General features: G+C 42.8%; 4 protein-coding genes and 3 long non-coding RNA genes across 15 annotated transcripts; 4 read left to right on the top strand and 3 right to left on the bottom strand.

The window, feature by feature from the left end:
- Positions 1 to 305: 305 nt before the first annotated feature.
- On the bottom strand, positions 306 to 7,904 carry EDN1 (endothelin 1). Its single transcript, XM_081015036.1, has 5 exons — positions 7,503 to 7,904; positions 5,558 to 5,720; positions 3,737 to 3,883; positions 2,962 to 3,075; positions 306 to 1,812 (listed from the first exon to the last, which is right to left on the bottom strand). The coding sequence occupies exons 1-5, from the start codon at positions 7,552 to 7,554 to the stop codon at positions 1,671 to 1,673; spliced, it is 618 nt and encodes a 205-aa protein (XP_080871162.1). The 5' UTR covers positions 7,555 to 7,904; the 3' UTR covers positions 306 to 1,670.
- A 4,331-nt stretch (positions 7,905 to 12,235) lies between these two features.
- Positions 12,236 to 31,147, top strand: LOC308482192. Its single transcript, XR_013989134.1, has 3 exons — positions 12,236 to 12,595; positions 30,275 to 30,353; positions 31,008 to 31,147. It is a non-coding gene; the product is annotated as an uncharacterized lncRNA (long non-coding RNA).
- Positions 21,595 to 107,857, bottom strand: HIVEP1 (HIVEP zinc finger 1). 6 transcript variants are annotated; one of them, XM_081014574.1, is made up of 11 exons: positions 102,258 to 103,048; positions 101,032 to 101,115; positions 100,448 to 100,540; positions 99,458 to 99,587; positions 53,980 to 54,033; positions 42,889 to 48,791; positions 36,676 to 36,806; positions 34,804 to 34,979; positions 32,438 to 32,539; positions 24,567 to 25,081; positions 21,595 to 23,392 (listed from the first exon to the last, which is right to left on the bottom strand). In XM_081014574.1, exons 4-11 carry the CDS (start codon positions 99,501 to 99,503, stop codon positions 22,202 to 22,204), a joined length of 8,118 nt encoding a protein of 2,705 aa, XP_080870700.1. In that variant the 5' UTR covers positions 99,504 to 99,587; positions 100,448 to 100,540; positions 101,032 to 101,115; positions 102,258 to 103,048; the 3' UTR covers positions 21,595 to 22,201. The 6 variants fall into 6 exon arrangements, with proteins under 6 accessions (XP_080870700.1, XP_080870701.1, XP_080870702.1 ...); XM_081014575.1 differs by lacking the exons at positions 101,032 to 101,115; positions 102,258 to 103,048 and adding an exon at positions 107,753 to 107,857; XM_081014576.1 differs by lacking the exons at positions 101,032 to 101,115; positions 102,258 to 103,048 and adding an exon at positions 104,813 to 104,911.
- A 2,733-nt stretch (positions 107,858 to 110,590) lies between these two features.
- On the bottom strand, positions 110,591 to 203,571 carry TMEM170B (transmembrane protein 170B). Of its 4 annotated transcripts, XR_013988931.1 has the most exons (5): positions 202,854 to 203,571; positions 197,901 to 198,071; positions 194,860 to 195,094; positions 130,090 to 130,258; positions 110,591 to 111,149 (listed from the first exon to the last, which is right to left on the bottom strand). XR_013988931.1 is itself a non-coding variant. In XM_081015060.1 (3 exons), exons 1-3 carry the CDS (start codon positions 203,128 to 203,130, stop codon positions 194,964 to 194,966), a joined length of 579 nt encoding a protein of 192 aa, XP_080871186.1. In that variant the 5' UTR covers positions 203,131 to 203,571; the 3' UTR covers positions 191,884 to 194,963. The 4 variants fall into 4 exon arrangements, 1 of the variants encoding a protein (XP_080871186.1); XR_013988932.1 differs by lacking the exons at positions 110,591 to 111,149; positions 130,090 to 130,258 and adding an exon at positions 172,597 to 173,283; XR_013988933.1 differs by lacking the exons at positions 110,591 to 111,149; positions 130,090 to 130,258 and adding an exon at positions 179,858 to 180,116.
- ADTRP (androgen dependent TFPI regulating protein) lies at positions 151,802 to 167,703 on the top strand. The gene is made up of 6 exons (XM_081015025.1): positions 151,802 to 152,193; positions 155,304 to 155,438; positions 158,617 to 158,718; positions 164,023 to 164,138; positions 165,311 to 165,462; positions 166,439 to 167,703. Exons 1-6 carry the CDS (start codon positions 152,032 to 152,034, stop codon positions 166,483 to 166,485), a joined length of 714 nt encoding a protein of 237 aa, XP_080871151.1. The 5' UTR covers positions 151,802 to 152,031; the 3' UTR covers positions 166,486 to 167,703.
- Positions 158,725 to 162,811, top strand: LOC308482183. The gene is made up of 2 exons (XR_013989124.1): positions 158,725 to 160,984; positions 161,122 to 162,811. It is a non-coding gene; the product is annotated as an uncharacterized lncRNA (long non-coding RNA).
- LOC308482093 lies at positions 203,459 to 204,244 on the top strand. The gene is made up of 2 exons (XR_013988990.1): positions 203,459 to 203,598; positions 203,948 to 204,244. It is a non-coding gene; the product is annotated as an uncharacterized lncRNA (long non-coding RNA).
- Positions 204,245 to 261,759: the final 57,515 nt, after the last annotated feature.

Here is a 261,759-nt window from a genome sequence, read left to right on the forward strand (position 1 = left end):
GTGACCTGAAAATAACTCAACACTTCTGTGTTGTGAAAAGTTTGCCTGTTTTTCTACACAAACTGCTGTTAAAGGCATAAGAACATCCCACACTATCCGCCCCACCCACACCCGGGTCATTGCCAAGCCTCCCAATTTTTGACACAGAGCAAAGGATTTGTTATTAAGAGAAGTGAGATATACAATATACAAAATACTGTGTCCCTCAACTCCTGGAATGAATCCTGTAGCGTCTATAATGAAGCTAAATCACCACCTTGTAGCATCTATAATGAAGCTAAATCACCACCATGAAGAAAGTCCAATGCAGTAGTTAAAAATATTTATTTCTTATTTCTTATAGGTTTACCTTAACAGACATAAGGCATTTCCCCTAATTTCATACAGAAATACATAAGACATGCATAGACCAATATGGCCTGTTTCAATGAATATTCAACATGGTAAATATAATGTCAGTTTCATGAATATAAATACAATATATAGATTAAAAAATATGCCACATCATACAAAATTACAATCCAGACATTATTCAGCGAATTGTCTTATAGATAAACCCACTGCTATGAACATCCACTGCTTTTTCGTCTTATTTTTAAGCCACCTGCTGCCATACAGACTTTCATTTCAAGAGATCGCGCCAATGCAGCATCTACCTCTTATTAGGATATTAGTTATCCGCATCTCCACATTACACTAAACGCTGTCAGATCTCCTCTTGCATTGAATGTTCATGCAGTTTATTGTGTTAAGCTAAACTTCATTTCTGCCAAGCTCGTGCACATCAACCCCAAGCTTGCTTATCTGAGGCTGCAATCGTGTACACACTTACCAGGGAGCAAGTCCCATTGAGCTCAATAGGAGTTGCTTCCAAGTTAAGACATAGGATTGCACTGCAAAAGCAGAAAGGCAGTGAGATCTACTTCCCAGGAATCTGTGCCGTCTTTAGGATGGGGCCTGTTAGTTTCTTTCCTTTGTTAGCACAGAGTGTAGAAGACCATTTTTATCCGCAGCCTTGAAAGTTCAGAGCTACAAAATGGCGAGCTACTGGCATTTATGAATGATTAAAAAATAAGAGGTTGTAACAGATGCTTGAAGGTCACACAAAAAAGTTATAACAATACTTTGGCAAGAGTGCAACATAAGAGCATTTGAGGTAGAGTTGTTATGTAGGATGTGTGTCCTGATCAAAGTAGCACAGTCATTTTCCATTTTAATTTAAGTCTAAACGATGCAAGTCTTCTCTTTCAGATCTTGACCTCTTCATTTCTGATCTTCTTGATCCCAAAAGAGCTTGCATTATATGTTAAGAGAAGCCTGCCAAACCAAATAAGATCACTGCTTCAATTTTACCCTCTCTTAAGAAATGGGGCCCAGATTTGCCCTTTCTTCATCTGACAGCCCACCGAGAAAGAAAACCAGTTGAAGGGATGCTTTTTGACCCAACCTATTCAATGGAATTCCAAGAAGATGGCAGTATTTAACTGCTTTGTCATCTGTCCAAAGGGAAGATTTATTTGGGCCCTCCTCTACTTTCAGAGAGTTAATATTTAGAACAACACTCCTTGATCTTTTCCTGGAGTGGAATGTTAAGAAGTCAAAACAGAGCTTCAGCAATGCTTTGTCAGTAATTCGTGATGACTCGAGGATTAGGGTTGGTGATCTTTCCACTAAGACGTCGTCTTCAGGCTTTCCCAAATATTTTGCTTTTGATATGTTCGGTTATGCTTCATCTGCTTTGGTTTGTGCAGCCTGCTCTTCAGTTTGGCAATATTAAAAGACGCTTTGATACTATTACCAATGGCATCCAACCTGCAGAAACAAGAAACCATTAGATAAATCGAGAGACCATACATTCTGATCTTCCTATTCACATGTAACCCAGATTGTATAGATGCTTGTACATAGCAATTCTGCTCCTTTTTCCTTCCCACCTTTTGAGATGTTAAACGAAACACACATCCACATACTCCTATACCAGGGCTTCCCAAACTTGGGTTTCCAGCTGTTTTTGGACTACAACTCCCATCATCCCTAGCTAGCGGGACTAGTGGTCAGGGGTGATGGGAATTGTAGTCCAAAAGCAGCTGGAGACCCATTTGGGAAAAACCTGTCCTATACTAATTCAAGTTGATTCAATATAACCCTAAAGGTCTGCCATATTTTATGGCAGGGAGCAAAGGGATGGTAGAAGTCTCACCTGCTAAATCCCTGTGTCAGTCCGCTGTTAAAAGCAGCAGCAGTTTCAAAAAGGAAGAATGACAACTAACGCACATTGCACCTCAGTTTTTATTATGAGAATCTGCCTCCATGTACATTAAATGGTGTATATGCAGTATATTTTGGTGTCCATACGTGGAACTCTTTTAGCAGTCATCCACAGCCAGGATTTAATTTATTGTGAGGACTGCATAGGCATGATTTCTCCCCTGAAGAGACTTAGCACTTTGAAGTGCCAAACCCATTTTGGAAGCAGGATATTTACATAAATTTATTAAATGGGATTACTTTCTGCAAGATAATGCTCAACATTAATCACAAAAGTAAGAGATCAATATGCTTCAGGTAAAGTTAAAAGGGGGAGAAAAACACCCTTTAGAGTCACTGCCAGTCTCGTCTGTGAGAAAACTTATTTCAGGCACCATATTTGGTGCTTAATTAGATGCTTGCATATGAGCAAAATACATCTGCCAAGTAGCCTAAAGGCAATTCAACTGAATGCAAATCTATCCGATCCAAGGTCCTGTTCCTAACACTTCCTGGTTTCCATGAAGCAGTCTGTTCCATACAATGAAGAAACTGTGTAGGTAACAGTTGTGGTGCAAAGATTCTACCCCAGCTACCAAAAGGCTTCACTTTCCCCAGATTTTTTACGAGAACTAAACACAGCTTATACCCTCTTGCACAGACATTTCTTTCACTCAACCCTTTCCCCCACAGGGTATCAAATAACAAACTCACCTTCTCATTTTCTTGCTGTTAGCCAGTTGTCTGAACGCACATTTCAATCCAAGCCCTTTGCAACCTCTATCTTTATGAAGATTTCTCCAGCCTTTCTCTGTGGTGGACTGAGTCCTGTTTATATTTTTAAAAGGAAAGAGCAAAAGAGGTGCGGCTATGAGGACATTTGCATGATTTACATATAATGAACAATTACATTTCTTTTTTTACCCTAGCTTTTCTCCATACTTGTCAACACTCCAATATTAACTAGACAAGAGCCTAACAGGTATGCTGGACTAAGAGACCAAACATCACTAATGAGTTTCATGGCTGAATGGAGATTTGAATCTTACAGTATGTGAGTCCAACACTCTATATACCACTCTGGTTCTTTGCCTACACTTAAGCTTTTTTTAAAAAAATTGTGGCCTTTTACACAAACACAGGTTTTACTCATGTATAGTATACTTATTCTAGTACAGTAATACCCGCTTCATCTAGCGTCCATTCTGGCAAACGTCCGCGGCAAACCCGGAAGTACCGGAATGGGTTACTTCCGGGTTTGCCGCTGGTGCATGTGCAGAAGTGCTAAATTGCGCTTCGCACATGCGCAGAAGCACAAACCGCTTCGTGCATATGCGGCACTTTGCCCTGCGTCCTTTTCAGCTAGCGGCCGGAGCTCCGGAACAGATTCCAGTCACAAAACAAGGTACGACTGTATCTAATAAATTGGAACCTAGCACTCAATTCATTATAGCACAGGTGAAAGAGGACAGAACAAACCAAAACGTACCAGTGTTCTTTTCCAGTCTCGCAGAAGCTTGTGCACTTCTTGTCTTTTAGGTTAGCACACTGGCATCTTCCATGTCTTCCAAGAGGTAAATCTTCCAGTGACCGCCTTGATCGGGAAGGACTCCCGAGCCCATATGGCACAATTCGCCTATCGTTGGAGGGAGGGGGGAGAGAGAAGAGGGAGAGAACTGTTTAATTCACTCACAGAAATAAAAGTTAGGAGCGTTGATTTAAAAGGACTCTGGCCACACCAAAGGTTGAAACTCACATTTGCTAATGACTTCTAACACACATTTGCATAGGCTGGTGGAAAAAGCAACACCAGTTTCCATTTTAGCAAATGTTAGTTGCCACAACTGAAACTTGAGGGAACTCATATTTAGGCTGACTTCTAGAGCCACTTTACAAATTTCATTTTCCGGAGCACAATAGTGTGTGACCAAGACAAATTGATGTTTGCAAACGCTGGCATCAAATATGTACACTTGTCAAGGAGGTGTCCCTACTTGAAGACAAAAACCAAGTTTGCTTCTGCACACTGTGCGAAACATGTTAAAATTCAGAATTCAGTGTGCTGTGCGAGATGTGTTAAAATTCAAGATTCGTTATGCATCTTCATCAGCATGCAATGAGCTCTCTCCCAATTCAAAATACAAATAAGTTGCACCATTCATGTCTATTTAGCAATGAAGCCCTCCTTCCAATTATTACACTATTAAGGCAACTAATTAAAATGCTATTGGTGATGTTAGTGCCAGATGGTGGTTTTTAAAGATACATTTCAGCGCCCTTATCAATGGTGCTTTTTAATTATACAACACAATTCTTTGGACAACAGCATTCCTGGCCTTTCTTTGCTAATCTCTAATGGTGATTAACCATGGTCCTTCCACACATTATGCTGAGCCAGCAAGGAGCCACAGAAAGAATTTTTGACTAGATTCTGTCTTAGCGGAATGTGCTAAAGATATTCCTCCCCCTCCCTTCTTGGCTACAATCCAGTAACAAATTTCAGTCTAACGCTGCAAATTATTTTGTTTCTGGGCGAATCAACTCTTTTACCCTACCCCAATGCACACACAATCCCGAAACAAAACAATTTAACTGGCTTTAACTTTTTAGCCATTAAGCAGCCTAGTACAAATTCTTTGCAGAAGAATTTAAAATTTGCTTAGGACCAGAATAGCATGAAAAGCTGGGGATAGTAAGCATGTTTATCCATAAGCAAACCTTGTTTCATATAATGAGCCACTACTCTCTTGGAAGTAAAATGCAACCCTCAGCATTCTTCATGTTACTTCAAGTCTTCTTCTCCTGTCATTAAGAAGCGTCCTAGGATATCCTAGGATGCACCTATAAAGCTACTTAAATCCCACTGGTTTCATGGATTACAGTCGCAACCATTAGGGCTGCAATCCTACACACCTACTTGGGAGTAAGCCCTGTTGGACTTTGAGAGTTACGTCTGAATCCACTAAAGGTACTATTAGTGAAGTGATACTTTCAGAAAGCAATGCCTTGATTTGTACTTTTATTGCACCAACGTGAAATGCTTTGGTGCTTAATTGTGTTTTTAAAATTATGATTTTTTTCAGCTCGCGCTATGCAAAGTCTAAGATACACTTAGCCTTCCGCTGGGTACTAGACTGGTGCTGTGATTATGGCCCAGAGAGAGCACCAGACAGATGAGCTGACGAGGTTACTTTAAAGGAGGAATTAGCAGGCTAATTACGCCACAACCGCAAGCAGCAACCTCGCTGCAATAATAATAAAAAAAAAACCTGCATTAATGGCTTAGTTCCAAGGAGGAGGCAGTACTCACTCGGGAGTGTTGATCCAGATGATGTCCAGGTGGCAGAAATAGACACACTCCTTATCCATCAGGGAAGAACAGGAGCACCGCTTGGACCTGCGCAGCGGCCAGGGGGCGCTCGAAGGCTGCCTTTGGGCGCTCTCGGAGGCGCCGAGCTCCGCGTCTGCAGCAGCTGCAGGAGAGAGAAAGAGCAGCGCTTGAGCAAAAAGGGGAAAGAAGCCACGAGACAGGCAGGCGCTCCTATCGGAGCTTGGCCGGGAGGGAAGGCGCGCTATTCGGAAAGGAGACGGGAGCAGCTGCCATGCCTGCAGGGCGGCTCGCAGGAGACGCTCAGGGCAGCGCAAGGTTTATCAGGGACACGCGGCGATCGTCGTTACCGGGAAACTTTCTCCACGTGGCTGTTAATAAAGACGCAGATTTTTTGATCCGAGCCAGCAGAGGAAGGGGAAATCTATGGGAGACGGAGCGCAAGGGCTTTTAAACCGGAGTGCTTCTGTTTTATGGCGCCATGCAAGCAGCTGATGAGTCTTAAATCCATTTCACACATTGTTGGAGGAACCGCAGAGCCGGAGCGGTGGCTGCCTTGGGGATGCCCTCCGAGGGGGGCCTTAGACCCAGATCATCGCCCCTCCACTCCACTCCACCTCGCTTTCCCTCAACTCCTGATCCTGCGTGACATAGGAACCAACTCCTAGGGGCCGAGGTCCCTTCGCCTCCCCAATAAAGTATTTGAGGGGGTCGCTAGCGCCCGCTCCAGTTGATGGGCATTGCCATTCAAATGCTATGTGCGTGTGGCTTCTTGTGGAGGATCCTGCGGGACAAGGCTTACCTGCCCCCCCCCCAAAAAAATATTTTAAGTTGGCACCTCTGGAAAAATCGTAACCTAGCCTACTGGGAAGCAACCCTTGTATTCAGTGGGGGCTTATTCCCCCGTCTAGGGAGGGTAGCTCGACTCCTTGAATTCATACAATCGCAACGAGCTCCATTAAATAGGCGAATCCAGAGTCCCTGCGCTTACAGTATTCTGAAGATGCGCACTAAGAGGGGAAATGCGATCCTGAGCATCTTTCGAATAATGTGTGTGCAGCGTAGGTATAGGAGGCTAAAACGTAGTCAGAATCAGATCAGGTAAGGCAATATGCGATTTCTAGGCAATGGACGGGCTAGTTGTACCTTTTTATTATTAGGGTTTACTTCCGAGTAGGCATGAGCAGGGTCAGGCCGCTTGTAATTCTCACCGGCGGCGGGGACCCCCCAACTGCTCCGCATGTGGAGTTTGTGGGTGTCTTTAGCGTGCCAAAGTCTGTTCAAAGGAATGGGGTTTTAGGAGCGCTTAGCTCTGCAAAGGAGTGCGGTAAAACCAGGATGCCCTTAGTCCGAAATCCCATCCAGGTTACCTCCCCGGGCTCAACATGTCAATGCAGAATTATTCGTAGAGATTAAACGAGGTCGAGAAAATCCGCTCGAAGGGATGAGACGGGGCATATAAAAGAAAAACCCTTTAAATAATTGAACTTTCCCAACCACAAAACCAGTAGCGGCAGAATGCTCGTTTACTCGGTGTGTGGTGCACATGCCACCAAACATTTATCCGCCATAAGATCGCGTTAACTCTCAGAGGGAGGAATCTGGTTTAAAACCAGCCACTCCGGGTTAACGGCCTTGTGGATCGCAGCCGAGGCGCTCCTTAACACCTTGGTAGCAAGCGAAGCGAAGAAGCCAGCGCTCAGGTAAAAGACTGGAGAGAGTAGCTTCAGACCAGTGGCCTCAGAGCCTTATCACTCTTCCTCGGCTGGACGCAGTCTACCAGCAAAAGTACACTCTTGACCTAGGCACGCTTGCAGTGGGAACTTGGAAAAACGGGAGTGGAGGGAGTAGGAGTAGCATGCACTATCTCCCCCCCCCCCGGGGGGGGGTAAAAAAGAAAGAAAGCGCAGCCGATTCCTCAGCTTACCTGTGTGGCTGATCACAAAGAGCAAGGGAAGGATCAGTCGCGTGTAATCCATTCCGACGACTCTTCTGGTAAACCCAAGGCAAGCGAATGGAACTCCCCCTTTAAACCCCGTTTGCTCCCGCAGCAGGTTGCAGGTAGTAGCCGAGCGACTGTGCTTGCTGGCCAAGGATCCGAGGAGGACGAAAGGACTCCGCAATCCGCTAGGCAGCAGTGAGGCTGTGTCTCCGTGTTGCAGCGAGGCTCCCTGCGAGCTTCTGCCCGCGCTGGCTCTCGGCGGCTCCTTTTATACCGCTCCCCTACAGAGCGGAGTAAACAGCGCTCCTACTTTATTTTATCCCGAGACAATGTTATTGTGTCATTAGTCACCGAGAGGCAACGTGCAGAGCGAGATAAGGGCAGGCTCGGGAGGAAATCGCTGCGAGCTTCTGAGGCAGACGCCGTCTGGCAAGGCAGGGGCAGGGTTGCACAGGAAAATAAATACCCGGAGCAGACCTTTCGGAAAGACCGAAATCCCGCGGGCCAAGGGCGCCTCCAGCGCGCGGCCGCCAGGGGGCGCACCGCCGCGGCCTCTGCTGCGCCTGGGGGGCTTTGGCCCGCTGCCCGTGATTAGAAACGGCAGTGGGATTTCTTTCGGGTCAGGTTTTAAAAGGCGGGAGGGGAGGGAGGCGGCCACGAGAAATCGCCCCCCAATATGTGCAAAAGGCAGCGATGGTTTACTGCCTTCAATTCTGTGCCTGAGTTAGTATTTATTCAGCGGGGGGAGGGGTTTCACTGCGGGGTCCCTCCAGATGTTTCTGGACTCCCATCACCCCTGACCATTGGCCATGCTGGCTGAGGCTGATGGGGGACCAGCAACACCTGGAAGGCCCACCCCTACCCCCTGCTTCATTAAAGGTAAAGGGACCCCTGACCATTAGGTCCAGTCGTGGCTGACTTTGGGGTTGCGGCGCTCCTCTTGCTTTATTGGCCGAGGGAGCCGGTGTACAGCTTCCAGGTCATGTGGCCAGCATGACTAAGCCACTTCTGGTGAACTGGAGCAGCACACGGAAACGCTGTTTACCTTCCCGCCGGAGCGGTACCTATTTATCTACTTGCACTTTGCCGTGCTTTTGAACTGCTAGGTTGGCAGGAGCAGGGACCGAGCAACGGGAGCTCACCCCGTCGCGGGGATTCGAACCGCCGACTTCTGATCAGCAAGTCCTAGGCTCTGTGGTTTAACCCACAGCGCTACCTGCATTCACAGCTTGCACTGCATCCTTGAAATGGGGGGAGGACCTGTGGCCAGTCCTACTACTGTCATGACCAGTGGTCAGAGATTATGGGAGTTGGGCTCATGCAATCTCTGGCAAGCCACAGGTTCCCTGCGTTTTTAGCTCATTTCAAGGCTCCAGGTCTAGGCATTGCAAACGTGCCTGGGAGTATACTGTTGGATAGTGAAATAAGAACTTTTTATGGATAAAAAAAAATCTTCCCAGATCAGACAAAAGCTCCATCCAGTCTGGCGCCCTGTTTTCGTCAGTCGCCAAGCAGCTACCCTTGGAAACTCTCAAGAAGGATACAGAGAGGGAGCTATCTTGTCTTGGCTCCAGCATGTAGCAATCCGAGCGACACGGCCTCTGAGTACAGACGGCAATAGTTCCATTTTTAGCTAGCATGGCAAGGGGTGGGGGTGGGGTCTAATCCCTGTGGATTTGTCTAATCGCCTTTTAGCAACCAACTACACCAGCTACCACCACTGCAGTTTGTCGTCATGAACTCGTAGAATCGCAGAATTGTAAAGTTGGGAGGGACCATGAGGGTCATCTAGACCAACCCCCGGCAATGCAGGAATCTTGTGTCCAACGTGGGGCTCGAACCCACAACCCTGAGATTAAGAGCCTCATGCTCTAACACCGGAGCTATCCCAGATCCATAAACTTAACTATGCCTGGTGTGTGTGGTGTACTTCCTTTTGCTCATTCTACAAGCAATATTTTTGTAAAGAAGGAATGAGATGGAGGTAGCAACTGCCCTGTTTTATATGTGTATTCAAGACCAGAGTGTATTAAATCCAAGGCCTTTATAACAGGTGTGGTTCACCTGTGGCTCTTCAGGTGTTACTGGACTCCAGCTCCCGGCAGCCCCAGCCAGTGGTTTCAACAACCATGGGAGGTGTTGGGAGGATGGGGGGGGGGAGGTTCTCCCAGTTCTGGTATATTGCAATGGGAGGTTTTTTTAATTAATGACAAATCGGCTAAAACATCAGGAAATTCCTGCTGGATCAGAGCAAAGGACCATTTAGCCCAGCATCCCATTTCTCACAGATGCCTGTGCGAAGCCTGCAAACAGGACCCGAGGGCTAAAGCATTCTCCCCACTTGTGAGTCACAGCAAATGGCAATCAGAGGCATTCAGAAGTAGTGCATGGCCAACATTGCTATTAGCCAGTGGTAGCCTTTGTTCCATGATTTTTAAAAAATTATTTCAAAAAGGGGCAACACTTCATGAAACAAGAGTACCTCTAACCTTAATCAGTTTTCTGTGTCATAAGCATGTTTGAACTTGCCAAGTCTGTTGCTTAATGATATGCCATATTTTTTTATGGTGTTTGGGGTTGCTTCCAAGATTTCTTATTTCAGGAAATGCATCTACAATCCAAGTGAATCATCAATGCATTTATTTTCTTTTGGAATGCATTGGGCTTGCTGGAGGAAAGACTGTGCATTGGCAAAGGTATTTTTATTGCACAGCAATGTATGAATATTAGACAAGGAAGGAGAAAAGGCATTTGTGGGTTTTTTATTATTTTGAAATGGGTTACATTTAGATGATTATAAATATTTTGTTTTGAAACTACCAGTGGGTGATGTTGGGGCAATTTGCTAGGGGCTCCAATAGCAGCAATAGAGCCCACTGCCCTTAGACCAAACCTTGAAAGAGGCAGTTAGGCGTTTCCACCAGTTACTACACTATCTACCTCTCTGTATGGCTCTAATTAAATGGCTGCAAGTTCTCTCTGGTTTATCACTGTGGTATTATTCCTCCTCCACTGTCATCCCAGCTTCACATTTATATTATTATGTGATATAATCAGGGCCTTTTTCAACTGAAACTCACCGGAGCTCAGCTCCATCGCCCCTCAGATGGGTGCACTGCCATTCTAAGGGAACGAGGGAAAAGTTTGTAGTTACCTCAATCACCTCTTTTTCTAGAAAAATAGCACTGGATGTTCTGTTACATATTATATGAACTGTGGTGAAGAGAAGGCTTAAACTGCTGCTCCTCACTGACTGTGCCCTCCTACCTTTAATAAAAAGACCCACAAAATGCTTGGGAGGGTTACAATTAGCACTTAACTATAATCCAGTTTCTTACCCTCCTGCCACCTCAGTGCGCTCTCTCTCTCTCTCTCTCTCTGTGTGTATCCTGTAAAGTTACAAGTTCTTGTGAAGCTGGGTTTTTTAAAGTATTGTTTTGATTTGCAAAGTTCTCTACTTCAGCATGCCTAAGGAACCCTCAAAATTTGTAGGGGCCACTACCTTCTTTTCCAATAACCCTGTTTTGCCTCCATAGCAATAGGGCAGGGATGGGAAAGCTCTGACCTGCAAAACTAGTCCACTCCTCTTCATGAGCCTCGCACATCCCCCCCCCCCCAAGTCATGCTTCCACCACCTGACTGGGAAGAAAAGGGAGCAACTTTAATCTTTGTTGCAGACTGGTTTGAGAAAGTTTCGCCCAGGGATGGAAAACCTGTGGCAGCTTCAGGTGTGGTCGGACTCCAGCTCCCACCAGTCCCATCTAGCATGGTTAATGGTTGGGGGCGGGCGGGATGGGATATGTAGTCCTGCAGCATCTGGAGGCTCACAGGTTCCCCACCAGAAGCCTCCGTCGCTTCTAGCTCCTCTCCCACAAGGCCACTGACAACCACCTGCCCCACAGGAAGAAATCCTTCTGACTTATTACATGTTGCTATGGCTGTGTAGGTGTGCATGGTGCATGTTTTAACAAGCTCGGAAGGATTTGTATTCTGAAATACAGGATATAAATAACTGGGGGGTAATAAAATGAATAAAATGATTGTGGGCTGCCCACAATGTTTGGTCACTGGGGGAAATGGGGATACTGGCCTAAAGCGCCCTTTGCTCTGATTCACTGGGGTTCTTCTTTTGATCTTAGCAACTTGAACATAGAGCAATGATAATAGTTTGGCCTGCTAATTCCTGCAGAATCATAGCTGCTGTTAAAGACACAGCAGCAGAGACTGATGGAAAGGCTACAGTCTTAATTACCCCTGAGCATCCCTTACTTTAAAATTGTTATCTGGTTGCCCAAAGATGGCTATTTTCCCCACGCCCAACCCGCTTTTAATGCAGCTACTTCGGTCACCTCCCCGCCCCTTAGCCCTTGCTCCTGTGCTTTGAACAGCAGCCTGACATTGATGGTGTAGTGTAGTGGTTAAGACTGTGAGACTAGGACCTGGGAGACCAGGGTTCAAATCCCTCCTTCAGCCATGAAGCTCACTGAGTGACCCTGGGCGGCTAGCCCACCTCACTCGGTCGTTGCGAGGATAAAACAGGGAGGAAGAAAAATATGAAAGCCACTGGCAGGGGGTGGGATAGAAATGCAATAATAATAATAGCGATAATAAAAGAAAAATTGCATTGGGGGGGGGGGGGCAATGTGTAGGGGAAACGAGGCAAAGAAATCGAAGCTCTCTTGCATGGTGGGCAGAAGCCCAAATCTATTGTGCTCCACTGCCCCCTACTCCCATTTCCAGCTGGAGAGCCAGCTGCTCAAAAGCTTCGGCCATGTGGTCATTCCAAAGTGCCATAGTCTTGTCAGTTTGCATCACTTTCAGGGGGATGCTCACCGTTTGAAAGCCGGGCCGACCCCCCCCCCCCAAAAGTAGGCTGCCGTGGGCCGCTGCCATTTAAAAGCTCAGGCCCTGCAAAGGCAACGGCTGTAATTAGGTACCGAGCTCCGCAGATGTTTGAAGTTGGAAGAATACCCATGTGCGGCCTTGCTCGCGAGGGCGGGCCTGGAGCCCGTGAAGCGACTTCAAAGCCCCGCTAATCCCGCGAGTCTCCTCACGGAGGTGCTGCAAGGAGACAATAGGTGAGAGAGGAGCTTCAATTGGGGGACAATTGGCCGGGGGGGGGGGGAAGGAAAGGACTGACTGACAGAGACCCTAATTATGAGGGGATGAATGTCCCCCTGACTTGAGGGAAAGAAAGAATGAGAGTGGTTTCAAAAATACCGTGTGTATTATTTCGGGCCTTTTCAGGCAAACAAAAGGAGAGCGGGAAGCTCCAGAATTCAAAAGAAACGCAGAGATAGAAAGGGAAACCAAAAGCGAAGGCCCTGCGGGGCTTAGCTGCGTTGCTGCGTTGCACAGAGCGAGCAAAATGGCCACTGTTTCGACAGGGCGGGAGAGGTGTGGAAACAAGGGCTTATTATAGCATGTATGGTTCAGGTTTGGCTTATCCCTCTTGTCACTGTTGTAACTAAGCCTAAGCACAGGCAACTGAAGGAGTCACATGCTTCCCTCCCTCTTTCATTTCACTGTGCTTGTTTTAGATTGTAAACCTGTTGGGGCAGGGACCTGACATACCTGATATTTGGAAGGTGCCATCGTGTGTGTGTGTGTGTGTGTGTGTGTGTGTGTGTATATCATCTCTCCCTCTCTTATACGGGGGATAAAGAAAAAGATAAAAGGGGGGCTCCAACTGGCCTGCTTTCTGCTGTGAAGTGATTGCTGCTAAATTGCAAACTATTGGAAAGGTGCTTATCCAAGGCAGCCCAGGCCTCCTGATCCTCAGGTGTCTTTTTGGTCTGCATGAAACATCTATTTACGAGAGAGTCAAGTTCTTAGGGCCTTATCTATCATTGTATGTCAAGAGCTATTGATGGCTCTATATTAGTATCTTTAAAAATTTGGTACAACTGCTGTCATTCTGTAACCTGTAACCTGCATTTATCGCTCTCCACCTGCACTCCCCCCTCCCGACCACACTCTGTGGAGCTCCTGTGCCTTTTAAGATTGCAGGCTGAAGCAGAAAAGGAGCTGCCGAAACCTTCCTCCATCTCTGTGTTTGCCTCATTAGCTGAATACCTGCTTGTGTCGCAAGTATTTAAAGGATGGGGATTACCAGAGAAAGGTTAGCATCACCAGAACTTAGCCAAATAAATGTGTTTATGGACAGATGGAAGGGGTGGCAGGGAGTTGTGGGGGGGAAGGAAATTGACACTCATTCACTCATATACCATGTTTATCCCATGCCAGTGTGCTGATAAGGCACCATGTTGTTCTGAAGCTATCTGCTCAGCCTTTGAAAACCCCAGATGTAATACTGTGTTTCCTTGCCAGCAAGTATGTTTCTTCCCACGCATGCATTCTTGGGTGATATCTCTTTAATGCTAATTGCATTCCTCCAGGACCACAGACAAAAGGATGATATACCTCTTTGTATAAGAATAGGACTATAGCCTGCAGTATCAGGCCCCTGGCCCACCCAGTCCAACATCCTGTTCTTATAGTGGTCAGTCAGAAGCCTGTGGGAAACCAACAAGGTGAACATGAGCAGAAGAGCCTTCTGCCCTCCGGTGGTTCCAGCAACATTTCAACTGTCCTAAATCTTCCAACATTCAGCTTCATTGGATGCCCTTGAGTCCATGGGCATAGCCAGGATTTATGTTGGGAGGTTTCCCTGAAACCTGTCTTGGTATTTCCCCTCCACGCTCCTTGGCTGTGCTGCCTCTCATGCTTGCTGCAGGAAGCAAAGAACTAGTTCTGCCCCCACAGCAGGAAGATAGGGTAGGGAAGAAAGGAGGCTGGAGAGAGCAGCAGTTCTGCACTGGTAGACCAGCATGCAAGAGCCGCTGTATCTTTTCACATGGCTGTAGAGCAAGGCTGGCTCTCCAGATGTTCCTGGACTATTATTATTCATTATATACCTTTAGGCGCCAGGCAAAAACATTCCTTTTCAACCAGGCCTTGGGCTGATTAACATATACCTCTTTTAAATGTGTTTGTAGGGGGGGGGGTTGTTGGTTTGTGGGTTTTGTTTTGTTTTTGCATTGTAAGGCTGCCTGTCATTATGAGCTCTCTCTTTTTTAGGTCTGTGCCTGCTATTACATTACACCTAGAAAAATCAAAAGATGCTATTCAAGGGACTCTGCTTTAGTGAATACATCAGGCCACACGGTGGCGCTTTGCTCTAAACTTTCATATTAGCAAACAGGGAACGGAGTCAATGCAAGCTAGAATTTGGGAGTGCATCAGCAGCGGTGGGATTTGTTTATAGCACTTTTATTGATGGGATGTGTGGCACTGCCTTCTTGCCTTGCCCATATGTCAGCAGATGATGGGAGAGAAGATCTGATAGGTCCCCGGGTATTTATAGCCAAGGGCTGATATCCAATGTAAAATATATTCAGAGGAGACCCACTGAAATCCAGCAACTTTTGAGAGGTAGTATGGTTCGAGAGTTGGACTAGGACTGCAGAGACCCAGATTTAAATCCCCACTCAGCCATGAAGCTCACAGTGATTTCAGGCCAGTCACTATCCCTCTGGCTGACCATAACACGCAGGGTTGATGTAAAAATGAAAAAGGGAAGAGCTAGTGTATACTGTCGTGAACTCCTTGGAGGAAGGGTGCAATATACGGTAAATGCAATTAATCATAATACTTTAGTGTAAGGCACTTTGGAGAGTGCTAAAGTACATTTAAAAGGCTTGTCACGGGGGATGGTGACATCATCTGACAAGCTGGCAGAATAATCTGCTCACTGAGCCTCCACCTCCTCTTTTAGCAGCAGTTATATGTCTTCTGATTAATCAGTCATTTGCCACAGACCCTGGGAACCTTCTTTAACCCAAACATGCATCTGGGGATTACCTTCTACCATAAAATTGTATGGTGCTAGTGCTGCTGTCAAATTGCACCTTAGATCAGGCTGGGAGCCTGTAGCGGATCCCAACCGACCAGGCTGAAGACCAGTGGATGCCAGGTACAACCCAGTTATTGATGCCATACCAAACAGAAGGGAATGTTTTAAAACAGAAGCTGCCTTACCATGAGTCACCTAGGTTGGTATTATCCGCACTGACCTGCAGCTGCTCGCCGGGATTTCAAACTGGGTTTTTCCCAGCCCTACTTAGAGATGCTAGAGACCTGGGACCTTGCAAAGTAGATGCTCTACAGCTATTTGGCCACAACACATTGTTGCTGGCCACCATGCAGCTAGGTGGGTCACAAATTGCCCAGACCTGCAAGAAGATCCAGGGGACACTGTACTGATGGGACACATCATGAAGAGGATGATCTCCAGTGTCTGTCCATGAGGCAGGGAACGTTCTGTCCCAGAGCTAAATATCATCCAAAACAGACCAGGAATGAGCCCTCCGATTTGTCTGTCTGGTTGATCTTGTGGTAATGGCTTTGCATGGATTCTGGTTTGCTTTTCTCCTGGAGGCCTTTGACCTTCTAATCCCCCTGAAATAATCCTCCCCTTCCCTCTGTCTGTTTGTTTGTTTTTTCACTTCAGTGCATTTTGAAGAAGTTCGCAGTTCCGTCTTGGATAGCCCAAGGTGTTTATAAGCCCCCATTGTGGCTCTTTTGCTCACACTAACTGGTAATGGGCAGGGATCCATAGGGAGCCTGATGGAAGGAAGCAGAGAAGGCTGTTTCTTGCAAAGCCAGCATGTGGTTGAAGTTCTGTACATATGTGGTTTTAAAGGGATTAATTTCCAGTGCTAGTCCTGCTCCGGCAAGTAGTCTAGGAATATTGAACATAGATGTGCAGTGTTCATGTGTCAGATTACAGCAACAGCCCTCCCAAACCCCTAATCTTGTTGAAGATGTTCGTAGACATTGCAGACCCTACAGGTGTATAAACTGGATGGATGCAATTAGGACCCCGTTTGTTTGTTTGTTTGCTGTTTTGCAGAGTCCCTGATTGCATGCTTGGACTGTTTAAAAAGCCTTCTACTGAACATATATAGGGCAGCCTGGGGTCTGCTGTCCTGATCCCAGTCTGCCTCCACCCCTCCAAGCAGTCTTTGTCCTTTTTATTCTTTTTTAGAACACACTTTGAAACTTAAAAAAAAAAGTCCAGAAGGCTTTTTATGATTGTCTGCTAATGCTGACTTGTTTATTTTGGGTGTATGCTGCCTGTTGCCATCTGGTTTGTACTGATTATATTTCATTATCCTAGCTGTCAGCCACTTTATGATTATTATTTTTTTAAAGAGATAAATATGTAAATAAAAAAGCAGGGCTTTGGTCTCTTTGATGCCACACCACCACCACCCCAGAAGCAATTGACCAGTCACAGGGTTCTGGCTGCTCACCGTGCATTCAGTACTGTGTCCCAAACTTGTGGTGCTCCTTCCCAACTGCTATTAGACAGGCACCCTCCATGCTGAACTTCAGGCACACGACTTCAGACCCCATCTGCACTATACATTTAAGGCAGTGTCATACCATTCCAAATAGTCATGGTTTGCCCCAAAGAATCCTGGGAGTTGTAGTACCTTGGTAAGGATGCTGAGAGTTCTTAGGAGACCTCTATTCCCCTCACAGAGCTGGTTTAATAATCCGTTCCTCTTCCCAGGTAACTCCCAGATACCAGGGCAGATTACCACCATATCATCTCATAAAATCCAACAAAATAATTTAAAACAAATGAAAGACTATGCGTCAGACAACAGAGGTTGTCCCACAGAACTCTTTAGCTGTTAAGAACCAGGGTAGAAAGTTGCATCTTAGCAAATGACAGAAACTATTTAACAAGGATGCTTGATGCACCTCTGTGGGGAGAGAATTTCACATTTTGGGAGCTGCAAGAGAGACTGCACTCTCCTCCATGCTGCCGAGTGGAGGAATTACCAGGAAGGCACCCTCTGCCCATCTTGACACCCGAAATGGTCTATAGGGAAGGAGGAGGTCCTTCACAAAGGACCAGACTGATGCAGAAGCTGGGGAAGGCTGGTGGAGTGTGTGTGTGTGGGGGGGGGGGGGGGGAATTCAGTTTTTCTCTCTTTCTCATTTTTCCAGTCTTAAATGTGGTTTTCCACATTGGTTTGTGATGTGTTTTTTAAGTCAGTGAAAATCCATCTACATTTGAGTGTGGATATCTCCTAATATGCACATTTTATATGCAACTTTGCCAGATAGACAGAGTTTTACAAAGTAATTCCCCCTCAATATAACTGGAGAACTGCACTGCAAAAATTTGGGGAAGTGTGGAATTATGAAGGATGGCTGCGTTTCAGTTCATGTCGTTTTGGAAGAGAGCAAATTAAGTAAGTTCACCTTTAAAGGTGACCTGAAGCAAATTTCTCCCCCATCCCTAGTAGATGATTTCTACTATTACCACTAAATTGTGCCACGAAAAACAGACAAAAAGCAACAATGCCACCATATTAACTGGTTTCTCCAAATTTGAGAGAGGGGGAAACGACGCACATGTATTCCAGACTGTATCTCCAGCTTTAGACTTAAACTAATTCTTCTGGCTTGGATGCTTTCTGGAGCTTTGTGTTTTGAAAGTTTTAAAAATAATTCTCTCCCAAATGTTCACATTCAAGCCTGCAACTCCATGAATGAATTTAGAAGGAACCTCTGCTCCCCAAGCAGCTGCTAGTTTCTTGAGTGCTGCAGGGGATCTTATTAAAAAGAGTACATTTACATGAGAGCTGCTACTGCGGTGCTTCTTTAAAGGTTTGCGGGGGAAGAGGTTTGGTTTGTGCTGAGCTTTTTTGAATGACCAATTATTTCAGTGGCTCAGCTCTAAGAATGACTGCCTCTGGATCCAAACCTCTAATGATATTTGAGATCAGCAGATGGGGTCGGGAATATAAGAAACACCAAAGAAACATATACTTTTGATCTCACACCATCTGAATTGATCGGGTCTCATGTTTCTCAAGCCAGTCATGTCTTATTGGTAAAATAAGTTGACCAAAAAAAAAATGAGTTGACAAATTATGAATGGAGAACAAATTCCTAACATATAGGCACGAAGAAGTGAGGAACAAGGGGCTCCCAGCAGGGAGTTAGATGCACAAGGCCTGAATCATAAACTACCACATTTTGCTGTCTGTGGGTTGTATTCAATGTTGCACTAAGTCACTGGTTCTATAAGTGCAGTTTTTCCCGATCCGGAGCATATGTTGGGGGGGGGGGGCACAGGGTGCATCAGTGGGATGGGGTGATGGTCCTATTGCTCTAACATAACTATTTAGGCAGATCCTATGTCCATTAATATTCTAGGATCAAACACCCTTCCGTTTAATACTCCTATCACATTCAAAGTTAAGAATCATCTGGATTTACTTGTGCTTCCAAATGTTAAGAAAATCATAAGCTAAGGATTTGGCCTTCACTTTGGCACTACTAGGATACGTCCTGTTCCACCTCCCAAATTATGCTCCCTTGCAGATTAGGCTCCATGCATGCACACTTTCTGCCCTGCCTTTCCATAGAAAATGCCTAAGAAAATGAAACTGCACAATAAAAAGTTACCAATCAAGATAACAACAAACACAATATGCAATAATACAGCAAAAGCAAGGTAACAACTAGGAGAACAGCAGCTAAAACGTCAAGCTGTTTGCTCAACACAATCCCTCCAGAATTGCAATCTTCCTTTTTATTTGAGGTGTTTCTCCATCTGCCCTGAGGGAGGTCCAGAGGGTGGCAGCACAAAAGTAGGCCTTTTCAGTGGTGGCTCTCTGGTTCTAGAATGCTCTCTTTAGGGAGTCATTGGCTACTGTTAGATGCTAAGCAAAAACATCTCTTTTCAGTCAGGCTTTAGGCCTTTAACTTGGAGAGTTTAGATATTGTGGCTTCTTTTAGTGGACGGGATATGCTAGATTGCTTTTATTTATTAAAAAAATGTTTTTAGCTTTTGCTTTGTTTTAGCAAACTGGTTTAGCATACTGGTTTTAATATTTGTACTATATTGTAAGTCGCTTTACATTTTGTAAAAAGAAGCAACATGCAAGTAAAATTAATAATAAAAACGTTAAGTCATTATGACAAAAGCAGCACCTTCTTGTGATACAAGTGACTTCGTACAAACTAAGGTTACTTATCTCTTTGCAGCAGCGGTGAATCAAACAAGCCTTAACATTTGACCTTCTTGACCAAAACAAACCTTGTATTACAAAATCAAGCTAAGCATGCCTGGCTAATGAACTCATCTCGAGATAGGCTTTTCCTTCCCTGAGTGAACTTTAGGAATGCAGCATCTTTTCCCTTTTTCGCTTCAGAGGGAATCTCTGTGTGAATATTTCTACACTCAGCTGCATCAGAGTTATTCACAACTTGCTGGCCAAACCTTGCTGTCTGCCCCCAGACAGACCCATATTAGTGTAATCCTGGGAAATTAGTGGTGGTTCTTTTTAAAAATCTAAACATCTGGTAAGAGTCCAGAGCATCCAGATAAAAGGCAGTTCCACTGGATTTTTGAAGTTAGATGATTCACACAGGTAGGGGTAGATGAGTTCCTTATTTCTCCAACCTAAAATTTGTTGCTCCACATTTCCAAAGCAATTCCTGATTTTTGAAAGAAACCATCATGAAAAGTAGTCAGCATTTTAGTGCAAATTTCTCCCAGTAAACACGTTTTTAAATGCAGTTTTAACTAATATAGTAATATATCCATTAAAAGGTGATTTTTCACAATTGTAATGCATTTTGTTTGTTATTTACACAAATATATGCATTTTACTGCCCCTAGTCTCTGTATTTTTGTGCACATTGTTTGGCTGGAGAACTACATCACAAAATTGGGAGAAGTGTGGATTTCAAAGGATTGGTTTGAGAAGTGGCTTCTCATTAAAATGCAAGCACAGTCACATTTCTCTACCATCTTTCTTCCTCCTCCCTTACTTTGAAGATGGGGGTTTCCTGCATATTTTAAGCACTGCAAGTAATGCATGACTGCTGGAGCTATGGGAATAGAATTAAGCTAGGGACCAAAGGCTGCATGGATGAAACTAAATCCATGCAAGAGAGAAATTCTTCTGTTTCAATGTTCAACAAGTGCTGGAATGGGTTCACTCCTAAAAAAGAATGATCACACATTGGGGGTACCCTTCGACTGGTCTTAGACCTGCATTTTCAGACCTCAGTTGCAGCCAGGCATCACTTTCTTGCATGTGTGTAATTAGCCTGCATCTTATGGCCTCAACTGTGATGCATTTTTGGTGAAAAGTGTTGCTGCTGTTGCTCTTCATGAAATTTCCAACTTTATTTCACAAAGGCGAGAGGCTGTAACTGCAGTTTCTAGGATAATCAAAGATTAGGCATTAGTGGCAGATTTCCCTTATCATCTTTAGCAATTCACAAAGGTTATGTAATATATGATATAGAAAGACTCCCCCCCCCCCCACCTGCAGTCTACAAATCTATGTGATGACTATTCACTGTCTGCTCCTTCTGGGATAAAAAGTTGGTGGGAGTACATGCTTCCTACTGACTTGCATCGCTGAATGAAATAAAAAGTGCTTTCAAAAAGGAAATACATTCTTATTGTCTAAAATATTCACCTGTGAAAGGCTCTTTGGAAACTACAGGGGGATCTTGAGAAGATTAGCAACTGAAAAAAAAAGGCTGCAGCAACATGGTTTTCATTTGCTCTTGTGAATGAAAAAAGTGAGACACAAAAGCTGTTCTTTTCTTTCTAAACCATATTTTAATTTAATAAAACATGGCTTTATGCTTCTGTTTGACAGCAAACATAAGAAAAATAACACGAAGTTTTTTTCATAGTCACAAATGTAAATATGCTTTCTTGTGACTGGCAGGCTTCAATTAAAAATAGCTTTAATTTTACTTAAAGAACCAGTACCTCGAATATGAAAATTAGGAGACTTATGTCCCTTACAAGAAAAGGAACACTTGTTCCTTGTGAATGTTTTTTTTTTAAAAAAAAAATGGTGGAAAGAAGGAAAAATGCCGCTACTGAAACCACTGCTAATAGACAGTTCATCCATTTTCTAAAGCTTTTAAATAACCTAATGGGGGGGGGGGGCCTCTAAGTGGGAAGTTGATTTTTTCTTGCTGGCTCACTTGCGTGAAGAAGGCACAACTTGAGCAGTGATAAAGTCAGTAAACAAAAATTTTACTGAAATAATTCAATAACACAGATACGGGAGTTTGTTTTTAAGTGTAAAGCTAAAGTCATACACAAGAAAGATGGACAGACCCTTTCCCCAAAACTAATATGGATACAATAAATATGGAGTTGTACATACTCAAATCTGTACACACAAACTTCGCCCCACAGCCATAAAAATTTACATTTAACAGTGCAACATATAATTTAATCATTTATTTCATCCGACGTAAGATTTTTTTATTTATTTTGTTTTACTTACGAAACACAAGTAACTACTTGGTTTTAATATACATATAATATATATATAATTTTGACAATCTGTACAGTATTCTAAACATAAAACTCCAAAAAAAGGCACAATTTTCTATACAACATGTACAAAAATGGCCGGAGCTGACAAGAAACAACAATTATTGGTCAAAAATTCATGATTGCACAAAGATTAGTAATGAGTTTGTGTCAGAAAAAAAATGTGCTTTAAGTAAAAGGGAGGTTTGCAAGAAAACCTGTGTTACTTTAAAAAAAAACGAAAAACAAACACACACACGCACACACACACACACACAACCCAACGTAAAACCAAAAAACCCTAGGTTTCTATTATAAGTCTGTCCTCATCGTCGCTGCTGCCGTCACTAAACTCCACAGTATTTTGCCTCTCGGGCAACCCTTTCCGCCTATGCGCTTGTCTATCTAGAGAGACAGTCCGATGTCTGGGGCAATTGGGTAAAACGTCAGAATTCACCTTCATAGGAGGCTCTGAAGCAGAAGCCTGTTCGACCTGAACAGAATTGATATTGCACTTTGGTTTCGTATGACTCTGTGAGTCAGGCTTTTCAGTGTCCAGTTTACCCGGGCTATCGTGCCGTTGGTACCCGCTTGAAGGATCAGCCTCCAAATGACTTTCAATGCTGTACTGCTGGTCGGCGGGTCCCACCTGAGATGATGTAGCACTGGTGACTGGAGCAGCAGCAGCATCGCCAGCGACACTCGCAGGACCCTGATGTGGAGGAGTTTCGGAGGCCTTGCTACTAGAAGCTGGTGTTTCTGGAATGCCCTGCCCATCTGCAGTCACAGGGCTGACCGAAGGGATTAAAGTCGGCAATGCTATGTTTAATATTTGCAGACCTGGAATGTGCGTCTGAGGGCTTGAGTTGCTCTGAGGGGAAGGGTTTGCAGTCAACACTTGTAGGCCTACGGCATTCAGCGTTAATCCCGAAGGGTGTATTTGCGGAGTGATGTTGGTGTTCGTCAGGCCTAAGATGTTCACCGTCTCCATGCTCAACGACGGAAGAGGCTGCAGGGTTGGTGCGCTCAGGCTCTGGATTCCCGGTACATTGATCTGGCCTATTGGGATGCAAGGAACAACGCTGTTCACTTCAGCAACGCTGAGATGATTTGCAGTGCCGGACATTGCACATGCTGGGTCGCCAAGTGCACTTGTAGTTCTGTGGATCACGCTAACGGCGGGAATAGTGAGCTGTACCGGCCCAGCCTGAATGGGGAGGAAAGTCGAGTATGTGGCCAAGCCAGCAGGTACCACATGGATTCCCCCCACTGGAATCATCCCGTAAGGGGTCTTGGTTTGTTGCTGCGAGTGCAAAGGGAGGTGGCTAAACAGGTGAGTCTGAGGAGGTGCTGATTTCATGATCTGTTGCTGATGCTCCTCGGGCTTTTGCGGTTGCATCTCTGGGAAAGGCGAGGCCATTGAAGGAACAACCGTGGAGGTTTGTGTACTCCGGTCAACGGGTGGAGAAGGAAGTCTTGTAGAAGTTGTGCTCTAGTGTAACAAAAAGAATAATATTTTTAAAGCCATCAATAAGAAGATACAGCCAGTTCAACATTGTCTAGCTTTATTTCTTAAAATGTGAAAGCAGCCAACCACAGGAGAGTTGGGCATCCGCTAAAAAACAATCCTCCCTAAGTGCTGCGGGTTGATTATTTTTGACAGATTCTGCTGGGTGTCCTGTGTTTTAGTTCCATTTGTGGCTCTTCTGCTTTGAACATTTGGGGCATTCTTTGCCCTTGGCAGCCCAGATTGCTTCCTCTATTGGCTAAAGTAGAGCCACCTTTGTTTCAAGTTAAATACAGGAAGGCCCTTCTCTCCCTTCCTCCATCCCAACACAGCTCAAAAACCTCTTCTCTAAAAGAGATAAGTTTGCTAATATTCTACTATTGTTAAAAAAAATTACAAGTCAACCAGAATGTGCTATTTCAGTGCATTTGATTTCCAAAGAGTCACATAGGTCATGCGGCTACTGAGCAGCTTTAAAAGTACTTCTATATGGTATAGTTTTGCACGCTCGTGATTCTTTGCATTGCTAGCTATGACAAAATTCAGACCCTTTCCCCTTCTATTGCTGGCAATGGGGAAGCTCTGTTTCCAAGCATGGGTAAAGCCTGGCTGAATAGTAGTTTCTGAGTATTTATACATATATAGAGATATTTATGTAAAATACACATGGCTATATAGTTCTACAACAAAGTTACATGCAGTCACAGCAGTGTATTTATTGGGAGACTAAATCCCATTAAATTCACTGTGCCAATGGTCCATGGCTAATGCAAAGAATAAATTGAATCGTGCAGCCCATTTTCACTGAAATCCTTCTAGGCCAATGTACTTAACAGACAAGAACACGGGTAGCATTATTTGCCTCCCAGCAATGAACTTGGAAGTGTGTGTGTTAATCTGCTCTACATGAAGCATGTGTGTTACTCTACCAATGGCTACTAGCCATGATGGCTATGTTCTGCCTCCACTGTTGGAGGTGGTATGTCTCTGAATACCAGTTTCTGAGGATCAGCTGTAAGGAGAGCCCTGTTGTGCTCATGTCCTGCTTGTGAGCATCCCATATGGGCATCTGGTTGGGTCTTTTGCAGGGTTTGAGTTAATTCTATACTTTGTGCAATTGGTGTACAGATTACACAAGTGAACTGAATTATCTGCTCACCTTGGAAGTTACTGTCGTAACAGTAGGAGCAACAGCAGAACTTCCCAATGCTTCTTCTGGGTAGTCCACGTACATCTGATGGCATGGAGACTTGGGAACTGTCTCAGAGGACACAGCAGGATCTGTGCTTGTTGCTCTGTCTTGCACATTTCCTTCGTTTGCTTCTCCGGGGACAGCTGTAACCAGTGGCCCTGAGCTCCTGCAGTCCGACTGCACTGTACTAAGTACCGTCATCTTTGTGAGAAGTGCTTTGGGCAGCCCATCCATAGAGTCTGTGTGAACCCCAGCAAAGCAATCTGCAATTCTGATTTCTTCATCAGCGCTTGAGATCTCCTGAGAAACATTTCTAGATGGATGATGTTGTGGGCTGGCTGAAACGGAGGGAGTGGCAGATATAACTGATTCAGCTTGGCTGTCTTCGTCATCATCTTCGTTATCATTGTCGTCGTCATCTGGCCCTTCTGAATCCTCTGCATCAAATCCGGACCGATCATAACCCAGCCGCTGCTTTTCACCTATGAGAGGGCAAAATTAAATGCACACATTTAGAGCCTAGTAATGTTTGAAAATTATAACAAGAGGATGTAGTTTTTTTCATTTCCCAAATTAACTGCATGTTAGTGCTCTTACACCATTAGTCACCCCATTCAGTAGAAGCTCATCTGCTATTAGACCCCTTAAAAAAATAATTAAAAGTGCCCAGCACAAAACCCCTGAACCTAATTGTCTATAATCTGACAGGCTTTGCCAACCTTGGAGAAGCTTCTTTGACTGCAAATTTCATTCATGTCTGCCAAAAGGAAAACAGTCATCTTTTTTCAAATTATTATTTCCTAGTAACAAATTGGAGGGGGGCAGAGAGGAGAGGGCAAAGCCTTGTTTCCCCAGGGACAGACTCTGAGGCCAGGCTGGATCAGACAAACCCACAGTGCCTTGGACTGAGATGGGCTGTTTCCCAAAGTACTGAGCAGGGGTCCAAACTCTGTGGTCTGTGCACACCCCTAACAGGTTTGCACTCGTGCATTTGTGAATATAATTTCTGCACATCATGTTTTAGCTCCCTTATATGCATGAGCTGGAACAAGCCCAAGAAAAGCCCCCTTTCTTGGTCTTCCTCCTCCTGGGTGGTTGGAAAAACTGATCACTTCTGTGGTGATCAGCTTCACTTTCCACAAGCCATGGCCTATCATAATGTATGAATAAGAGATTGTAGTTTACAACAAAAGTCTGGTTGGTTCATATCCCAGCTTCATATCCCATGTTTTTCTATCTTTCTATCTTTTTTTTTGCTGAACTATCTGAAATGTAAATAACTTCTTACAATCTATTGCTGTTAACAGAAAAGTTACTAAGGAAAGCAGACTGAGAACTTTGATCACACAGCAGAAATGCTTTCACACCCGAAGGCCAGGAACTTATAGATTTCAAGTAGGAAAAGAATTAAGCGCAAGTTTCAATGTTTACTTTTCTCCCCTACAACTTTTAAAATTTAAACCTCACTTTACCAAGAAAAAAAGAAACCTCAAACACCTTAATTCAAGCTGTAAGTTTTTATAGTTCCCAGGTACTCAAGCTCATTCTACACAGGAACCACTCACAAATCTATTCTAGTGACTTTTAAGAGACCATAAAATATGGATATGTAAATGATAGGAGTGTTGTACGTTATCTTAAAGGTGATTTTCTACAGGTGTTGCAAATTACAACCCAGAACAAGAAGTTTCATTTAAATTGCTTGTCCTCCACAGTGTAACATGTGACTGCATTCAACTGACAATCAACACATTAAGTACAGCAACATTCTACATGGTTGCTTGAAGAAAACAAGAAGGAATGATAAAATATTTCAATTTGAATTAGCTAGGAGGGAAGTTAAATTACAACAGCTGGGGGGAAAGACACATGGATCCTGCACAATTGAGAAACGGCTACTTATTGCTCACAAACCTAATTCTAAATCATCTGAAATGATGAAATGACCTTTACATATATTGCTGCTTGTATCTGCCATGACAATTCTGAAAATAAGAATAATCCTTTAAATGCAGCACTGTTGGGCAGCAGTAAGTTGTGAAGCTCTCTTCTTGCTGCAGGTGTTTCCACTGATGTCTATAATAAGCTGCTAATAATGGTGTTCGAAGACTTTGAAGCCTTTTCTTCCCTTCCCACTGCCAAAGCAACCCTTACAGCAGAGCTAAAAGCATTCTGCTTAAAATTATCAGCAAAACATTAACGGCTTCTGTTAAGCATTAGCAAAGACTGACAAACACACTTGTGTTCAAGATATGGTACGTATACAAATGGATAAAGCAAATGGTGTAGTACAGTACTCATGTCTCTTACATTTTTCAACTATTTTGATAAAGGTCGCAAAGCTTTATTCTGTATTAAGACTCTTTGCAAACCTCAGTAAATTGTGGCATGCTATTTTTTTAATTTAAAAACCCCATGGAAGTGGAATCAAAACTTTTAAAACACTGTTACCCTCGTTTTATATAGCCATTAAAACATAAAATTACCTACAGAATATCAAAATAAAGGTGTGCAGCTACCAAGAACGATTTCATTCTGTATTGGTAAAAAACACGTCTACTGCAAAACACTTGACTGAACAGCAAAGAGCCATGAACAAGACAAAAGAAGGATCAGGCAATGGAAAAGTAAAAAATGGCAGTCCTATGTTTAGTCCTGATATACCCACCCAAATACAACTGGCTAGTCAAGGAACATCACAAAGCATATTCTCTCCACAACCCCCCGCTCCTTCATTAGTTGGATCTATATTATTTAGACCCAACATAGTGCCCTCCATAAGTTGCTGGTCCCAATCAGCATGGTCAAGATCATGAGCTTATGGATAAGGATAAGGGTTTTATTTATGTTTAGTATAAAGTACACATTTTTAAATAAGGGGCAATGATGACAAACTTCCAGAAGAATAAGTCAAAGAAACTTATTAGGCAGCAGCAGTCACATTAGCACCAGCAACAACGGCATCAATTTTGGACACTTTCCTTTGAGGAGATAGAACTGGACATGGTGTAACGCCCAATTTAGCTGATTGTAAATAAGTTGGTATGCCTTCATATCCTCTAGTATAAAAAACATCTACTGTCATGGAAAGATCTTCTCATCCATTGTTTTAGGTTTTCAAAGCAGGCCTTTTGGAATCTCAGAATGGATACTTTGGCAGCCATGTCTATTCTAGAGACTGGTTTTGGTAATACAGGAGTCTTTTCTTTCATACACATAATTGAATATACCTAACCACTTAAGATTACACTTACTTTTAAAGCCTACTGACCAAATTATTTATTTTGATATTATTATCTTTATTGCATCACAGACTTATACTGACATCTGCTGGGGAAGCCCAGATTGGAAAAACCTAAAAGCCCCTGATTATTAATAGGCTTTGATGTTCACCTTGAAATGATAATAAATAAAGGGCTTGATAACTGCAGAAACTCTTTTTCATAAAAAGGAGTTGTTTGAATGATTCCCTACTGACTGCTCAGTGCAGGTCTGCATTAAACAACCCAAGCCCTTAGTCTCCTCCACCGCTGTCTGAGCACTTGGCAGATACAGATCTCCCTACATAACTGTCTTGGTGGGGAATTGCAGCATACCCCATATCCATAGCATAGGCTATTACTAAAGCTACAAATAAACAGGATTATCTATAGTGGTACCTCTGGTTACAAACTTTATTTGTTCTGGAGGTCCATTCTTAACCTGAAACCGTTCTTAACCTGAGGTACCACTTTAGCTAATGGGGCTTCCTGCTGCCATCGTGCCACCATTTCTGTTCTCATCCTGGGGCAAAGTTCTTAACCCAAGGTACTACTTCCGGGTTAGCAGAGTCTGTAACCCAAGGTGTTTGTAACCCGAGCTACCCCTGTACTGCCAGTTCTCTGCTGCTGCACAAGATTATCTTATAAAGAACAAATAATAAGGATCATATTCTGTTGATTTAGAGCCCATCTTTATACATACATTTTTTTTAAAAAAAACCTGGTCAGAGGGTTTTGTTTAACTGCCGAAGTCCTTTTGTTAATTTATTGCTGCTACCTCTAGATGCCAGTAGCTCCTCCTCCAGTCCTGTACACCCACTGGCAACTATTATAACTTGAACCCCCTTCTCATAATGTCACTGATTGCCTTCCCAAATGCATTTACATGCAAAATACAGCTGCCTTCATATCCTGCCAGCCATATGTTCCCATCATTCAGTTCTCCTCCATTGGCCACATCCTTCCTTCTTGGCCAAAATGCAAGAAAATGGCTGATTCCATACTCCTGTGCTGACAATTTTAGGGGGCGGCGGCAATGTTGAGGTATGATGTAGCAGCAGCTCTTTGAAGGTCAGACCATTTCCCCTAGCTTCCTATCCCTGCAATAAATCTATAAAGGTCTTGTGGACCACAATAGGGACACTAAAAGGGCCTGCTAAGTCTCCTGGGCCTTATGTTTGACAGCTCTGCCCTAAACATTAGGAAATCAGTTTCCCTGATAAGCGCCTTTAAGCCGCGATCCTTAACATACTTACATTGAAGAATGTCAAGTTCTACCAAACAGGACATTCCCCCTCAAAAATGTACATAGGATTGGGGCGTTAATCACCTAATTTAGAGGAACACATAATGAAAACTTGGGCCAGCACTGTGAAAACTGATATCCCTAAGCTGAAGTATGTCACACTGAATGGTTCACCTGGTGTGACAGCATAGTTCAGAAGCCAGCATTCCAAACATAGTAGCCCTGTATTTTGGGCGTAAAGGGCATTCTTTGGATTAGGAGATGAAAGATGCAAGAGTGATTTGGAACATAAAAGGTGAAACTAAGTGGTATTCGCCAATACCCAAATGGTGGCAAATCCAAAAACAAAGAACACCGCCACAATCCACCCAGCCCAGTTGCCATAAATCCCCAATTCATATAGTGCTGAGAAGCCTCATGGAAAATAAATGGAATTGTTAGAAGTGTTGTTAACAGAGCTTCACATAAATGCTCTCCACAAGCTATATTTGGCCCCTTCTGCAAACTGTCTCTGGCAAACTCACATTCAAATTCTGTGCAACCTACCAAGTTTAGAATTAAAGCTATTACACTACACTGCCTTTGGCAGTGAAAATCAGACAACAGAAATCCGAGTGTGTTGGAGACAAGTTGATACGGTTGTTTTAATTTCTATTATGGTTTTAACTGCAGTCTGTTCCAGTCAACTCAATATTTTGCTACTGGGTTAGAACTCAAGAAAGGAGATACTCAAGAGTTTTATGTATCAGTGTATTTTAATAAAGCAAAATTATTAATATTTTCATCCACTATGATGATGAAGTATTGCAGGAAGTCTAAAAGCTTCCAGGATACTTTAAACTATAATTGGCTCAATAAAAATACTGGCAGCAATTCAGAGAATTGCATGTGCAGCAGAATCAGATGGTTGGCTGCAAACAAAGAACTTTGAGAGCAAAAAGCCATTCCATAGCTTACAGTGGGAAAGCTCTAACTATGATCAAGATCCTCATCTTGTCAAATTGTGACCACTGCAAGCCCTCCAATATCTAACACAGCAAACTTGAGAAGGAAGCTAGTATTTTTTGCCTTTAAGGTAGAGGTCTCCTTGCGGAGTCATGAAAGTGCCTAGTGGGATACTTTTCAGAATGCACTGCTTCTATGGTTTGTCCACTTGTTTTAAACTACAGGTATCGTAGTGACACTGTAGCCGAGGAGGAACAGCTGCTTGCACCTGATACCTTGGGATACAACAGTATACATGCACAGGTATTTCCCCCCAAATCTCACAGGAAGTCCCCAAACCATTAAAAAAGATATGGAGAGTTAAACAGCAGTCTCATAGTTCTGTAGCACAACTGTCTACTGCGTCAAGTGGAGCACAATATCGTTTGACATTACCCTCTCTTCTTTCCTCTCTGAGTTCTCCATTTCACACACACACTCCTCCCTCCCAGTTACCTGCTATTGTTGCTGCCTTATTTGTGCTGAACCTCGTAACTGAAGGGCCTATAAATTAATTGTCAAATTACAAAGCATGACTGCTGCCCTATTACTTCTATCAATAAAACAAAGTTCAATTTGCACTGTAAAAAGGTAAAAATTGCTGAGTGCACTAAGAAGTTATGCCAATCGAGAGAACACCTCTCCTACATCTTTAAGAACCGAATTCACATCGATTCATAGTACTCTGCTATTGGCTGCCAAGAAAGACCAAGTACATTAATTTTTTACCCCTTCTACCTCTTTCAAATCACATACACCACTCCACAATAAACCATTTAACACAAATCAGAAAAATACTTTAAAGGCGGGGATATCCCCCCAGAACAGAAGCAAAGCTATCATATATCATACTGACAAAAGCACACACCAAACTAACTATACACTGTACCCATGGTTTGTTCTTGGTTTATTGTCCAGGAGACCTAAACCACAAGCCTGGATTCAGATGACACTAAAGGCATGGCTTATCTCAGCACGGTGCAACAGCAAGACAACTAAGGAGAAACAGAGTGGTCAAAGTCCCCACCCTGGAGGCCTAAACATTTACAAATTGTGCTAAGCCATACCTTGGTTGAAAGTTGGGTTAGAATGCAAACCTAATTTTAATGTCCTTATTTTATTTATTAAATTTCAAAAAGGTCAACAAAATAATGCAGGCCTGAGCATCTTTTATTACAACCATGTAATAATTTTGATGTTCATACCCCATCGTTATGACAATATAATTTATTTGAATGAATTAGAATGCTTTTTTCACAGATAGGAACTGTGCCGTTTATATAACCACCCAAACAAAAATGTGATGCGACATGTATCCTCTTACATACTCTATTCTTCTCCAGCATTCTGGGGATTGTGCCAGTTCTCCAATTAAAATTCAGTGCACAGTAAATCCTACAGAAATCATTGCAGATGAAGAGTGTCTGGTCTACATGAAGTGGAAGAGTAGACCATACAACTCAAGACTTGAGGTGGACAATGCAATTTTTGAATGCTCCCCTAAGAAAGAAAGAAAATCTACTACCTTGGAGATTGAGACTTATCCTTTTTATGCTAGTTCTTTACTAGTAGGGAAGTTAAAAAAAACAACAACAAACCCATAAAGGATAATTCAAAATCAGTATCCCCTCCCTCCTCTCCATCTCCTAAAAGCAAACAAATCTGCAGCCAGAAACAGCTAAGCCCATTCAATTCTGTTAACTGAGAATTCCACCACCTTATTTGGGGCTTGTGAATAAATAAGATAATTATCTGCAAATCTGGCTAATGTATTCCTCTAGAGTTTTACACGGATGTAATCAGACTACTGGCACTAAAAGGCTGAAGCCCAGTATAATGAGCCAATTGATACACATATTCCATAGTGCATAGTCCCTCTAATATGTTGTGGGGACACGATCCATTTGTATCTGCTCCAATAACTGAACAGTAAGTGAAATGCATAGGATCTGTTCAGATGTTAATTCTACTCCCTTCCCTTTGAATCTCTGTACATGGCGACATTATTAAGTGTAGAATATATTGGCTGAATTGAGAGATAATGAACATGAGTTCTGTTGTGATTCAAATGAGATCGGGCTTCAGAGGAATCTCATACACATATATATATGTAGGATCTCCTGGTACCGACACTACAGTATATGTGCATAGGGACTGAGAGGGCAGTGGGATCCCAAATATCTTCTAGAACCTTATCATACAGGGAAAGTTAGTAGGTGAGTGATAACTGATAAGGCCTGTTCTGTGAAAGCAATCTAATAAAAGGTTTGAACAGAGGAAGGGAAATATTTAGTAAAGAAAAGCTAATACATGAAAAGTTCTAAATATAAAAAATTGATTTTTTTTACCGTATTCTTCTACATCTTGATCATCTATTGATCCTACTGAGACTCCCAGATCCATGCATTTTTTGCTATGTGCCTTGGACTTCATATGTTTTGTCAAGTTTCCTTAAAAAAAAACAAACAATGCACATTTTTACCAAAACCACATGACCGTAACATTCAGCATGTCACTCTCTGCAGCCAATGACACTTGGGCCATTATTTATCTATTCTTTTATTTAAAAGGTTAACACAAAGCTTTTACAAAGCTTCCAGAGCAGTCACTATAAACATAGTTTATACACACAAAATATATAATAGCATGTTAAAAATCATAAAATGCATTTGAAAACTTGGGAGAATAAAAAATGGCCTTGGGTTGTATCCAGCTAAGTTATTGTATGGGCAGAACAATTTCCACTCATGTGGTGGAAATTCCCTTCTCTCTCCTCCTCCTGGGTGGCCCTGCAACCCCCAAATGTGTTCTGGGTCCCCCCCCCCCAACCCTCTGGAGCAGATGGGGGAGAGTGCGAGGAGGGGAAGTTCCATTGTGTGAATGGAAGACCTGTTTATGCAATGACTTCGTTGGTTTCAACCCTTTGGCTTTTAAATAAAGTTAATTTAGATTCAGCTCGGCTTTGAAGATGGAACTAAGTGCAGTGGTAGACAACATGTCTTAACACTGAAAGCTATATCAGAGAATGTTGCCTGGTCAAACTATTGTATTCATTCCTAAGAACGATGCATTAACTCTTCTTCTTTAAATGAGGATTTTCAAGATGTAATATAATTTAGGAAAACAAGTTCCAATTTGCATTAATAAATAGCTTCAACAGATGTTCTGCTATTTTCAACAAAAGACAACATTGTAAGAGTCCACAATGATCTAAGAGACAAATAGTGGTAAAATACTTGCTAGGCACGTTCTCTTCTGACATGCTGCTGTTGAATGAACATATACTAAAATGGCAGAAGATGGATGTGGTAAGAACTGATGTAATGGTGTGTCTTGTTTCTCCCATGGATACAAATAGAAGCTCTCAAAGATTTAATATATTTGATATCTTGTTTGGTGACTTAACAATGAATGAAAGTATTGTTCAGAAAGTCAGAAAATGACTTTTGCCCGACGGCTGCAACGTCCATTTTGTTAAGTACATACATAAACATAGTAAGTTTGAGCTTGGACAGAATTTAACCAGGAAGCTGGTAAAGGAAGGCAGCAAAGGCTACATACAAACCATTTTTGTGGCACTTCTCTTTTGGAATAGTTTCATTAGATTCTACTGAGAATGGCAGTGTAATAATTCTAAGAACAAATCTTACAGTGATATGGAATGCATATTAATCTACAATCGTATGAAATGTACAGTTTATATTATATTTATGTTACATATATGCCAATCTTTATTATTAATATTGACATGAGCAAAACGTCATTATGTTGAAGCCCTGATATCTATTTCATCAAAATTAAATCATTTTAATTTATTTTTTAATATTTAGGCTTATAGTTGAGCATATGCACACAAGCATGCCATTAACACCAGTGCCTGCTAAATCTGCTCACACGACAATCCGTGAGTAGAGGCAGAATGATTTAATACTGAGTTCCTAGTATGCAGAAGAGTTGTACAATATTCATGACCTTTTATTTATAAACGTCTTAGTAAGGTCAGTTCAATGAAAACTAAGAAACAAGGTAAACAGTGGCTTTTCCAAGCCTGAAATAATGAGTATGTGACAAATCTAGAATCTAAACCTATTTGCAAAAAAAAGATATCTCAAAACCAGTTCTGAAGGTATGTCTGCTTAGCAGCTGTACATGCTGCCAATTAAAACACAACGTGTCCTTGAAAAAGACAAACTTTTTCTCTTCTGGGACACATCCTTGACCCAACAACTGGTCGTGCAAACTTCACAGTCTTCATTGGCCTCATAACTATCTGGGTACTTGGGCAAGGCATCAGTCAGGAAGGAAAAGGGAAGTCAGTCAAATTCACCCCAGTATGAAACTCAAAGGCGGAAAATGTTAAAATGCCTTCCTGCGGGATGTACTGTATGCATCTACTACCTTCCCTGCAAAAGGGCTTTTGACTGCTCATTCCCCACCCCGTCCTACCTCCCACCTTGCCCAATCTGATCTAATGAAGAGTTCTGGAGAACTTGAAAGCTTGCATTTGGAAGTGTTACATTTTATCTGGCCTAAAAAAGATACTGCCCTTACTCTAGGTTTTGGAATATTTCTTATAAGCCAACCTGGCTCTCCTTTTATTTTTGCAATTTGTTTAAGTTCCCACAGCTTTATTTCATACTTCCAACAGGCTTATTGGAAAAGCAATTCTTAGCAGGTTGAAAAAGAAAATCTGAGTCATGACAAGCTCACTTACCTTTAGTTTTGAAGGAAAAATTGCAATAGTTGCAGTGATAGGGACGGACGTCTGTGTGCGTGCGAATATGTTTCTTCAACATACTGGGCTTTTTACAGCGTATTCCACATTCTTCACATATATATTTTCCTCTTCCTCTCCCACGAACATAGACATATTCTTCATTTGACTTGTATCTAATTTAATCAAAACATACCAAACTATTGCAAACGACAGTACATTACAGGTCAGGACAGGTCGCACACCCTAATTCCCGGACACAGGAACTACCCACCCACAGCACTTCTGTCTTAACAGGATTCAGCCCTTCACAGCCTACAGACCAGGGATCAGCAAACTTTTCCAGCAGGGGGCCGGTCCACTGTCCCTCAGACCTTGTGGGGGGGGGGGGGGCTGGACTATTTTTTGGGGGGGAGGGGGGAATGAATGAATTCCTATGCTCCACAAATAACCCAGAGATGCATTTTAAGTAAAAGCACACATTCTACTCATGTAAAAACACGCTGATTCCCAGACCATCCGTGAGCAGGATTTAGGTGATTGGGCCGGATCCAGCCTCCGGGTCTTAGTTTGCCTACCCATGCTACAGACAGTCCAACACCTTAACAACCTCTTCTGATTCCAATAGAATGGAAAGAGAGAGCCACATATCAATGTTTTGATGTCACCATCTTCCAAATCCCTGGATGGCAGCTCCCAGAGGTTTTATATAGACGTTAACTAGCATAGGTAGCTGAACGGACCCACGTGAAATCACACATTCTAAAAGCCGAGCAACAATATCCTAGTACTAGTTTCTGGTAGAGATCCTGGTAAGAGCAGAAACCACAGTTATAGTTTGCAGGTCCCGTTTTCTAATCACAATGCGTTCCCAGGAAATTGTTGATTAGGTGAGCATTCACATTAGGTGAGCTGACAATCTCCATGATTTCCAATGGAAACATTTCTAATCCATGATCTCTCTCCCCTCCCCCACCATGGTTTCATCCTAAAATGGCTGCAGCCAACCAGCAAAAAAGAGGGGGAAACTTATTTGTCCGATCTCTCCTACTCCCTGATGTGTCTGTTCTCTCTCCCACATCCTTCTCTCTGTGGTTTCTGCTTGAAAATAGTTGCCATTGACCAGTGAAGCACAAACAAGTAAGGAAGGGGGCAAACTCTGGTTGTTTGGATATCTGAATCAGCCATGCATGTAGCGATGTTTGGGCACAATTCTTTATGTTCAGTTAATGGAATGTGCAGATATTGAGTGTTCTGATGGCGGGAGCTGCATGTTCCTCCAACCACCACCTCCAAGTCGGTGCAGAAGAACACCACTGTCAGCACCATCAAAAGCCACTGAGAGGTCGAGAACCAACAGGACGACACACTCTCTGTCTCTGTCTCGAACGAGCTTATAAATCAGGGCAACCAAGGCTCAGACTACAGATGGCAACTTACTCTGTTTTGTTCTAAATCACCTATGGCCTACCAAGCAAGTAGTCATGATCTGGTTTCACCTGGTAAATATTTGTAGGAAATTAGTTGTTCATAACTAAAGCTCTTGATGTTTTGGTTTTCATTTTGGATATTTGACTCCAAGCTCACTAAAAATTCAGTTTGAAGAATTAAGTGTTAAAACACCAGGAGAGAAAAATAGCTATGTGGATGGGAGATTTGACATCACAAGTGCTGAACCAAGGCCAGGGATGGGAGGCAGGGGATACTGTGGAGCAAGTAATTTTGAACATACCAAACCATTATGAGTAGAATCTGGATCATGATCTAATCAGGTTCACATTAACACCTTTTTCTACTGAGCTACCAGGAGATAATGACTTCCATACAAAATATTAATAAAATATTGCATTACTTTTAGGGGGGAATACTTACCCTCCATCAAATATTTTCACTCTTCTTGGCTCACTTTTGGCTAAGGAATTATCATTATCTTGATCAGTGCTTATTTCAGAGTTTTCTTTATTGCTGAATTCCCTTGCTGCCTTTTGTTTAACTAATGCCCGCTGAAAAAAATGTAAATTGTTACATTTCTTATTATAAGCAGATTAAGGTATCTACTAAACTAGTATTGCTAGTGAGTATCTGGCAAAATAGGAGTTGAAGATTACCATTTTCAGGCACAGCTGTTTATGTGTTGACAATACAACTAAGTTTTATTTTTGTGACAATTGCTACACCCAATTCAATATGCTCATTAGAGGGAGAACAGGAAGAGAAAGTAATTACAAAAATGTTTATATGGTTATATACTTGAAAGAACATGTGTTTATGTTTTTGCCCAGAAGTAGCCGTCTGTACATGATTTAGGAGTTACGGGGGGGGGGGGGGGAGATTCCCCAATGCAGTTTTTCAAGCTTATATCTACTGCCAGAGAAAATTAGCATACCAGTCATATAAGAAAGTAAATTATGTTTAATATACTGCATTTAGGCTATACAAATAAAAAAAAACAGTTTGATCTGCAGTTTTCAGTCTGTTTTACAGTTCTAGAGTTTTCAGTCTAGCATCTATCTTGGAACCACTCCCAAGGACACACCCCCTGAACATGCTCAGTTCCAACCCTCCTCAAGAAACACATTTGAATTGGGGCTACTAGGTAGCAACCACATAAAGGTATCTTACAGTCCTTCCCCTTTTGTTTATACTGTCAACATATACTGTAATCTATATATTGGCAGTAAGAATACAGAAGGCAGTGGGAAAAACAGAACAAAAAAATAATAATTTCCTAAATACGAGACATTGGTCTAAACCCACAAATTCCCTTGTTTTTATAAATGCAACCTCTCCCTGGGCTTGGGGATTCTGTCTGAATGGCATAGTGTAACTGGGAGTGTTTCTGGCTCATCCAGATGCTCTATCTCTGAGTGTGTCTCACAGACACACGTGGAACAGTTGTACGATCTGATGCAGAGGCTGTGGACTGGCATAATCAATGTGAAGTCTTGCCCAAGGTCATTATTATCATTCCCTTGGGTGTAAGGGTGCTTTTGAAGGAGTTTGATGGAAAGATTGACAAGCACCACACCACTGCACTCCTGCCTCAATCTGCTGGTCTATTCCTGGCCACTACACATAAACTACATGCTACTCTCTTCAAACAATGCCAGGATGGACTTCATACAACAAATTCAGCACAGCAGAAATTGTGTAGCACTGGTAGTACAACTACCTGCGAGCCCAATAATATTCATCCATCCAGGATAGCCAATGACTCCCTATGCTGATAGTTAGGGTGTTAATATGTGCTCCCCCCCCCCCCCGCAATCCATCCATTAATTATCTTCACCCTCTAAATAACAGAGAATCTTGGTCAGTCACCCGTTTAATCTTTGCGGGATCGATCAGGCATGTGGATAGCAGTTCAATAAGAAAAACAGTTTCAGCAGGCTGAGGTACTGGCTTTGATCTATCTGGCAGTGGAAATCTGCTAAGGGGATCAGCATTACCCAGGGCTTGACCTGGCTTATAGTAGTCCTATGCAGACAACGTCAAGCCCATCTTGGGATTCTAGCAGACAGCACTGGCTTGTTCTCTCCCTGCAGACCCTGAAGAGGTTTATGATCAGATTGTATGACAAAACACCTGCGATCTAGATAGGAATGGGATTTCTTTTCAGCAGAAAACACTGCTAACTCTTTACATTCTAGTTGTGAATAGTTTTCTCCTCCTGCTAAGGCCAGTGACCTTGATGCAAACTAATGGAGTGTTCTGATCCAGTAGGCATTTGGTGGGCTAAAAGTGTTTCTTGAGAAGAATTGGAACCTGTTTAAATCCTCCATGCTCCTTATTCCTTATAATGCCCATAAAGGACCTCCTTTGTCTTGTGATGCTTTGCCATATGAAGTTCTTGATGGTTATTATAATGGATAAGGATCTTGGATGACTTAAATAGATTCCATTTTTGCCTTGTGGCCACTAGGTGGCAACCACATAGTATTCTCCTTGATTGACGCCTCCCCCCCCCCCCCCCACATCATTTCTCTTTGTACTGGACAAACTCTACACTGACAAGCATTTATCAACTGAAAACTAATCCTTATAATCCCTCCGTGACTGTAAAATGGCCAATTATTTGTCATTCAACAAACCTGTTGAAATTAATAGACAAGTAACTTAAATCCATTTATTTCAATGGGTCTAGTCTGAATATCAGTAACACTGGCTATCTCCCCATGGACTTAGCTCTGCATCCAGCATCACAAAATTGTTTATGAGACATCTAGTGACAATGTAGACAAGAAATCCTGGTTTGTTGGATTCAGAAGAATAGGTCATCATGGATTTCCATCTTCTGAACAGATAGCAGAAAGATCACAGGAAGCATAAACCTCAAGTCAATGTAGAGCACAAACTTTTGATGCCTTGCAGTGAATTAGACATTAAGTGCTAACCATACTGTACATGTTGTACATTTCAATGGTATGACTTATACTGATGGGGATAGCTGTGAACATCAACTAGGAACATGCTCTTTTTGCTGCTGCGTAGCTGATGTCACATATGACATCAGGTTTGGGGGAAATGGTCTTGTGCATTAAATTAGGATCCCCATGGGCCTGAGGTTCTCCACTGTTGGACTATACCAACCAATACAGGAAATTTCATGCAGCAATATATAAACTTTAACAACACTACTAAGACTTACACATGGTTTCAGAAAATGAAATATCACAAAAAATGAACTGTTCATGTAAAGCACCAATAATGTTCATTTTTACACCACCTTGTTAAGATTCAAGTAATCAGGGCAAATATTTTTAGGGGTTACATGACCAGGCTGCAAGTGTGTTACGTTGACTTTTTTGGTCAACTATTCCACATCTCAAATAAATTTGTCTTGAGCATCAATAGCTGATAACTTTTCAGGCCAAAACAGAGGTGGTTATATTCCTTTTCTCATCTCTTAAATACTGTGAATGGGACAAAAATTAACTGAACAAATGAAGCCAGGTTTTTTTTTGCTTAACAAGGATTGAAGCAGGTTAAGGACCTTGGTTAAGTGAGGAACTTAATTAATCTTCGCTTCAGCTAACATTGGCTCCAACATATCCAAAACTGCATGAGAAAAGGCTACTTCATTCAGGAGATGATATGTGTGAGCCACTCCTGATCTCTTACTCAAAGATTATGTCTGAACAAGCTCTGTATACAAAATTAAGATTTTGCCCACCCCAAAATTCTCTTCTGCATTCATGGTCCATAGCTATACTTTATAACTGGTTACAATGCTAAAAATTTCCCTGTTTGCATTCTGAAAAACCCTTAAATAGTTGCAATGACAACAGATGCACAGTCTTTAAATGTGCATAGTCAGAAGTAAGATCTGGAAAGCTTCGCTGCTGTTCATACACATCAGACTACCACACTTTTTTTTCTGAGGTAGGGGAAATTTATGTTGGATGTGTACTTGAAAATCTCTCTTTAGAATCTTAAAGACATCTGCTTTTAGTTAGACAAGTTTCTACCCTTTAGGGATGTTGAAAATATCTTACAAATATGAAGCTTTGAAAATGGAAGACAAAAGAATCTTACAATTATTTTTTCGCATCTCTTTATTTCGAAGCTCACATGTTAATATTAACTGATAGCTTCTAGTTTCAGCTGCTTGATATTAGCAGTACCAGTGAAACTTTGTCATCCCAGCTATCTGGAAAACATAGCTAGTGAGAAATTTGGCATGTTCCACCCAAACTTGTAAAAAATATGTTTATCTGATAGTGAAATACAACAAAGGCCCACATTCAAAGATACAGCATATGGCTCTGGCAGAAAAACTGCAGGTAGTTTCTGAAAGAAGGTTTTTCTCCATTTAGAGAAGCTTCAAAACAGCATTTTTTATAGATTTATTTGAAGGAGAGCTTAAATTCTCTTCTTCCATTTTCAGACTTGCACTAGGAAATGAACTAATGACACCCATTATCAATAACTGTGTTTTACTGCTAAGATTCACCAGCTCTTGTACTCTGGTGAACATCTAGCTTTGTGTATGCAGGGCCTGCCCTATTCTTTTCCAAAGTCAAGAAATGCTCCAAGTGTACAATGTGAATTTCCTATTGCATTTGTAGAGCATTTCTATCTAGGCTTCTGGACCTTGTGTGAGGTCTGGTCATTCCTTCAAAATCCCTAAATGGCACATCCTACTACAAGGAAATACATAGTTTTAGATGCTACTCCTCGTGTTGTAAGATCTGCAGGTGAAGTATTAGACTGGGTCAGAAAATAATAAACATAAGCGCAGAAGAGAGGCTTATTCAATGGAAGTTCCACAAGTGACAGATTACATGATGTAAATACAGTTATTGGAATATTAGATATTGGGATGAAGTAAATATAAAAGGATGGATGGGGATCATTGGATGCAGGAATTCCTTCTGTGAGTGCAAGTGAATGAATGCAGAAAGGGATTTCACTGTCCCACTAGTTTTCAAAACCTAAAAATCCAACTTTGGGGGGTTTTTTTAGGATCAGGCAGGGATTTCCATTCATCTATTCTACCAGCTTCAAAATTAATGCCCACATTTCTCTCTAAAATAAATTCTATTCAATAATACTCCCCCCAAAATCTTCTCTCTTTATACAATTTTTCTTCAAGCCAACGCAGTACAGTACTATAATAAGATGTAACCTTCATTAAGCCCCAATAATAAAATATTTTAAAGAAAAGCAGCCCATGCATGCTTTTTGTTGCACAGACTCAAAGCAGAAAGTCAATCTTGTTTTAGCTATATGCACAAAACGCCTATTGCATTTTAGTGCAACTAAAACTTTCCTCTTCTCTGAGGTTCATGTAGCTAAACCTCTTGACCCCAATGAAGTGTTCATACAGAAAACTCCTCTGCAGTTCTGACATGACAGAACACTGCTATTCCTAAAGGATCTCAGTTATGTGTCACTGTGTGTAGGCCTTGCCCTGTGGGGAAATGAGCTGTGAAGAAGTATGAGACACCTTAACATTACATTCCATGAAATTCAATAGAGGAATTTTAAAGAATAATATTAGCTCTTTTGGGAATTTCAAGTGTCCAAACAATATCCAAAAGCTCTTTGCAGAAGCACCTGGCTTTCTGCACAATTTTTAAAATTAGGATATGGCTTTCATGAGATGTGATAAACCTCTAAAATTTTAGCTAGGTAAAGATAGCTCAACATTTATATAGTGATGCAATAAAGCAGTATTAACAATGCACCAACAGAGTTCAACGAGTTTTCCTCCCAAATGCAAATAAGTTACTGTCAGAGCTGCTTCCAGATCCTAGCTCACAGAGGATCACGCTAGCCAGCGATCATTAAATAAAAGTCTTTATTGAGTTACAGTTTCCATTCTCAAGCTGCTGCGTGCAACTCTACGTCTCATGGTTAGATCGGCGAAGCTCCATCTGAGTCTCCGCCCCTTGTACACCAACTTAATATCCTAGCCTTGCTCCACCTTTTCCGCCTGACTGTTCTTCTCTGGGTCCCTCTGCCCCCCGGGGTCTCTTCCTTCCGGGATTCCTCTGACGCTGACGCTGACCCCCCTGACTCTTCTCCCTCCTTTCGGCGGGCTTTAGGACCTGGCTCCCTTTCCGGGCTGCCTACTGCGCCACCTTCCTGTGCATTTGAACTTGGCACGCGCGCCCAACCTTCCACCTTCCGTCTGACCGTTTCTTCGCTCCCCGATGGAGGTGTGGCCACTCCTGACTCGTGCCCTCCCCCCTGTTGTGAGCTGCCCGCGCTTGATCCCTGGCGCCCTTCCTCTTCCCTGCTCTCTGGCGGTGACGCTGGTCCTGATTTCCAACTGCTCCCCTCTGAGTCCCCTCTGGCTCTATCTTCCTGGGGTGTCCCCCTAGGCTCCCCCCTTGCCCTGGCCACTGGTGCTCCTTTCTGTGAATCTTCTGATTCACTGGAAAGACTCGGAGATCTCGGGTCGTCGTCATCACTCATCTTTTCTTCTGCCTCCTCTCCCTCGCTCTCTGTTTCCTCCCTTGCCCTTGCCTCTGCTCCTGAACCCCTGACAGTTACCCTCATTTTAAAGAGCTTATATAAATACTTTAGTATAAACACTTGAATTCCCCCCTCTTAAAATAAATGTTTTATGCATAGTACCTTAAGTAAGTTGTTCTTCCACTTGCTTGAGTAGACCAGTATGTCGGATCTGAAGTTGGTACTTATTGCTAGAGTATAAGATGGTTTTCCAGCTTTCTGTTTTGAATTCAGAAGGGAAAGAGCAAGTTTTGTCGGCAAACCAAGTGGATTGGGATTGTCAGGACTGACAGACCAAGAAGAATAAACTGAAGTCTTTTGGTCATTTTGCAACAGGTGCACAGGCTTCCTTTTTAACAAGTAACACCATGTAAAGTTTGTTGTAGTCTTTAGGCTTGGAAAAGATAATCGCTGTATATCATCCGCATTCACGACGGACAAAGCGGCTCCAGATTTTGTTTGGCTCAAAACACTGGACTGCTTATCATCATTCACTTCTGGGGACATCCTCTCTTGACTGTTATCTGGAACCTTTAGAAAGGAAGTCTGAATATTCAGTGAAATAGATTCAGCTGACTTTCTGACTGCAAACCTTCCAGTTTCAGAGATCGATGGGTTATCATATTCTAAAGGCTCCTTTATGAGTGAAGAAGCCCCACACCGAGCAGATTCAGCTGAACCAGGCAGCAGAAGATCTGGCAAATTACCAGCTCCAGTGCTTTTATCATCTTGATCTAATGAGAAACCTTCAAGGGGCTCAACTGTGCAGATCTGCCGCACTAAGAGTGGCTTTTTTTGCTTGTTAGGTTCGCTAGCCTTTACGGTCAAAGGATGCAGTGACATAGCACCTGTAGTGCAAGCAGCTCCACTTTCATCTTTAACACGCTTCTGGTGTTTTTCCATGGCAATGTCTAAACTATTGGCTGGCGAGAGCATGCGCTTACTTGAGGCTGTGGCTTCCTGCTGAGGGAAAAGTCCACCAACTGGCACTTTCTGAATCATATTTGAGGACCCCAGGGAAGCTGAATTTTTGCTTTCCATCTCACAAATCAGATTTTCAAACACAGATGCTGGCTGCGAACTTGGCAAACACCTCAGATGATCTTTGTGGGATTTTGGCAGCTGAGTTTGATCTTTGACTGTTGGCACTGATGCAGTGTTTATTTGACAGAGAGACTGGTTTACCTGATCCCGTGTTACCAAAATTTGAGGAAGGGGTGCAACAGCAGCCAAACCATACGATGGAATATTACTGTGAATGCGCACAGGGATGAAGGGCGCAACATGATACATCCCACCACTGCAATTATTGGGAGCAGTTCGTTGCAAGGGTGGTGCCACATATTGCTTGGACACTTTGTCGTTCAGTTTAGTATGTATTTCTAATGAAGACCCAGTCTGCTCTGTGCCAGCTGCACCTGGAAGACCTAAAGGATATTGCTTTCCTACGTGCAATGCTTTAACTTGAAGCTGATATTTGGGAGCAAAACAGTCTTCTTGCATACTATGCTGACCAGCAACCATGCTCATGCTTTTCTGAGTTCCAAGTGCTGATCCCTTGAAAGCTGATTGGGAATACTGACTGAGTGAAGCTTGCTGACCAGGATGATGTAAACTAGAGCCTAAAGACCGTTCACTAGAAGGCGGGTTAAGAGAGTTGTTGCTCTTCACTGACTGTGACTCACGCAAAGGCTTGATGTAAGTCTGGGGGTGCTGAGAACTTGAAGACAATTCCTCGGGTTTCCCAGAGCCCTGCAACCTCTGCAAGGACACTGAAGAAATATCTGTTGCAGGACTTATTTGAAAAGAAGTACTTGACATGACATCAGGCTGATTCTTTTCTGGAGCAATATTTAAAGATATTTGTCTCACAAGGGGGCCCCTTCTCCTTTCTAACAAAGGTACATGTCCACTGCCAGAAGTCAGTTTAGAAGTAGATATCTCTAGAAGTGAGGCAGGCCTGGATGGAACTGCACTTCCACAGTCAAATGACTTGCTTCTGTAATCGGCAACTTCCATGGACGGCTGGGTGCAGTTAATTTGTTCAGAAGCAGCACGTCGCATTTCTCTGAAATGAGGACCAGGCACACTAAGCGTATTTGAACTTGTAGGAATTGTAAGAAATTCCAAGGATTTATTTGTAGGCTCTGCTTTGGAAGCACCCTCATTCTTAGATACATCATCTTTATCAAAAGAAGTTGAGAAACTAGATGCACGTGACAAGCTACTCTCCCGACTGAGACTTCTAGAAAGCGTAGATTCAAAGCTCGACTCAGCAGAAGAATGCTCCATTTCAGCCAAGCGAATTCTTTTCTTTTTTGGTGGAAGTTTTTCTGTGGGTAGCTTTGATAAGGTTTCACTACGCTGCGGCCAGTTAAATTTTTCTGTCTTGTCCTGATCACTGCATTGGCTTTCCTGATCTCTATCAGGCTCCTCTGTCACCAGTATTTCAGGAACCTGGATGTTATGCTGGCGAACAAGTCTTAGTGGTTGCATTGGTGCACTCTTTTCATTAGAAGTGACTTGACGTTCATGCAGCTGAACTCTTGAGGCTTCTGCTACTTGAGGACGGTGGGAGGCACTCAGGAGAGAATGCTTCTCCTCTTGAGCTATAATGGTACTCAAGGAATGGAGCTTCACAGCTTTGTTAGCATCCTGAAGGGAAACTGGTGATACCCTTTCAAATGAATCTGATTTTTCAAATGAACTAGGTCTGCTTAAGGAGTTTGTGTGCTGAATTACTGAAATCCCGGCCCCTTGTCTTTTCAGTTCTTTTTTTTCTGGTGCCACTGGAACAGCCTGCTTCTCCCCATGCAACATCATCTTTGGCCCCACAGTCTGCTCTGCGCCATGAGTCTCCAGCTCATCTTGTGCCAGTTTTTGTAGGGAAATACTACGTGAACCTAAAACAGCGGCAGTGTGTTTGGAGACACTGATGGTATTTCCGAGTTTGTTTTGACACTCTGACCCAGCTATGCTCTTTGACAAACTACTACTTGTATCATTTGTCTGTAGTTCATCATCATCATCTCCCACACTTTTCATTTTCCTCCTTTTTCTTATCTGAGATGTCTGCTCCCAGACACCGGTTGAAGTGGCAACTCGATAGTGAAGAATTTGGGGTTGTGTACTGTTCAAGACCGTCTTGTGCTCAGAATCTCGTATAGCTGCCTTGGTTTTTGGTCCATGTAACTCTGAACAATAGAACTTTTTGTGGTTTTCGAAGTTTTCCAGTTTTCTATATCTGTTTCTGCAAGTCTCACACTCAAACATTGTCCCTCGGCCTTGCTGTGACTTTTTTTTATCCATAGTTGACCCTTGTACAAATGATTTGCTTCTTGACATTAAAAATTCACTTGATGTGTTGCATCCATAACTTTCATCTACAGATCGTGTTTGTCCAAAAGTATGCCCTTCACTGACCGAAGAATCTTCGATTGCTGCTTGCCGAACAAGGGTGCGAGGGTGTCCGCCTTGGAGCTGTGGAGTAGCAGGTCCTGGCACAAAGACATCATCATACAAGGAGCCAATTTTATCATCAAAAGACTGACTTCCACGTAGGGGGTGAGGGGGAGGTATTACATTTGTAGGTACAGCTGAATAACTGGTAGTTGGCATAGAATTACTTCTGGTTATAGGTAAACAGTCAAGAGTTGGTACAGACAGCAGAAAAACCTGCTTTGACTTCTCAGTAGGTGTAAAAGGAGACTTTGGTATATCAGAGCTTGAGCTAGTCCTTCTACTCATAGGCTTAAGGTCAAACTGAAATGAGTCTTTAAAAATGTAGGATTTTGGAGAATCAATACTACCTCTTCTTGAAAGGGATGTTCTCCGTGGCTTCACACTATCCAACTGTTTGTCATCCACTACAGCCTCATTATCAGATATTATCTTTGAAATGCGTTCTTCAAGCATTTTTGTGGCCAGAGGTGGTCTCATCTGGCCAGATGAAAGCAAGGTCTTGTCAGCACAAATGGTCTGCACAACAGATGCCACAGTAGTGCTCATTCGTGGCACACAACTTTTACTTGAGTCTTTTTCGGAAGAAGGCAATCCTTTCATAAATGGAGCTGGTGGACTCATGGTCTGATCTGCACTTTCTGAACGTGAAAAGTAGCCTGAATCAGTGCTACCTAAACTTCTGGGGCTCAAGAGACATTTTACTTGCTGATCCTGAGAACAATCTGTCGCCTGCTGTCTTTGTAGTTGCGCATGTATTGCTGTCCCTACAGGGGTCCCAAGCTGTTCCTCGGAAACGCTTGTTTCAGTTTTCTGATGTTGCTTAGCATCAGATTCATTTACCAGCACATGTGTTAAATTTGGTTTCACATTTGTTACTTTCAAGTCCCCTTGTTGTTGTGTTTTAGAAAGTGTAGAGGTGGGATCTGCTACTTTGGGGCTATCTGATCTCAAAGGAGATACGTTAACAGGGCAAACGATCACCTTGGGTAAAGCTGTCCTTGGTTGCACAGATGAGTCCTGAAATGAGGAGTCATCCAGCATATATTCCGGATTTCTTAAAGAAATGGGACTACCTTTGTGCAATGAGTCAGAATTGGAAGGTATTTTCACTACATGCACAGGTTCAATTTCTAATGATCCTTGGTCTTCTTGTCTTTCATCAGCTGTGCCTTCATCATCACTGTCACCACTTTCTTCCACATCTGAATGGATGCTAAGTGCTTTGTCAGATTCATGGGAGAGAAACCCACTAGAATCTGGCTGGAGGACAAGTCCAAGTTTGATAGCATGAGCATGAGACTTCTTGTGCTTATACAGATTGCTTTTGGTCTTAAATGAAAATCCACAAGTCTCACAAGGATATGGTCGTTCTCCTGTGTGGGAGCGGATGTGCTTTAGGAGAACACTGGGCTTGGCACAAGCCCTGTTACAATACTCACAGACATATTTCCCTAGTTTTTTAGGCTTCTGGACTTTTAGAAGGTTACATATTTGTTCTACACCATGGCTGACAACTGAAGCTATCTGGGCTGAGTTGTACAAGGGAGCTATAGATAACTGGGTGGTAGAGCTAGAGGGATGAACTGACAACGGAGATTTTGCTACTAGCTGGTTTTGAGAAAAAGCCTGAGTAACAGAGGATTGGGGGCTCATTATTGAAGAGGTTACTGCTATGCTATATATATTCTGGAGTTTGAGATTTTCCAGGTTCGGCTGTTGCACCAGAGAATTAGTGAAGCTCTGACATGGAGCAATTTGTTGGTTTTGTTGCCCAGCTTTAGCAAGGACTTGCTCTTGTGAGTGATCAACTGAGGGCATCTGTGCTTGTTCACTCTTCCCTGATGTTGCTACATGCACAGTCTGTGAAGTGCAAGGAAGAAATTGAGATCCAGCTACAAATTCTGGCTGCACCAAAGCAGCATGACTTTGGACACTCAGTGTATTGGATGTGAGACAAGAAGAGGCGCTTGCAGTTTTATTTGGTCTCAGTTTTTCTATTTGCATCCCACTGAAAGGGCACTCTTGTGCTAAGGTGTTCAGCTCAGGCTCCATAGCTTTCAGTAAGACATCGAATGCAGTATTTGTACATGAGGATGAATGACTACAATCAACAAAAGTAATACATTCATTATTGTCAGCCTTGGCTGCGCTTGAGCTAGTGGAACCCTTCTTCACCGGTAAGTTTAACTGGGATGAACTGTGGTCTTCTACTGGCCATTTATTCAAGTCCAAGGATTGAGGTAGCAGAGACAATTTGGGGTGCACCGAAGTCTCAGATTTGGACGTTTTAATAGCTACCTCACTGCTAAGCACCCCCTCATTTTGTTTGTTTTGTTTCCCATTCTGCGTTGCCAAACTGTGCACTTCTTTTAGGAGCTCTGAAGTATCAGGAAGGATGTTAGACAATGAAGAAGGCTCTTCTAGTTTTTCTTTAGGCTTTGCCCGAGCTGGAGTTCTCAAAGGCGATTTTGGTATTTTCGTCAGGTGATTCTCAGTTACAATCTTTTTACGTTTCACACCTTTAACTGTGTCCGTGCTCCCTCTTGTAACAGCCTTGGAGATTTCTGTCAAACACAAAGAAATAAAAGTCAAATGGTGATTCTGCAAATATTATCAGCATCATTTACATAGTACTTTCAACATATTAAATGTTACCCAATCTTTACCCACACCTTGTTACCTATTTAATGCCATTCCATTTAGCAATATAGGAACTGAGGCAGAAGATAGTAATTTGCTCGAGAGCACCTAAAGTTCGTGAGTCTGAGCCGAGTTTGAATTTAATACAGCATTTCACTGAACCACACTAGTTTTAAGTACATTCTTAATTTACAGAATTTGCTTCAGAGACCCCTCCCAAACTTATTTCAGTTCTTGTACATATTAATTATATTCCATTTTCATCATGTTTTCATTACCACTATACAAACCATTTGCTCAGTTAACTGCATTAAATATGAATGAAATTCATTAGGATGAATCTTGGTCCAACAATGTTCCCTCCTCATCTTGTCTCTGGGTGTGCTCAAGAGTAACTCCATTAAAACCAATGCTTTTCGCTCACGATTAACTTTATTGATTTCAGTGGGTCTATCTTGAGTGGATAACATAGATACTAGTTCACAGTTTGGACACTCTGGTCCTTGGTCCCCTCCAAAATCTATTATACAGGCCCTAGGGCTGGTGATATATTGATAAGGTTGTTCAAAAAACGGTTTGAAGTCCATATTGTGATATTGGTTTCATAATTTTTGACCTGTCAATATATTGTGAATCCTGAAGTGTGTGGGTGTGGGTGTGAAAAACCGTGAAACCAGCTAATGCCTTTACATAGCTCCATCCTTATTTTGGACATTGTTATATATCACAAAGTTCAGCTGGTGATATATCGTAATGTTGAAAACCGTTCATCTCTACACAGTTCCATCCTTATTTCAGGCATCATGATATATTGATATATCACAATGATTAACTGGTGAAATATTGTGATGTTGAAAACCAGTTATTGTCCAGCCTTAATGGGCCCACCTTCAGCACATGGGACTGTTTCTAAGCTGCTCTATTCAAATGGAATACTTCGTCAACAAGAAATACTACGGCAGAGATGGGGAACCAGTGGTTCTCCAGTGTTGCTGGACTCCCACCATCCTTGATGGCTGTGACTGCTGGGAGCTGGTGTTCAACTATATTTGGAAGGCCACATGTTCTCCATTTCTAAGAGAATACAAAACATAATTCTGCAACCAAGTCTTCATTTGAGTCAGGTGGGGAAGGCAAATATCTAAAAGGCATTCATACTTCTGGCCTCTAGACCTTTAAAAGATTCACTTGAAAACATTTGAATGGAAGAGTTTCTTTTGTTGAGACGTTGTTGTACTCAGCAAAAATCAATGCATTCATGTATTCTTTCTTCATATTTAAGACAGAATTGTCAGAATAGCTTTGAAAGATTAAGTGCTAAATTAAGCACACTCAGTGTGTTTTCTTCTCTATTGTCAAAACAATCCCAGCTCTGCTGGGTCTGGCACCCGTTACTGATTTACTGAGTAGATTTCAGCAGTGAGAGATTTAAAGCATATGCACTTACAAATGTTATGTTTTCTTCACAAATCATCAGCAGAAATTAACTTCTCCATTCAGAGAAGAATTTAAGAGCAATGATCTTGAATTAGAATCCTAAGTCAATGGTATGGAAATGACTAAGACACTGAATTTAGATGGGGGAAAGGCAGCTGGGATTGGATATCAAACAAGTTGCAGGAAGACATGGCCACAGTGAATACAACTGTGGACAACCCAATGCTTCTTCCTCAGGCACAATATGTTTCAGCCTAGAAAACATGTAAAGTTGAGCAATCAAAGGAATGAGGACAGACTGAAGTGGGGCAGCAATATACAGATTCACCCAACAAGAAACAGAATAGGATGAATGAAACCTGACTGAGACAGAAGGAACAACCAGCTTGCTGTAGCCTAGTTACATTGGGGAAACTTGATACCTTTCAAGAATTTATTTTGCTTTTAAAATTAAGCTATGATCTGGGTTAGCAGAAATGGACAACAGTACATATTCATGCTTGGAGAAACCCAGTGATGTATAAAATAAAGGCTTTGATTACCTAGATACCCTTTAAAGTATTAGTTATCTTTATTGGGCCATCACTGTCAATGTGGCACTAAAATAAAGGTATTGCTGTATGTAGAGGTAGCTAAGGCTTATGTAAGTTGTGCCCTACTAAAAGTGCATAATAATATAAGTTATTCTAGGCGATGGATTTTTATTCAGTACTAACAAAATGCTGTAAGTTATATGTATTTGGAGGCAAGGCTTGTATACTGCTGGCAAATCACATTGAACTTCCTTATGCAACCCGTGTCAATGAGAGCCAGGCAATCCAGTGTCAGATACAGAGAGCAGTTTTGTGTTTAAACCTGGTAATAATTTGCAATGTGAAAGACCATAAACTAAGGGCTGATTTCACTTTTTGTGCTCTGGGACATATAACCAAGTATTCAATATATGCTGGCCCTTACAAGATGTTTGGAATCAGGGGAGAATGTGTGTCTTAAATTTAAAAGTCCCAAAGCTGTAGATTGAGCCCTTTCTGGCAGCTGCCTCAAAAGGGTTTATTTGGGTGTATGTGTGTTTTTAAAGAGACATGTATACAATTCAACACTAATAACCTTACGCAGAGACCTCAGGATGGAGGCCTTAGCTTCCTTCCCTTTCAGAGCTCCGCAAAAAATTCCATGACGATCATTTACCAGTAACAGGTTTTTAGGAAACTTGAATGAAAATGGTCAAAATTTAAATTCCAAATCAATGCCCAAGTTTTCAAGACTGGTGGATGCTGATGATGGAAATACAAAATAATCAGTAAGGAACATGGTAGTAACAATATCAACATATTCCAAGCACCTAAAAGTATTCCAAGCAAGTTCAAAATGACGCACATATGGAGAGAACTTTAATCATTATGAAACTAAGTTCTTTCAGTCCATTTAGCAAGAATACTTTGAGGATAAGGTACCGTATTTTTCGCTCTATAGGACGCACTTTTTTCCCTTCAAAAATGAAGGGAAAATGTGTGTGCGTCCTATGGAGCGAAGACGCCATAGCCCCGCGACCCTCTCCCGGCTGGAGAGGTGACGGGCGGCTATGGCAAGAGCCTCAATAGCCGCCCGTCACCTCTCCAGCCGGGAGATGGTCGTGGGGGGCTGCTTTAGCCCCGCGCACGCTCTCCCGGCTGGAGAGGTGACGGGCGGCTATGGCAAGAGCCTCAATAGCCGCCCGTCACCTCTCCAGCCGGGAGATGGTCGTGGGGGGCTGCTTTAGCCCCGCGCACGCTCTCCCGGCTGGAGAGGTGACGGGCGGCTATGGCAAGAGCCTCAATAGCCGCCCGTCACCTCTCCAGCCGGGAGAGGGTCGCGGGGGGCTGCTTTAGCCCTGCGCGCGCTCTCCCGGCTGGAGAGGTGACGGGCGGCTATGGCAGGAGCTTCTATAGCCGCCCGTCACCTCTCCAGCCAGGAGAGGGTCGCGGGGGGCTGCTTTAGCCCTGCGCGCGCTCTCCCGGCTGGAGAGGTGACGGGCGGCTATGGCAGGAGCTTCTATAGCCGCCCGTCACCTCTCCAGCCAGGAGAGGGTCGCGGGGGGCTGCTTTAGCCCTGCGCGCGCTCTCCCGGCTGGAGAGGTGACGGGCGGCTATGGCAGGAGCTTCTATAGCCGCCCGTCACCTCTCCAGCCGGGAGAGCGCACGCAGGCACCCCACGACCCTCTCCCGGCTGCAGAGGTGACGGGCGGCTATTGAGGCTCTTGCCATAGCCGCCCGTCACCTCTCCAGCCGGGAGAGGGTCGCAGGGCTGCTGGAGAGGTGATGGGCGGCTATAGAAGCTCCTGCCATAGCCGCCCGTCACCTCTCCAGCCGGGAGAGGGTCGTGGGGGGCTGCTTTAGCCCCGCGCGCGCTCTCCCGGCTGGAGAGGTGACGGGCGGCTATGGCAAGAGCCTCAATAGCCGCCCGTCACCTCTCCAGCCAGGAGAGGGTCGCGGGGGGCTGCTTTAGCCCTGCGCGCGCTCTCCCGGCTGGAGAGGTGACGGGCGGCTATGGCAGGAGCTTCTATAGCCGCCCGTCACCTCTCCAGCCGGGAGAGCGCGCGCGGGCACCCCGCGACCCTCTCCCGGCTGGAGAGGTGACGGGCGGCTATTGAGGCTCTTGCCATAGCCGCCCGTCACCTCTCCAGCCGGGAGAGCGCGCGCGGGGCTGCTGGAGAGGTGACCGGCGGCTATAGAAGCTCCTGCCATAGCCGCCCGTCACCTCTCCAGCCGGGAGAGCGCGCGTGGGGCTGCTGGAGAGGTGACGGGCGGCTATAGAAGCTCCTACCATAGCCGCCCGTCACCTCTCCAGCCGGGAGAGGGTCGCGGGGGGCTGCTTTAGCCCCGCGCGCGCTCTCCCGGCTGGAGAGGTGACGGGCGGCTATGGCAGGAGCCTCTCTGCTGCGCCTTTCCGCTGCTCCCTGACCTGCTCTTTGGGGCTGGTGGTGGGCTTCCCCCCGCCAGCCCCAAAGAGCAGGTCGAAATGAACCTGAAGCCTGGAGAGCGAGAGGGGTCAGTGCACACCGCCCCCTCTCGCTCTCCAGGCTTCCAAGGTAGCCGCCTGAACGCACCTTAAACGGCACCTTGTTTTAGAGCGGGAAAACAAGAGGGGGAAAGTTCTCCCCCTCTCTGCACAGCGCCTCCTGCCACTTCGCTGAAGGGGCGCTGGGCAGAGAGGGGGAGAAATTTTTTTTCTTGTTCTCACCCCTCTAAAACAAAGTGCGTCCTATTGTCCGGTGCGTCCTATGGTGCGAAAAATACGGTAATAAGATTGCACCATCAACAGCTGCTTAAAATTTAGGGAAGATAAAACTATCACAGTTAGTTATTAGTCATTATAGCTAAGTGAAATCCCCATCTTCTTAGACCTTCTGCTCCTGAACAATTTCTGGTGGACAAGAACAAGGAAGGCATCTGATTGGCTACTGTGGGGAACAGAAGGTCGGACTGGGCTAGTCAACATGGTGCCCTTTAGGTGTTGTTGGACTCACATTCCCATCAGCTGCAGCCAACATGTCCAGTGGTCAGGAATGGCTGGCCACTGCATCTGCAATGTGAGCTGATGATGGTCTTTCATTATTAGTATTATTTGCTTATCATTATTATTATTATGGGATTGCTGGAGAAAGGCTGCAGGAAGAGAAACAGTGGTGTGTTTTACCTTTCTGTGAGTCTTCTGTTTCATTAAGTTCTTTTTGTGCTTCTTCAATTTTGTCTAATGAAAACAAAAAGTAAATCAGAAGAGGGGGAAACATACTTTGATCACAAATGGTTTTAATTTCTTCCCCTCACTTTGTTGAATAAACACTTGTAAAAAACCCACCAAAAAACCCACCACCCTCTTTTTAACATTATTGAACAGTTTGCCCATCCTCATATACAATGCGAACAGTGTTCGTTCGAGGTGTAAGGAAGGCAACCAAAATGATGGATGAACTGGAACAACTACCCAATGAGGAAAGTTTACAAGGCTTAGGGCTTTTTAGCTTATTATTTTTATCATTTATTTTTATTACATTTCTATCTTGATCTCCGCCCCCCGCCCCCCCCCGGGCAAAGGAGTCTGGAGAGACAAAAGCATAGACAAAATGGTAAGTGGGGGGTATTGTGGAAAAAGCAGGTAAGTACATAAATGTGAAGGCCCATAAACAAACCAGGAAAATTGGTTTGCCATCTATCCACCCCCAATTTTTTGGATTATTTTCCAGGCCTTCACATTTCTAGACAGGGGTATGCTTTTCCATCTCTCAAAGTGCATAGTACTTCTTCACACAACACATAGTCAAACTATGGGATTTCCTCCCACAAGGTGTTGTGTTGTGTACCAACTTGGATGGCTTTAAAAGGGAACTAAGACGAGCTCATGGTGGCTACTAGTCATGATGACTATATGTTACTTCCAGTGTCAGAAGCAGTATGCATCTGAATTCCAGCGGCTGTGAAACATGAGGAGGAGAGGGTTATTGTGCAAACAACCTGCCTATGGGCTTCCTGTGAGAAGAGAATGCTGGACTAGATAGGGCTTTGATCTTATCTAGCAGTGCTCTTATGTTCTTAGGGAAAACCATCCTACTCCGAAAGCTTAGGCCATGCAGCCCATTTAAAACTACATTAATATTAATGTCAATTAGTGCAGCCCATTAGTGGCTATGCTTCTGGCTACAAGTGTATGTCTGAAGAAATAGGGCTTAATAATGTATCCATGAAAATACTCAGGCTGTAATAAAAATCCAGAAGGCAGGAGTTTCACGTTAAGGAATAATCACAAAGACTGATGCTATTCAAATACATAATGTGGGTGGGATTATGCGGTGCTTTCAGAGGATGTAAAAGATCAGAATGTGACAAAGGAAAATAGGTGGTTACAAATATATGTAGGGTTCAAGCAGTTTGGGATTTCAATCACTGATACTTAAACTACTGGAGTAAAATCTTCAAAGTCTTAGTCCTGAAAATAAGAGGTGTCAGAAGTTAAGGTTCCTTACATCTGGATTCTACAGGAAAATGTTACCAGATGTCAAAATTGCAAGTAAGATATAAACAGTAGGGAAAAGGAGAAAAACTTTAAAAGTTCTCTTCTGCACATCTTTGAAAATCTAAATGAACATAAGGTTTAAATCAATGCCTCTTTTTCTGAACAAAACAGCGAGAAACTCCTCAAAGAAGTCCCTGTAAATTTACTTGGAAAAGATCAGTAAACGCTAGTATACTTATGATGCCTCAATCACATTTGTTCTGGTATTGCCTGGAGTGACCTCAATATATTAACATACTGATCTAAACCTTCATGCTGGCACAGCATCCCACTTCAGGTTATGGTATCAGCCTCATTGTAAGCACTTTCTGGCTTGATCCAGAACCTCATTTAATAAGAAAGTAATATTCTGACCCATCTGTGTTCACTGAATATTAACTGTCTCTTTCCTGGTTCTGATTATGGCAGAGAACAGATATGATGAAAAGTGGGTTAGAAATAATAGTATCATAGAACTGTAGAGTTGGGAGGGACTCCAAGGGTCATCTAGCCCAACCCCCTGCAATGCAGGAATCTCAACCAAAGCATCCATGAGTGATGGCCTTCCAACCTCTGCTTAAAAACCTCCAATGAAGGAGAGTCCACAACCTCCCAAGGGAGTCCATTCCACTGTAAATAATTAAATATACATACATAAATAAATGGCTACCATTATTTGTTGTGTATGTTTTCTAAGTGCTTCTGTCCCCAAAGGGCTCCCTTTCTCAGTGACTTTTCAGCACTCCTTGCGAAAATATTTAGTTTTAAAGTGCCCTCTTTCCTATTACAATAAAGTGACAGAAGCTTTCTTTTGATCCAAGCCATGGGGTATCTAAATAGTTCAGTGAACGCTTCTGAGGAAACTTTATTATTCCTTATTATTTGATTTTCTAGTTGCCTTACAGTCCCTGTTCTAACTCATCCCCATGACAACCACAGAGACAGGTTGCTATCCTTTTCATATCACCTTACAGAGACCAAAGAAGACTTGTTCAAGGTCATCTACAAAATCCCTGTCTGAGCTGGGATTTGATTCAAGACCAGGCACTTTTGCTGTATATGTGAGTGTTATAATCTCATTTCCACAGTATGTTGACACATATAATTTTTATTATTTTAGATTGTGGTAGATTGCGGTAGTGGGGAAAAGACTGTTGAAGATTTGGATTTAACAATTAAAAAGTTTTATGAAGAGTAAAAACAGACACACAACCTGTAGAGAAGATTATAATTTGGGATAATCAAATCCAGCAAAAGGAAATCATACCTCAAATACTGATATCTACTGTGTTTCAGTATCACTGCAGGTGTGTAGGGCAGACACAATGACAGCATTACATATCTGTTCAAAACTCCTTATACATCACCAATGATTTCTGATGGCAGTCGAGAGCACAACCCATTCCAAAGTGGTCGTCACTTAAAAACAATTAGGGTACGGGGAAGCCATTGTATTGTGATACCCAAAGAGAGCTAATTTTATTGTTATTAAGGAAATTACCTGGCCGCTCAGAGGAAACTTATGCTAAATACCTTCTTGCTAATAAAGAACAAGGTATCATCAGGCCTGTTGCAAAATTCTGTTTTATAGCACCAAGGACAAGACAGGCTGTGGTGACAGTGATGGCCAGCGAATGAGTACTGATTTTAATCACTGGGATACAGATTTTAGCTGAAGGAGTGTTGTTTTTAATGTAAATAAGTTTATAGGGGAATTTTAATTACACCTGCTTCTTCATGCGGATGTGGCATAAGTTGTTGTTGTTGTTGCTGTTAACTTGCTGTCTGGTCTTTGATCGCAATAAAGATTGATTGATTTATTGATTGATCAGGGGTAGGGGACCTTTTTATTGTATTTTAGTGGTTATTGTATTTTAGTGTTTTGTTGGAAGCCGCCCAGAGTGGCTGGAGAAACCCAGCCAGATGGGCGGAGTATAAATAAATAAATTATTATTATTATTATTATTATTATTATTATTATTATTATTATTTCACTCTGAGGGTCACTGTCCCTTCTGTGAAACCTTTTGGGGGCCACATTCTGGTGGGCAGGCATGAACAGCAAGCAGAACAACAAATGTAATTTTTATATATGTACAACAAGCTAGGTTCTACACACTCTCTCTCTCTCCCCTCCATTCAAATAATCAACAAGCATTATCAGAGCTCATTCTAGCCAGGTTATGGGTTACTTCACTTGGCTTGTGAAGGAAGGCCAATGCAGGGTGTGGCCTGGGAAAAGCTCTTTTACTGTTCTTTTGAATAATGTCCAACACTTTGGTACCCTTTACCTGTATGTGTTCTAGGATAAGTATATCAACAGTAGAGCAATAATTTCACTTCACAAGTCTTAATAATGATGCTGCTGTGCTGGTATAGCCTTTGTAAGTGTCATTTTATCTCGGGATCCTTTTGTCAACTTGCGCTGAGGTTTTTATGTTGTATGTCATCTGTCTTTCTCGCAGACCGTCTGCTGCCTAGTTCGTGATTTGCCATATTATGCTTGTGAGTTCAATTTATTTATCTCAGCTGAAAGCATTTAAAATCAACAGGGGGCACATCAGTACAGCTTTCCAGTTTGCTGACATCAGTTTCTGGGTGAACCTCTAAAATGTCAGCACTGTTGAAATTACTTCTGAGTAGCCATTTAGAGGATTGCACCTTCCTTTTTATCCATGTAAGCTCTAGACCTTACATACACCATGATGCTAGTGTTCAAAATTTGAGTTTGTAAGTTTTTTGAGAACGACCTTTGGCAACCTGGCACCTTCCACATCTTTTGGACTACAATCTCCAACAGCCCTAGCCAGCACGGGTTGGTGAAGGCTGTCCTTGTGTTTCCAGCAGATAGAACAAATTACACTAGCAGTAAATAGGAACAGTAAATGAGCAAAACACATACAGTACTTCCAACTTCCAGTGCCCATATCGCCTATGCCAAATTGTAAGGATGACAATTAGCAACAAAAGGTAAGAGATGTATTGGGAACTGCACTTTCAAACTAGCAGACTAATGAGCAAAACAATTAGTCTCTAAATGCTAATTTGTACTGCTAGACAAACATTTGTTATAGTTAAGAACAGAAGCCAAAGAAAAATGTGTCCCTCCTATGTTCCGTATTTCTGCTTGTGACCTTGAATGAACTCAATACCAGAAAACATGTGGACTGCCTACATAAGAGCTAATTTGCTGCTGATAAGCATAATCATTCAGAGAGAATTTGAGAAAAGTGGACTCGAAAACTTGACTGAACTATGAATCGGAAATGTGAAATGTTTTGGTAACATTTTTGTTGTTGAAACAATGACAGATGAAACTACAATTTCTGGGAAAGCTAAACAGCAACATTTAACAAGTAACTAGTCTCATATATACAAGTTATTTAAAGCAACAAAAACAACCTAAGTAGACCATGGGACATAGGCCAGTGACGATGATACCAATGTAACTATGCTGTCAAAAGAACTGGTCTTATATGTGATCTTGGTAACCAGAACAGTAATTGCAACATAAGGGAAAACAGCTCAAAATATTACACTGGACACTTGGTACCACTTACTGTACTCTGGAATAAATCTATAGTGGAGGAAACCATGCATAATCTGAGATTTTGAAAAGGACTAGACGCTCCAGACACTTTTTATTCCTTTATGACACACACACAGCAGAATCATCGTTTTCAAGACGACAACCCTCGTCACAAGCCTGGCAAATGCGGAACTAGACTTGATGATTTGATAAAACTGATAATCTTTACATGCACTTCATATGCAACTACACACTCTACGTGCCTATTTCTTAGTTTTGTTTCTCATCTTTTAATTTCTGTCTGCTGTTATAATAAAATGAAAAAGTTAACGAAAAAGAAAAAAAGATAAATCACTGCTCATTCTCATTGGTTTAGAAATGGAAACTGCAGCATCTCCCTGAAAGACACTGTGTCTGTGTTAATTGTTTTTTAAAATCTGAGGACAAGCAGCCATTGGGCAAACGACATGGTAGCAAAGGTCACTAGTTGAATCATTAGATTAAGACATCCATTTACAGTACACAAGTAGCATTACATAATGGCTTTACTTCTCATTACTGAGAGCAACTCTTATTTGTTTCCCAGAATAGGATTTGTTACTATATTCAGTTCAGTAAGATATTAACTGTGGCAACAAATGTTTTTTATTGATAATTTACTTTAATATTATTTCAATAATATAAACTACTCACAAAACTTCAAGGGGGGGGGGTCCACACATGATAATGTATCAATCTATCTCCTAAATGACAAGTGTTTGAGAATAATGATATCTGGATGATTCCCAGCCTATAATCATGATTCCACTTGAGCTCATAGGAGTTCTAACATTGATTACAGTAGCAATAGGAATGATTCTTTGGTGTTTAAGAATGCACAACCAGGATGTACATCTGTGCGGGTTCCTTCCTGTGCTTACATTTGCTAACTTATTTTTAATTATATAATAAATCCTATTTGTGAAACCACAGGAATGAATTTCTTGGTGACATTGTAGTCTCTCCAAAGCCAGGTTAGCTACCTGCAAAATGTGTAAACCAGCAAAGTAAAAACAAGCAATGTGACTTTTTATACGGAGCAGAAGGTATCAAAATGCACCTACAGAGGTCAGGCAGGCATCTGCACAATTTATGATGGAAAAATTCCTACACGTGTACTGGCATATTAATGATTTTGTTAAGTATACAACCTCTGTTACTAAGATGGTCTCATGTCTCTGTGCTTTGAGACTCAAGAGTCTGGTTGACTCTTGTATTCAATTAGCAAGAAGGCTGTCATGATTTCTGGATTCAAAAGCCTTCTCTGTCCTATTGATAGCAGGTTCATCAGGCCCCACATGGATTGGTAAACTCATTATCTTCTAATTTTTCAGGGTTCTAAGTTCTGCCTTATGTCAAAGGTTCTTCTGAGAAGATGAATAGCAAAAACCTGTCTACCACCTAGGTCTTAAGTATCAACTTTTGGTACCTTAATTCTTGAAGATGTTGTCCTAAGGGAGAAAAGGATGTTGTTTTTAAGAACTGCATTAATAGCCTATCTGAAGGCTTAATTATGTTTTTGATGGTGGAGAAAATTAATTAGTACCTGGATAGTTTCATGGGAAACTGTGTTACAGTTGGCCACGATCACAGTATTATTACATGTTTTGCCCACCTTTCCTCCAGGAGCTCTCAAGGTGGCTTAAATGATTCTCCCCCTCCCCATTTTATCCTCACAACCACTCTGTGAGACAGATTAAGCTGACAGACAGACTGTGAATGGTCTCAAATGACAGCTGAGTGGGGGGGGTGTTTGAATCCTGGACTCTAACCACCACACTAAACTAGATTTGAAATATTTCATACATAATTTTACATAAAAAATAGTCCCAGTTGCTACTGGGTGGCCTTTCAGGTGGAGTTCATTTTCAAACACTAACATGCCATATAAATGTGATATTCATCCATACAGCTTCCCTTTTCCCTTTTCCCTATAGAGAAGACAACTTTGCTTTCTAATCTGAATATATATTATGCAACCTACTTGATAACAATCAAGTGCACAGCACAGACGTATCTTACAATCCTACTAACCCACATTAAAGTTACCTTGAAAACTGGCCCTCAGTTCAATTTTATTAGCATTCAAGAACATACACCAAGCAGTCTCCAACCTTTCACATATGAAAACAGGGGGACTCCTGTATTCAAATGAATGGGGCTAGAGTCTATCAGCCCAGTTTAGGCCAATAGTAGGCTGAACACAAAAGCAGGCCAGAGAAAATCCAGGCTTAAACATGCCAAAATCATCAAGTGGGAACTAAAAGCACAGACAAGCAGGTGGTTCATTTTATTAACAAAAGTTGCAACCCATGTAATTTGGATTTCATTTGTCTCAGTGGAAACATATGTTTGGGCACCATCAGAATTATAAATATACAGTATCTCATAAATGCTTTACAGAATAGCATGGTAGGCATAGTCAGTTCCTTTGTGATGCCTGCTTCCTGGGCTTTAGCTACCATGTGTGTTTATCAGTACAAAAAAACAAAAATGATTTAAAAATCAACAGGCCCTTGGCTTGCTATAGCATCTCCAGGTGAGAAGGGTGGAAAACCACCCTGCCAAAATTAGGCAGAAAGGAGGTCCGAGGACAATTGCATATTGAAGGTGCATCACAGAGAGTCCATCTAGAGCAAGTGGAAAGAGAAGGCCTAATTCTATGAATCTCACTTATGGAATTTCTTAGGGGAAAAGCATATTTCTAAGAGGAAAGTATCAGATTCACTATGATTAAAGTGGCTACCTGGCAAAGCTAAATAGTCCAAATCAAGAATCTGCCAGCTATTCCGTACATGAAATACAAAGGGCACTGACTATTTTGGAGCCTTTTCAGAGGAATGTTTTACTACTTCAGTGTTCTCCCCCCCCCCCCAGGGTAAAACTGTAAATATTTGTGTAAGCTTCCCAGAGCCCTTCAGAATAGCCCTATCAATTAGTCTAAACAAACAGTTGTGTGCACATAAAGCAAGCAAAGGTTTCCATTAATGACATTTACATCTATATCTTCCATCCCAAAATGTTCCAAAGACAGGACAGAGTGAAAGAAAATGGTGCATCAGGCCAATATCTGTAATTTTATTGTTGTTGTTAAGTTATTAACCACCTTAAGTACAGTTTTTGTAGAAAGGCAGAGTATAAGTTGTAACAAATTAAGTTATGAAGGAAGAGAATTACACTGAGTACATTTCCCTATCGTACTATAAACATACATAGAAATGTTATTACTGCATTTGGTCCACCCCAGATAGGTCACTTTGGTGTTGCAAACGCAGCAAAAACCACAGGGGAGGAGGCAGTTATGAGTTACCAGTCTCTGCAGCCACAGTAGGTGATATAATTCTTCAGTGGTTTGACTTCACCCTCGGCGGTATGGTCGTCTCTCAAGACAGACAGATGCCAACAAAAATTTGATGCTAATCTTGGTAATCCAGCAAGGTGTCAGTGGTCTGGTTTGCACATAAACCATTGGTTAATATTGACTTCCGGGTTGGCGCCATCGCCGAATGGCGGACTCCCTCCGAGCTCCGGAGGGAGCCTGCTCGGCAGGGGCTGGGTCCTACCGCACCGGCGATGCGGGGACGCTTAAAAACCACGGCCACGAGGGCCGTGGACATGGAGACTCGGCTGGCACCGTCAGCGCCCTCCCGACTCGTGAAGGAGCCTTTTTAAAGGCTACGGATCGGGTGCCGGGGAGAAGCGTGGTGCTTTGAGTCCTCTGCTATCCCTGCCGAGCGCAGCCGCATGCCATCCGGCGGAGAGCGCTGACTTCTTCCATTGAAAATTCGGACTTTTTAACAACAACCCGTGAGTAATTTGGAAACTGGGTTTAAAAGGAGGGGAAAAAAAGGAATTTCTTTTCGATTTGGACACGAGCGGGGGGGGGATCCAAAAAGGAAGTCAGTCCCCCCCCCTATTGTAAACCTTCTAAGACAAGGACGGGGAAACCAAGGTCCAAAAAGATTTGTATTGCTGATAAAAACTAAGAATTCCACGATGGGAAATTATAAGAACTGTGCTGGAGGACGAATTGAGGGAGAAGAAACGTAACCCCCCCCCCCCCGGGAACCGGGGTGATTGAAGAGAGAGCCTGGTGAAAAGAGTCGGAGATTTTGACAGCTGTCAAAGTAGCTGTCAAAGTCGGAAAGCAGAGAGGATTTTATTATGAGAACTTTGCTGGCTAAATTTGTTACAATTTGCTACAACTTTTTAAAACTTGGATACAAAATGGCGAAAACATGGATAACAATTGGACTTTTGGACTAGAGAAAACAAAGTTACAACAATCCCCCTAGAGGAGTTTCGGGACATTACAAAGATGGTCGTAAGTGGAAAAATACCATTGGAATTTTATAGAACTGGTTATCTTCTGGGAAAGCTGCAAAACGGAAATAATATTTTGTCTACAGGGTGTACAGCTAAAGGAGACAATAGAATTTTCTATTGAAGAAAGGAAGGGACTGAACGCAAGTTTTTGTTCCTGAATAACAATAATTCCTGCAGACTTACTAAGCTTCTGAATTAGAACGTTTCAGCAGCGGAACAAGAGGAAACTGGACTACAATCTGGAAAGAACAATGGGGGGAGCTTTATTAAAGATTTGAAGCTAAGTGTTTTAAAAAAATAATTATGAAAGGAAAAAAACAAAAAAAAAAACCAGCAAGGAGTTGGGGGAAAATAGGCGATTTATGGATTGTAAGAATTCCAGGCGGATAACATGGTTTGGTGGTCAGGGGGAAATTAAACCGGGGACAGAGGGGGAGAACTAAAATCCAAAGGCTTGTCAATTTCTTTTTTTGAACTGGTTTTGTTTCATCTATTATATCTTTTATTTCTTATTTCTGATATTTCTATTATGTGGGGTGTCTTTATTATTAAAAAAAAAAGGGAAATTGTGGAATAAAAATGGGGTGGGCCCTGGGAAAGAAATTTTTGGCTTTTTATTAAGGGTATTGATGAGGAGTGTAGAAATTTTAAATTCGAACAATGGTCTAAACAAATTAAGTTTTTAATCAGAATTGAGAGCTTGTGGAGCCAACAATATGAAACAGGAATATGATAGGGGTGGGGGAAGGGGGGAGTCCCAGAAAGTGGATATATGAAAATAAGGTTCTGAATGTATTTTAACTTTTTACTTTCTGTATTTTTGGTTAATATTATGTATGAACCTCGCCCAGCAAATCAACTATGATTTATTAGCTATGGTTAAGGCTTGCTTGTTAATCAAGGTTTGCTGGTTGATAAATTTCAGTTACAGTTAACCACAGCTTATCATTTTGAGAACGTCCTCCTTACCTATGGCTAAGGAGCTGTCACCACTCAAAAGCAACAAAAGCTGCGATGGAAGAATGGGGAAAAAAATGATTATTATTATTTATTGAATTTATATACCATCCTAAACCAGGAGGTCTCAGGGCGGTTTACAGAACAAATTCAAACCACTCTCAAGGCTTGACTGCTCTTGCTGCCGTTTTTAATATGTGATGTACAACCTGAGGTTTAACTCTGGTTAATATTAACTACGGTTAACATTTACCATGGTGTTGTTATGTGTGAACCAGGCCTGAATCTGCTAGTCACCCAACCCTCATTACTAACAGACAATCGGGAGGAGCTTTCTGGCTTAGCATTACAGTCATGTGGCTACCCCCTAGCCACAATGATAATGATATTTGCTTTAGTCAAATATGCAGGGGTTTCACATCACTGGCCACTACCTATATTTTCAGATGCTTGGTAATTGTAATCTAAACAGAGTATTTAGAATTGCACTTTTAGTGATTTGTCACAGGTTGAGGGGAAACAGATGGGATCAAACAGATGGTGCTTCAAGAATATCTTGAAACTCTCAGACCGTCAAGATGCATAGGTTCTCTATTTTCAGCAAGTGCTCCCCCATTCAAGGGAATACATAACCATAGTAACGAGCCTGCTGACTAGGTACCACCCAAAGCCTGTCTATGCAAGAGTCCACAGAAAAAACCTTATCCCTCTATTCTTCACAATTACTTAAAACCTTGCACAATGAGCCTTTCCTTTTCTCCCCATTCATTCTAACCGGCAAATACGAATTCAAACATATTTTTAAAAGGTCCAAATGTTTGCAAAAAGAACAGAAATTGTTAAGCACAAATTGTAATGGGTGGGGTGGGGAGAACCCTATGGCAATCATCTATTTGTTAAGACTAATGCATTTGGTGCATTAGATTATGCCTTTTGCATATTGTGTTTTGTATTTGAATGTCTAGAGCACACAAAGCCAACATAGTGTCTTCTAGATATGCAACTGACCATGCTAGCTGGGCCAGAGGAGACTTTGGAGTCCAATAATATCTGGAGGGCAACACATTGTCTACCCCCAGGCCTAGGGATTCTTCATGCTTGTTTTAATTCTGTTTCTCCAAACAGGATTTCCTACACCATTGTGCTAGTAAAAAATCAGAAGATTAGCTTCCCCCCGCCACCAGTCATACATAACACACTAACAAAATATGTTCTCTGAAGCCTAAACAGGAGATGGTTCACGTTAACCAGAATATAACTTGGATCTAAATCCAAGTGTAGTGTAGTTATTATAAATTAAGACTTCTCCCATACCTATCGAAGTATCTGAAAAAGTTGTAAACTGCATGTATAACGTGCATGTTTTACTTAAGAGCTAGGATTTAAAGGCTATATTTGTGTACAATACAGGAATTAAAGATGGTATCCAAAACAGACCTGACTGCAGAAACAAAGAAACCTGTACCACCTTAGATTTACCACTAGGAGTCAGCTTTGCACAGGTCAGAATGAGCACCAGGCTCTAATGTACCTAATATATGAAAAATAGTGAATAAGCTAATAGTACTGAGCATTTAATTAGAATTTTTTTGTACACAATTCTGTTGTCTTCCTAGTGCTCTGGAGAGATTATCAGTCTACACCCGACTGAGCTCTCTTTGCCAAGAAAACTCTTAAAGTCCTCATCTGGTAGAATTCATATGCCAATTCAGAAGCAGGTCATGTCCACAACTTAGCTTAAATCTGCTTGAGACAGAATGCACAAAGTTTGCTTTGAGACTAAGTAACTTGCCCAGTCTGGTACAGGAATAGTACTGGGGCAAAACTGGTTGTTTCAGGTGCAGAAAATTCTCTTTGCAGGGAAGAATGGGGGTGCTTAACTCTCCCCCCCCCCCCCCGTCAGGCATTTTCCCAGGTTCTACTTATTCCTGGCATTAGTGCTACAGATTGCTGCTGACCTCACAAACATAGGTACAGAACTTGGGGGAGGGGCAGCATTTGGGAGAAAAAAATGTGGCAGGGATTTTTTTAAAAAAATCCCAACTTTTCTCTGCAATGAGAAAAGACTTTCAAGCTAATGCAGCCTTCCTCAACCTAGGCCCTCCATATGTTTTTGGCCTACGACTCCCATGATCCCTAGCTAGCAGGACCTGTGGTCAGTGATGACGGGAATTGTAGTCTCAAAACATCTGGAGGGCCGAGGTTGAGGAAGCCTGAGCTAATGATTACATGCCCAAACATTGTAATGTGTAGTTTGATTTTGTTACGAATACTGCTGCAGTTCTAATAATTTATTTATTTATTCATTCATTCATTCATTCATTCATACATACATACATACCCCGCCCATCTGGCTGGGTTTCCCCAGCCACTCTGGACGGCTCCCAACAGAATTAAAAGGCGATAAAATATCAAACATTAAAAACTTCCCCAAACAGGGCTGCCTTCAGATGTCTTCTAAAAGACAGATAGTTGTTTATTTCTTTGAAATCTGATGGGAGGGCATTCCATAGGGCAGGCGCCACCATTGAGAAGGCCCTCTGCCTGGTTACCTGTAACCTCACTTCTTGCAGTGAGAGAACTGTCAGAAGACCCTCGGAGCTGGACCTCAGGCTGAATGATGGGGGTGGAAACGCTCCTTCAGGCTGTTTAGGGCTTTAAAGGTCAGCATCAACACTTTGAATTGTGCTCGGAAACGTACTGGGAGCCAAGTTCTTGATGGTTACATTTGACATGATGGCCAGCAAGCTGAACAAAACATTGGACCTATACTAAAACCCCAATATGCTACAAAGGAGAGGTTATTCCTAGGAAGAACACTCTTGTTCCTAAACCCATTTCCATAAGAGTCTCACTAAAGCAGTAAGTTACTTAGCAGCAGCTGTTACATGAGCACACCATGAATGTATGTGTACTAGCTCTAGCAGAATCATGGATGCAAGTACATTATCCCTCTACTGAAAGCATCTCTAGCTCTAACTGCCACCATAAGCATTACCACAGCCTCTGCAGCTCCTCCATCCATGGCTTCAAGGTTTCTCCTTTACAGGGGCTGATGAGCTCTGGCATCATGAACAGATATCAGAACTCCAAACGTGTGCACACATACACAAGCATATATTTATAATGGAACAATAAATATAAAAAACTTTGACACAGGTGGCTGAGCCACCAAGTTTCTGAAGCTGCTCTAACCCTGATCACAGTGAGCCTGAGGAAAAAGGGAAGGAATGTAAACTTTTTTTAAAAAAATGCCAGCAGTGTTATGCTTCTTTACACCCAAAAATAGAAATGTGGAATATCGTCTACTAAGTCTTATGAACACTTTGGGATAATGCATGTGACATCATCACTGATGTTGTCTGACATGCTTTAAAAAATGTCAAGCCTGCTAGAGTTGTTTCTTAGAATGGGTGATTTTATTTACACATGTACAGGCAAAAGTGGGGCTCAAAAGCATGAATGGCAAGTAGTATAGTCCAGGACAACGCAAGATAAACCTAAAATTGTCACAGGCTCTTTTTTTGCTTTTTTTGTTGTTGTTCTTGTTGCTACTTTGCCATTTCTTTCTCAATACCAATGTTCTTTTCTGTATGTACATACAAAATGGTAACACTTCCATGCATCTGATGGGAGTGCACAAAGTGTATGAAGAAGGGGATTCTAGTGCACAAAAGCTTTTGCCACAATCTATTTGTGTTCAACACACCACAAGCCTTTGTTGTTTTAATATGTCATGGAGAATGCCATGCTAGAAATCTTCTCCCTACGAAGCCCAGTGTGTGTAGGGAGTCTTTTCAAATGGGAAATTGCTCAAGAATTCCAAAGTGGTAGTGAGTCTCCCAAGAACTGTACCATGCAATTTCTGTACTCAAAAGTACAGATTGTCTTTTACCATTGGCAGAAATAGGAAAGAGAAGGAATCGTGTTGGCACTGCATTTAATTCCAGGGGTGGAAAAGGTAATATTCTGTTGCAGTTGCCACTGAATTACCCGTGCTTCTAGAAGGCCAAGATGTAGTCACTCCCTAGGCACTCCCTTTGGCTGATTAGGTTCCCATGCCCTTTTAAATGTGTTTGTGGGAAGGGATAGGGAGGTTATTTGTGTGTGTGTGTTTGTTCTTGTTTTTATTATGTATTTTGTGTTTTTATGTTGGGAACCATCCTGAGATCTATGGATGAAGGGTGGCATATAAATTTAATAAACAAATAAATCATAAATAATAGGGTAACAATCACCAAATGGAATGTCTAGTTGCCATTTTGAGGCCAGCTGGCTCAAAAGTTGTATTTTTCAATACAACTGAAATATCCCTGATAAGATTCTAAATGATGTGTTGTTAGTGTGTGAAAACAGGAAAGAGTCAAGGATCCCCAGGCATGCACCTCCAGATGGTGGAAATGTCAGGTGCCATCCTGGCACCCGGGAATCTTCACTTGGTCACAAGTGGCCAATAGCCACGTGCAAAATGTGTCTGGTACCTGGCAATTTTGAACAGTGTCTCAAAGTGATTGAAAATATAGTAATATAAATAAAATAGTTACAAATATAAAAACAGTTAAAACAATTGCATTTATAAATAGACTTTGAAACAACAACAGCACACGCTTAAAATCAATTCAAATCCCAGTTGGGATAAGGATTTTAAGAGGTTTGTTGAATGAAGAATACTTTTAGCATGTGCTGAAAAGGCAATAAAAATGCATGTGTAATATGCATTACGGGGGGGGGGGCGTGTTTCCAAAGGATAGCTGCTGCCACACTAAGGGCCTGATTCCGACATCACACGGAATAGACCTCCTGAATAGGATGGTATTTGCAGAATGCCCTCTCTTGCACAAGGCAGCAATCAGTTGTGTGTGTAAGGGATGAGGTGATCTTTTAGGCAAGATGCTAGTGACAGGAGTATCATTCATCCACTTGTGGAAAGGCTCTCCTGAGAAAACATGCACTTTGACGTTTATATCCTACCTTTCTATTTAAAAAAATTAAACTCAAGGTACTTATCAAACATAGAACTAAAACTAAAAACATTCCTAACAAATGAAACAGGAATTATTGGATAATATAGGTTAGAGGTATATAGGTAATACCTCTATATAGGTATATTGGATAATATAGGTAACCTTAGGGCTTACCCTGTGGTTGCAATGGAGGCAAAGAAATCCTCCTTCTCTGTCACCATAGTACCTGCACAATTTGCCAGCAGAAGCTATTAGTTGTCCTGTGGACTTTGATAATATGATTGACTAGGAGCTCTTCTTCAGGAAGACATCTGCAAAATGTGGGGGTTGCATCCTAATCTCCTGAAAAGGTTCTTTCCCCCTGTAACTGATGAAAATGTAGGTACAGAATGACCAAATTTAACATTCATGGTTACAAAAGGAGTTAAAAGTAATTGGTAGTCCAGTATATGAAATGTGACAATAGAGTGGAAAACAGCTGGCTATGAGAGTAGATTGAAGGTGCCCATAACTTCCAACTCTTGATGGGCATTTTTATGGTCTGGCCCAAACCTGAGTGGAAGACCTCAAGGAAATGCAATTTTCTATTTGATTTCCAGATTACCAAGTAGTAATCTTTCTAATGCAACTTATAAGTGTTACCATTGAAATTTAAGCTTTAGCTGAACAAAACAAATGGCAACAGAATAAAAATACGAAGGGCAACAAAGCCCAAACTGATTGCTAAGCTGAACAGAACAGGATGCCTGCCTCTATTTAACAGTTTATGATGAGTGGGTTGTTGTTGTTTTTACTGTCACTTCATTAGCAGTGTATCTATATAATCAGCAATGTTAATTTGCATAAGCAATATATATTTCATATTAGACTTTTGTATATGTTCACAGCTAAAGCCAAACCATGGCCAAAGAAGATGCCAACTTTATCTGTAACAGTACATATTGGGCTTAAAAAACCCAGTTTATTACAACATATGTCTAAGTCTTTTCATTACTTTTACATCATACAATTTTTTTCACTCTTCTCCTCCAACTCATTCACTGGATTTCTAGCTTCTTTAAAATGGCCTAGAGAATGGCAGGATGACAATATTTGTATGGAACACTAACCAGGCACTTTTTGTTTCTAAACTATAGCAAATAAATTCTCTGTAATTATTTGTTTTTCATTAGGTCATCATGTAGTCTAGGTACAATTTGTTGTTGTTTTTTAATTAAGATGAAGTTCTAATACGTTCTGCTAGAATGCCAGAATTCACAATTTACTATTTGCTACTCAATCTCAATTAGATCTGCAGAACTACCCCTTCAAATATATAACATGGACAAGGGCCTTCTACAAATCCATTAAGCTTCAGAGGAACTTTGGAACTAAATCAGGAGATGTGTCATGCATTGCTTCCTTTCCACAGGAAGTATTTACTGAAATCCTACACTGTCAAAGGTCACTGTCAAACAAACAATTCATTCTTTGCTTTCAGCTGCATAGGCCTGCTGCAGCCAAAAATAATTTTAAGGTCAAGTAACACAATCTTGATTTTGATCCATTTGCCAAATAACTCCCATAACCCTAGCTAATATTCAGTCAAAAATACTTAACAAGAGATGTATTCCAAGAAAAGCTAATATCAGAGAACTGTGTGTCCTTAACAAGGGTTGTAGTAGAGTATCCTGGCTTTGGAAAATGTTATATTTAAAACTTAATCTTCCAAAGGTAACAATATAAAACAGACAAACTGGAGCTGTAAAAAAGGAGCTAGTCAATAAAAATAAAGTGGTGCTATGTTTCATATAACTACAGCACAATATCCCCCATCACATCACTGAAGCAGAACAGTTGGATATTAACCTTTAAATAGCTGGAAAGAATTACACCACCAAGCACCAACCCCCACAGTATTTAAAATGGTAATATTCCTAATACTAGTTTTATACTTGAAAAAGTATCTGCAGAAGAGATAAATCTGATTGTTACTTAAGTAACTTGTTGAATGACAAGTAAAAGCATACATTCTGCTTTTAATACAATTATCTATTAATAATCTCAGTCTCTTTACTGTATCATTCCACCATAAACAAACTGTTCCTTCTCTTCTCTTCCATACTACCTAGATCATGAAATATTGCATAACACAACTGCAATAAATCAAAGAGTTTGTGAGCCACCTTCTTGCTAAGATTCATGGACCTTTGTCAACATTTATTTCATCCTTTTAGAAGTATTGTCTATTAAGATCTTCAATATGGCTGGAGTGGCTGGGCAAAAAGTAAAGCAACTTTGAACATTTATTTATTGTTTATTTATTGTTAGAATCTTATTCATCTTCTTTCCAGCTATAAATACCACCTATTTTACCGAGAGAATTTCAGAAGTCTACACTTGTTACTCTCCCTCGCTATATATTACATATACACACTGCACAAATTCAAGTAACACTTTTGACATGGAGCACTGGAAGGTTTCGTCAGCAAGCAGCATGATACTATTTAAAAAAAAATTAGTACAATGAAGTCCTACTAGTGACTGTTTATATATAGACAGTGGATTAATCTCCACTATGCATTTCACAAAATCACACCTGCGCTGTCTACAATATATCTCAATATTTGTAGTAAGGAAAGCAAAAGCTTTCTATATCCAGGATAAACTGTCTTTCAAAGCTAATATGCTTAACCTGCAGTTTCAATCACACTGGGAAAAGATTGGGCAATTAATTGTCACCAACAGGAACAACAAGGTTATAACTAATGTACAGTAAAATGTGCTCTCAAGATTATTGCCCACCACTCCATACCTTTTTTCATCCGATTGCCACCATTCCATACCATTTTTCATCTGATTGCTATAGGATTAATTTAGTGTTTTGCATTCACTTATATAGCAAATGAAAGTGGTATGAATTTGTCATATGCTTCACAGGTTATACCCAGGAATGCCCAAGCCACAAGATATGAAGAACTGATTTTGATTAACATCAAAACAATTGAAAAACATTCCTAACTAATTTTAGATACATAAGGCCATGGTTCTGTTGTTGTTTCTACTGTTACTATTTCAAGAGATAGCTACTGGAGAAAAAGGTTACAGGGAAATAATTCCTCCAGACTCATAATAATTTTGAAGGCAAGAATTTACTCACGACTGGTGAACTCAGAGCTTTAAAAAGATCTGATTAGCAACAGCTATTCTTGTTCTAATGCCCAGCCAGAGCCCAAGTATATGACTGAAGAATTCAAAAAATGACCAGAAAAACTTACCAAAGCAGACAAAGCCTTCCTCTGTTCCTTCTTCCATTCATGCTACAAATCCCTCAATGACTAGCTCTTGGACTGGCACAACATTTGCTGCACTGAGATAGTGTTTACTAACAGCCTCCACATAAATAGAGATTTATTTCAGGTTACGTGCACTTATATTACAGCATAAAACTTTCACTATAGGCAATTACCAAATGTAGCCTCTTACCAGATTGAAAACAATTAAACTATCATTGTAAAATCTGCAGATTTTAAAGTTTGACCATGTGACAACCAAATCTATAACAAGTACAAGATAGAGGCAATATAGGTGTGTTCTCCTTTTCCTTATACCCACCACAATATTGCAAACTTCTCCATTTTACCCAAGGAATGCAACATTGTTTAAGAGACACCCACCAACACAACAATTCATAATCCTCTCCCTTTTGAAACTAACTCATATGCACGCCTTTATTCCTTTCCCCATATTCTATTACAATAGAGCATTTGAACAGTCACATTACCCAACAGCTGACAGGTCATTCCCCATTATCAGTGCCATAATACACCTGAATTGCCCTGCCACATCTCATGCTATATTCGGAGAGCAATTCTAAGACGTAATCTCTCACAGGCTTAGGGATCCTAGGAATCCTCCCCCGCTATCTCTCCATGGCAACAGTAGCTACAGTAGAGACGGTCCACCTCTTACGCAAGCGAAAGGAATATGAAACACTGCCAAGAGGCCACAAATGCCAGCAGTCAAAACATTACCCTCACCCCTCCCTATTTAATTGTTGCCTTAAAGAAACAGCAGTCTATTTCTTTTTGTTTTCTTCGGAAATGCACACACAAATCTGCATTTGAGCAGAAGGAAGAAAGCATACCAAAAGATACTTGCAAATTAGGGCTGTAAGCACTTTCAAAGTAAATAAACCACGTAAAGAGGAAGAACTCTCCTCCCAAAACGCTTCCAGAAATATACTTCCCATCCTGAAAGAAACACTTGGGTACCAGGCGCTTCAAATCAAATATGTTGTACCCTTTATGTGTGATTATAATATTAATACAATCTACTATAGTGTGTTAAAAGATTTCAAAGCACAAAACCAGAAACTGCATTTATATTTTAACTTGACAGAACAACACCTACTGAATTATTATTTCACTCCAGATGTTGTTGGTCTCCAGCTCCCATCAGCCCCAGTGTGTCCACTGGTCAGGGAGTGGTAGAGAACATCTGGAGAGCAACAGATTTGGAAAGGTTGAACTTGCAGACATCAGATGTTCTCACAAGAATTTGCCTAAAATAGAATGTGGAGTGAGAGGGAAGTCCCAATTCACATTGTAATTTACCTACAAAAGATAGTCTGTTCATTCTCACCTGATGAAAATAAACTGCTCTCATCTGGCCACTCATTATCTGACCATACTTTTCCCTATTAGTCATGAGTATTTCGTTTATTTACCACTTTCATTTTTGTGAGGGTGGAGTTGAAGCAAGGCAGTGAAGCAGAAAGGAACAAAACTGGAAAAAGAGAAGACAAAGTTGTCCAGTGTACAAGATCCTATATTCCCATACTTAAGTTGAAATTCTGGGAGTAAGCCCTATTGACATACTTCTGAATAGACATCAATAGGGCTGTGGGTGCTAACCCAACAAACTGCCATGGTACTGACCCACAATAAAGGCCCTGAGGGACGCGGGTGGCGCTGTGGTCTCAACCACTGAGCCTAGGGCTTGCCGATCGGAAGGTTGGTGGTTCGAATCCCTGCGATGGGGTGAGCTCCTGTTGCTTGGTCCCAGCTCCTGCCAACCTAGCAGTTAGAAATCACATCAAAGTGCAAGTAGATAAATAGGTACCGCTCCAGCGGGAAGGTAAACAGTGTTTCCATGCGCTGCTCTGGTTTCGCCAGAAGCGGCTTAGTCATGTTGGCCACATGACCTGGAAGCTATACGCCAGTAAAGCAAGATGAGCACCACAACCCCCGAGTCGTCTGCGACTTGCCCTAATGGTCAGGGATCCCTTTACCTTTAAGAAATACCTTATATGGCAGAAGTGGGGAAGTGCCGCCTCATCAGCACTAACTGGGCCCACCATGTCTCACAATTCAGTTCACAAGACAGTTTTTGACAGGCCACAGGTGCACAAATAGAAACTAAAATTTGAAGAAAACTCATGAAGGTGTTATGCATGTGGAATTGCTTGAATGTGATTTAAATTCATGTGGCCACATGATGCAAGGAGCCTTAAAAATGAAATATTTTTATGGCTTCGGTGCCAGTACTTTCAATATGCTGATGACACTCAGCAATCTCTCTGTGTGTCATCTGATTAACAAATTACATGAAGCTTAATCTAAGATCCTATTCACATTTCCAAGGGCTGATCTATATTATAGTTTACCGCAGAACAGGATGAACATTCCTGGTTCCTCAATAATTGAATTAGTTTCGACTGCAATGGTATGCACTTCCTTGGAGTAAAACCCACTGAATATTTCTAAGTAAACTTGCATAGTCATGAGGTGGCAGTATACCTGAGAAGACATGGCCTGGCCAAACAACTGATTTGGAGAAGAATGTACAGTAATTGGAAGCATGTACACCATAGGTTCAGGTGAGGTCAGACTCAAAAGTCAGCTCTTTGTTCAGAAGTATTTAGCTCCTAAATGCAGTTTCCAGCAGCTGGAAAGATATTAGGATGTCGTGGAAGAAAAGTTTGCATACACCAAACCACAGGCAGACACAACATGAATTAAGCAGGTCAACTATGGCAAGCTGCATTCTACCACAAGTAAGTACATAAATATATATAAAAGAAAAACGCTTGGCTTTCAATCTGCATCCATCTCCCAAACTACATGGATACACAAGCATGCCAAATTTTAACAGAAACCTAGAACACCACAGCAAGTTATGTTTTCCTCCATAAGTGAAAGTACAGTTTTGACACTTTCAAGACAATCCTCAACACACACACATATGTCAACACACACAGAATTTCCTAGAATCCTAGAACTGTAGCATTGGAAGGGACCCTGAGGATCATCTAGTCCTACCCCCTGCAATGCAGGAATATGTAGCTGTGCCAAATGGGGATTAAATCTGCAACTTTGGCATTATCAGCGCCATGCTCTAACCAACCGAGCTTGTATGTTTAACCTAAGCATTAGGGTTTTCTTCTTCAGTTAAGAAAAATAGTTATGACTGCTGTTACTCTTCAAGTTCACATTATTTCACTTCAATACGCCATTTCTTCTGAATTCACCTCTTTCATATTCTGCAGTAAATGCTTAAGCCTCAGTTCTGGGACAATTAAGTTCTTTGATCACTGCCCTCAGTTTAAACACTAAACAGAGGCTTTAAACAAACACCCATCTTTATACACGACTCTCACAGAGATAAGGTTAACACCATTTTAATATCACAAAGGAAGTTAAAGGAATAATTTCCTAACCTGTGCTCCATTTACCCACCTAAACACTTGTTCCTTTTAACTCTGCCAGCTGTTATAATAACACTGTGCTGCATTTCCCCAGTTAGTGGAAAAATATAAAGAAAGCAGACGGGTATTGCAGTGTGGTTCCTGACCAGGAATTGCAACCCTGTGCTATGCTGGATACCAGATTCTCACTCCCTATCTGGCTCTCCTGCTTCAACTGTGCAGCACTTCTACATTTACTCAACCAAGGAGTTGCAAGCCACTACTATGATAGCTTTGGCAATGGGTCTTTCCTTAAAATCTGAACTTGGAGGGATTAAAAAGTCAAAAAGGCTGAAGTGAAAGAATACAACCCCCATAGTACTTCAAACAACACATAAACAAAAGGGCAAGCAGGTACAGTTTACCATAGTATCTGTCAGGTCTGACATAGTATACAGATATCCACAGTATCATCTATTATTATTGCTTTGTTGAAGTCTATCTTAATGAATATTATTGTAAGGTGGAGAAATCCCATTTAGAATATTTTTTCATTGTATTGACAACTTCATGTATTGACACTGACAAGTTTTATCATCACTAAAGTTTATCACCTTATTATCGAAGATTTCAAAGCTCTCACCCACTTCTGAACATAAACTGAAAAGAGTTATGCGCTTCTGTTCAGATGAATGGTCAAATCCATTAACACACTATTTACATTATCATTTATCCCAAACAGAAAGGAAGGTCATTCAACAGGGCCTAATCCTAACAGGCCAGGAACAGATGGTGCCCTCAGAACAGGAAGGCAAAAAAATCCAAACTTCTGTTGCTTCATATTCAGAGCAAAGTTTACTCATGCTGATAGAGTCTGCATACCCTTAACTATATGGGTTGGTAGCCTGCTAAAAAATAAAAAGAAATCAATGTTGGTGTTTTTACTCTACTCCCTTTATTACAAATATTAATGTATTACTGATAAAACCTGCTTTGTTTTATTCTGCTTCTGTTGACAATTCTTGCATTTATTTGTAATAATGTTCTACTTGCAGGCTTTAAAATATTTAATATATAAAGCTTTTATAAAGTTATTTTGAGGCCATGAAACATTGTCTACTCCACACAAAGAACTAAAAGGTTTTGTGATGCAGAATCAGCAAATAAGGCATCTTTTACTGGACCAACATTTGTTTGTTTGAAAAAAATCAGCATAGATACACAGAATTAAATGAACAATTTTAAAGTATGAAAATATACACATTCAGTCTTGCAACTTTTTTGTGCTAGGAAGAATGTTCATTCTGCCTGATGAAGAGTTCTACCCAAAGATCTTTAAATAGTTGGTTGGCCCAAAGCACGATCATTCATACAAATCATGAAGTAAATTAGGTAGAAGGAAGCAAAAAGCAGACCAGGAGGACTGCACATTCAATAGAAGCATATTTATTAAATTAGATTACATATGTTGCCAATGCAAGTCCAAGATTCATAGCAGTTGTAGGAGGTGATGCTTTCATGAATACATAATAGGTTCTAGTCAGTGTATTGCGTTTTTGGATCACAATTCTATGCATTGCTTAATTGAAAGTAAATCCCACAGGAGTTCAATGATGCTGAATCCCAATTTTAATTATAAAGTTCAATGAGATTTACTCCCAGGTAAATGAGACTAAACACTACTGCAATCAGTGGAATTTACTTTGAGTAGACATGCATAGGATAGCACTATCTAAGATAAAATATAGGTATGTCTATAAATTTTAGCATCCCAACAACTCTACATTTTAAAGTAAGTTTTGCCTTGGGCATATACACCTACTTAGCCAAGTCACTCCATACCAAGAGGAACTGTATAATTTTGCTAAATTTCCTTCTCAATTGTTTCCAGCAGCCTTGAAACCATATACTTTTGGTCTTTACATAACTTCTGAGAAGGAAAACAAATTTATCTTTCCTCGCTATAGCATATGATGATTCATTACAATATTACTTTGTCAAAACAGCTGTTTGGTGAAAATGCCTTCCGGTGAATTTTTGCGTTATCTGCCAATATCTTAACCATACTGGAGGTGCTCTTGTAATCTCTTGCCCAAAAGATGGTGTTAAATTTTCTGCCAATGGAGAGCTAGTATGTGGAAACATCAATTTGTCACAAACAAATTGTGGATAAAGAAGAGGAAGCTGTTACAATAGAGATGAATGAGCCAGTCCAGCAGACTTTGACTTTAGGGTTCTTGAACTTCTTCACCATAGCCACACAGCTGTGTCCTAAAATAACCCATAGTTTTCTGCAGATGTCCCAACAGTTGCTGAATATAAGATAGTCATGGGACATTAGAACTATTATTTGGCTCCCAAGATTGAAGCTCAAGAAGATTCTTAAGAATTTGATGGAAAGAAGCAAGGTTTATGAAAGATGAGCCTAGGCTGGAAGCCTGTGCCCCATTCAATCTTGGTGCATGGAATTATCACATATTGGGCCCAATTTTTGATAGTCCCATGTAAATACTGTTTCCGCCTGTTATGCAAATCCTTTCTAAAACAGTCTCTCCCTGCCCCCCACAACCCGTATCTTTTAGACCTTGCTTTTATAACTAAACTTTTACCCCAGAACAGCTGTACAACATTTAAGGAGTCAAGTCAATTGCTTGACAGTGAGGCTGCTGTTGACTTCTAAGAATAATAGTCATAGAATCATAGAACTGCAGAATTGGAAGGGACCCTGAGGATCATCTAGTCCAATCCCCTGCAATGCAGGAATATGCAACTGTCCCATACCGGGATCCAACCTGCAAACTTGGCATTAACAGCACCATGTTCTAACCAACTGAGCTACCCAAGCTAGGAGATATTGCATTTTAGCTATTTCCTTGAAACAGAAGCCCTCAAAAAACAAAAACTTGTTAATAAAGAATATTCAGTTTGTTATTTTTTTTAAAAAACTAATCACAACCTGGTACAAAAGACAAAGTCATACCCAGAAACATCCTTTCAATCTAATATAGACACACTTAGCACTACCAGGAGCAGTTGAAGCTTTAAGATACTGTTCGCTGCTATGAAAGATTTCATGCCTGCAGTACCTAACATTCTATGATTCACAATGACATTAACATTAGGGCTCCCTCAGACTTTCCTTTGAATTAGATGCTGTCAGCATCAGGCATTCCAGAAATCAATGGCTGTAACCACATTTGCAACAAGGAGCTCAACTTCAATGCGTGTATATATATATATATATATATATATATATATAATTACTGAGTACTGTTTTCCCTTTCCCCTCCTACTCTTTACGAAAATAAAAAAGATGGTGCTCCTACTAGTATTTATTTGCAATATTTTAATGCCATTTCTACAGGTAAATCTGTCAAGGCAGTTTAAAAACTAAAAACATAAAACCACTTTATACAGTGGCAGGATAGCACTGCAGTTGGTGTCCAAGGCAATCCCTTCCCTCCAACATAATGATAGGCTTTTCTAAAGGTCAAAAGTAAATAAAAACCTGTCCGGTCAGTTAAGATCTCTACTATACCAACAGTACATAGCAGTGGGGTGCATGAGGGGTCTTTTGAGGGGGGTGAACCTTACCCCCCCCCCGCATCCTAGCTCCCACTGGAGTATCACTCACCCTCTTTAAAAATCAGATCCCACCCTCTACCCACTTCTCTGCCTTACATATAAAAAGGGCAGACTGGTGAACAACCAACCATGTCCACCCCAGAGTCAAATGGAATTTCAGACCCAGCTATAAGACATTTAAATTATTCAGACACAAAATACTTAAGTGTTTGAAAATTCTGGTCCACCGGCTATTAAACATCCCCAAACAGAAATACAGTATACAGAAAGAAAGAATTTGGATTCTTACATTTGTTTTCCATAGTATGGATCCAAGAACAATAATCAGAAGCTGCATGCTTAACACACTAAGCAAGTCTCTTTAAAGAATATATTACATATTTTAAATATTTCATTCTGCATTGGCCATCTTTCCTTCAATCAATACACAGAACTTCCCAAATATTTTAATCGCACCAAGCCTAGCCAATTCTTGGAACATTTGATTTGCTAGCAGCCTATTTTCTTCTAAGTATAACTTTCTACTTGAAAAAAGAACTGTTCCATGCAATAAATCTTAAAATTGACACAGAACTGAACACAACAGCACTGAGCGCAACATTTTCCACAAGCTATACAAATACTTGCTTCTCAAGGCATAAGGCTGGAGACTGTTTCGCAAATTTGGTGACAAAACAAGTTATTGCTTTGCAATGCCCACAGTACTAAGAAATACACTGTAGGTGTGATTGTCTACAATTTTGCCTTTGAAATGAGGCAAGTTACTGCTTCTAGCGTTCCTCAGTCTTTAAGTTAGTTTATATTTCCAGTGTAGTCCACATAGTTGAACAGGTTCCCCATTACTCTTCTGCATCTGGGCTGCCAGAGTTTCAGGTGCTACAAGAGAACACAGTCATGCTACTAAAAACAGCTTTCGGTTTTCACCAACCAGCAGATGTATATGTCTGTGTGACATTATATTTTAATTGGCTGGAAGAAATGCTGCCATAAGTACTGCTCCACTACTTCATCTGGTTGACTAGTAAACACTAGTCTAATTGTGTGCTTTTGTCCTTTCGTCCAAATTTCTTGAAAACGAAAGCAGTGATGGGAAGAGGTCTATTAAATTAAGATTCCAGTAAAGCTCAAGGTACTCCTCCCACTAACTACAGAAATTAGTATGAGTAGCTTCTACCAAATACCCTCAGGCTAAAAGAACAGGAGAAATCAGTGAAACAAGCCTTGCTTTATAAAACAAGAAATACAAATGTAAGACACTCTCAAATTGCACCAAGGTGATAAATATCTAAGCAAGTGCTTTTCATAAATACCCAAGAGAAAGAGTTATCTGGTGTTTCACAGAAGCAACAGATAATGGAAATAAAGACTCTGCAAAGTGCTATGCCAAGCTCCTACAATGATGTAAAATGCAGGCTGATCCTTAAAAGCAGATACAAAACACAAGGAAGATTGGCAAAGGGCTAAAGCTCAGAGATAGAGCACATACATTATTTTCAAAAGATGTCAGGCTTGATTCCTGGCATTTCCAGGTAGGGCTGGGGAAGACCTCTATGAAACCCTGGAGAACAGCTGCTTGTAAGAAACAGTGAGCTAAAAGGACCATTGGTCAGACTTGCTCTAAGGCAGCTTCTATGTTCCTATGATAAGGTTACCAGATTTTTTTCAATGAATCCGGGGACACTTTTCAACTTCAGTAGGAATGATAGGATTTTGTCAGGGGACTGATTTGTAAATCCGGGGACTGTCCCCGGGAAACGGGGACATCTGGTAACCTTATGCTATGAAGCATATTCCAACAGTTTTGCAGATGACTGGTTTGACAGTTTGCAAGTTACACCCTATAAGGGTAGATCACAAAGGTTGATCAGTGACTTCAATGCTATTAAGAGCTGTCTTCCAGAAAGCACATACTAAGTTGAAAAAGTTCACACTCTCAATTTGCATGCATCATAACCACATTGGATATTACATTCATTTTTGTTTGTTTCAAAACATCTGAGTGATGCCGATTTTTCCTCTGCCCTACTTGATTTAGGAATTGTGCTACGGCCTGACTCGCACTGTTTTGCCAACAACCTTTTACTCAAGGTGTTACAAGAGTTACCTACATTTAGATACAAGTCATAATGACATAAACCTTTTGGGTGAATTTATACAGAACTAAATTTGATGATATGTGGCAAAGATACAATATGGAAGCAGCCATTTGCATGGAATGCTTCAAGTCCGACTGTACACAGTAATGTGATGAAATCACAGTCCATATCAATAATAATAATAATAATAATAATAATTACAATAATAATAATATTTTATTATTTATACCCCACTGATTTGGCTGGGATAAACCAGGAGATGACAAGCTGGAGTCTTGCCAGACACCTACAATGTGGCAATGGATTCAGATGAATGGATACCGAAAAAAATCTTATGGTGGCTTCACTATCACTACTGCTTGTCTCTCATTTCTTGACCACCAGTAATCCTGGCCCTAGCCTACAGCTTCCCAGAATGTTGGTGCTTAGTTGCCTCAGGAATCAGCTTTGTTCATATTTCTAGCGTTGAGTTTGGTAAAAATACTGCAGCAGTATGAAGAAAGAAATAGTCTGCTAAGACTGCTGATCGAAAGGATAAAATAAAATAAAATTCAGTACCCATGGCTAACAAAGCCATTCTAAGTACAGGTTTCATGAGTGCCCAAGATGGAGCCAAAAAGAACAGTAGCATATCCTAGCTCATACTCTTACTAACTGAACTTGGGGAAGGATTTGGAAGGAAGAAAAATCTGAAAAGAAGCGACCTGCTTTGTCAACTTGTAAAATGCTTGTTTTCAGATCAAGCTACTACACCGTATAAGGGGGGAAAGTCTGCTCAGGCTCCCAAGAGAGACTTTGCACTTTCCAAATAAAATTAGGTAAAAACTCAGTATTATAGCTCCACATACAGAGTAAATTCAGTACAGTGGTACCTCGGGTTACAGACGTTTCAGGTTACAAACGTTTCAGGTTACAGACTCCGCTAACCCAGAAATAGTACCTCGGGTTAAGAACTTTGCTTCAGGATGAGAACAGAACTCGCGCGGTGGCGGCACAGCAGCAACAGGAGGCTCCTTTAGCTAAAGTGGTGTCTCAGGTTAAGAACAGTTTCAGGTTAAGAACGGACCTCCAAAACGAATTAAGTTCTTAACCCAAGGTACCACTGTATATAACAACAGAAATGGAAAATTTGTGCCATTGTGGAAGTATGCAGAAGCAACCTAATATATTTCTATACCCATTTTGGACATCTGCATGCTGCCCCATAATGTTAATTTATCTGAGTGACTTACAAAAAACAATAAATGGTGTGTGTGCAAGCGTGTGTGTGAGAGAGTGTGCTTTGCAAGAGCTTCCAAGGACAGTTTTTAAGGTTCCAGGAAACTAAACAGTCCCAAAGGGTTCGGTTCAATAAAGGATCTGTGCAATCCATGAGCTTGCCTAACCAAGCTCTGACAAGTTTCCTGATCTAACAGAGCTAAAGCTTAAGCAGCGTCCTTTTCCATAACTCCCTCTCCCAGATCACCCAACCTTCCTACAATTGCATGGACTTGTAGCCAGACACACAAAGAGTCTATAAAGTACTCTGCCTAAATCATGGTTAAGTGAGGTTGAAAACTTGTCCAAGCTTGGTCAGAGCAGTTAAAAAAATCACAGTTTTTCTTGGCTCTTATGGGACTGTTCAAGGACTACAGAGTTCCCAGGTGTCTTTAGAAAATCAATTTTGGGGGGCTTTTGCTCACATGTTCAGAAACTGGACAGGTGTCATGGGGGGATGTTTTTCAACATCAAAACCTAAAATTAAAAACCAAATACAGTTTTGTCTTAGCTCTACTACACAGGATGCAGGCTGGACCTTTCAGTTGCCCAAGGCAGTGATGAAAAATCAGAAGAACTAGGTTAGGCATTAAAGATAGCATTTCTGTAATTCTCCCAAGGCAGCTATGAACAAAGCATGCAAATGAAGTCAGAATCTTTTCAAACACTTTCAAACTGCTCAGCCTTTAAGCAATTAAAGGAAACTATAGAGGCAAGCAACAGCTCTATAAAACCACAAATACACTCATCCTTGATGTGCTTTCTTTGCAGTTCTATTCAGAATCCCATGAGGTGCTGATCTGTCTAAAGTCACCTAGTTATGAAAAACTGCCCACATGAGAACATTTTCAGCTATGCTATCAAAAGAGAGAGACCATCAATTCACAACAAATACATTTTTAAAAAATGGACACAAAATAGATTTATCTAATAAAACCCTAGAGAATGCACTTCTGAAAGTAATTTCCCCTATAAAGTAATCTTAAAAAAAAACCACTAACATGCTTTCCCTTATTTTCTGCCTTTTTTCCAGCATGGCAAAGGGTGGTATCATTGGTCATGCTTTCCTATATTCTGGTACTGTATCTGACCTCCACACTTGATTACCATGGGACTGCAGTTGAAGACTGCCTAGAATCTACAGATGCATTTTGTACTACCTGAGATTGGATTGGCTGTTGGGAACATATATTTAACTTATGCTTAAATAGCTCCACAAGCTCGTTTCAAAGCACTACTGTTTACCCTTAAAGTCCCTAAGCGGCTTGGGATCTACCGTATTTTTCACCCTATAGGACGCACTTTTCCCCCTCCAAAAATGAAGGGGAAATGTGTGTGCGTCCTATGGGGCGAACGCAGGCTTTCACTGAAGCCTGGAGAGCGAGAGGGGTCGGTGCGCACCGACCCCTCTCGCTCTCCAGGCTTCAGGAGAGCCCCAGCGCCAGCCCCACAAGGTTGGGGGACAGAGGGAGGCGGAACGCCGCCATACCGCTGTCTCCCGAAGTGGTTTGGAGGCTGACGGCGGGGAGACCCCGCCGCCAGCCCCGCAAGCTCCGGGGACAGCTGGGAGACGCAGCGCGTCTTCCCGCTGTCCCCGGACCTGATCTGAAGGCGGGCGGCGGGGAGAAGAGCGCTTCTCCCCGCTGCCTGCTCCGCAAGCTCTGGGGACAGCTGGGAGGCGCAGCGCGTCTCCCCGCTGTCCCTGGACCTGATCTCAAGGCGGGCGGCGGGGAGAAGAGCGCTTCTCCCCGCTGCCTGCCCCGCAAGCTCCGGGGACAGCTGGGAGGCGCAGTGCGTCTCCCAGCTGTCCCCGGACCTGATCTCAAGGCGGGTGGCGGGGAGAAGAGCGCTTCTCCCCGCTGCCTGCCCCGCAAGCTCCGGGGACAGCTGGGAGGCGCAGCACGTCTTCCCGCTGTCCCCGGACCTGGTCTGAAGGCGGACTGCGGGGAGAAGAACGCTTCTCCCCGCTGCCGGCCCCACAAGCGCCTGGGGGGGAAATAAAATTTTTTTTCTTTATTTCCCCCCCAAAAAACTTGATGCGTCCTAGGGGCCGGTGCGTCCTATGGGGCGAAAAATACGGTAGGTACCTAAAGGACTGTCTGCTTCTACATCAAGCTGGAGAGGTCCTTCTCTGGGTGCCCTTGTGATCAGGGAGAAAGCCTCTTCGGCTGTGTCATCCCATTTGTGGAACTCTCCCTGGGGAACATCACTCAACACCTACTTTGATGTCTTTTCAGGGCCAGGTACAGATTTTTTTATTTATCTTCCCTGGGCTTTATCACCCAAGGAGTTTATCACTTGGTTCTTTTTACACTACACTTTTGTTTTGTTTTATTGCATTTCTATTATTACTTTGTAAACTACCCTGGACATTTTAAAAATAATAATGGTACAGAAGTCCAATAGGTAAACTTTTGAACCAGAAGACTAAATAGAGCCATACATACAGACATGTAGGCAAACATGAATAGATTGTGGAGAGCTGCTGTGGAACAATGAAATAAATAGGAAAGGATCAGTGTATATTATGGTCATGCTATTCACACAGCAGTTAAGGTAGTGAAGGAATGGTGGCCTGTCAGATGTTTTTGGACAACAACTCCAGTTATTCCTGACCACTAACTATGCTCACTGGGGCTGATGGGAATCCAACAACATCTGGAAGACTGCCACAGGATCCTCATCTATGGGGTAGGGAGCAATTCACCACTGTGAGCAACACTGCCTAAGAAACAGCCAATGAAGAGAATATAATATTATTATGGGAACCCTCACACCCATCCTACATTGCTAGCGTATGTAGCAGTTCATGAATGTACCTTCTAATAAAATGTTCATACCTACAACAATATAAAAACCCCAGAGTACTGTACTCTCCATAAAATCGCAGAAAGTACTCTCCAATAAATCCTCAATACATCTACCATATAATTCCCCTAGATCAGGGATAGCTAACCTGTGTCCCTCCAGGTGTTATGGACTCCAACTTCCATCAGCCCCAGTCAACATCACCAATGGACAGGAATGATGGGAGTTGTAGTCCAACAACATCAGCAGAGCCAAAGGTTAGTCACCCAAGCCATAGATCATGGCTGGAGTATAAATATTTAAATTCTCCAGGTCTCTCCAGATTTTATCTTCCTAGTCTTGTGGGATCTGGAAACCTACTGATGGAAGGAAGAACTGCTACAGCATTGCTTTGTAAGACCAGCATAGTGTCAAAGTGGTTGGCAGATTTTTATCTCCCTAAATAAGGCACAAAAAGGCACACGTGGACCCAAATCTCAGGCTAGGAGGCAAAGAGAAAAGAGAAATCTTGGGAAACCCATCAGCTGGTATGTAAGGGGTCACAACATTGGGAAAAATGCAAAGAGCAAAGTTAAATGAGATTTTCTCCTCCCTTCCCCTCATTCCTCTCTGTTTGCTTTGCTACAAAGTTGCTGTTGCATAAGCTTCTGCAGAAAAGGTCAGGGAAGTTCCACTACTTCAGCTACGAATCATATTCTACAAGGAAGAAAACTGTAATGACTGTGCTTATATGGCAGGCGAAGTTCACCATTTAGAAAGCAGTACTTAAATGAGTCTTGAGAGAGAGAAAACCCAACTAGCATCTCAAAACACGTCAAACAAGTAACATATTAAGGAGAAAACCAAATTGGTCAACTCTTGAGATTCTGGCCCACAACATCTGGCACCACACTGGCTACTCCTGCCCTGAATTTTTGCATATTCCTTCTATCCCTTTGATTTTTAGTATTTGCTGTTTATCAGCATAGTTTTAAACGTGTTCTGGGAACCCACACTTCATTTATAATGGAACAGAATCAACTATTTGATTCAAGAGGAACTAGATGTTTAGAGACAAAATTTGGATAATTTCTCAAAAATGCCAAGAGTCTTTCATTTAGAAAAGGCCCTCCCCCACCTTGCCATCCTAAACTGTCTTTGTTACTATTGCCAATGCTGAGTTTCTAAAGCCTGAGGGAAGGAACACTGATTAGTTATAGTACTGGCTCAAGAGACACATTTGCAGCAGTGTTTACTAGAAACGCAGGATTCAAATTAACATGCAGGTACAAGTCCATGACTGTATCTAGCTGCCTGTTTCTTAAACTGTGAGGTGAGCCTCCCTAAGGACGTATGAGTAGTTGCTAAGCAAAGAAAGAGAATGAGGTAGAAAAAGGAAGAGAATGTGAGAAGCAGATTCCAGAAAATATATAGGGGTGGAGAATAACTGAAATAGATTCTCTGCTAAAAGAACATAATTAGGGGTATAAGGAACTGCATTGCACAGTAGTCTTTCCTCCCCATCAGAATATGCAACTGACTGCCATTGACTGTTCATGATCTCCAGCTCTCCCATCAACTACTGCCTGATTCTTTTCAATGGCAAATTATGGGAACTGAACTTGGGGCCCTCATCATGCTCCATGTCCTTTGCAACTGGTCTAGTTGCCATGGGGGGGGGGGGAGGACGGCAACACTTTTATTATTTTGATAAGCATGAACTAATACACAATTCACATAAGTGACACATTGTTAATAACACATTTTTAACAGAAAATGTTAATACATGTTTAATTTGGTGCTTACAATAAAAATATTGCTACCATACTACAGTATTTAAAACACTCTACTCTTCATTGTTAAACACCTTAAACACCACAATAGATATTGTCTATCCTTAACATATACTTAGAGGCTTCAAAACATACACATTTCAGTAATCCTTGAGTGTCAGCCAGGCGCAAAAAAATGGCACCCAAAGTTTTTGAGGTGCTCGCAAATGGAGAAACTTTAGGAGCAAAATGCGCCTGGTGCCCTGCTAGTTTCTAACCCTGAATGGGGACTAGGATCCTTGCAGGGCAAGCTAGTTAAGAGGTTCAGCCCATGTTAAGACCTGCTGAGATGAATAATACATTTCTTTCCATGGGGAGTCCTTGTTTCAGGGTCCCCTTGATTGAGCGGTCATGTCTTGCTGAATGAAGATGTCTCCTGGCTATCTGAGTCTCTGTGCATTTGCTGGAGTAGCCCCAGTTGTCCCCACAACTAATCTTAAAACCCTTAGCAAGCCCCACAGTAGGCAAAAGATTCCTGCACTGCAGGGAGTTGGACTAGATGACCACTGTGGTCCCTTCCAATTCTATGATTCTATGGTTCAATGGTCCTGATTCTGACCTTTAAATGGAATACACATCAGAGATGTCAGCACTATTTAAATTAGCCCTGACTAGATTTCTATTTTTTGTACTGATGCCCACATTTAGCACCATGAAACTGCCAGTTATGTATACTGGCTATGTATACAAAAAAGGCTTAAGCAAACAAGGCAAAAGAAAAGAAAAAGAAAAAGCATCCTTCATCTCAATGAAGTAAAAGTCAAGAATTTGTTTTGTATCGTTTTGCTATTTGGGTTAAATTCTTTACTTGTGTTGTATCTTATATTTTATTCTGTGAACCATCCTGAGATCTTTTGATGAAGGGCAGTATGATTGATAGATAGACAGATACATACATACATACATACATACATACATACAAACATACACACACACACACTCACACACACACACACACACACTCACTATGTTTTCTCAAGAATTGAGAGATGGCCCTACGGAATCCCATGGCCAATCACAGCTTTCCCACAAGTTGGGGGGTCAAATCTGCAAAGAAAGATTTAAATAGCAACACATGACATTTCCCCTACGTGTGTATGCCAGGGTGTGGGAGAACATCAGCACAGGGACCTATACAAGCACTTTACACAAGCCTATTTTGCACTCTAGAACTTCGTTTGCACTCAGACACAATGACCCAATTAAAAAATGAATTGGCAGACACAGACAATCTAATATGAAATCTAACCCCTTCCTATGGAAATTATAGAATTCTCCATACAGTAATCTTTAGGCCCAGTGCTGCCCTTAAGCTATAGTGTACCTAGGAATATTGCATATATATTTTTTAAAGAACAAACTAGAGAGAAGCTCCATAATCAATTCTGGTTGTTGGAGGTGGGATGATTCTGACAGAGACTGCAACTGGGAAGGGTTAACCCTCCCCTCCCCAGTTAAAGGATAGCAACTATCTGGGGTGCAACACCTTTCCCACATAGCATTTAGGAATGAAAGCTTTATTGCTATGGGGGGGGGGCACAGAGAAGCAGCAAGGAGGGGAGGCTGTGGGACCAGACTGGCAAGCCCCACAGGCTGCATTCAGGCCACTGAAAACCCATCCCTCCCTTAGAAGCTGCTTAAGCAGCAACGCAGCAAACATATGTTTGTTCTGCTGCTGCTAAAAATCATAGCAGCAGACTGTGAGACTGTTGCCCAGAGTTGTTTACAGATAGTTAACCTTTCCTGGAATGACATACATTAGGATATTGCGGATCTACAGTCTGGAACAAACATCATCCTAATGCAAAAGCATATTCTTTCCTCAACTGCAGACAGGCCTTTAAGTGGCACCTCTCCCTTGTGTTCTTTTCAAGGGCTTCCTCTTCATTCCTCTCCTTTCTGAGAAGGTACAAAACAAAAAGCAAGTGTTTGTAGGGTTTTAGATAGCACAGACTTCTTTTGCTCTACCACATTAACACTGGAACTGAAACACTGATTATTTCGGCTTTCCCATTTTGGAATGAGGGCTTTCATTTGCTCCCTACTTTTCTATCCTATATTCCCAATTCAAAACAGGACCACTGTGCTATACTTCTCCAAGCCACCCAACGCAGAGAGTGTCTACTAGTACAAAGTTTTCCTTGAATATTCGGGGTGATCTCAAAATATACATACTTATTGACTCTCTTCAAGAAAATGACTGTTAGAAAGGAACTTGAGGTGCTTTCTTCGAGCCTCAATGAGGCTTTTGGACTCTTGATTTTCCAAGTTTTCATTAAAAAAAACCCCATAAACTATTATTGGTCAGGAAGTTACTTGGGAAATTTAAATTTATTCTCCGAATGTACTTTTTCCAATTCTCAGGGAAAGTGTTACTCATTATTTCTCCAGCTTCACTACCAACAAAGCCTTTACGATTCTCATGAGGCATGAACTGCAAAAAGAAACCACCTTGTTAAAATTTTGCAAATGCTTTTTAACTCTTTCCCCAGTGTTCTTGATTAATAAAACCACTGACTGTTTAATATTATACCTCGTTTCATAACAAAATTTCAGTGGAAAACAGAAGGTCTTTGAGACAAATTGTACGCAGCTTTGGGAGATATACAGCTTATGCAACAAATCCACAAAGAGTCATAGGGCTAGCCTGCATGACTTCAAGCTACCAATCTATTATCGGGGGCACAAGTCCTACAGTGACCACCACGCTTTGCAAAACTGACTCTATACATCATACAAGACACAGGCAGAGATTTTGGGAGATCAACAGCATTACAGGCACAACTGCTTTGACACAACACCTGTAGGGGGGAAAAGATCCTCTCATTTATATAAAATTTTGTTACAGAACCTAAAAGCCTTGAATATTTATTGTGGCATGAAATTTCATAGACTACAGCATCTCTCTAGTTTACAAAAGCTTATGCAATTTTTTTTTTTTTAAAGAGTATTTAGGATGTCAAAATGCTAAGTTGTTTTTGCTGCAAAAGACGAATACAGAAACCCATCTGAAACTCATTTTACAAGTTATTTAGCATTGGAGTTCTGCTAATAAATATTCTCTACCCACTAACTACCGTATTTTTCGCTTTATAAGACGCACTTTTCCCCTCCTAAAAAGTAAGGGGAAACGTGTGTGCGTCTTATGGAGCGAATGCAGGCTGCACAGATTTCGCTGAAGCCAGGAAAGCAAGAGGGATCAATCCCTCTTGCTCTCCTGGCTTCAGGGATAGCCGCTGAAGCCAGGAGAGGCACTTCGCTGGAGAGGCGCTGCACAGCTTTCCCTCAGTGAAGCAGGAGAAATGGAAGGGGCTCCGCTTCTCCTACCGCTTCGCTGAAGGGGCACTGCACACAGAGGGAGAGCTGCGCAGCGCCTCTTCAGCGAAGCAGGAGGAGAAACGGAGCCCCTTCCGTTTCTCCTCCTGCTTTGCTGGAGAGGCACTGAGCAGAGAGGGAGATAATATTTTTTTTCTTGTTCCCCACCTCTAAAACTAGGTGCGTCTTATGGTCGGGTGCATCTTATAGAGCAAAAAATACCTATGAGACTAGCAGCCCCTCCTAAAAGCTGGACCACTGGCCCATTTAAATGTTTCACAGTCCCAGTTGGCCTTGGCATTGTCTTTTGGAGGAAAAGGGATATAGAAATTTAGAAGTTTAGATATAGAAATTTTAAAGGAATGAAGATCTTCAAATCACATGAAGAGTTAACATTAAAGTATCCAGTCCAGGACAACTTGCATAAGCATGGATGTGAGGTAGTGGCTAGGAGCATGAATGATGACTAGAAATACTCATCTTGTGTCTCTGCTCAAACATGCATCCATCAGTGATCTCAGGGAAGCCACTACGCCTCTCAGCTGCAGCACTCCAGGATGACAACGCTGTTATACACGTCAGCAACGTGTTTAACACTCCAGTGATGCCCATGAAGTGCTTGGAGCTCTTGGTAAAATGAATTATACAACCTGTATTTTTTTAAAAACCTGTTCCTGTTTTAGCCCTGCATCTCAGCTCTTTCCTTCCCATTGAGGTGCTATTATTCATTCATAGTGGTGAAAGAGACACCCAGTTCTTCCCAGCCCTTATGTTGCCTCTTCACACACATTCTTCTGGGTCCTGAGATCTGGCCTGAAAAGGCTCTATGAAAACAGTACACACATGTCAATATCTGAAATAAAAATATTGATCCTAACAGGACTAAATATTTCCCTCCAGACTGAAGCACAGATTTTGCAATAGAGCCTAGACCTGATCCATTGCAAGCACAGATGGGGTTGCATCAAGATGTTCTACAGTATGTTCACTCCAAAACTGAAATATGTTTATACTGGAATCAGACTGCCAAAAAGAGCCTCCCTAGCTTTAATATTAAACAACAATATTTTAAAAAGCCCTTGTCTATATAGGCTGCCAGTATACATATATATATATTTCCCCATGTCATGACATTTTTTCAGCTTTTGCAATATACATGTTCTCTTTTAGCTGAGTGTTAACGATGCTAAATAAACGTTAATTTATAGAGGCGAGACTGGCCAAGTAACATGACCAAAAAACCCTGGTATACTGTACTGATCAAATAACGGCCCACTGGCACACCTAATCCTTCGGACGATTTTTGCAACGCACTCCACAGTCCTTCCTTTGGTACACAGTGAAGAGTTCAGCCAGTCCAGGATCAGTATTTTTAGTCTAGGCAGCACCATGCCCACAAAAAGGGGCAGCCTTTTATTTTGTTCGGGGAATAGCACTACCCAGATTACAAGTGGGGCAGCAATCCCTCCTGCTGCTCTTAGTATGGACAGTGCTTCTACCAAACAAAATATGCACTGTAGAGACTTGCACATCATTTCCAGCCTGCCGGACACTAATCACAATGCCACAGATGCTTCTGGGCCACTGCAAATGCTTCCACTCAACCCCAAAGCAGGAAGCACACTGCTTCTCAGAGATGGGAGTACAGTCCCATGCAAAATGACAACACTGCTACCCTGTTCTCTGCCAAAAGGCGCTGAGGAGAACACCAGCACCACCAGCAGGCATCCTGAACAGATTGGCCTTTGTGTATCCAGCCTCCCAGGCCGTAGGTGTACTGTATTAAACTTATAATAACTATACCGGAGAGGTTTGTGCTACAGTGAAATTAAATTCTGAACGACTGCAATGAATTATTCACCAATAATGGGCATATTCACCAACAAATGCATATTATCAATGTTCTGGTGGAAACATAGAATTGTAGGATCTGGAAGGGACGCTGAGGGTCATCTAGTCCAACCCCTTGCAATGCAGGAATCGCAAACCTCAGATGGAGGAGAGTCCACCAGCTCCCGAGAGAGTCTGTTCCAACAGCTCTTACTATCTTAAAGTTCTTCCTGATGTTTAGTCAGAATCTCCTTTCTTGTAACTTGAAGCCCTTGGTTTAGGTCCTACCCTTCAGAACAAGAGAAAACAAGCTTGCTCCATCGCCCATGTGACAGGCCTTGAGATATTTGAAGATGCCAATCATATCTCATCTGTTTCTTCTTTCCCAGGTTAAACATACCCAACTCCCTCAACTGTTCCTGGTAAGGCTTGGTTTCCAGACCCTTGATAATATTTGTTACCCTCTTCTGCACACATTCCAGCTTGTCAATATCCTTCTTACATTGTGGTGCCCAGAACTGGACACAGTATTCCAGCTATGGTTTGACCAAGGCAGAATAGAGCAGGACTATGACTTCCCTTTATTGGGAACACTATATTTCTGTTGATGCAGCCTAGAACAGCATTCACTTTTTCGCTGCAGCATCACACTGCTGACTAAAGTGAAGCTTGAGGCCTACTAAGACCCCTAGATCCTTTTCACATGTACTTGTGGCAAGCCAGTTGTCCCCTATCTTATATTTGTGCACCAGCTTCTTCCTAAGTGTAGAACCTTACATTTGTGCCTACTGAAATTCATTTCATTACTTTGAGCCCAATTCTCTCTCTCTTTTAAAATAAGATTTTATTAAAGCTCTATCAGAATACAATAGGATAAAAAAATCTAATCTAAAGGACTTTTTTATTTATATACTTGATTTAGGGGGGCACCTGCCACCACCATTCCAACTACGCCCATGCATCCTTCTCTAAGTGCTCACAGACTGACTGGTAAATTATCTGTTCTAAGACCTTTCCTGGTATTGATGTCAAGTTCACCAGTTGGTAGTCACCTAGGTCTTCTTTTTTACCCTCTTTGAAGATGCCTCCAGTGTGCAGAGATCTCACTCGCTCTCTAAAAATTCTCAAAGACTGTAGACAGAGGCTCTGAGATTACTTCTGAAAGCTCCTTTAGTACCGTTGGGTGCAGCTCATCAGGCCCTGGAGGTCTGAATTTACTGAAAGTAGCTAGGTGTTCCCTTACCACCTCTCTTCTCCTATCTTTGGCTGCAGCTCCCTCCTTGCCTCGGTTATTCTGTTATCAGCAGGTTGGGCATTGCTTTCCTTTGGCCAAAGACAGAGTCAGTGTAGGTGTTGAGCAAAGATACCACCAAAGAAGGTAGAATTTTAACAGTTTCTCTTAGCTTCTTTCTCAGCAGCCCAAATAGTTACCATTAAATAAATAAATGCAAATCAGTACATACCTATCAAAATGCATACATACAAAAGGACATGACTGGGTTTTTTTAATGCAGATATTGTAACAACACATGCTAAAGTGAGGACTAACTGAAGATAGGATAACTTCCTAATTCCTGAATGACTAAAGCAGCAGGAATTCTCACTTTTACTCTATTTGGTTGGTTGTTAAGTTGCTTTGGGTTGCCCTGGGCAAAAAAAAAAAAAAAAAAGCAGCTGACAAATTTAATCAATCCATCAATCAATTAATAAAATATTTGCATTCTGTCAGATGCAAATAGCATGCAGTAAAAGAGGCAGTCTACTACCTACATGAGGGATACGGGTGGCGCTGTGGATTAAGCCACAGAGCCTAGGACTTGCTGATCAGAAGGTCGTGGTTTGAATCCCTGCGACGGGGTGAGCTCCCGTTGCTCGGTCCCTGCTCCTGCCAACCTAGCAGTTCGAAAGCACGGCAAAGTGCAAGTAGATAAATAGGTACTGCTCCGGCAGGAAGGTAAACGGCGTTTCTGTGCGCTGCTCTGGTTCGCCAGAAGCGGCTTAGTCATGCTGGCCACATGACCCGGAAGCTGTATGCCGGCTCCCTCTGCCAGTAAAGCGAGCTGAGCGTCGCAACCCCAGAGTCGGTCACGACTGGACCTAATGGTCAGGGGTCCCTTTACCTTTACTTTTTACTACTTATATACAACGACTCTTAGAAAAGATGACGGTGCACTGTACACTCAATTTCTAATGTGTTTAATCAGTCAGCACTTTTCATATTCCACTGCTATTTCACTCCATGTTTACGTTTACATCCACATGTATATATGACTGCCAGCTTATGACTACATTTTATGCATCTGATGTCATGGACTCTAGTCCACATAAGCTTGTGCCATAATGAATTTGGTAGTCTTTAAGGTACTGCACTACTCTGTCGTTTTATATTTGACCTTACAGACCAATACACTTAGTCATTTGTTCAGTCTCGGGGATTAGCCGGTACAAGTGCTGTACTTCAGTCAGAACCTTTTAGGCCAGTTAGATTTCATTAACTCAGCAGTTATCTTTAGACCCAAGAAACAGCAAACAAAACAAAAAATACTGCAAGATCTGCAATCATCAATAAGAAGGCTAACAAATACTGGGTTTTGGCTTTAGCAAGAATATTTTGCACAATATCCTATGACGTACAAATGGAAAACCTGAGAAATTTGCTTTCCTTCAGCTCGGCCAGTATTTTCATAGAAAAAAAAAGTAAAACTGCGAATGAAGCGGAAAATGAATTGATGGGGGAAATGACAGCAGAAAATGTTCACTTCTATTTCAAATAAGAATCATTATACAAAAATTTCTTATTAACACTCAAGTATATATTTACAGAACACTCTAAAAGCAATTTATTATTTTGAATAACTGGGTATTTATATAAATTGGTCTAAATGACTGCATACTATAAATGCTATAATGTTTTCATGATTTTAAGACAAAAGGCTTAGGCTATAATCAGGATTATATACCGCATAGAATCTGGAAGAATGTGCAAGAACCTTCTGTTGTAGCAGAATTTACCCTTTCTTAACCTAGCAGTTCGAAAGCACGTCCAAGTGCAAGTAGATAAATAGGTACCACTCCAGCGGGAAGGTAAACGGCCTTTCTGTGCGCTGCTGTGGTTTGCCAGAAGCGGCTTAGTCATGCTGGCCACATGACCCGGAAGTTGTATGCCGGCTCCCTCGACCAATAAAGCGAGATGAGCACCGCAACCCCAGAGTCAGTCACAACTGGACCTAATGGTCAGGGGTCCCTTTACCTTTACCTTTACCCTTAACATTAGCAAGATATAGAATATTATTGTTTTAATTCTGTAAATTGGAATAGAGGCTAAGGGATAGTGATTTGCCTCCAGCTATGCAGACGAGCACCAAAAGCCAGAAACAATGGGCACCTCCAAATTTTACCTGGCAAACAAGATTGCTTCAATAAATGCTTTGGGCTGTAATGGATTTGAAATTTAGCAAATGTAAAGTTAGAATCTAAACTGACACACTTCTGATGAAGACCTTATTGGTGAGTGTAAGATATTCCTATAGGATAAGCAGAAAGATCCCAAAAATATTATAAAATACTTGCATTCAGAAAGGATTTTTAGTATCAGGGAAACTTGTAAACAAGTTTTCTCTAGTACAGTGACTATTTTAGAAGTACTTCGTGCAGCCTTCCTGGTTTTTTTTTATATTATTAGAACAAATGCAAGCTAAAAAACAAAATGTTTAAAAGGCAAAATTAAGAAAAAATAGTGTCCTACTGAAGATTAAAAAATCCAAGTTTATATGTAATCCACTTACATTCCATTTTGCTTATCTGACACACCTTCAATTACATGTTTTCTTGGTCTCCTCCGATTAATATAAAGCATTGCATCCTTGTTCACTTAACAACTTTAGCTCAGCAAAATATGAACTTAAGACCTTTTTTAAAGTGTCAAGTTTACACGTTTGCCACTTTAAAAAGCAATGAAATGCAAGTGCAAAACTCCACTGGGGTAGCATTAAGCGTCAACCTACTAAGTGCCTACGGCTAATATCCTAATCACATTTACTACAGAGTAAGCACCAGAACAATACAGTGGGACTTACTTCTAAGTAAATATAGATTGCATTACACTGAGTTTATGGAATAATGTCTTAATTCGTCAGCTGGTATCATGAAGCATTTGAGACATAAATATAGTATGAGGAACCTAAATGTGACACATAAATATTAATGAAAGCAAAAGCTGTTAACAGAGATCCTAAAAAATCATGCAAATCTGCTTATCAGATCCAGTTATCTCAGTTGATCTTCCACAATACACTGTTCTCAGAGTGGCCAATATAATCAGGATTTGAAAAATCCTAGGTGCCTCAATAGGCAGGTAAACTGGTAATTTGGAAATATTCATTTGACTGTATGCAAGGCATGTAGCTAAAAATGGTACACTTGCTGCCTGTGAAACGGAAATATTTTTCCAGCTCCAAACATAACGTATGTTTTGCAATGTTCCACTAACAGAGCAGACAGTGCCCCACACCCCTGTTCTCTGGCTGACAGTGCTTTTAATCCAAAAGCTAGGAAAAACTGGCCACAAAGACCCTTTCCTTTCCTTTTTTAAAAAAAAGATGGTGCAATATTCATGCCATGTGGCTACAAGTAGGTTCAAAAGCCAAAGAACCACTTCAGTCCCTATTAATATCCCATATGCCCATAATATTTAACTCACAATATATAAGTATATTTCTGAATGGTTCCACCCTAGGGACTTGAGGCAACTTACAGCATATTAACAATACAATAAGGAGTGTGAAGTAAGATAATTAGTTGCCACATAAAACCAGGTTAAAACTACTCCACTGTTAGTTAGGCTCCAATCTTCACATACCAGGCCAAATCAGAAGTTACATCACTTTTAGAAGATGCTTGGATTCAAACTCTAGTAAATGCCCAATTACATTTAAAAGCAAAGTGATTGTAAACTGGGGTTGGAAACCCTTGAGAGTTTTATGTAAGCTGCTGGATCCTGTGAGAATTCAGTGAACCACATCTTCACTTAAAACACATGCCTTGCTGTCCCAAATGGTTACAGATTTCAGCATGGACACCTTGCTGAAAATGTTGCCCAGGTGTTGACAGTATACGGTGCAGTGAAAAATCCTAATATCTGAGTTACAGTTACACGGAGCAGATGGCATGTCCCATCTTTATCTAAGCACAATGTCAAAAATAAGAGATTATACAGTGCATAAACATTACAGTGGCATTAGAGGCACAGAGATTCACAGGTGAAAATGTTTAGAATCAGAGTGCTAATCTCAGTGAACAAATTTGGGCCCAAGTTTATACCAAGAAGATTTGCTCAATTTAATGAATGACAGCCATAGAGCAGCATGGCAGGAATAGCTTTTGAACATTAAAGTGACTGAGAAGGTACAGGGAATGCAACCAGTACAAAACCAAGCTTTGTAGATGATTTTCTTCCATCCTTCAACACGATTTTTCACTGCAGTTACTTAAATCAACTATCCAAAATTAATTTAAGATCACTGGCCCTAATCTGGAGAGCTGTGTGTGTGATGTACCTAAACACTTAACACATGTTCAAGGCTAATCAGCCAGACCAAGAGGAAAAAGGATCTAATTTAGTTCCCCCCATCCAAACAAGGAGCTGTGTCCACTGTCAAAGCTGACAGTACTGAAGATCTGCAACTGCGTGCATGGCTACTAAATCCAGCAATGGGAACTGCATATGTAGCCAATCACTGCTGAATGCAAGGCCAGGAAATCTTATAAAAATCCAGGTGACTTTGGTGGCATGTGTCCTATCATCTTTGACTGTTCCTTCAGCACAGTTTAACTGAAAGCTGGATGGCTTCTGAAAACATCAAAATCTATTTCAAATGCCACAGATGCTTCAAGAAAAACGTTAAGAAAGCTTATACTCAGTAAATGTCAGGCCACATACCTGTTTGGACTTTAGCAGAAACCTGTGACAATTTGGCACTTTAATAATTACACTTTTTTAAAAAAAGAAGTTACATCTTATCACCAAGACCAGAGAAGTGATAAACTATCCCATTATCATCAGTGCAGTGCAGTTAAACAGAACCTACTTCATTAACATGCATGGAAAGTTTCTACCAGTCTCCACAAATTTCAGGCTACTTACAATGAACCAGCCAATAGAAACACAGAAGGACCAAACAGATAAGGGAAAGAGAGAGAATTGGTATTTCAGCTACCTATCATCCATGTGTGTAAAATGCTATGAAACTGAAGCTGGATCTAGGAAAGAGCCCATGTTGAAAGTTTTGAGTCTGTGTGTTTGAAAGAAATGGAATTTGGATGACACTGCTAAAATGTAATTTAAGTTATTTAAGCCCAATGATTTCAATGGGTACACTATGAATATAACTTAGATATCATTCAATGATATTTCTTCCAAATTATTTTAAGTACAATGATCAGTACAGTAAATGCAAGCATTTCTACGCTGCACTTCACCAGGCAATTCACATCAACACAAGAAAAGCAATCTAATTTGTTAGAGTCTATGATGATTTGATTTATTACAGTGGTGCCCCGCAAGACGAATGCCTCGCAAGACGGAAAACCCGCTAGACGAAAGGGTTTTCCGTTTTTGAGTTGCTTCGCAGGACGAATTTCCCTATGGGCTTGCTTCGCAAGACGAAAATGTCTTGCGAGTCTTGAGATTTTTTTTCCGCTCCCCCCCCTTTTTCTAAGCCGCTAATAGCCTTTTAGCAGCTAAGCCGCTAAGCCGCTATGCCTTTAATAGCTGCTAAACCGCTAATAGCGCTAATCCGCTAATCCACTAATAGGGTTGCTTCGCAAGACGAAAAAACCGCTAGACGAAGACACTCGCGGAACGGATTAATTTCGTCTTGCGAGGCACCACTGTATTATTATTTGTGTATTTTTATCTTACCAAAGCAGAACTCTTTTCTTACCTCTCAGATTTCTAGGATTTATTTGTTTTGTTCGAGGCATTCTCATCCAGTCATAGGCGGTTTTCCAGAAGTGGAGAATAGACCGAAAGCAGCTCCATAAACATGCCAATGGGGTCAGTCAATCCACATACTGGGGGGAAAGATGGTAAGATTAGGCAAGGTGATAAGCAGCAGATCTAGAACTATCATATTGATTTAATGAATTTACCATGGGCTGCTATTAATCACATTAGACTGGGTTAAACTTTTTACACACACAAAAGTCACTATTTCATACTCACAAGTTCAGACAGAATATTAGTGGTATGCAAAATCATTTAGAAATATATATCCCAATCAACTACCCCACCCCCCAGTAGCATACAAAGATTTAGAAAAGCCACAAAATGACTAAAAATAGAACTATGGCATTATTCTAGCTTTACCACTTAACATGCTTTATTTATAAATACTAAGTCACCCGCTCAAGTCAGGACCATGGTTTAAAACCACACTTGCAACTTAGCAAATACATTAATCCTGACTTACTAAAATCAATTATTTAGAACAATCCCAAACTGAGTCAACTCTTTTGGTAAGAACTGAAATAGTTCTACTTGTTGCAATTCATAAATAATGTAGTATGTGGATAGGCTAGCCTATTTCCACTGTCATTGAGCTATGCCTTGGCCTTCGAAACTTAACAAATGCAACTATAATTATGCTAAAAATGTAGTAATTCCCTGCTCAATTGGACCAAAGGGTCATCAAATCTAGAATACTCCTTCCACCAGGCATCTGTTTGACAGCTTTTGGAAGCTCCAACAGAGCATGAAGGAAAAGTATTTCTTACAGCATCTAAAATGTTGTCCAAATATTCACTATATAGACCTAATGAGGTATCCAACTCAATCATACAATTTTGTCTGGCTACTGTTTTCCAACATCTCACACACTACCCCAAGACAAGAAGTGCTGACAACCAAACCCAGATATTCATAGATTGCATACCCTATTGAGCTACAGCTTTTCCTTTAAAGTGCACATGCGATAGGTGACAACCTGAGTCTTTTTTCTCTGGCAGGGTCCCTGTGCCTTTAAGAGCTGCAATAAGAAGCAAGAAAAAGGAGAGATGGAGAAAGGTAAATCTGAAGAACAGAATACCCTAGAGATAACAAGCTGACAAATGAAACGAAGTAGGATGAATTCACTATATATAAATTTTGAAAACAAATAATTTGTAATATTTATATACCACTAATGACAAAGTTCTGACCAGTTCACAAAATTTTAAAACATAAAATACAATAGGAAACAAAAATTTATCACAGAATAAAACTAGCAACAGAGAATGACATAAGTACAACAAATGTAAAAAAGCAGAAAAAGAATATTCATGACTGGAAAATGTTTTCATCTGGCACCTAAAAAGGTCATCATGTAAGCACTAGGCAGACCTCTCTGTGGGTGCAAACCCTGAAAAGGCACTCTTTTATAACTTAAGAGCTAAGCAAATATGTGCTTAGAAGCACATTCATTTCTCACTTAATACAAATACTCATTGTTTTGAAGGAATACTACTCTAACCCACACACCCTGTCACAGAAACACAAGAAGAGCCTGCTGGATCAGATGGTCCCTTCTAGTCCACATCCTGCTCTCACAGTGGCTGATGATACCTGTGGAAAGCATGCAAGCTGGACATGAGTGCAACAGCACTTTGCTCACCTGTAATTATAATACAGGTAAAAATACAACAGCAACATATGTTGTGTGTAAAAAAAAAAAAAGTCACAGGATCGCTGCTTTGTGGATTGCTAGGCTCACCCTACTGGTCTTTGGACAGCATGTTACAAAAAGTTAAGAGGGCTCTATTTATGGGTAATAAGTTGAAACAGGAAGATCTCTGAGGAAGACAGAATGTCCTTTTTGTTTTTGTTTTAAATGAATGAGGGCTATAAGCAGTCAACCTGAAAATAATCAAGCAGGATGGCCAATGTCTGCACCTAACAGGCACACGGTCACTAACATCATGCAACATTTATTCATGGAAAGGACTGCAAATATAACATGTATCCGACTCCTTTCTCTTGGATGCTATTCTTTTTAGCTGGATGAACCATTTTTATTAATGCTTAGAATAGTAAAATCTTTGCAAAATGTTTAGAAAACTGGGTTTTGGCCTCCAAATCTACATAATGAACAAACTGAGGGGGAACTCAGTGTCCCTTGTTCCCTGAAACAAATGTTGGGAGGGGCAGCTCCCCAATCATAGTAGTGCAGGGAAGAGAGAGTGGTTTTGCAGCTGGCTGCACAATTCCCAGTCCGAGCAGTATAGTAGAGATTATCCTTTTTCCTCCTCTTGTTGAAGGGGTGAAGAAAAAAGCCCTGGACATGTCAACTGTTCACCTTTTCAATGTTTTCACTGATCAGAATAGTTAAAAGGTGGACCAGTTATTCAATGTTATTTTCCTGGGGCTAGGCTGCACTAAGTTCCCCAAACTCCCTTGATGGGACACATACTCTTTCTCTCTCTGTCCCATTACTCTGTCGACTGAACAAGCCCCCAACCATGGAGACTCCCATTTTGTGTATGGGTAGATCTGTTCCACAGGGGTACTATGTGATGTCAAAAACCTAGAACAAATAGCAATGCCTACAAATTTCAGCTTCCTACTTAACACTCAGTACCACTGGTTAATCAAGCCCAACTACTGGATCACTAGCAATTAATAATAAGAACTGGCATATGTTTGCCTAACAGTAATAATTCAGGGGTGTTTGAATACAACATACAAAAAGCACATTACATAATATTTACACTTTAAAAGTAGTACTTCCGTCGGCCACCAGCAGGATCCTCCTCCCACCTTCTCTTTTCAGACTCTGGGAAAGCATAGCAGGCGCAAGACAAACAATCCTTTTAAATACGAAGAGATCAGGGATCTCTTTTTCCGTATTCATTAGTTGGGGGAGGTCAAAGGGAAGGACGGGAGAGGAAACCCTGCTTTCTTTAACAAGACAGTGTTACGGAAAAGATGGAAATGAGAACGAGAGAGACGCAATGACGGCGGGTAGCCCTGCGAGCAGTACTGTTGCAAAGGGAAAAACATGAATGAATAAAGAAAGAGGGTGGAGCTTGGGAAAACCCCTCTGCAACGCTGCACTGAACAAAGCACATCACACATGCCAGGAGGTGGAGGAGAACGAGTGCAAACCGGGACCGACCCAAGGGAGGGGAGGGATCAAGAATGTCTTCTCACCACAACACAGCAAAGCCCAGGCGCGAAAGCCTACCTTGCAGGATTTGCAAGCGCCAGCGAATACAAACGCACGCAGCCGGGAAAAGGACAGAAGCAAACAGGAGCGTGCACGCAAATGCAAGCAAACACAAACCTCGCCAGCCGGAGCCGCCAAGGCAGGCAGGCTTCTTTCCGGGCCCATCGCTTGCGCCACCCATCCCCCGACTCTCCCCTGCCCCGCAGCGCTCCTTATTAAGGGAGACTTCGTGGTGGGCTGCGTCTGTCCCCGCCGTTGCAAGCAGAAAGGGCTCAGGAGGCGGCTCTCCAGTCTTACAGCGAGGATGTTTGCACAGCGTGCGTGCGCGCCCGGGTCCCTTCTCTTTCTCTCCCCCTACCCCGCCTTCCACCACCCTTCCTGGATCCCCCAGCAAACCTGCTCAGAAGGCAGCCGGAGCTGCTGCTGCTCTTGCTGATGGCGGCGGCGGCGCTGGCGCGAAGGAGCAGCGGCCGCGGCGGCAGCAACAGCAGCAGCTGGGAAGCTCGGCGACCCCTGCGCGGCGGCGGCGGCGTCTGGGATCCTCCTCCACTTGACAACCTCCAACACAAACATGACCCGGCGCTAAACCCCCCTCCCCAGCATCCTCTTCTTCCTCCCCCCCCCCCCCGTCTCTCAGACGCACACACAGTCTTCACCACAACCTGATTCCGCACAGACACAAACACGGCAGCGCCCCCGCCCCCACACGCGCAGGAGGAGCACCGAGATCCCTCTCTCTGAACGCAACTCTGGCCCCAGCCAGCTCCTGAGCATGTCAAGATGGGCCGGCGAGACCCATCCACACCCTCTTCTGATCCGGCGTCAGGTGGCTGCACCGCGGGGCCAGCTCTGCCCTCTCTTTCCTCGGCAGCCCCGGGGCCCTCGCCAAAAGCGGAGCCGTCGAGGAGGGCATTCATTCTTCCCCCCTCCCCACGCCAAGTCCGACACCTTTCCCCCCACCCCCTGTGTGCCAAGCGCCACCGGCTCTCCTCGCACATTTTCACCAACCCCCAACCCCCCGAGCTTCTCCCTCCGCTTTCGAACCTCACAGTCGCCGCGTGCCTCCATTTCCCTCACCACATACACACGTTCAGTAGTGTAACGCGCGTGTCAACTCTGCTCCCGCTATCTACACAGATCACAATCCCTGCACCTCGCTCCCCCTGAGGAACGTTTCAGAAATAAGTCTCTCCACACACGAATACTTTTCCTTTCACTCCACGCAGCGTCGTGCCAGTGCACCCACTAGTGTTTTCCTCCCCTCAGAGACTCCGAATATCCCGCCATTTCGCAAATACTCTACGCGGCCAGGCTTCGGTAGAAAGCCTTCCCCCGCCTCGTTCCCAACCTTCCTCAGGGAACTTGTAATTCCTCTGTGGGGTGCCCTTCGCCCAGCCCCACAGCGCTGACCCCCCAAGGGGGGCTGCCCCCACCTCCCCTCTGACAACGCAAAACCACCACACACCGTCGCCGCCCCCTCGCTTCCATCCTTCGTTTCCCCCAACCCCAAATTACTCAAACCCACCTTCCCAGCCCCCCAATAAACCTCTTCCCCTCCCCCCTCAGAGAAACCCTGAGATGTGAAAGGGGTGTGTGAGAGGGAGTAAGATACTGTTGTGCGGGGGGGGGGGTCACACTTAGGCACCAGGTGAGAAGCAAGTCCCTGATAACAGGGGTCGGGGGGGGAGAGAAGGTGAAGAATGGGGGGGCATATGTGGGGCAGGCACCGTGTTGCGGGCGAAATTAGGGTCTGGGCACCCGAGTTTAAGAGATAAAGGGGAGGAAGGCGGTTGTAGGGACGAACAAGCTGGAGTAGTTGGGGGGTGAGATGTGGGGCGTTGAAGGAAGGGGTCAATGGGCGGGGACGCGCCGGAAGGCGAGGGGGGCTGGGCAGGTCTCTCTGCTGCTGCTTCCCCCTTTTTTCTTTCTTCCTTCCCCCCCCCCGCCCCGTCTCTCCGCGCCCCCCGCCACCCACGTTACAAGGAAGGGAGGGAGGCGAGCGCACGAGCGCCGGCTGCACCTCCGCCCCCCCCCGTGGGGAGGGAGGGAGGGGTGAAGGGAGGGCGAGGAGATAATTGGAAAAGGGGGTTGCTTTACCTTCCCTCACTTTCTATTGCAGGAAGCGGGCCGGGTGACGTCAGCGGGTCTCCCGGGCCCCGCCCCCTTCGCCCTGTCTGCCTCGCCGAGGAGCGAAAGGGGAGGGGCTTGGCGGAGGGAGGGGGAGGGGTCGCCGAGGGGGTTTCCTTGTTTCCTCACTCGGGCGCTTCGAGAAAGGGTAGAACCGAAACTAAAAAGGAAGGAGAAAAGTTTATAACAGGAAGGAGGGGGGAGGGGGGAATTCCTTCTTAGCCCGTCCACTTCCGCAACGCAGAAAGGTTTCAGAAGCTTCTAGCGTTTTCACAGCCGCGCGCCCCGACGCTGAGGGAAGGTCTGGTTAGGAGGGTTGCCAAGCACCTTCTTGGGCTTGCAATGCCCTCTGATCAGGTGTCTTGCGGCACCTTCATATTGATCATTTGGATTAGTATCCCAATTCCCCCCCCCCGAAAGTTTTTATTAATTGGTTCTGGCCGCCCCCACTTCTTTTCAACAGGTATCCCCATAGTCTGCCAGTATTGTTTTAAACGAAGCAAGTGTTTGTACTGAAGATTTCTAAACGATTAAGGCATTAAAAAAAACCCTTAACATGCAAACTAGTTAAAAGAACATAAAGAGTGTTTTGCTTGATCAGATTAAAGCCCACCATTCTCTTTAACAAGAAAGCCCCAGTCCACAACTGTGAACTACAACAGTGGGGAGGGGTGATTGTTTTACATGCATAAAATCTAGCATAGCCTTGAGTTAAAAGCATAGGATTCCATGCTAGATTTTTCAATGGCACAACATGGGGAAGAGCAAAAGATCGGAAATTGTGGAAGCACTGAAACACCAGTGGTAGGTGCCAGCATTGGGTAGCTTCTGCTGTTAACATCAGTTATATCTAGTACACTAAAAATATTGTAACTCACCTTGAATGTTCAAGAAATGAGTGGGATACAAATCAAAATAAGTAATAAGCAAGTATGTCATTTGATGCATTATAAGGAAAGTGTTAGGATACATAGGGGTAGACAGCAGGCTAATCACACAACCCTGTGAGGCACTTATGTTTGAGTTAATGCTCCCACCAGACAGCTGAACCAGGAAAGGATACATTTGTGAAGCTGAGATCAGATCAGGCCAGCAAAGATAGATGCCAAGTTTGTTACCTGTATGGCCTTGGTGGACAGAAATTCAGAATCAAGGTGAATTGTGTCAGACCACAAGACTAACTCCCATGACTCCTGACTGCTGGCCAATAGGAGTTGGAGGGCACCATGTTGGCTAGCCCTGAAAGTGAGAAACTGTGTCACGCAGTACCTAAATGTTTATGCAGGTGACCCCTTTATCTTAAAACATGGAGCAGTCCTGCCTAATGACAATTTTGACACCTGTGCCAAACTGCAGTGTCTACACTGCAAGATTGTCAGGTTCTGAAGTGAGACGCACCTAGACTTTTCTGTTAGATCACTGTTTCCCAAACTTGGTTTTCCAGTTGTTTTGGGACTACGATTTCCATCATCCCTGACCACCAGTCTGCTAGCTAGGGATGGTGGGAGTTGTAGTCCAAAAACAGCTGGAGACCCTAGTTTGGGAAACCCTGTATTGGATCAAGGGCAGGCAATCTGTGGCCCTCCAGATGTAGCTGGACTCCAACTCCCATCAACGCTAGCCAGCAAGGCCAATGGTGACATCTGATGGGTACTTTAGTCCACCCATTTCCAGACGGCCACCGGTTCCCCATTTGTGTGTTCAACCATAGCACTCCGGAATATGAAAAATATTCTGCAAAAGAAAATACTTCCCTTCCAGTTCATGTTGCTATTGTTGAAAGGGGAGGGCGCTTCCACAGACTTTTAATATCCTGCTATTAGTGCCTTCCAATATTTATTCTGCGTCAGCCATATCTTAGAGACAGTAGAGTGGACCATATTCTGTTGCAGATGGTGCTAGCTTCAAATACCACAACAGAGCGAAGTCAGATAAGGCATAATTTCTGCAATTGCCACTGCTTCCCATTGCGACCACCACAACCAAGCCCCTTCACACAGAGCACATGGCATGGCATTGACGTAACCAGAATTTATGTTTGGGGGCGCAGGCCTTTTGTTGGGGGGGGGCAGAACCCTGCTATCTGTGACTCGATTGGTCAGTTAGTTAAGGATTTTTATTTACCTGCTTCAGGGGGTCAGCTGCTGCCCCCTCTGCCTACACCCATGTGGCATGGCACGTTTCCTCCAACCAAAGTCCAGCTGCTCTCCGTGGGTCTCCCTTCCCGGCCGCAGCTAAGCGGGCACAGGATCGTGCCTCGGAGACCCTGACAAGTGTTCCTAAAGTGCACCCACCTCAGTCAGGGAAATAAAGGCTGGAAGCAGTCAAGGCAAAACCTATCCGCGCCTCCCGTCCCGCACCTTTGCCTAGAGATCGGAAAGGGTGGGTGGGGAGGAGGACACAAAACCACCCAGACAAAACTCGACGGGCAAAGTTCTTCCCAAGTAAGCGGAGCCTCCCGCGCAGATGCCCGTCGCACGCCCCCCTGCCGAGGCCCGTCCCTCCAACGCAGCCACACGCGCACCCTCCCATGTATGCACATAGCTGGGGCTGTTGCTGCTGACGCGGAGATCCCGGAGGTTCCTCCTTGTTGCTGCTGGCGGGTCATGCAGGCTGCGTCCCTCCTCCTCCTCCTCCTCCTCGCCGCCGCGCCTCCTCCCCCTCCTGCTTCCTCTTGCCCTCGCTGGGTTTTCCCGTTCGCTCCCAGCCACGCTGAATCCCCTCCTCCTTCCCGTGGCAACAGAGCGAGCAGGCGGCGGCGGCGGCCAGAAATACACACCCCACAATGCAAGAGGGCGCCTCGTGGGTGAGGGCGCGCAAAGCCCGGGGCCCCCACCACCACCCAATCCCCCTCTCGCCCCCCTCCAGCCTCGCCCAGCCCCGGGCCGCGAAACGCAGAAATAAACTCACCCCGGGAACAAAAAAAGAGAAAGGGAAAGTCCGCGCTGGGTCTCGCCGGGGAAGTTTTCACAGAAAACGAGCAAAGCCGAAGGCAGTCCCCTCCGCGCTTGGAAGTGGGCGTGAGAGGAAATACGAAGGGGAGGCGCCTAAGGCTCGCTTTTCTCTCCGGCTCGCTCCTACCCGCGCTTGCTCCCCTTCTTTGGCCCTGGCCGGGGTTTCTTGGCTGCGCTCCTTTGATTGGTTTGCACCCTCGGCTGTTTCTAGGGATGGAGCGAGTCGGGGGGCGTCTGGGGCGGTTTCTGCGGCTTCCTTCCAGGGCAGGAGACGAGGGGAGCAGCAGCGACGAGAAGTCCTTGCTAAGCAGAAAGCATTGTTAATTTTGCCAAGAGAGGATTCCAGCAACGCGTTGCCCCGGGTTTGCAGCCGACTCGGTTGCATGATGCTAACGGTACTAGCACTGTTTTAAGAGTCATCAGATTATATATGTGTGTGTGTAGAAAAAGAGATAGTAAATTAATGCTGGTACATTTCCAAACAAATCTCAAAAATTACTCCTATACAAGGGTTTACATTTCCCCCCTTTTAACTTGCTTAAAATATTATTTTATCCTATCTTTCTGTAAAATGGCCACGGCAGCTAACAGCACCCAAAGCCAATAAAGGGATAATTTATTTCAAACTTTCATTCTGCCCCACCTTCCCACACACAGATTTTGTATAGCATAATGTGATTTATTTGTGCCACCCCAATCTCTGACTGGGCCTAGATTCCAGGGGTTCCAGCTGCTTACCCAGAGTCCGTTGTTTTGGAAATGAGACACAGTGGAGACTGTGTTGTCTTTAGGATACATGGTTTATTTACATATGTATACAACCTGAGTCTACAATGGAGGGGTTCAAAGCATTACACTCCAAGAGGGTCCTGTGTCTCCCATTGCTGCAACCTCCAATTCAAGCAGGCAGCTCACATTGTGCTCTGGTTCCCCTCTCCAGCTTGCTGTATTTAACAGACTGCCACTATTTTTCCTCCAGCCCCTGTCATCCTTGACTGTGATCCTAGGGACTACTACTCTCCTGCCAACTCTAAAACTCCACTTCAGAGGCCTTTGTCTTTCTAAATTATTCTAAGTTAAGGGAGGCCCTCTCCCCATTTGCTCTCTGGCACAGAGACCATTACCAGGCTGGCTACTGGCTTGTATTTTAACATGCTAAATCCAGCATCTTGCACCCAGGAATTAGAAGCGGGGTCCAGGCACCCCACATAACACTATACTGTTTTGGGCCAAATGAAATCTTGGTGAATCACTGCCAGTCACTGTAGACCAAGTATTTTTGACCTTTTCCAAGGACCCACTCTTGAACCTAACAAGCATTTCTGAATCTTTCCCCATGTATTTGCATGATGGTAGCACTCCTGTTGCAACCCACCTTGGATCAAGCCACCAGTTAAAGACCAGTCAGTTGTGGACAGTACTGAGCTAGATAGACAAATGGTCCGACTCAGTCTAAGGCAACTTCCTACAGTAACTCGCAGTGATTCCCAGGATTTCAGAAGGTTCTCTCCCACCCCTCTCTAGAGAACTGTGGTTTTTTGCATGTAGAGTGCATGTTTTACAACTGAGCTTCCATGGCCATTCCTGACTAGTTTCTGAGTAGAAATGGTTAGGATTACACTGTAAATTAATTATATATATAGCTATTATAAATAAAATAAAAGATTATCTCTGGTTAATGCATGCATGCTGGTGTTATCTTTAAAACCCTCCACAATTAGGGTCAGTCATCTGAAGGATTCCTTCAGATGAGTCTGTTCCTACATTAAGAACAACTTTGAAATCCCTACTATTGGTTAGGTTGGTTGGTAGGCACAAGAGGCAAGGTCTTTTTTAGTGGTGATCTCCCACTCCACCCCGACTTTGGAATTCCCTCCCTGCTGAATTGTGCTGTCCTCTTCTATATATGCCTAAATGGACCAGCAAAACTCATCTCTTCCAGATTGCTTTTACTTAAAATATTTTAGGTGTTGATTTTTGAAAATGCTTCTGTTTAAAATGGTTTTATGCTAACTTACTGAACTGTTCCTGGTTATGCTTTTGTGTCTGCTCCAATCCTGGGGAAAAACCCATCTTAATTGTACTTTCTCTATATAGGAGTATAGGTTTACCTAGATGGGTAGAATAAAATCTGTCAGTTTCAGACATCCCATAATATCTCAACACTTATTCTCTGGTATTTTGGACTGACTGAATTTTCCTGATACTGTACAATTAAGCAGCCTGTTGCCATCAATAAATGGGCCCAATCACAACCGTAAAGGTCTGTTTTTGTCCCTGCATAGAGAGCCAAGGTCTTGCCTTTGTGCAAGACCCAGCTCAGTGTTTGCATTAATCATACAGGGGCTGCTCTAGTCTTTCCCTCTTGAGCTAAGCCCTTTTCAGGTGCTCCACCTCATGTGATAACCTTTCGCTCGTCACATTACAGTTGGCATGCCTGCAGCCCTCTGCGTGCTCAATCCCAACTTCTGCAGGAGCGAGACCTTTCTACTTACGCAGGCTCCCCTTGCAATTCAGAACCCGTCTTCCAGGGTTCTGAATTGTACAGGGAGCCCCCACAAATAGAACAGGCTTCCTGCTGCAGAGGTTCAGCCCCAATGCATAGAAGGCAGTGAGAGCAGCCCCAGTGACAGGATGGTGGAGCGGCCAGGAAGTATGCTTCTATTCTCATTACGGTAATCAGGCAGGAGGTTGGGTGGGGGAGAATAGGCCTCAATCTAGTCATGCTCTTTTCTGTTTTGTTGGGGAACATTTTATACACTGATAATTGTAAATCTCCAAAGTAAAGAATGAGTTCTACAACATAATTCTGTTTATTCAAGAGGCTCAAGAGATTTCTCAAGGCCTTCACATGAATAAAGTAGATTAGGATTGCTCTAGACATACGATTTGAAAAATACTTCCATTCACATTTTTTGAAGTATTATGGCATTGAGGGTAAGCTTCATCGTGTTAGGCAGCTTTGAGACTGGAGGCGGGGAAAACATGAGGTTACAGCATTTGGAGGTTATCGTTTAGGGGGAAAGACAAGGGGACAGGATAGAGGTGCATATTATTACACATGATGTTGAGAAAGCAGAGCATTGTTGCTGGCATTTGTCGGTCTCGAGAGACAATGGAGTGTGCCTCTGGGGGTGAAGTCAAACTGCTGTGACTTCCCCAGGATGCAAGCCTGGGCAGTGTGTATAGAGGTCCTGGGCTGCCCAGAAGACAAGACCTCATTGAGGTGGTCCAAAGGAAAGCAGAGCAAGACATTTGGCACCAGCTGGGCTGCAGGAGTTGCTGGAATGAGGAACTCCACTTCAGATTTGTGTAGGTTTTATTCCTTAGTCTTTTCTTCTCCTGAAGATATCCTGCAGGGCAGCAGAGGTTTAGAGTCAGTGCAAGGAGCTGCTATCGGGTGCTGCATGAGTGCTCCATCCTTAAGCAGTACTGTATGAAAACACTCACCACCCATAATAATCATAATTTTATTGTTTACACCCCACTCATCTGGTTGGGGTTCCCCCAGCCACTCTTGACCTAAGGATCTTTTAAAATGGAAGTGCAACATTAAAAAGTACACAAGCATTGGAATTCAGGTAGCTGTGTTGCACTTTACTATAACGTCAGAAGCAATATTGAAGACATTCCTATGAAACATAACCACCAGCCATACAGCATTCACAGCCTCAGTGGATGCACTGGATCTCTGAAGGATTGTTTTCCCCCCAGCAACAAATTTAGAGATGTGTGCAACAGGCAGGTTGATTTATAATTAATTTGGCATCTCAGATTAATCTTCTTGATGTCTGCTGGACATCCAGAAAATCAATCTAGGATTTTGAATTAATTATGAAATTAGGTCAGGCTCATTGAATCTCAGGGCTGATTCACACACAAATGTATCATCACTTGATTGCCCGTATCACAGGGAAGGTGGCATCAGCTGATACTCAAACTTCTGTCTGCAGTGTTAGCTTCACAGTGACAAGTGTATGTGGAAGTCACCTCTTGATGTTGCAGTTAGTAAGAGAAGTGTGTATGTGAACTATCTCAGAGATTACATTTGCGTGTGCCCAAGCCTGAAGGCATCTCATCAAAAACTATCTTTACAACACAGACCAACCTACTCTTGACCCCAGTCCCACAGTTTATGGAACATCTGATGCCCTAAGAATGAAGTGGGCCCAAGCATTACATTAAAATATACATTTGTATTCCTTTAATATTAATGGCCTGTTTAAAAAACCCAAGACCTTACACAGCATCATTTTCCCCTGGCGAAATTCAGTCATGTGTGTGGAATTCACATTTCTTGTTTTCCAGTGTTTTATATTTTATCTCTCAGACCACTGATTTCTCAAGGTCTATAAACTAGAATTCCTCTGAACTTTAGCTTTTCTGTTCAAAAGCTCACATTTCTGTCTGTATTCATGCCCATATAGCATCTAACACAACTTACTGTACTTTTTAGCCATGGCATTTGTCTGGCTTTTGTTTGTTCAAGTTACTCAATCGACAGGTTCCTCAGCAGGTTTTGTAGCATTTCAGTGCACTCAGAATGTATCCAGTCCAATCATCCACAGTCCATACCAAAAACATTAGTAAGCTATAGTATTGAGATGATAATGTGTCAGATAGAGGAGAGTTGGGATGCCCAAAGATTGCTATGACAGGAGCAATTTAGATATATTTCCCCCATGAATTTTTTAGAAAAATCATTCTGTGGCATTGGCTTAAAACAGTGTTTTAATGCTATACTTTGCTTTCATCTCTTGACCAGACAAACTCATCAAGTGCCGGAAGATAAAATCATTGAGCAACTCACAGAAAAGCCCCAATCAATTCCATAAAAATCTTGTGACTTCAGTAACCCATCAAGATCAAAATCTGTTTGTCACAGCATTGATTTTTCTTCTGCATGTGAACAAGGACAATGATTTTAAAGCTGTAGCAGGGGCAGGGGGAAAATGGCTAGACTCTTCTACCATATTTGTAATTTTCATTAGTCGGGCACTTAACATAGTTGTGATAATGGAAAACATAAGGCAATTTTTTAGTAAACGCTCCTTGTGAAATGCCAGACATGCAGAGAAAATGTATGTTTCCTGTTACAAAATTAAATGTTAGAAATGAAAAGGTTTGCAGCCTATCTCTCTCAAAGTGAAATGCAGGCCTTAAATGGGTGTCTTGCTGTGGTCTGTCAGAAAGTGGTAATAAGCTGTTTTGAAGGGTTGAGCCTGCATGTTTGTGCCATTTCCCACAGTTTGCGTTATAAAGCTGCTAGCTGGTCTTCAATTAAATAGAGAGGGGGAGTATTAAAGCACCGTACAAGTGTATGATTCCATTTCACACCATCTTTGCATCCCTTTCTCCGTAACTGTTAATTTATTGCAATGATTTAGTACCCTGACAGTTTTACTACACCTAACATTTGTTACTACACCAGTAATACACTAAGCATTGTAACGGACACAGATGAACCCCACCGCCCTTGCCCTTTAGGCTTCTGAATCTGATTCAACGCTCTGCTATGCACACCTTTTATTGCTTTGCATTGTATTTTTAATAATGGCTGATACTCACCTGCAAGCAGAACAGACTGCAAACAGATTGAGGCTTCCCTTTTCTTTCTTCCCTGCCTTTAATCTCCCATGTGATCTCCCAAAACCTGTTCTAGAGGGTTGGGGTGCCTTCTGGAGCAGAAGCAGAAGCCCCATTTCATGAGTGGACTTCCACTCACATCATGTTGGTTATCTCTCATTCTATTTTATACTTTTTGTTTGGGTGAACTGCCTAGACAACATGTTACTGGGCAGCCATACAAATATAGTATGTAAGTAATTTCCTACACACACACAAACACCTTTTTTAAAGTTAGATTGGCTCTCAAGTTCAGTTCTGTTAACAGACAAGCAGTGCCCCTCTTAAGTCAATAGGGGAAATGTGTAATAAACTTTCACCAGTGCCAAACCCACCTCCCCACCTTAGCTACTGAGTTGCAGAAAATTGTGCAGCCACAGCAAAGTGGGCAGTCAAAGAAGCAGGAAGCAATGCCCCACTTTCGATCTACAGTAAACACTCCCTGTAGACTGGCTAGAAATTCCTGAACTAGTTTGGCTACCAGAATACAAGAAGGCTTCCCATAGAAGCCAGGGCCGGCCCATGACATTTTGCTGCCTGAGGCAAAGGACTAGATGGTGATTCCTTGCCCGGTACCCTGCCCACGTATACATTCTATGGGTAGCATCATCCAGCACACCTGTGTGAAGCATGTTCCTTAGGGGGCATGGTCAGAGATGTAGTTAGGGGGCAGGGGGGCACACTGGGTGTCACTCACCCAGGGCGCTTCATTTACTGCGGGGCCTGCAGTGCACCCGAGCCACACGTCTCTCCTGGGAGTGACGCGGTGGCTCAGGCACCTGCAGGCTCCGTGCTGAGCGGGAGGCAGCAGGCGGACTCCATGGGCCCTGCCTTGGGTCGCCTTGCCCAGTGGGTGGCTTGCCCTGCCCCTGGGCACACACACCACCCCAGGCGCCCAAGTGGCTTGCTACACCGCTGGGCATGGTCGTAGCCACGGGGCAGGGGAGGCAGCTGTCCCCCTCCAAATCAATAAATAAAAATGCTTAACTAAAAGTAGAAATAATCAGAATATTTGAAATGTTCTCTGAGGTCACTTAAATGATGGTGCGGCACATTCTAGTGACACAACTGACAACCCAACTGAGCAATGGGCATGGCTTCTGTGAAATGACCAATCGTGTCACAGGTAGCTTGGTTCTGGAAGTTTATCATAGTTTCTGGCATTTTCTCTTAAGAGTGTGCACTTACAGGGCTTGTCTAGAAATGACTGTAAGTTTCTCACAGCCTATTTATACTGCAAAAAACCTGAGACCTCAGCCGATGATATAGTTCAGTTTATTCAAGTTTACAGTTTGGATCAGTGCAGAGCTCATAGCTAATGTTTGTTGTGAACCAGTGTTTTATTTCATTATAGTGTAGTTTCCTGGCTATCATTGGTGTTCTAACTCCAACCATCAGCCTACCTAGGACACACCAATTGTTTTGAAATGGATATAAAAAAGTTGTTCACTGCCTCTCCCAACATAAATCCTGGCTGCACCTATGTTAGGGGGTGCAAGACAGGTTGTGTGGCTCATACAGTTCTATCCTACAAGAGAGGGGGAATGGCTGGGGGACATGGGAGAATCAGGCAGGTGGCTGCTGCCCCTGCCCCACATTACCTGCCGCATGAGGCAGTTGCCTCCCTCTGCCAAATGATATGGTTTACCCTGATAGAAACTGCTAGAATCAATAAAGGGCATGATGTGTTTGTCCACAGACAGCTTTCCAGGTCATGTGGCCAGCATGACTAAACCGCTTCTGGAGCAACGGAACACTGTGGGTTAAAGCATGTTGAGAAATTGAACTCAGCATATAAGATCAATTTACAGAAAAAGTGTTCATAACTTAAGTCCTATGTTTCATTTAGAAGCTGTGAGTAGGAAGTGGAAAAGGAACTACATTTGCCACCCATCCCTTAATTTAAAATCAAATCAAATCAAATGACAGAACAGATTGCATAACAGCAGCAAGCATACCAGACGAGGCAGTAAAATAACCTGAAAATTCCTAGCGGAAATAAAGCAGGTAGAAAATTTAGGAAGTCAAAACTTAAAACCAAAAAATGAGCTAAATTCTCCCCTCGGCTTTACCTTTATGTGTCTCTGAACTAATCACAGTAATGAGCATTAGGAAGCTCATTTTAATGTGTAAGCTGAATCAACCCACCCAAACAGTATCAGAAATATCGAGGAAGAGGAATCTGTGGGCAGGAAGAAAGCAGCATTCTGAGATCAGCTTTGTATGAGAAACAATAGGGTCAAGTAGACGAAACTCTATTTTCTACAAGTGTTTATGTTATGTCACCCTTGTCTTATATATCTGTATGCTTGATTAGAAAGTTCATGTATTTGTAGGGGACTGGTTTGGCTTTTGGAGAAATTCCTGGTGCCCATGATGTTTAAATTGTCTCATGAGCAGACCAATAAAATTTCTGGCATTTTCAACTCTGCTGGTAATGACTATTTTGAATCAGCCAGTAGTCTTTTTATAGAATAAAGACAGGCTAAACAATTTTCCTGCAACAACTCCTGTTGGTACCTAATGCTGAGCAGGAGGAACAAGTTACACTGCCATATCTTCAGCTGAGCCGGAGTTGAGCTGAGCCAAGTCAACTCAGATGAAAATCTGCTGTATTAAGCCACTCATCCCAGTGGATCTTGCCTTGGGATTGCTCCCTGAGCCTCTGAGAAAGCTCCTCTCTGGATACTCATCTTCTGCCACTTGGAAAACACTGAAAATATAGTGAAAAGATGACATGACTACATGCTGGCTTAATAGCTGTCAGTATGTCAAATTACCTTTGATGCCCCTTCTAGGTGTGCTCAGGACAGGAGCACCTGTTACCCAGCCCTCCTTACATTTCCGATCAATGGGATCCTGTGGGGCAGCTTAACCTGTTGGGGCAGAAGTGGCTGTTCCACAGTCATTAATACAACTTTCCACGTGATTGTAACATTTTGTAGAGTTATATTTTGTTTGGGTTTTTTTAGACAGAGAGGAAAGACCTTAACCAACCATTCTGTGTCCTTATTATGTCACATGTATAGAACTGGCATTGCAATGCATGTCCCCTCCCCAGCCTCCAAAATGAATCAATGGTTTTAGAAAATCAAAATCATGAATGCTGATAGGCACTTATGCCTGATTCAAACTCTTCTTTTCCCAATACAGCTAAGTGTTATTGGGTAACAGTAACTTCTACCATGGTTGGATATTTCCGCAAGTGTATGGAAAAGCAGTAGGTCACACAGCAGAGTAAGATGATGTGCAGAGGCTCGGACAGAGGTTGAATATTACGCAACCACAATTTTCCTTATTGTACACCCATAACTGCCAGTTTCATACCATAACTGTAGTAATAACTGTGGTGGAACATAACTGTGGTGGAAAACTCTGTCACAAGAGACCAGGGCCCTGCGGGACTTGACATCTTTCTGCAGGGCCTGCAAGACAGAGCTGTTCCACCAGGCCTTTGGCCAGGGCACAGCCTGACTCCCTCCCTCGGCAATCTTCGCAGAGCTCTGGCCCAATGGTTGCCAGTGGCTTGAATTAATTAATTTTATAATGAATGATTTCAGAGTGTTGTTTGTGCTGTACTTTTGTACTGTTTTATTGTTGTTAGCCGCCCTGAGCCCGGCTTCAGCTGGGGAGGGCGGGATATAAATAAAATTTATTATTATTATTAATGATGTTAGACCACAAGCAATTGCTTTAACTGTGCAATTATGCTCATAACCACGTGAAAATGTTTTACGTTAATAAACTGTTAATTAAAAGCAGCAGAGGGAACTGCAGGATACAACTTACATGAACTCACGAAAATATGTAACCTTTGACAGCTATGTTTCTAGGGCTGCAGCGAATTTTTGCCTAAGACATTTTTCGGGTTGAAAGGGAAGCTTATAGCGGACAGAAAATCTTGTGCACCATGCCCTTTGCTTGCTTGTAGTTTCTCCTAATAGAATACATTTTTAATGTTATGTTTACTAATATATTCAGTTTTAGGCACACTTTCCCCAATATTCTTTTGTGAAACATTGCTTGGCTGGAGAACTACATTGCAGAATTCAGATAAGTGTGAATCCAGAGGGTATGGCTGGATTTCAGGTTCATATTATTTTGGAAAGTGCAGATTTGATAGATTTGGCTTTAAATGGGAATTGAATTGACTTTCTTCTCCATCCCCAGTCATGACAAACTGAAGTCTGTTGATTTCAGTGCGCCTCCTTTGAGTACGACTTTGTCAGATATTGTATTAAAATATTTCCCCATTAACAAGCATGGTGTGTAAATAGTTAAGTGATTTAACAACATGACCGACAAGTAAAGTCTAGAGTTCCATTATGTCATCCGTAGAATATTAATTTCCAGTTTACTCAATTTACATTGGCTATACGGTATATTTGGTTGGAGCTATTACATTTTGTCACTTTAATCATACTGATTTGCCTCTGGTTTCCAAAAAGACATCATTTCTGGAGTATGAAACAATGCAGATCTCAAGCGTAATTTGGATTGGTTTGGAAACCTGGCTGAAAATTAAAATTTAAAAGTGCACGCTGTTTTCCACAGATCATCAAGGATGTTCAAAATTTATCAAAGCCGTTTAGCTACAAATGTGCTTTCCTATAAAATTCTATACCATTGCAAACAGTGTCATCCTAATTGAACGGTGGCAGCCCAAGCTGGAACACAGATGTTAATGGGAGATGGTGGCCAAAAGCAAGAGAAGATAATGTTATCTGTCTCTCTCCCTGGTAACTTGTGATGTACTGAGAGTTTTCCTGCCCCTGTGTTGCTTCATGGTCTGCTGTTTGTGAGAAAGGGAAACTGGGAGTGTGTTGATGTTGGGTGTTTTACTGCATATTGTTGTGGGTGGTGGAAGGGGAGATGAGAAGATGTGGGGCTGATACTTCCTGGTTTCACCTTCAGAATGGCTGTACTCATGCAACTTACAAATGCACACCAGTGAAGGGTGTACAGTAGCAATTCATTAAAACACACAGCTACAAGAATGATGCCAATGTGAAAAACATTAATTAAGTTTAGAAATACGTAGAGTGGATGCAAGTGTTCACTAAACTCCTGGGGAAGTAGATAATTTACATCCACAACCTCAGCCGCATAATAAATCCCCCAATTCAAATCTCTTTAGACTGTGACTCTCAATAGATTTCTAAAAATGTACACTTACGGAGTAAACAGAATGCCTAATGGCTTCCAGCAGCACATCAGATTTGTTACACTTATGGGAGGTCTGGCTATCAAATATTCATGCCTGCAGCTCTTATGCAACACTAGGAACTTTTTCACTTGTGAAATAAATAAAAAAGTTCACCAGATGTAGGAGATAAAGGGATTGTTTTATCTGACATGGATGACCAAGTTTTCTTATGGATTATTAATGTTGGGAAAACTCTGAAGGCATGAGCTAGCAAACATTGCTCTTACAGAAGTCCCCATAATGAGGATGTGAAGACTCCTTGGCAGGTACATAAAGGTAAAGGGACCCCTGACCATTAGTTCCAGTCGCGGACGGCTCTGGGGTTGCAGCGCTCATCTCACTTTCCTGGCTGAGGGAGCCAGCGTACAGCTTCTGGGTCATGTGGCCAGCATGACTAAGCTGCTTCTGGTGAACCAGAGCAGCGCACGACAACGCTGTTTACCTTCCAGCTGGAGCGGTACCTATTTATCTACTTGCACTTCGTGCTTTCTAACTGCTAGGTTGGCAGGAGATGGGACTGGGCAATGGGAGCTCACCTCGTCGCGGGGATTCGAACCGCTGACCTTCTGATCGGAAAGCCCTAGGCTCTGTGGTTTAACCCACAGCGCCACCCACATCTTTTTGGCAGGTACACCCACAGCTATATTCCTAATGCAAACAAACAAAGGTAACAAATAATATCTTTCTAGCTTCATGTAAAATGAAAGACATCAGTAAGTCAGCCGTGCTGTATTTGGCGGCCCTTTTGCTCATGCTGCTAAGAAGAGCCCAATCGCAAGGTCCTGCCCTGATGATGGCTCTACTAAGTAGTGATCCTGGGTAGGGAAACTTCCATTCATGGTCTGACTTCAGGCACAGCTGCCTACGGTCCCTGCCTGCCCCGAACCTCTCACACCTTCCTTCCTGTTATGTAGTGTAGTTTCACCCTGGGCCAACAGGGGGATACTGTATATAGTTTTCACTCAGGTCTGTAGATAGTTTTCACTCAGGTCCGCGTCTGTTATTTTAGGCGGGAACTCTGGGCTGTTGTGGTTACAATGTTGACAGCCGGCTGCCTATAAATACAGGCCGGCTGAGCTGTTCGCAGTTAGTTCTATTCCAGCTTACCATAATAAAGAGCTACTTGAAGAAATCGCTGTGCCGGCTGCTATGTCAACCCACGACCTAACACTGGCGACGAGGATGGGATGGATGGACATCAGAGCACAGCCAGATGCGGCCAGCCTCTGAACTGAGCTGAATCACTGAGCTGAATCACAGAGCGAAATCACTGAGCAAAATCACTGGGCAGAACCAATTCAGAGCTGACTGTTCTGGCTAGAGCACTGTGTTCCATCCATCGCCCTTCACGCCGGCATCGGGATCATGGCTTCACTTGTGCCTCTACCGCTTTTTGCGCCAGCCTCTGAATCATGGGACTCCTACCTCGCTCGGTTCGACTGCTACCTCCAAGCCAACGAGCTGACAGAAGTATCACAGGAGCGGAAGCGGGGCCTATTCCTCAGCCTCTGTGGGCCTGAGGTGTTTGAGACGGCCCGAGCGTTGGTTGCGCCTGAAGCAGTCCAGGCAACACCATGGGACACGATCCAAGAGAAGCTCCGCAACCACTACGCACCAAAGCCGTCCAAGATTGCTGCCCGCCATGTGTTCTACCACCGGAACCAGGCAGAGGGGGAGTCAATCAACAACTACACCACCGCCCTGCGACAGGCTGCCATGCACTGTGAGTTCCGAGACTTAGACGATGCCCTGATGGATCGAATCGTCTGCGGGGTCCGGGACATCCATCTGCAACGGCGCCTCCTAGCCAAGCCAGACCTCACGCTACAGAAAGCCATTGAGGAGGCTGTGGCCTCAGAAGCTGCTGAACGCTCCGCCCAGGAGATCCGCAAGTCCAGCAGCCCGCGTCTTGCTAGGGAGCCAGTTCCGGTGCATCATGAAGAGGCCAGCAGTGAGGAGGCATCCTCCAGTGAAGACGATGACGTGCACCAGACAAAGCGGGAGCGCAGGAAGTTCCAACAGAAGTCCAAGGGCCAACCGGAATGTGCTGGCTGCGGAGGCAACCATTCCCGTGCCAAGTGTCGATTCAGAGACGCCATCTGTAGGAAGTGTTCCAGAAGGGGCCACATCGCTAAGGTCTGCCGCTCGGCTCCGTCTGACACCCCCCCTTCATCGACTCGCAAGTCCAAGTCTTCACTCCAGTCTGCCAAGGAAAGTTGTTTCGCTCTCACCAACTGCCGCTGCCCGTCTGGAACCACGATTGGCCAAACCGACTCGCCTACGCGACGCAAGCTGAACGTCACGGTGCTCATTGAAGGAGCTCCATGTGACATGGAGATCGACACCGGGTCTGCCCTGTCCATCGTGTCATGGAGCACCATCAAAAGACTGGTACCCAGAGTGTCCAAAAGGCAACTCGACTCTCACCGCGTACACCTGAGAGACTACCAGGGAAACGACATTCCCGTGGTAGGCGTTGGCCGGTTCCGGATCGCCTTCAAGGATTTTTCGGGCCTGCTCCGGTTGGTGGTGGTCGAAGGTCAGCGGCCAAGCCTCCTAGGGCTAGACTGGTTTGATGCCCTCGGCCTGGAAGTCACCGGCATCAACTGCATCTCTAACGCAGAGACTGAGGGTCTGGTCAAAGACTTTGCCGAGGTTTTTGACGGCACCTTGGGCCAATATACAGGTACGCCCATCTCCTTTAGCCTTGATCCACAAGTCGCCCCCATCAAGCTAAAGCCACGCCGGGTTCCCTTTGCTCTCAAGGCTAAGGTGGACGAACAACTGGACAAACTGATCGCCCAAGGAGTTTTGGAGCCGGTTGACCATGCAAAGTGGGAAACCCCCATCGTCACGCCTGTCAAGCCAGATGGGTCGGTGAGAATCTGCGCTGACTACAAGTGCACGATCAACAAGGCACTTCAGCAGCACGCTTACCCGGTTCCTGTTGTCCAACACCTGCTGCATTCCCTGGGTGAGGGTAAGGTCTTCGCTAAGCTGGACCTTGCCCAAGCCTATCAACAACTGCCAGTCGATGATGCCACTGCTGAAGCCCAGACGATCGTCACCCACCGGGGGGCTTTCCGTTGCCGCCGGTTGCAGTTCGGGGTGAGTGTGGCTCCTGGCATCTTCCAAAGCCTTATGGAGCGTCTCCTGCAAGGGCTTCCGGGCGTGGTACCATATTTTGATGACGTCTTGGTGTCTGCAGACTCACACCAGCAGCTGTTCGAGCGCCTCCGTGCCGTGCTGACCAGGTTCCAGGAGGCCGGGCTCAAGGTAAAGAGGGACAAGTGCCAGATCGCCGTTCCACAGGTAGAGTTCCTGGGCTATCTTATCGATGCCTCCGGTCTTCATCCAACCACATCCAAGATCCGCGCTATCCAGCAGGCCCCCACCCCAAAGAACAAAACGGAGTTGCAGGCATTCCTGGGGCTGCTGAACTTTTATAACATGTTCCTGCCCCACAAAGCCACAGTGGCTGAGCCTCTTCACCGACTCCTTAGCACTAAGACGCCTTGGGCCTGGGGTCATCGGGAGACGGCGGCCTTCAACGCGGTCAAGGCTCTCCTTTCTTCAGACAGTGTGCTGGTACAGTACAGTGAATCCAGGCCGCTGGTCCTTGCCTGCGACGCCTCACCTTTTGGCATCGGTGCTGTCCTTAGTCACCGTTTTCCAGATGGAAGAGAAGCACCGCTCGCCTACTTTTCCAGGACACTATCTCCGACGGAACGGAATTACAGCCAGCTCGACAAGGAGGCATTGGCACTTGTGGCTGGAGTGAAGAGGTTCCATGAATACCTCTATGGCAGGACTTTTGACCTCATCACTGACCACAAGCCACTCCTGGGCCTCCTCGCCGGTGATCGTCCAACTCCACCGGTCCTCTCACCACGCATGCTGCGATGGACTGTTTTCCTGGCTGCCTACCACTACCGGCTCATCCATCGCCCGGGGAAATCGATGGGCCATGCCGACGCCCTCAGCCGTTGCCCTCTTCCAGCAATTGTGGAAGACCCGGCTCCAGCTTCATCGCTCCTTCTGATTGAGGATCTTCCGGCAGCGCCTGTATCGGCTGCCACTGTGGCCTCCGCATCTGCCCAGGATCGCACCATCAGCCGGGTGCTCAACTGGGTGTGGAGGGGGTGGCCACAAGGGCCTGTTGCATCGGAGTTCCAGCCCTTCGCAACCAGACAACATGAACTCTCAGCTCATCGCGGCTGCCTGCTGTGGGGAGACCGCGTCGTGATTCCCCAGGGACTCCGTCAGCGCGTCCTGGAGGCTCTGCACGTTGGCCACCCGGGAATTGTCAAAATGAAGGCGTTGGCTCGGTGTTACGTCTGGTGGCCTAATATGGACGATGCCATCACTGCCTGGGTGTCCGCCTGTCAAGCGTGCCAGGAGTCGAGGCCTGCACCACCGGCAGCTAAGGGACACACCTGGGAGACGCCAAAGACACCCTGGTCGAGGGTGCATATCGATCTGGCTGGCCCCTTTCACGGCCGGACCTTTATGGTAGTGGTGGACGCCTATTCCAAATGGCTGGAGGTCGCCCTGATGCCCTCCACCACTACCGAAGCTGTCATCCGGGTGCTGCGAGGCCTGTTTGCAACGCATGGGTGTCCTGATGTCCTTGTCTCTGACAACGGACCGCAGTTCACGTCAGGCACGTTTGAGCGGTATCTTTTGGGACTGGGCATCCGCCATGCCCTAACGGCACCCTTTCATCCATCCAGCAACGGGCAAGCGGAAAGAATGGTGCGCTCGACAAAAGAGGCACTGGCGCGCCTGGACCGGGGAGACTGGCATGAGCGGGTCGCCGAATACTTGTTCGTGCAACACATCACCCCTCATGCGGCCACAGGGAGGAGTCCTGCTGAACTGCTTATGGGCCGCCGCCTCAGGTCACCGCTCGACCGGCTACACCCAGACTTTGCCGTGGCTGAACCCCCAGGCTGTGCCAACGCACCACGGTCATTTGTCCCAGGAAACCAGGTCTTTGCCCGGAACTATGTGGGGGACATCCCTTGGGTGCCAGCCACAGTAGTGGGAGTCACTGGACCTCGCTCGTACCAGGTGGCACTCGAAGACGGACGCTTGTGGCGACGGCACATAGACCAGCTTAGGCGCAGGGTTGGGGACTTGGACACTACCGAGGTGCCCCCAACTGCGCTTGCGGCTCCAGAAGAGACACGTACAGATGGCGAGGCCCCACCTACACCTCCCTCGCAAGCTGCCAGCGTGGAGCCGAACCAAGCCGTTTCAGAACAGACTCAGACCACTCCACTTGCGGAGGCTCCACCCACAGCAGCGGATCCAGGGGAGTTGGTTCCAACGCCACCTAGAGTCGCACCACAGCCTCAGCGGGAACTGTGTGGCCCTCCGGACTTGGCTACCAGTCCCCGGCGGTCTGGCAGAGTTTCCAAGCGCCCAACTTATTTAAAGGACTATGTTGTTGGACAGGTATCACTGTTGGTCTAAGTATGGGAAATGTAACCGATATGCTTTTGTGCTTAATTGAACCATTACGCGTAGTGCTGTATATAAGGAAACCATTACGATTGTAACTAACGCCTTATCTCGGTGGGGAGGGGTGTTATGTAGTGTAGTTTCACCCTGGGCCAACAGGGGGATACTGTATATAGTTTTCACTCAGGTCTGTAGATAGTTTTCACTCAGGTCCGCGTCTGTTATTTTAGGCGGGAACTCTGGGCTGTTGTGGTTACAATGTTGACAGCCGGCTGCCTATAAATACAGGCCGGCTGAGCTGTTCGCAGTTAGTTCTATTCCAGCTTACCATAATAAAGAGCTACTTGAAGAAATCGCTGTGCCGGCTGCTATGTCAACCCACGACCTAACACTTCCAAATTGAAATTTTGCATTCCTCCTGCTCAGTGCTATTTTTCTAGAAGAAGGAGTGCCGGAACTCACCATGATCACCTCTTTTGTTCTCTTATAATGGCAATGGTGCCCACCTGAAAGGTGCCGGATCTGAGTTCTGGTGAGCTCTGGCTGAAAAAAAGAAAAGCCCTGCTCCCACTCCATTTGCCAGTTTGGTAAAGGATTACTGGACCTGAGTCTGCAGCTATTTAACTCTGTTGTCCAAAAGAACAAGTCCATCTTCCATAGTGAGTGAAATATACTCGGAGTCGAGAGTGGATTTCATGCTCTTTATTCAGCTCATAGTGGTGAGGAGGAATGGAAGTTCCCCCAGAATGTCTGTTTTATATACATTATTTACACAATGGGCCCCACGTGATTGGCTAATTCCAGGATTCTCCTGTAGGCCAATCAGGTTGCGGATTCACTTCCACCTGGAGCTGGATTGGGTGGCTCCTGTGGACCAATCAGACTGCTGCATTCTGAATCCTATTCTAGGACCAATCAGACTGCTGCATTCTGAATCCTATTGTTCTAGGACCAATCAGACTGCTGCATTTTGGATCCTATTCAACTCAGCACATAACAGTGAGGTTCATAACAACCACCTTATTTCTGGCAAGAAAACGCCTGCAAAGAAAAGCAGGTGGAAATTAAGCAGCAAAATATATCCATCATCTTATTTTCCTACCATTAAATGAAACTTGAGCCTTCCCATAAAAAGAAGTGGCAACTTTCCTAAACCAGCCTCCTGCTGAAGCCATTGCATGAGAGCCATAATGGGGAAGAGGATCGTGCAACAATTTCCACAAAATAGTTAACACTGCAGATCGGTAATCCTTCCATAATCTGAAATATTGGCTCTGTGCCAAACCCTGTGCTTTCATATACCTCTGAGGAAATTATGGCCTTTCAGTTTGTGGAAAAATAGAAAAGCTTTCTTCCCCTCTTTCTTTTCTTTAATAAGTAAAATATCAAGCATTTTGCACAAAGCAAACTAATCACCTAGAAGAGAAGGCAAAGTATGCAAATGAACCTTTCCGCATGGCTGGGCAGGTCTATTCAAGGTACAGTTGGGGACAAGAAGTTGATTTTGCCATAATGTATAACTATCTCATCCTCTCACTTTTCCCACCAATAATTCAACATAAATGATACGGTATCAAAAGCACAAAAATGCATTAATCTGTGCATTAACAAAATAAATCCAGGAAATAGATAAAAAGTAGTACTTTTAAAGGAAATCAGCCCTGAGTGCTCACTGGAAGGACAGATTGTGAAGCTGAGGCTACAATACTTTGGCCACCTCATGAGAAGAGAAGACTCTCTGGAAAAGACCCTGATGCTGGGAAAGATGGAGAGCACAAGGAGAAGGGGACGACAGAGGACAAGATGATTGGACAGTGTTCTCGGAGCTACTAACATGAGTTTGACCAAACTGCGGGAGGCAGTGGAAGACAGGAGTGCCTGGCGTGCTCTGGTCCATGGGGTCACGAAGAGTCGGACACAACTAAATGACTAAACAACAACAAAGTGCTTTTTAAAAACCAGGCAGGATAATATATATACTAGCATTGTCAGGATTTTAAGCCTGAGTTGTAAACATTTGGTTTTACCAATCTGAAATAAAGCTTCAGAACTCCAAAGATGTATATGCATATATGTAAACACACACACACACACACACACACACACACACACCTCTGCAGATTTGAAGTTTTAATTCAGTTTGGTCAAATCAAATGTTCACAATCAGAGCTTTTTTCCATCCAGAACTCACTGGAACTTAGTTCCGGCACCTCTCAGGTGGGTGCCAATGCCATTCTAAGAGAACAAGGGAGGTGTTCATGGTCAGTTCTGGCACCCTTTCCCCCTGAAAAATAGCACTGTTCACAACTCTGGTTACTAGAAATCCTGGCATTGCCTAAAAATGAAGATCTTAAGAAGGAGACCCTTCATTTTTTGTCTAAAGGGTCATGGGTAGGGGAAACCAATGACCCTACAGATGCTGTTGGCCCTCCCATTATCCCCAGCCAGCATGCAATGGCCAGGGATTATGGAGTTGTAATCCGACATCTGGATAGATGGGTTCCTTACCCTGATGCTGCTGAACTACAGCTCCCATCAGCCTCGGCAAACAGGGCCAATGATCTGGGATGATGGAAGTTGTAGTTTGGCAACAACTGGAGGGCCAAAGGTTCCCTACACCTGCTTTAGGTTAATTGAGGCCCTGCAGCATGAAATAAATTAATAAATTTAGATACAAAAAAAATGGAGGAATCCCAAAATGGCTGCATGTAAGGAATGGATTAGTTGACTATGACAAATAGCACACATTAAGCAAAAATGTAAGGTTTGCAAGAAGTGAGTGTGTAAAGAAGAACCTGTTAAAGACTGGATAATTTTTATTCTTGAAAGCAATATCATTTTGATGCTCTAATTGTTTACTCTTTTAAAAAAATATTAGGCATATTTATAGCCAATCCTTCATCAGAGTAGATTTCAGGGCAGAGTATAATCATAGAATCATAGAGTTGGAAGAGACCACAAGGGCCATCGGGTCCAACCCCCTGCCAAGCAGGAAACACCATCAGAGCACTCCTAGAATCATAGAGTTGGAAGAGACCACAAGGGCCATCGAGTCCAACCCCCTGCCAAGCAGGAAACACCATCAGAGCACTCCTGACATATGGTTGTCAAGCCTCTGCTTAAAGACCTCCAAAGAAGGAGACTCCACCACACTCCTTGGCAGCAAATTCCACTGTTGAACAGCTCTTACTGTCAGGAAGTTCTTCCTAATGTTTAGGTGGAATCTTCTTTCTTGTAGTTTGGATCCATTGCTCCGTGTCCGCTTCTCTGGAGCAGCAGAAAACAACCTTTCTCCCTCCTCTATGTGACATCCTTTTATATATTTGAACATGGCTATCATATCACCCCTTAACCTCCTCTTCTCCAGGCTAAACATGCCCAGCTCCCTTAGCCGTTCCTCATAAGGCATTGTTTCCAGGCCTTTGACCATTTTGGTTGCCCTCCTCTGGACACGTTCCAGTTTGTCAGTGTCCTTCTTGAACTGTGGTGCCCAGAACTGGACACAGTACTCCAGGTGAGGTCTGACCAGAGCAGAATACAGTGGCACTATTACTTCCCTTGATCTAGATGCTATACTCCTATTGATGAGGCCCAGAATTGCATTGGCTTTTTTAGCTGCCGCGTCACACTGTTGGCTCATGCCAAGTTTGTGGTCAACCAAGACTCCTAGATCCTTTTCACATGTACCAGGTATCACCCATCTTGTATTTGTGCCTCTCATTTTTTTTGCCCAAGTGCAATACTTTACATTTCTCCCTGTTAAAATTCATCTTGTTTGTTTTGGCCCAGTTCTCTAATCTGTCAAGGTCGTTTTGAAGTGTGATCCTGTCCTCTGGGGTGTTAGTCACCCCTCCCAGTTTGGTGTCATCTGCAAATTTGATCAGGATGCCCTTGAGTCCATCATCCAAACATCCATCATAATGCAGAATATAAAAACTACAAATTACATATTATTAGTTCAAAGCGGATTTTTTTTAAAAAAAGACACCAACAACTCTTTGCAATATATTTAGTTTATAAATACATGCTATTTTCCTGTTACCATTTACATTTTTGAAAAGAAAGAGATTCCTTGGTTGCTAAGTAAAGGCAAACTCTAAGTGGATTCCACCTTTTCCTATATGAATACAAATATGAATATTCATGTATAGGCAGTCTGGTGGGACACAACCAAAAGGATAGTATCAGACTCCTCCAATCAATGTAACTCACATCAAGTGCGTGGTGTGTATCTGACAAAGAATGTTCTAACCTACATTCAGTCATTCATGCATGATTTTTTGCCTTCCTCAAAGTTGGCACATTTGGTGGAAATGCCAATGAAACAGGCCCCACTCACACCAAATATGTAATGAACTGTAGAGATAATAAATGCTGTATATAGTCAAACCAAAGACCATAGTATTCTGGCACAAGGCACATGCAATTTGAATGGGTTGTTAATTTCAGCACTGCATACTTTGGTATCGCTTTGACCATTGTTCAGATCAGCGCAGTTGTGCCTGGTTCTGAAGAAAAAGCAATGGCGAGAATCAAATCACATGCTTTCCTGCGCAACAACTGAAGAGAAATAGTTTCGTCATGATGACTCAGCAGGCTTTCCCGTCCAACATGTTTATTCAGCATTCTTTGATTGCTCCTTTCAGTATATTAAACGACAGAACAGGCATGTATAAACTATTTATTTTGCAAGGAAGGTGGCCTGATTCATATCTCAGTTGTGGCAAAGTACTTGGATTTATGCAGAGCAAACCTATTCTTGAGTTACTGTGGCTGAGGAGGCATAGGTCTTGCCTCCAGTGTAGCACTATGTAAGCTTCTTGTCAGCACAAGGATATCTGCTTGCACAACAGGACTTTCCTCCTCTCTCCTTCCCCAGCGCCACCCCTCAACCCATTCTGGGGTTCCCCCGACCCTCTAAAGGAGGCACATGCAAACTCCGGCCCTCCAGATGTTTGGGACTACAATTCCCATCATCCCTGACTACTGGTCCTGTTAGCTAGGGATGATGGGAATTGTAGTCCCAAACATCTGGAGGGCCGGAGTTTGCCTATGCCTGCTCTAAAGCACATCTGGGAAGGTTGCAGAGGGAAGAGATGGAGGGAAACGCCTGTTGCACAAGCAGGTATCCTTGCACTAATGGGATGAGGGAGTTTCACACTGCTCATAGGCCTTACTGGAAGCCCCAGTATGCTGGTGGAATGCAAGGTATGCTTCTGGCACAAAAGGCATCCAACAGAACACTCCGATTCGCCAGTGGAACACTCTGTCAAATTCCGTCCCATTCCTCTGTCCAATTAAAACCCACTTTGCTGTCTGGGCAGAAGGCTGGGACTTCCCCGCAAATGGCAGAGAGGAACAGGTGTGGGTGGAGGTGAGAACAGAACAGTGACTCAAGAGGGGAAGCACCAGTGGCAGCTTCCTGACACTGTCATCTACTTTCAGGAGGTGTAGACAGAGCAGACATTTCCCAATAAAAATTAATAAAAAATGACCATATTATCTGAGGAGAGGGAGCTGGGATAGCCAGAAATTTATCCTATAATACACTAAACACATCTGTGGGCCTAGACAAAACAATGCAGCTGTCCAGTGGGTTAGACAGCAGTGCAAAACAACATGTGAAAACAATATTTATCAGCATTTGAAAGACAATTGCTACTACAGCTGGCATTACTCTCATACTATTGTAGTGGCTAGAGTGTGACCTTGTGATAAATGCTGCTCTTTGTGTTCTTCCTCCTACCCACAATCACTTAAGAGGCGAAGGCTTCTCCTCCCTTCACTACCAAGGTGACCACTGCGGAAGAGGAATTTGAGCTCAGACACAGGCAGTCCACATTTGGGGCAATGTTTCTAAGTTTACCCATCTCCCCTGCCTTCACTTTGGAGGGGAACGAAGACCACAAGGAGAGGGATCTGGGCCAAAGGGTGTACTGCCTGAGTTAGGTTCTCCTGCCTCCCATGAACACTTCAGAAGGAAGGAGAGGGCTTACCGCATTTTATCTCTGAGGCAGCAGAGATGATTTTGCAGGTCCTTACATTGGCTCAAGTAAGCATTCCCTGATGGTTAAAGTACGGCACTTGTGGGGTGCAGGCCTCATTATATTTTCATTTAATGGTAGCAGGTAGAAATCTTCTTCAACCATTCCTTCATCCTATGTACTAAACAGAAAGGAAGCTATGAATAGGATAAAAACAACAACACTGGGACCCATTTTTCTTTTTTATTTAAGAAAAAGATAGCTGGCATTTTATCATAAAAAATACCAAACAAAATCTCAAAGCAATATACAAAACAGAAACCAGTCTGATGAAAACCTATTTAAACTATATTTTACTGTTCCAAAAGTAAGTGACAGAAGCCCAGGATTATCCCTGTGAGAAAGGTCTTCAACAGGTGCCAAATTCTTCTCTAGAATGCTAGAACCTGTTTAAGCTGTTATTTGTGGTCACACAGGCAGGGCTTTTTTCAACAGGAACTTGCTGGGCACCACTGCCATTCTAAGAGAACAAGGGAGGTGATGTGCGTGGATGACGTCAGCATGCCGAGCAACATGCTGACGTCATGTGCGCACCTTGTGCACAGTGCTCACCCCATGTGCACACGTCGCATGACGTGCTGACGTTAGTCACACGCAGACCGCAGGGCGGGTGCAAGTGACATGGGCACAAGGCGCAGGCTGCGCAATAAGGTAAATATGTTGTGCAGCATGCACATCTGGCTGCTGCAGATTTGGGGGAGCTGGTTGAAAATTTTGGGGAGCCCTTGGCCCCCCGGTCACCCTAGATGGCGCCTATGATCAGGTGCAAAGGAGGAGAAATGATTCCTATCTTCGACACTTGGCTAGAAAATAAAGAGTGCAACAGGTACAGCTTTTTTCACCAGCAAAACATGAATGTAAGAAGAGCCTGCTGGATCAGGCCAGAGGCCCAGCTAGTCTAACATCCTATTCTCATGGTGTTCAACCAGATGCCTGTGGGAAGCACACAAGCAGGACAAGCGGAGCACAACAGCACTCTCCATCCCTGCAATTCTCCACCAAGTTGCACTCGTCAGTGTTTGCCTTTTCTGTACAACTACTAAAAGCTCTGACCCTTGGCCATGCGGGCTGGGGCTAATGGGAACTGGAGTTCAACAACACTTAGAAGGTCACAAGTTCCCTATCCACGTTCTAGAGTGAAAAAGAGGGGGGGGGGACACAGAACAGACAGTAAAAAAAATAAAGCAGGACATTTCCATTTTGCAGGCTGGTGTCAGTGGCTTACTTTGGGCTCTCAAATTTCAGCGGCACCCCGTGCAATGCTAAAATTCAGCCCTCCATGTCCCCCCACTCCATCCTACAGCATCGTGGAGCCCCCTGCAGCGTGGCGCCCAGTGCGGTCGTGCTACCCTAAAAGCGCATCTGCTGGTGTTAACTGTGATCGGAAAATGACTGATAACATGTTAATAATTGGCAAGGGAAAAGTTCAGACTCCTGGGTTCCTGCTCCAGCATATATTTTTGGTGTGCAGTATTTGAGTGATTAAGTAATCCTACACCTCAAACATAAAACGGGGCTATCGGTGCCTAGTCTCACAGAGGTAATCATATTCATGGGATTCATGCATTGTGGCCGTACGGCTACTCAAGCTGAGCGCCAGATACAGACGCTCACGAGGAGTAAGGGCAGAGAGCCAGCGGAAAGCTCTTATTACAAACAGGTGAAACCCAGATTTGTTTCAACATGAGAGGAAACTGAATTCAGCCCAGCAGTAAGTTGTCCCAGTGAACTTTGCTCAAGGTGCAGGAACCAGGGGGAAACACAACACCAGTGGAAATCCCCTCTCACTAAAAGGAATGAAGGCTCTTTAAGTGTTTAACCACAGTGCTGTGTCAGAAAGAGGAATGTCCCAACTTAGCCGAGAGGATCAGCTCCACCCCGCGGTGTGCAGGGAGAATTTCAACCCTAGCTTTGCGAAGCTAGGGACCTCTGTGTGTGAAACCCCGTATCAGGCAGCTTGGCAAACTCCAGAGAGACAGCTTGGGAGACAAACAAATGGCTGCATTTCAGCAGAAGTCACAAACATCTACGAGGGGGATTTTGCGAAAGAAGAGCATGCCTGACAACTTGCTGACACAATCTTAAGAGACACTGTTGAACCAGAACTGTTACAAACAAAACTAAATGCTATGGGTTAGTATCTGAAAGCAAAATAAAATATAATAAATAACCTCATCTCTTTTCTAGGTGCAATTATAGCTACAATGTTTTGGCAAAAGTTTGCCTATCACTGTTAAATGACTGTAAAACTATGAATATTATTATTTTAAGGGCTTTTTAAAAGGCCCTGCACAAAATAATAATATCATGTTTAAAATATGTATTTAATTCTACGGATAGAACACATTACAATAAATGTAAGAGAAAATACTGCAAATACAAGATTTCTAAGGCTAGTATCTCTAAAGCACTTTCAAAGTAATTATTATCTAATAAAAATGGTCTCTTGGAAGCATTTATTGCACAGCACATCATAAATAAACAATTAAATCATAAAACTATGAAATATAATTTTAAAAAGTAGCATTAAGTGGGTGGGTTTCCTTAGAGTATGATTACTGATTAATGTTGGATATCAGCCTTAAATTAGTACTGTGCTAAAAATTATTTGGCGTTGTCCATCAATTAACAAGAAAAGAAATTGATTTTAAAATTATTAAAGGGGAGAGAACATGCTAGTGAAATTTTCATGGGTGGCTGCAGGGAAATGTCACACATACTTCTGAGGTGGCCAAGGGTGTTTGTTTGTTTGTTTCATAAAATTTATACACTGCTTGATTGTAAACAAACAAACAAACAAACTTTAAAGTGGTTTACAAAAAGATAAAACAAAGTCACGAAAAAAAATCACCACTACACTTTAAAACATTCAAAAGCTAAAATACTAAAATGGATTAAAATTACTTCAACTTTCTAAGCATCTGGGTAAAAAGGTAAAGGTAAAGGGACCCCTAACCATTAGGTCCAGTCGTGACCGACTCTGGGGTTGCGGTGCTCATCTCGCTTTATTGGCTGAGGGAGCCAGCATACAGCTTCCGGGTCATGTGGCCAACATGACTAAGCCGCTTCTGGCGAACCAGAGCAGCACACGGAAACGCCGTTTACCTTCCAGCTGGAGCAGTACCTATTTTTCTACTTGCACTTTGACATGCTTTCGAACTGCTAGGTTGGCAAGAATGTTTCTAGCAAGCACCAAAAAGAGTACAGTGAAGACACCTGCTTGATCTCAATAGGCAGGGAGTTCCACAGGTGCCACCACACTAAGCAACTGAGTTCTTATAAATGTAGAACGAGTGTTATGTGACACTAGTAGTGCCAATTCATTCTTTCATTTTGCCAATTGAAGTGGCCAAGTGGACACACGTAGGGTAAGGCAATCCCATAGGTAAACCGGTCCTAAGCTGTTAAGAGCTTTATATGCTAACAGTAACACCCGGTACTTGGCTCAGTAGAAAACTGGCAGCCAATGCAACTCCCCGAGCATAGGTGTTATATGCTGACAGGGCCTCACTCTTGTCAGCAATTGCGCTGCATCATTCTGCACTAACTGTGCCTTCCGGATCAAGCACGAGGGGAGCCCTATTTAGAGCACACTGCAGCAATCCAGTTTTCTAATTGTGGTGGCAAGGCTTTCCTGGTCCTGGAATGACCGTAGCTTCTATCTTTACATCCATTCAAATATGCCGCCATAGGCTGAGTGGGACGCCAGACCAGCTGATTTGCAATGGCTGCAGAAGAAGGAGAAAAGGGAGCAAAAACAAGAGTTCCTGTGGTACTTATAAGGAAGTGACAAAGTCTTACGTGTCTGCAGATGAAGTAGATGTTCTGGCAAAAAAGAAGAAGGTACTGTATTTTAATATGGTTTGGACAGCTAAAGTTTCGAAATGAAGGACTTCTGTGTAAATACTGTCCCTGGATGCCTGTCATTTAAGGACCATACCGTGGTGCCTCGCAAGATGAAATTAATCCGTTCCGCGAGTCTCTTCGTCTTGCAGTTTTTTCGTCTTGCGAAGCACGGCTATTAGCGGCTATTAGCGGCTTGGCGGCTATTAACGGCTTAGCGGCTTAGCAGCTTTAAGAAAAAGGAAACGAACTCGCAAGAACTCGCAAGACGTTTCGTCTTGCGAAGCAAGCCCATAGGGAAATTCGTCTTGCGGAACGACTCAAAAAACACAAAACCCTTTCGTCTAGCGAGTTTTTCGTCTTGCGAGGCATTCATCTTGCGGGGCACCACTGTATTTACATGAGTCTAATGTGCCATTGAATCTAATGCGCACCTCAATTTTCAGAAACTTGAAACCCAAAAAAGTATTTGCTGGCAAATGTAAATGTGCCATTGAATCTAATGCGCACCTTTCACAACATAATTTGGCCAAAAAAGGTGAACAGTAGAATCGAATATATACGGTACTTAACACCCAAACCTAAACAGTCTAGTTTCTCCCCCTCCCATTTTTCCAACAGCATGTTATCAGCTTTCCAATTGCACATACAGTGGTACCTCGGGTTAAGAACTTAATTCGTTCTGGAGGTCCGTTCTTAACCTGAAACTGTTCTTAACCTGAGGCACCACTTTAGCTAATGGGGCCTCCCGCTGCCGTGCAATTTCTGTTCTCATCCTGAAGCAAACTTCTTAACCCGAGGTACTATTTCTGGGTTAGTGGAGTCTGTAACCTGAAGCGTCTGTAACCCGAGGTACCACTGCATCTTTCCTCAATGGCCAAAGGTGGATTTAGGGGAGCATGACCAGTGCTGAGCTGAGAAGGTGCCACAGGGGGCTCTGCAACAATGACTTAGAACGGGAGGCGAGAGGCAATGGGGCATCAAATGTGGGTGTTGCACAGGGCGCCGCTGCAATTTTATAGCCCAAAGCCCACCACTGCAACTGCACACTCAAAAAAACCTGCTTGTGGACTTCCTATGGGTTGGCCACTGTGAGGAGAGGATGCTGGACTAAATGGACCTTTGGTCTGATCCAGCAAGTTATTCTTAGGTTCTTTTTGGTACTCGAAATTTGGCATTGCCACTGTGGTTCAGTATCCTGGATTAGAGCTCTCATTGCACCTGAACCACTGAACAGCTTTCATTAGAAATAAACTAAATGACAGGATGTTGTTCTGAATCCCTGACTCCCACACATTCACTTGTGTCGCTGTGATCATTTCCTGGGGGGGGGGGGGCTGGGGCTGGGAGGAAGCACTTTGGTACAATCCTCTAACCACTTTGAGCATCTTTTGCATGATTTTTAGCTGTGACTCACACACTCCTAAAAGCGCGTGGGGGAGGGGGATGTAATGCAACAGCATGTGTATGTTATTGACTCTATTTTCTTGGCATGAGAATTGCAGGTGAAGAGACTTAATCACCAACTATGGGGGATTCGCATAACAAATTTGCAAAGGAGGAGCGAGCAATCAAATTAAGAAGATTCCCCTTTTCTTTTCTTCACGAGGAACATATTCAGGAGGTTGCTGGCAATGCATTGCTGTTCCATTTTCCCTTCCATAAGTAGGAGAGTGCTCAAATGCTGCAAACCTATTGTTGTTGTTTCAGTTCTGGTCTTCTCAGATCCATTTCCCTTCTTTTTCACCCCCACAATCCTCAGCCTCATTTGCTGATCGTTCCGATTGGCTGTGTGACAACAAGACATGCAATTTTGTCAAGGTCACCACACCACTACACCCAGCATGAGAGCCGGTGGTGGTGCAGTGGTCAGAATATTGGACTAAGACCTGGGAGACCAGGCTTCAAATCCCCACTCGGCTTTGAAACTCACTGGGTGACCTCGGACCAGTCACTCACTCTCAGCCCAATCTACCTCACTGGGTAGCATAAAATGCTGTGAGAATAAAATGGGGAGGGGGAGTACTATATATGCCACCTTGAACTCCTAGGAAGAAATGTAAAAATAAAATAAAATTTTATTTTAAAAATTGTCCATGACACAGAAAGAAAATCACAGCCAACTGCATTTTAACAGCAGTATGAGCAAGCAAGGCTAGGGAAAGTGAGGCCGATGGATAATGGCACCACAAGGATGCGAAGCAGTAGCAGACAAAGGAAACAAAATGAGCAGAACAGTCTTGAAATGATTAATACTTTTCAGCATTTTGTCCAAATGTGCTCCTTCCCAAGCAGCTATCAAAATCAGCGACCTGGCAGACCCATGCCCCAAAACATTTCTGAGTTCCCTTTTGGCTCTGAAGGTTTCACTAGGCATTGCCCACATAACTAAAATATTTGCAGGTCTAGACACTTGTTTTGCTTCTTCTAATGGAAGCAGAAATTTGCTAGATGCCGGAATCAGTGTCAATTGTTGTGCTTTTTCTGCAGTTGTGCAGTATTACAGGATACATACAGTCCTGCCTTTGGCCTACAGGGGAGAAGGAGCAGTACCTGGCAATGCACCTCCGTTCCCATTGATTCACAGATGTTGCCTGGTGGATCTGGTCACAGGTGTGATACAAATTTGCCATGATGTCCAAGTGCTACAAAATGCTCTTCCCTCCTAGCTTCGTTCTTATAGCAAAGAGACTGTTAGGCTATTGCAATCCCGACTTTGTGTTCCATTTGACCAGACAGAATCATCTTTGACTCTTCTGACAGCTTGCCAGTTTCCAGAGAACCACACAAGAGCGAAGACATTGCTGTATTAAGTGACCACACTCGTCGGTCCAATTACAAGCTGGCTGGCAGGTTTAATTTTTCGGCTGTCTCTGACAGGGCCACTTTAAGTTCTTACTGCCTTTGTCGGTTTGCATCACAGAGCTAGCATTGTTTAAATGCAGCACGTTATTTCTGGCCTGTGTGATTCAGAGAGCCCAGCCATTCACACAGAGAAAGCTACAGCATGCGTATGCCACTGCCTCTTATTTTCATGGCATGGGAATTGCCGCTGAAGGGGACTAATCATCAGGTACGGCAGATTTGCTTCATAAATTTGCAAATTAGGAGTAAACGATCAAATAGCTTCTTGCAGCTTTAAATCGCATGGCTCCTGCTGACTTTAAATGGGAGTTTGTGCCATGAAATAATAACGTTCCTACAGTTGTAGAACACCTTTCTGCGGGAAAATAATCAAACAGCGCCGCACGCTTAACTCACCAAGTTGGCAGTCTATATAGGCTTCTGTTTGCCTAAGAAAATAAAATGTCGGGGGAGCCCACGCATAGGCATTTCATATTTGCAGGAGTGAGGGTAGTACCCAGGCTATAAACCACTGGGAACTTAAAACACATAGCTACACTACCACACCCTCCCACATTTCTCTGCTGAAAATAGGGATGTCCTTTTCAATAATAATCATCAATTTATTATTTATACCCCACCCATCTGACTGGGTTGCCTCAGCCACTCTGGACAGCTTCAATATATAAAAACATAATAAAACACAAAACATTTATAAAAAAAAATCCTCTACAGGGCTGCCTTCAGATGTCTTATAAAGGTTGTAGAGTTACTTATCTCCTTGGTTTGGGGGGGGGGTCACATAACTCCATACCCTCCAACATTTCTCTGATGAAAATAAGGATGTCCTAAGGAAAAGCGGGACATTCCTGGATCAATTCAGAAACTGGGACGGCTTCTGTAATTCTGGGACTGTCCCTAGAAAATAAGGACAGCTGGAAGGTCTGCACTACAAACTTAAACTGAGTTAACCGCCATTTTTGTTGTTGTTTAGTCGTTTAGTCGTGTCCGACTCTTCGTGACCCCATGGACCAGAGCATGCCAGGCACTCCTGTCTTCGTTAACTGCCATACTGTCTTATTAATAAACTTTGGTAATTGTAGCTCCATTTGGATAGCTAGAGACTTCTATTAGAGAACTCAGCACCTTCACTGAACAACAGTTCAGGATTCTATAGGGAAACCATTACAGCTAAATTTATAGAAAGCCAATGTAAGTCTGTAGTGTACATATACATACTGTATATGCCCACCAAAAGTCTGTCCCACTTGATGCCTGCCTGATTTACACAAAAAAGAATAGTGCAACAAGTCTGTCGAGCCATGCTGAACCCCACATCCTACTCTCCTTGTCCGCATTCTATTTTCGGCATTTGCATGGAAGTTAATACTTCAGAAACCAGGTACTCATTCACTGCAATTCTCTTGATACAGTCTGCCTTTTATGAGGGCACAGAATATAGTGCACAGTGTATAAAATGAATGGTATAGTGTCCCCATGCTCAGTTTGCATATAGAAAACCCATGTTAACATCTACTCAGCTGTGAAGCTTACTAGGTGACCTTGTGCAAGTTGCTATCTCTCAGTCCAACCCAGCCCACAAGGTGTTTTTGAGGCTGAAATGGGTTTCTATATATTTTGGAGGAAGACTGAAATATAAATGTAATTAATTGTCAGGTAAATTCTACTTCAGGGGTAGATCATTTCAGCTGCAAAAATAAAACACAAAGTGAGGGCCCATTCTGTAGTGATATGTAAAGTAATGCTTAATACAGACTTGCTGAGGAACGTGCAGCTTTTCAGCTGCCACCCAGTGAATCCATAGCCAAGATGAGTTTTGACTGAAGTAATTCTACACTCAGCATTCAGTCCAGTAGGCACTCTAGGTCTCCAATTAATTTATACTTAATAAAATGGGAATTAAAAGCAAAATGCCCCTTTCCAACTGTAATTATAATCACTTCTAATTTGACTGCAGTTATCACTGGCTATATTTTCTCTGGGCATTAACTTCTAAAGCACCTCGCTTTCCCAGATTTCACAACACAGTGGATACAGACAGTTCAAGATGGAAAGGGAAAGCAGCTCAGCAGCCAAGGAAATGCTGTGCAACTGTGGTTCTGGTTCTTGGGAAATCAGTGATGGTCATGCATCCTCTTTGAGGCACCTACTTTTAAGAGTCCAGCTCTTTAGAAGCTGCAAATAAACAGCCAAGTGAACTCAAATTACATTTTTTTAAGTGGGTGGGAGGGGTGAAAACAAAGTCTTGCCAAACACCCCGTGGTTCATTTTCTCCTTGGAGAAAAAGGAGGTGGGGGAAGGGAAGGTGGGAGCAGATTGCCACATAGCTATGAAATTGCTTTAATAGTCTCTGAGGAAACAACTGCAGTAAAAGGGGATTTCCTGGAGGGCCAAAAAGCTTTATAACTTTGGCTCTGTCCAAAGCCTCCTGAGTGGATATGGCTCTCACTTCTTTGCTGCAGCATTACAAACTCACATTCCTATGGGGGCACCTTTGAAAAGTTGGGTTTGAGTAACTGGCCTGAGGCTGGAAGCTCACTTTGCTGCGTTTTGTGAAAATCATGTCACTGAGATGACATTCCTGGAATGTCCTGCCTTGAGTTGACGAATACTGAATCACAACGAAGTTTCCTTTGGTTGCTTGATTTACCCCTGCCTTGCCTGGCACCTGATGTGGAATGGATTCAGATGACCATGTGAGTTAGTGCATCCATAGTTTGTGCATTTGCAAAAACCCTGTTCTCACACTGAGGGTTCTGGAGATGGTTCTTGCCCAGCTTGTAAGTGGCAATCATTTGTTCTGCAATGGCCTGTCCTTCACTGGAAAGTCTGCCTGTAAACTGACCATAACAGTTTACCCTTAAATAAAATACTTAAATGTTTCAGCTCACAAAGGATCTTGCTGTACTTATTACAGAATAGCTGAGACTCTGCATTATTGATGACAGTTATGGGAGCATAGGAGAAAAATAGTGCAGCAAGCACACCAAACAGCCTTATATTATGACCTATCTAGCCCTATGCTGTGTCTACACTGTGACTAACAGTAGAGCTCTAGGGGTTCAGGACTATTTCCCTAGTCCCTCCTGGAACTGAAGCCATGAACTGAACATGGGACCTTCTGCATATGAAGCATGTGCTCTGCTACTGAGCTACATGAATGCATGTACAGTGGTACCTCAGGTTACATACACTTCAGGTTACAGACTCTGCTAACCCAGAAATATTACCTTGGGTTAAGAACTTTGCTTCAGGATGAGAACAGAAATCGTGCAGCAGCAGCAGGAGGCCCCATTAGCTAAAGTGGTGCTTCAGGTTAAGAACAGACCTCCAGAACGAATTAAGTTCTTAACCCGAGGTACCACTGTAAATGCATGGCGACTGGAGTCAAAATGCATCTGCACCCCATTACTCAATTTAACAAGGAATGGGTGGAACCATCTGGTTCTGTTTTGCAAAGTTCTGGTGGGCGGGGAGCAGAATGAGATCATTCCACTCCAATGAAATTCTGGAGTAGACCTTAGAATCAGGACTGACTTGAAATTCACTCTACATAAACTTCTTGCTGCCTGCGTCGATGTCTGACAGAGTGGGGAAAGGTATGTTCTAGCATATTCAGGAGCTATGTTAGACCCTCTCCCATACAACAGCCAGATATATTGGCAAGAGTGTCCCCTTTAGGGTCGCCACTTGCGCATTTGAAAGCAGCCCTGTACTGGGAAGTTTTTAATGTTTGATGTTTTGCTGTGTTTTTATTACGTTGGAAGCCACCCAGAGTGGCTTCTGCAACCCAATAAGATAGATGGGGAATAGGTAATAAATTATTATTATTTATCAAAAAATAAAGAAAATGCATTCTCCACAAAGGATCAGGTCAGGTCAGGGCAGATCAGAAATATCCCAATAAGTTTAACATACATAATTATTAAATTAATATTTACATAAACATATGTATATTTTAAATAAAATAAAGATTATGTTTCTGCCTACCCAAACCATACCTTTACTTTTTTACCTTTTCTGGTTTACATTATATATATTAAAAATCAATATTGCAGCAAACCCTTTTGCCAGTTTGGTAACAAACCAGTGTAAAGTTGTTTGATTTTAAGAGGGTCAGATTAGCTCACAATTTCTACACTTTTTGTAGTACACAAGTGAACTTGTAAGCATTCTTACTTTTCTCTTAAAACGGGTTTGCGCATCTCAGAATTGAACATGAAAGTACAGTAAGACTTACGTACATCAAAGTTTAAGGAGACCCATTTTGTTTTGGCCTTTTGTATTCCTACTGAGCTTCATTCAAAGATTTAAATATATTATCCCCTGCATGGGCACAGCCAAGGGGGGCAGGGAGGGGCAGCTGCCCCCCATCAATAAAAAAAGACACAGCAGACTGAGGTTCTGCTCCCCCCAACAAAAGGCCTGCCCCCCCCCACAAAAATCCAGGCTAAGCCCATGATCCCCTGCGTAGCTTTGCATTGATACAACAGCAGATATAATAAGCGCCACTCATAAACCTTTCCCTATCTAGCTGGAGTGCTTTGATTCCCTTGGCATGCTTATTGCAAAGAACTAACACTGCTAATTCATTAGGTGGCAGTGAAGTTCTTTCTTGCTGCAAGGAATGCTGTGGATAAAAATCTTTTTTACAGGCCTTCCTAGGTCATGTATCTCCGCCCCCAAGTACAATGCAGTTAGGTAATTAGAGCCTTTGGACTTAATAGCCTTATCCGCTCTTCTTAATTTTAGTTGGCAACATGTATTGCATCCTTTCCTTTAAACGGTGGTAAGCCAGCCCTAGTGTGTTCAGAGGCTCTCCTGTTCATTCCCCTAAGGTGAACCCAGAACCTCTGTCCCAAAGTACTGCACTGATGGCACCAATGCACACAAGTTCAATCTAGCACCAGTAACACCCTCTTCTAGCCCTGGATAAGAGTACAGTGGTACCTCAGGTTACATACGCTTCAGGTTACAGACTCTGCTAACCCAGAAATATTACCTCGGGTTAAGAACTTTGCTTCAGGATGAGAACAGAAATCGTGCTCCGGCGGCACGACAGCATAGAATCATAGAACCATAGAGTTGGAAGAGACCACAAGGGCCATCGAGTCCAACCCCCTGCCAAGCAGGAAACACCATCAGAGCACTCCTGACATATGGTTGTCAAGACTCTGCTTAAAGACCTCCAAAGAAGGAGACTCCACCACACTCCTTGGCAGCAAATTCCAATGTCGAACAGCTCTTACTGTCAGGAACTTCTTCCTAATGTTTAGGTGGAATCTTCTTTCTTGTAGTTTGGATCCATTGCTCCGTGTCCGCTTCTCTGGAGCAGCAGAAAACAACCTTTCTCCCTCCTCTACGTGACATCCTTTTATATATTTGAACATGGCTATCATATCACCCCTTAACCTCCTCTTCTCCAGGCTAAACATGCCCAGCTCCCTTAGCCGTTCCTCATAAGGCATCGTTTCCAGGCCTTTGACCATTTTGGTTGCCCTCCTCTGGACACGTTCCAGTTTGTCAGTGTCCTTCTTGAACTGTGGTGCCCAGACCTGGACACAGTACTCCAGGTGAGGTCTGACCAGAGCAGAATACAGTGGCACTATTACTTCCCTTGATCTAGATGCTATACTCCTATTGATGCGGCCCAGAATTGCATTGGCTTTTTTAGCTGCCGCGTCACACTGTTGGCTCATGTCAAGTTTGTGGTCAACCAAGACTCCTAGATCCTTTTCACATGTACTGCTCTCAAGCCAGGTGTCACCCATCTTGTATTTGTGCCTCTCATTTTTTTTGCCCAAGTGCAATACTTTACATTTCTCCCTGTTAAAATTCATCTTGTTTGTTTTGGCCCAGTTCTCTAATCTGTCAAGGTCGTTTTGAAGTGTGATCCTGTCCTCTGGGGTGTTAGCCACCCCTCCCAGTTTGGTGTCATCTGCAAATTTGATCAGGATGCCCTTGAGTCCATCATCCAAGTCGTTGATAAAGATGTTGAATAAGACCGGGCCCAAGACAGAACCCTGTGGCACCCCACTAGTCACTCTTCTCCAGGATGAAGAGGAACCATTGATGAGCACCCTTTGGGTTCGGTCAGTCAGTCAGTTACAAATCCACTGAGTGGTAGCATAGTCAAGACCACATTTTACCAGCTTCTTTACAAGAATATCATGGGGCACCTTGTCAAATGCCTTGCTGAAATCAAGGTAGGCTACATCCACTGCATTCCCTTCATCTACCAAGCAGCACGAGGCTCCATTAGCTAAAGTGGTGCTTCAGGTTAAGAACAGTTTCAGGTTAAGTATGGACCTCCAGAACGAATTAAGTACTTAACCCGAGGTACCACTGTACCTTGCTACAGGGGATATGGTGCCTGATGCATTTTTTTAAAGCCAGAAAATACATGAGTCCAGCTCTGGAAAGGAGCAAAGGGCGCAATCCTAAACCCACTTACATTTGTCTTACTTTTGAGGCAAAAGGCATAGAATTGTGCCAACAGCCTCTACCTTCTCAGCAGTGACACCCACCCTGTGGAACGCCTCCCATCAGATGTCAAGGAGATAAATAACTATACAATTTTAGAAGAAACCTGAAGGCAGCCCTGTATAGGGAAGTTTTAAAAGTTTGATGTTTTATTACACTTTTATATCTGTTGAAAGCTGCCCAGAGTGGCTGAGGCAATCAGAAAATGTCCCAGGGCCAACACAAAGATGCATATATTTGGAATTTCCAAAGGAAATATTTTTGCCATGTTTAATCCACTTTTGAATTTTGGATAGAACAACAGTTTGTCTCTCCCTTCCTTCCAAGGTCTTGGGTACTGATCACAAAACACTAACACACACACACACACACACACACACACACACACACTTGTGGGAGTGAAGTGAATGTATGTTCTATGATTCTATTGGAGGTTCTAATGGCCATTTTCATGGATGCTTTAGCTGAGATTCCTGCATTGCAGGGGGTTGGACTATATGACCCTTGGGTCCCTTCCAACTCTATGATTCTATGTACCTGTAATGCTGGATAACCATGCATTTGATGAAGCGGACTTCTTAGTTTTTGAGGTGTCACACAAGACTTTGTTGTTATAAAAGTTAAAGGGCTTTTGATGCCATTTTAAAGGAAGACACAATGTTAAGCAAAAGGTGCCAAGTACACAGGAAAACTACCGGTAATTACTGGTGCTGCATAATCTTGCATAATACAGTATTGTAAATACGGAGCTTTAAAAGAAGTACTGGTCAGAGATGGGACTGCGGTGGACACAAGGGGCACCAATTTGTCGGAACAGTTGCAGCAGGACACCAGTCTTGCTTCAGGATATGCTTCTGAGAAAGTGAGAGTGCAGGAGAACCATAAAAAAACAGCTATGAGACTTGTAGGCCAATAACAAATAAGATGCTGCATCGCATGACATAAATATTGTTTTTCCTAACCCTTTTCTAGACTTGGTAGTGAGATCCTCAACTGAAGATGCCAGTAACTGAGCTAGAGCTTCAACTGGTCCAGACCCAAGATCTACCTTTGACTCCCGAGCTGCATCACGGGACCCCCTTTCACATTGGATTTATACTTAATACTGGTAGTAATGCATGTTATTAATCCTAAAATAGCAATTCACTGAGCAATATACATAGTGTTAAGTCAGAATTACTACTAAATGAAAACCAGTGCTGCAACGTGGCAGGAGAAAGGCACAAGCATAAGATTGGTCAGAAATATGTATCTTAATAAAAAATAATAATGAAAAATATATGCCTTTCTCCTGCCACATTGAAGCACTTGTGGAAACTGATAAAATGAACATCTCCTCAGAACACATCCTAGTCTAGACACACATGCACTGCCCCTTTGCGGTCTGGTTATCTGAAGCTGGAATCCATTCTTCTTTGGCGATCACTCGTTGCCGAGTAAGATTGTCTTCCATGAAAATGGTCTTCGCAGTGAGTCCGTAAGTGACCATGGATTGCGGAAAAACTGGAAAAGTGGTATTGTACCGACAAAAATAGAGTGGCTTGCCAAATTATTGGAGTACTACAATATATCCAAAACAATGGGAGAAATTGGAAGGATCTCAAAAGAGAAGATAGATAGGGACTGGAAGGTGTTTAAAAAATACTTGCAAAACCATATCAAAAAATCAGAACTCCTATTAGAATAAACAAGTTCCGTTTCAAACACTGAAATACTGAATAAGATGGATAACAATGTGTTATAGAAAAAGAAGTATGAAATTAGGCTAAAGGTGTGTGAAAGAAAGTAATAGAAGTGGAAAGAAATTGCAATTGAGTAGATTGGAAGTCTAACACAAAGGTGGGGTGAGGGGTGGTGGATGGTGATGGGAAAAGGAATTATTTGTGGGAATGAGTGTAAGTATGTTTGAACACTTTTAAGGATTGTATGAAATGTATGTGTCAGGGAACTGACATCGGAGCCAGAGGCGGAGGCTAGGCTCTCAAGCGATGCTGGAGAAGGGACCAGTAGGAGGAGTAGGAGGAGACTTGGAGTCAAACAACTTTTATGCTGGAAAAGATTTAAGAAACGCCCACTGACGGATTCTGCTAGCGACTGAACAGCCATGAAGTGTAGGGCTGTCCAGACAGAAAAGGTTTAACAAGGCAACCTAGCCAGGAGTGGCACCAACTTGCGCACGAGCAACCCCTACGTTTATGACAGTATGTTTGTATGCTTGTATATCTGTAATATATGTGTATTAATGATGAACTATTTTAACAATAATAATAAAAAAAAAATAATAATAGGCTTCCGTAAGCTTCTTCGAAGATATTCAGGATGGTTTGGAGGTCATTGTGCACACACTATGTTGTCATCAGCATACTGAAGCTTTATGATGGAAGTTATGGTAACCTTACTCTTTGCTTTCAGCCCACTTAGATCCTAGTCTACACATTCCTTATAGTGCCCTTTTTTGGTCTGGTTATCCAAAGGTGGAATCCAATATGGTGGCAACAGCTTTGCTCTGACCCACCTAGTATGGGCTTGTGATCCACCTGCAGGTCACAACTCACTTGCTGAAGACCGGTGAAGGGGGCTTGAGCATGAAAAACATACTCTGCCACTAAGAAACAAATAACTTCTCCATCTAGCCCAGGATTGAGTATTGTGACTGGCAGTGATGCATTAGGGTCTCAAGCAGAGCCTTTCAACTAAAGGCCACAGGATGTGTGTGAAAAGCATGTGCACCATAACTGAGCTATAGCCTTTGACCCGTGAAACAAAAATTCATTCCCAAAAACCGACGAAAGAAACTTGTAGGACAAGTTTGCTAAGATCAGGCTCGCTGCTTATTGAGGTCAGCTGAGAAAACAGGATGCTTAAGTGGAGCGCTTGAACAAATGAAGAGTCAGGCTGTTTTAATCAGAAAGAACATGGGAGAATTCAGAATGGCTGAGCAAAATATTGATTTGCTAGCCCTGAACAAGCTTTCTCCTTTGATGATTAATTCAGTGACTAAAAATCTATAAGAACAGCCAGAATTTGCTGGTAGGAAGAAATCTGAAGCATGTGACAAAGAAATCTAGGAATCTTTGAATGCTGCACAGAATGGAATTCTTTGCTGGGAAATTAAGAGAAAATGCAAAAGAAACTTTTTTAAAAGCCAGCCTTATTCCAACATCAAACAGACCACAATTACATGGCCAACAAGCAGGGTAGACAGCTGGCTGCCAAATCAATCTTAAGAACATGCTTAAGAACAACCAAATCTGTTGAAATAAACAGTCAATGTGTCCTAATGTGCAGGCGTGCCAACCTGAATAAAATAGGGGGGGGGGGGCAGATGAGCCCCACCTTGCATAATCGATCAAATTATGCACACCATTTGAATGGCAATGCCCATCAACTTTTGTTTTTGTTTTTTTAATTATTGACTTAAGAAAATTATAGACAGCAAAACGAAGAAGCCTAAATTAACATTGCCTTCTACCGATAATAAATAATAATAACTATTCAAATAACGAAAATACTAAAAATACATTTACTTCCCCTTTTGAACTTCTATTCTGGTTACAATATATTACTATTCTATAAGAATCTATTATATCCTTTGCTGTCCCATATATTATTTTATTTCCCATATTCAACCTAACCCTTCCCTCCTCCCCACTGCTTCCCTTCACCTGTGTGAGATCTTCCCATCATAATATTTCTTTCTAGTTGCTTTAATAAAATAGAGTAACATGAAAACTGTTAGATTATAATTACTTCTTTTGTCCTTACACACTTAACAATTGCCTATTAAGAGTTCTGCTTTAACACCATATTTCTTCATGTATTCCCCTATGCATTCCCATTCTGTATAGAATTTTTGATTGGAGCAGCCCCTGATTGATGCAGTCATTTTTGCCATCTCGGCAAACTCACAAATCTTAACTTGCCATTCTGTCATTTGTGGTACTTTTTCTGATTTCCAATATCTTGCCATAAGTATTCTTGCAGCTGTGGTTATATACAAAAATATATTCCTTTTGTCCTTGGGTGTAGTGATCAGGTGGGATTGCTATGAGGAATTATAACAAATATAGAGTAAGCCATCTGTGTCAGCAATGAAAGCATTGCGTTGACTGGATTTAAACTATTTTGATATGATTCTTGATCAACCCACACCTCTGTATCCCTGTTCCATTTCTCTTTCTTGACTTACACGTACACTGCCAGTTGCTTTGCCAGGCAGGCATCCTGGGTCATCAAAGACAGTGGGCGGTTTCTTTGATGTAGCTTTTCTGATATAGATAGGTAGCCGTGTTGGTCTGCCATAGTCAAAATAAAAAAAATCCTTCCAGTAGCACCTTTAAGACCAACTAAGTTAGTTCTTGGTATGAGCTTTCGTGTGCAAGCACACTTCTTCAGATACACTGTGTATCTGAAGAAGTGTGCTTGCACACGAAAGCTCATACCAAGAACTAACTTAGTTGGTCTTAAAGGTGCTACTGGAAGGATTTTTTTTATCTTTTCTGATATGTTAATCTTAGGATGTAAATCTTAGGGCTAGGACACAGGTCTCACATAAAGGTGATAATGATCGCTGTCCTCCTGGCCATCCTTCTTATCTCGTATATTGCTTGTTGATCACCTCCCGGGGTTGCCAAATGCACTCCTTTGTAGTTCTGTTTTATTTACCCCATGCTTAATTAGTTTTGGTAGTTTAACTTTGTCTCCACGTGGGGTTTGTTGAAATGCTCAGAAGAAATCTGATTGGTTCTTACGAACACTCTGTAAAAAGTTCTTTTGTGAATAAAACGACCTGGGCCAAGGGGTAGAGAGAGAGAGATTATTATACGCACCCTTCCCAGAGTCTTGCTGGTTCAAGCCTCTGTGTGTATTCTTATTAATCAGAGTTCAATCCTTCCTTTACTTTGAGACCGTCTCACTTGGGTATGTCATTTGTTAATAAACTCAATAAGTATGACTCTGGTTTTTTTGAAATAGAGCTCCTGAGGATCTTTTTGATTTCCTCATGTATCTCATTCCAAAATTGTCTTACCACCTTACATCCCCACCACATATGGTATAATGTCCCCACCTCTTTCTTGCACTTCCACCAGAGATTTGGATGCTTTTTGTAAATTTTTGGAGTGGGCTCAAATATTTTACTGGGGGGGGGGGCAAAGGGACCTTGGTCCCTAGGAGTTGACTCCTATGCTAATGTGTGTACAGTACATCCTGTTATTAAAGATAAAGAACATAAGAATAGTCTGCAGAATTACTGAGAAACCAGAAACCAGCAGAGCCATGAAGTACTGAAACGAAATGAAATTGCATGATTGATTGTGGAATCTAATGTTAGAAATAACTCAGCACTGAAATGAAAACATGGGACTCATTCTTGCATGTAAATGCACTGGCTGCATTTAGACCCTATGATGCTTCAATATACATGTGAAGTAAGGGGGGGGGGGGTTGTTCCTCTGAGCATCACTTTACTTCCCCCACCCCTAGCCCCACATTGAACAGCATTTCTCATTGTAATGCCCATTCATCAAATTTGAAGGGCTTCTTTTGGAGCTCCTTGCAACCTTTTAAAAATTATTTTTACCATCCTGGACAATTGGGTGTCATCAGCAAACCTGCCCTTCTCACTGCTCACCCCTAACTCCAGATCATTTATGAGAAAGTTAAAAAGCACCACTTCCCTAATGCAACTCCTTGGAGAAACCCATGTCTTAATATCTCCTTTGCGAGAATTGTCCATTTATCCGTACACTCTGCTTCTTGTTATTTAACCAGTTACTGATCAATAAGAGGGCACTTCCTCTTATTCCACAACTCCTCAGCTTACTCGGAAGTCTTTGGCAAGAGGGCTTTTCGAAAGTCCAAGTACCGTACTGTGTTACTTCATCCACGTGCTTACTAATACCATCAGATGAATCTAAAAAATTGGATTGCAGCACTGCATGGGAAGTGCATTTCATAACAGCATTCTTTGCCTTAGCAGAGAGCAATCCAAACTATGAAAGTTCTATCTTTCATCCGCCCATGATCAGCAGGGAGGGGTGGCAATGCATGCTGGCTTTGCACAGGCTCTATATGCAATACTTATTCTGTGAACCACCCTGCGATCTTATGATAAATTTAAATTTAAATCAATCAATAAACACAATGGTGTGTAGGAGGCTTCCTTTGCCATATTTAAGCAACCACCCGATAACTCCACAGTGATATCTATGAACATACATATCCTTAGCTTATGTTAAGGATGTCTGAGCTATATCTACAAGTTATGGATAAAAAAGATGCTTGACCCTCACATCCAGGAAATTATCATGCTTCTCACAGCACTTCCACATGAGATGAAAAACTGACACTTGTTACGTTCATAGCTCAGCACTAGAAAATCCCTTAAGCTGGGCAGTTGTATAACTAACACTCAAATCTCACTCAAATCTCAAAACCACAGCCTCCATTAGGTGTGTATGGACTTACGAGGTATACAATGCAAACAGTGTTAGAAATTCAGATATATCAGCTAGGCACAAATGCCCCCTTAAGCCAAGGTTACAGTCGCCAAAACATAATGTCTAGTTGCCATTTTTGGGTAAGGCAGCTCTAAAGTCTTATTTTTCAAATGACGTACTGACTGTGATTGATTCTCAGTTAAACATCTGGCTAGTTCAGATGACAACCTTGGGCTAGGTTAAGAACTTTGAGAACGTAAAGAAAAGTCACTTGATCCAAGGTCAGTCCACATATATATTGGCCTATTCCTACTTCTTTTTCTTAATGGCGAATCAGACCATTCATAACATAAGAACATTCTTCACAACTGTGAGTGGGGCAATGGTGTGGCGTGAGTGAAAACAAGATACAACAATTACCGGTAACTAAAGCTCAGGATGCACAGAAAAAGCATTTTGGTTCCTGAAATTCATTCCAACCATGCAGATAAAATATATCTGATAGAATTCTACAGGATGGAGTATTAGTGCGTCAAGACCCAATGATCCCCAGGCATGCACCTCCAGATGGTGGAGATGTCAGGTGCCATCCAGGGTCCTGGGCATCTTCACTTGGTCACAAGTGCAAAATGCGCCTGGCACCTATCTAGTTTTGAACACTGAACACAAAGGCTAACATTTTTTTGGGGGGGGGAGCTCTGATAGGCTGCATGCTCTGTTAGTCCTCTGAAAAAGTCACAAAGCAGTGAATAAATGCCCCTGGCACAGAACGGGCATAGTAGTGATGGCCTGCTTTAGAAAATCTTTGTATCAGTACAATGTGCAACTGATATTATCTGGAGCACTCCTGTTAGCCGTGGGCTGCTTCTCTCCACATCCCCCACTACAACTATATTCCTCTCTGGCCGCAGTGTCTGGAATTTAATGTGATTAGACAAACAAGCGTATAAGCAGCAGCTCAGTTAAAAGGAACACCTAAGCTCCGTTACCCATGACCTTTGTTCCTTCAGCCTGCTCTTTAAGGTTTACACCTGCTTGGCACATTCTGAAAATGTGTTAATATAACATGCCAGCATGGGTGGAGTTCAAGGAGAAAGCTAAGCAAACCAGCCACCAGGCGCCCACATGGAATATTGAGAGTGTTGCTCTGCACATGTTTCCTGGATGCCAACTCGAATAAAATATGGGGGGGGGGAGGCCAGGTAAGCCCCACATAATCACACAGTGCAACAAACACACACACCATTTGAGTGGCAATGCCCATTAACCTTTGGGAGGCCCAGGGCCCTCAAGTACTTATGGGGGGGGGGCAAGTCCTCTGAGTCCCACTGTGTGGCTCACTTTCAGCCCAGCATGCACAAGACCGCAAACCCTGGAAGTGTTTGTGAAAGCCCAAAGCTGCAACAGGTCTGGGCTGCTACTAGCAGACCTCAGGTCTTCATTCACCATATCCAAAAGTGTGCCTAGACCAGTGGCTTTCAACCGGTGTGTGCTGTGGCATCCTGGGGTGCCTTGAATGATGGCCAGGGGTGCCATGGGCAACTCTGGCCTCTGTCCCTCTTTCTTTCCTTCCTTCCCTCCTCCGATGCCTTCTCAAGTCTCCCGAAGGCTTGCACAGCTGTTTGCTGCAGCATCCCTGGCCATAAGCTCTGGCAGGCACCTCTCTTTGGGGCAGGGCTGGGGGGGGGGTGCAGCTCGGAAACTAGGGGCAGCAGCAGGCCAGAGGACTCCCAAGGAAAGGGGAAAGGAGGCTGAGGGAACACTCCACAAAGGAGGGGGTTTGAAAAAGGGTGAGAGTCTGCTAGCTCTGCAGGCAAGGGTTGGCATAACTGGGTTCCTGAGCCCCACAGGGATGCTGCAGAAAGAAAGTTGGTCAAGGGAGCCGGTTGAAAACCTCTGGCCTGGGCTACTGTCGCAACAACAGAGACTCGCGAGGCGGGTGGTTGTTGTTTTAAGCAAAGCACTTCAAAGGAAAACTTCGCCATGCCAGTAAGCCTCCAGCTCCACTCCCATCCTCGAAAACATGCGAAAACTTATGCAACTCGGGCCCTTAATCTCCTCGAGTAATCTCGAGGGAGAGCATATAAATCCAAAGGTCGAAGCCTGGCCTCACGTGAACGAACGGCAGCGGCAAAGGAAAACGGGAAGGGAAGCCAAAACTTCGGCCGCTGCTGCCAATGTGATGCCCGCTGACTAGCTTCCCCGTTCGGCTTCCCGCGGCGGCGAAGGAGGAGCCGCTGCCGGTTCCCCCACCGCGCGCGCCATGAAGGTCTCTTCGCTCTTCCTCTTCCACGGCCTCGCTCTCGCCTGGTACGTGTTCCTCGTCGCCTTCGTCAGCAAGATAGCGACGGGACCTGGCGAGAAGAAACCGGACAACATCCTCGCCTACGGCGGGCCGTGGAAGTTCCTGACCGTCCTCAATCTGGTAAGCGGCGCGCGCGGAAGCCGAGCCAGGCCTTCCCCTCTCGCCTCAGTCTGCTTTCGCTTCCCGCCATCGGCGCTTCAGGAGACCGGCGGCGGTCCAAGGGCAGCTTGCGCCTGCTGAGGGGGTGGGAATCCCCAGGAGGAGGGTCACAGGGGTCCCCACGGCCACGAACCCCCGACCTAGGCTAGAGTTATACGTTTCACTCGCCTGAAGCCCCTTAGCCATCCATTGAAACTAGGGGGCGGGGGGAGAGGGGCGGGTTTGAAATACGTACAGCGCGGGTTGGGGTTGCCACCTGTATAATACAGGATCTTCCCGCATTTCCAAGTGATATGTTATGTACTGTATTTGTTACAGTTTTGACCTGTATTTCAGGTTGGTTTTCTCTCTCTCTCTCTCTCTCTCTCTCTCTCTCTCTCTCTCTCTCTGCCAAGCTGTGGAGTCCTCTGCAAATGCATGCATTTGAAACTGTGTGAAAGATCACCGTATTTAAACTCTGTGTAGCAAAGCAGAGGCAGATTTGCAATTGTGTGTGTGTGTGTGTGTGTGTGTGTGTGCATGCCTGGGTGACAAATTCCAGAGGGGCTGTCCTGTTAGGCTGCAATAGATTGCAATGGGTTGCTCTGAAGTCACTTCAGCACCAGATTGGGGGGGGGGGTCGCCTACCCCCCTGCCCTGCCCTGTATTTTGCCAAAGCAAAGGTGGCAACCCTAGCAGGAAATAATAGAATTGTAGAGTTGGAAGAGATCCCCAGAGTCATCTAGTCCAACCCCTTGTAATGTAGGAATCACAACTGAAGCATCTTGTGATGGATGGCCATCCAACCTCTGCTTAAAAATCTCCAAGGAAGGAGAGGTAATCTGTTCCACGGTGGAACAGCTTTTACTGTCAGAAAGTTCTTCTTGCTGTTTAGTTGGAATCTCCTTTCCTGTAACTTGAATCCATCAGTTTCGGTCCTGGCCTCTGGAGCAGGAGAAAACAAGCTTGCTCCATTTTGCACGCGACAGCCATGTTGGTTACAGCATGGTGCTGGTAATGCCAAGGTTGCAAGTTTGATCCCCGTAGGGCAGTGGTTTTCAACCAGTGTGCCGTGGCACCCTGGGGTGCATGGAAATGGTGGTCAGGGGTTGTTGCGAGCAACACTGGCCTCTGTCCCTCTTTCCATTCCTCCTTCCTCTGATGCCCTCTTGCATCTCTGCCTCCCAAAGGCTTGCATAGCTGTTCGTTGCAACAGCCCTGGCTACAAGCTCCCCAGGCAAATTGTGTCTCTGGGGCTGGCCAGGGGGTGCTACCTGCACAGCCGGGGGGTGGAGTAGATGATCCTCAGGGTCTCTTCCAACTACGATTCTATGTGGGCAGGGAAGCAGAACGCTTTTCCTGCCTGTGGTTTCCCACCAAAAAGACTTTTTTAAAACCACCCCAGTACCTTGCACAAGTTAATTCCAGTGTCAAGAGACCACGGGGGGGGGGGGGTAGCTTTTACTAAGCTGTGGATAGTGTGTAATAGTAGTAATTGTGCAGGAGATGTGTTGAATCCTCCACCCCATACTGCAGTTTAAATTATACACACCCTCCATAATTTCCTAGGGATTCAGAAGCGCACCCGGCTGGGTCTCCCTCTCTCCATGGGTCTTTGGCCATCAGATCTAATTTGCTTCTAAAATCTGTGTTAACTGCTTTTGCTTATGTTCATCCCTTGCTGTGCAGGTGCCTCTGCTTTTCCTGGGCAGTGGTCAGGGATGGTGTCATCATCTGGAGGGCTATAGATTTTCCTCCCCCCCCCCCCAAGTAAAGTTTCAGAGGGGCCACTGCGTTAATCTGTTGGAGCAGGAACAACACTGTCTTGTGGCACCTTAACAGATCAACACTGGAAAAGCAGATTGCTTTCTGTGAAAGCAAATGCCAGAATAAAGCTCTTAGTCTTTCAAGTATCACAAGACTCATTGTTGCGGATTAAAAAACAACAACACTGAAACGCAATGTGTGATATGGTAGGGAGTCCAAAATCTGCTGTTCAAAGGCAGGGGAGATGCAAACTCCAAGACACAGGCATACCTAAGGCAGCTCTTTGTGCCTTGGCCCTTTTTCTGCTGTTGGACTGATCATAAAGTTAGGAAGTCTCTGCTAATGTATACCCTACGCTACTATTTTTCTGCAGTTGAACACTTTGCAATTGACAACTTTTTTTACTTTTTCATACATGCATAAACCATTAAGCCAGATTTGTGACTTAAGCTAAGAGGACAAAAACATATTGTACCCCTTCATGCAGTCCGTGTAGTTTAAGGGTGTTAGGAGTTGTAGCTCTGTGAGGGGTAAACTACAGTTCCTAGCTTTTTAAACGAAGGCATGTACTTTAAATATATGGTGTGAATGTGACTGTCAGTGGAGGCCTACCCATTGGAACACCTTGCTTTATGCTCCGGAACACGATTGGCATAAAGACTAAACTTATCCTCTCTGAAATTTCACGTATAATGTTGTTCCTTCATTTATTTATATTGCGGTCTCTCAATGTAACTTAGAATATTTTATTTCCTTTGTGACCTCTGCTAAGGCTGTGTACATATCACCAGCTTACAATACAGTTGGCCATTTCCCCCCTCAATTCCTATTGAAGCTGGTTTGGCGAACAGCACATCAAAATGCAGTATTTTCTAAGAAATGACAGGATGGAGCTGGATTGTGACTAACATTGTGTGTACACCACTTTCCAAACTAGAAGTGGGATCACACTGGATGCAGAGTAAATGACAGTGTGTACACAGCTTTAGAGTCTGTCTATAGCTGTACTTCAACCTTGCAGATAAGCTATAGTACTCCCTAGAGGTGATTTTTTTTTTAATTAGTGGATCTTTGCACACTGATGCTAACAAAGCTACTTAGTTCTCATAAAACATTATATAAGTCTATTAAACAATACAATGTTAAAGTTTACCACCCAAACTAATTTATTAAAACACTCTCAGTAAATAAGATAGATATAGCTAGTGGCGTTTTCCACAGTGCTGATTCATGGTTCACCCTGAAAACTGCCTTCTTAAGAGTTCATTGAGGTGTGCACAATTAAAAATGGATGAAGATCTTCTCATTAGCTGTAATTAATTTAGGTTCTGCAGGCTGTTTACTTTGGGATCTCCTTGCTGATTGACGCGCTGGTACTAATGAAGCAACTGCGACTTGCTAAGTCCATGTTCCCCTTCAGAGACTTGATCTTTGGCAGCCTGGCCTTTCCTACCTCCATGGTGAGTTTCAAATACACATAATCATCATTATTATGCCACTATTAGAAGACAAGCGCTAGTTACTTTGGAAGGATTGTTCTGAGCCAACCATGCTTTAAGTAATGATAACTCATGAATGATAACACATTATTACTAATGAGAATTCATTAAAGATAGTTCATTATTACTATTATTTTATTGATACTGTAATAGTAGCAGTATATATAAACAGCATATACCGTATAATTGCCTGAAAGACACTTAGTGTGTTATAGAATACAACTGCTTCATGTTTTCAAAAACCAAGCAAGGCAACTGAAACAAAGAAAGAGGGTTTGATTCCTGACATCTCCAGGTAGAGCAGGCAAAGGTCCCATCTGAAATTCTGGAGAGCTGTTGCAGATCATTGCAGACAATATCAACCTAGATGCACTCTGTATCTCTATATCTAACTTCCTATTTTCCCAATGAATATTACCTGCTGCCTTATCAGGGAGTGGGTGGTGCTGTGATCTAAACCACTGACCCTCTTGGGCTTGCTGATCGGAAGGTCAGCAGTTCAAATCTTTGCGACAGGGTGAGCTCCTGTTGCTCTATCCCAGCTTCTGCCAACTTAGCAGTTTGAAAGCATACCAGTGCAATTAGATAAATAGGTACCGCCGTGGCAAGAAGATAAATCACATTTCCGTGCACTCTGGCTTCCATCACGGTGTTCCGTTGCACCAGAAGAGGTTTAGCTGTTCTGGCACATAATCTGGAAATCTGTTTGTGGGCAAATGCCGCCTGAAGCGAGATGAGCGCTGCAACCCATAGTCACCTTTGACTGGATTTAAACATCCAGGGACCCCTTTTTACCTTTTTTTATCTGCCGACTTCCAAAATCCAGATAAGCACCTTAAGGGCCATTTAGCATCTTACAACATGCAACAGAAGGGATATGTGTGGGTGTGTTTATACTCACACTTCTGTTTTCTGCTGCATATTGCCAAAATATGCCTGAACTGAACCTCAGCCTCAGTTAAACACATTTCACTTGAAGCGTCCCATGTTTAGTATGAAAAAATAATTCATGTGTAGCTATGTAGTAGAGTAAGCATCAGACACTAATACTCCACTTTAAACCTGTGAAAATGCAAGCAAGGAAAGTCAGGTAAAATTGAGACAATTTCTTTTGGCGAAAAATGAGCAGAGTGTACTGTTTCCAAAGCCATTTTTTTCTACTCCCGTAGAGGGATCACCAGGTGTGAGGGATCACTAAGTGTAGAGACGGACTTGCTTCTGATTATAAACAATGCATACTATTTTTAGTAGGAGAACATCCTTTCTCAGCTCCTGTGTCCCTGGTTTGCTCTAATGTGGACTCACACTCAGCAGAGAAAACAAGGCCAAGAAAGCACAACTGATGCTGTAATTATTTTTCTTGTGTTGAAATGCACCCATTGAGAAAGCTTTCTCAATAGCTAATATTCACTTTTTCGGCTTAAAGCCTGTTCTTAATGAATGAGGGCGATGTTTGTCGTTAAGCCGCTTGGAGAAGCAGAAGGTAGATCTGATCATCATCAAAGACAGAGACTGTCCTACTGTTAGGCAAAGTGAGGCGACTGCCACAGGCAGCAGTTACAGTGGGACGGAGGCAGCAGCAACAGCCCCCTGGCTGTCCCTCCTACCCCCCTCCCTTCTGTCATTCTCCTCTGTGGAAAGACAGACTTGGGTATGCTATACAGCCTGTCTTGGCCCTTCCAAACTAAGCTGCTGCCTAGTAAAGGACACTATTCCTTCACCAGTGTTGAAATAAGTTTAATTGGCTTCTGTGCACAGAACAGAGATGGGGGAAATCTTGTCCTTCACCTCATGCAGCAAAAAAGTTCAGGCCATTTCTGATAGAAGGGTTGAAATCACAGTTCTCTTTCTCCCCATCTGGTTATTGTTCATACTATAAAGACCTTACTGGCTTTCTCACCCAGTGGAAGGGCCCGTTGCTTGGCAATGGTGTCCATGCTTTGCATCCTTGGCATCTTCAGTATAAAACAGATCCCAGACAGACCAGCTGAAAAAGTGCCACTGTATATGAGGTCTGAATAGTTTTCACTGGGCTTTGTGGATTTTTAGCCCAGAAAGCAGCTCCTGGTGGTCTTCACAGCTTTCCCTCTTTCCCTGCTCATGCCAGTCTTTGCCAAAGATAACAGTTGAAGAACATGGCTTTCCCCAAGGAATCCTGGGAAATTGTAGCTCTGGGAAGGGTATACTACAGCTCTCCTACTTTAAATGCATGTTGCGGAGGTGAGAGAAAAGTAACAAAATTCTTCCCAAATCGAACATTGCAAAGGAGAGAGCATCCCTAGGAAAAGTAATTAGACAACTGCTTGCATAGGTGTTTTTTATTGGCTAGTGTGCTTTTAATGATACAGCACTCTTTGTACCCAAACAGAAGGCAATCAATATGATTTTATAAATGCATAATTATTATTAGTTGTAGTAAACATAATCTGAGCACAGTTCTTGTATTTGCTCTGAATTTCAGGACTTTGGGGAACACTGAAGTTTTCAGGAAGCCTGTCAGTCTAGTGCTGTATATGTGTTAACTGGCTTTGATTACCCAGTGTAGGAAGAGTAACCCTCTGGACTGCTCAGGGGCACTTGATATGGCCAGCAGGCAGAAACCCCTCTCCGCCCTCACACATTCACTGAACATGTGGAGAAAGTCATGTGAAGATTCATGTTGCCTTTTTTTTTGCTACAGGGGGCAACCATTTAAGGTGCATCCAATTGTCATACGGCCGCCAACACATGGATCCTTTTGGGCCCAGAAGAGGGAGGAATGTGGTAGGGGAGTAACAGGGTGGAGAGGGCTTATGCACGCTCTGCCAATGTGCGCAGGGGCCAGGAACAGAACCCCTCACAAAATGGTTGTCGCCTGTACATCACATTTTCCAGGACTAAAAGCTTATGTAGGTTCTGTGGCCCAGAGTTGGTTACAGCACTAAATGATTTCTAAAATAATAAAATACATACTGTTGTGATACTGTTTGAAACCTTGCATAAGTGAATCCCAGCCCCTCATTTCACAACTCATTATTCTGGAGTGCTGTGACAGGAAGAAGCTTGCCACAGTCCTCTATCTGAGAGAAGTGGAAAGTACTTTGTTAGATGCTTGTGTTAGATAAATTCATCACCTTTTTCTTTTAATACTCTGTTTCAGACAGTGTTTACGTTGTTTTGGGCACTATACCTTTATGATCGGGAGCTTGTTTATCCCAAGAGCCTTGATGCCGTCCTTCCTTTATGGCTGAATCATGCTATGGTGAGTAAAATGTAAAGCAACAACAGCAAAATGGAACAAAGGCAATTTGCAATAAATATTCAAACATTGCATGATGGATGCAAGGGAAAGCAGACATGATCCAGCCAATTATGCACTTTTAATTCCTACTGATCTCGGTGGGAGAGTCAATATATACTTAATCTCTCTCATCAAATTTAATAAGATGTGCTTACGGTAACTTTGGCAGGAACATGCCCAGATTCTGCAAATTTTTATTTGTAGCTTCCTTGCTTTCTCTTTAAGCCGAGACAGGCAATGAGCAGGCATGTGAATTGCTAAAGAAAGCCTTAAAGCATAGGGGAAAATATCAGTGAATTGTTGCTTGCCAAGTGTAAGTCAATTGAAAGATGTGAAGTCATTAAACGGGGTGGCAGGATAGGGTGGGGAGAGAGAGACACTTTCTAGGTTACTGCAGTGCATATAAAAGAATGAGAGTGCTGTTGCTGTAAACAGAGTGTTATACAATGCAGAATGTCTGGGAATACAAATGAATGTTTGGTGGTTTTTAGAACGGAGTAAAAGAATCCAAAAAGGTATGTAGCAGGAGCTCTCCAGTCAAGCAGCAAATGTGAGTAGAAACAACAAGCAGCAGTGCAAAAATGATGGCTGGCTGACTCCTGCATCTTACATTTTAAATTTCATTTTTAGCCAAAAACAGAAATGAAAGGAAATGGGGGGGGGGGGAATCTTTACTGCTCTGGGCAAAGATGCTACCAGTAAAATAGAAGCTGTGGGTGTGTGCAGAATTCACGAAATGTCGTCTTGGGAATAGGTGGGTGAAAAAGTTCAGTATGAATCGTAAGAGCCTAAATGAATGAAATAACCATCATACTCAGGACGTTCAAGCTTGATTCTATCAACCTTCCGTAGTGAATGAGGCTACTGGCTCTTACTCAGGACAGTGCTACGAAAAGATCAATATTCCTTGCAGTGACAACCCAAATTCTGCCTTTATCGTCTGCACAAATGGGTTTGTTTGCATCACTCGCTCCTCTGGAATGCTAGTCATGTGGAAGAAGGGCAATGAGTCATAAGAACCAAAACAAATGAAACAGCAATCATATCCAAGACTCAGCCTGGATTCCCTACTCAGTGCCATTATAGGCTACTAACATAGATGGGTGCTACATAAAGACCCATTTTTATGATCTGACCTCTTGACACCCTATAATGTTAGTTTCCTCTAACATTATCCTCACACCAGCAGAGTATGGCATGGTGGGACTGAGCCACTTCCATTGGCACATGTGGAAAATCGGTGCAGGATAGCAGCCACAAGCCTTATGAACCTGTTTAAACAAACAAAACATAAAAAAGTCATAGCTTAAATCTTTTATGTTTCCGAGAAGTTAGAATGAGCCCATTTTTCAGAAGTGATGTGACACTCGCTCAATGGGCAAATCATTCTGCATGAATTATTCAACCTAGGCATGGAGCTAAATGATGGATCCCTTCAGCTAAGATTTGTTCTTTCCGTGCTTCCTAAGAAAACCAGAAATTTCTAAGCGATTCAAGTTCCCTTATGAACAAATCTGTGAAGTTTTGAAGGAGGCAGAAGAGTTAAGAAGAGCTAAGCACCATCACATTGCCCCAAACTTGCCTTACTAGATAACCGCCATGTGCCAGTGCAGGGAGAAGGAAGGCAAAACATATCCCCACGTACACTGGAACTTGATTCAAGAGAACTTGTTCACATCTGTGAATAATCAGTAATATTTGTATGGGGAGGGTTGGGGCAGGGAAAACCTTCAACCTACTGTGATGCTGTCCTTCACTTGCTAACTGTTTACCTACTTCATCTGTAAGAAAAGGAAGTTTCATACCTACCAACACCACCCACCATGCATATCCAGGGATGGGACCAGGCCTCCTCCTGATGCGACATTTGCGTGCCAGAGCCCCATCCCAACAGACATGGGGGGGCGGGCTGTAGAGGCCTCAGCCCCATAGTGCCCCCTAGGGAATGTTGCATGCATTGTAGAATGCCCTGACTGTGAGCGATGATGGTATGGCCCATCAAACCTGGCCAACACTCCATATTAACTGACTGTATGCCACTTCCTAGAATCCTTTGCAGTGTTCAGGGGTTCTATAGCAGACCTGCAGAGACACCACCAGTACAGGCAATTCTATCTGGAAAGCGTTCTCTAAGGGTTGGACATTTGGAACCACTGCCTCAGACAAACGTAGATTCCCCCAAGAAAACCTTTTCCATTCAATATTTATATATACAGTGGTACCTCGGGTTACAGACGCTTCAGGTTACAGACTTTGCTAACCCAGAAATAGTACCTTGGGTTAAGAACTTTGTTTCAGAACAGAACAGAAATCGCACGGCGGCGGCAGGAGGCCCCATTAGCTAAAGTGGTGTATCGGGTTAAGAACAGTTTCAGGTTAAGAACGGACCTCCGGAACGAATAAAGTTCTGAACCCGAGGTACCACTGTAAACTGAAACTGCTAGCATCGTATTATGCCATCTCAGTAAGGGTGGAAAACTAATATGCTTTCCCTCAGAAAGCAAAGCATTTAATTAACTTGTATCAGTAAATAAATCAAAACAAAGTAATACAGAACTCAAAGTAAAAAAAAACTTTCATAAGCAGTCGGAACGTAATACAGTATTTTAAGCAACCCATTCATTAACAGCAAAATCATTACATACAGCTTTTGTTCAAATTAGTGGGTTTGGGGTTTGGTTTTGTTTTTGTTTTTTTAGAGTGTGGGAGGGGGAGGACTGAGAAATAATGCCTTTTCTCCCCTCTCTGTGATAATTGTTTTCCTTTTTCAGTTTCACTTGTTACAAGTGAAGCTGAAAAGAAAACTGTTAATGGAAAATACAAGAATGAGTCACTGTTTCCAGCCATTTTTGCCAACCCTTGGAGATTGGTGTCAATCCAGGCCTAATTATTAAGACTTGCTTTTTAAACAGGTTTTTTAAATTATTTGCTTAAAGAACAAAGCTTGCATTTATTTGAATGAATGCTAGATTAAACAATACATTATAGTGGCAATGAAGTTTAATTGCCTTTAATGACTCATGGTGTGTGGTGTGACTGGAGTCATATTAAAAATTGCTATGAGTAGGGACCACTTTGCCTGAGAAAAAAACAAAATGCATTTAAAGGGCTTTCAACTAGTTTTAAGTTGCAGTATATGGTCCATTACTAATGCCATTGCAGCAGTCCATTGTCTAGTAAAAAGAATTCATTTAGAGAGCTAATTGAAAGCCAGTGGCAAATGGAAAGCTTTGCAATAACTAGTCAATCATGCAGTACTTCTGTGTTTTGCAATAACAGGCAAAACATACGAAGGTTCTAGAAATAGTACAATCGCCAGAGCCAAGTGAACCTAAAAATATAGAGCACGCACTATAGAGCACGCACTATGGAATGACAGGATATTATTATTATTAAAATGCACCATCTATCTATATCTGTACAGTGGAACGTGGTTCTCAAACTTAATCCGTTCTGGAAGTCTGCTCCAAAACCAAAGCATTCCAAAACTAAGGTGTGCTTTCCCATAGAAAGTAATGCAAAACGGATTAATCTGTTCCAGACTTTTAAAAACAACCCCTAAAACAGGAATTTAACATGAATTTTACTATCTAATGAGAGCATTGATCCATAAAATGAAAGCAATAATCATTTTACTGTACTATAAAATAAGTAAGACAGTACTGTAGATGATAAAAAAATAATTTAAAAAAATCTTACTACACCGACGATAGTCATTGTTTGGATGGGGGGCTTTTATCCATTTCCATAGTCACACATTCATTCAGTAGCTGAACTGGGTTCCACACAGTCACAAAAACAAATTAACTGAAAAAGCCTCAAAATCAAAAACGCAAAATAAATAGCAAAAACAAAAGTCCAAACTTAATCTGTTCCGGAAGTCTGTTTGACTTCCGAAATGTTTGAAAACCAAGGCGCAGGTTCTGATTGGTGCAGATGCCTCAGAAACAATAGCTGACAGCTGCATCGGATGTTTGGCTTCTGAAAAACGTTCAAACACCGGAACACACACTTCCAGGTTTTCGGCATTTGGGAACCAAGGCTTTTGAGAACCAAGGTACCACTGCATAAGCTAGTTCCCTAGCCTCTACTATTGGATCATGGTGAGCTTAAGTGAGGCGTACCTTCCTGTTTTCTAGGGGAAGTTACATATGAAGTTGCCTCTAGCTCAGCATTGTTCCATGGGTAGCCAGTGTGATGCCTTCCAAATATTGGACTTCAGCTCCCATCAGCTTCAGCCAGTATGGTCAATGGTCAGGGTTGATGGGAGTTGTAGTCCAGCAACATGTGCCAGGCACCACATTGGTTACCCCTGGTCTACACTAACTGATGGATCTTCAGGGTTTCAGAGGTGTTTCAGTCCTACCTGGAGAAGCTGGGGTTTGAACTTGGGACCTTGTGCATGCAAATCACATGTTCTACCACTGAGCAACGGCCCTTCTTCCTTGTACATGCTGAAAAGGTGAGAGCAAGATACGGCTATAGCAGCAGTGCACGCATTAAAACTCTCTACTGTTGCCTTACCCTAATAGTTCTGAGGCTGGGGTGTGGGTGTGTTAGCTATTCCCCGTCCCTTCCACCTACTGTTACCAAGTTGGCAGCATTGCCAAGGAATGAAGGCACTCAGCATAGGGTATCCTGACTGTCAAAAGCAAGGGTGGTGCAAAAGTCTAGGTTAGACCAGGGGAAAGGGTGTCTCCTTTCCTTGATGCTATGGGACACAGCCTCTGATATCAGGAATTCCTCTGGGAAAGAGCAGAGGTGCTAAAATCCAGGCATCTGCCAGCTTCATGAACCCCATCTCCTTTCTTCCTGAAAAAGACAGGCCCGGAAGTATATAGGACAAAGCAACCCTCTAAAGCAGGGTTTCTCAGACTTGGGTCTCCAGCTGTTTTTGGACCAACTCCCATCTCCTAGCAGGACCAGTGGTCAGGGATGGTGTGGATTGTAGTACAAAAGCAGCTGGAGACCCAAGTTTGGGACACACTGCTCTAAAGGAAGGGATATCCCTTAAAATAAGGCATTGAGAATCAATAGCAGTGTTTTTGTTTTAATCCTCTGGTTGAAAGAACAAAAAGCCCATTGTCTTTGCCCCAGAACGTTACCACATAGAACATTCAGCCAACAGCCAATCAGGACATTGGCTGAAAGACTCGCGTTAGAAAGGCCAGGCCAAAGCTCTGTACACTTTATTGTAAGCAATGGTGAGTTTCATAAATTCAACACGAGTACAATTTTGTGTGACACACTGTATTTTCTTCCCAGCACACTATTATATTACCGTTGTCCCTGATGGACCTCTTGATTACCCCACATCGTTCTCCATCAAAGGGAAAAGGGATCAGCATATTAGTAATTGGGGGTGCTGCCTATGGCTGTTGGTAAGATCTTTGTTTTTTTAATGAAGAAAGTCTCTTTCACATGATGCTTTGGCATCCCTCTGTAACAGGCAGGAAGCCAAGAGGGAATGCCTTCTCTCACCTAGTTATTACATGCAGCCACAAAGTCCTCTGTTGAAAAGACGGTCCTTGCTTAACCCTGCTGAAAGAAATCCCGACTATTCAGCTACAATAGATTCCTGATCAGACTTTAGACAAGCTTTGGAACTGTTGAACAAGTGCATTATACAACCATACATTAGGCCTCGTGAGGGGCCTTTTTAGCCTAATCAGATCCTAAACTTAATGAGATTATTCATGCCGCTTATTGAAATTCCTTTCCCATGCACGAGTTTGCTTGCTGTGATTTGTACTGTCTATTAGTTTGGCTGTTGTGAGCATGGAGCAAGGCCCTTCGAGATTCCCCCAGAAAACTCGCTTTTAAGAAGGTGTCCGTATTCCAGAAGGAATGGAACTTCTGGCCCATAGGTGAAGCTCATCCTAATGCAATGTGGCAGTGTGATCATGGTGGGGGGGTTGAATGTTATCCTCTGAACCTGGATGGAAGGCCTTGAATATTCTTAGCCTCTGCTGGTGCCCAAGCCCTCTGCCATTCAAGTCTGGTGTTGGATCCCAGACAAGAGTATTTAGGGGATGAACTACCTCCTCAGAACTACCTCTTTACCCCCCACCCCTTTACCTAAAATTTACCATGTCAGACGACTTGCATTTATGTTTTTGCTGTTTTCTTTCACTAAATGGTGTTCCCACATAGAGATCTGCATAACAAAACATCTGGCTACCACAGGCAGAAAAAAAGATCTTTTAGGTGTTTGTGTACCTGTGAATAAATGCAGGTGTGTTTAAAAAAACCCAAAAACCAATAATCTCACCCAAGCTATTGGCCCCTTAATGTGTCTTCAAGGGCTAAAAGCAGCTGGGGCAGGGTAATGGCGGCAATTTTGGGAAAGAAACTAGAACACCTTCTGAGCTAGAACCCCATGACTGCATTTCTTCTTCTTCTTCAATGTACAGTTCGAGCAAGCCTTTTAAATGTTTGTCCTAGCTTGTACTTTGGCCCTTAGATGCCACATTCTTCCCAAGGAAACGGCAAGCCCAGCTGGGATGCTATGTTCTAACTTAAGATGTCCAAACTAAAATGCATTCTTTTCTAGGTCTCTGTGGATTTACTCGGTGACTGGGAAGTGGGTGTACCCTCTCTTTGAAAAGCTAAGTGCACCCGGCATAGCTGCCATTTTTGTGGGGAGCGTTTTCCTCACTCTCTTTTGCTACAACACAGGAGAATTCCTCGTCCGCATGATTTGGGGTTAGTCCAGTCTTGTAAACAAATCCTCAAAAGTTACCATTTTTAAAAATTAGTTTGCACATGTTCTTCTCTTATACATTGGTGGCACATCGAAAGGTTAAAAAGGGAAGGGAGGAAAGAAAGAAAATAAATTCCCTTGGCTTCTCTCAGTTCCCTGCCTGGTCACTTGATTCTTATTCCTCACAGTTAAATCAGGGCTAGTAGAACTTGCACATTCACTTGCCAGGCCCTAGTTGTAATTTCCCCCCCATGGGTGGTAGGTGGGTCCAGTGCTATAAATGATAAGAAGACATTGCACTGAGGCTAAAAGCAGAAGTGAACTAGCAAGCAAGGTTAGTAATAAGCAGAAAGCCTATAGTCACCATGCATGCAGGTGCATATGTGAAGGGGCAAGTTTCGGTAATTACCATTTTCAGAGGGAGGCTATCCCTGGTCACATGTTCCTGTATGCATGATAGAGATAAGATGCATGGAACAAACTTCAGTCTTTCGCATGGTCAGTAAATGTGCAAAATCACCCTAAAACTAGATTATTATGGGCCATGTGCTAGGGAGTTAATGGGACCCCCCAACCAACTTGGGGTTGCTGAAGTAGGTGGTCTGTCTCTCAGTTGTGGATAAGATTGCCTGTTCATGGGGGAAGTGAGACCCCCCACACACACACCTTGGTTAGCAGATAATCTTGCTGCAGAGCTACTCTGAAACGGGAGCAAAGGGCACTGCCTCTCCCAGTCTCTTGTGACTCACCAGCAACACTTTCTCCTGCAGCTCACTCTTACTTCTAGTTTGGCAGTGCAGAGAGTGGCTGTTGGCTCCGTTCAGGGGCTAGATTTTGCTCCAGGGCTGTCAGCTGCTGGCCCCGAAGTGAGTTCACTTCTTTTCCCCCAGTATGGAACAAAATCAAGTTGTGTTTGGATTGTTATCATTCATCTCACCAGTAAGCCATTTTTCTTCTTTTGCTTATGCCATTTCACAGGTGACTCCGTAGTAATACTTGACATTTACAAGAAGAAAAGCAAATGAAACTTGGATGATGTCAGAGCGAAACCTAGATGAATTAAGAATGAAGCCAGCGAAGTCGAGCAAGAAGATCTCTCGGTGCGGAACCTTCTCGTATGCTTGTTCAACACTTTGTGTCTTCCAACGAATCTAGATTCTAAAAATAACTGGATTCTGGGGATGGATTTGAGGGTCTCCCTGGGCGGATCCCTTTCAGGATTCCAGAGGATTAATTTGATTCCAGAAAGCTTAAGATGGATCCCCAGGCACGTCAAGCCACAGGTTTGTTGTATGCCAATTAAATAAGTGGTACATACCTTAGGACAGAATCCTCCAAGGCTGCTACAAACTGTCTGGAGTGGATTGCATCAGTCCTATCAATGCGCCTAAACTGCACTGGGAGAGCCACAAGCAGCTCCTGAGGCCTTGGACCTTCACACTTGTGTGTTACATTGTTATGGAAGCTGCAGTCATCACAATGCTGTGCAAATCTAGATGCCTGTTGCATCTCTTCTGGTGGAGACTGGGCCCTTCTCCCCTCTCCTGCAGAGAGAGAGAGATGGGGAAGAGCCTACTTTGAGAGGAGTGCTGCAGACATAGGAGGTTTTTGGCTTGTGAATGACTGCACCAATGTGATCAAGACCCTTGGAAACCCCTGCATAGGAAAGGCTAGACTCTAGGTCCTGGAAGACCTGATTCAGAGCCAATAAATTCAGACTGACAAGGGCTGCCCATCTTTAAATGAATCTTTTGTACTATATCATGAAGACTAACCTAATGGCATCATTTCAGATGATTAAGGAAAAGAATTTACAGTTGCAGATTAAAGAAATGCATAGCATCCGGTGCTCAAGCTCAATGCCATAGGATAAGTATTCATCCTTAATGATCTAAAGAGTGGATCTGCTAAGTGTCCAGTGAAATCAGCATGGCTGCAGCTTGAAATCCGAATTATTAATAGGCATTTACAAAAAACAGTAAAAAAAAGTTAATGAGATTCCTGACATTTACATGGTTTCCTCTTTTGGGTTTTAGATGTGGCACTCCTGAATCAAAATAATGTAATTATGTTTAACATTATGTTAACATGAGGGTTAACACAAATCTCTCTGCCACATTTTCCATTCATTTACTAATCTCACTTGCTAGTTTATTTCTGTTATTAGCCTCGGCGTCTTATTAAGTCTTATAGAACTGGAGCAATTCTTTGAAAAGGTTAATAAAAAAAATAAATGAACATGACCCATCGTTTCCTTCAGTGGTCAGCATTCTCAAGCATAAAAGGCAGTGCCGTTATTTTAATGGTGTGGTGATTGTAGCTTTTTCTTTTTTGGATTAGCATAAATGGGCTTGTCATGGTTGTGCCCAACAAACTGGGCACAACCGTGACCAGGGATGTAAAAAGGGGTACTTTAATGACCTGCAGTTTCTTTCCTGCCTTAGGAATGTGATACCCATCAGAATTTGGGAACAGGCACCTAAAGTCTGTGGCAGCTTTGAAAATGAGACAGACAGACGTAGAGACAGCTGAGAAAATTTTTGCTAGCCTGGAAATTATGGGGAATACACTGTTGCTTCGGAAAATCTGGTGCAGAATCAGCAGTTTAGCTGTCTCTTTTCACAAGTCTGCTTGCTTTCATTAGGCTCTGCTGGTATAATTCCAAATAAACCAAATATGCCGTAAATATCCACTGTGCTCTCTCTCCCCTCCAAAGGAAGTGAAACCATGAAGTGTTGCCCTGTATTTCTCACCTTTTAGGTAAGTGGAGAATACTTAACCATATTGATTTTGTTGTGTGTTTTCTCACCTCATGACAGTAAATATGTAAAAATGCACACACACACACACACAGGACCACAAATTGGCTAAAGTCACTGGGACAATTCAAAAAACATTCAGTATCTCTACTGCAGCAGAAAAGTAGGTGGATCTGAAAACATATTACAAGAGTTTCATCCAGTTCCACAGGATTTCACCAGGAGCGGAAGATCAACCAAAATAGCACAGAAATGCCATAATAACAATAACATCAACACTAATAAAAAATTTAAAAAATCAGAGAAGTACCAAGAAAGTCCAACCACCATTCAGGGGGTTCACATTGTGAATCAGGATATTCTTCAAGAAAAGCTATAGGGTGGGGGAGATCTAATTATAGACCAGTAATATTATCTTCTTTTTTTTAATCAGCCAAACAACAACTAAAGTTAGGATTCAGAATTTGTATCAGTTCTGCACTTCTTTACATTTATTTATAGCTGCATTCTCTCCGCCTAGGTGTGGAACCCCTGTATAAATTAGAAGTTTTTATTGAACAAATGCCCCCCCACTCACACAACCTAGAGCTGGGCATGAATGCTTTCATGATACTTCACTGCTGCCTACAGTATGAAATCTGAGAATTTAAAAAAACTGCTCAGTAAATAAATTAAATTGAAAATGAACAACATAGAAACATAGGAAGTTGCCATGGTCCATCTAGCTTAGTATTTTGTCTACACTGACTGCCAGTGACCTTCCAAGGTTTCAGATAGGACTCTTTCTCTACCTGGAGATGCTAAGGATTGAACCTGCGACCTTTTGCACGAAACGCACTTGCTCTGCTACTGAGCTACAGCCTTGCCTCTTCTTATTACCTGAACCCAGGGCTTTTTTAAAGGTGGTGAAAGAGGAAGCATTGGGGCACCAATTATGGAGGGCAGGTGGACAGGCTCCCTGCTTTTCTCAGTCTATGTAGACTTCTCCTTCTGGAATACCAACATTTCTGGTTACTATGATGTATACAACATGCGCCCACCCAAACAAATGCTCTTAAGAGTGTGGTGCCATTTTGCAATGTACACTTGAACATTGAATATATATTCAAACACAGGCCTTGGATTTTTGTTGAAAAGAGCTTCCCACATTTCTTTGTCCTTCTGCTGAAAAATCAGCAAATGAAGGCCTTCAAAATGTCAGCACAAAATAATTCCGATATAAACAAAATGTATTGGCGTGAATATTATGAAATGAATGCTGGGGGAAGCAGAGTGAGTCCAGCGAAATTATTTGGCATTATTTAGCACCATCTTCTGGTGAAATGATCGTATTGTGGGGTTTTGGTGTGTTTCTTTTAAAGCAGAGACATCCTATTTTGCTCTCAGGCTATTTAAATGCAGATAGCTACTTAGGCCAGGGAAGGGAACCTGTGGCCCTGCTTCTGATGTTCAGCTCAAACTCTGTCCCAGCCAGCATAGCCAATGCTCAGGTGATGGCATCTGAAGACCAACAACATCTGGAGGGGATTAGGTCCCCTTCCAACAGGCTAAAAACGATACAGCCCTAACCTGGTCTGAAAGAAGTAAGTCCTCTTGAATACAGGGCTGGTTTACTTCCAGGTAAATGGGGGAAGGATTACAGCTTTGGACACTTTATACTCCCCTCCATGAATCATATAATCTGAGAGCAGGTAATAGTCACTTAAAATAATAAAGCAGCACATCAAAAAACAAAACAAAAGGGAGAATTTAGAGAGCTGTGCATTAAAAAAACAACAACATGCCTGCTATTGTTTTCAGACAAGGCTGCTGTTAAAAGCAAAGCTTCAACAACAACCGATGGAAAAAGGCTGGATGCATCTTTTCCTTTGGACTGATTGACATGGAAGTAGGGGGTGTGGTGACAGACAGCAGCCAGCAAAATGTCAGAAAAGCCCACCTACCAATGTGCTTCAATGCATCCAGTTGAGCAATACCGATAGAGAAACCAGCAGCTGCTTTCACACACCAGACACCTCTAACAATTTCCCAGCACATAGTGCTTGCTAGAGATTGCTCCACTTCTGGATTATGCTTTATCTTGAGCTCTCCTTCCTCCTCTCCTCTTTCCCTTTTATTTCTCTTCTTCCTGGTCTCCCTACCTTATTTTCTACCCCTTGCTTTCTCCCCTCTCCTCTCCCTGCATCCTTGCAAACACTGAGGGAAGAGGGCCGCATGTTTCTTCTTCATTGGCAATCACTCGTAGCCGAGTAAGATTGTCTTCCATAAACACGGTTTTAACAATGACTCCGTAAGTGACTATGGAGGCCAATTCTGGACCCACACGTCCTTCCACAGTGGGGACATTGGTTCCCGGGCAGGAGCTGATCACGGTGTGGATTTGCCAAGCGTGCCTTCCTCTTAGCATGTTTCTCCCTTGCGTTCTGAGTTCGAGTGTCTTCAAAGTCCATGACACCTTTGGTCAGTGGCGTAGCGTGGGGGGTGCAGGGGGGGCCGGCCGCACCGGGCGCAACATCTGGGGGGGGGGGCGCTCGCACTCACAGATCTCTGCCCCTACCGGGTTAGGGGGCGCAAATTACTTGCCTTGCCCTGGGTGCTGACAACCCACGCTACGCCACTGCCTTTGGTAAAGGCTGTTCTCCAACTGGAACACTCGCATGCCAGTGTTTCCCAGTTGTCGGTGTTTATATTACATTTTTTTAGATTTGCCTTGAGACAGTCTTTAAACCTCTTTTGTTGACCACCAGCATTACACTTTCCATTTTTAAGCTTGGAATAGAGTAGTTGCTTTGGAAGACGATAATCAGGCATCCACACAATATGACCAGTCCAACAAAGTTGATGTTGAAGAATCATTGCTTCAACACTGGTGATCTACAGTGGCATCTACAGGCAAGTCTGACCTCTGCAATAGAGCCTCTGGAGTTTGAATGCTTCCAGACTGTGGGCGCTTCCAGACCGTCACTGTTGCAGGTGGGATTCAGTCCCATGCTGGCAAGTTCAGGTTGTGTAATTATGGCTGATTGTGAAGAACCAACCTTGACCCTGGAATCATCACCCGAGGCCCTTCTTTGTGTGCCTCCTCCACAAAAGGCCTGGAGGGCGGCAACACAAGAAGGGGCCTTTTCTGTGGTGGCTCCCTGCTTGTGGAATGCTCTCCCCAGGGAGACTCACCAGGCACTTTCATTCTAGATCTCAAGGTGCCAGTCTGTATAAGTGCCTGCCATCAGGTGATGACTCCAAAGGCAGCTGATCATTCAGTAAACAAAAAATGCTATTCTTCAAAGAAAAACACTTTTTAAAATACAGCTACATTTATGTAGTCATCATCAGAACAGCCTCAGAAACTAAACAAGACTGCTGTCCCTTTGCAGCCCCAGGAGCTGAAATGCACCTCCTCACCTAATGGCCCTCCACAATAAATCAAGAGCTTTAGCTGATTCATCTACTAAGCAGGGCTTCCCAAACTTGGGTCTTCAGCTGTTTTTGGACTACAACTGCCATCCTCCCTGACCACTGGTCCTGCTAGCAAGGGGTGATGGGAGTTGTAGTCCAAAAACAGCTGGAGACCCAAGTTTGGGAAACACTGGTTGAGACTAAAACCAGACCCGGCCCAATAAGAAACATCTTGGACGTTCACAACAGCTACATATTCTAAACAGCGCTCTGCTGCCAGTAAGTGGAACAATGGCCCTTGTGCCTAGCTCAGAGAGCTGCCAAAACCAATATTTAGTGCTAATGTGTATGCTCCCACTCCTGGCTCAGGGACAGCTCTCGAAAACAAAAGGCTTCTAGAGCTGTGTAGTCCTTTGTATGCCCCCCCCCATCCCATGCATCTTAATCCACACACAAGCCTCTTTTTCAAAACCCTGGTTATAAATATTCACAGAAGCAAGGGGGGTAGGCAGGAGGAACAAGGTGACAATCAAAAATCTGTGAGAAATTTATTATATTTACACACACACACAAACACACACTCATATATATTTAACACAGAGAATGCTCAGCTCACAAAGGCCAATGGAAATGCCTTTATTTGGCCCAAGCAATTCTGATCTTGTGCTCAAGCATATGCAGCCATGGCCCTGCCTGCACAGTCACTTGGCTCTTCATGCTGTGGCCTCCGGGCTGAGATCTGCACATTTAATCCAGGTAAGCCTTAAAGCATTTGTGCTGATTCCAGTATTGTGACCAGGCCATGCAGAATTCCCTGGAGATTCTGGTGGCAGATGGGAAAGATAGGAAGCTGCACTGTCCATTTTCTGACGAGTGGCATAACATGGGTTGGCCACAGGGGTGGTTGCCTCAGGCACAAAATGGTTTGGGGTGCAATTGAAAACAGCTTCTCCATGCGAACCAGGAAGTGACCTCTCCAGACAATGGAACAACTCTTCTTTTATTATCTTTGCGGCTACAGTCTTCTGGGTGACACAGGCACCGTTAGGCAGTTGAATGCACATGCATAGTCCATCTGTTCCCCTCCCTCTCACCCTTACTCCGCACAGCTCCAGGCGCTAGCAACCCACGCTATGCCACTGACTACTTGTCCACCTACTCCAGTATTAGGGGGCAGGCAAGAGACCCACCATTTGCGTTGTATCTGTATGGGTGATGATTTTTTTAAATTAAAAAACTAGGTTGCATCTGGTGTTCGTTCTACTCAGAACAGACGCACTGAAATGAGTTTATGTGGCTAAATAAGTAACAAAGGCCTATGAGTTTCAATGGGCCTGCTCTGTTTGTTGGTGGCAACACATAGGTCTATTTCTGAGTTGCTCTGTGCTCTCTCTGTGTCTGAATTTTGGGCTTTGATACAAATGTCTAGAATTCCCCCACCCCATTGGCCAAAGTGGATGAAAGTACAGAAGACGAGCCCTGTCTGAGTCATTCATTCTTAACCTGAAGGTTCATTTCCACTGGAATGTGCATGGTTGTCCTTCAGATACGTCTCGGTGTGCAAAGCAGCTTCTTCCTGTTTGAAACGGTCACCATCTGCTGTTGTGGAGAAACATTTCCTGCACGTTAGTTCCAACCACCTGAGTTCATGCAGTGCTGCCTGCAAAGCTAAGCAAAGGGGAAATGCTTTTGAGGAAACACATCATACGTCATTCCTAGAACGTAGTGTCATCTGTGATGGAAATGAAGTTCTGGCCACCTGCAGATAAAAGAGTATTCCCTAATTTTTTTAATTTTTTTTTTTTTAAAGAAACCTTCCATTCCACTGCCATCTTTTAAAATCAAGGATGGAGAATGCTGCTGGACTCCCATCAGCCCTAGTCAGCAAGGTCAATAGTGAGGGATGATGGGAGTTGTAGTCCAACATTCAGATGCACCACAGATTCCCTATCCCTGATTTAAATAAAATATGTTTGAGGCTGCAGTCCTATACCTACCTACCTGAGAACAAGTCCCACTGAACACAATAGACTTATTTTTGAACAGACATGTATATTGCAGCAACAGGGGGACCACACACACCCCAACAGCCCAGGGGCACCGACTCCTGGGGGCTGAACCCCATTGAACCCTCTGATATTTGTTAGTGGGGGGCTGAGACCCCTCAATGTTTGTCTAGGTGTCATGCACAAGGTTCCATGGAGGAGGAGAAGCCCCTGGCCCGTGGTGGCGGCAGGAGGAGGAGGAGGAGATGGAGGAGGAGCCACAAGCCATGAAAGCCGAGCTGCTGCGTGACACCCGGACGTCAACATCTGGGCTTCACACACAATGTTGTGACATTGTGCACGGCACCCGGATGTGATGTAATGATGTCATGAACCACTACCAATCTCTTTCCTGAGTCGGCGCACCTACAATAGCTTATGTACTCTCATCTGATGGGTTGTGCACAAACAAGCTGAGGCTTCTCCTACACAGAAGCCGTCACTGCTCTTTCCTCTTCAGCCCCTGCTCTTTCCTCTTCAGCCCCCTCCTACGAGATAGTGGGGTAGGGGATGGGAGGGATTTGATTGGCCCATCCCTCACCTGAACAGACTCCAACACGTCCTGCTCACCCATTTCCAACAGCTCTGACCATTCCTCTTCCCCTTTGCCCTGGCTCCTGCCTCACAGCTGGCACCAAACCCCATAAATAGCTGGCCGCCTCTCCTGGGCCAATTCCCAGGCCTCCTGCCTCTGCCACATGCTCCTCAGAATCACTGCCTCTTAGCCTAACCTACTTCACAGGGTTGTTGTGAGGATTAAATGTGGAGGGGGAGAGCCATGTACACCGCCTCGAGCTCCTTGGACAAAAAGGTAGCCTATAGATGCAACAAATGAAGGATATAAATAAATAAATAAATAAATAAATAAATAAATAAATAAAATGACTCAAGGCCAGAGGAATTATTTTGGTGCCTGAAGCAGAAAACCTCAGAAGTATCTCTTCCTCTCCCAGGAAAAAGACAACAGCAAAATATTAAACAATTAGCAATTTTCTGCCCTTTCGTGACACCCAAAACCAGCCACCTGAGGGAGACACAACACTTGAGTAGTAGCAGGGCTGGACTGGCAAACCTACTTTGCTCAATCATTTTATGTTCCCCCCAAACATTGCAGAATACTGTTTGCAAGAGGATTGCATGGGCAGGATGTGCCTTGGCCCCATATACCTGAAGGAGCGTCTCTACCCCCATCGTTCAGCCTGGACACTGAGGTCCAGCGCCAAGGGCCTTCTGGCAGTTCCCTCACTGAGAGAAGTAAAGCTACAGGGAACCAGGCAGAGGGTCTTCTCGGTAGTGGCGCCCTCCCACCAGATGTCAAGGAAATAAACAACTACCTGAAGCCATCTGAAGGCAGCCCTGGTTAGGGAAGTTTGATGTTTTGTTGCTTTTTTATATATTCTATTGGGAGCTGCCCAGAGTGGCTGGGGAAACCCAGCCAGATGGGCAGGGTATAAATAATAAATTATTATTATTACAATTGCAGGCGCTCTGGTGAGGTAGTGCTATTCACCTGACCGCCATGTTGCTGCTGCTGCTTACCGGGAGATAGCGGGAGAGGCAGCGGTGAGATTGCCTTTGCTGGTGCATTGGCCCACCCTTGGCCTCCATGCTACCCTGCCCCTCCCCTTCTACCTCCCAGGAAGCAGCATCAATGCATCTTGATGGAGGTCCAACCGCCCACTTACTGTGTGCCTGTAACCGTGCAGTCAAACTACTGCCCCTGTGCATTTCAGTTGTTGGGTGTGTAAACACTAGTGCAGACAGTCTGAAGATCAACCGAAACATTCACTGTCTGTTCTCGCAGGGTGCAATTCGGGGACCCGTTTGTTTATTTATTTTTAACCTGGGCCCATCCGCTGAGCAGGTTGGGAGAACAGATTTGCGACCAGAAGGCTACCTTCGCATACTCCTTTGAGGCCAATGTAAATAACGCAAGGCCTAAGCAAAATGGATCTATCTATTCCTCCCCTGCGCCGCCCCCCACCCCCCATAATAAAAGGAGAAGTTCCTGTCATTTTGCTTTGCTTGCCTTGGACCCCAGGTCTTCCATTGTGTTTGGAAAAAATCACAGCATTCCAGCACAAAGAAACAGAAAGCTGCCGAATGCCAGCCAAGTCTTTCAACAATCCTCTGCAAGAGACTTGCTGGCAGAAGTCAACCCAAGGAGCTCCCCCTCTCCCCTCAGGTTTCCTGCCATTGTTATTGCAGAGAGACTGGAATTCCACCTAAATGGATTTGACCCTTTTGCTAAACAGCCAACACATATTTCCCTGATTACTATATTCCCGTTTTACGAAGGGGACACGCTGCGTGTGGAAGAGGAGGAGGCGGAGGCTGGAGGGAGAACCATAACCTTAGTATATTCTTAGACCTGGGCTTTTCCAAACAGGTCATTGTTGTTCTTTCTTCTTTGCATCAGAAGAGCAACAGCTCGCCCATCTGGCCAGGAGGAAAAATTTCAGCCTGCCTCTCAACAGCGGACCATAATGCGGGAGTCCTGTGCATGGTGGAAAATGCAGTGGCCCTCGAAGTTATGATCATTGGCCACAGTCCTGAAAAACAGAAGCACCTGCCCATTGATTTCAAGGGGAGAAAGCTAAGCAATTGCCTACCTACTCTCTGATTTTTTAAAAAGTCAGTAGGAAGTATCCCCCCATTCATATTTGTGTCCTGGCTTTCTTACACCATGGAAACATAGCAGGAATGGATGGACCTGTCAGTTTCAGTTAGTTTCTTATTTTCCCAGCCTTAATTCAGTTCTCCATATTCCAGAGGTTTAAAAAAACAAATCCTCATGAAAATTCATCAGCCTGTCAGTGCAAATTTCTTCTCATAAACACATTCTTGTATGATGTTTTGACTATGATGCACATTTTTGCAAGCAATTTTCCCTAATCGAACACATTTTTGTATGCTATTCTCACTAATATATGCACTTTTGTGCACATTTTCCCCAGTAAAAACACTTTTCATACATATTGTTTGGCCGAAGAACTGCCTTGCAAAATCAGAGATGTGCAAATCTTGACGGATAGCTGTATTTCAGTTCATGTATTCAAGAAGTGCAAATCAAATCAAATTTGGTTTTCATTAAAAAACCAAAATGAGCTTTTCCTCCATCCCAAAACCTGAGGAAGTTGATTCCCAAGCGGTCTCCTGCACTGGTTCAAAAGACTACTTGCTGGAGGTGAAACCACTGCTTTGCCCCCAAACTGAACCCCTCACTGAACCCCCCCCCCAATTAAATGCCATTGCATTATTAAACTGTAGCAGCACTGTTATCTTTGTCAGAAGTGTTGGTTCAAGAATCCAAACAGCTGAAGTTGTAAAGGCATTTCAATATGAGGGAAGTGTTTTAGATTTATGGTATGCTCACCCTCAAACTGGCAATGAGAACCAGAAAACCAACCGAAAGGGTTTTTGTGTGTGTGATAATGCTGATATCCAAGTGAAACAAAATGTAAGGGGTCAACAGCGAGTCATCGCACAGCATGAAAAATTCATTCTGAGGTCGATGACCATTTTCTCCATTTCCAAGGTTATTAGTAGCATGGAGAACACATGTCAGAAAAACTGATGCTGCCAAGTCCCCTTTTTCTTCTTAGCCCTGCTGAAACCAATAAGATTGCAGCGATAAAAATCTGGGCCCTTTAAATAATTTTTTAGAAGCTATTTTCTTGTCCAGCTGGTGGAAGGGATAACGAGGGTCACATCCTTTAGATTCTCTTTTATTTTCCTTTGGTACAGGATGAGTTCAATCAAATGTGAAATATTCAAACATCCCATCCAAGGAATCTGAAGAGCCAACACAATGCACTTTGAGCCAGAAACAATGCCGCGCGTCCGTCTCTCGGGTGCCTCCTCTCTCCACAACAAGCCTCGTTCTGTCTTGGCAGGGCGCACCCTTGCAACTCCCTTGTCAGAATGTCAGATTACATGTCGCTACAGAAATAAAACTTGATTCAGCCAGCCAGATGGTATACTGGCCGCAACAGTCCCATGGTGCAAGCCCTGCCAAGCTAAACTGACAACGAACTTTCTCCTGTCCTCTTTCTCTGTAGTGTGTGCAGTGAAGCTGCCCCTAATGCGTTTGCTCGACCTGGTGAATTTCATGATCAGGTGATGGCTTCCTGCAGATGCCACCAGAAGGTCTCTTCTGCTCAATGGAGCAATTGGGCCTTCAGTTCTGTGGCATCTGCCCTTTGGAATTCCCTCCCCTTGAATAGCAGACTGGCGAAATCTCTGTGGGGCTTTTTTTGGCACCTCTTTCAACAAGACTTTTAAATTGAGATCTTCCCCAGCCTGCCTCTATTGGAATTGTTTTTTTAAAAAAATATTTTTATTTTTTTAATGCTTGTTAGCCACCCTGAACTCCTTTGGAAGAAACGGCAGGATATAAGTTCTGTAAGGAATCCTAATCATTAACCTGTGTGGAAGTAGCTCTTAAATCTGAACGGTCTCCCTCCCCATTTAAGAGCAGGCTAGCTACAATTTTTCTCGTGTTGCTGCGACTGAATTGGTCAGTCTTAGCCTGAGTTTGGAAGGAGCTCTCTTCACCCTTCTCCTCCTGCATCTGCTGCACTCTGTGCATGTGTGAAATTCATCGTTGTCTCCCCGATAGTTCCAAAACCAGGAACATAAGCCTTTCCTCTTGCGTGTCTTGAACCGTGCGTGCATGTGTTTCACTAAAACTTCCAAAAACGAATGCCATTCTTCTTTGCCAGGCACCACACAATGCTTTCCTGAGCAGAAGGGATTTTCTCTCCCCCACTTTTCAGCAGCTTGAATCTCTGAAGGCAGAACAGGATGTCAAGAGGACAAGAACTCAAATGGTGCTGGCTGGTCAGGAGAGGCCATACAAATCAAGAATGCAGCACCCCCCCAACCCCCAGGGAAATTATTTACGCGCCTGGACCATAGGATAAACCAAAGGCCTGGCTTTAAGCAACTGCAACAACAATAGGTCACATTCCAGAAGAGCCAAAAACAAATGCCGCAGCCAAAGAACGAACGAACGGATGAAAATACACTCAAGCATACAGGCAAGCAATCGAGGATCTCTGTCTGGTGATCATGTTTGGCGCAATCCAAGAAATGAAACCTAAACCCCATGCCAGGCCTTCCCAGCAACTGCAGCTTTTCAGTTGCGTGTGGCAAAGGTCCCAGCATGGCTCAGCAATTTGTAGCCTCCACGTGCTCCGCCCAGCAGTGAAGGAGAAAACACAATGTTCAGAAAATCTTTAGCATCCTTGGAAAACCTGGATCACCCACTCTTTGGACTGTTTGTGTTCCTTTGGTCGTGTGATGCCCGTTGAGTATTAATTTCCAAAGGGGAACAAAAATATTTTTGGGTTTGTTCCCATCCTCCAGGGAAGGGAAAGGGCAGAAGCACTTAGAGGTAATTAATGTAAACTTATTTCTCACTTCTGGAGCTGATCTGCGGTATCTCCCTTTTAACATTTCCATCTCTGTTTCTTTTAATGGTTAATCCATAACTTCTGCAGATGCCAGCTTCCTTTCGTTGATTATCTATATGCTTATAATAAACAAAGGCTTGATTCCAAACCAAGCTTTTTCTATTTTCATTATTGCGAAAATTATTGAACACCGCTGCTTCCCTTGAGCATGCAGTCTTGGATGACCTAAATCAGAGAAGGCCTTCTGGACTACAACTCCCATCATCCCTCACTGTTGGCCATGCTGGCTGGTGCTGATGGGAGTTGGAGTCCAACAAGATCGGGAAAACCACAAGTTTCCCTTCCGTAACCTAAATCAACCAGCTGTGCTGATCTTCTCAAAGCCTGTGATTCAAGAATATAATGTGGTTGCCATGTCAAATTGCTGGATAATTATGCCTCAGTATCTTGGAATGCGACTGTAGGACTTGGCTAGAACATAACTTGTCATTTAGGAGGTCAACCTGGACTCCAAAAGACAATCTATATCCTGAAGAAATTGATTGTTCTGGAGGATTTACATGGATCATAGAATCATAGAATTGTATGAAAATATGTTGATGCTGTAATTATCAGCATCACAATTGTAACACCAATCTTGTGTCAGAATTGTGGCATCTTGCCTGATACAACATATTCAAAAGCATCCCATCATTCTATTGATCACCATGGCCCTGATGTAAAAAAATTGTTAAGAATTTCTCTCTTTCACTACCGGGAAAGGAAAATCATTACTAAACACCTGAGCCCTTTGTCCCTTTTTATCTTTATTATTCACTTTCTCAATGGAGGAGAATATTTTCCCAAAATGAAGTGGGTGAGTTCACCATCTACTACACTTGGTGGATAATCAAATCCATTCAGAGTATCGGAAATTCTTCCTGAAGAGCTTTAAGCACTCATTCAGTATTATAAACATATGGCGCAATTGATAAAGCACGTGTGGTTTCCTGCTGCTCTTACACAGGTCATCCAGATGTTAGGGAACAATTGCAGTCATCTGTAGAAATGAAGGAATGAACATTAAAAAATACCCCAAAACTGCGGGGCAATGGCAACATATTTCTGATGCATGAAATTATTATTATTTTCTTGCACGTGGCCACAGAATCTAAAAGGCAGAAAGCAACTCATGTGTGCTTCCCTGAAACATCTGGGCGGTCACTGTAGGAAACAGTATATTAGGCCAGATGGACTTTTGATATGATCCAGGGGAGGTTTGAAAGGAATAGGTGTCACAAACCTGTGCCAATATTATCCAAGACTAGTGCAGGATAGCAACACCATAAGAAAAATACTGTAAAGGTAAGGTAAAGGTACCTCTGACCGTTAGGTCCAGTCGGGGACAACTCTGGGGTTGCGGCGCTCATCTCGCTTTGCTAGCCGAGGGAGCTGGCGTTTGTCCTCAGACAGTTTCTGGATCATGTGGCCAGCATGACTAAGCCACATCTGGTGAACCAGAGCAGCAGACGGAAACGCCGTTTACCTTCCCGCTGGAGTGGTACCTATTTATCTACTTGCACTTTGATGTGCTTTTGAACTGCTAGGTTGGCAGGAGCAGGGACCACACAACAGTTCACCCCGTTGCAGGGATTCGAACCGCTGCCCTTCTGATCGGCAAGCCCTAGGCTCAGTGGTTTAGACCACAGCGCCACCCACGTACGTGTACGATCGTGCAAATAAACCTTCAGCAACCATCTCTCAAGAAAGCTATTCAAATTATTGTTGTTATATGGTGTCTGTTTCTGTGTGTTATATGCTTGCCATGAAAAAAGGATGATCCATTCCAAATCAGATTAAGATCTTTATATGATTAGGCTTTTCTTGTTGATTTCTTTATTCTCTTTCCCCCCATTGTAATGATGATGCAATATGACTGACTGTTTCCCCTTTCTGCCCAATTTCAGTTCCCAGCTTCCCAACAGAGGGATGGATTTCTTGGACCTTCAGTCGTGTGGGTGGGGTATCTGACAAATCACCCCAGGCAAGACTTCTCTTCCACTCCTGGTATTTTGCTTTTATTGGTGAGTTGACCATAACTGACATCTGACTTGCTCCTGCCTGATGGTCAGTGTCTGGGCTGTGAGAGCTTGTGCTTCTGAAGCATCCTTGGCATATGACCAAGCAAGATGGTAAATCCAGCCATATCCCCCATTAAGTAATATGTTTGTGACATGTTAAGATGGAAAGAGAAGGTCAGCTTTCAGTTCTTATTCTATCGTTGTCAGGAAAAGATCAACTAGTTTAACCCGGTCATGACCCATCTCCTGTTTGCAGGAAGTAATTGGACAGATAGTATTACAGGCATTCCTGCTTCCACACAGGTGTTGAGCCAGCTGCTGCTGCTGCTCCCCATCTGGCAAGGGGCTAGCAGACTCAAGTCTGAATCACCCACTACAAAAGTTGTTATACCTTAGGGAAAAAAGTTTGATATTTAATTTTCCTATTAGGACTGCAGCAAGAACTGTGGCTTAGTATTGTGGCCAAATGACACATTATTACATCAGGCAGAGTTAATGGGGTGCCCTCCAGTTGTTGTGGAACAACATCAGTGGTCATGTTGGCTGGGATGATAGGAACTGGAGGCCCACACAGCTTGAGGACACCATGTTGGCTGTCCCTGCATTGAACACAGCCATGTATGGTATATATTTTATCTGTTTCCTTTTTCCATCTGAAAGCAGACTCTGATGTTTGACTCAAAGTTGTCCCTAGCAGCTGATATTCATATCTGGATAACCCTCTTGAGACTGTAGAAGCTCCAGAAAAAAATGCCCATAAAAAACCAGTACATTTAAGAAGAGGGCTCTGGGTTCTTGAACTCCCTTCTGTGCTATGTTTCCTTTCTTTTCTTTCTTTCTTTCTTTCTTTCTTTCTTTCTTTCTTTCTTTCTTATTTATTTATTTTTACACAGGGGAGCTTTCAACAAGGATTGAAATGCTGCAGAAACAGCAGAGCTGTAGTCCACAATATTTCTGATTGTGCAGACTTTGGGTCCCTCAGATGGGAGATTTATTGTGGGTGTATTTGTGACACAATCATACTGTATGAGTGGGGGATTTATTCTGCTTCAGTTTGTTCTGCAATGACGCCCCAATGTCACAACATTATTGCTGCCTGGAGAGGCACCGCAAAAGCAGCACAAAAATAAGCCAGGGCTTACTTTTGTAGTAATAAAAAATTACAGGATTTCAGCAGAAAGTGGAAGGATATGCACAGATTGGAAACAAAGCAGTGTGACCGTACCAAAGCATCTAAAGGCACAAAGTGTATTCAAAGTGGGACTGTGTGTGACCATCCTGCTAGCATTGTGAGCACAAATCATCATGGATAAGCAATAAAAAGGGACATATGGAGAGGTCCTAGCTCTCAATACTGAATTGATGCTTCTCTGGGAGTCCATTGGAAACAAGCCTCAAGTGTGCCATGTCACAAGAGAAAACACCTGGAAAATCACTATTTCTCATTCAGATGGCCTCTGTGGGGGGGGGGGGTTGGGTCCCATTTTTGTTGCACTTTAGTGCAAGAGTACTCCTCAACTGGGGAATAAAGTGATTAACATTAGGGAAGCATTACAGAACTAATAAAGCAGAATGTGTGAACAGTCCAGTATAAATCCACTATGAATACGTTTCTGTAGCACCAGTGATATGTTCCAGAATGCACCTGCAACCCCACCCACACAAAAAAACAACAACATAACAGTGTGAAGGAAGCACACTAGTTTCCAATGGCATCAAATTGGTTTTCAGTGGAAATGAACTAGCTTAACTGGGCATGAGTTGTAACATCAAGCCTCACAGAACAAGGCTTGGGCAATAGCTACCTGTTTGAATACAGAATGTTCTGTGAATCTCATTGTCTTTCTTATCATCATTATTTAAAAAACCACTACATTAATATCCGACTGATGTTCTGAAGTGTGCCACAAAGCCTCATTCAGAGAAATGATCAAGAAAGTACATCTAGATCTTGCATTTTCCAACTACCAGCAAATGTTGTTCTGAAATTGATAGGAAGAATCAGCCCTGTTCTTTTTGTTACTTGACAGCAGCAAGACCTTGCCAAATCGCCCTGGGCTTCCCTTGGAAGTTTCCACAGGAAACTTTAATGATGTTTACCGAACGGATTCTACAGGTCGTTCTGTCCAAAAAGTTAGGAGCAGGACTTCTGCAAGTGCATGTTTTTATCAGAGTCGTAAGGAAATAGGTCAAACTTCCAAATAATTCTTTTTAAAACCATCTGAGAAGAAATGTGAGTGGGAGCAGCAACAGAAAGATGTTGTGTGGAGCACTTCTGTTCTGAATACAGTACTCTATTCCGTTCCTCCTCACCATTTTCCATTCCTCATTCCTCCAAAGACAGCATCCTGCATCCAGTGAGCATGCTCAGTTCTCTGGGGGGTCCCTCTGCTTAGTACCCCCCCCCCCATTTTTGTTCTTCAGCAAACCTGGAGGTTTCTCCAAGCCAGCAGATGCCTCTCATCTAGCATGCAGGCGGTGCTGCGTGGGCTGCATCAGTTTATGCACTAAGAGGAATTAAGAGTTTGCTACTGGTATATATAACCACCCAATTAGATATGATAAAGTGAGATATGGCGATAAGCAGTGCTTTGTTTCTTTAAGAAAAGAAGGTGCCGGTACTCTGGGCAGTTGCCCTGGGTGCAAACTTTTCTCAGGGTCAGGAAAAACAATTACATGCAATTACATGTCTTACTGGAACTTCATTAAGATCTGGCCATGCTTGCTGGGGTTGATGACAGCTGGAGACCAACATCTAGAGGGCACCACACTAGTCCTGTCTAGCATCATCAAGAACTGCTTGGAGGACTTCTGCTGGCTGAGAGGTCAATGGCTCTGAGGAAGAGGACCCCCTCTAGTGGTGCTATACCTGTGGAGGTCCATGCTGGTCAGACCAGGACACTTACAGGTTTTTCACAGGCTGTTAAAGATTTCTATTGGTTCATTACTAATGGAACTTATTAGTCACTTTTACACAGTCTTTTGAGTGAAAAAGGAAGCAGCTGATAAGGGTGGGTGTTCCATCTGTTTCAATGACTCCTCTGGGCTTATTCCATTTTAATATCTGTTAAGAACCTGTTTATAGACTAAAACAGTGGGATGTAAACTGCAAAGCCCTTGAGGTATTTTGAGCAGGTAGGGTTTAATAAGAAAACACGTAAAGAAACAACAGAGTTATCCTAGGTGTGGAGAATAAGAACATATAGCTCAGTTGGTAGAGCATGAGACGCAATCTCAGGGTTGTGGGTTCGAGGCCCACACTGGGCAAAAGATTCCTGCATTGCATGGGGTTGGACTTGGTCCCTTCCAACTATCAGGTCAAAGACCCATCTAGCCTAGAATTCCATTCACACTTGTGGCTCCAAGAAGCTGAGACAGTGGCCACACCCCAGGAGCAGCTTTGACTGGCCAGCTAAATCAGGTGAGGGTAGCCAATGTGTCTCAAACCCTCAGTGAGTTAGGGACTTTCTCTGCATGTGAACACAGGCTCTGGAAGATTGAGCGGATGAAACCAATAGGGTCCAAGAAAGCTGGTCTCGTCAAGAAAGCTGCTGTAGAGGGAAGTGAGGGGCAGGTGGAGCTCTTCAACCTGGGAAGGTAGTCCATCTAGAAGGTAAACTCTGGTCCTAAACCTCCACTGCCTTGAGGGGCATCTTCGGGAGAAGAAAAGGCTAAGGAGTAAACCCTACACAAATCTGGAGTGGAGTCCTTAAGACAGCTTGATGGTGCCTTGTACGACTCCATCCAGCAACTCTTGCAGCTAAGCTGGTGCCAAATATATTGCTCTGCTTTCCTCTGGACTACATCAGCTAGACCGAGGGGTGGGAGGGGGGTCTTGTCATCTGGGCAGACCAGGACCCCCATGCACACTGCCCAGGCTTGTGTCCCAAAGTCACTACAGTGCTGCTAATGCAGCGGTTTGGCTTCATCCTTAGAGGTGCACCCCATTGCCTGTTGAGACAGACGGAGGCTGCCAAGAGCTGGATCAGGCCAGTGGTTCCTTTAATCCAGCATCCTGTTTTCATGGTAGCCAGCCAGGTACCTATGGGAAGCCAGAAAGCAGAACCTGAACACAGCAGCACTTTCCCTACTTGCGATTTGCAGCAGCTGGTATTCAGAGGCATACTGATTCTGACAAGAGAGGTAAAATCTAGTAGGGCTCTTCTGATGAAGACACAAAACTTGTTGAAAAAGATGAATCACATTGTGACCGAATCCTGTAGGAGCACTGTCACTACATAACATGCAAACTATTCAAATAAGCTATGAGATGAATAGAAAGTTCAGTGCCTTGCATTTGATGAAAATGAAGAGGCAAAGTGCACCACCTAGTGACAGATCTCCTACCCTACAGAGCAAAATGCTTAGTTAAACTGATCAGTTGAAGCTAACAGGTCATCATCATTTTTATTATTCAAATTGCCTACCAGGCATGTTATGTACCTTTGTGTAAAACATCTTAATAGTCAAATCAGTTTGTCATCTACACTGATGCTCTACTCAAATGTAGACTCTTCCACATAATTCCAGTAACCACTACTTATGCTACTGGAAAAGGATCCCTACCTGCCAAATTGGCTGTCCAGCCTCTGTTTATGTGCTTTCATTGAAGGAGGGCCCCCACTTCCCACCATAGACTACAGTGGTACCTCTGGTTACGAACACTTCTGGTTACGAACTCCGCTAACCCAGAAGTAGCTGCTCCTTGTTGTGAACTTTGCCCCAGGATGCGAATGGAAATTGAGCGGCAGAGGCGGGCGTGCAGCGGGAGCCCCCATTAGCGAAAGCGCACCTCAGGATAAGAACGGTTTCAGCTTAAGAATGGACCTCCGGAACAAATTAAGTTTGTAACCAGAGGTACCACTGTATTCCGAACAGGAAGAGCTGCTTGACAGTGGGCCTTTATCCCAAAATTTAATCACAGTCTGCTTCTATGCTATTTCCACCCTTTACTTTTAATCTTGCCTTCTGAATAGAGAACAAATCTGCTCCATCTTCTTGTTTTTTCCCTATTTTGAACCACTATCAAATCAGTGCCACTCACAAATGGCCATTTTGTTCCAGAAGTCGATGTAAAACTGGGAATTTGGTCTGTACAATTTTTTTGGAACCATGTGATATATTGAATGAACTCTGCATGGAAAGGAAGAGCCAGTATCTCCAAGAATACCTCTCCCCACTGCGATAATGGTCCTAGATCAGCTAACAATCAAATAATGGACTGGCCAAGACATGGGTTGAGATTTTGTGTCATGGTACCTGCTTTATGGAACATTTCCCTCAGAGCTGAGGCCCTTGCTGGAAACGTTTAGGTAGCAGGCAAAGACTTTTTGGGAAGATGACACAGCCTTTTGTTCTTTTGTATGTGAATTGTCCTTGGCTATTTTTATTATTCATTGCACAGATTATTAAGGTGTAATATGAACTCCCCTTGAGCACCAATTATTAGAACTGTGTTTAAATGAAGTTAAAAGAATTTAATGTGTAATACTATAAGATTTTTCAAGAAAAGCAGCTTTAGGTCACCTGGCACACTATGCATTTAAATTACACACTTCCAAATCCTGGGAACTAGTTTGTTATGGGTGATAGGAACTATACCACTAGAAGGGGTAAATTACTATTCCCAGATTCTTCTGGGGGGTTGATTTAAATGTATGGTGTGCATATTGCTTGGGGGTGGGGTGGGTTCTCCACCCCCCCCCAATCAATTTCAGGGAGTGAGCTTGGGGGGGGTGTTCCATAGTACAAGCGAAGTCCTTGCACAGGGCTTCTGCTGATGGGTCTCCTTGAGTGAATCCTGCCTATCATAATGGAAAATACCAAAGCAGTTCCTTCAAAGTAAAAAAAGGAAACATTTCAATGGAAAACATTTATTGTTCAAGAAGTTATTTACAGGAAATTATTTACATGGTAGTTTGTACAGACTGAGAAATTTAAAAAGCTGCTTTTATAAAAAAATATACATTTACAACATATTATACACAAAAACGTTTTATCCCTTTTTCTTTAGAGCTAAACTATTATATAAAACATGCAATATACGACAACACATTAGGCAGCATATATCTTAAAAGGATAATGAAAACATTACCTTTGTACAATATAATATTCTACAGAATATGAACTTATAATTTAAAAATGGTCCTTCCCATTTCAAGAGTTCTTACCTTTTGGTCTGACTCCACAATTCTCACCTGGGCAAACAAGCATAAAAGCCACATACTGCATGCACTTCAGTACACACCAGCACACCCATTCATTTCAATGAAGGAAACAGCTCCTTCCATTGGATCAGACCCACACTATTTTATCTGTGTTTTACAAATGCAAATGAAGTTTCATTCATGTATGTTTTTCCAGTTGGAGCAGAAGAAAGGGAAACATCCTCATTCATTTCACTATTCCTAGACACACAGATTATTATTTTAACCGTTACCCCAGAAGTCACACTGTTTTTTGTGCGCTCATTTTTTGCCCGGAGGGGCAGGGGGGAGAAACAGGTAAAGCAGATTAGAAGCAGCCTCTTTAGTTGGGCCACATGCTGCAAACAAATTGTAAATGACAAATAGGAATTTCCACGTGTCCTTGAGGCTCTCCATATATACAGCTAACGGACTGATGCTTACTTGACAGAACAATGTCTTAAAGAAATATCACTTCCTTATATCAAAATGTGTTCAGCATAAGTGACCAAGGCTTAAGTATCTTGTGGCATGTACATGTAGCAAATAAAGCACACACACTCCCAATGCCATTTCTACACAGAAGTGATTCAGGGATATAAAACAGCTGTATGTGCAACGTATTTGCCTTCCCCAAACTTACATATTGTTCATTTGTCAACTTGCTAGTGCAAGATGTCAGTTAAATAAAGACTAAGGCTGTGCACACACATTACTGTTTATTCTGCATCAAGTGTGCTCCTACTGCTAGTTTTTGAAGCCACATTGCCCACAATCCTTATCTATCCTGTAGCTGATTAAGCAATGCTGTGCTTTGATACATTTTCCCCAAAACCAGCTTTGATCAGAGTACTTTCCATCAGCTACGGCAGGTGGTCCAGCCATGCCCTTATATGGACAGGGATAGCCTAACTACTATCCTCAATGCTCTGGTAACTTCTAGGTTAGATTACTGCCATGTGTTATACTTGGGACTGCCTCTAATGATGGTTTGGAAACATCAGCTGGTGCAGAATTCAGCGGCCAGGTTGCTCACTATGGCAACATGATTTGAGCATATACCGCCAATCCTGGCCCAACTACACTGGCTGCCAATTAGTTTCCTAGCCCAATTAAAAATGCTGGTTTTGACCTATAAAGCTCAGGACCACAATATCTCAAGGATCACCTCTCCTCTTATGAACCAACCCCAACCCTGCGATTATCATCCAAGGCCCTTCCTTGTGTGCCTCATTCATGAGAGGTCTAGAGGGTAGCAATTCAAGAATGGGCCTTTTCTGCAGTGGCTCCCCACTTGTGGAATGCTGTTCCCTGGGAGGCTTACCTCAGGGGTTTGCAAACTAAGGTCCACAGGCTGGATCTGGCCCACAGACAGTCTGTGGATCAGCGTGGGCCGTGGGGATTCTGTTCATTTTTTTTATGCACCACCATTTTCCCCTGCACATCCCCCCCCCAACAGCTATGGACTTGCCCTGTGGCCCGCCGAGGGCTACCAGGCTATGGCCACCACCCTGCCTGTGGGAGCTCTGGGGAAAGAACGCGAGGAGCCGCCGCCGCACTACAAGCGCACCACCCGGTGAGCTCCAGCCCTGCGGGATGGGCTGGGGGCGCAGTGAAGAGGTGAAACTGGAGGGCAGCTGGGCGTCCCAGACTGGAGGGCCAGCTCCCAGTGGACCTGAGCACAGCCTGCTGTCAGAGGCAGCGCCCGGTGAGAGTCATCGAGGCCAAAGCACCGGGGAAGGGCTCCTGCTTCCCCTTCCTGGGAGAGGGGGAAAGGGCCAGGGGTGCTCAGATCACGGGTCTGGGAAGGTAAGCGCAGTGGCTGGGGAGGAGGACTACTTGCCCCCCTCGCCTCTTTTTCCAGCTCCCCCCCATGCCGCTTCTCTGGCCTGCCACAAGGTCTGGGGGACAGTGGACTGGCCCGCGGCTAAATAAATTTGCCGACGCCTGGCTCACCTGGTACCTTCGTTACATATCTTTAGGCACCAAGCAAAAACATTCCTCTTCTCCCAGGCCTTTGGCTAACTAAACAATCTATGGCCTTTAAAACTTTGGGGGAGTGGGGTTACTGTTTTTGTTTGTTACAATACTTTTTGTGTTTTTATATTGTAAACTGCCCTGTGATTTTCACATGAAGGGAAATACAGAAATTTTATATGAACAAACATTTTTCCTCCATGACTGAATCACTCACTCAGCAGCTTATAATGCACAGAATGGTATTTTCTCCTCACACTGCAAACATTTATTGCAGTTGTGTGTGTGTGGGGGGGGGGGAAATCACTTGATCATTGTGTTGAGCAAGCACATACAGAGCAGGGAGGATTTTAAAGCAGCTTATAACCAGAATGTCATTTCATGTGCGGAGGCTATCTGATTAGCCTATAATTTTCAGTGCCATATGGAATTGAACAGGTGCCTATGATGCACCTGACCAACAATTTCTGGGATCATTTAGAACATCTCAGATAAAGCTACAAGGTTTTCATTCCTTTCTCTCCAAGACAAGCACTTCTCCCCCTATTAGGCAAATTTAAGGGTCTGAGAAGAGAATTGTTCATAAGCATCATGGAGCAAAGTGGCAGATTCATGCTCTTGTAAACGAAAGGGCACAAACTACAGAAGAAAGCCGTATATGAAAACATTTAGTAGCAATTGCCAGACATATGATCCAGAATGCCTTCAGCATTGCCAATGATCACTTTAGAAACATCTTAGCAAAAACTCAAAATAAAAGAGTTGGCCTCAGACAGGTAATGTCCCCATTTCAAACTTCAATAATTTTATATTAACTTAAAATAAGTTTTAACTTTAAACTGTGTTCATCAAACCTATGTGGTGGTTTCTCAAATGTGTCCGGACACTTTTCTCTTACAAATCTTTGAAGTAAATGTACCAATCTGATTTGCATAGAATAAGGAAGAAAACCTGCAGTTTGTTATATGCTGGGAGCTTTCTCCAGCTTGCCCCACATTCTTATATCTCCAGCTTTTGAAGTAGACAGAAAATTAACTATTTCACATATTTTTTGCTTGTTACCTCTTCACTTGTTCACCTTCATTAATCTGAATGGAAGAGGAATGCACTTGCCTCAGGAGCCATACAAAAAGCCATTTTTTTCCAATATTGTGGCCCCTATTCATTGTCTCTGCACCTTCAGTCACAACTGAGTGCTAGTTTGGAAAACCTGGAGTTCTACGAAGCATTTTTTTCAGAACCAGTTTGTGTCTCATGTTTGATCGGGAGCACAAGTACAGAACATGCAGTTTTAAGGCTGCAATCTAGTCAAGCTCATAAGGAAAGAACCATATAGCATTGAGGCTTCAAAATCTCTCAACTACCCACAGTAGCAGTAAACATGAGGCCTGAAGTAGCATCATATTTTTGAGGAGAAGAAGTTGTATGTGCTTGTTGGATCTGGATCCATATTTCTCTTATTTGCTATAGGGCTGAAATCAATGTGTCTACTCTAAGCATGACTAAGTCTGGATGTAACCCATTGTGTGCAATTATGCAAGAATTTGGATAAAATGCTTAAAAACAATGCCTTAAAATATTAGGCTTAAACGTATTTGGGGGGGGGGGGAGGCTTAAGAAAATTGACTTATCCATGCAAATGGATAATAAACTTCAAACATAACTAATTTTAAAAATCCGTTTAATTATACCGAGAGCTGATTGCTTGGTTATTCTACAATACAACAAATATATGCAAGCTTCAAGTAAAAATAAGTTTATCATACTGAAACAAAATATAGCAAAGTGCAAAACTGAAGAGGAAACACTACTGCTTTCCTCAGATTTAATCAAGAAAAATATATTTAAAATGCTATATTACAGATAAATACAATGAATACTTAACCACCTCTTTGGTCCATATGTTCATAAATTAAGCCAACGTAATGTTACCTGTGGTTTTGAATAATGAAAAGTTTTCTAAAATGTCATTGCTAAATATGTTAAGAGATCAGTTCATGAACCTTAAGCTGCCTTAAAAATAAAAAACCTGCAGATTATCTGGAATTAAAAAAAACAACAACGAAATTTTCAACTGCTCTCAAACAGTAATTCAGTTCATGGTCAAATACTGGTATTGCATAAGCTTTACACTGGATTCTTTTTAGAATGCTTCTAAGTAGAATGTTCAATCACTTCCTCAGATAAATTTTTGAATATTGGTGTAGATTTCCTTCATTTCCTGTAGCAGCTGAAGGTATTATTTTAATTCTATTCATACAAAGGGCATTTCACCCTTAAGTAAAGCACACCACTCTAAACTTGCATGAAAGAAGAAACCCACCCTTTTTAGCATATGAAAAAAATGCCCTAGTAACATTACTCCTTACACATTACTTTCAAAACCGAATACAGAATATTGCTATCAGAAACTTTCATTTGTTATTTCATTGTTTTTTTTAAATATAAATTGGTTTTAAAATGCAATAAACAACTAACTCTGCAATCGCTTCAAAATACAAATGTTATGTATTCTATTCAAAGGCATAGTGCCATACTTATCCTTGGCTAAAGCACATCCTTTTAGTATTCATTACCAAACAGAGACTGAAAGAGAAGATTTTATTTACCATTTTTGATAGAAAAAGAGTCATTTTATACATTGATCTACCGTAAAACACAACTCATTAGCTGAGTTCAACGAGTCATGATCCAAGATTGCTTCCTGTTACAAAGCGGTTCTGGGCAGACCCTTTCTAGATGGCCACTCAGAACCTGCTGTATTGTTGCTGCCCAATGAACGTGTTGCAATATTTAACAAAGTGCATATCTAGCCTTTAAGTTATTCCTAACCTAACCTTAATACTGATGGGATTTGTTTCTCATGAAAAGTGTAAGTTTTGTCAGAATGAGGCAACCACAAACAACATAAGAAGCATCTGAGCCTCCAGTACAGAAATACATTTCTTCATATAGCCCTAAAGTCAATCGACTTAGAAATTCATAACTACTTCAGTACTGGGGCCTGAGAAGTGTTTGCTTTGCAGCTTCATTACACCACTACACATAACACTAGACATCAGACAACTTCACATACAACATTCACAACAGTATCACATACAGCATGTTCTGATGCTCAATAAAATATGAAACCAATATGGAGTTTTATAACTCCAAAGGCTTGAAGATACAGTGCTTAATATTTAAGTCAATAAAAATTATAATTAAAAAACACAAACTTTTCTGCATTGACTTGAACTGGGGCAGGTAGCACTAGTGATTTCTCCAAGTTTTTTCCTATTATTCATTTTAACACCACACCACCACAAGCTATCATCAAATGCAAGCTAATGGCAGAGACAAAACAGGAGTAAGTTGACAATGGACTAGAAAATCCCTTCTAACATATACTCAAGGCACTATAAATTAAAATAGCATTTTATACTAGTGTAGGTTTAGAATGTGCCTTGGCATTTAAATTAAATTACCTGAAACAAAGAACAAAATATATCAATGTTTCTTTAAATACCTCCTAGTATTAATGCTATTTCCTTTCCCCTATGACTTTGATTTAGAGTCTTGGGTGAGCACAAAGCTTCCATCTTTTGGTATGGCAAACAAAAGTCTGCAATAACACAACCGTGAAGAAGCTCCAGTTATACATAGGTCCTTGTAGGATAGCAGCCTATCACTACAACTATAAGAATGAAGACATAATAATAATGAATGTCTTAAGTGTTATCTCTAGACCAAAGTAGGCAAAATAGCCTCTAGTGATAATTTATTAGTATATACAACTACAAATTGTGATTTTGCCACAATATTTAGAAAGATTGTGGAACAAAGCACTGTGCTGTCAAAGTGTTATTGCTGCAGTTATGATTTCTGTAGGCATTAACTTCTGCTGTCATGACAACCTGTGGTCATACACCCAGAAGGAAGGTAGAGACATGTACAGACTGCCAATTTTGAACAGAAAACTAAGGGCTAATTCACACATTGCACTCTGAGTGAAGGAATACATAGAATCAAGCCCTACTACCACCTGTATTAGAGCAGCCAAAAGTAGTAGAAAAGGCAATGTCAGCTAAAGTAGTCCTCTCTTACTGCATATGCCTTGTTTTTCCCAAGTTCCCAGCAAAGGGATTCTTGGCTACTGCCACTCTACTTAGAGAAGAGCACCACCAGCAGAGTGACCGAGGTGCTGTTGAAAAAGGTGCAGTGGTTGAGCAGCGACAACATCTAGCAATTTCTGGTAAATGCAGAATTGGGTTCTCCAGCCACTGCCACCTGCACTGGTTTCCAGAAGTAGGGAGCCTGCTCCCTTCTTTCAGCTCCTAATACAGGCATGTTTGTGCATGCTGATTACATGTGCATACTCACTGAAAGGACAGTGTGTGAATCAGCCCAAGGATACAATTAATTCACTCCTTCTCAATACTTACATTTAGATAGTGCCTTGTAGTTTCTCTCTATTCACTTTATAACATGTTACAGTAAAGACATTACAGTCACACCACCGCTGCTGCTCTTGCTAAAACAACACACACAGAACAGGTCTACTGGAAGCTAAGCATATGAAAGTCACATATAATCATCCCCAAATTATCTCAAGGTTGGGAAATAGGAAGATTTTTAATTCTCTCCCTTTTGATACTGATAATCTACTAGAATAAACATTTGTTCAGAATCCTGGCATAATCACATAGAAAAACTGCATTTTTATTTCCCCATCTATCTTTGACTTACTTTAGATTAGACCATACTGTAAACACATACTTTTCAAGACTTGTGGCTCTTCCTGGTCTTAAAATAGCGTTACTGAATGTTTCAACAATCAAAGTCAAAGCAAATATATTTTCGGAATAATGTAGGATTCCTTTTGTAACCTTTTTTAGACATCTGACCCATACAGCCTTTGTTCCAATCCATAACCATGAATTTGGGACATACCATAACTTGATAAAATAGCAAAAGCATAACATAATGTTACTGAAAGGCTGCTTTTAGTGAATGTGACATATCCTAATTAAATCCTTTCATAAGGAGCTCCTATATTGGATCAATCACATTCATGTCCTTACCAGACTGTTGTTTCAGTCACTAAATCCCGGCAATGCTAATAAATTCAATACTCAAGCAGCTTTCTTCTCCACAGGCTTGATAAATTTCTGCACTGAGATGGAGTTAGTTATTACAATAATAAACAAGTGCCTTGTTGGTATACCTGAATTTTTTTTGAACTATGTTTGCTGCACTCAAACACTACACATTTAAATGGTCACACTATCAATATTTTTTAAAAAACAAAAACAAATCAACTTTGCATTTGGCACATTTATGATCCATTCTTCAGAAATGCCCGTGTATTTCCCCCAATACTGTTACGAACAATGATCACATCACCATTTGCCCGATTAGCAGCTTCACAAGGTGCTTTATCTTGCAGCTTCTCCTAAATTGATCACACCTTGCCTGTGACAGAGGCACATTAGGTGCAGTGCAGTAGTGTGTCATTTTTGGACTCTAGAGGGAACTCCTTTCTAAAAGGGCGGAACCTCTAGGTTTGAAGTCTACATACCAAATATTTCTCCTTGCAATTCAAATCCAGCAGCTACTGGAACAACTTCTGGGAAGCTTCACTGCAGACCATTTCCTTTTAGAAACCAAGTTTTCACAGAAGTTTCAAAGTGTAGCAAGAATTCTCGAGAAGGATATAATTAGTGTCAGTACAGTCTGGCCAATTCCAAACACCAGTGCTTGTAAAGGAGCCATGCTTTTTCCAGCAACTCTGAAAATTCCAGCTACTGCTGCACCTAGAGAATCACAAGGAAGGGGAGAAATATGAAGTTACCACAAAAAAACAGTAAAAGGTTTTTATTTTAAGACATTTTAGGACCAAAATTTTCAAATGTTACTTTTTAATTACATTCGGCCTGATCCCGCTAATATTAAGGACTTGTAAGTCCCATTGAACTGAATGGGAGATAAGTATGTTTAACTCTCACATTCAAATTAATGGGTCTTGAAAGCGCTTATCTTTAGCTAGATTGTGTTCAATATTTTGTTGTAAGCCTGACCGGGGGGCTATATAAATGTCACAGATAAATAATAATCAAATAAACCAGTAGTTTACATGTCCTATCCAAATGCTAGTATTTGCAAGGCTGACACACTGTGAAGCTTTAAGTTAAGTCAATAATGTGTTGGACTTTGTTCTTCTCCTTGAACTTTCCTAAGAGAGAACCCACTTCTACAATGAACATTGAGGGTGCAGTATCAATAAATTTATTAAAAAATTGTCCAGTAGCACCTTAGAAACCAACTAAGTTTGCTCTGGGTATAAGTTTGCGTGTGCATGCACACTTCTTTGGATGCATGCACACGAAAACTTATACCCAGAACAAACTTAGTTGGTCTCTAAGGTGCTACTGGACAATTTTTTTATTATTTTGACTGCGTCAGACCAACACAGCTACCTACCTGAATAAATTTATATATACCCTGAACCACCAGAAATAGACATTAATCCCCTTGCAGTGGAGGTAAAACACAGCCATCATGGTTAGTAGCCGTTGATCACAACCTCCTCAAAATTTATTCTAACTAGAGATGGGAATGCCATGGGGGGGGGACCCCAGGAAATTATATATTTTTTTCTCCTGTTTTTTCTTCCAGATGACACTTTGGGTTTGAAGGGGCAAAAAGGAAGAATAACATTTGGTGGGGCAACACCAGAGGGGAAAACTACAGAATATATTTTAATTTTATAGTAAGTGAAATGACAAGGGTGTTTTTCAGTCAACACATGCATGAAAATTTTTATGCAAGGCATTAAAGAATGCTAATTTGTGTATACTGTAGTCATATACCACATTCAAATCCAAGATGTGTTTCTGCACCTAGGGTTCAGTATTTTCAGTGTTGTATAAAGTTACGCTTTGTATTTAAATATGCTGCTATCCTTTAATATTGAGACTAAATGGAAGTTTCTGTCCAAATGACACACAATTGTTTTAGCAAACCAAACAGTGTTTCTGTTTTCAACTCCCTGCACCCTTCCCAAACAGGGGGAAAAACCACACTATTATATATTTGCTTAGTATAAGGTGCAGCTCTAATATTGGGTAAATTTTATGTTTTATTTGTAAAAATGGAATGCCTTTATACTTTCTAGTCTAATTCTTTGTGTGCTTAAAGGTAAAGGTAAAGGTACCCCTGCCCGTATGGGCCAGTCGTGTCTGACTCTAGGGTTGTGCGCCCATCTCACTTAAGAGGCCGGGGGCCAGCGCTGTCCGGAGACACTTCCGGGTCACGTGGCCAGTGTGACGAAGCTGCTCTGATGAGCCAGCACCAGAGCAGCACACGGAAACGCCGTTTACCTTCCCGCTATAAAGCGGTACCTATTTATCTACTTGCACTTAGGGGTGCTTTCGAACTGCTAGGTGGGCAGGAGCTGGGACCGAAAGACGGGAGCTCACCTCGCCGCGGGGATTCGAACTGCCGACCATACGATTGGCAAGTCCTAGGCACTGAGGTTTTACCCACAGTGCCACCTGCGTCCCCATTGTTTGCTTACCAGGGAGTAAAGTCCGGTAAACGTAAACATGCTCTGCAACTGCCATAAATATGCCAAGTTTTACAACGGTAACTAAGTTAAAAATGATGCATTTTATATTGTTTAAAAAGTAAATTAACTTTGTTTGATAATATATTCCAATTTTATCCAACATTCCTCCCCCCTTCAAATGTATGCCTTTTTCTCAAGGTTTCAACATTTCTGGAAATTTTAGATCTTTAATTCTGTCAAACATTAAGCACTCACATAATGTTAGACCATGGTTTGTTTAACAAACCAGGAGCCAACAACAAATTGATCTGCAGATAACCATAATAAAAATTATTTTAAAAAAACAAAAACAAAAAAACAAATCGATCTGCAGATGACCAAACAAACCATGATTTGATTTGTGAAAGCTTTGTTGCTTTCCAGAGGCTCTTGTCTCAAGCCTTTTGTAACTTAATGGGAGTCTGAGCTGGGTGGCCAATCAAATCATAGGTTGAGAAGGATTTAGGTAACACCAAGCCATAGTTAAGACAAACAAAAGATTGTAAGTGAACTTAAGCCATGCCTTAGAACAGAATTAGTTGGCAATAACAAACTATAGTTAACCTCCTAAGTTCAGGGTTCAAAGAATCAAACAAAACATGATTTAAATAAATCACAATTTCATAAACCACAGATTAGCATTATGTGCTAACCCGGACTTAAGTTTCCACAGCTATCTGTTAACAAGCTCCAAACAACATCTGACAGAGGAGTTAAGTGCTGCAGATTTAAAAAGCTTGTTTTAGAATATCACCCTGCCCCACCCTGGGAAGAAGAAGTGACACTACTACTGGGAGGCTGGCTCTGTGGTAGCACCCTGCTTCTCTTCCTCCTAAAACTGAGACATATGAAAAATCATGGCTGCCAGTTTTATATGGCCCTTCCCTCAGCCACTGAACAACCCCAACAGCTGTAAGCCTCACAGAACTCCAGTGTAATGAACCAAAAATCATTTACTACAATAGCTAAAAAATAATCTTCAAAAAGAAGTATTTGAACATTTTAAGACTTACTGGTTATCATAGCTCCAGTTACAGAACCCAGAAATCCAATGCTGACTGCAATGATAGAGATTACTCTCCCTTGTCTATGCCTCTGCAGCATCACAAACATTAAAACTCCTGCAGCACCGTGAACAAAGAGAGAGGAGAAGAGAGCCCAGAGGAAAACCCAGTACCACATTTCTGGAAGAAAGTAATCAAAGAGCAGGTTAACGTTTGAGAAAAAATGATTAAATCAAAGAGAAAAAAATCCTTGCATATTTTGAGGAATTATAAAGAGATACAAAAGCATGCAGACAGAATACTTATTTAATAACTTTATTCTACTTTCTATAATGCTGTCCACTGCCCATTTCTCTGCACACTTAAGGTCCCCCTATTAACAAACTATTTTGAGCAAATATTAAACGCTCCAATTTTTTAATCTATGTTATACTTATAAACAATTTCTGACAGCTAGCCAAAACAAATTACCTTGGAGGGAGCAATAAGTAAATTCTGAAATTCTGAAATTTTACTGGTCGTTCACCTTTAAACATGTCAGCATCTCTAAAAGTAGCAAGTTGCCAAACTAAGGGCTTTTTTCCTGATGTTGCCAAGAATATTTAAGTTACGAATACATTGCTTCCAATTGTTATCAAAGTGGAAACAATATTCAAACCCTGAAGAATGAATGAATGCTACATAGCAGCTATTCAGACCAACTTGAAATTGTGAGGAAATTCCAACAATAGTTTTTATCACTGAATGTCCTAAATAACCAAATTTATCTTTCTAGGACATATTGTACACATGCTGGATAAAAATAGATTTTGTCCTTTAGTGTTAAATACAAATAGCACTGAGAAAAAGTGTCAAAGTTGTGAAACCATGAAAGCTGAAACTAGCTAATTGAGGGAGAACTGATTCTGAAGCAGTGCATGCTCTCAAAAGGAGACAGAATTAGCTGTATAAAAGGCAGAAATCTTTCACCAAAGGAAACAATTCATAAAACTATGTATTGCATCACACAGAGACTTAAGTTAGCCAAAGACTGCTTTAACAAAACTTACTTCAGATCACACAGATAGCTCTCAAATTTAAGTATTATATTATACTGCATGTATCGATTTCTATTCCATTATGAACTGCCCTGAGGTCTGTAGATGAAGGGTGGTCTACAAATAATAATAATAGTTTATACTATGTCTGGTTTATTTAAAAGTAGTCTAAATATATCCCTCATATCTCTTCATTCAAAGAACTTTAAAAAATAAATAATGTAAAACACACCAAACAAAAACAACATATTTGCTGAATGCTTCCTTGGCAATCAGGCAGGGAAACTTTCCGAAAATTTGGTTCCCCACCCCCCTCTTTTAGTTGTTTAGGATACAATTAACTAACAGATAAAATGTAAACTAGCACTAAAATTTTGCAATTATTTCCAAGAGAGAACCATGGAGGGTTAGCTAGAAGTACTGTATATCAAAACTGTTAACAAGTGTTCACCTTTGTGAGCTGGAGCCATAGAAGCTGAAATCCTCAGGTCCCGAGACCCAGTGTGATATAGTGGTCAGAGTTTTGGACTAGGGCCGGTGAGACCAGGATTCAAATATGCAATCAGCCATGAAACTCACTGGGTGACCTTGGGCCAGTCACTGCCTCTCAGCTAACCTACCCCATAGGGTTGTTGGGGGAATTAAATGATGAAGAGGAGAATCATGTACACCACCTTGAACTTCTTGAGAAAAATGCTGGGATACAAATGCAATAAGTAAGTAATGGTGAATCATGAGATTTTAATTTAGAAATTAAATGGTACCCACTGAATCCTTTATAATCCTGACCATGTTGCAGGCTGCTGTGGCTGCAGCATGCACTGCCAGTCTTCATATGTCCAGACTAGTTGATTGGGCAAGAAAATAGAAGACAATTTGTAATAGAGTATTTGCATGTTGACAGCAACAAAGAGCCTTTTGGCATCTTAAAGCTAAAAAAAATTTTAACAAGATTTTGTGAACTAGCATCCACATACCAAATGGAATGGAAAATGAGAGTCAGGATGCAAGTATGTACTAGGGCAAAGAACATGTGAAGTTCATATATATGCTAATGGAATCTAAATTGGCTATAGCCACACAAAATAGATATTAGAACTGTAGTGGAAAGCTCAGTTTGTGTGCCAAGGTAGGAAAACAGGACAATTCATCAAAATAAATTAAAATTGAAGTAAGTATGTTGTGTACCATTTATGAACAGACAATATAATGTTATTTTATTTAACAAAGTGTATACATTGCTTTCTAGATAGAAGACTTCTAAGTAGTTTAAAGAAAAAAACCCAAAACCTTCATTAAAAAATGATAAAGGCAAAAAAAAAAAGTTAACATATGTTTAAAAATATTAATCAAACCAGTAATTTTAAAATAATATACATAATAAAATTACATGTTTGGGTAGGTTTGCTGAAGCAAAAAGTTTTCAGCAGGCACCAAAAACAATAGTGAAATGCCTAATATAAATGAACAGGGAGTTCCAAAGACTATGCACTGCCTGATGTTGTAGTAAGTAGTGTACTGTACCAGTAAAAAAAATGACACATTTTGGTTGTATACACACTTTCACCTGAACACCACATCTAATCCATTGTTTTTTGATCAGGGCCACTGTATTCTGTGAAACAGTACTAGAATCGGGTATCCAATACTTATGTTTGCTAGTTTCCATAAGTGAATCTTCTTTTTACTAAGAAAAATGCTTCAGATATGATTTATTATGCAGGCAAATAAATATCTGTGTCCGATGGAGTGCTGAATAGCTAGATGCATAAAACTTATACAGCACTTTTACTAAGTGCTCAAAGAGCTTCACATAAATTAGATCAGTAATCATCCTAACTGCACAACCAGAAAGACTGGTATGATTACAGATGGGGAGCTCAATCTGAGAATGTAAGAACAGCCCTGCTGGATAAGACCATGAATCACATTACTGTGAGCATCCCAATCAGATGCTTTCAAAAAGCCTACAAAGAGGGAATGAGGGCCACAAGCTTTTCTTCACTGTTTGTGGCAGTCGGAGGCATCCTGCCTCTGAACCCTGAGGTTCCACATTTAAATATCATTGCTCATTGTTGATGGACCTATCCTCCAGAAATCTGCCTAATCCCTTTGGCCAGTGGCCATCAACACATCTTATGGCAGTGAATTTCATGTAATTATGCACTGCATCCATCAATCTACAACTCTAAAGGGTTCCCATTCTGTACACCTTCGACCATGCTATCCACATAGCCTTTTACACTGCAGAATTTAGAAGAGAAAATTGTTTATATGGTTCGCTCTATGAATGTGCAAAGACACTAGGTAAAATCACTTAGGTTTACAGTTTTGGGATTATAGCCAACTCTGTACAAGCTGACTTCTGCTCACACAGAATTCCCCACTCCTTAAATCTGGAACAGATTTTGAGGGTGCACTGGGAGCTGTAGGACAGAAGAGGAAGCCCTACCATGCAGGTTAGAGTTTGTTCTGCTTGTGTAGCAGTGAATGCAATTCTTAGCCTACAACTGTGAAACACTTCTTTTGAAGTCAGTCCCATTTAACAAAATAGGATTTACTTCTGAGTCAACAGAAAAGTCAACTACCAAGCAAGGCTTGGTAGTTACTGTGCAAGGCAGTGTTTCTTTACAAGATAAAGAGCAAATGTTCATGCTCTTATAACTTCATAATTTTAACTGAACAAATTAGCAGTCTGGGTACTTGGAGGGCATGAAATAGGAGCAAAAAATGTAGCTTTTCTAGATGAAGCATAGCAAGAGGAATGTCACCAAATTGACATTAAGCAATTAATGATTAAATCAGCATACATTTTAGTATGAATTAAACAATAGTTGTGAAGAAATATATATTAATATTTTTGATGACACATACAGTGGTACCTCGCAAGACGAATGCCTCGCAAGACGGAAAACTCGCAAAACGAAAGGGTTTTTGGTTTTTTGAGTTGCTTCGCAAGACGATTTTCCCTATGGGCTTGCTTCGCAAGATGGAAACGTCTTGCAAGTTTGTTTCCTTTTCCTTAAAACCGTTAATACAGTTGCGACTTGACTTCGAGGAGCAACTCATAGCACGCGGTGTGGTAGCCTTTTTTGAGGTTTTTGAGGACTTTGGTGATTTTTGAAGCTTTTCCAAAGCTTTTCCGACACCGTGCTTCGCAAAACGAAAAAAACCGCAAGACGAAAAAACTCGCGGAACTAATTAATTTCGTCTTGCGAGGCACCACTGTATATGCACTGGAATCTTAAAACAGGCTTTCACTTGCTGTGTAACAAAACAGGGTGTGCGCATCTTCGAAAGCTATGCTTGTCAACTAGAGTTTAAGTGCTTGTATTAAAAATAATGTATATTTTTACAAAGTCTGTTGCTTCACTAATGGGGGGGGGAGAGAAAGGAAATACATTTTTAAGTGCCCCAAAAGTTTTTAAATTGAGGCAACATTTAGTTGACCTGACAGCATAAGCCCTGTACCTGTTTGGTACGTGGTCCTGCAGGAAATACCCGGATCAGATGTGAACAGCAGCATTTTTTCAAAAAGGCCCAGGGACATCCCAGCAAGGAACATAGGAAGACAGGTGCACAGTCAAGTCCCTTGGGTTATCGGAGCACCTCATAGATCTAAGTCAGAAACTGCAGCTACTCTGACCTCCAGCCTGCGTATTAAGCTCCAACCTAATGCCATCCCTTACTCTCCATTTATGATGCCACGCACGTTTTCACCTGCCCTTTTGAACCAGAAGCCACTTTTACATCCACACGTTCCCGGGTACTATTTTCTCTGCCCTGCTCGAGTGTGTGCGACACCTGGGATGGGAGTGCCTGGAACGTCTCCTCTCCCTCCGACACAGAACACAGGCCGCTTTTCAAACCTCGCCCGCCCCAGCCTCCGAACGCCTCCCCCGCCCGCCCTGCGCCCGGCCGTTACCGGTGAGGTGCCGGAGCGAGGTGCCGTGCGCCCACAGACTCAGCACCTGCTGGACCGACAGGTTGATCATGCTGCTGTCCCCCGCCTCCGCCTTCATCCCCGCCGCGCTGGTGGAGGAGGCGGCGGCCTGGCCGGCTCCGTCGTCGCTGGGCCGCCTCCCGGCGAGTCGCGGCTGGCTCCGCCACCAGTCTCGGAGAAGGCGAGGCCGGGCTCCCGAGTGGACGCTGCGGGCCGAAGGGGCGCGGATGGGGTGGGCTCCCCGCGGCGGGGGAGACATCGAGGACGGCAGAGGGACGAGCCAGGAGGCGGCGGCGGCCCTCGCTCTCCGCTTCTCCAGCGGCGGGACGCGCGGCGAGGCCTCCCTCAGGGCTGGCAGGTGCGGAGAGCCCCGCGGTTTGGGGCCGACGGGAGGAAAGGAGACGGAGGCAGTTGTCGGGCGGCGGCGGCGGCAGCAGCAGCAACGGCCATCACCGCCCCCTTCCGAAGCCGCCTTCTCATGGCCTCCTCAGCTGCGAGGGGAGCGCGAGAGGAGGAGGTACCCGCGCGAGGCGCCAACGGGCAGCAACCGCCTCTTTTTCCCCCCTCACAGGCCGGACGGCCGACCAACGGCTACTCGGCGCGTGCTTGAGCACGAGGCCCCACCTCCAGCCAGCCTCCCCAGCCCGACGGGACACGTGCGCGCGCACGCGCCACCTTCAGCGAAACAGCGCGCGCGAGAGAGACGGCTCCTCCTCTCCCCAACCAGGCGAGTAGGACGCACGCGTACCAGCCAATGAGGGAAAGAGGGCGAACTGACGTTAGTCGGGCGGGGCTATTCGTTATATAGTCAGTTGGGGGCGGGGTTTCGGAGGGGGACAGAGACGCAACCGGTCTCAGGTTTCCTTTCAGGCGCTGTTATCTGTAAGCCGCGGTGTTACCTGTCATCACCGCTCGGAGCAGCCGCCGTTTCCCGTTTTAACATTTCGCCTGCCTGCCGTTTGATTTACCCTGACGCGAATCTCGTCAGGCAGTCAGAGCTCGTGGGGCGGACGGTCGTCTCGCGCGCTGCGTTAACGCTAATGGTGCATTTCTTGCCCCTGCCCCCCCCCTTCCAGTAACTGTCAGGATCTCCTCCTGCTTCCTCACAATCAGCAAATCAAGTTCTCGAATCCATCATCATGAAGCGAACCATTTCGCAGACTGTGATCCTCTTAACACAGCACTTCGTCTCCCAAAGGTCGACCAGCCAGGCAGATGCTGTGAAAATGCGATCTGTGCAATAAGGATGCTGCCTTGTTTGTCCTCAAGTATCCAGCTATCAGATTACACTGCCTGTAATCATGAAGGCTCCATGCGGCTTATCATATCTGATATGGCAAATTGATTAAAATAATTTCTATATGCCTCCTAAAGTTACCATGGCTGCGTCCAACAACCTAGAACAATCTTTAATAAACATAGTACATGTGGCCCAAAGGAGCTTTAAGAGGCTCTTCTATCTCTTTGATTTTTATGTGACCAAAACTCATAGCTTTCAACTTTCAGATTTGAAAATAAGGGATCAGCAGCCTCACCTGTCCCGGGGAGCCTCGAAAATAAGGGATCAGCAGCCTCACCTGTCCTGGGGACAGTCTACGGGATATCTAACAATCCCGGATAGCAGTGGGAAGCAGCGGGAAATGGTGCTGGAATAAGGGAATTTTCTGCAAAAAAAGGGAAGGTTGACATCTATGACAAAACTCTAATAACAGAAAGTAGCCTAAGGGAAAAGTTTGAAGATATCCCCCTTCCATGGTTGCTTGTGTAGGGCCTACTTGGCCTTTTTAGCTAATCCAGGGATCAAGGGCAGTGTGACCCATAAAACTGTTGAGTTTTGAACATTCTATATTAATGAATTCTAAGACCACTAAAAGCACAGTGTTTAGTATTTATAAAATTCTTATGGAAGCATATTTTGGACATGTTTGATGCCTTAAGCTTCTATGGGAACAAAAGTTGGAACAATGATTAGAGTTCACTGTGGGATAAGTCCTCTTTCCACTCACTTTTAGTACAGTACAATATAGAGAAATCTTGCTGAAATTACCACACAGGTGGTACTTGATGCCACTCACATTGTCTTATATAACCCATGGGTTCTTCCTGCTGCGCTGGGGGAAGCTGCCAAGTAGCATGCACAAGTGGGGCTGCAATAGTTAAGTGTTGAATACTCAAGGAAATTGAGGCAATAGTCAAACAGCACATCTTGCAATCCCCAAATCTAGCCCCAATGAATTTTATTGATTGATTGATTGATTGATTGATTGATTGTAAGGATCAGAGTATAAGGAAATGTTCATATGTTGATAGTGGCAAGGCCTACTATTGCAAGGTTTGGGAAATATTTACTAGGAATAGTATTCTACTAGAATAGCACTTGCTAGAATACTGTTATTGTATGGTGTGGGATACAGCTTTATTTTTAAAATGGATGTATAAACTGAGGGTTATATGAGGTCAAAACAAGTTAGATAAGTTTTGCAGTTTGATTTAATTTTGTAGACTACATCAGTAGAAAAGAACATAGGCAAGCCTTGCCACCAGCAGACAAACGAAGTTGGTTGCAGTATTAAACTTATTTCATCCAATATGGTAACTCTGGTTTTGATGAGCCCTGTGTCTCTTCCCATCCTTGTGAAAAAGCATTGTATTGATTGGAGTATGTTTTGTTGTGTACACCTTTAACATTGCTGATTCTAAATATTGTTGGAATTCTTCAAGATTTTCCCCGCTAATTTTACTTTATTTGATTCTTCTGATATATCTAATTTTGCTTTAAAATGAACTATTGTTTATATTATTTTGCTTAGTTTATGTTTAAGACAAAAAAAAAAATATTGTGCCATATGATAAAGCCTAATTTCTTTATTAAAATAATTAAGATAATCCATTAAAATGCTTTAAAGACCATCGGAGTATAAGCATTTATATTTGCCATATCTAAGGAACAATAAAAACTGTTACATCATATGAAAGGCCCAGTAAGGCCTTAGTTAATAGATAAGGTTTTATTGTCCTACAAAATAGTCTGTTGATAGACATGTGTGCTATCAATTTGTCTAGCACTTAAAAAAACAACAACCTTATTAGCTACTGGCTATCTCCACAAGTTGAAGCAAATTAATCATTAAGCAATATTTACTTTTGCTTGCCTGGGAGTTAAGATGGGATAAAAGGTGCAAAATCATGATGAGACTGCTTCTCAATACACCTTTTCACTGATTTTCAAAGCAAATAGACATTATCGACAGAATTTTACAGGCTTACCCAGAATGTTATCTTGCCTGATTGCCAAAGCTAGAGATGCAAGGACAGAAAAATAAATCTAGCTAATATATTTTTGCACTTAGTGCAGATTTGTGATCTGCAATAGCACAGGGCTGATGGTGGCATTTGTAGTGTGCCATGCCCATGCCCATGTGCATTGTGAATGTGTGTGTATAAACATTGTGTAATATCACAGATGAGACCAGTAGTTTGACCCATTTTTTTACAGTGCAATTGACAAGCTTGCATGTGGGTGTGTTGGTTTGCCAGGTGCTATGCAGATTCGCAGGGGCGTAGCCAGAGGGTGTGGCAGGGGGAACTGCTCCCCTAAATCAAGTAAATAGATAAGATTACTTAACTAATTGACCAATTGCAATGCAGATAACTTAGTTCTCCACCCCATAACATAAAGCCCCTCCCCCCAATAAATCCTGGCTATGCCCATGCAGATTAGCTAGGCCAGAACAAAATCCAAGTCTTTCTCCCTGGGTTGAATGAGACTCCAGCAGCTTAAAGTCTTGACAGGCTCTGGAAAAAGCACCAGCAGGGATGGGGAACCTGTGGATGTCCAGATTTTGTTGGACTCCAGCTCCCATCAGCTCCTGCAGCATGGTCAATAATAGGAGTTGTAGACCAATAACATCAGGAGGGATAATGAGAGTTATATAGCAATATATGGAGAGCCACAGGTTCTGCACCACTGTTCTACAGCTGGAATGAGAAAAGAGGCAGTCACTTAAGTGTGTGGCAGGAATAATTCTTACATGGCCAGCTGCTATAGCATGTTAAAGACTATTAGACAGTGCTTGATTAATGGCTTTTGTTTTCAACAGAGGGTAGAAAGTTGAAAAATAGTGCTGCAGCACATTGATTAGGTGTCTCCTACTCTGAGCACTGTGACCCCATAACCCAATACTAAATTCTACTCCCACTGGCAAAAGGGTGACATAGTCAAAGATCCAAATCTGCTTGTCTATAGTTACTGTTATCTCACCTGTGTCCTTTACAGTGCAATATTATGTACCAGCTGGAATGCTTTCATTGCAGCTACCTATACACAGGCATATCATGAAAATATGCCACTGCCAAAGATTTGATACATAGATTTATTTATTTTTTTACCTTTTACAGAGATATGCTGAGATACGAGTTGGGCTCCGAAAATGAAATTCCACTTGACAATGAGGGTTGGAATTCTGCTAGTTTTAAAAGTGAGTAGAAGTGCCACCAATAAGGCGATGGGAAGACAAATCCTGGTAAGTAATAAGAGGTTTAAAATTGAACTACATGCTGAGAAGAAGTATCCTGCGGACTCAGTTAGATTAAGCCATGGTTGGTGCAAAAAGATCTCAGATTGCACTAGAAGTACAGGGACAGAGAAGTATTGTTCTCTACAGTGTAACCTGGAACTTGAAACAGGAACGTCTTACATTGAGAGGGTCATGAAGATGCTCTCTATTAGTCAAGATGCATAATGATCTAGTTTGGAGGCAACAGTACATGAACATACCTCCATGGGGCAGCCAGTGTGACACCTTCCAGGTGTTGCTGGGCTCCAGCACCCATCAGCCTCAGTCATCATTGTCAATGGTCTACAATTGTAGACTTGTAGACCAGTAACATCAGGAGGGCACCAGGTTGACTACCCCTATTTCATGCCCTTGGATGATGGACTCAAGGGCATCCTGATCAAATTTGCAGATGACACCAAACTGGGAGGGGTGGCTAACACCCCAGAGGACAGGATCACACTTCAAAACGACCTTGACAGATTAGAGAACTGGGCAAAAACAAACAAGATGAATTTTAACAGGGAGAAATGTAAAGTATTGCACTTGGGCAAAAAAAATGAGAGGCACAAATACAAGATGGGTGACACCTGGCTTGAGAGCAGTACATGTGAAAAGGATCTAGGAGTCTTGGTTGACCACAAACTTGACATGAGCCAACAGTGTGACGCGGCAGCTAAAAAAGCCAATGCAATTCTGGGCTGCATCAATAGGAGTATAGCATCTAGATCAAGGGAAGTAATAGTGCCACTGTATTCTGCTCTGGTCAGACCTCACCTGGAGTACTGTGTCCAGTTCTGGGCACCTCAGTTCAAGAAGGACACTGACAAACTGGAACGTGTCCAGAGGAGGGCAACCAAAATGGTCAAAGGCCTGGAAACGATGCCTTATGAGGAACGGCTAAGGGAGCTGGGCATGTTTAGCCTGGAGAAGAGGAGGTTAAGGGGTGATATGATAGCCATGTTCAAATATATAAAAGGATGTCACATAGAGGAGGGAGAACGGTTGTTTTCTGCTGCTCCAGAGAAGCGGACACGGAGCAATGGATCCAAACTACAAGAAAGAAGATTCCACCTAAACATTAGGAAGAACTTCCTGACAGTAAGAGCTGTTCGACAGTGGAATTTGCTGCCAAGGAGTGTGGTGGAGTCTCCTTCTTTGGAGGTCTTTAAGCAGAGGCTTGACAACCATATGTCAGGAGTGCTCTGATGGTGTTTCCTGCTTGGCAGGGGATTGGACTCGATGGCCCTTGTGGTCTCTTCCAACTCTATGATTCTATGATTCTATGTATTTTCACTCAGTAGTGAAAAGAAAACATCTGATCTGAAGCAAATGAATAAAGAGTTTGTCAAGGGCAGAGTTAGGCCGTTAATTATCTCTTCTGAGACGCAAACTATAAACAAAGTACTCCCAAACAAAATCAGGGAGAGGGTAAATTGCACTAATTATTCGAACTGGGAATAGATTGTTAAAATGTTTTGACTATATGAAAAATATTCTGCACCAGTCTCTTGATCACTTTAAAGATATGTTATGCAGTCACTTAAAATAAAATAAAAACATCTCCCCTGAAACAGCACATATTACAACAGCACATGTTGTAAATTTTGTATGCTGTTATCAGCAGAGAACAACATCCATGAGGTACCCATACAACTCAGGCAACCATATTCCACACAACAACTTTAATGGGAACAAATGTATAACTCAAGCTCTCATTCATTGCTCCCAAGTGCTAGAGAAGAAGAATGTGGCTCTACCACACTAGTTGTGGAGGGATGAGTAGGTTAGGTAGAGGAGAGGAGAGGAAAGACATTCAGCTTATGTTCTGTAAAATCTTTGTGTTAAACATTTATTGAGCTAGGGGAACCCATTTTGGAAAATTCCTTTGGGTGGCAGAATCCTCTGTCTCTGCAGAACTATGGGAAAGAAACACCTCCAATGCATTAGCAGTGGGGGGAAATAATTCATAGTGATCTTAAGGGTGTCTGGTACCAAAGCATGGGAGGACATTTCCCTTTTCCTAAGAGAATGTTAGAGACCTTTTCCCTCTCTTCCTAAGACTATGTAAACAGTGGGCAATCTCAGGGGAGTTATCTGCTGTCATTATATAGCGTCCCAATATTGTCTCTTCCTTCCCTTAAAAGCAGCCTGCAAAGGAGTTTTCAGTTGGACCTGTGGCACAGTTTAGCACCCCCTGCAAGCGTTGTGGGGTGATTCACGTTGAGGAAGCAACATCAGGGAAAGAGCTAATGCCACCCTTCCATCAGTGCCACCACTGCAAACTAAAAGGGAGGGGGTGAAGGGAGCTTCTAAGGAGATCCAATCCTGGTTCCCTCATGTGACATCTAGTTTTTGGTGCTGGTCTGCTATCATCTGCCTCCTCTTCCATTGGACTTCAGAGACCCTAAAGGAGATGTGAAGGAAATAGCATTCAAAAGGAATCATTGAGGGGTAGAGATACACACTTTATTAAAAAAAGAGTTAGTGTTTCTGTTCCTATGTGCATCCAGAAAGGTGTTTGTTGTGGGATTTCTGCCCATGCATGCAGTGTCCTCATAATGTTGCCTATCTTCCCCCTGGCCCAATTTAATCCAGATTTGCTCTTTCCATGAAAAATTGAGTAAGTTAAAATGACAGCAACCCAGCTACTAAAAACTCATTTGTGATACTTGAATGACCCATTTGCTGTATTAAACTCCAGTTTGGAAGTAACAGGTGACAGTATTTACAAATATACTAGCAGTACCTAATGGAAGCACCTAGGCATTCCTACAGCAGACACCATAGCCACCAGACTTGCATTGAATTCCCAAGGAGAGCTACTGCTCCACAGAGATGTTTCAGCCAACCCACTGCTCTCTCCTAATTCAAAACTGCATGACTCTCAGAACCACACATTTAACTGACACTGAAAGTCAAGCCAAGTTGTTGGTCACACAGTAAATCACATATTGGATACATAACTGTTTTGCTGGCTACAATTGCATTACAATTTTTCTGGCATCAGGTTACAAAATGTTTATTTACCCAGCGATTATGTGACCTCTGTTCAACTTCAGTTTTGTTTTGGTCTTTTGCTGCCTCTCAATCTTATTTTTGTTTAAAGGATATTATGTTGTTTTCACATATATATATATATATATATATATGTAATTTTTAAAAATATTTTTATTAAGTACAAATTAGAAAACATACATATTCACAACAAAAGAAAAAGAAAATACATCTAACCAAGGGAAAAAAAATTAGAGAATATTTTGTCTCTTTTCATATTTACAGTTATTTATACCTCTATAAAATGCTATTCACAATAAAGCAGTGGAATGAAAGATAAGATATCAGAAAAAAGAAAAAAGAACAAAGAAAAAATAAAGAAGTAAAAGAAAAAGATCACAGGTGAAAATTATTAAAAGTGGATAAGTACTCACAATACATAGTCATTTCCCATCTATATTTATATTCAATTGTATAATTTCATCTTGTCCTTATCTACCTTAAATAAAGTGTTTCTTATATTTTTATGACTGGACACTGCACTGGAATCCATTAGATGAGAGGTAGTCTAGAATTGTTTTAAGCAAATAAAATTAAATTGCTTAATCTATTTGAAACCTGTAACAACTACTATTAAGATGAGCAAGGTTTATTGTTGAGCAAGGTTTCTAGGCAACCGTGACATATCCTCCATTGTGACACTGCTGGATGATTTACCAGAGGCCTTTGGTAGGAGTAGGCCTTTGAGGGGAGAGAGAGACAGAGAGAGAGAAGGAGAAAGTGTGTTACAGAGCAAGTTGGGGAGTTAACTCATTAAGGAGTTATTGCATGAGAGCGTTATTATGTAAGTTACAGAGTCATAGTATTAAGAGTGTTGCCATGTTAAAGAGGGAAAGTGATACAGAAAAATATCTTTTGAAATTTAGGTAGGATTTCTTAGTGGTTTCTGTACTCTGGTTCTATAACTATCCATGAAAACTCACAGTCAGATGAGACCATCCTTTTCCTGTCATGGCTGGATTATTTTCAAAACATTTTCCTTGTGACCAGTTTAAATGCTTCAGGTAAATTGGCTTGCCTTGCCTTTTCTTTAGTGGACATACTCGGAACAAGGGCATGTCCATGTTTTGGAGGGGCTTTTGACAAGATGTCCTCAGTGTGTCTAACTCCTTGCTGCTCCACAAGCTGCTAATGACAGGTAATTCATTAAAAAGCTTGAAGCGTTAGGTGCATGAATACACTGCAACCCTTCTCCCTGCTCTGTCTTAAGTTGCCAAAGCTTTGGAACCTCATAAAAAGCAGCATGCCAAGGATGAGTCCTCCAAACTTAGGAGGATTTCTTTTTTCCAAATAAAGAGCTCTGCAAAGATGGAGAAGAAAATCAATTTCTGGCATTGCTACTGAAAGTCCATCTCTTGGCCCGTATGTTTGAGCCCAAACTCTGTGTCGTTTTTGAGTGACCCAGTGCAGTAGGAATGGAAAGGACTGGCTCAGATTCCTCAGGTAAGGAAGTTAATTATGCTGATGGAGAATTGTTGTAAGGGCAACAAGAATCTGCCTAATTGGGCAAGAAGGAGGCATGCCTCTGATTCAAGAAGAGTTCAGAATACTTTCACTTGACTTGCCATGGAAAGAGGCAGAGAACACTTTCCTCGCTGCCTTTGAGGTGAAAGCATGTCACTTAGTTAATGTGGTGCAGGGGTCTCTAATATGAACAATTAGTACATTAAGCACTAAACAAATTGAGGTTACAATCCTATAAGCACATCACTGCTAGTGTACCCAATGACATGTTTCTTCAGGAGTAAGTGAGACTTCTGAGTATACTGTATAAGCACAGGATGGGTCTTCGGTTGCTTGATTTTAAGAGAGCAGTGATAAACTGTGCCATTAGATGGCAGTGTTTTACATTCTATAGTAGTTGCATCTATGCTGAGCTATTTTCTTTTAGAGACCCATAGCTTTCTTGACTTAAAATAGCATCCTTCTTCTGGTATTCATTATATGGAAAATCTCAGCTTTAAAGTCTTTTTCCATCTTTACAGAAAGTACAGGCAAAGATTTGTTCCAAGGGTTTGGGTCTATTTTCCCCCCTTTATGATTGTGTTAATCACTTTAAAATTAATATAGTAAACCTCAGTTCCATGCAAGTACATTATGAAACCTGTTGGCTTTAGCAAGAATGGGGGTCATAGGACTGAGCTAATAAAGTAGGGAGGAAACCCTTGCTTCATACTAATCTGCTTGATAGAGTAGAGGATAAAGGAATGGAGATGGCAACAAAGCATATTCAGATATTTTGGCAATAAATTCTATTGCAATTCCCTGCTGCCATGGAGTTCCTGTTCTCTATAACTTGAATGGTGAAGTGAGTGCTCCTTCAAAGGGAGCAAATGACCAAAACATCCAAATGTATGTGTAAGTTGTGGGAAGATGCTCCTTTCATGCATGCTGTGGGGATTCCAGCTTGCATATGTTGAACCCCCTCCCCTGCCAGTAGATTGCTTTACATGGACAGAATTAAACACCATATGAACATCACTGGTGCACTATTAGAGTGTTGTTGCTGTGCTATAGAGAAAGTCAGAAGTGAGGGAAGGTTCAGCCACAGTTATGTCCTTTTAAGACCCATCTGGATATCTCAGTTGGTTAGAGCGTGGTGCTGATAACACCAAGGTTGCAGGTTTGATCCCTGTATGGGACATCTGCATATTCCTGCATTGCTGGAGATGATCCTCAGGGTCCTTTCCAACTCTACAATTCTCCGATTCTATGATCAATGGAAAGGTAAGAATGTGCTTAAGAGTGCGGGCCGAAACACTTATTAAGAAATAATCTCCATCTCACTATCTCTATCCAGGGTCAGGTAAAAAAATGGGTCAGGTAAAGTACAACAATTAAACTTATAAATACAACAGCCAGTTGTGACAATTTCTGTAAATTTATAGTGACCATATCCAGTCAGTTTACAAGGCCCAAAGCCAGAGTCATAATCAGCACTTTGAATTGTGCCTGGAAACAGACTAGTAGTCAATGAAGCTGTTGTAACATGGGACTTGCATGCTTCCTATAATAAGCCCTGGGCAATAGTCCGGCTGTAGCATTCTTAACTGACTGAATTTTCTGAGCACCCTTCAAAGAGAGCCTCATTTAAAGGACCTTACAAGTGATTTAAAATCCAAACAAGTTATACCTAAGGCATATGTCACTCTGGCCAGCATAAAAGAAAGTTCACCACCTCTTTGTGTCAAATTTGGTCCTGTCCAGTATCCATCAATGACAATAGTGCCAGCAGGAGCTTTAGGATGATAAATGGGATGAATATCACACCTTTCCAGTCCCCCCCAATATGATTGCTAATCATACCATTAATTCAACTTAAAGTTAAGACCTTAATGTGTTGGCATCCTGAGAGAGCAAGCAAAGCATCAATGATGGTGATACAGAGCTGGATCTCAGTTAATGTTTCTATTTTGAATTTATGTAGGCTGACTTTGAAGCATTCTTAATTTTATTTTAAATTAGTTAATCCTCTGGCCCATTCAGCAGATTTTTAAAACTAGTCTTTTCCCTGATTTCTTCTAGCCTGAGGACAATCAGTGTTTGGCTATTTTCCACATAACATTTTTTCCTGCTATTTCCCTTCCCTAGTTCTCTTAATCCCAGAAATATTAAGTCTAATTCTACCATTGTTGTCACTTCATCTTCCTCCTTTTTTTGCCAAATGCCCACAATCTCTAATATTTATGCTTGGGTTTTAATTTACTGATAGGACAAAAACCTTTTAGAGCTGTACTTAACATTCTTTATTGATTGCAGGCTACTATATGGTTTTAATTTGCATTCCAGGCATTTTTAAAAACAGCTTTAACATGCTCTTGAATTCCTGTCATTCCGTTTTGTTTCTTTTCTACTTGAAGGTGTGATCTAATCTTTTCTGCCTTTGTCCTCCCCAACTAAATGATTGAAGGGGGCACTGTGGAGATGTCTAATTTGGAAGCCCTAGTTAAAGGGCTTGTTTATGTTGTTGATTTAAACCATTGACAAGAAAGCCCCAGGACCAAATTCTGCCAGCAGCTGAAGAGGAAATTGCTGATTTCCCCAAGTACCTCTAATGAAGGAGAAGCCAATATAGTTATCTGGTTCTTTTCATTGTCCACACCCCTCTATGAAAGCACAGAATTTTAAATGTCCCCTATTACATCCCCACTGGAGGTCAAAAAAGCATGACTAGTAAGGTTATTTTGTTATGCAACAAAGCTACATTTACAAAATAATTTAGGGTTCAATTTTAAACTTGTGAGCCATAGATTAAGAGGCCATCGGATTTGGTGGAAGCCCTGCTATGCTGACAGTGGCTCACCTCATATGCATATGTGGCTTCCACATATGCATGAAGGAAGCCTTCAAGCTGGGCATGAGCACATCAGCACCCTGCTCACCACTCTGCCAGATACACCAGAGGAATGAGTAACATACGGTAGAGATGTGGGTGAGACATGGGTGGCATAGAGGAAGGGCATATTTATACCATATCCTAGCAATCATCCAGGACATCCTGGGCAGCTTCCACTGGGCTCTGCTTGCTTAGGCATGGGAGATGATGTTGACATCTGAAGGCTTAAAAAACCTGACAGGGCCTCCCCTTCTAGTGGCTCTGTCTCCTAGAAAGAGCTGTACGCTGTCATGGTCTGGTTCACGGGTAATCAAAGTCCCGGCTGGGGATGTCGGGACCGGGGGCAAGATGGCGGGGTGGGAGCAGGAACGGGACACCAGAAGCTAGGAGTCAGGAAGTCAGGGGTCCGAGGATCAAGAAGCAAGGAGTCAAGGAACCAAACCCAACAAGGCAGGGAACGAGTTGCTGTGGCAAAGAGCCGAAGGGAAATGCTGACCTTATATCCTTCCCAGCTCTTGCCACCAGGTGCTGTGAGTTACCAAACGACTTCCGGGGGCGGCGCGAACGACAATGGCGGTCCTCTTCTGAACGGGAGAGGAGGCTCCGCAGGCAACGGGTCGTCCGCTACGGCGAAGCGGAGACCCACATCGGAAAACCCCAGGCGGCAAGAGCCTGGGGTCTTGAGGCTCGGTGGGCGCCTAGAGCGACCCTCCAAGTGCAGAAGGAACCCCGTAAGGGGCTCCGGAGCACGGAGGGGGGTTGCGGCGCTGTGAGCTGTTTCGCAGCCTGAGGAGCGAAGCCGCGCTGCTGCTGTCGGTGAGCGCTGATCCCTTTTCCTGCTAAATTACGGATCCGGACGAAAAAGCAACTAATTTGTGAGTAAAAGACTGAATCACTTGGAATTTGAGATTTTAAAAGGGAAATTTAAATTGGCTTGAACTTGGCTGTGAGCGGAGAGACGTGGAAGCAGGAAGTCCGTCTTCCGCAGCCATTGAACTTGAAAAAAAGCAATCAGCTGGAGGAGTGGAGGCTGAAAAGAAAGAGACTTTAAGTCTTACAGATCTAAGCATCTATTTGAACTTGCATTTTAAAGTAAAGACTTCAAGTTAAAGATTTGGGATTTTTATTTGTACTTGACTTTCCTCCTCTTATTGGATTACAAATTTAAAGGTGAAACCCAGAGTCAGGAGCTGCCTGAGTACTAAGGGAGCTGTCAGTACTGCAGATTTGGATACAGCATATTGGAACTGGAAACAATCTGAGGGTATTGATACCTTTTAAATTTGAAACATTCTTTTTGGAAATAAATAAGCACTGTCTGCAACAAGGTAACCATTTATAAACTCTGCTAAGTATTTGTATCTGAAGGTTCTTGGACATTAATTTAGACTCTGAAAGATAGATCAAGCTCCCTCTAGAGGACTGGATTATAACAGTGATTTTACATACACTTTTTACTTTCGATTCCCTTGCTGTTTGCTTGCTCTGGACCTTTCCATTCCCATGGGAACAACTCAGTGTGACCTTGACTGATAGATAACGTTGGAATGAGTGGCACAAGAAAAAGAGGGAGAGCTAAACAAACAACTCTAACAACTCTAACCTCAGCCTTACAGACACGCAGATCATCTGTGCCTGCTTTGCCCTCAGAAGTGGAGGGTGAGGGCGAAGCAGAGCAGTTACAATTGGAAGATATGGCCTCAGGAGCATCTGCCTCTATACTAGATAAAATCTTTGAAAAATTGGAAGCTTTGGACAAGAAAGCAGATGCCCAATCAGCAAAGATTGATAAAAATACAGAATGCTTAAACAAATTAACCACACAAGTGACACAGAATGCACAAGCAATTGGACAGCTAACTGAGGCCTCAGCAGAAAATCGGAAATTGACTGAGGACACTAGACAAAGATTTGAAAATTTAGAGCAAGAGGTAAGACCACTCACTAAACAAGTTGGGGAACACCAGATTTATCTCTCGATGATAGAACTGCGAAACCGTGAGAATAACTTAAGGATTAGATCACTACAAGAGGCAGAAGAAGGAAATCTAACTGAGTTTTTGACTAAAGAATTTTCCAAGTTCTGGAACTTGGAAGAAAAGGACTTTAAAATTGTGTCAGCTTTCAGACTTGGAAGATTCATAAAGAAGGAGAGGCCCAGAGACTGTTTGATAACATTGAGATCAAAGGAGGAAAGGGATAAGATTCTGGGATTACACTTTGTAAAATCACTGGAGGTGTTGGACAGAAGAATTGAAATTTATAAAGATATCCCAAGATTACTGCTTGACCTCAGAACCGCCTATTCTGAACTTGTTAAACTACTAAGGAGCAACGCAATTCCATTTAGGTGGGAATTTCCTCAAGGATTATCTTTTACCTTTAGAGGGAGAAAGGTTAAAGTTAGAACACTGGAGGAGAGAGACAAATTCCTGTCTACACACGGAGAGGACCTTCAAAAAAGAATTGAACTACCTGCTGGGCCTGAGGCAACGCCAACACCAACATTAGCACCTGTGGAACCTGAAGTTCCTGAGAAGATACCACCCCTTGAAAAATAACCAGATAATTCAGGATGTCTCTGCAACTGTTGAGCTGGAATATTAATGGCTGTAACATTCCGGAAAAAAGGAAGAAAATATTTCATATATTAAAAAAAGAACAATTGGACATTATTTGTTTACAAGAAACACATGTGACGAGGCTCCACAGAAAAGTGTTAATAAATAAAAGATTGGGCCAGGAATTTGTATCTTCGGACAAAGTTAAGAAGAGAGGCGTAGTGATATATGCAAAAGAGAGCCTGTCACCTAAATTCCTATTTAAAGATGAACATGGAAGAATTTTGGCCATTGAGATACAACATCAAGGAGAGAAATTGCTGATATTAGGAATTTATGCACCAAATGAAGGGAAATCGGAATTTTACAAGAAGTTGCAGGAGACAATGCTGGATTATCTAGACTACAACAACATCATAATGATGGGAGATATGAACGGGGTCGTATCAACTAACATGGACAAGTCACAAAGTCAAAATGTTACAAAAGACGGCAGACTACCTAAAACCTTTTTTGAAATGACTGACAATATGGACTTGATTGACATTTGGAGGACAAAGAACCCACTAGGAAGAGAGGGAACATTCTTTTCTGAAGCCCAACTGACCTGGACAAGAATCGACCAAATATGGATTTCTAGAGGCCTGGCACCTAAGGTCAGAAAAGTGGAAATCTGCCCAAAGACCTGCTCCGACCACAATGCAGTAAAGATGGATATGACACTATTACCAACTGGATCCTTTAGATGGAAGATGAATGACAATTTGTTTAGAGATCAGGAAATTACCAAGAAGGCCCAAAAAGTTTTGAAGGATTATTTTGAGATAAACATGAATAATATGGTGGAAAAAAGAATAATCTGGGACGCAAGTAAAGCTGTAATGAGGGGATTCTTGATACAACAGAATGCAGTGAAGAAAAGAACACAAAATGAGAAAAAAGATAAGATCTTGGATAAAATAAAAGAACTAGAGAAGAAACTAAGAGTGAATCCGAAGTCACAGCCAACTCTGAGAGAAATTAAACTTTATCAAACACAATATTCCAAATTGATAAATCAGGAAATTGAATGGAAGGTTAAATTAATGAAACAAAAAACGTTTGAGTCGGCGAATAAATGTGGAAAACTGCTAGCTTGGCAGTTGAAGAGAAGACAAAGATTAAATACTGTTACAAACTTAGAGGTTGATGGAAAAAACATCCAGAATCCAGTGGACATTAGAAAGTGTTTCCAGAGATATTTCAAAAAATTATATACCCAAGGGCCGCAAGATGATGTTGAGATTAAACAATTTTTGGCAAAAAACGGATTATCTAAATTGTCACAAGAAAATAGGACAATCCTGAATTCTAAAATAACACGACAGGAGATCGAACAAGCTATCCAGAACATGCAACTTGGCAAATCTCCAGGACCAGATGGGCTGACCTCCAAGTACTATAAGACATTGAAAGACTACTTGATACAACCTTTGATGGAGGTCAGCAATGAAATTATGGAGGGGAGGAGGGCACCGGAGTCGTGGAAGGAAGCGTTTATCACATTAATACCAAAGTCGGAAGCTGAAAAGACACAACTTAAGAACTACCGTCCCATCTCTCTCTTAAATGTGGATTACAAAATATTTGCAGACATTTTGGCAAATAGATTTAAAAAAGTTTTAAATGAAGTAATTCATAAGGACCAGGCTGGCTTTCTCCCAGGAAGACATCTGTTTGCTAATACAAGGAACATTATTGACATTTTGGAACTTTTGCAAACAGATATAAATACAAAAGCAGTTTTAATTTTTATAGATGCGGAGAAGGCCTTTGACAATATCTCCTGGAAATTTATGATGGGAAATTTAAAAGAGATGGGAGTGGGACGGGGTTTTGAGAATGGGATTGAGGCGATATATTCAGAACAGAAAGCTAAACTGATAGTTAATAATGTGGTTACGGAAGAGTTTAAAATTGAAAAAGGGACACGACAAGGTTGCCCTATTTCCCCGTTGTTATTTATTTCGGTTCTGGAAGTGCTATTGAACATGATTAGAAGGGACCGGTTGGTGGAAGGAATTCAGGTCGGTCAGAAACAATATAAATTAAAAGCTTTTGCAGATGACCTGGTTTTGACCTTGCAGAAGCCAGAGCCCAGTACGAAAAGAGCATTACAACTGATTAATGATTTTGGTCGGGTGGCTGGATTTAAATTAAATAAACAGAAAACTAAGGTTTTGGGGAAAAACTTGACTAATACAGAGTCAGAACGGTTTCAGAATGAGATGGAACTTAATGTGGTAAAAAAAGTAAAATACCTAGGGGTAAACATAACAGTAAAAAATCTAAGTCTATTTAAGGATAATTATGAAAAATGTTGGACAGAAATTAAGAGAGACTTAGATAGTTGGTCAAAATTGAAACTTTCTTTGTTAGGCCGAATTGCTGCTATCAAGATGAATGTATTGCCAAGGATGTTGTTCTTATTTCAAACACTTCAGGTTTTGGACAAAACGGAGTGCTTTCAGAAGTGGCAGAGAGATATTTCCAAATTTGTCTGGCAGGGCAAAAAGCCCAGAATTAAGTTTAAGATATTAACCGATGCAAAACAAAGAGGGGGCTTTGCCCTGCCAGACTTAAAGTTGTATTACGAAGCCGCAGCGTTTTGCTGGCTAAAAGACTGGCTACTTCTTGAAGACACTGATGTGTTGGATTTGGAAGGGTTTAACAATACCTTTGGATGGCATGCATATTTATGGTATGACAAGGTTAAAGCAAACAAGGCCTTTAAGAACCATATTGTCAGAAAATCATTGTTTAATGTCTGGTCAAAATATAAAGACTTGCTGGAAAATAAAACACCAAGGTGGCTTTCACCTTTGGAAGCCAAGGCCCGAAAAAGACCCAATATGGAGGCTAAATGGCCAAAATATTGGGAAATACTAGAAAAGGATGGAGACAAATGGAAATTGCAGAGTCTAGAGAAAATGAAAGACAAAGTGCGAGATTGGTTACACTACGCTCAGATCAAAGAAGTTTTCAAAAATGATAAGAAATTAGGGTTCCAGGTGGAGAAATCGAAACTAGAAACAGAATTGTTAGAACCAAAGACTAAGGTACTTTCAAGGATGTATAACTTGCTGTTGAAATGGAATACACAAGACGAAACGGTTAAATCGGCTATGATAAGGTGGGCACAGGACATTGGGCATAATATCATGTTTGAGGACTGGGAGAGGTTGTGGAGTAATGGATTGAAATTTACTGCATGTAACGCCCTGAAAGAAAATGTAATGAAAATGATTTATAGATGGTATATGACCCCAGTCAAACTTGCTAAAATTTACCACCTGTCTGATAATAAGTGTTGGAAATGTAAAGAGTGTGAGGGAACGTTCTTCCACCTCTGGTGGACTTGCCCTAAAGTGAAGGCGTTCTGGGAAATGATTTATAATGAACTGAAAAAGGTATTTAAATATACCTTCACTAAGAAACCAGAGGCTTTCCTTTTGGGTATTGTCGGCCAAGGGGTGGCAAAGAAGGACCAGACATTTTTTATGTATGCAACAACAGCAGCAAGGATACTTCTCGCAAAACACTGGAAAACTCAAGATCTACCCACACTGGAAGAATGGCAGATACAACTGATAGACTACATGGAACTGGCTGAAATGACCGGCAGAATCCGTGACCTGGGAGAAGAGAGGATTGAGGAGGATTGGAAGAAATTTAAGAACTATTTACAAAAACATTGTAATTTGAGTGAATGCTAAATAAGATGCTAGACTAAAACAACTGAGCACCACTAAATTTAGAAGTTCTTTAAGAAATTAAGTAAGACTGTGAAAATTTAGCTCCTTTTGAGAATTATATGATTATGAAATATAGAAGGGATATAAGATTTTAAATAAGATGATAAATTGCTGACAAAATGTTTTAACGATGAAAATGGGAGCGGGAGATGTGAGGAAGTCCAAAGAAAATGTGAAAATATGTTAAGATCGATGTTACATTGTTTATTATGTCTATTTTTATTGTAAAATTTAATAAATTGCTTTAAAAAAAAAAAAAAAACGGCCTCACCTGTGCAGCCACGCCTTGCCTCTTCAGAACAAACTTAGGAAGGCCCCAGTCCTGCAAAGTCCTACTGGTCACAGGGCGTGGCTCCTGCACGCACTCCTCACATATGCTGCCTTTAAAGTCACATGTTCTTGCATGGTTATGGAGCTGGGGAAGCTTTTGGGGAGTCATTCTCAGATCTGAGGGTGATGAGAAAGCCACACCATCAGGCTAGGCACTGCGGTGTCAGAGAGTGGCAGCAACTAGTTCAGAATCTGAGTCCACTTCAGGCAAACATTGGGGCCCTATCACTAGGGATATGACAAAAATGTCTTCATGGAAGTCTAATACAAGACTCCTTGAACAGAAGAGAACCAGACAGTCATTTTTTCAGTGAATATATATAGCCAGATTATTACTTTCCTCCCAGCCTTTTATTGCCTGGTCTTCAGACCCACAGACAGGACCACAGACTTTCTGAATAGATTACAAAGGGGAAATGTCTCAGCACTTGCCTTGGTCAGACAGAAGCCTGGAGCAGGGAATGATGTAAACGATTGGTCTCTCCATTCGTGAGGTGTGTATACATTCTATTCAGTTCACCTCATAACTAAAAAAAGAAGCTGACAGATCTGGAACACAAAGAGAAGGAAACAGCCCAGATGTTCTCATTATGGTTACTATTTAGGAGCAAACCATGATATAATGAAGTTCATACCAGCCAACATTTTGCAAATAAAAATAGGGCCAGGCTTGGAAGAAGCATCCCAGTTTTCATAACAAATATCACCCCCTCCACATTATTAAAGGCTCTTCAGTGCCTGATGTACAGTGCATTGGTTTGTTTTGCAATAGCCTATCTTCCACTGTATAGACAGCTCTGAGCCCTTAAGAAACACAATACCATTAGTCCCCTTTGGGTTCTGCCCCTTTCTCCTTGCATTTCACTCCTTCCATCTGCTTGGTGCTTTAATATCCTTGTGCCTATAGGTCCATATATAAGCCTTAAGAAGAGCCCTGCTTGATTAAGTCAAGGGCCCATCTAGGCTAGCATTCTGTTCTCACAGAGGCCAACCAGATGTCCATGGACGCTCACAAGCAGTACCTGAGTGCAACATCTCTCTTCCCACCTGTATTTCCCAGCGGCTGATATTCAGAGATAAGACAAGATCAGAGGCAGATTTAGGGCAGTGCAACTGGTTCTTCTGCACTGGGTGCCAAGCCTAGGGGGCATTGCAGGGCATCACAACTATGAATTGAGCATAACAGAAGGCAAAAGGCACGGGGCTGCTAAATTTTGGCCTCACACAGGGCACAGTTGAAATTTGAAAGACCAAAGTCCACCCATGACAAGATGCATCCTACTATCCACTGGGGCATTTGACCAGGAATTTACCAGGGATAGGGACAAAACTTAGGCTCTCCTACAGATGACCTATTTATTGAATATTCATCCTGATTTACTTGCATGAAGCTTACACAAAGCTTCCGTTACATTGGTTTTGATTTGTTTGCAGCGCTATTATGCAACAATTCATCCTGATTTGTTTGCGTCTTGCTAGTAGTTATTTGTTCATTCCACAGTTCTCGGTGCATTTCCCCATCACTTTCCTAACTGAAAGAAGTATATTTTCAAAGTGGATTTGTTGTCCTAGGGCAAGAGAGCCACTTAATCCACCATAATTGTGGAAACTTAAACTTCCAGTATGCACCTGAATCCTTCCCAGAAAATACTGGTCTGCAGGTGCCATAGGAACAACCCCTGTGAGGAAGGTAGGAACAGTTTGAACCTATGGAAGCAGTATGCATGTAGAGATTTTCTTAAATTATTATTATATTTCTCACATAAATATTACTCTGCCTCCAAACGGAGTTTGGGGAGGTGGGTGTGAGCAAACCATTTATTCAGTAAACTGAATAAAAAGGAAAATAGTATTTTACAAGCTTTGTACTTACTGCATGATACATTTCTGTGCAGTGTTTCTTTCTGCTAAGCTTGCAAAAACTGTGAAACAGTGCAGTGCTGCACTCTTAGGGTTCTATCCAACGAAGTTATACACAGAGTAGACCCACTGAAATTAATGAGTCTAAATTAGGCATGGCCTACTCTGAGTATGACTAGCTTTGGAGAGACACTTTAATATCTAGTGGCCCTTTTTATGACTACTCTCCAAAAAAGGCAGTCAGTTGTAAATTGCTTTAAAGAAACAGGCCTGCTGGATTTGTCAATACTTGGACAGGCATGATATCAATCACAAACTCAGCAGGATACTTTTCAGGCTCTTAAGATTTCTTTAAATTACAAGAGCATTCCATTTACACGCAGCAGCAGACCTTTTAAAGGGCAGGTTTAATAATCCAGGTCAAGCATATTTTATGCCCTCTTAGAAAAAAAAAACGTGTTAGAGTGACTGAGTACCAATATTCAGGGTAGCCATAGATCCTACTTTACAGAGGACAGTGCTGTATTCGAAGGGCTGTCAGAGAAGGAGTCCTTTGTTTGAATGGCTGTTTGGTCCCAAGTCCAGTTTAAAGATAACAAACCATAGTAACTGGGACCTTGAAGTTGCCCATCAAATGTTACCACCTAGATGGCACCCAAGTCACCTGGTCACATTCTTCCCCACTTCTGGTGAGAGGAATTGTAGTTATATTTAAATTAGATCAATTATTTCTGAATTTGCATCTCTACATATACATTAGTATATGCAAGCTTTATGCAATCTGTATCCTCTTTTATTTCCTGTTATTTGATGATGTGTTGAGTAGTCAACAACATAGTGATGCTTGGAATAACCAAGCAGCGTTTAATGACTCCTTCTCCTGACAACTAGACAGAGGCCAGTCTTAGAAAGATATGAGGTTCCTCAAGTGTTCATCTGGAGAATTTCTACACTTGTGTTGCTTGGAGAAAGAGCTGTTGTGCTTGCAGGAACGTCAAGTTATATCCATGATCATAGAATTGTAGAGTTGAAATGAACCCTGAGGGTCATCTAGTTGATCCATTTTGCTCAAATAGGTGAGAGCTCAAGGATGGTCTCTTCATAGGATGAGAGCATTCTCCTCTTTCTCCCATATATCCCAGGACTATGCCAAAGAATGAAACAGTTTCTGGAGAGAAGCACTGCCTGACAATATCAGATTTACTATCTTACATTATAGAGGGGTTGCTGTATTAAATCTTACAGCAAAGACAACAGAGATTCTTATAGTACCTCAAAGGCAATTTGGGTTACCCACGGAAGTTTATGCCACAACAAATCTATTAATATTTAAGTTCTCTCCGGATTGTTTTTTTAAAATATTTTTAGTTAGTTTCTGTTTCATCCTTGTGAAAAAGCCTGAAAATTTGATTGCCGTGTGCAACAGTTGTTCAAACAGTAGCTTGGATCAAAAGCAGCTCTTATTTATTTTGGAAATGTGGCACTGGCATTAATTGCTGTAAGTGAAGTGTTGAGACCAAGAGGGTGGTCCTTGGCTCTTCACGAAGGATGATCCTGACTGCCTAAGTAGAAACAGCGGAAAATGTTTGTACTCTCAGTGGGGTGATGTCAAGCCATCAGTCACTCTCTCAACTGTTAGCAAACAGGGGCCCAGCAGCAGAAAGAACTAATATATAGCAATTCTTATTACTCTTTCAGAACACTCTAATTCATATTACCTCTGGGTTTAATTTTTAACCATTTGACTAAAAAAACCCAAACCATCTCTGCATAGAAATAAGAAAAAGAAGTCGTATTAAAATGTGTGAGCGTGCCAGTTGATTTTCCCTGGTAAGATTTATCAGGAAGGCAGGCTAATGAAAAGCTTAATAGGTTAGATCAGTAGCTCCCAATTAGCTAATTACTGAGGACCCCCCTATTTATGGCTTTCAAAAGCCAAGCCAGTTTTGAAAACGGTAGTTTGATAACTGTATGGTAGTTACCTCTGCAAAGCAATTTTATGAACAAAATGTGAGGTAGCCCCTAATAAGCAAAGAGATTTTAGGTATACCAAAAAAACAGACTAGGGCTGAGCGATATCTGGTTTTCAACATCATGACATATCAGCAGCTAAACATTGCAATATTCTGATACATCACAATGTCTGAAATTGGAGATCAGGTGTGGGTAATGAGGGAAGGAGCAGTCATGGAGATCAGATGGTGGGAAGGAGAAGAAGCAGAGTCATCTCCACTGAATGGTTTGAGTAGGAGGGGATGGGGATGAGGGGTGCTTCAAGCCACTGTCAGCAGGGCAGCCAGCGAAGATGCATGTCCACTGTGGTTGCTGCTTTCCTGCTGACTGAGAAAAGCTGCTCTGCCTCAGTGCCCAGGGGAAGGTAGTGCCACGGTGCCTTGAAGTGAGGGTGATCAGCTGCCCTGTTCTCAGTCAGTGTGAGCAGCACCTCACAATCGGCTGCCCTAGTCTCCCTCAGTGTGAGGGAAGGCAGCTCAGATTAGCCGTGTTATCGCCTTAGATCATTGTGCAATATCGGCGGTGCCTTGAAATCGGCTGCCCTACTCTCCCTCGAGTGAGGAGTGATATATTGCTGTGTATTGCCTGGTCAAAATTGTTACAGCGGTGTGATTTCAAAAACAGATTTTTGCCAATATATTGAAAAATTGCACAGTGCTAAAACAGAGCATAATATTTGTGATATTACCATGCAAAAATGATTTTAAAAATTAGATGGGGGAAGACAAGGGATGGGGCTGCAGACACCTTGAGTGCACTCTGCGGACCCCCAGGAGTCCCCGAACCTCTAATTGGGAACCACTGATTAGATGAAAGGTAGCTGCTGCTTTTCTAGGATCCAAGTTTAAGTAGCACAGGAGGATCAGCCTGATCTGGGCGGCTCTTTATTACTAACAGTGTTCTCTTGCGAGAAGATCTTTTGATGTGCCTTGTTCTATCAAACTCAGTAACCTATTCATATGATACTCTGCAGCTGCTGTAACTTTTTTCTCTCTTTTAAAAACCAAACCACAAGGGTTTTGTTCACATCTCCCCATATAGCTATTTCCCTGAATGGCTAGAGGAGAAGAGAGAGGGTCAGAATCAAAGGCCTCAACTTCAGTTGGTATTAAGTCTGTAAAAGTCGAAAGAGGTTGCATGTAATTAACACCAAAGATGGGCAATGAGGCAAGAACAGTATGCCTTACACTGGTTTTCATCACTGTTCAGGATTGACATTTATGCAATATAGATACAATTAAATGATATTTATAACAGTTCACCAACCATGGGGTTGTCCAAATATTCCTTGGAATCTTTCAGAGAACAAAAGGACAGGTCCCTGTTCTGAGGACTGAATAATCAAAAACTTGTCACAAAAATGGATAAGGGAACAGAAGTAGAGGCACCATGGCTAAGGTGAAGTACAATTATTTCAGTTACACATTTTTAGTTACAGCAGACTGCAGGATTTTGATCTTCCTCATTATTTCCAGTGATATAACTGGCTCTTAAACCAAGAAGAAGTTCTAGGGAGGTTAAATGCCCTACAACCAGACAGAGCCAGAGGTTCGACATCATAGCCCCCCAAATGCTTACCTAACCATGAAGGCTGGGAAGGACAAGGACAATAAGGGAGTTCCTAGCCATGTTTCTCATCTGCTTCCCTAGCTGGTTTAAGGACCTGCTCTATTCCAATTTTCTTGTACTGCCATTGTTGACTAGCTCCAGTCTAGACATTCACACCCTTATGCGCACAGCAGAGCATGGTATTTTGTGTGTTTGTATGCTGAAGGGAAACAAGAAGAATGGCTGTAGATAAGTGGTAGAGCACATGCAAAAAGTCCTTGGTTCAATCCCTAGCATTTCTGGGTTAGATTGGGAAAGACAGTTGTCTGAACCCCTAAAGAGCCACTTCCTGTCAGAAACAAGACTGAGTTACATGGCCCAATGGTTATTTACCTACTGAATTTATATACTTGTTCATAATGGTCATTCCAGTGTATTTTGCAATGCAAATTAAAACAAGAGAAAAAGCCCCAATGATAATGGAATCACACAATTAAAGTCAATATACAAAAAGCACTATTTAAATAACCATTAAAACATCAGAGAGAGATTTATTTTTAGTGATTAAAATACAGTATCTTTCTAATATCTAAAATGCCTAAAAGAATAAAAATGCCTTAAGCGGATGTCTAAAAGATTGTACAGAGCATTCCAAGCAAGCCTCCTTGGGGACAGGATTCCATAGATGAGAAAGCCCTCTGCTTTGCTTTAGTTGTTTGTTTGCAAAAATTTCCATGCTTCCAGCATTAAGAAGAAATATCATGGCAATGAAAAACATAAAACCAACAGTACAAAATACAACTTAATACATTAACATAGCTGGATCACCCCCTCAGGGAAAGCCTCTTTGCACAACTGAGTTTTAAGGCAGATTCCTAAATGCCAATTCTGTAGGTGTCTTCCCTATGTACATAGCTGTCAAGTGTCCCTTATTTGAAGGGACAGTCCCTTATTCCAGTGCCATTTCCCACTGCTGTCCCTTATTTATGGATGTCCCTTAAATGATGTCCCTTAAATTTCAAAGGAAGCAGCTCCTCTCCCTCCCTCCCTGCTGGCCAGGGAGGAGGGAGGCTCCAACTGTGTTTCTCGGCTGTGTTGCTCACCCAATAAGAAGTCTAAGAACGACTGGGGGGGTGGAGCTTGCATGCCTTGTGTGTGGCTAGTTAATGCAAGCTGAGGGGGTTTTTGAATGTTGGACGCCATTTTGTTGCATGTGCTGCTGCAAACTTTGCAGTGCAAAGCCAGGGCGGGGAGCCATCTTAAGTTGAGGCTGCATAGGCCTTGTGGTGCATGTGATTCAGATTCTATTCAGTTGAACCTCTGGTTACAAAGTTGGTTGGGCAGTGTTCTCAAAGCTACCCAGCATGAGTTTGACCAGACTGCAGGAAGACAGGAAGACTGGAGTGCCTGGAACAGGTGAGGCTGCAGGTCCCTTATTTGAGAGCCAGTGTGGTGTAGTGGTTAAGAGCGGTAGTCTTGTAATCTGGGGAACCGGGTTCGCGTCTCCACTCCTCCACATGCAGCTGCTGGGTGACCTTGGGCCAGTCACACTTCTTTGAAGTCTCTCAGCCCCACTCACCTCACAGAGTGTTTGTTGTGGGGGAGGAAGGGAAAGGAGAATGTTAGCTGCTTTGAGACTCCTGAAGGGGAGTGAAAGGCGGGATATCAAATCCAAACTCTTCTTCTTCTTCTTCTTGGCTGCTGGTCCCTTATTTTCAAGGCTGCTGGTCCCTTATTTTCAAATCAGTAAGTTGACAGCTATGCCTATGTACCTTGGAACACTTTCCAAAGGGCAGGTGCCACCACACTAAAAGCACTGGTCTTAATGGACATAAGACAAACCTTGCCACCTGCTTGACCTCAGATGGTGGTGGCAGTCTGAAAAGAGCCACAGTAGAAGATCCTAGTGTTCAGGCAAGTTGATGGAAGAAGGCAGTCCTTGGCTACTGAGTTATGAAGGGTTTTAAAGGTCAAAGCCAGCATCTTGAATTGTAGATAAAAACTAATAGGAGACCAGTGTGGATTTCCAAAATGGTGGTGAGATATGTTCTCAGCATGCTGTCTGAGTCAAACTTCAGGCTGCTTTATTTTGAACTAATTGTAATGTCCAGACTGAATTCAAGGAAAGCCTCATGTACAATGACTTACAGAAGTTAAAGCAGGATGTTACCCAAGTTTGGATCACCATTGCCAGAGTCCGTGTTTGAAAATAGTGAGAATATGAACAAACCACAAATGCTCTCTGTTTAGAATCAGGATTATCAATACATCACCCGTTAATGTAGTGAAGCAAGCCCTAACCAAGTAACTACACCAAGTAATGTGGTCTACATCTGGGATTTGCATCATGGACAGCATCATTCAGCACCTCACAGGAGGAGAAAGCAGGGCACTAGCCTATGTGAAAACAGCCTAAGATGAAAAGGACCATGGAAAACAAGCAAAATGGATAAGTGACAGACAAAACCTTTGCACACCCCTGTCACTGATGTATGCCATCACTAGGGATGGGAAAGAAATTTGATTTAGTTCACATTTAAAGGGGAACCTACCTAATTCACACATTCCAAAACAGGATGAGAACTGAAACACAACCATCCTGCAAAATTCACACAACTCCAGATTTTGCAGTGCAGTACTTCAGTGAAGTTGTGTGTACAAAAATCCATTTACTAAGGTAACGTATGCATAAAGATGCATACATTAGTGACCACAGTACACACAATGCATCATATTAGGGATACATTAGGCAAAATAGCGTACAAAGCTGTGTGTTGCACCCAATAATGCACATGAATTTTCACAAGGACTTTTTGAAAATTTTTCCAACAGATGTGGGAATATAGTGAAATGAACTTAAGACCAGAAGAATGAGAAACTTAAATTGACAGATTCCCCCATCCCCTAGCCATATATAATCATACTGTGGCAGTGCTCGCTCCAGGATTTGGGGGGCCTTCGGACACAATAAATGCTTCCCACAGATTTGAAGAGTTGGGACATGCAAACTTAGGATTCTCTTGGACTGCATATCTGATTTTCTTTGATAGTTTTTACCAAAGTAGAAATGCCACCATAGGGTGGTGATGGTCTTGGGAACTTCACAAAGGCCTTGCCACCCTCTGGAGCTGGTTCTGCTCCTTGAAGTCACATTCTGTATAAATATTACCATGTTTTGTTCAAGATCATAGGCAATGATTAATTATTCTTTGCAAAAAGGAATGTAGAAAGAATGTAGAAAGTCAGACCATTGGTCTAGCTTAGAATTGTCTACACCATTGTTTCCCAAACTTGGGTCTCCAACTGTTTTTGGGCTACAGTTCCCATCATCCCTGACCACTGGTCCTGCTAGCTAGGGATGATGGGAGTTGTAGTCCAAAAACAGCTGGAGACCCAAGTTTGGGAAGCACTAGTCTATACTGACTAGCAGCCCTACCTGAAGATGCGGGAGATTCAATCTGACACCCTCTGCATGCAAAACAGATGCTCTACCACTGAGCCACAGCCCTTCCAAAAGACGGAATTTCCTTTTAATTTTATTTTAAAAATTCTTCTCTTGTTCTTGCACTATTTGGCTATCTCTCAACTGCTTACTGCTGCACAGCATTGGTAGACCTCATGGAACAGATGGAGAGCTGCCTTGAGGTAGGGTTTTTTTTCGGCTGCAAAGTATAACAATTAGGCTCTCATAAAATTAGTGTCTTACTTTTAGGGCTGACACCTGGCCCGCATAATTCACATCAGCTTCTTGAAAAGAGTAATTGGATCAGCCTCTTGATAAAGACATCATCAGGTCCTGCTGAGCCAGAGGCAGCCTCAGTCCATATCCATGCTGCCTTGAAATAAACCGCCAGGCTACATATTATGTATCATAGAGCTACAGCTTCGTAAAGCCTGGGTTTTATAAAAGGGCCAGGCAGGTGTAACCAGACAGATTATGTTCCAGCAACATCAAAGAAAAGAAACATTTATGGAATAACCACAGGCTGCAGACGTTTTCCTGAAGCCCTGTCTTCCTTCAAGGTACTGTGTACAGTGGGCTATCAAATTTCAGTTAAAGATGGTGGGAGGCCAGCTCCCAGTGATGTCACATGGAATTTGGCCTGTGATTTTTTGTTTAATGAACAAGGTGCAGGCCAAAACAGGCAGCATGCGAGATCAATGGCTTCCACTGAGAGCAGCAGCCTCAGCTTTCCTTCTTGCCTCGGCTTAGTAACATCTAGTTGCAGAACATAAGAAAAGGCCTTATACTAGATCAGTCTGTTTATCCATCAAGCTCAATACTATCTACTCTCTGGGTTGTATGTAATTATGTCCCTTGCCTCGATGGAAGACATCTTTGATCCAGTGGAGATTTCCACCTTTGCAACTGAGATGGAAGTTATTTACCGTAAATTTATTCTCCTTCCCTCTGCACCTTCCTGGCCACGTCCCCACTCTTTTCTGAAGGGTCCTCCTGCCCTCTGGAGTACATGGGAGGGGCAGGCTGCAGGGAGAAGGTGGAGTTACCAAAAATGCCGATTTTTGCTCAAAAGAGCATCCACTCAAAGAGCCTGCCATCAGTGTGAGGGACACCATTAGAAGGGCAGTAGCTCTCTAGGGTTTCGGACAGAAGTCTTCCTGAATTGCCAACAGATGCTGCTTTTTTAAAAGACAAACAAACAAACAAACAAACAAACAAACCAAGATGTCTGGGATTTGATTTGGGGTCTTCTACATTCAAAGTGTGTAGTCTAACAACAATACAATGAATAATAATTTATTAGTTATATCCTGGTCTTCTACTAATCGTGCTCACAGAAGCATGGAGCATAATCACAAAACCACATCACAGAATCAATGTAAGTATAACTAACAGAACAATTTCTAAAACCAACCACAAAGAACACACAATAATACAACTGAAACTTAAAAACAACCCAACAATATCAGGCTTAAAAGATGGTATACATTAAAACTGGCAGCAATGACAGTGTTAAAAGCCTTTCAAAACAAAATTGTCCTCAGTTTCTAATGTAAGAGGAAGACCAACGCATTTCAGTTGGGAAATTGTTCTAGAATCATGACCCCACCACTGAAAGGGCCCTGTCTCTTTTCTTATTATCCAAATGTGAAAAAGAGCAAGTCCTCTGACACTGATCTTCATTCCTAGGCAGGTGTATTTGAAAGCAAGTGGCCCTTAGGAAAACTTTGTCCTAAGCCTTTCAAGGGCACTTTGAACTGAACTCAGAATGAAACCATGGGAATTGACACAAGATGGGACATACATTCTGACCTGTAAGCACTGGCGGAGGAAGGGGGGTGCCTCTGCCTGCAAGCACTAATACATTTTGGATAAATTGGAGCCTGTAGACTGGCTTGCAGCCCCATGCAGAATGCACTAATCCTGTCTAAAGATAACTGAAGCAGAAGCTGCTAAAGTCAAGTTTGTGTAGCAACTGAAACTGATTCAAGGCACTCCACACAATCTCCTCCACCTGAGCATCTAGGGAAGTGATGGATCAAGGAATGACCCCCAAACCACATACCTTCTCCTTCAAAGCAACTGCTGTCCTATGCAGAACATGTTGATCCACCTTACCTAGATTGCCAGTTTTCTTGACAAACAGTGTCTCCATCTTGCCTTGTAAACTGTCACCCATACTGATCTGACTCCAGAAAATTGTTTCTCACTTCCACTGCATTCCTGGACCAGTCATTGGGAACAAGAGGAAGATGTGTGTGCCATTGCCTACTTGTGACATCTCATCTAAAACTTCTGGATGACTGCACCCAATAGTTTCATGGAGGTATGAAAAACATGGAAGACAAGGTGAAATCTTGTAGTACCACACAAGCCACAGGTCTACCATTCAGTTATCACTCCTTCTTGGGTGGAAGAAGATGTGTGTGTGTGTGTGTGTGTGTGTGTGTGAAGATGTATCACACAAATTTTTCACCAGACCTTCATGTGTTGCTGCTCTCAGGCAATCATGTAGCCCTAATAACATCTTGTTTGACTCTCAGGCTTCAGCTCAAAAAACAAATATGTTTGCTAATGTTCTGAGTATTTTTCATGCTTGTTGACAACATGAGATGAAAATGCAGAGGCTGTTGATGATATAAAATCTTATGCAAATTCCACATTGGTTTACCAAGGGAGTACTGTATAACAACCTTGTGATAAGAATTGAAGGGCAAACATATTCGAGCATTTCTGTGTGTTTACATTCACTTCTTTACAGATATGCTTGAAATAGCAGGCATAGTTAGGATTCGTCATCAAGTATTTGGAAGGCAAATATTTTCACATTGCCTGAGATGGTCAATCTGATTCTGAGCTGCACCACTTCAAACTAGGTGTGGGTGTGTTTGGCCCATACCATTTTAGAGGACGCTCTATTAGCCCCAAATATCTCCAAAGCAGCCCACTTTGGTTTGGGATTTGTCCAAACCAAATGCATACCCCTGGTTTGAAATGGTACCACTCAAATACAACTTGATCATTCCAGGAGTTTCCTCAATTCTTTTCCCTGATGTCCCCCAAGCACCCAAGAAAAATAAGCTATGTTTCGCATCAGTCTTCCTCAAGATTCTGGCTTCTGATGAGTGGTTTTTCTTGGGGGGCAGGGGGAAGAAAACCTTTTTGAAAAGGAATCAAGGAACAGAGGACATGTAGTTTGGTTCTCAGTGAGAATTTGGTCCAGTATTATTGGCCAGCAAAAAACGACCCTTTGCAATTTCCCTGCAGTACACAGAGAAAAAGCCAATGCAAGGATGGAAAACTTGTGGCTTCCAGCCGGCCTTCAAGACAAATGTTCAAGGGTGATGGAAGTTGAACATTGAAGGCAACAGGTGCCTCACCCCTGCCTGAGTACAGGAGAAGCAAGCAGAAAATGTTCTACAATGTAAATGCTGCTATGAAAGACAGCTATAGTTCAGGATGAACCTACTCATTGTACCAGAAAACTGATGTATCTCAAACACATGATTGCAGGGTGGGAGCGGGTGTTCAACCCTTCATTGCCAAACCATGCACTCACCCAGGCTATGTCTCTGTCTCTCCCAATGCTGAGTTTCTTCTAGTTTTGGAGTCCAGGTGGGAGAACAGTTAAACACACATGTAACCCTAAATATGTATGTCATTCACCAACTTCTGGCTTGTAATGCTGCTTACTTTCGGAGATGTTTGCAAAATAGATAGTTGTACTAGTAAAAGTAAACATCTTTAGAACAATGGAAGTATGCTTTCATTGTAAAATCCTAAGCACACTTAATTAGAAATATTAAGTTACAGGCTTGGAATTTCAAATTGTGTGTAGCGACAGATCCAGAGCTATTTGTGTATATCTTTTCTTACAAGGATGAATCTTAAGGCTTAAGACGCATGCAAGTGTTGATTAAGGCTAGTTGTTCGTGAATCTTTTTCAGTAATCAGGTACTCTTTGAAGACAGGTACTCTGTCTCAGCAATGAAACAGACACAGTACAAGTTACAACCATTCTTTTAAGTACAACTAGCACATTTCTTAAGATACAAAGAAGCCTTTAAAGCTACGCTCTTCCTCTGGAGATTATCATCTATAAACCTGGGCTCATACTTGCATGGTATCTTTACTCTTCCTTTCTTTTCCAAAATTGAAATACCTTGCATTCTGTTTTCTTTGATTCCTTCTTTTCTTCTGTTTGAATGCAGTGGCTAGCAGGCATCTTGCAACTCTTTCCTATAAAAATGTTATGCTGAACTGAGCCCATCATAACATTTACAAAACATAGTGGGTGAATGGTAAGTTTATACTAGGAAAGAGACATGTGACATATGGAGATGACATGGAACACATTTTTTCAGTCCAGTCATTCTTCTGTTTCTGAGAGTTTACCAAGCGTTGCCCACATACTTCCAACCATTTTCTTCGCAATGCTAAGCTGAGAGTCTGAGGAACCTGAATCTGGCTCCCAGTATCACCTCCTGCATTTTCTCTGCACTAGCCTAGCATCACAGCACAGCTCTGACCATGTGTTTAATTCAGAGTTAGTACAGTATAGTTCACTCCATCAGGTCAGGAATTATTTATGGGAGTGAGTATAATGTACGCATTTAAATTTATAGCTTCAAATATGCTGCCTTTAAGTCTTCATGTAAACAAGTGCCAAGAGCAAACAGATGCAAGCATGAAATCCACAAACCTATGTAATCATCAGGATCAAACACAGTGAATTATGTTGTTACTGCGAACAACATGCTCCATCAATCACTGCTGCCTTCAAAGAAACCTTTGCCATGACCTCAACAGAGCACCTGTTCTAGCTCTGACGAGATGAAAAACGGTCATTAGATCCACAGCTATAAACTTCTGTGTACTATTTCCACCCCTGATAAATTCTGACCACATAAAACAATCCAGCCTGTCAAAATGCTAATTAAAGAAATGAATGGAGAGCTCCATATCCTGCCCCTAACACAGCTTTCGTCTCATTCCTGTCGACCCAGTAAAAGTGATGTTAGCACCATAACCTTTCTTTGAAATTATACTTAACACTACATCATCTAATCCACTGTAAGTTACTGCCTTGTGATATTTTAATTAAGAAATAAAACGCAACTATCCACACATGTGCACTAGTATTTTACAGGCAAATATACATTTTGGGCATGACCAGAAATCCCACCTTGCTCAGTCTGGAATTTGCTACATTGAATAAAAGGGGAGACTTCTGCTCCCACTTTCAGATGCGTGGCTCTTCCAGTTTGCATTCCTTAGTGCCACTTTGATTCTCTCCATCCCTGACATATAGAAGGGTTCAAGTGTGTGAAGGAGCAGAGGCGGATTTAGGGGAGTGCAACCGGATTGGTTGCATGAGTGCAGAGCCTCGGGGTGCTGCAGGGGTTGCCACAACTACAGTATTATGTAGAATGGAAAGCAAAAGGCAGGGGTTGCCAAATTTTGGTGTTGCACAGTGCGCCGCTGAAAGTTGAGACCCCAAGGTCCACCACTGGAAGGAGGCATTTTTTAATTCATTTCGTTTATAACATTTATATACTGCCAATCTAACTAGCTTATAAGCTTATAACAATGCAAAATACCACCCAAACACTTGAAAATAAAAACAACACATATACAATAATGCAAGTCATGGATTGATACGTTCAGCCAGCATAAACACAGGAGCAGAACATCAATTTAAAACCAGCAAGGGGAAAAACCTTATGTGACAGCACCTTAAATATCCTGGTACCCAGGGCTTTTTTCAGCTGGAACTCACCAAAACTCAGTTCTGGCACCTCTCAGGTAGGTACCATTGCCATTATAAGAGAACAAGGGAGGTGTTCGTGGTGATTTCCAGCACCTCTTTTTCTAGAGAAATAGCACTGCTGGTACCCCTGTGGATCTGGCAGTGATTGAAGATGACTCCAATTTATCAATCCAGCAGGTGGCAGCAAGCAGCACCTCTGAAAAACTGAGAGTTGCAATACCTGATCCAGCCAACAGGAACTGCAAAGCACAACTCCAGCTGTTGGGATAGCTTGAAGCATGGGTAGGCAAACTAAGGCCCGGGGGCCGGATTTGCCCAATCACCTTCTAAATCCGGCCCACGGACGGTCCAGGGATCAGCATGTTTTTACATGAGTAGAATGTGTGCTTTTATTTAAAATGCATCTCTGGATTATTTGTGGGGCATAGGAATTGGTTCATTCCCCCCCCCATATAGTCCAGCCCCCCCACAAGGTCTGAGGGACAGTGGACTGGCCCCCTGCTGAAAAAGTTTGCTGACCCCTGACTTGAAGCCTCACTTCCTGCTTCAGCAGAGCCTTGGGTTTCTGATGACAGGGTTCCAAAGAAGTTCAAACACTGGGGCTATGCTTAGCATATTAATTGAAATATGAGACTAGTGGAAGCCAGCCTGCTTACTGAAATGAAGTGTAATTTGAGTCAATGATAAAATAAGTTCCATCTCTGATGTAAGTGGTTACGGTAACCAATCAGAAATTATTTAAAAAAATAGTTCCTAATAGGTCTGCGGGAGGCAGTGGAAGACAGGAGGGCCTGGCGTGCTCTGGTCCATGGGGTCACGAAGAGTCGGACACGACTAAACGACTAAACAACAACAATAGGTCTGAACTTCCACAACAATAGCCAGAAGAGTTGGTCATTGTGGAAAAGGGATTCAACTTATAAAGTAGGTTGGATCTAAAACCCCGTTCATTTATTCCCAGCAGAGTTGCAGAATTCCAGATATCTCAGATCATGCTGTTGGCCTGTATCTAATCTAGTGGTAATCTAGTGACCTCTGCTATAGAACCCAGCCTCTTGGATAATGGCGTTGTCCCAAGTGAATCTCCACTCCCCCTCCTCCCACTTCCTCATTCGTTGTCATCATCACCTCCTCTGCAGGTACTGCTAAATGCCCTCTGTTTTCAAACTCTTTGCTCTTTTACTTTTAAGGCTCACTGGGTTCTGGGAGATGGTGGATCTGAAAAGCTTTTTAGTGACAATGTGTCAGCCAGCTGCTGCTCCAGCTCTGCCTGCTCCTCCTCCTCCGATTATTTCCCAACTTTCCCCCCATCTGCCTCTGAGCTATGACCTCCCGCAAACCACTGTTGTAAATCTATACTGTCTTTTTCTTCCTCCTCCCTGGAAGGGTCAAGATGGGGAGGCAGTTTCCACCACTCCCCCTCCTCTTCCCAGCCCCTGACATCACCCCCATCTCTAGTGTCCTTCTCCTCTGCCCAGTCCCTGACAGGCCCTGAGATTAAGAGTCTCATGCTCTACTGACTGAGCTATCAACGGTGAGAGAAATCATATCAGCTTGTACTGTAGAACAAACAGGTGATCTGTCTGAAATGCCAGCTGCAAGGTGACAAGTAACATTCAACAAAGAGACACACCCAGATAGCCCAAGCATGTAAAGCACCATACAGGCAAAAATACAAGAGAGCGACGTTATCTCGTGTTAAGGGGAGCTTCTGCAGTGTTTGCATTCCATATCTTTCTTGATTTTGAAAACAGGCTTGGTTAAGTGCTTGCAAACATTACTTTATAGCAGGGATACCCAGTATGGTGCCTTCCAGATGTTGTTGGACTACAATGCCCATGAGCTTCAACTAGCACAGCCAATGATGTGGGATGATGGGAGTTGGAATCCCACAACGTCTGAAGGGTACCATGTTCGGGGCCCCCACCCCCGCTTTATAGATCATGTCCAATCAGGACAAAACAGCATAACTTTTAGCAGATTCCCTAAAGTGAATTAGGCAATCTGATTTTCACACAGAATGAATGAATGTAAGTCACAGGGCTACTTCTGCAATCTTCTACTTCCCCCAGTCCTGCTTTTTCATGTTCATGATGCACAATTAGAATAACTGATCAGGGCTCAAAGAGTCTGTGAAGATAACACATAATATTATTTGCAAGTAATACATGTTTACAAGAAAACCAATTAGTTGCAGTGCAAGCCATGTATGTAAGTATGTAAGTGCAAGTATGTACTGTGGGGAAAAACTCCCTAAGTGAAATGGGGCTTAAGCACAGGTAGGTGGACATAGGATTGCAGCCTAAATTGTCTTTAAGGTGTCCATGAGCTTCCTAGATGACAATCTCAGTTTTCTTATTATTCCATCATACCCATGCTGAGGGATGCTGCCAAAGAATGTTAGCGCTGCTAGATATTTGTACATACAGTGGTACACAGGTTACAGATGCTTCAAGTTACAGACGCTTCAGGTTACAGACTCCGCTAACCCAGAAATAGTACCTCGAGTTAAGAACTTTGCTTCAGGATGAGAACAGAAATCGTGTGGCGGCGGCAGCAGGAGGCCCCATTAGCTAAAGTGGTGCTTCAGGTTAAGAACAGTTTCAGATTAAGAACGGTCCTCCGGAATGAATTAAGTACTTAACCCGAGGTACCACTGTATTTATCTGGGTTTGTTAAAAAAATAATCTGCCAACTCAACTGTTGCCTGTGTAATAAAAAAGTTAATATGTGACAAAAGATTTGGTGAGGGTTGTTTCTAGAGATGGTTGAGTGTGTGTGCCTCTGTTACCATCCTGCTCTCACACAGTAAAACTAAGCTAAACCAGATGACTTTTTTGGGGAGGTGTACAAACTGACCTCATAAGCCAAAGGGAACTCTCCTCCCAAACTCTCTTTGAGGGAAACAGAAGATGGGACTGACTTTCAGCAGGCACAGCATGGAGACCACACAGGAGGAATGGGCTGCAGACAAATGTTGCTCTGGTTGCACAACTGGCAAACGTGAGATCCTTTGGTACATGTGGAGAGTGCAGAAACAGCTTTGGCTCTGTGGAATGTGAAGCTGTTGGGCAGCCTGTGTTCTCCATGTATACCATATGGTTGTAGATGTCTTCCAGGACCATGGCACTTTCCAAGGAGGCAGGATCCTTTCTAAACAGCATTATAGTCTGTGAACCTGGACCTTGCAGATTATATTCTGCCATACTGTTATCATGCTATACTGCAAATACATTCTCCAAGTTCGGATATCCACACATGAGACGGAGGTCCAAGCGGGCCTGGAGAAGTAGTTAGTCCTGTTGTACTCAGAGATTTTACTCAGAAGTATGTCTCTGACTGGATTTGGTAGGGCTAAGTCCCATGGGTAGAATGTTCCATGTGCTGTCATTTCAGTAGGAATACATAGGATGCTGCAGAAATCATATTTAGGTGTTTAGAAGACTTATATCCCTCTTCATAGCCCCAAGAAACTCTCAAAGTGGCTTACGAAAGACAGTTATAATAAAGATATTCAAGTCTGGTATCCAGAACAGAAATAACAAGGTGTCCCTAGGGTGCCAGGATTATCCGAGTTGACTGGCATCTCCTGTCTTCATCTTTGGTCTTCCATGTCATTGCCCTCTGGGTACTACTGCTGAGTGGGATGAACTCTGGGGCCAGAGAGTGGGTCTGAATAGCTGGAACTCCCTCAGCCCATGATGGAGGTGAATCTTCCATAGCTGGCAGCTGCCAAGCAACAGCTCTCACTGAGAAACAAATCAGAATACTTCAGAAGTGCTGCTCAAGCAATGCAAAGCAAAATAGCTGGAGATGTTAAGATTAGGCCAGTGGCACAGCTGGTGCAACAACATCTTCTCACAGTGGTCAACTAGATGCCTGTTTTGTTTTGTACATGGCTCAGTTTTTTGTGATATATAGTTGTGTTTTGGTTTTATCTGTTTTTTATCCATGTTTTGTGAAATTTTATTGAATGTTGCTGTGTTTTCTCATTTTCGTGTAAGCTGCTTGGAGATTTTTATTTTCTCAAGCAGTACAAAGAAAGAAAGAAAGAAAGAAAGAAAGAAAGAAAGAAAGGAAAGACCAGCCCGTTGTCACCTTCTCCCAGCTCTTTGCAAAGATCTGTGGGACTGGACCCTGGTCAGAAGATTCCCTACCCAAAACATCCAATCAGCGGTTGAGGTGGAACACAAGTTCTGGAATGAACTCTTGGAGGAAGATCAGAAATGTCCCTCTTTCTCTTTCTTAATCTTTTGATAGCTATGGAAAAAGTCTCCCGTTTAGGAATGCCTTGGGAAGCAAATGCTGGCTTGCTATGTGGGTTCCCTTTTTGCAGCTGTCTTGCAATTCTTTTCTAAGTGGATTGGTTTTTATTAGGGTTCGAATGTGAGGAACTACAGATTCCATTATAATCTGCCAGCTCCCTTAAGCGCTGGAGAAGCAGACTAAAAAACACCTTATAATGCAAGTAAATAAACAAGTGCTGAATAGCCTGTTCCAGTTATATTAAAAAACAGCATTTGGGAGACAAGGTTGCAATGTGCTTGTTAATTCCACCTGCATTTAAGGTTTGGTGCTGTTTTACAAACACAGGGTTTGGGGTTCATTTAGCTAACCTAGGAATCCTTGGGTCTGTAAAAAGCACATAGATACAGTACAAACTGTATGGAGGCACACTCATTTCACCCCTCTAGCTCAGTATTGCCTACACTGGTTTCTGACAAGGAGCATTTCCAGCTCCACTGAGAAATGCCGAGGATTGAAGTTCGGACCTTCTGCCAGTGCACTTTGCCCATTCCCCATAGATTTTCTCCATTCTGCAGTTCTGCATTCCCGTGTATAAAAAATAGCAGAGCAAAGCAAGAGCTCCTGCTCCAGCTGTGCACTACAACCAGGTTGTCTACAGGAAGTGGCAACTTCTCCAGCTAAGAAGGATGTTGGCAGCTGCTTTCTGTTTTCAGACACATGTTTAATAACGCACTTGACAAAGTCATCCATAAACAAGGCGAAATGATCAGGGATGATCTGATGCAAAATACTTTCTCCTCCTTCTCTGGTCTTCTGGATCAGCTCTTATAATTTATTTACTATTATGTAGTGCACATGGGACGCGGATGGTGCTGTGTTTCCGTGCGCTGCTCTGGTTCGCCAGAAGCGGCTTAGTCATACTGGCCACATGACCTGCAAGCTGTATGCCGGCTCCCTCGGCCAATAAAACGAGATGAGCGCTGCAACCCCAGAGTCAACCACGACTGGACCTAATGGTCAGGGGTCCCTTTACCTTTACCTTTATGTAGTTCACACTGGAGACTTAATGGAAAGCACAGAGTCTATGTTGATCTTCAAAGGAGGCTTCAGAGAGATGTTGCCTTGATGGGAGAACCTTTTTGTCAATAAATGCTTTTGAGGAAGGTTGTCTTCAGGTGAAACACATGGCGCTGCTTTAGATGTTCACAAGAACTATATTTGGTGAAGACTGATTTTGTAGCACCATTCTGAGTTCCCATCTCTCCCTTCCCTTCCTTCTAACCCATTTGTAGCACATTTGTGGTTTTTCTCAGTCTGGAATTGCTCATCCTAAGCATTCTAGATCAGGGGTCAGCAACCTTTTTCAGCTGTGGGCCAGTCCACCATTCCTCAGACCTTGTGGGGGGGGGCGGACTATATTTTTTTTTTGGGGGGGGAGGGAATGAATGAATTCCTATGCCCCACAAATAACCCAGAGACGCACTTTAAATAAAAGCACACATTCTACTCATGTAAAAACAGAAGGCAGGCCCCACAAATAACCCAGAGATGCATTTTAAATAAAAGCACACATGCTGCTCATGTAAAAACACAAGGCAGGCCCCACAAATAACCCAGAGATGCATTTTAAATAAAAGCACACATTCTGCTCATGTAAAAACACAAGGCAGGCCCCACAAATAACCCAGAGATGCATTTTAAATAAAAAGCACATTCTACTCATGTAAAAACACGCTTGCTGGATTGAGAAGGCAATTGGGGCGCATCCTTAGGTTCTAGATCCTGTTCTAGATCCAGCCATCCACAAGGTTATGGTGTGGTTATTTGGCATGCATTTGAAAACCAACCTCTTGGTTAGGTTATCCATGCCTTTTCCTCCCGGTACAGGTGAATGAAGAAGGAAGTGGTGACTGATCTTGGTATACACCCACCCACATCACTGGGCAGGTGTGAATATAGCCCTCATTGCCAGGACCAACTACATGTGTTTTCAAATGGACATCCTGCAGGGTAATGCAGAATTGACCTGCATTGATTATTTCTGGAATGAAACCAGTTTCTCAAAAAGTTTTTTTCAGGAGCAAAAAATATGCAGAAATATTGTGTGTGGACTACGTAGAAAAAACAAGTACTTCTAGAAGTAATGTATGCAGCCCAAATCCCCATTTTGCTGGGATAACTAGGTGAGAATTTCTTTTCTTTCTTTTTTGGATGAGGGAGAAAATAAAGATGGGTATTCAATACCAGCCAAACAGGATGTTGTAGATTACTATGCTATGAACTTGGATCCTTTCTAGTACAGAGAGGGATTTTTTTAAAGCTATGGTCTGTTTGGAATGTTGAAATTCAGGCAAATGCTAAGGATGCCAGATAGATTCCTGAACTCCCTGAACACTAAGGCTAGCTTAATTGTTTATGAATGTGTGTGCCCCTCAAGATGCTTGATGGTGGATTTGCTCAGCGCTAGTTTAGTCTATATTCTGGCAGATGTCTTTTTTTGGTGGAGGCAGGAATCACTGAAGATGAAATATAATTCTATAATCTTGGATCAAGAATTAGCATTGCAGCAGAAAGCATTATTAACTGACTTTTTTAAAAATGGAAAGAACACAACACAGTATATTGCATGTTGACTACAGCCTGGAAACAAAGAAGCAATATGCAGAAACCACATTCATGCATAAATGTGCATATGCACACACATGTTCATTACAGGACTGCCCTGAAACAGTTGCAGCAACAGAAATGTTTTGCGGGTGGCACCTAAGGTGCAAGGTGGATTTCTCGTGAATTGTGCCCCACATGTTAAAATATCTGAAAAAATATAGTATATAATAATGACAGGGGTCCAGCAATTGGGGGGGGCAGAGAGGGGATCCTTGTTTGCCCCCTGCCCCTCCCTCTGGTGCCACCCATTTCCTGAAATCTAAAAACAGAAATAAGGCTTTTGACTTCAAATCTATATTTAAACATTTGCCGCAACAGCGTCAAACAGACAGAACAGAAACACCCAAACACATTGAGAAGATAGCTCAATTGGTAGAGCATGAGATTCTTAATCCCAGGGCCATGAGTTCGAGCCCCATGTTGGGCAAAAAGATTCCTGCATGGCAGGGCATTGGACTAGATGACCCTCATGGTCTCTTCCAACTTTACAAGTCTATGATCCTTCCATCTGTGCAAGCATTTCTGCATGCCAGATGGGAAGATCCCCACTCCTCGCCTTGTGTGATGTTCTGGGGGTGCTCCTGAACTTGGGGCTTTCCCACCAATATTCTCCACTCCTGTTTCACGTTAGCCAGGATAACAAAATAGAACCTCCATCAACAGAACCAATGCACTTCTGAATATCAGATGCTGGAGAGAGACGAAAGGGCAACATGTTCAGGACCTGCTTGTGCAGGTCTTCATGATCTGCTTGCAAGCATCTAGCTTAGATCTCAGGTGAGCTGGTGAAAAAGAGGGCAGGGCTTCAAGAACTGTGTAGAAGAGGGGACTTCAGTAGGTTTGTACCTTCTCATGCAAGCCAAACCTTCTGAAATCCCATCTTGCACATGACTGTTAAAGCTGTTACAGCCATCCTTTTTACCTGCCCACTCTAGGTGGGACTTTTGGAAGCAGTCCAGCCTGCAACAAAAGTGAAATGTTCCTGTTCAGGGTTCCAGCTAGCTAGCCACACACTTTTCCAGGATACTCCATGCCATTTTCCCTTTCTGCTGGGGCTTCTGCTCCCTTTTCCCTGCAACACTCTGTGGTCTGTGGCCACTTGCTTGCTTGCTTTAGCGATCACTTGTAGCTGAGTAAGATTGTCTTCCATGAATATGTTCTTAACAGAGGCCACTAAGGTTGCTATGGGTCCACCCCACCCACTTTTAGGGTGTTTTACCCATTAATTGTGCTTCCACAAACTCAAGCTTTGAGTTTACCCCAAACTTGGTAATGTGGCTCCCTGCTTGGGCACAAATGCTGCTGCTTTGGCTAAGAAACATGATGGACTGATTTAGCGACCAGGGTTTGGAATGAGTGAACAAATGTCAAAGCACAAGATCCTGCTGAGGACTTTGGCGCCATCCGGCTTCCCCTTTGACTGTCCTGGTTTTTTTCCTTTTCTTCCCACGGGGAGACAACGGAGGGGCATTGATACTGTTGGGCAATCATACAACGTTGGTGTAGTTCCCCTATGATGGAAGGTGAAAGTTCTAAGAAGGAGACCCCGGCAGATTTCCGACAAGCCACTCATTGTGCGAACTGGGATCTGATCTGGAAATAATTAGATGCCCTAGTCAAAGGTTAAACTGTGGAGGTTAAGTTGCTGTACTGCTGGAACACAGTGCCATTTGTGGATACATTTGGAAGATAGTTGGGATAGTAAATAGTGATTCCAAGCAGGTAGGTTGTCCATGGTTTAAAACCAGCTTCCTGAATTTTAAATAGCACCTTCTCATTTATTTTTTAATTCATTTTATTTCAGGGATCACTGGGTACCAGCAGCATCCCTAGGGAGAGGTTAGAGTGCTGGACTTTGGTACTGGGGAGCCATTTGGGGGCACAGCAGAGGAAGGCAGCATTAACCCTTCTCCACAACACACCCACAATGCAATTAGGCTTGGGTGGGGAAATCCCTATTAGATCCAATAGTATTTTCTAAAAGCTTAGACGCATCATAGGAGGCTGTCTTTCAGAGGCTGTGTTACAGAGCCTGGGGCTGGGAAGAAACCCCATTTGGCCATGCCTACTTTTGTTTTGGCCAATCAGTTTGGGGCCCCTAGAAGATTTGTGGGAATGTAGCCCTTGGCTTGAACAAGGCTCCCCAACCTCAACCATAGGGAATCTATTGGAAGTGTTGCACTGGAAGCTGATTTGTCTGCATGCGAAAGAGTAGAGACAGGTACCTTCAGGTTTCCCTAGACTCTCTTTCTGACCTAAAATGTGCTAACTCACCTTTCCTCAGTTGCTAGATACACCTAGGGCTGCTGACCTCATTTCTTGTTTCCTTCTTCATCCTCACCTCAGGAGAGGAGACGACTTTGGGTCTCTCCTACTGAGATGGTTCAAGACATCTCTGCCATTTGAAAGAACTGGGGATCTTTCCTATCCAACTTGCATTTCCTGTACTAATCATAATTTTCTCTCTTCCCACCTCCCAAATTCAGAGTCTCTCTGTGATTATATCCAGGATAACATGTGCTCCTCCAACATGAATTCAGTATTAAGTTCAACTTCTGCTGAGTGTTTTAACACCAACAGGATGGGCATCCATTTTATTTTATTAGCCTCAAAGACCTTCATTACACAATTGTCTTTATGTCTTTACCTCTTCAGAATCTTTAAAAACTGCTGGAACAGTTTGGCCTCCTGTCACTCCAAATGCAGACAAATGGGACTTTGAGGAGGGTGGGGAAATACTCAAGCAGGGGAAAGCTTAACTTGTTCAGTTTTATTATTGTTGATTGTCAAACTATGTTTAGGGGCATTGCAGCCCATTGCCAGCAACCCCAGATATACCACACTGCCAAATGACTGAGGATCTATCATTATCCTGGAATCTTGAATAATGACAAATCCTCAGTCATGTGGCAGTGTGGTGTATGTGGCATTGCTGGCAGTGGACTGCACTGTTCCTAAACATACTTGGACCTAGAAGACAGTAATTGTTCAGTAGCTACCCTCTTGTAAGCTAATGACAAATGATCCCCCGTTCTCATGTTCACCAAGGTATCCATCTTCTGGTTTTATTTCAAATCTCAACATGGTAGCGGTTATATTTTTAGGATTTGTTTTTATGCTTGGTGGTTTGATTTAGGATCACATACCCATGACATTTGAATTGGTGGTATTAAATGTACAAATTGCTTTCCCAAATCTACATGCTTCAGAGGGATGGTTGGTTGTTGTTTCTAAAAAAAATGACAAGCATAGGAGTCCTAAATTGTTTGTGACAACTAATCCTGCATATTGAGTGCTTTGAATTAAAATATGGGCTCTCTAGCAGTTTATCACTTTTGTGATTGAAGAGTGCCATTTAGGTTAAATGTTTGCATGAAGCGACCTTATTAAGCAATCCAGTGTGGTGTAGTGGTTAGAGTGTTGGGGTTTGATGTGGGAGGCCAAGGTTCAAATCCACACTCAGCCATGAAACTCACTGGGTGACCCTGAGCCAGTCACTGCCCCTAAGCCTAACCTAATTTACAGGATTGTTGTGTAGATTAAATGAGGAGAGGAAGAACTACATATGCCACGGTGAGCTCCTTAGAGAAAAAAGTAGGATAAAAATGCAAATACAGTGGTACCTCGGGTTACATACGCTTCAGGTTACATATGCTTCAGGTCACAGGCTCCGCTAACCCAGAAATAGTACCTCGGGTTAATAACTTTGGTTCAGGTTGAGAACAGAAATCGGGCTCCGGTGGCGCAGCAGCAGCGGGAGGCCCCATTAGCTAAAGTGGTGCTTCAGGTTAAGAACAGTTTCAGGTTAAGAACGGACCTCCAGAACAAATTAAGTACATAACCAGAGGTACCACTGTAATAATAAGAAGGGGTGGCAGAGGCATGGTTAGCATCTTGCAGCAAAAGCAACAAAGGAGTCTTGTGGTGTCATAAAGCTTGCAACATTAATTTATTATATATCATCTATAAAACCAGTGCATGTAGCTTATGCACATATAAAATGCACTAGCATCTTATAAGAATATTTATTTTAATTTTTTATTGAATTCCTCCCCTGGGGCAGCAAACAGATAGACACTTTAAAAACAGAAACAAAACAGAAACATTCTAAAACAGATTAAAACTTTCTAAAAACAATGGCAATTAAAAATATTTTAACGCAGTTACCATTAGAAACATACTTCCACCCAACTATCTGGAGGTTGCCAGGAACAGTATTCTTCAGCCAATAAATGCCTGGGTAAACAGAAATGATTAAATAATAAATACAATAGAAATTATAGTAGTAGTAGTAGTAGTAGTAGTACTTCTTAATTATTTGTTTATTGCATTCATATACCACCCTTTTCTCCAAGGAGCTCATAGTAGTGACTGTGGTTCTCCCCGCTCTTCATTTAATCTCTACAACAACTTTGTGAGGTAGGTTAGGATGAGAGTGAGTGACTAGCCCAGTAAACCTAATGGCTGGCTGGGGATTTCAACTGTGGTCTCCCGGGTTCTAGTCCAACACTCTGACCACAACACCACACTGACTATCTGTTTACCTACTTACCTGCCTATCTTATTTTTTAGGTTTTTCAATATAGCAGCATTCATGGCATAATAAGCTTTTTCTATTCACTAGACAGCTTCAGAAGGTACTTTCTTAAAAGCATTCCATAAAAAGCATCACATTTCTTCCTAAACAAAGACCCCCCTGTCCAGGAATTGTTAGTCAATTCTCTTACATAATCTTGCTTGATGTTGCAAGCTCCTTTGAGTACGGTTCACCAAGGGCAAGCAGCATACAAATAGATTTTAACACCCGCCCACACATTCTCCGTCTTCCATTCAAGAAAGCAAGAGGCTCACAGTTCAAGGACACTTTCCTGTTAGGCAAAATGTCTTGAGGAGGGTGCAGAGCAGAGTTGGTTAAGGATGAGACTTGGGGAGAGTCCTAAGGGCCAGATAGAAATCCCTTGAGGGATACACCTGGCCACTGAGATACTCCACCTCAGTTTGGAGGTAGGATCTGAGAGATAGTCATCAGTGGGGTACTTAGCTATCCGCATTTGATGGTTTTACTGCAGGCTCCCTCTCTAGATACCACATGCATTATTTTGCCTGCTTCAAAATGTGGCAAGCCATCCCTGCTGTGCCCCACCGCCCCTGCCCCAGCTTGTTGCTCATTCTGATGACCCAAAGCCCTGAGAGCACCACCATAATCCATTGGTACACAGTGGTACCTCAGTTTTCAAATGTCTCCATTGACGAATGTTTCGGAACTCAAATGCTGTAAACCTAGAAGTAAATGCTTCAGTTTTCAAATGTGCCTCTGAAATCAAACTGGAAACGTGGCTTCCATATTGAGTTTTCCATATTGCAATTTCTGTTTTGAGACTTCTGTTTTGAGTTTTCAGTTTTTGAACCGGAACTCAAACGGTCTTCCGGAACGGATTACGTTCGAAAACCGAGGTACCACTGTAGATGCTCCTAAAACATAATTCTATGTGGTCTCAAACACAATGTGTGGGTCAATCCATCTCCCCTTCCAGCTCTCTTAGGTGGTCAGCTAGCAACTATGGCCTCACCCAGAAGTCTAGCCTGACTAGAAGTAACTATTGATTTGGCCTCCCTGGGTAGAAACATCTCCTTAAACTTTAGTTGTCCGTGGTAGAAGATCTCTCTCCATCACCCCTGCCCACCAGCCACATTTAAGTCCATTGATGGTAGAGCCCTAGTAGAGCCATCAGAGGACTTGCGTTCTGTCTGGTAGTTTCTGGGCAGTAATAATAATTTATTACAATTAAGGTGTTTGCCACTGGTTGCTAGGATCAAATGACAGTAGGGTCAGTAACTGATCTCCAGGCAGATTTGTGGGGCGGATTTGGCCTTTGAAAGAATGGCTTCAGCGTACAACAGAAGAAATTACGGGCTTCCCAGCTTTACAGTGAATATAATACTTTATCTATGGATGCAGTTGCACATGGGTTAATCCCTCTGGGCTATTAAAGGCTAAGCGATCGTTTGAAGGCAGTCAGGTCTCAAGCACACAATGAATTCATGGAAAGCTGCTAGATTCCAGGTGGCTGGTTATTTGATGGGGGAGGGGTGCATTTAAAGGATTACCAAGGATTGCTAGTGGAAAATGTACACTCAGTGGAGTTTCGGAGTTAACAGGGATGTTTATATACACATACCTTCAACTGTTAAGACCCTTCCTATTTGCTTTGAAGAGTTCCTCTCCTGCTGTTTAGAACAGGGGTCTCCAACATGGTGCATGTGGGCACACAGGTACTCACAGAAGCCTTCCTTGGAACCCACAGGGCCCCCTCTACCACCACCAAAACATTCTGTTGTAGGAATAGGCTGTGGCATGTGCTTGGCTGCAGGGTGTCTGTGTGCTGCCCATTTTGCAAGTATGCTCACTGGCCCCCAAAAGGTTGGCAATGTCCCTGGTTTAGAAGCAAAGCAATTTTGTGGAATATGGCACAGAAATGTTTGGGTGAAACCAGGGCATTGTAGGCTGGATACTGGGAATCATTAAGTCACATACACAAAGGGGGGGGGGAGGGATGGCGTTCTAACAGAATCACCTTCATAGGATGGGTAATAAATACTATAAATCAATAAAATAAATAAAATACTCCACTTCTTCAAAAAAGCGGAAGTGTAGCACTAAGGACAGCTACACCTGTGGTGATTGCACCACTTTGCTTTTTCAAACAAACAAAACCAGATTTTCTACAGGCTGAGAAAATATGGAGGAAACACAGGGAAAGCCCAGGAAGGTGGCAGTCGATTGACAGGGCACCCCCTCGTCAGGGTATTGCTATTTTCAGGATGGATTAATTCCCATAGTAGCAAATTCTGGTGGCACAAGTAAAGTTGATTTGATGCTCTGGGGCAGTAAATCTGCTTTCCTCGAAAGGGTGCTTTTTTGCTATAATGGAAAAATTATGGGGAAATGCAATGGAAAGTATGGGATAACAATTGCACCATATAAAACGTCCCTACAAACAAATCAGAATGAATGCCCACTGAATAGCCGAGGCCATCTAAGCCCCCTGAAAACTTTGTGCAAACAAATTGGGGGAATAGTCAATAAACTGGCCCTCTGCAAGTGACCTATGTAGGTGCCCCATAAGAAGTGAATGAATGAAGCATAGCAAATCCAAACTAGATGCTTAATGTGCAAGCACAGTCAGTGAAATTAGCCACTGTTTTTTTTTTCCACCTACCCGCTGACAATCAACACAACTACCTGCAACTTTCATGCCTGTGACAGGAAATGCAAGTAGCAGAACATCATCTCAACATCTAAAAGCAGGAGGAAATAAAACGTCTGTGGTTTCCCTTTTACATTTTTTTAAAAAATAAATGCAACAATCCATTGGCCTCTGAAAATGAAGTGTAAACATTGGTAGATTGAAAGGCTAGATCCCTCTCTGCTTCCACTACTACCCTTATAGTCTCTGTGCAAGCCCTGAGGATCAGTTGTTGGTTGGGGCTTGTAAAGAACTGCTCACTGAACAAAGGATGAACAAGTTAAATCTGTTATGATTGATTAGGCAAGAGATGTGGGTCACAATATAATGGTGGAAGATTGGGAGAGGTTATGGAAGAAAGGGGTTAAGTTCACGGCATGTACTGTATTAAAAGAAAATATTATGAAGATGATGTATAGATGGTACTTAACCCCGGTGAAACTAGCAAAAATCTACCACACTAATGATAATCTATGCTGGAAATGTAAAGAGAAAAAAGGCACTTTTTATCATATGTGGTGGACGTGTCCCAAGGTGAAAGACTTCTGGGAAAATATTTATAACAAATTAATAAATGTATTTTTCAACATTCTTTTTAAGAAACCAGAAGCCTTTCTACTTGGAATAACAGGACTGGAATTCCCCAAGAAGGATGTCAGAATGTTTTTGTATGCCACTACAGCAGCAAGACTTTTATTAGCCAAAAATTGAAAATTGCAAGAAATACTGACAATAGAAGAATGGCAGATGAAGATGATGGACTTTTTAGAGCTGGCTGACCTGACTGGAAGAATCCACGACCAGAAAGAGGAGGAAACACAAGAAGATTGGAAGAAATTTAAAGAATATTTAGTGAGATATTGTAATATAAGATAATTAAGAAATTCCTAGAAGTAACAGATTAGGCTAAGGGATAGAAAAGGATAAATAATAATGATTTTTATGGATTACAATTGGAAGTAAGGAGAAGAAGTCTGTAATGAAAGAGGATATTGATGCTATAAATATGAAATTGGGAACTGCTAAATATGTGTTATGATGAAATTCAGATTGGAAGGTGTTGAGGAAGTCTTTTAGCAATGTAAATATACCAGGGAATAAGAAGAAAAAATTCTTCTTTTATTTTTTGTGTTTTTATTGTTGTTAAGTTTGTATGTTGTGTCAAATGTAATGTTTTTTTTTGTGTGTGTTTATGTCTGTGTGCTATAAGAGAAAACCAATAATTTTTTTTTGGTGGGGGGAAGTAAAGGACTGTTCACTGCGCTATGCTAACCGAAAGAACCATTTGATTGTCACTTGCAAAAAGTCTTTGCGGTGCTTTTAAGCCCCCTTTGGCTCAACTGTAGCTCCCCCACACCTGACATCACATATGGCTTGGCCAAGATGGCCTAGCAGGCCAGATGGGGAGGGTTGGCAAGTCTAATATCAGGAACTGGAGTCAGGTGTAGGTCAGCAATAAACAAATGTGATGTCAGTGAAGTTAACTCTTCATAGAAACCCAAACAGTGCAGGCCAAGTGATCCCAGCAACACTTCCCAGTAGGACTTGCCCCACGAAGGCAGTTGTGACGACTGAAGGTCCCCGCCTTCCCACAGCTGCCTAAGTCCCCTCCTCTTCATGGTTCCCCCCCAAGCATTCAGAGACTGTGTCTGCATGCAGCCAATCTCTTCTCTGCTCTTTTCATTTATTTGCATGTTCTGGGAGTCTGATTGTGACATGAAGGGGAGATTCCCTCCAGCAGCCTGCCTCCACTTAGCCTCTCCCCCCCCCCCCCGCTTCGGCCTCTGAATCAGAACTGCGCTCTGCTACAGCCTCTTTCTGCTCATTAAACCCTGTTGCCTCTGCAGCTTGCCACACCACCTCCTCTCAGTCCTCTCCTTCTTCTCCCTCTGATCACTCATCGTCATCCCACCACCAGTTCCCTGGCTCTGAGGCTTTTTCCCTTGGGGGGTTCCCCAGCTGATGCCTCCCACCACTCCTCTCCATCCAGCCAGTCTATGACATCTAATCAGGTTAGCAGGCAAAGGTTCTCCACCGCTGTAGAGTTTGTGAACCGGTGACTTAAAGCAGCCAAAGTGAGCACATGGCTAGGAAGGAAAGAAATTAATTGGTGAACAATTAACCCCAGCATAAGGGGGGTCTTATCTGTTTTGTTGGTTAATGGTGCAATAGTGAGGTTTGTGAGAGCTTTCGTTTCCTCTCCTTGCAGATCTGCATGTGCAATGACATTGGGAGCAATCTCTCTCCCCCCTCCCCTCTCTCACACACCGGCTATTGCCCTGATCCTGCAACCAAGATCAGTGCATATGAGCCGAATGTAATGGTCACTGGCAATGTGAATACACACACCTATCTCCATAGGGATGCTGATTTTTGTTTAACTGTCTGGATACATCTGTTGATTGATAACAATTTGGATGTGCCTCTACATTCAGGGCCAAGAGTTATTACATGTGACTAGTTGCTCATGGTTATAGCTAGATCAGGGCCCCAGGAATTTTTAAAAAATAATTACGTTGTTATGAAAATGCATAGATAGACTGTTTAGTGGAAGAAAATCTGAAAAAGTAAAGCAAACCAGGGTTAAGTTTAAGACTCTGTAATTATTTTCTCCAGGTTGGTAAAATGTCATCCACTTCTTCCACAACCAAATGCCCTCCAGATGTTTTGAACTCCAGCTCCCATCAGTCTCAGCCAACAGAGCCAATGCTCAGGCGTGATGAAATTGTAGCCCCAAACATCTGCAGGAGCACCAGGTTAGGAAAGGCTGCATTTGACCTTTGGGGTGCACCACCAACCCCTTCCCCTTGTTCATGTCACAACAGTACATAAATTACTTGTACTTCTGCTGTCCTTTGTAAGATTGGGGTGCAGGGCAGCAGGGTGCAGGAAGAGACAGAGATTAAACCACATAATAACATTTGCAGGCACATTGTCCACGGCTGCCAACATCTGAACTGTTGCCTTGATGTGGGATGATCACAATGGAAGGGAATGCAAATCATAACAGTTAATAAGGTGGGGGATTGGTCTTCTTTAGTCCACAAAACTAAATCAATGTTACGTTTTGTTCCCTGCAACTAAACATATATGATAAATGTGCAACTCACATAAATGGAATGCATGGAATCATTGACAGCAGGAAGAGTATAAATCGTTTATACAATATTCCCCGTGATTCATTGTTCTAACAATATACATTCAGCAGAGCATTATGAAGAAAACTCAGAAGTCTCAAAGATGTATTTACAATTCCAATGATTTTTCAAAATATGATTTGTTTTGTGTTTGCTGTTACCTAAGAAAAACTCATTAATGGTGAATAGTTGTTATTCTTTTTGATAGCAGTACATAGAATGTGTGGCTAGTTTTTTAAAAACTAGAACATGTGGCTAGGTTGTCAACCCCCGTCACACTTTATTTTTGGTGGTTATTGGTTTCTAACCCCCAGTGAATTGTGCAACTCTCTAGATCAAATTGAAATGAAACATTACTGTGGCATAAGTTGAGGGTTATTCACTCTCAGTTATTTTTATTACGAAATGTCATTGCTATTTTTAATTATATATGTTGTTGTTCTCATTGCTAGTGACTTTCAGCAATTTTTCATGGCATGGTAACATACAAATAAATCTGATGATGATTGTGAGGACTAGAGAGTTTCATGATGTCAGAGACACCATCGCATCCTGACTTCCCCTTCGAGGCATATTGAAGTTAGAAACAAGTTTCTAACTTATTTCTCCAGGAACTGTTTAAAAAGAAAACTGAGAAGAAGAGCCTTGGGCCACTCAAAAGTGTCTTAGAAACTGAAGCAATCCTTGGCCCACTCTTGTAGGATTATTCACAGAAGGTGGTTATAGTGGTTGAAGTTAAGCTATGCAGTACTTGAGTTACAGGACAGCTATAGAGGCCCTGTCCCCATTCCTTTCATGAAACTTTCATTAGCTACTGCTTTTAGAAGGCATGAATTTGCTAAAATTGTGGGGAGTTTGAGATGGGGTTTGTGGCTACCATTAAAAGTTCTCCTCTGCCCCCCTAAAAAAAATAATAACTCAAAGCACTGGCATCACGTGAGAAAATGTCTTCTCTCGGACTCTGAACTTTGTGGTGAAAGCTTCCTGTTGACTTCTCCTAAACAGGCTGTTCTAAAAGCCCACCCACCCATTTTCTCTTATACATTCTGGGCAAAGACTAACATACATTTCTGAGTAGCATGTGTAGCTTTGGAAAAGATTATAGTTTTGGACACATGTCCCAGCCTTTCTCTCACACAAAAACCAGAGACTGTAAAAAATATAAAAATAAAAAGGGCTATTATTAAGCTGCTGAAGAGGGTAGTTTCAATATATTCAAGCAGCTGGCAGGACATTCTGAGGCAAAGTCCGAAGGAGCCAGCCTTACTGTGGTTATATGGCTTTCTAACTGTTACATAACAATTTAAGTACCTATTTCTTAAACAGATCTCATGGCTGAGTGACCACATTCGAACCAGTGTATTGTTGACAGAGAGAAAGCCAGTAAGCTGCAGTTCTGAGAGAATAATACAGGACGATTTTACTTAGAATGCTGATGTATGCTGCTAATATTTATATCAAGTCATTAATCATATAGGCCTACATTTGTGTGTGTGTGTCTTTGTGGAAATTGCATCTGCTGAGAATACACTCAGCATATTCTTCCTTGGGAAAATGAAGGAGCCATTATGAATATAAGGGGAGGGAAACATGTTGAGAGATTTTTTAGAAAGGCTAATTTCCTATGACGAACCAGAGGCTCTGTTAAAATATACCCCAGGCTGCTTCCATATGAGGTGGCCACAAGTGGTCTATTTCTGCATGTGACAACCACAGATCCATTTCCTACCTTGTTGGTAGATTTTTTTATTTCCTAGCCTCTGCTTCCTACTCATCACTGTTATGTACTGAAGTTCTCACCCTGGGCCAGCAGGGGGATACTGTAGATAGTTCAGGTCCACATATGCAAATAAGGGATCGAAAGTGACATTCAGTGATTGGATAGTTACAGAAAGTTGTTACAGTTACGTTGTACTGGAGCTCTATATAAGCAGGCTGGCTGAACCCTTCAGTTCAGTTCTGTTCTGACCCGTGAATAAACAAGAGCTGTTTGGAGAATTGTTGTGTCGTCTGATACGTTCACCCACAACTTAACAATCACAACTGGTATACTTGCTATATCAGAGCAGCAGTTACATAGGAGAAACACAAGTTGATGCCTGAATGGGAAAGCTGATCAATGTACAATGGTACCTCAGATTAAGAACTTAATTCGTTCCAGAGGTCCGTTCTTAATCTGAAACTGTTCTTAACCTGAGGTACCACTTTAGCTAGTGGGGCCTCCTGCTGCCGATGTGCTATTTCTGTTCTCATCCTGCAGCAAAGTTCTTAACCCGAGGCATTATTTCTGGGTTAGCAGAGTCTGTAACCTAAAGCGTCTGTAACCCAAGGTACCACTGTACTTGATAAAGCTTTTGTTGTTTTAAGGTAGGCAGGGAGTCTGTCTGAAATATGGAAGTTAAGGCTAGACAGATGGCTAAATCAGCATATGATCCATTGGTAGTATCTAACCTGCCATTCAAATTTAGCACCACGGAGGAAGCCAGAGGAACCCACTGTAGGTCTTCTTCTTCATGTCTGTTTTCACCCTGACTTCTACAACGGGAACAAATGCACTCTATGTGAGGATGGCCAAACCAAGGTCACCGAGAATCATACTTCTAAATCCCTAAATACTCCTAAATTGCCTTAACTACTCTCCTAGTTAGACTCACATCTCTTTCATAAGGCAGGTTTGGGAGGAGACACTCATTTCTACACACAGTAGCCATTGCTATTATTTAACTGGGGAAACATCCAAGGGGAGATTTGGAATGAAAACGTGGCCATGAAAGGCAATAGCGAGGGAAAGCTGAGTGCTCTTTTGGCAAGAAAGTCAGATTTGTACAAGGGTTTTTGCTTTGCTTTGTTGAGCAACACTCGTTTCAGTACATTTAAACCCTCTATTTTGAGAATGGAGGAAAGGCAGTGACTCAACAATGGCATCCTCCAATTGGTTCTGCAAAAATCATGCTCAGACGAGTTATGGTATTCCCTCTTTAATCTACTTATTTGATGGCTTTCCTTCTCTGTACCGAGTGCCTGTATTAGACTAATTCCTTGCTAAATAGAAGCAAAATGAACTCAAGTGACCCCTTTAAATCCAGACGGAGTATTTTAAGAAACTGAATTATTGCTCCTGTGCCACGGGAAGGTAACTGATACATCGTTCAAGCATCCTGAATGTAATGTATTTTGTCTAACCTTTTGTCTGGCCCAAAGTGGATCCAATTCATCATTTTGGATATAACTCATTTGGAGAGAAGGAATAAACTCTCAGGAGATAGGTGAAATGAGATCGCAAGCAAGCCAAGATTTACCAAAAGGATGTTAAAAATAACTCTCATACTGTGTTATGAGCACCTGCATTTAGCGCTCCTCCCATATTAGGTTTAAATTATACTAAGTTAAAACCAGATCACAAAGAAATGTTAGCCAAAAAAAATCTGCCTACTGATTTTATGGGAAATGCTGAAGGCCTCTGTGCTTAATATGGTTTTGTTGTTAAGTTAAATTGGCACAAGGCCAACAGACAGTACTGTATAGTGTTTAAGGAATAACTTCCTGGAAAGAAAAATGTAGATACAGTTTATTTGAGCACCAGCCCTGCCGTTAGGTAGACTTAGGTGGCTGCCGCAAGCAGCTGATTTTGAGAGTTATTAATGGATAGCAAATAGTTACTTGATTGATTTACTTAGGCTGCAATCCAAACTCCCCTTGTGCCAGGCTGAAGGGGCTTTGGACTGGGTGGAGATGCCAGTATATGTGACAGTATTGTTGTTATTGATTTTATTCTTACACACCACCCCAATCTCTTAGTGGTGTGAGATTACAGAGGACCAGGCATTTACCCAGGGTTTGTCTTACCTTTGGAAATGAGACACAGCAGAAACTGTGCTGTCTTGATTATATATTGTTTATTTGCACAGTTTGGACTGTCCTGTTATTTTATTAATAACAGACAGTGAGGAGGAGAGAAGCATGTGGGCTTTTCTGCTTGGGTGCCAAAACAACTTGGCCAGCCTTGGGTGCTATGCAACTTGATTTGGGGTTTGTATGTGTGTGGCATTCACCATTCTGTCTCAGGAAACAAAATGTCCTGGGAACCTCTGAGCAGTGTCAGGAAAATGTAAAGAGCAAGGATGGTACATCATACAGTTTGTACTATCCACAGGGAAAAGGACAAGGAGGCTGGGGGGCCGGCCGCGCTGGTGCGGCTTCAGATTGGCCGCAGGAAGCTCCTGCAGCCAATCTGAAGCCATGGGTGCCTATGGGCGACACCCCTTCCTTCCTGCTGAGGCGGCCACGTATGGCCAAGAGCCGAGTGGGAGGAAGCGGCAGCAGGGGGGAGGCTGCCTCCGCCGCCCAGGCCAGCGGCATGTGCTCTGTGCCCTGTGGACCCCTGGCCGAGGCAGAGGACGACGACGATGCTGCCGAAGATGAGGTGGCGGGGGGGGTCCTTTCAGGAGAGGGTGGGTCCAGCCCCCCACATGGTCTGAGGGACAGTGGACTGGCCCCCTCCTGAAAAAGTTTGCTGACCCCTGCTTTAGGCTTCTGAATACCTCTGGCACTCCGGCCAACATCAAGGACCTTGCTCCTCATTTGAATCATGGGAGGTCAGGATTTGTGGTGGTAGTGATAGCATCACTGTGAACATAAAATCAGGTGGTCTCATTTGGTTAGGAGGCATCTAACATTGGCAGGTTGCTAGCTTTCTTTCTAACGTATCCTACATGGCTTCTAGGAAGATAAAATGAAGAAAATCCCATGGGTTTGTTTGTTTGAATTCCTTTTTTTAAAAAAATAATATTTATTGCTTTTAAACCTTACAAAAGGAAGAAAAGAAAAGAAAAAAGAAAAGAAGAAGAAAAGCAAAAGAGAAAACAATACAATACAATATATAAACAATACAGAACACAACATTAACATTAACACATTAAACAAAACAGAAGCAAAAACAATTCAAAAAACACACATCATACCATCTCAGTATTTCATTCCCTTGTTTCATTGACCTCCTTTCACCTCCCTTTTTGTATTCCATTTCTATTAATTGTTTCAGCAAATCCTTTCCATCTTTCACTATTTTCTGTCATGTAATTATCTTAACATATTTTAACCTTATTTTCCATTAATACTGTAATACTTATTTATGCTTAATTCCTTAAAATATTTCTACTAAAGCCGTATAATTCCCTTCCAACATTTTTCTAACACTCATTAATTTTACATTATTTCCATATATAGATTTTAAACTTTTTCCAATATTCTTCCACCGTCTCTTCTCCCTGGTCTCGGGTTCTGCCAGCCATTTCCGTCAATTCCATATAGCCCATCAACCTGTTTGTTTGAATTCCTTAGTGCAGGGGTGTGGAGCATAATATCCAGGAGCCAAATGCATTTTCTCCCCCAAGCCTCACTATCTGGCCCTTGGGACAGTCCCTAAGCCACACTCCCTCCACCACCATATTCTCAACTGGCCTGGTTCAAACCTCCATTTAAGTATTTTTGCCTGACTGGAATGTATTACTGAACTCTGATGATGCCTCTTGCTTGCATGTATGATGGACAGAGAGGGGAGAATGAGTGATCCCCGTATAAATTCATTACACCAGTTATTCTCCCCTTGTCGTTACAATAGACGTAATGGAAAAATTGCTAATCCATTCACTTGTACTGTATTGTGGGCACATGTTCATGAATGAGCCTGCTTACGTAGCTCAGGAAATCAAGCAAGCGGTTTTCACTACTTTGCCACTTCCGAACACGTTCATCTTTCTGAACTTCCTTTCAAGTGAATTTGAGCAAACTTGCTTGCAGCTAACCTTAGCCTACAGTGCACACAAAGCTTTTGTCTCAGCTCACCACCTCCTGTTGCAGAGACTTTTATTGATCACAGAGTTTTCTCCCCTGATCCAGTTCCTTCAGTGGAGACAGAACATTTTAGAGAGGACAGAAAAAGACCTCCCAAGTCAGATAGGTGCCGTGGCAGAGTGGTATAATGGTTAGATTGAATCTGCATTCTCCAATGAAGTTTACTGGGAAAGATTGTACCTCAGCCTACTATACATCAGTGGCTTGGATCCTGACTAGCCATCTGCAAACAGAAGGTGTCCTTTAATTTACAGGGGAAACACAATGGAGGCTTATCCATTAGAGCAAATGGGGCAGTGCCCCACCACCCTCAGTCTTCCTTCAGCTAACCCTCACCTGCCTGTCTGATGTCATGGACTGGCTGGATGCAGAGAAGTGGTGGGAGGTACCATCTGGGGAACCCCCCAAGGGAAGAAGGCTCAGAGCCAGGGGATTGGTGGTAGAACGAAGATGAATGGTCAGAGGGAGAAGAGGGAGCAGACTGGGAGGAGGTGACAGAAGCTGAAGAGGTAACAGGGTTTAGTGAGCAGGAAGAATATGTGGCAGATAGCAGTCCAGAATCAGAGGCAGAAGTGGAGGCTGGAGAGAAGGGGGTCCAAGAGGAAATATGAGTCCAGCTAGTAAAGAAACCAGGGCATCTCCCCCCTCTGCTGTGACTAGCTCCCTTTCCCCCTGGTCTCCCAGGACCCGAAAAGGTATGAAGAGGGCAGAACAGAGAAAGATAAGGCAACAGAGTCTCAGATTGCTTGGGAAGGACCCGGATAGTGGAGAAAGAGACTTAGGGAACTGTGGGAAGGTGGGGACCTTCAGTCCCCACAACTTCCTCATAGGGGCAAGAGCTACTGGGACAAGTTGCAGTGCTTTCTAGGCCTAGCCTCCTGTCTTGTTCATTTGAATCGAGTTAATTTCATAGATGTCATTTGAGTTATTGCTGGCCTGCCCCTGACACCCATGCCTGACATCTTCCTACTAACAACCAGTCCAGGGGTGGGCGTGGCTTGTCAGCTTCATCTTCCTTAGTCTCAGCATTGCCTCTGTTTAACTCAGAAGGGAGGAGGATGGGGACAAAACCAGCATTATTTGGCCCTATCTCTCACTGGCTCCAGCTCCACCATTCTCAATGGAGATAGGAAGTGTGCATTTACTTTAAACCAGAGTTTTGTTTAGACATTCCGAACAGGCTTAAATCCAGATCCAGTGCCATGAGCTGTAATTCTGCAACAGCCTTTGAAAAGACTGATCCCTGCATTTGCAGAGAGATGCACTATGTGGATTTGAATGGTTTCTTGAGTGGGGGTGGGGGGAGAATCTAGGTTTCAGCCAAAACAGGCAGATGTTCCTTTACCTTCAGCAGGAATATTTCCAAGTTTCAAAATCAGTGATTCCCAGTAATCTACAAATTTGTGGATGCATGTGTGTGTGTAGTAGTAGTCGTAGTAAATGGCATTTAAATGTGTAAATATTTAAGTTTGGAATGGAGATAGGAAATTTTGTTCAAGCAGCTACATTTTTCCTTCAGTTTTTGGAAGTCAGATAGAAAGAAAGGAGGTAGTTGGCTCCTTCCTCCAAATACCAGTCCATTTATCTCTCATGGGAAGCGCAGATTTAGTCTTTTGCATCCAAACAGATGGGCAAAACCTTTGCCAAGCAAACAGTTTTCCTCATTTGCTGGGAACAAGAAAATCAGACACTTTTGTGTGTGTCTGTATGAGTTTTACTATCTATAAAAGAATCTACAAATGCCCCGATGCATTTAACGGCATCAACGATAGATGCAAAGAAATGGACAAACTTGGAAATGATTCATGTTTATATGTAGGCTGACAAAAAAACAACAACCCCAAATTTCATTTGCTTCAGATGTAGCAATCCTAGAACAATTGTTTTCATCTTCTCCATGTCTCGTTTTTAATTCATCATTGTTAGGTCTGCAATGTTTAATTCATTAATTGGTTAGATTAATGCACTGAGCATTTTATGTGGGTAAATTTTGTGTTGAATCAAAAGGCAACCAACAACATCTTCCTTTGATGGTGGTAGCGGGGAACAACTTCTGCAGGCTATCAACATAAGGACATAAGAAGAGCCTGCTGGATCAGGCCAATGTCTCATCAGTGGCAAATCAGATGTCTGTGGGAAACCCACAAAAGGATTCGAGTGCAAGAGCACTCTCCCTTCCTGTGTTTTCCAACTGATATTCAAAAGAATTACTGGCTCCAACTGTGAAAGCATAGCATAGCAATAATGGCTAGTAGCCACTGATAGCCAAATTCCTTCATGAATTTGTTGGATCCTCTTTTAATGTCACCTAGGCTGGTGGCCATCACTGCCTCCTGTGGAAATGAGTTCTATAGTTTAACTCTGCACTGCATGAAGAAGTGCTCTCTTTTATCTGTCCTGAATCTTCCAACATTCAGCTTCAGTGGAGGTCCACGAGGTCTTGTGTTA

Source organism: Podarcis pityusensis (genome assembly GCF_964106645.2).
Source record: "Podarcis pityusensis genome assembly, chromosome: 7".
NCBI classification, from domain to species: Eukaryota; Metazoa; Chordata; class Lepidosauria; order Squamata; family Lacertidae; genus Podarcis; species Podarcis pityusensis.

Bases quoted from the DNA above. Each gene is read 5' to 3' on its own strand.
- EDN1 (XM_081015036.1), bottom strand. From the start codon at position 7,554: ATGGATTACACGCGACTGATCCTTCCCTTGCTCTTTGTGATCAGCCAC. The intron at 3,884-5,557 runs GTGAGTACTGCC...CTCCAACGATAG, and splicing joins ATCTGGATCAACACTCCCGA to GCGAATTGTGCCATATGGGC. The intron at 1,813-2,961 runs GTGAGTTTGTTA...TTGTTTCTGCAG, and splicing joins AACAGCAAGAAAATGAGAAG to GTTGGATGCCATTGGTAATA.
- HIVEP1 (XM_081014575.1), bottom strand. From the start codon at position 99,503: ATGAGAATGCCTCGAACAAAACAAATAAATCCTAGAAATCTGAGAG. The intron at 32,540-34,803 runs GTAAGTGAGCTT...TTTTTTTTTAAG, and splicing joins TTTTTCCTTCAAAACTAAAG to GAAACTTGACAAAACATATG. The intron at 23,393-24,566 runs GTGAGCAGATAA...TTGTTACACTAG, and splicing joins TTACGACAGTAACTTCCAAG to AGCACAACTTCTACAAGACT.
- ADTRP (XM_081015025.1), top strand. From the start codon at position 152,032: ATGAAGGTCTCTTCGCTCTTCCTCTTCCACGGCCTCGCTCTCGCCTGG. The intron at 155,439-158,616 runs GTGAGTTTCAAA...ACTCTGTTTCAG, and splicing joins TGGCCTTTCCTACCTCCATG to ACAGTGTTTACGTTGTTTTG. The intron at 165,463-166,438 runs GTTAGTCCAGTC...GCCATTTCACAG, and splicing joins CCTCGTCCGCATGATTTGGG to GTGACTCCGTAGTAATACTT.
- TMEM170B (XM_081015060.1), bottom strand. From the start codon at position 203,130: ATGTCTCCCCCGCCGCGGGGAGCCCACCCCATCCGCGCCCCTTCGGCC. The intron at 198,072-202,853 runs GTAACGGCCGGG...ACTTTCTTCCAG, and splicing joins CTCGCTCCGGCACCTCACCG to AAATGTGGTACTGGGTTTTC. The intron at 195,095-197,900 runs GTAAGTCTTAAA...GTGATTCTCTAG, and splicing joins AACTGGAGCTATGATAACCA to GTGCAGCAGTAGCTGGAATT.